Source organism: Eretmochelys imbricata, chromosome 3 (genome assembly GCF_965152235.1).
Source record: "Eretmochelys imbricata isolate rEreImb1 chromosome 3, rEreImb1.hap1, whole genome shotgun sequence".
Lineage (NCBI taxonomy): Eukaryota > Metazoa > Chordata > Testudines > Cheloniidae > Eretmochelys > Eretmochelys imbricata.
The window spans coordinates 90,043,261-90,304,507 of NC_135574.1; the positions used below are offsets into that span (position 1 = coordinate 90,043,261).

The 261,247-nt window shown below is 42.8% G+C and overlaps 3 protein-coding genes across 4 annotated transcripts; 2 read left to right on the forward strand and 1 right to left on the reverse strand.

Annotated features, from left to right (window-relative positions):
• The first annotated feature begins 3,255 nt into the window (after window positions 1–3,255).
• Window positions 3,256–11,086, forward strand: VGLL2 (vestigial like family member 2). Of its 2 annotated transcripts, XM_077811719.1 has the most exons (4): window positions 3,256–3,336; window positions 6,150–6,441; window positions 9,667–10,167; window positions 11,046–11,086. In XM_077811719.1, the coding sequence occupies exons 1-4, from the start codon at window positions 3,256–3,258 to the stop codon at window positions 11,084–11,086; spliced, it is 915 nt and encodes a 304-aa protein (XP_077667845.1). The 2 variants fall into 2 exon arrangements, with proteins under 2 accessions (XP_077667845.1, XP_077667846.1); XM_077811720.1 differs by lacking the exon at window positions 9,667–10,167.
• An 18,400-nt stretch (window positions 11,087–29,486) lies between these two features.
• Window positions 29,487–128,188, reverse strand: ROS1 (ROS proto-oncogene 1, receptor tyrosine kinase). Its single transcript, XM_077812140.1, is given in 45 exon segments — window positions 29,487–29,547; window positions 29,549–29,690; window positions 38,515–38,678; window positions 41,717–41,851; window positions 42,826–43,029; window positions 43,161–43,258; window positions 44,476–44,605; window positions 57,653–57,717; window positions 58,894–59,056; window positions 59,595–59,730; window positions 60,301–60,393; window positions 61,252–61,439; window positions 65,572–65,689; window positions 66,207–66,381; window positions 67,352–67,528; window positions 70,380–70,612; window positions 74,022–74,166; window positions 75,257–75,474; window positions 76,942–77,118; window positions 78,183–78,472; window positions 79,029–79,240; window positions 79,981–80,183; window positions 81,130–81,193; window positions 82,021–82,283; window positions 83,265–83,427; window positions 83,902–84,065; window positions 84,397–84,611; window positions 88,417–88,517; window positions 93,464–93,655; window positions 94,586–94,767; window positions 97,995–98,105; window positions 98,774–98,986; window positions 99,676–100,187; window positions 101,048–101,145; window positions 102,357–102,541; window positions 104,238–104,360; window positions 108,467–108,543; window positions 109,342–109,543; window positions 115,420–115,558; window positions 116,505–116,653; window positions 118,648–118,708; window positions 122,602–122,628; window positions 123,370–123,429; window positions 126,583–126,633; window positions 128,156–128,188. Coding segments are annotated over 45 exon segments (6,912 nt in total).
• Window positions 128,189–150,527: 22,339 nt separating this feature from the next.
• On the forward strand, window positions 150,528–238,657 carry DCBLD1 (discoidin, CUB and LCCL domain containing 1). The gene is made up of 15 exons (XM_077812141.1): window positions 150,528–150,624; window positions 184,665–184,877; window positions 207,172–207,309; window positions 209,153–209,204; window positions 210,058–210,130; window positions 212,352–212,485; window positions 217,433–217,473; window positions 217,962–218,177; window positions 223,976–224,100; window positions 229,703–229,850; window positions 229,942–230,058; window positions 231,143–231,233; window positions 234,306–234,355; window positions 235,485–235,604; window positions 238,143–238,657. Exons 1-15 carry the CDS (start codon window positions 150,528–150,530, stop codon window positions 238,655–238,657), a joined length of 2,130 nt encoding a protein of 709 aa, XP_077668267.1.
• The last annotated feature ends 22,590 nt before the right edge of the window (window positions 238,658–261,247 follow it).

The window sequence follows — 261,247 nt, forward strand, 5'->3', positions numbered from 1 at the left end:
AGGGTCTAATGCCATCAATCCTTCTTTCCTGCTCCCATGGCCACCTATCATACACATCTACAGCTATTTTATCGATGGGGAAACTAGGGAGCAGAGAGATAAAGTAACTTGCCCAAGGTCACACAAAAATTCAATGGTTTACCCTGGAATAAATCCTTCCCAGTCTTTTGACTCCCAGGCCTGTGCTCTGGCTACTGAGCCCTTTAGTGTTAATTTTATTCCCAAGTATGGAATATATTGGTCCTTAATGGAACAAAGGGAAGAAGTAAAATTAGCATAATTGAATATGCACTGTAAAGGGTCATAGTCAAAAAAGTTAGATATAACTGTCTTTAATGTGATTTTAGCTGGGGGTTGGCTGTCAGAACAGTTCCTGTCACTTGGAACTGGATAAAATCGTTTGTAGCAAAATTGACAAATATACATTTTTCAGCTATCAATGTTTGGTGATAAAATTCACTTTGAAAATGCCAAACATTTTTAAATACAAAGTTTCCATCCTTTTTAGTTAATATGTGCAAACTTGTCATAATTTTGTGAATGTTTGGTAAGATCTACATAATATTTTTTCTTATTTTCCCAGATATGGAATTCTACTTTTTGATTGATTTCATATGCTTGAGAAGCCGCTAAAAGTTCATCTCTTTTCACAAACCACAATATGAACTATTCTAGGGGACTGGATGTTTCAGGGGATTGAGAATGAGATATGGTATCGTTCACTTCTGCATCATAGATTCATTTCCCCATCAGATGAGTAGTAACCAACAGTTGTTATCTTCCATTCTTCAGGTTAACAGTTATGAAATGTAAACATACATAGTCTTCAACTTAAAGCCAATGCAGCTACACTTGTTTACACCAGTGGAGAATCTGGACTATTCTTTTTGTTCTCCCCTTTAAATAATATTAAATTTATAGGTATCATCTTTGCTGGAATTTAGAATTTTTTAGTATTATTGGAAGGTTTCACCCTTCCTGTATGAAGATTAACCCTTTCCCCTCTTCGCTGATCCAGTCCTTTGGTTGTTGTTTCAGTCATCTTTAAATTAACAAATGTCTGATTTTGTGGTTGAAACTATCCAAATTCCTAAGTATCCTAAGAGTGTGAGTCTGACTCTGTTCTTCTTTTGATTTGATATTATTTTTCTTTAGTTAACACATGTGGAATGAAACATTTCAGTTCCAAATTATTTACAAAGAAAATGGTTAGAAACAAACTTAAAACTAGAAAACTAGAAGGATCAAGATCAGAGGCTGACTTCCAGCAAATAAAAAACAGGAACCGTTCCACAAAGGGAGGGACAAATTATGTGACAGATGATTCAGTGATGGTTTAAACTACATGACCAAACCAAAATATGAGTAAAGGGAGAGCAATCAGGGATTTTTTTTAAAAAAAGAAGAGAAAAACTGGAAAAACAAACAGATATTCGGGAAGAGAGACACACAAACGATAAGAGTCAAGGTGGTGGGCAGGACAGTCATCACAGAATAGAGCACACAGCAAGACTAACTAAAAGTGTAGATGAGAGGAAAGGATTCAGTGTTCCTGCTGAATGATGATGGAATGGAAAAATCAAGGATGGAGTTAACAAAAGAGTTTATTTTCTGATTGCAGGTCTGCAGAGTGAGAATAGGGGTGGGGATGCAATTCAGGAAGAATGAAACTGACACAGGACATAGATCCATCTAGCTTGGTTATCTGCATTAGGACAAAAAGATATGAACCACAACTGAAACTAGGCCTTGTCTACACTGAGTTTTTTTCTGAAAATCTCCCACTATTGCTGTTGCACAAGTATAGCTCTACTGATGCGAGTACCATCATTCCCAAAAGATACAGGTGCACCAGTGCACTATAGTCTAGACAGAACTCGGGAATTTTTACCACTGGTCACAACATCTGAGGCCTGCCTACACCACAGCTTCCATCCTTGCTACCACCTCTGGAGAGACACTCATTAGGAATAAGAAAATGTCCTTTTTTCCAGTAAGAACATTCAGAGTTCCTCAGAAGCAGGTGAAAGTGGAGGGGTTGTCACAAGCAGGAATAGTTTGAGGACAGTGGGTGTGAGAGAGTGTGATGAGTGATCAGGACAATTTGAGAAAGATGCATCTGTTGCAATCAGGAGCAGTTGGAGGGGAGGGACACAGTCAGGGGCAATTTGGGGAGTATTTTGTTTGTGTGTCACAATCAGGAGCAGTCTGGGGAGGGGTGTCACAGACAGAGCTAGTTTGGGGAGGTTGTGTGTCACAATCGGGGCAGTTTGAGAAGAGTATTTCCCTCACCCATTATCTGGGCTACACACTGTTCTGTCATATTTTACACAATTTTCATTGCAGCGGGAAACGGCTAAAAATCAGTTCCCTGCCCCGTCGGCTTGGGCTGGAACCTGACTGGGCGGTGTCTTTCCTCCCCCGGCCTGCCTCCTCCTGCTCTCTGGAGCCGCGGGGAGTGCATCCCCCCCGCGCCCCCATCCAACAAACACAACCCGGCCAGCGCGCAGCATCCTGCCTTAAAGCTCCTCTGGCTCCGAAAGCCTGCGCCCCGCCTCGCTTTGCTGCTTGATTTCCTCTGCAGTGTCAGCGGCGCCCAGGAGAGCGGGACCTGCCCCCAAAGCCCCGGGCGGATCCCTGCTGCAGGGGTCGCTCCCGCCACCCCATCCCCGTGGGAGAAGGGGCTGCTTGCGAACAGCTGCGCTGGGGGAGCCGCAGGCCCGGGCTGAGCCCCCCGGGGCTGCGATCGTGCTGGCTGCTGCCCTCCTGGCTTCGGGGCTGCTCCAACGCCAGCTGTCCCGGCGCCGCCCCATGTTGCTCGGGCGGCTGGGAGCTGAGGGGCAGAGCTGCCCCTGTAAACCCAGCCCCAGGCTGGGGAGAGTCCGGGGCGGCCCAGCAGCGAGCGAGGACCAGAGGGAGACCAAGAGGACCAGCCAGAGTCCTGCAGTCACCACGCGGGAGCTCGCCCTCCCATTGGTCCCCGGCTCCCCGCCCCTCGCCTGACGTGGGGTGTGGGGTTTAAATGCCTCCCGGCTGGAGCCCGCCGAGCCTCTTTGCCCCGAGCTCATTTGCTGGAGTTTTATTACTGGACAAGAGCGACAGCTCTGGGAGGGGAAGGGGGGGTCACCTCATCCCCTCACTCGCCCTGCCAATGACCAGTGACTCTCACCCCCAGGAGACACCCATGAAGCATCACTTCACTTTGCAGAACAACAGTTGATGATCCAAAAAATCAATTCGCAGCTGCCTTTAGCCATGAGCTGTTTGGATGTTATGTACCAAGTCTATGGTCCTCCCCAGCCTTACTTTGCAGCAGCCTATAGTCCTTATCACCAGGTATGTGTGGGGCACCTGGGCGGAGAGAGCCAGAGAGGGAGGGGTGTCCTCTGGGAGAAGCCTCTCTGTGGCAAGGCCAAACCAGACCGAGCTTCCTGGGAACTTAAACTGTTCTGACCCCGAGCAGCATCCCACGCCGCGTAGCTGTATGCTGGTCTCAACACCGTTTCTATCCCGTGTCGTGTTTTAGATTCATGGGCCATCGTTGCAGGGTGAGTAAACGTAACTCACCAAACTTCGTGTAAAGAATGAATCGGCGTCCCTTCTTGTTCGTTGTCTTCGCATTGCTAGCTGTGTCGGTGTGGTGTGTTGACATGTAAATGCGCATTGGAAGTTGCGGGGGGGGGGGGGGTGACTGTATCCATTCCGGCTCAGCGCGGTCACTGCAATCGAAGCAACTGTAATTAGAAGAAGACTTTGCCACATGTCGCTTTCGACAGCTATGTTATCGTACAGGTTCTGCTTCTAATGGGGCGGGGGTGGTTTTGTTACAGAGATATGTCTGCCGTGAGGGTTCCGCACACGGAAGCGTGGAGGGAGGGGCTGTATGGATTATTAAACTGTCAGAGTCCTATAGCTGGTTGAGGAGGAAGCTGAGAACACTTGGAGTGGGGAAGGTTTCCGTTCAGTTTGTTGGAGGCAAAAGGTGTTAGGTCGCAGGTGACGCTGCAGGATTTCACGTCGGGTTGTACACTCTGTGTCTTTGCTCCTGTTTCAACTAAATCAAAAAAAAAAAAAGTGTGTCGGGGGAAGGCAAAGCAATTTTCTTTTCCACACCACCCGGCCTCAGCTTTTAGCGCAACGTTCAATCAGTTCCTTCCAGATTGTAAACTGCGGGGTTAGTTTATTTAGAAAAACAAACGTGGGCGTGGCAGTGCTTGTAAATAAACTGTTGCTGGCCAGTTCTGCACGGGCCAGATTATCATTCGTGTCAAGTAATCCCCGTATTTCAACTGCCAGTCACTGAGAGATTGCGTTCCAAATGAAGTCCGCCTTGCAAAGGGAACTTTTCACCCCGAGCCATAGACTATTTCATTGTGTCGGATAGGATCCGAGATTCCGACCTCACTTTACAAGGGGACTGCACCTGTTCAACAACTTTCTTTCTTTCTTTCTTTCTTTCTTTCTTCCTTTCTTTCTTTCTTTCTTTCTTTCTTCCTCCCTCTCTCCAAAAATGGAAATCCCCACCAACGGAAAAATGGCCAAAAAACACCAGGGCTCCTTTCTGCCCTCACAGACAGACACTATGGAGTCCTGGGGTGCTGTGCGTGCAGTCCTGAGGACAGGATCGGGCCCCTCGTTCGGGCGATGCATTCTATCTGCTTTGCTTGCACGTGCCTAGGGAAGGTTTAGTTGATCCGTCTTTGTTCACGCAGAACAGTACACACGTCTTCCTGATTTACCTGCAGCTTACTGCAGGAGATCTAGAATACCGGATACAAATAACAGCTGGTATTTTCCCCTTCTCTTTCTTAGCATTAACATGAGGGGGACTCAGATTCAATGGCTGCGTTGGAAGCCAAGTTGAAAGGTGGTGTCCATGAAGATGTGACATGCTGAAATGTGTCCCTTGTCTTGGCCAGGGACGCTGAAACAGGCCCCTGTCCTGCCCGGAGTAGGTGGCACGAAGCGAGAAGGAGCCTCCCTTGGCCTCCCTTCATTTCTCCCCGTAACCCTTATCTTCCATGAGTTCTCCATTGTACCCGAGTCCCAGCTGAGAAAGCCCCTCTGTCTGCAATATCCGAATCCAATCATTCATGTCTAAAGAAACTGCCCTTAGCAGCTGCAGACACGCTAGAAAAACTTGGAAAACATTTAGCACACTTTCGAGTGAATTCCAGTTTTTAAAAGAACCCAGTGAAAACAATCCAGTCTTGTAGGAAATACCGTGGGTTTCTTTCTGCTCCTGCTTGCCAAGTACGTGGTTTCCCCCTGAACCGTATTTGAGCTGCCAATCTTTTTCTCCAGTTATAATTTATAAGACCCTCGTTGGGAACATTTTTTTCATCAGTTACACTCCTGCGAGCCCACTGACTTCAGCGGGGATCTGACTGAGAGCAGGGCCGACCCTCTTATTTCTAATGTTTCCTCTCTAGACATAATAGATGAGAAACGATTTTCTATGGGTAACCGGGCTGGCTTGGGTTGGCACAATTACATTAATTGAAAGGATGCACGTTCCCACCTCGCTTCATTCTTCTGCCTTCCAACGCAAGATCCAAAAAAGTCTCCAAGTTGGATTTGCCCGCGGCTCCTGTGGTGTTGTGTTTTAAGGTTATTCCCTCTGGTCTCCGGGTGAGATACATACACCCCTGGGTTCTCTGCATTTGTTAATTTCCCCTAGCAGTTTCTTGGAGCGGTGTCTGTCTATACTGCAAAGCAGGCTTCATTCCCGCATCGCCTGTCTCTCCCCCTCCATAGGTCTGCATACATGCCATGCATTTCGGTGCGCTGTATATACGCCTCACGCAATCAGCTACTTCTCCAGACATTTCGCTAGCGCTAGGAGTGGGAACAAGGGGGCTAAATCCAGGGATAGGGGGTGACTAGCGGGCTTCAGGCAACCCTCCTGTTGCGTATCGCTGTTGGAAGCTCTTGGGGGCGAATAGGGGGTTTGCTCTGAACTCCTTCGGAAGGTATGTCGTGGCTGGTGGGGGTAATGCGCGGTATCCATGCCGCATGGCCCACGGCGGGCATGGATTTAGCAGGCAGTCCCGGACCCACGTTCGTCGCCAGCTGGATCTGTCGGCACTGCACCGCGTTACCCCGCTTTGCGTGACTGTGGGTTTATTTTCTTCCCCCCTTCCTGACAGAAACTAGCCTTTTACTCGAAAATGCAGGAAGCCCCGGAAAGCGCCAGCACCAGCAGCAGCTCCTTCTCCAGCCATGCCCCTGCCAGCATCAAGGAGGAAGACTGCAGCCCCGAGAAGGAGCGCCCCCCCGAGGCCGAGTACATCAACTCCCGGTGCGTCCTGTTCACCTACTTCCAAGGGGACATCAGCTCCGTGGTCGATGAGCACTTCAGCCGGGCCCTTAGCCAGCCCAGCAGCTACTCGCCCAGCGGTGCCAGCGGCAAGACGTCACGGAGCACCAGCTCTTGGAGGGGTGAGCACGGGGGGCTCTTCCTATTGGGGTTCCCATAAGGCCTGGCTAAAAAGGGACGTGAACAAAACCACCACCAACCCGACCGAGAAGATTTTCGCAAAAAGGCTCAGGGCGTCCTGCAGCATTTGGGTCTCCCGAAAGGAGCCCTGCACCCGCCGGCTTCCAGAGACCACCCTCCCCCCCGGCAGTAACAGCACTTTCCTAATGCAAAAATGATTCCATAAAAAAGCTAAGGGAAAACGACCCTCCAAGGACCAGCCCGCGCTAGCCCACCCATGGGAAGTTTTCTGTTCTTGCCGCTGAAACCATGTCAGGCAGAGTGGTAGCGGGGCGAGAGGGAGGCTGGTACACCAAGAAAAATTCCCTGACCAGCTGGGAATAAAACTGAAATAAATGGCGTTAGATATGCTGTTCCCTTACAGAAAAATACCCAAATAACCTGTATTAAATTGGAACAGGATCGGGCTCCATGGTTTTGTTTTGCAAACCATTTGTAATGTAAACTCTACAACGAATATTCCCAGCTTTGGGAATTGAAATTGGTTAATTTTAGGCTTAATAGGAGTAATTTTTTTTGAGAGGGCAGAGCCTATAAATGCTACTGAAGTCCATAAGAGTTGTAAGTGCTCATAAATCTCTCTCTCTCTCGCTGACTGAGAAATGACTGTCCAGATAAAATAGCGTTGACCTGTATGTGTGCTCTTAGGAGTTGAACAAATTCGGTCGCGAAAATTTTGTGCCCTGGTTAGCAATCCCAGCTCTTAAATGCGTTATGTTAGCTTCTCCGAAAAACTTAAGTCGAGGTAGAATTATAGAGACGTATTTTCTTGTTTTACCAAGAGACAGCTTCTTGTATGTTGCCTCTCGACGCTTCCCCCTCTCACCCTCCTCCCTTCCATGACACTGAAATGCAACTGACTGTAAAATGTTGCTGAAATTGGTGTAGGGAATTTAAACAATGGCCCCGAAATTACTATGTGATTCAACCTGCAGGAACTGGAAAACCACAGAGGTTCCCCACAAGGAACTAGTCTTATATGATTTTTACCATGCGTTCTTATTTTATTTTTTACCATAAGACTTTAAACAGAAGTCCCGGTGGATACCATTGCGTTTCAGAACGGGTAGCACCATCTGGCCCTTGGTTTTTAGTTTAGTACATTGATAAGAAGATTTTTGTTAATGTAGAAACATTTTCACTGCTCCAGTCCCAGCGCCCCAGATAGATTATATATTATCTTTAGATCTAGCTCAAGCTATATAATAGATTGCCATATCTTTTGGGGCTGGGGGGAAATAAATAAAAACAATACCTTATTTAAATCCAGAATAGCAAGACTTCAAGATATCCGTTCAAACCTTTCAAGTTTGTGCCTATTCCCCGTCCGTCCTATGTGGGGAAGAGGGAAACCCGCGGTGCAGCTTATGAAAAAGTTAACTAAAGGGCGCTTTATGAGTTTATAAGAAAACAAGAACCAGACACGCAGAGAGGAAATTCATGAGCAATCACATTATGAAGGATACTGTTTTCTACAGCATGCTCAGCAACACGTGCGAGAGAAGGCGATCATGGCTAAACCAATAGCTAACTTTAAACGTAAGGCTTCAGTGGCCACTTACTTCCCCCCACACCGCCCCGAAGAATAAAGCTTGTAGCATTTCCCAGTAATGCATTCCATCCCAGACCCTCTGAATGTTTTCTTGCGTTAACAATATATTTTACTTCAGAGCAGGTATTCTGTATTTTAGCGTCCAAAACGATAAACTGGATCGGGTTGGGTTTATAACAAGGTTGAAACCCCGATGACAATTACAAATTCTTAGGCACCCTGGCCCATGCCGTATACTGGTAAAATTGCCAGTGAGTTGTTCGCTTCAGTGGGAGATTTGCCTGGGGGGAAGGACTTGAGTCCTCTGTGTTATAAATCTAGCCAAGACTCTGCTTCAAGATTTCCCAATCTCGCCGTGTATTTCCGTCAGTGGTTTATAAAAATGAAATACTAGTTGAAATTTGGCAGGGATGAAAGATATTCCGTGCTGGGGTTGCCTGTAGTATGCTACATCCCACTCTCTGAATACAGCTGAAGGATCCTTGCCAGGGATTCAGAGATAACTTACCTCTGGCTCACACTTCTTTAATGCACATTTTATTCACAACATACATGCACAACATACCATATTAATAATACTTAACATTGCTATCTTCACTATTGGTAAATATTATTTCATCCTGCGTATTGCTTGATTGGCAAATAAAATACTGAGTCCCTGCCGTGAAGATCTTACAGTCCTAAGCGACCTGCAAAACGCATTACAAATGTTAGCAGCGCACCTGTGAGACAGGCAAGCATTATTAGCCCAACTTTACAGGTGGGGGAATTGCCCACGGTCATTCAGAGAACAAGTGACCTGGCTCCTAATGCCTCCTCATTCCAGACCTGCCTGCCTCTAAAGAGTATGGGGAGGAGAGATGTCTTTATATGCTGAGTATGTAAATGCTACGTAAAAATATATACAGGTTGCTAAAAATCATTAAGGTCTTTATACTCCTCCCCTGGGAATTATTCTGTGCAGAACAGAAGTGACTTGTTTCATCTACGGGAGGAGAGGGGAGGGGAGGGAGGAATCCCATAGATCTAGGACTTTTTCCAAGAACCACAAAATACTTGGATGCCACAATTGTTTTAACTCACAAGGAAACAAAGGCCTGGATCTGTCGGAGGCAGAGATCTGACGGGCAGTTGGTTAGTACTGTAGATGGTTAGCCGGAGAAGGATCTGTTTGAGGATCTACAGGGAGATTAATCTCTGATTGAGTGTGTGAGAGCTGTCTGGGGATCTGTTGGATGGTTAGCTGGAGGGGATCTGCTTGGGGATCTACTGGAATGGTTGGCTGGGGGGTCTGTTTCGGGATCTATTGGATAGTTAGCTGGAGAGGGTCTATTTGGGGATCTGATCTCTGATTTACTGAGTGTGTGAGCTGTTGGGGTCTGTTGGATGGATAGCTGGAGGGGCTCTATGGAAGTTGATCTCTGGTGGTTTATTGCGTGTGTGAGCTGTTGGGGTCTGTTGGATAGTTGGGGAGGTCTGCTGAGGATCTCCGTGGGGGTCGATTCAGGGGTGCCCAGTTTGCAGATCTATTGGGGTGCCGGGGGCACAGAGAAGGGGAGGTTTCTCTGTGTTCACGCTACTCCCCCTCCTCTCTTCCCTTCTCTTCTCTCCCCAGACGGCTCCTTCCCGATGAGCCAGCGCAGCTTCCCCGCTTCCTTCTGGAACAGCGCGTACCAGCCCTCCTCGGTCCCGGCCTCCCTGAGCAGCAGCCTGGGCAGTCCCCTGGCCGCCGCCGGCCACAGCGAGCTGCCCTTCGCCGGGGCCGACCCCTACTCGCCGGCCGCGCTGCACGGCCACCTGCACCAGGGCGGGCCGGAGCCCTGGCACCACCCGCACCCGCACCCCTACCTGGGCGCGCAGGCCTCCGCCTACCCCCGGCCCGCCGCCATGCACGAGGTCTACGGCGCCCACTTCGACCCCCGCTACAGCCCGCTGCTGGTGCCCGCCGCCTCGGTCCGCCCGCACCGCCTGCCGCCCGCCTCGGCGCCCGCGCCCGGCAGCCCCCAGTGCGAGCTGGGCAAGAGCGAGCCCGCCAGCGCGGCCTGGGCGGCGCCGGGCCCTTTCCCCAGCCCGGCGGGGGACATGGCCCAGGGCCTGGGCCTCAATGTGGACGCAGGTAAGGGGCGCGGCCAGATGGGCTCGTGCCGGGTCTGATCCCGCGCTCCCCGGGGCCGAGGAGAGGTTTGAGTTGGGAGCAGGCTCCGGGCTGCCCCGCCGGGGGGTAACGGGAAGGCTGCTGCCTACGGGCCCTGCCTGGCCCCAGCACAAGCTGCCCTCCTGCGAAGGCCGCCTGCAGGCCCCAGGGAGGTGTTTCCAGGCTTCGCCTTCCCCCCCCCGCAGCCGCTCTCCTCCACTGGGTGAGGGGAAGCACGATTGCTCTGCTCAGGGAAAAGTGCAGCGGTTTCCCCTCCCCCAGGAAAGCTGATATTTGGTCTTTTATGTGCGATCAGGTGCTCAGGAGGCGCTTTTTGCAGCTATGTTTTCACTGGAAAGGTGAGACAGATATAGCCCTGGTTTCTAGGAGGGTGAGCACACAGAAATAGGAAACGGTCTCTGGGAAGCATTTCTCAGTACTGGGCACATGGTTATTCTGACCACAATGAATGATCCCTCTAAGCTTTAGAGAAAACAGGGATCCGCACTTTTCCCTGGCCTAGTTTGGTTTTCTTTTCTCTTTGCTTCACCACTGCCTTTCATTCTGGGGAGCCTCACTTTAGATCCCTTCTCCACTCTCACAAGGAAATAGTGGCGTTTGGCTTTCTCTGTCCTTAAACATCTTGTACCTGTTTTTCTTCTTTCCCCCTTTTTTCCCCTTCTCTCCATTCTCAGGTTTGCAGCCTCAGGATAAAAGCAAGGATCTGTACTGGTTTTAGACCTGTCCTTCACCTCTTCTTCCCCTGGGCTCTCCCCCAGTAGATCTCTGCCTAGTAGAATTGGTGACATTCAGAGCTGAAATCGAGTGGGTTTGTAACAGCTTCTGATCTTGGTTTTCAGCTCGCCGTTATTCCTTCTGTGGTGGATCTCTCCTGAGCTGATCTGCTGACTCAAAGACCCCCAAGTCCCCTTCCTCTCCTCCTTCAGACAAGCCCACCACGGCTCAGCATCTATGTCAGGCATTTCAAGGACAAGAACACCAGGAAGGCAATGGGACTTCATACTACAGTACTTGGCATTTCAGATTCAATACTTAAGACATATTGTGGAGGATAAAATTCCTTCTATTGAAAGAGGAGAGCCAAAGACACTTTTATTTAAACTAAGTCCACACCCAGAACTGTGGTCAGACTGCTTAAAAAGAGTTAAATTATGTGGACAGTGATGTGAAATCACTGGCCTTCTTAAGGAAGGGGGAGGGAAAGGTGGGGTATTTTTGGTGGTGGTGTGAATATTTTTTATGCCAATGAGAATTATTTCTTGAAAGCAGGTTGGGGAGATACTCAGTGATTTTGAACTGGATTTATACTTTACATTATAAAAAAAGGAAAGGAAAGAAAATTTTAACTCGTGAACACTTTTGGACTGTTAACAAAACCGGACAGATCTTTCAGCCTGGGGTTATGAGTGGCAAGTGGCTAGCTTGGGCCACCTGCCCTGGGCTTACAGAAATGCAGCTGTTCCAGGGACAACTGTTCAAACTCCAGAAACTTGACAACCAAGGTGGCACTTCTCAGAGTTTGGCACAACAATTGCATTGGAGATATATATATATATATAATTTTTTTTACAAGGAATGTTTTATGATGAAAGAAGAAACCCTTAAAACATAAACCTGACAGCCTTCATGGGGAACAACTGGAGCACACCAGAAGGAAAGGCATATTGTGGACAATTGATACCCATTGCCTCTAATATTCTCTTTGTCTGTGTGTTGCTGTCATTCTGTCACTTTAATAGTAATTTTTTTGAGGGTGGGAATAAGGGATGTTCTTAAATGTAGAAAAGCTATATTAAAGATGTCTCCTTTCACCCAGCATGTGTGTTTGTGAAGGATTAAAACTAAACAAATAGGGTGATGTCACAAACTGGAAACTTTAGGGTGGAACAGGGGGAAAAAAAACACCAGTAACGTGGACAAAGCAACCATTTTAGTTACTTTGTATTAAAACTAAACAGAAATCTTGATGTTGCAAAATATTTGCTTATGTGAGTCTTAAAAGAAAGTGTGACAAATACAGAAGATAAGGGGATACAATAGTGCTTAGCCACTATATGTTATAGGTTACAGTATCCTTGTATGATGAACGAATATAAAATAATCAAGGTGTCGTTCTGCAACAAAATGTCCCACTTCCAAAAGCTGAGAAAAGAGGGGATTGTAAAACCCAGGAGTTCCTATTAGTCTCGTAATTCAAAACTCTTATACAGTCATATCAGTGTCAACTAAAACTTCCTCATGCTGGATCAGGGACACTGAGAATTGGATCTTGCTTCTTCTGGATTTCCCTTCAGCACTGGCTATAATGTAGCTAGATTTATGGAGGAGCATAGGAATCTTAGCAATGAGAATTAAGGAAAGCACTGGATATAACCACTGGCTGAAAATTGATTTGAGAAACACTTTATTTGAGAACTGTCTTCACTCAGTGCTTTGCAGAAGATGGTGCATGGTGATTATTTTAACCCAGGGCACCCACAAGAATTTTCCTCTTAGTCTACAGTAAACCAGGACCCAGACAGGCTGCAGAAAGGCAGACTGTGGAATTTATTTTACCACTTAAACCAAAATGTTTGCAGGATCCTACATAAGAAAGAGGCAGCAGCTCTTGGAAAAAACACATATTAAGAAGAGTTAGTCAAAAAGTGATACTTTGGGAGGTACAGGGGGTAGGATTTTGTCCAGAAATGCTGCTTTTTTGAAATTTTGAAAATTCAAAAAATTTCAACCAGCTCTAATATGAAGTGCACTTCATTGGGAATGTTTATTTTCTCCCCTGTTCCCTATCCTCGCCCCCATTTCCCACCCCGAGACTAATACTGAGCAGGGCTGGGTGAATTCAGCCAAACTGTATTTGTGAATGGTCTTGCAAGTAAAACCCAGCCATTCACTTCACTGTCATTCACAACAATGATTCATGAACTTTAATTCAGGGGACTGAAAGTTTATTTGCAATAAGGTTTGCACAAATACGGAATCTGTAAATAATGGTATGAGTATTTGTACTCAAAGTGCTCCTGTTCTTATTTATTATTGGTACAGTGGTGGCACCCATGGGCCCCACATCAGAACTGGGGCCTCATTGTGCTAGGTACTATACAAACATAAAGTAAAAAAACCCACCACAACTACTTCCCCAAAGAGATTACAATCTAAATTGATATAAACCCTGATCCTGCAAAAAGACATGCTTAACTTTATACACTGTGTGTCATTCGTTGACCTCAAGGGGACTACTTGCAGTGCATAAACTTAAACACATGCAGGATTGGAGTCTTAAACTGTAAGATCTGAGAAGAAACTCTCTTTTTATGATGTGTTTATACAGTGCCTAGCACAGTGGGAGCCTTGATGCTACAGAAATAATTTTTCTCATGGCCATTTTTAAGCTGTTTCACTACTGTTTGCACACCAAATTCATTGAACAAGCATGAATGTTTGCAGCTAATCTGTAACTATGGTCACCATCACTTCCTACTTAAGTCCAGTGCAGTGGCATGAAGAGAGAATAATCACAGCAATCATTCTGTGAACAACCCATAGGATGTTTGCAATGTCTGGTTGCAGAACAACTGAGCATAACCAAGAAACTAATTCAAACCACAACCTGTTCACAGAGATTTCCAGAAACAAAACATAAGTTAAATTCACTTAAACTGTTTCCTGCAAATAGTTTATACTGAGTATAATGCGAGTAAAAACAGGGTTCGATGTATGTAATTTTTAAGGGCTTGAGGGTTTATATGCTGAGTATCTTCAAAAAGGACTTTTCCTTTTCTTTTTTCTTATGAAAATTGTGGACAACTTGGTTCATGCCAAAAGCAAAAATAATTGCTCTTCAGGGATATTTTTACCAGCTCCAGCCTTAACACTAGTCCCCAGCAGGGATACTTGAGCAGCATCCAGAGAGAGGGAGAACTGCATTTAAGACCAGAAAATTGCACCAATCTCTGCTTTGGTTTTGGTGGTGGAATTTTAAAAGGGGCTCCTGGGAGCTGTCTCCAACAGAGGTGAGTCTGAGAACAAAGCAGACAACAATTGATGTTCGCACACAGCTACCCTTGAATTTAGAGTTGAAAGGATTTCCCCTAACATTGGGTTTGTATTAGCATAAAGATCCTTGTTTCCTAGTGGGTTATTCATATAAACCCCGGGGGAGGGGGCGAGTGAAGTAGTTTCTGAATAATCCCTCTGCCCCTCATGTGAAGCCTGTGTGGCCTGTCTCTGGGGAATCTTATCTTCCCCGTCTCCACCTTAGGTTGGGAGGAGCTGCTGTTCCCTCTCACTTTTCCTTTGAAGTTCTATTTAGAATCCATGATGAGTTCTAACATGGGCTTAGATTGATCCCTGTCTGGAAGGGAGTGAAATGCAGTGGATGTTTTTGGACACACCAGTGACCCCTTACTGGCTTCTCTCATGCATCTCTTTCTGGCAAGTTTCTAATTAACATGTTCTTTTGCTCTGCAGGGAAGCAAACCAGCTCCTCTGGAAGGCTGTGGTGTCCTGATCAGTGGCTGTGGCCTGCCACCCAGAGGAGCAGTTGCTGCTAGACAGGGAGAGGGACTGGCTGTTTGTGGGTGTAGTTGGTTGGTTGGAGAAGGGGTCTCTTAGATAGTTTATTGTTTTTCAGGGCAAGGTGAACAGGACTAAAAGAGTGGGCAGAAATATATATCCTAGCAGTGGTCACGAATTCGGTGTGATGAGTCTCAGGACCCAAGTTGTATCCTTGGTTCCTGCACAATAATAGGCTTTACTTAAACCTCCTAGGTCAGAACACATCCAAAACTGGGAGGATGTAACTGCTTACACCCATCTCTAATATTATATATGGGGTTAATTCAGCTATCTGGAAAAGTAGCCATCACTTGCTCTCGGTGTGACCCACAGCCTATCTGTGAATAAAACACACAAAGCATACAGCTCCTGCTTTATAACTCTAGAAGGTACAGTGCAAATCCACAAAGGCCTAGCATGCCATTGGGCGTACCCCCACCTTCTCCAGCGGCGGTATGCTGCATATGTCACATCCACACCAAGTCCCTACAGGAGAAAGTGAAGGGAATACTGGTGTGTCCACCACAAACACACACGTGGCCCAATCGAGTATGAGCACAGTGTTGATCGAAATGGCCTAAACCCTGTGTTGTCTAGTCCTCTATTGCCATACCCAGCAATGGGCTGACTCGACGGGAGCCATTGCTCTCTCTCATAGATGTCTGTGTCTTCCTTTGCTTTAGTGCATTTACAGCCTCAACACACTGAACAACTGAGAACCTGGGTGTTTCTTTTAGAATTTCTCAGTTGCTCAGATCCTATAGTGAGAAGAGCAGGATAAATATCCAGAGAGCTAGATGCCCTTGTGCGGGTCTTTGTACCACGTCCTGTGACGGGGCCCTGTTTTCTTTGAGGTATTTTTCATGTTTGCTGTACACTTCAGCAATTAGGGCAAAGGAATGAAAATCGTGGTGACATTATCGTTTTCATAGTTGCTGTTTGCATGTAACTGAAGCACTGGTATATATCTAAGTAGGAGAGTTAGACAAACACAAACCTTCTTCAGAAGAGCCAACAGGTTGAATCCCACCCCTACAGCCTGCCCCCCGCCCAGCATGAACTGACTTCTAATCCAGTGAAACATCTCTCTTTTTCCACCAGTGAAGCCCTAAAGAGCTGTGCCCATCCCAGTCACACACAGACACAAATGATTATTCTCACTTGACAGACCTGCACAGCTCTCTCCCTGTATTTAACTGCAACCCCAGTGAGCTGGATCAGGCAAGAGACACTCGATAGCTGCTGTTTCCGTGGTTGAAATATTTGTGAAGTTAACGCATAATCTGAAAGCAGAAGCTAATAAATTATAGGGTGCTAATTGGGGCCGGAGTGGAGCCGTCAATCATATTATCCTAAACACACAGAGACCCTCATAACCTAAAAAGGCAAGAGAGACGCCAAGAACAGCTTCCAGTTGTCACTGGCCATGACCTCCATTTCAGTGAGAGCATAGAGAGTCAAGGCAGAGGGTGTCTGAAAACTAATTCTGATAAGAAAATGCTAACAGTGCGTGTGTCTTCCTTTGCCTTCCTTCAGTATTTATTCCCTAGGCCATTTCATTATTTTTGCTTTTAAGTTGAGGTTTCCAGACCTTCAGTTTTAAAGTTTTTAAAACATACATAAGTACTAGTAACTCACATGTTTCCACAGCCCTCAGTGTGATGCTGACCAATTTCTGACTTCAGTCAGAGCCTGATGAAATAAAATACAGTTTCAGCAAAGCCATTTTATCGATTGCAATTTTTTGTTTCTTGTGCCTCAAAAACACAGCAGTGTATACACTTCCTTCTTCAACAATGTCACCAAAAGTATGCACTCTGTCCCAGTGCTGCTCCTTTTTATTTTTTTATTATTTATGTGTGTTCCTGTATCACCGAGGATACTCGGACTGTGATACTCAGACTGTGGCTCGCAAGCTGCAAGTGGCTCTTTAATGTATCTCCTGCGGCTCTTTGCAGCACATGATAGTAAAACACTGTGTGATTTAATTATTACTCAGTCAAAGTTATTAACCAATCAGGATGCTTTTACTATGTTATTAATCTATTAAGTTGTCAACTTGCACTAAGTTAACAACTTATTTGGTGTGAGAATAATATATATAAACTAAATATTTCCCCATCATACTGTTTAAATATGAACAGTGCTATAGTAAAAAAAACAATTAATTCACACTACTGTGCCTCTTTTGGATAATGTTTATCATTAATTTGGCTCCTGAACCACTGAGATCTGACTATCACTGGCCTAGGAGACCTAGTCATAGATTATGGCTCCCCTGTGCAAGGCCCACTACAAAAACAGAACAAAAACACCACCCGTCCCAATCACTTTGCTGTTGCCCTCTCAAGTTGTGTCCATATGGTTCCTCAAACGGATGTGTTTTAAGTGTGTAACATAACATTTACTACAAGAGGGCTGAATGAATTTTGGTTACACTCCCCTCCCCCAAAAATTCACCTCTGGAATGGCGCAAGCATGAGAAATTTCAGCCTGAAGGGAAAAACTTGAAAAAATTAGGCGCTACCCAAAAAGGGAAGTGGAAATCCTTTATTTGAACCATAGGATGGCTAGTAATACACAGACATTGACTCATTTAACTATTTTAGTTGCAAATTCTGCTATCGTTGACTCCAATGTCAATCTGAAATAACTGGACGTCAGTGAAGTAATTTCAAATTCATATCAGTGTCACTGAGAGCAGACTTTGGCTGATGATAACCTGAAAAAATGATGTATATTTATTTTGAAGTGTACCTTTTCCTCTCCATCTTTGATATTGGTACTAATTTTTCACAGTTATAGGGCAAATTCTGCACTGGCCAAGAGTGGGGGCAGCAGCACCTCTAGGAAAGACAAGCACCTCTTGCTGAGCAGGTGATAGTTTTACTCTTTTCTTTGTCTATTACCAGCAGCTGCCTCCAGGCATAGACAAGAGGAACTATTTGCACACCTACTGGCCATCAAGTTGCAGTTCTGCACAGGCTGATGCAGGATCAGCACCTATCGATCAGTTCATCCTTATATTTTTTTAAACTAACACCCCCTCGAGCATGGCGGTGTGAACAGGGTAGAACACAATCTTAGCTCACCTTTCTGTTAGCATTAAACCTGATGGAATACAAAGAAAGCCCCAGCATCTAAAGATAGGAACCCAGGAGTTAGGTGTCTGAATACCCTTGAGGGTTTGGGAACAAAAATTCCTCAGACATTTTTAGGCTCTAACAGCATGTAAAAGTGGAGGGTCAGACTATCAGAATTAGGCATATGTCATTCTGCACATGTGATTGTTGGCTCCTAACCTAGGCATGAAAATAGCCAATGAGCACATGCACAAATCAGGTATCTTGCTGAGGCTTGTGTCCAGTTAAGCATTGTGGGCTTGACTGTCTTTCCATTCAGCCAACGGCAAAACTCCCATTGACTTAAATGGGCACCTGATCAAACTCAGTGTGCGCACCTATTGAATATCTGCAGATGTGAGCGAGGTGTGCATGTGCACAATATGTACCACCTTGTTTTGAAAACTTGGCCCAAACCAATTGTTGATAAGAAGGGTAAGAGAAAACAAGTGTGTCAACAGTCCGCTTTCCCCTTTTCCCCCCATTCACCCCCAGTTTAATAGAGAACTATAGTTAACACATTGTAAAATGCCTTATTTTTCACTCTAAAATCGGTCATGTCACTGGGAATAATGTCACTATTGTGGCATCATCACTTGGCTTTGAAGCTCAGAGTTCTGGTAATTTATTAGCATTAAAATACAACGTCAGGTAGCCATGCCAGCTGTCATTGTAAATAGAACTGTGATCGTTTGAAAAATCTGCCCGGCATGCACGCTCCAAAGTGAGATACAGCAGCTAACAGGTTCCATTGTAAACACATCCACATGTTATCTTATATAATTACTGTCTTTTATAGTGTGATAGAACTGAGATGAGAGCAGTTTTGTATGGAATGGAGGGAAGTTTGCCTGTCCTGCACAGTGTAGTTTAAAAATGAATGGGCTAGATTTCAGTTAGTGTAGCTTGGCATTGCTCCATTGACTTCAGTAGAGCTATGCTGCCTGGGGATATGTGGCAAGATAAGAGAGGAATCAGTGTGGCAAATGGTTGAAGCATGGGAATGGGAGAGAAAGGGTGGAATCCTGCCCCCACTGAAGTCAATGGGAAAAGTCCTACCGAGTACAATGGGTCTAGAATTTCACCTGAGGGACCAAGGGGCTTTGCCCTGTAACCTTTAGTAAGTCTCTTAACCTTTGTGTCTCATTTTCCCAATCAGGAGAAATAGTGCTAATACCCATGTTTTGAAGCATCTTGTGATTCTCAGAAGCAAATATTTTATTTGTTAGTTAAGAGACCATGGGGCTGAGAGGATTTACCAAGGAGTGTCCGCTGTCCAATCTCTCACCCTGGTGCCTGGCAGGATGGTTGAGATATGTGAGGCAGGAGGAAGTACAACTGCTGCAGCCTTTATCCATAATGCTCACTAGTCACTGGAGTTAAATCATAGAATCATAGAATATCAGGGTTGGAAGAGACCTCAGGAGGTCATCTAGTCCAACCCCCTGCTCAAAGCAGGACCAATCCCCAATTAAATCATCCCAGCCAGGGCTTTGTCAAGCCTGACCTTAAAAACTTCTAAGGAAGGAGATTCTACCATCTCCCTAGGTAACGCATTCCAGTGTTTCACCACCCTCCTGGTGAAAAAGTTTTTCCTAATATCCAACCTAAACCTCCTCCACTGCAACTTGAGACCATTACTCCTTGTCTTGTCCTCTTCTACCACTGAGAATAGTCTAGAACCATCCTCTCTGGAACCACCTCTCAGGTAGTTGAAAGCAGCTATCAAATCGCCCCTCATTCTTCTCTTCTGCAGACTAAACAATCCCAGTTCCCTCAGCCTCTCCTCACAAGTCATGTGTTCCAGACCCCTAATCATTTTTGTTGCCCTTCGCTGGACTCTCTCCAATTTATCCACATCCTTCTTGTAGTGTGGGGCCCAAAACTGGACACAGTACTCCAGATGAGGCCAGATGAGGCCTCACCTGCAGGTGGGGTGGGGAGACAAAACCTTTTGAAGTGATAAACACCCATTTTTTTATGGTCTGTGTGTATAAAAACATCCTCACTGCATTTTCCACTTTTATGCATCCGATGAAGTGAGCTGTAGCTCACGAAAGCTTATGCTCAAATAAATTGGTTAGTCTCTAAGGTGCCACAAGTCCTCCTTTTCTTTTTATGTAAAGTTCTTCTTTATACATTGTAAAGAAGCAATAGAAGACAAAAGACTATAATTTCCACTTGCAGATCGCCTTTAAAAGTCCTTTTCTATATCTGTTTAAGTTCACTCTTCAGAGTTTGTGATAACTAGCTTGCCTTAGCTCTAATTTTAAATCGCTGAGGTCCCAAACCTGCAATCGTTATTCACATAGATAAACCTTAATTATATGAGTCAGCCTATTGAAATCCAGGGGATTACTGATGTAAGGATTACTCATAGGGTTATGAGTTGCAGAATAGGGTCTTACCTCTTTGTCACCCAATAAGATCCTTGTATTTCTGTCATTTAAAGCATTTATTTCATGTTCTATAGAATCTTGATAGTGGTTACAGATGGAAAGACCCAGAGAATCACTGGTTCCTGAACTGGTCTTTCAGCCTGTGGTAGTCCACAGAGCATTTGCTGGTGGTCTGCTGAGAGCTGGCTGTTCACGTGGTGGTGTCCCAGAACACACCCACACCTGCCCCCAAAATATCCACAGAAAATCATAGATCTATGTTGGTAGCTAGTGCAGAATAATCCATTGTTTTGGACTGATTGAAATTAGCATATCATAGAATATCAGGGTTGAAAGGGACCTCAGCAGGTCATCTAGTCCAAAGACCCTGCTCAAAGCAAGACCAATCCCCACTTTTTGCCCCATCCCTAAATGGCCCCCTCAAGGATTGAACTCACAACCCTTGGTTCAGCAGGCCAATGCTCAAACCACTGAGCTATCCCTCCCTCCTTCTTTAGGAGTTAGGAATTATGTCATTTAAATTTTTTTGTTTAATAATTTCATCACACTAGCTACAGATACTACAGCACTTTTAATTTAAAAAGCAATTTACAGACATTGGTTAACCATCACAACGTACTTTTAAGGTTTGCAATCATAAATGTTATTGGTCACACTTTCTAGATAGCAATACTGCAGCAGAGAAATTAGGTGGCTTGCCCAAACCCATACAGTGAATCCTTGTCAGAGTTGGGCTTAGAACTGATTTGTAGCCCAGTGCTTAATCTCCTGAACAATACTGCCTCTCAATGTTTACATGTTTTGTTAAATGTAAAGAAAGGAGGCAATGGAGAACCAGGCCCAGATCCTCAAATGTATTTATTTGCCTAACTCCTATTGAAATCAATGGGAGGAGGTGCCTAAATATCTCTGAGGATCTGGGCCCAGATCCCTAACTCAAAGGCGGACTTCTGACTGGCACAGCTACCTTGGACTGGAAGCTGCAGGTAATGAAAGCAGGTATGTGTGTAGGTGCATGGGCATCCAATAATTCCTGAGCTATAAAAACTTAATTCATTCTCCTCCTTTTTTGGGAGTTGTTTCCATAGATGTCCAGGTTCTTCATTACAAAAGAAAAAGCTCCTGGATGCCTGTAAATGCAGCTGGAAACAATGAAGAAGCAGTGTAGGTGCTTCCAGAGAAGGGGATGGGAAAAGGAGATGTGTTCAGGAATGACATCCACCAGTGAAAATGGAGCTATCTGCCACCAGCAGGAAACCAGAGGAGCCAGGGGAAGAGGGAATGAAACAGCCAGCCAGGGGAGAAGATGGACAGCATGTCTGGAGAAGCAGAAAAACCAAGTTGTAGAGAAGCTTGTTCAGGGGAAGAGGAGAAGAAGGGGACCAGGCCGAAGAGACGCATATGCAAAGGAGAGGTAGGCACAGAACACACAGACTGGGAAAATTAAATGAAGGGCAAAATGAGGCAGCATAATAACAGTTAAAAATGGGCAAAACACTTATCACAATAAAGACACCTTCACATACTTTTCTAATGTTACTTTTTCACATAAGCAACTTCTGCAGTTGCCATGGGGATCACTAATGCAAACAAGTAGGTGACAAGTGTTCCACAAGACAACATGGCTATTAAGACATGATACCTCTTATGACAATCTGAGAACCCCTTCATCCACACCAAGGGTCGGGGATTGCCCCAGACACAAGATGTATCAGATATTGATTGATAATGCTCCTGATCTTAGCTGAAAGGCTGGTGGTTCAGGAGAGAGTTTAAAATTGGACTTCAATGAAGTTGGGAGTCAGAATATAGTAACCCTGTATCAGTGTTATCCTTCAGAAGAAGAATCTTGGTCAGAGTGCACTGGTTAGACAGAGGAAGCCCCAGGGGGTTCCCACAGGTAATATGGGATAGCTCTGGCTCTGATCTGGGGCAGTTATCACACCAGAATGGCTATTCAGAGTGTTATGAAACATGGCATGATAGTTCAAGTGAAGTTTTTAACAGTGAAGGCAATTAACTGTTGGAACAAACTACCACAGGAAGTGGTGGATTTTCCATCTCTTGATGCCTTCAAAGCAAGACTGGGTGCCTTTCTGGAAGATAGCCTTAAGGAGCTCAATCTATTTAGCTTAACAAAGAGAAGGTTAAGGGGTGACTTGATCACAGTCTATATGTACCTAGATGGGGAACAAATATTTAATAATGGACTCTTCCATCTATCAGAAAAAGGTATAACATGATGCAGTGGCTGGAAGATGAAGTTAGACAAATTGAGACTGGAAATAAGAATTAAATCTTTAACAGTGAGAGTAATTAATCACTGGAACAACTTACCGAAGGCTATTTCATCACTGATTATTTTTAAATCAAGATCAGATGTTTTTCTAAAAGATATGACCTAGGAATTATTTGCGGCAACTTCTATGGCCTTTGTTATACAGGAAGTCAGATTAGATGATCACAATGGTCACGTCTGGTCTATGAATCTATGAACATAAGAACAGCTATACTGGGTCAGACCAAAGATCCATCTAGCCCAGTATCCTGTCTTCCGACAGTGGGCCAATGCCAGGGGCCCCAGACTGAATGCACAGAAGAAGTAATCATCAAGTGATCCATCCCCTGTTGCTCATTCCCAGCTTCTGGCAAACAGAGGCTAGGGACACCATCCCTGCCCATCCTGGCTAATAGCATTGATGGGACCTATCCAATATGAATTTATCTAGTTCTTTTTTGAACCCTGTTATAGTCTTGGCCTTCACAACATCCTCTGGCAAGGAGTCCCACAGTTTGACTGTGCATTGTGTGAAAATATACTTCCTTTTGTTTGTTTTAAACCTGCTGCCTATTAATTTCATTTGGTGGCCCCTATTTCTTGCGTTATGAAAAGGAGTAAATAACACTTCCTTATTTACTTTCTCCATACCAGTCATGATTTGTAGACCTCTATCATATCCCCACTTTCTCATCTCTTTTCCAAGGTGAAAAGTCCCAGTCTTATTAATCTCTCCTCATATGGCAGTCATTCCATACCCCTAATAATTTTTGTTGCCCTTTTCTGAACACTTTCCAAGTCCAATATATCTTGAGATGGGGTGATCACATCTGCATGCAGTATTCAAGATGTGGGCATACCATGGATTTATAGAGAGGCAATATGATATTTTCTGTTTTATTATCTATCCCTTTCTTAATAATTCTCAACATTCTTTTAGCTTTTTTGACTGCCGCTGCACATTGAGTGGGTGTTTTCAGAAAACTATGCACAATGACTCCAAGATCTCTTTCCTGAGTGGTAACAGCTAATTTAGACCCCATCATTTTATATGTATAGTTGGGATTATGTTTTCCAATGTGCATTACTTTGAATTTATCCGTATTGAATTTCATCTGCCATTTTGTTGCCCAGTCACCTAGTTTTGAGAGATCCTTTTGTAGCTCTTCGCAGTCTGCCTGGCACTTAATTATCTTGAGTAGTTTTGTATCATCTGCAAATTTTGCCACCTCACTATTTACCCCTTTTTCCAGATCATTTATGAAAGATATGTTTTAGTTAAAGACAAGTTATTGGGCTCAGTAAAGGGTAGCTGGATGAAATTCAGTGACCCATGTTATGCAGGAGATCAGACCAGATGATCTATTTGGTTTCTTCTGGCTTTAATATCTACAAATCTATGAAGCAGAATTATAGGCAAAACTTTTTTAAAAAATATCACTGGTGATTGTTTTTAAATCCTCTTTTTCCTCTTATGGAAATATGCCCATGTCTGCTACTGGTGTCAGAGGAAGGGGAGATCTTCATCCTGCAGCATACTGGACATGGCTGCAGTTGACCTCTGTCAGAGGCGAGGGTGTTGGTGTCAAGTGAGTCTTGCTACTAATGCAGACTGCTTTAGGGTGCAGATGTTTTGGGTGCTTAGCACCTCTTTGGACCAGGCCTCATGTTGCAAGACCCCAACTGCAGTCTAAAGTACTGAAATTGCTCGGCTGGGGTGTGAAGGGAGGGTAGCTGCTTTTGGAATTTCCTACTCAACAAATAATTTTTAGGGTATTTGCTCATTAGAAATGAGACAATGTTAATGGTGTCATGGGGTAATTTGTCTGCAAGAGCTCACACAAGTGCTGTCCACCCACAAGGGGACAACCTGTACTGTACTTGTCAGACCACTTAACCAGATCTCTGAAGTCTCCTATTGTGATCGGGAGGTTCACACTCCTGATCTGGAGAACTGAGGAGACACTTCAAGCTGTCTCTGGATGGCTACAGCTGCTTTAGGCCTGATCTCTATGGTGAAGACTCTAATCACAGACACCCACCCAGGAGGATTAACCTCCTATTTCCATACAACTCTGGCTAAAGCAACACTAGACAGTGCTCTCCTGACTGCAGGGACCTAGAAGTGCTAGACCCAGAGGTGCTCCCCCTCATCAGCTTGGGAGCAATGGCCTGACTACAAAGTCCTCCCACCAAGGGGCAAGGAGCAGCCAGAACTAGACACCCAGCTAGGGGCCAGAAGTCCAACCAGCCATAGCAAAAAGCAGTCAGGCCCAAATCCCTTTCCTAACCAGGACAGCAGCAGCCGCCAACACCAGGAAATAGCCACCCAACCATAGCCCTATTCTGGAATGGAGAATATGTTTATAAAATTTTCAGTTGACACCAAGCTGGGAATGGTAGCAAGCATGTTAGAGGACAAGATTAGAATTTAAAAAGACCTTGACAAATGGGAGAATTAGTCTGAATTCGAGATGAAATTCAGTAAAGATAAGTCCAAAACACTGCCCATAGACATACAAGGGAATACAAGACAGGGAAAAACTGGCTAGCTGGTAGTACTGCTGAAAAGGATCTGGGGGTTACAGTGAATTACAGTTTGAATGAGAGTCAATAATATGATGCAGCTACAAAAAAACCTGATATCATTCTGGGGTGCATTAACAGGCGTATTGTATGTAAGACACAGGAGGTAATTGTCCTGCTCTACTTGGCGTGGGTGAGGCCTCAGCAAGAATATTGTGTCCAATTCTAGGTGCCACATTTTAGGAAAGATGTAGACAAATTAGAGAGAGTCCAGAGGAGAGCAACAAAAATAATAAAAGGTTGAGAAAAATCTGCTCTGGGGGTTAAACAAAACTGAGCATGTTTAGTCTCAAGAAGAGAAGACTTAGGAAGGAAGTCATCCATTGAAATGAATGGGAATTAGGTGCCTCATTAGAAATCTGCCCCTTAGTCCATAAAGTGGTCTACTATCTAAAACAGCCCAGATATTGAAAGTCAAAGAAAGTGGGAACTACATATGTTCATCAAGTACTTCTCCATAATGTAATTTCTACTGTGGATATTGTGTTTTATGCCAAGCACACTGGAGTGTCTTAAACAGAGGAGGTCAAGAGAAACAGTAATTTGTGTTTGGAGACTGAACCTCTTCTACCACTACAGCATGCACATAATGGCTATTCCAGTTCCTTTCTAACTTAGATAACAAGCATCTCATATGTGCCATGGAGGATTCTTTTCCTCCTTCAGAAATATCATTTGCTTAAAAGCTCATTAACACACTTAAACTTACTTTGACGTTTTGATTTCTAGCCTCAAAACCCAATACGTTTAGGGTTAAGGTGTCTACTCCATTGTTACCTTCCTCTCTCACAGCTGGAGGTGATACAGTTCGGAGACAAGTACAGCACCGGCCGTGGCAGTTCCCTCCGCACTCAGATAACAAGCCAGGAGTATGGCTCTAAAGCTAAGAAGATAAATTATGCTCTTTGCCCCGCTGATGCTTGTCACCAACGCAGTCTATAGTGTCTTTGTAACGTAGATAGCTATGCTGTACGAACGGGATTGAACCACCAATTTAGTTTGCATAGGCCACTGACCAGTCACCCAGCAGCAGTGATTTTCAGTCCCAACAGACATTCGCTAGATCTGAAGCGGCACACTGTACCGTTGGGGAAAATGGCACTGAGAAGACATTTTCATCTGCTAGGACACGCAGAACCATGGATTATTGGTTATAGATCTTTCTTTCCAGCTTCATTCAAAGAAAATCCATTCTTCTGCACCTCTTCTCAGAATTTTTGCTTTACTCTACTGAAAATGTGCACTACACAAACTCCCTATGCCGCCTATCGATCTGCGTTTCTGTAACACGTCACATGTTCAAAGCCCTGTATAAATATCAAGGAATAAAACCTCATCACATCACTGTGAAATAGTTCAGTTTTATTATTCACATTTTACAGATGGGAGAAGTGAGGGAAAGAGAAGTGAAGTGACTTGCTCAAGGCTGTGCAGCACAACTTCTTGTCACCCAATCCTGCACTGGTTTGGGAATTAATCCTGCTGCTGCATAGGTCCTAGGGCATCACCAACCAAGTGGACACCCGTGGGAGTGGGATGAGCAGCCAGCAGAGCAGCATGCAGTCCAAAGACAGCCTGCACACAAGGATCTGCCCACACAGCAGCGGACAGGGCCCCATTGTGTACTGATGCCCATGCCACAGAGAGGCACATGGCTTCAAAACAGTGCAGCAAGGGGGATTGTGTCTGGGGTCACCGCTCCATCTGGCTGAGATAGACACACCATTGGTTGGCCAACCTTCAGATACACTTCTTCTCCAGCAGAGTTACCTGGGCTTGGGGCCATGGTGCTCGGGTGCAACAGCTGGGTTCCTGCAGTTCCCTGTCTGTATGGTTGGCCCCTACACTTGCAGCCAGTAAGCACAGGGGAATTTGATTTTGGATGGTGGGTGGGGAGTAGCTGCCACCTCCTGGATCACAGTGCCTGCAGGGGGTATGGTTCCATGTCCTGCCTCTACCCTCTTGCCCCGCCCCTTCTGTCCTCTGAGCACTCCTGCAGAGCAGATTGGGGAGTGGTCAAGTGTGCATAGCTCTCCACATCAGGGGCAACTAGGGATCCTCAGTGATAGGGTCACCACACCATGCTCAGTGCTTCTGAGGATCCCATCTGTGTAGTGGTACCCCTGGCAGTGTCCTGCACCACTGGCAGGGTCAAGCCCTGCTCCTCCAAACCAAGCCCCCCAATCCTGCAAATGCCATATTTGTGAATAACTTTGGGCCTGAAGCAAAACCCACTGACATCAATGGGAGATTTTTTCCATCAATTTCAATGATCTTTGGCTCAGGCAGGCCCTTGCTGCATTTGAGTGATGCTATTGAATGAAAGGGAGTTATTCCTGGGCATTAAGTTACCCACATGTGTTAGCAGGAATGGCGGCGGGGGACTCGCTGTCTACACTTTAGAATCCTAATGTAAAGATTCTATTACTTATTATTTCAAGGTTATCCAAATGGGAGCAATGTATATAAAATGCTCATCAGCCAACATATTAAGAGAAAGCAAAATATACACTTTTCTTATCCAGTGAACATAATCTGGAAAAAAGTGCTAGAAGTTTTACAGTTTTCTGTCAGCATCACCAGGTCAGGGTTTCAAGTTTAGTTGTAATCACCTACTCTTAACGATCATTTATAGGGGATTTGACAGGTACTTTAAAAATAGATTTTCTGTATTTATTTTGTAATAATCTCTTAGAAGGCCAGAATTTTAACACCTTATTCTACTCACTTAACAAACATTTTGGGCCAGACTTCAATGGAGTTACACACTAGCTGAGGATTTGGCTCTTTGTTTCAAAAGAACTCTGCCCATATACCATGTTTTCTTTATTTCTCTCCTGTGTCCTTTATTACTAAATATATTTGCATGAAAACAGGATATTGTAACCGCTAATAGATAAATAATGCAAGAGATGCCATTTAATAACTCTGTCTAACTCATTCAATTATAATTATGGTCCCAATTGACTATCCATACTTTTTAGTCAGTACATTCCATTTGGAAAACTTGTCAAACAGTTTGGTTTGATTTCCAAATACAGAAAAGGATATTGACATCTTCTGATCTAAGGTCTTGCATCAGGGTCTGTTAACCTGATCTGTTGTACCCCTGCATTGTCCCAGTCCCTGCATACCCCATTGGTGCTATCCATAGTACAAATACATTGTAAGAGACAGCCTCTGTCCTGCAGAGCTTACAACCAGACATGAAACAAGACACACTAATTGTGACAAACAAAAGGAGGAGGTAACAAAAATAGGATCATGTAGATTCACAGAAAAACTTTTGCACAACTTAATGGTTCCAAAGTCTTTTCTTTTAAATTAAGAAATAAACTAAGCTATACCCAATGATGCACAGCCAGTGGGCTGATCTCTGATTGCAGCTGTTTCAACTGGAATTTGAAAAAAATAAATAAAAACAATGACATTTTTCTTATATTTTGCAAAAGCTTGTTTTTACAAAAATCTAAATGTGGGCCAAATTTCAGGCAATATTGTTGCCATAAGCCAGCGAGAACCAGCTTTATAATATATCGGGGTGGCCAAACTTACTGACCCTCTGAGCTGCATACAATAAACCTCAGATAGCTGAGAGCCAGGTGCACCTGCCAGGGCTCAGGGCTTCCGCTCTGCAGCAGGGTGGTGAGGCTATGGGCTTCAATCCTGCTGCTGCTGGAAGGTGCCTCCTTCAGGGTTGAAGCCCCGACCCCCAGCAGGCACCTCCTGCCGTGCTGAAGCCCTTAGGACCCCCTCTCCACTGGGCAGAAGCCTTTAGTCCCCCCACCCCACCACAGGGGAGAAGCCCTGAGCTCCACTTTCCCAGTCTGGTAAGCAGAGAATGGGAGCTATGGGGGGGGGGGTTGCATAAGCCACACTTTAACTGTAAAAGAGCCAAATGTGGCTCGTAAGCTGCAGATGGCCACTCCTGTAATATATGAAATAGCACATCATTGCTCTCTTTCGAGCATGATTGCATGTGTGCCAAAATTTCATTTTAAAATCACTTCTCATCTGATTACATGTCCAATTAACCTAGTTCATATGAAATACCCAAGGGGCCATAAAATTCAGGAATTCTTGATCCAAGAACTCCTATGTCACTGGGTTACTAATCTGTTATATATCATTAATTCCTTTGCAATATTTTCCAGTATTTTTAGTTGTTACAGTTTTTTAAGTAAAACCCCAGATGATATCTCTAATTTTGACAAGAGTCACATGCTTGCAAGATACTTAACCTGAAAATAAACCTATCAGATCACTTGTCATTATCAGAGGCATAGTTCACACCTTCAGGACTGCTGAAAGTATGGCGGAGTGCAGGATATTTTCCTTTGCTTATTTCTTCATCTGCACTGGTGCCTTCTCTTCTTTCCTCAGACTGAAGGAATCAGATTTCACCCAGCTCATTTGAATCTCTGTTTTCTTGATCTTGTTTGTTTTCTGTGACTAGTACCAAATAGTTTAAGCCTTCGATGTTCCTGGTTTCCATTAATGCAGCTGAAAGAGTACTTTCCGAATCTGTACACGGAGCATCATCATCTGCATCTGAAAGAAAGACTGCTGTTTTACTACCAATTCAAATGAACCATTAGAAGGCAAAGAGAGTCAAGCAGCAGGTAGAGAAAGTGAATCTAGTGACCACAGAAGGAGTGACAGCTTGCATTTATTCTCTACTGCAGCATGCCTGGATTATATCCTGAAACAAAAAATTCATCACCACTCATGCTGAAAAGGACAGTAATACAGTTATAAATAAGTGATTTGCCTTTCCTGGTAGGAAAGACTGTGTGCATATGGCAAGAATGTTCGTAACCTCTTGGACCCTACTTCTAACCAAAACTGTCCCACCATTTAGGCAGGTTCTTCCCTACTGGCAAAAGGTCAAGTAAAGTATAGATTGATGCATTCTCTACTGTGCTTCTAGGGGAAGAAACATATAACTTAATAGGTTTTGTCCATTTCTGATTACTTTAATTTACAGTTTTTATTCCAACTTTGTATTGCTTACATTTGCACATGTGCCCAGAACCAGGAATGGGCATATCCTTTAAAACCTGAAAAATAACTGAATAACTAAAAGGCTTGAGTTATCATTGCTGTTATTCCGGGTATTTATTCTTAGTAACACATACCTTTTTTTATTAGATACCTACTTACTTTATTTCATTACTGGAAAATAAAGCATATGACACCCAGGTTCATCTATATGAAAATGAAGCATGTGACATCCAGGTTTATCTACACTTCAGAACCACAAGCATTGCGCTGTTCTACCCAGATAACATTTTATTATTCATGTTGATTCACCAGCTTTTTTTTAATCCTTCTCTGTACTATGAAGAACTCAGAAGTGAGTCGGGTCCACATGATACAGTCAATTCGGAAAGATTATCAGAAAAAAGAAGTTTAATTTAAGAACCCTATTGAGAGGAGGGAAGTTTGGAGACAGATCAAACTATGCTGATGTACTGTGATGACTGACAGCTAAGAACAATCATTTGATACACTCTTTGTCAGTTCAGGGTCATTATGGCAATATTTAGTAAGCCAATCCTTATTGAGATTTCACTCACTAACGTGGCTCTTCTTTGTATTTGGTTTTTTGCTTAATAGAGCACCTAATGGAAACCCTCAGGGGCAAGCTGCCCTGGAATAGACATGTTGGCTACACACTGAGGGCATATTCTCAACAAACTCTTAAGAGGGAAACCTTAAAATAAGGACTTCCAAGTACAACCAGGTATTTACGGACCAGACATATGCCGGCTGACCAGCCTAAGTATAGAACACTAGAGGAGCATTTGGATTTGTTTCCTGTATAAGTATCTGGAGCTGATGAGGTGATGGTTACAGAAATGTGAGCATGAAGTCACTGGGATATTTTTACCAGATATATAGATACATTACTAATTCTTTCCCCATCAGTCCTGAAGGATCACAGAACATACAAAATATAATTTTCTCCTTAGCTGACATGCCACTGTGACTCCCATTAAAGAAAAAAAAAAGACATCTTGCAACTAACTTCTTGCCTTGTTTTTAATCTTTTAGCTTTGGAGACAAAATAAGAAGAAACACTATTTTGCAGAAGCATTCAATATAGTGTACAAAGCCAGGGAAACAATACAACCCTGTTAAATATACCTTACTTTATATCATGACAGCAACTAGTTACAAAACCACTACAGAACTGATGCTTTGCCATGTTTACACATTGAAGTTTTACACATGGTTAAATGTGTATACTCTTTCCATTTGCCTCTATTTATTCTTCTGTTGGCATAACATTCCAGGTGAAGACACCAATGAAAACTTTGCACCTTATACACTAATGTACAAGCTGAGAAATATATGCTAAGATGTCAAGTTACTGAGTCCAGCGGTCACCTTTTGCATAGGTGAGCTTAGCAAGGCAAGAAAAGCTAACCTGGATCATTACAGCACCAACAGACCAGTAGAGGATACACAGATGAACAATTACAGAAAAGTCATGGCTGGTTAGGAAAGCCTCAGGAAATTAGAGAAAAGGCTGTGAGCACCCGAAGCAGCACTAAAGGCCAGAAAAGCCATAGACCAGCATCTGAGCTGAGTCTGGATAAGCCTTGGGAGGCAAAAGAAAACTGCTAGGTTCTCAAGCGAACAAAGAGGGAGGGACATATGGGTGGGGGCTGGTTTATACCTGGGTCTTGTCAGATTTTTTTGTTAGTTTCAACATTGTTAACATTAGATGTTTGATTTATACTCAGGCTAGGTTATATGTGAGTAGATGCAGCCATTAAATTTTGTTTTGTGATCGCTTCAGATTTCACATGCAAAGCCTGGTTGAGCCAGTTAAACACTCAAATCGGAGACCTCCAAGCAACGTCTGAATGCTATATGCAGTGGTGTGGGTGATTCACCAGTGGGCGCTTACTCCCTTAGCACTTTTCCCAAGAAAAGCATTGTTAAATGCAACGCCCTGGCCAAACTGCAGCTGAATTAATTACACTGGGCCTCTCCTAATTCACCCTGCACTTTCCACTGCCAAATTTCTGCAGTATTCTTCAGTTACCTCCTGTTCTAAATTGATATGCAGTGTTGTTCAGTGCTGTTAAATAGCTACTGCATTCCACCACAGTGGTGGGAGAAGCAATCGCTAGGCATATTCCCTAACTACCTTGTGGGTGTTATGCAATTAGTTCATGTAAGTAAATGTTCCGAGATCTGGCGTGGAAAGGTGCAAATAGTTATAAAGTTTATATAAATATCTTCTGTGTACTTTCAGTATAGTTTTATTTAAAGAAACTTTTGATATCCTTTATTTTCAGAGATGACAAGATTATAAGAGGAAATCAATCAGCAGAAGGGGTGATTGGTGACGAAGGAGCAAACAGAACATTTTTAAAGCTGGCCTAGAAATGTTACTTTTTCCATTGAAACTATTTTTAGGGGCCAGATCCTGAGCTGGTGCAAATCAGTGCAGCACCAGCAAAATCAGTGCAGCTATATCAATTTACACCAGCTAAGTATCTAGCCCTAGATGTTAATGATTTTGTAATAAAGACGCAACACAAGCTGTCTGATATCGTATAGTTTTTATATGTTGATTAGCACTGTTTCCCTAATTGAAAGTTACTTTCCTATTTTCTTTTTAATAATTATTTAAGATGACATCTCTCGCCCACCACCTCTATGCACACCAAACTATTCATATGTTGGGGAGCAAGAGATGCTTCTGGAGAGAGCATAAAGTTGAGTATATTCCAGACAAGTATTCAGTTACATATCTTTATTCAAGGAATATTAAGGGTAAGAATTTGGTTACGGGACCTTGGATTTCTCGGTCTCAGACATGTATGATAGTATGAGGGAGTATTTCCTACAGATAAAGTATTATGCTGATACTTATGGACTACCTGGAGGTGCAGGTACTGTATTTCAGTAACAAGTATTAACAGAACAAAAATATATCTGTTATAATACTTCACACTGTATTATGTATCAGTGGAGATCCATCTGTGTCTCCTGTCTAATCAAGCATATCATCTCACATGTTTTTAGGATGACTCACTAAGCTTTGCTATTCTGTCATCCTAAGGACGCTAAAAGTGAGAATTTTGCTTAGCCAAGGGACAACTGTGCTGTGCACCCATTTATATAGTGTTTAAAAAATAAAAGCAAACTTAAAAAGTTAAAGTCCATTTTTCAAAGAGATGTTTATCAAGAGAAACCTCTGTATGCAAGAAGCACTCTTGGTAAACACAATGTGGGCCACAGTCAAAGCAGGGATAGATGCAGACTGGTTTGTTAGACTAAAATGTATTGTCATCTAAGAATTCCTAGCAAGGATCAGGGCCCCATTGTGCTAGGCACTGTACATACCTGTAATGCAGAAGACAATTTCTTCTCCTGCTTTATAATGACTTATTGTAATTATTACTTTTTGTATTTTTTCAAAATCTAAAGGAAGATGTGACTGTTGTTTCCCTAACCAAGTAGTACCCATTATTTGTTCTCTCTGAAACGAAAGAGTAATTGGCAAGGAAACGGAGATGAAATGACCGTTCTGTGCTGTACTGTTTTTGCGTGCAGTGTTGTAGCCATCCACCTCTACAGCAAAAGGGCTTGAAATAAAAGCCTACTGAAATCAATGGGAATCCTTCCATTGACTTCGTTTGGCTTTAGGTCAGACACTAACTGAACTAAATAGAACAGAGGATAATGGAATTTCAGAAGCCTGCACAGAAGGCCAGATACAAGGTTTAGGTGATGTAGTTTATCAGCACACCTGTTTTAGAGAAACTTCTGCTTGTCCAAGTGATTTACTTAAACACAAGCAGGTGTGCAGAATAGCAGGTAAGAGTGATTGGTTTTAACAAGGTACATGAGTTGAAAACCATTACTCGTCATCCAGCAGATGCTACGCTCTCTAATCCCAGATTTTAACACTGCAGAGAAGTTTAAATAGATCTGATCACTCCTCTGAGCAACAGAGAATTCAGCAGAAAAAAGACTCATGACATACACCCTGCAGGTTAGTTTATTACTCTTTTTTTTTTTTCAAAACGTGAATTGAACATTTAAGAATGGTGGTGACTTGCCAGCTCTAAAGACAGAAAATAATATAGCCACAAAATAATTTACCATGGACAGTAGCACTGCTGCCTTCTTCAAACTTCCCCACCCTTGTGTCTGATCTGTCTGGAAGGACCGTTTCTAGACGGGACAGAGTAGCAGAGGCTCAGACTGGCACTTTGAGCAACTAGAGATTTGCCTGATACATCCAGCTGGAGCAAGAAGTGGGTGCTGAGTAGAGCACTGATCAAAACTAGTGCTGCCCAGCAGACAGACAGATACTTAGATATTCGATTACCTTCTATTCAATACTCCTCAGACAAAGTACATTCAGCTGCAAAAAGAGCCCAGCACATCTGTCCAATGTTTTTGAACATTAACATTTGGTAGACACGCCTGGTCTGTTCAGTGGGTACACAGAGCTTTCACTCCATTTAATAAAATCACTAGAAAAGACCTAGGGGGTGTAATGATGCTCAGTCTGTAATATGGTAACGCCCCGTAAAATAGATCTGCTGACCATATTCCAGTACAGGGTCTCTATAAAGAAAAGCCAACTCTTGTAATGATTGTTTTGTTTCTGGCAAGGATTTGTAAACTTGTTAAAATGTCCCAAATAAATAAATACCCAACTAGTCCTGCCAGGTCTAAAAGGCAGGGAGCTGATCAGCTCCCTCAGCTTTGCTAAATATCCAATCCAGCAGACTGAGACATTAGCAAACCTATAATTGCACTTGTAGGTATAAACTCCATGTTTGCATCCACAAATGAAGCAGTCTGGGAACGGCACAACCAAACACCCAGCTTGCATGTGCAAATGCAGAGAGTTGTTCTGTAGAAACCTGGATAAATCTGACAATTCTACAGGTACATTTCTGGAGGCTGACAGAAATTTGGGACCTCAATGTTAACATGGTAGTTAGTGATACTTTTCATTTAGGCTTTTTGAAATTGGAGGAAGGATGCTCTTATGTTTCAGGCACTGAACTGGGTCTCAGAAAATTTGGGGTTTGATCCTGGCTGTGCCTATGTGACCTGGGGCAATTCACATATTTTACTCTGTACCTCAGTTCCCCAGTCCAATGGGATAACCGTGCTTCCCTGTCTCACAAGGGTGTTCTGAGGATAAATTCATTGTTTGTGGGCACTCAGAAACTACAGTGATAAAAACCATGGAAATAACAACTGTGAGAGGGAAGCTATACACTCACATTGGTTAAATTATCGAAACGGCCACAGTGCAGTGCACTCGCAGTAGTTGTTGGGAAGAACACAAAGACTTTGGTTGTGGATGATCAGCGAAAGGCTACAGACTAAAGGCTGAATCTCAGAGTAATGGAGCAGAAAGAAGTTCTCTCTTCTACACCTTTATAATGTTCACACTGCTGTGCTTACTCTAGAGTTGGATATTCTACAGATTCATGTTCCCCTCTGAAGAACAACCCATGGTATTTGGTCATTGTTCTTGGTGCATCACTGCCATGCTCACATCAATATTTTGGTGTCACCAATAGGATGTTGTGTGACATGTAAAAAAGGACAGGTTGCGTGTACAATAGCTGCTTTATTAGCGGTCACCAGTGAGGCAGGCAGGTAAAGTGGCTAGCTTTCCAGGAGCTACAAGCCGCTTTTTCTGCAGGTGTGGAGACATTTATACAGTTGGACTGGGAGAGAGATCAGGCGTCCAACAGCTATCCTCTTCCTCACTGCTCCTCTTCTTTGAACTCTCCTTTCTCCCCCTCTCCTAATTAATTTTTTGCCCTGCAGATTGGGGAACTCTGGCATAGAACCTTGTCTCCTGAACGTGTCTGTTTTAGATATCATCCTTCTGTATAGTTGTATTTTAAGAGGCTGGATATTTGCTGGGGTCTTTATGTCATTCACACTTCTCTATTACATACATTCTTATTTCTCCTAAGAGTCCGGGGTTATAAAGTAGCACTCATCTATCTCCTTCCCCAACAGCAGGCTTCTCTTTAGATCCTACACTGTGCCCTTCACTGTGGTACCTGCATGCCTAATGTCCTCAATATCCTTAGGGTATATGATGCATTGCAGCCAGGGCTGGGAATGGCAGGTTGTTTAGATATACCTGCTCTAGCTGTACTTTAGTTAGCTCACTAAAAATAGAAGTGAGGATGTCACAATCCAGGCTTCAGCATGGGCTGCACTAATCCTCCTGACACCCTGGATACATATTTGTTTGTGCATCTAGTATGGGTACATTCACATGAGCTTCCCTCCACAGCCCCGGCTGTAGGGTTGATGTAGTGTCATTACAACTTCAAAGATAAGTTCTCTTGTCAATGCAATGTGCAAGTAGGTCTCCTGATTTTCCATGGATCTCTGTGCCCAAGGTCAGTTCAAACAGTTATCTGTCTGCAGTGTAAATCCCCTGAAATAGCATTCACCCAAATATTGCCTCCATATGTGGGGCTGATTTAAGCAAGAGGTGGCAATTCAATTCGGGATCCTGAACTAAAATGAGCACTCCTTAATTACTCTGTTGTAAATTGTTTTGGGCAGGGAAAGTGTCTCAGTCTATGAATGTCAAACGCTCCATAATATCGAAGTGATTTTTAATAAGAATAATCCTGAGTTTACACATGCTATCATTTTAGCTGTGACTAAATTAAGCACATTTATGTTAGCGCTGGTAAGACCAAGGCCAAATCAAATAAACCAAAGGTCTGTTCCATGACGAATTATCCGAGACCTGTTTTCCAAAAATGTTACATGACCGTTGGCCTTTGTGTGTAATGAAACTCCTGTTACAAATCTCCAGCCAAGAAATGCTCACTGTCACCAAGAGATTTGGTTCCAAGAGAAAGAGTCACATGCCGAGGGAAGTGAAGTGATAGGCCTAATAATAATAATACCTAGCCTTACTTGGCGTTTACATCTTCCAAATGCTCTAGAATTCTTACCTAACTGATTCTCCCAACACCCCAGGAGGTAGGTAAAAGTTAGTATCTCCATTTTATAGATGGTCCAACTAAAGCACACTAGATTTTCTAGGATCTCCGCCAGTATACTCACACGGGTGCAGCTCCACCAGCAGGTAGCAAGAGAGGATGCACTTATGTACACAGGACACTGGCATTTTTACCATCAGGGCGTCTAACCCAACTCAGAACAGGTAAAGATGACCCAATAAAGCTGCTTACTGTCACTAGTGCCCTGCCTACACTTGTACTTCCACCATTGCTACCCACCAATGGAGCTGCAATGCTGGTAGCACAGTAGTGGAAGATTTCCCCCCAAAAGATAGTGTAAACCGACTTAAAATGTTAGTGACCTCCTTCACAAAGGTGCTGAGCAGTCACAGTTCCCACTGATTTCAACATATATTTTAGCCAAGACTGGTAGCACCACCTATTATTAAGGTTGCCCGACACTTCTCCCAATAAGACCGTTTTTCAGCGGCATATAATTTTGCCAGACTTCAACTGTTTGGGCTGAAATTTTCTATGCTGGGTGTCTGCCTCAGGCTGAATTGTTTTGGAACATTTCAGCCAAAATGGATGAGCCATTTCGTCTGTGCAACCTTAATTCATCCCTCTTGTGAGTATGCATTATGACTATGGTAACGATCGCAATAACAAGAATACCTCACCCTTTCTTTTGGTGATCTCCTCTGCAGTTTACAAATATCATCCAATTGATGGCCACAAGCCCACTGTGAGGGAGATAAATAGTACTGTTCCCATTTTGTCACTGGTGAATTTGAGGTAAAGAAATCACTAAGGGTATCAGTGTCCATCCGTCTGAATTTGTATGACAATGAATTCCCGAATCCTATTCCTTTTCTCAGAGAATTAGAACACGCTGTTCTCCCACTGCTCATAACCTTGGACACTTGTTTCATGTGAGATAGTATTTTCTGGCTGACAGACTTGTTGGGCCACAACCCGATCTCATTTACACTAGATGAAATCTGGAGTAACTCCCTTGATGCCAACGGAGTTACCCCAAATTTGTACCAATGTGAGATTGCTATGTGGCCCATTTAAACAAAATATTTTTCATGTCTAAAACACCTGCAACATTATGTTTTGTAACTATATCACTATTTTACAGCTACAAGAGCATTTACCTATTCTGCTTTGTATAATCATACACAGAATGCCAGTTATAGAGAGAGTAATAAGCTACTAACTAAAAGCTAAGTTGTAAATAATATGGAACCAAGACATGATAATGAAAGAACAGAAGGAAAAGCTGAACTACAATGTTGCCTACTTTAAATTATCCTGTACCTTATCAACAGGGGAAACAAGTCGGACTGAAGGCATTGTCTCAAACTCACCTTCAAAGGCATGGTTGAGGACTCCAGTAGAAAGCATTCTGTCCTCAAGCTGGAGAGTGCAGCACATCGGAGAGTTTCTCAGTTCTTGCAGTTGGTCCTGCATATAACAGAACGTAGGCCTATTGTGAGGTTCTTGGGCCCAGCATTTTGTCATTAAATCCCGTCTAGAAAAAAATAAATGATAAAATAAAATAATTAATTCTAATGTAATTATAGCCACCATTATAATGAAGCTATGTTAGTGGATCTTTAAATCCTCACCACCAATAACTTTGAGGGCCAGATTTTCAGCTGAGGTAAACTGGCATATCTCCATTGACTTTAATGAGTCTATGGTGACTTACACTAGAATGTTTCATTAATGAACACATAGATGAACACGATAGGCTGGGGAAGAGTCAACACGGCTTTTATAAAGCAAAATCATGCCTCACTAATCTATTAGAATTCTCTAAGGGTGTCAACAAGCATGTGGACAAGGGTGGTCCAATGGATATAGTGTACTTGGACTTTTACAAAGTCTCTCACGAAAGGTTTATAAGTAAAAGTAAGGAGTCATGGGATAAGAGGGAAGGTCCTCTCATGGATCAGTAACTGGTTAAAAGATAGGAAACAAAGGGTAGGAATAAATGGCCAGTTTTCACAGTGGAGAGAGGTACATAGTGGGGTCCCCACCAAAGATCTGTACTGGGACCAGTGCCATTAAACATATTCAGAAATGATCTGGAAAAGGGGGTAAACAGTGAGGTGCCAAAATGTGCAGACGATACAAAATTACTCAAGACAGTTAATCTCTCTGTCTGTTTTTTATTTAATCAAGCCTTTTACTGGGGAGGAACTCTCAATATTGGCCAGTGTTACAAGTACAACTGCTTAGCTACACACATAATCAAAAATGTTTCTTCACCAAACTCAGCAGCAGAATTTTCATGGATAGCGAGGGGTTATGTGTGGAAACGATGGTCTCATCTACATTCAGGGACCACCATAATTCAGCTATTGGGGTAGCTGTGCTGGTACACACTCCTACATGTAGACAAGAGCCTTTTGGGGTTTGCATTGATTTAGCTCAATTGTTCAAACTTTGGTTTGCCTTTGTCTACACTTAGGGGTTCACGCCAGTGTAGTTATGCCAACTGATGGCCATCAATTACTATATCAGGGTTTGAGTGTCAATAAAGTCAATATTTACTTAAGTGTAAGTGCTTGTAGATCACATAGACCCTGTCCCAACTCAGTACTAGAATTTACCCCCTCCACTCCTACAGGGAAAGTGGATTATTATCTTCCTGGATTAACATTTTGATAAACAAATGGTGGGGGGGGGGGCGGGGGAGGCATTCACATCCTCCTCCCTACCCATACAGTCCCTGCCCCTTCAAGGCCTTTTATGTCCTAGGCTTCATGTGAGTTCTACTTGTCCCTGCAGTGAAAGCCTACCACAAATTCCTAAACACTTCTTAATTGAAGTTGTTTGGCCTTTGAACCCTCTTCCTATCAGTGACGGTTTGTTTTGTAAAATGACAGTGAGCGAGCTGAAGTGCAGAGGAGACGATTAATGACTGCTGATGTCCAGTGCAGGTTCAATTGGGAAGCAGGAATGCCAAGAATCTAGGCATTCCATTAATAACTGAGCAAAGCAGCAACAAGCGATTTACTTTACTGACAGAATCGGCGTGCAGGTGCTGAGTGGTTGGCCAATGAGATAAATGAAGGTACAAGACTTAAAGAGCTAATTCAGACTCCTAGCTTTTAAAGATCAGGTTATTGATCTTAGGCCCTCATCCTACAAGTTACAACGTGTGAACGACCCCCACCACCTCCGTGCAGTCCCCCTGAAGTATGGATCTCTGCAGGGGTCCACCTGCACATTGTAAATTGCAGGACTGAAGCCTTAGCGGGTTATTTCAGCTAAAACAGATTTTCCTTGTTCCTTTTGAAGGTCTACTTAATCTTTATCAAGGCAACATAGAGCCTTGAATAGCTTCCTACTAGAAATAAATTTCATGTGATGTATTTGTTAAATACTCTCCAGCAATGATCCATGAAACTCATGCTGCTACTCACTAACCCCCTGCCGTAGAGGGCAGGGCTCACCAATTCTTCCCAAGCCACTTCTATAAAGCAGACGTTTGTGGGACTTTTACACCAGCAGGGATCTTGCATGTCAACTGGTCTCTCTTTCCAGTTTTTGGACTGAATGCCAAATGCCCTGCTGTGACTACTTAGATGATAATAGCAACTTCTAATATAAGTCCTCCTGAGAGAGTTTAAAGGGTGAAATGGATTTGCTCCATCTCCCTCAAGCGACAGGCATATTGAGTCATTCTGCACATCAGTCTTTTTAAAAAATTTCATTTTAATGTAGTGCTTAAGATAGGCCGGAAAGGTGCTGTTTTCATCCACAGATATGTACAGAACAATCAGAAGAAGAATAAACTTCTCTCTTCTCACTTTGCCTCAACCTTTCTCTGTAGAGAGTACTTCTAGGGTGAGGGGGTGCCTGGTCTCCAAACACATTCCATCTATGGCTGGTTTTCTGAAATTGCCAACAAGGGTGCTAACCATGATGGTTACATAGGCACCTGTACACTAGGAATTAGACTGAAACTAAAATTCTTAAAGCCATCATGACTTCTATTGACTACTGAACTGGCTGCAGTCAAACCTGTGACCTATATAAGTGAAGGCTACATAGGCCATTACCAGTCCACACATCTTATGTTTAACTGCTTGGATGTGATACATTCTGTGAGTGGCAATATAATGCACAGACTGAGAAAACCCAACTTCTGCACTCAAGTGGTTAAATTTAAGGGACAGAAGATGAACTCTCTGAAATTACCACTGAATTTGATTAGATACATCTCTTGCTACGAGATTCATTCCCAATGCTGAATGTCCAAATTATATCTTGGTTCCTGCATGTACAACAACAAATACACACCATTTAATTTTAGGGCTGAATTTTCAGCCACAACCAAAGCTCTACACTCACAAACTGGGCCATTGGATGAATAGCTAGCCAGCTGGGGCATGCAAATGCAGATTATTTTGTCTGCCAAAAAGAGAACACACTGAATGCTGCAGGGGAAAGCTACTGCATGTGCAAAAGTTCCCATGCAAAATTATGTGCAGGTGGACATGTGGCCCTCAGTATCTCATTAATGTTCATGATTCTATTCAAACAAAATTAACTTACAGATCATCCGGACAATTGTTTGGCAACTCCAGCCTGCCTCCTGATTGTACATGATGTAAAACATCAAGATTGGAGTAACCTGGATATGGCTGATGACCCAGAGTTAAAGTTTCCCAAACCAAGACTCCAAAAGCCCTAAGGAAGGCAAAGGGAGAATTTTAATGAGCTTAATGGATGTCATAAATAGACAATTATGTCTACTGTTATTTAACCTAATTTTCGCTAACCTCTAAATAAGAAAAAACAGAGCTAAAGGGTTTTAATTTCATATGAACCAGTTCATACATTCTTAACCAGGTCTCTAGAGCTCCTAGAAAAAACTACAGGAAGTAACCTATTATGCCACCTATCCTTCACACACGTTGGGATCAATCCTGTAAGGAACTGAGCATCCTCACCCTCCACTGACACCTTGTAATATACAATTGTATCATATTTATTTAAGCAGCCTCTAGTGGCGTCACTGGGAGTTACACTTGCTTAATATCACTCGGGAGGCAGTCAGCACCTACAATCTGGGGCCTGGACTTGAAGCACTATACATTTCCCTTATGTAAATAAAAAGAGTGAAAATTAAATGGCTGCAGTGAAGTACTGTTGAAAATTCTAACTGTGCTGATGCTAGGATCCAGACTGGGACAAAGGTCTAAAGAAGTGTATTAAAAACTTAAGGTCATTGCGGAGCTTGGGGAAATAGTGCTAAGGAGAAAAGGTTTGCCTCTGTGGAGGATGCACCATTTGGTCTAATGGAAAGTGGAGTGGGAAGAATGTGATGTCAGCAGTCAGTTCACTGACAAAAAAAAAGCAAAATAGACACTTTGTGGACACACATATAAATTTGTTTTGGTCTTGTGACCCTAGTTACTTCCAGCTGGACTGAAGTGAGACTCCATGGCTTTAAATAATGAAATATATACATGCAGGTATTTGTCAGAAGGCGGGACCTTTTATCAACTCAGGAAAACATCAACAAGCAGACATTATTTCCCTCAGTATAAAAATGACCAGAGATGGCACTATAAATAACACACCATTGCTACTGCAAACTGATTTTTCCCTGCTTTACTATTTATTATTTTTCCCACCTCTTTGTACCCCCAGGAACTTACCATACATCAGATCGGTTAGTAAACACACCATCAATAAGACTTTCAGGTGCCATCCATCTCACAGGGAGAAGCCCTTCTCCTCTTTTCCTGTAATAATCATTTTTATAGACATCCCTGGCAAGTCCAAAATCCCCAATCTTCACTATTCGGGAGAGGCTGGTGTATTCCTTCACTGACACAAGGCAATTACGAGCTGCCAGGTCCCTAATATACAAGCATAAACAATGATGGAATTGTAATAATTTTTGCCAGGCAATCATTTTCAGTTTAGTTTATTTGCTCCTACAAAGTGTAGGTAACAACATGTAAGAGCTACAAGGAAATTAACCCTGTACCTATGAATGAAGTGCATTTTCTCTAAATAGACACAACCTTTGCAAATATCCAGACAGATAGCCAGAAGGTCAGCCACTTTTAGCAAAGGACCGCAGAACTAAAAGAAAGAGAGGCTGTGATTAGCAATGTCTTCCATCTTTACAAAGGCAAAACAAAAAAGACCACTTGTTATGACAAAATTTATTGCTTGTCTCCTTTTGAGATTACCAGAGATTTTCAAAAGTGCAAAAAGCAGGTAGGTGCAAAATCTCTGTATATTACCAGGACAGACAACTCTGGGTATTCATAATTCAAGAACAAGAGGATTCTCTATTATCTAAGTAATATCAGTGAGAGATAGCAAAACAAACCCTATTTGCCGACTTCAGAGTAAACATAATACTTACTAAAAAAGAAAAGGAGTACTTGTGGCACCTTAGAGACTAACCAATTTATTTGAGCATGAGCTTTCGTGAGCTACAGCTCACGGCTGTTACTCTGAAACCTGTCATAATACTTACTGATGTCAATGGGAGATATATGTACCATGTAGTGGGAGAATTGGGCCCCTGGAAATTATCCCCCACCTTTAAGGCATTATTGAGGACAGGCTAATTACTCAAGAGCTAATCACTAAACACTCTCATCAGGCCAGAGACAAGCAAACTTTCTGTAGTATGGATCAATAGCTAAGATCAGTACACTGGATCTGGACTAGGCATAGGAATGGCGGTGAATTAGGTTGTTGCTACAATGCCATAAAATCCTGGCTTTAAGTCATCCTTGCCAGTGACTTTATAATCCATGTTATTATTCCACATACTAAATATGAATCACCCAAGTAAGAGATTTATCCCTCCTCCCCAACCCTTCATTAGTTGGTAGATCTCCCCTAGCATATAAACTCTTTGAGACAGGGACAGTGTCTTCTTATATGTCTGAGAACTGCCTTTCCATTATAGATGTTTCTGCAATACAAATCATAAAAAGAGAAAATATTATATTATCAGCCTTATTTATGCCTATTTGGGGTACATGATTTTACTAGGTAAATTCAATGGGCATTTTAGGACTAAAAATGTTTTTTGAAAATATAGTCCTAGGCCTATTGGCAGATCAAGCTATTGCCACACAAGAGACCTGAAGTTGGTTATGAGCTCAATGTTGAGTTCCTGGGCTGCTATGAAGAAGCCAGTTCAGAGACCTTCAGATGGAAAAAAGGGTTGGACAGACACAGGGCCTTTCACCAAGGGTAAAAGAGGAAAACAGTGGGATCCTTCAGGAATGCCACCAGCAGCTAAAAATAAAACATACCTTTTGGAGACCACTGCCTACCTTTTGCCCTCTGGCTCCTCGTAAATAGCTGAGTAGATCTCCTCCTTCCATCAGTTCCAGGATAATGTACTGGGGTTCATTCAACAGACAAACTCCAAGTAACTTCAGGATGTGGGGATGATCAAATTTGCTGAAAAAAAAAAAACATATGTAGGAGGAAAAATCCAACAAAAATCATGGACTTTACTAGCTAACTGGACTTGCACCCATTTCCTGCTACCACTACTGTACTAAGTGTTTTATCTCTAAAATCCTGTCTGTACCAATTGCAGGCTTTTGACACTTGCAAAGTTCTGTATCTCCTCAACCTTAAAGAGAGCTCAAGTATATATACCAAAAATGTAGCTTTATGTTATTCTATGGGGTAGGGTGGTTAGGCATGGACTTCAGAGTGTTCCTTAGGGTGACCAGATGTCCTGATTTTCTAGGGACAGTCCCAATATTCGGGGCTTAGTCTTATAGAGGCGCCTATTACCCCCCCAATGTCCTGTCCTGATTTTTCACACTTGCTATCCAGTCACCCTAGTGTTCCTAGAAAAAAGGAATTGTGCAGAGGAAGAATACCCATGTGATTGTCTCCTCTTGGTTGAAGTTAATACGAACTGCAATCTGTCTTTGATATTCTGGAGATTTACTACATTTATAGTGTTTTCTGCAACATAACATTAAATGAGAAAAAAGAGGACATTTTACAATTACTATTATTAGAGTGGAATGACTCACCCAGAGAAATCCATTCCATCATATAGTCTGTGGGGCAACATATCATCTTAGTGCAGAGGAGCTTCAGCAGCTTTGCCATAGCTTTGTGCTCGTGTAACGCTGACAGACCCCGGTCGTCAGCAGGCAGGATCGAACCTGCAGCCTCTGGAGCTTAGTGCATGAGCCTCTACCACATGAGCTAAAAGCTAACTGGCTGTTAGCTAAGGCTGTAGAGCAGACTCGTTTTTCTCTCTCTCGCTTTAAATGGTCTCGGTGCCACTAGATGGGACATAACACCATAACCTGGAGGTGTGTGGGTTACATACTTCCCCTAGCCAAGGAAGTGCATCCTGAGCTTCAGAGACTTCCCAGTTGGAATCGTGGATGAGCCCCCACTTGTAACTCCAACATACCCCGGTCATGGGCGAGCGAGATCGAACTTGGGGCCTCTGGAGTCAACTGTTGACCTGGGTCAACTGGCTCTTAGCTAAGGCTGTAGAGCAAATGCATTTAACTCTCTCTCTTAAAGTGGTCTTGGTGCCACTAGATGAGACAGAACACCACACCCAGGAGGTGTGTGGGTTACGCTAGCTTGTCATGAATTTCGACTAACCAACAGTCTAAAGAAGACTCTGATTATGGCACAAGGTGTGTTGGCTGCACCAGAGGTTTCAATAGCTAAAACCATACTAGATACTGTGCACAAGTTCTGCTATCTAGGATCATCTGTACTGGAGAACTTATTGCGAGATGACAAGCTTAATTCTTGCATCAGCAGCCGCCATATTCAGCCAACTAACCAAGGGCATGTGAGATAACAGGAAACTAACACTGAACACCAAGGTACACATCTAGCAGACCTGCATTTTGAGCACATTGCTGTTGGGCGGTGAGGCCTGGACCACCTACCATGAAAGAAGGCTAAACATCTTTCACACACCTGCTGCCTTTGCCGTATTCTAAATATCAAGTGGGAAACCAAAGTTCCTGACACTTGAGAAAGCAACATTGCCAAGTCTAATCACTCTTCTCGAACACAGATGTCTCCGTTGGCCTGGTCATCTACACCCAATGGAAGATGAACACAGTCCAAAGGATTTCCTGCATGGAGAACTTGCAAATACCCTGAGGCCACTAGACTGACCTAGGGTCAGGTACAAGGACGTTTGCAAGAGGGACTTGAAAACTTTCAACATTGACACCATAAGCTGGGAAAGGTGCAGCTAGCAACAGGCTGCTCTAGAGGCCTGCACTTTACCACAGAGTCAAAGAGCTGAAGGGAGTGGTTGTGAGAGAGGAAAGTGAAGAGAGCGAATAGCAAAGTGCAGCAGTTCTCAAGCACTAGTAATGAGCTGACTTCTTCCTCTGGCCCTGTACCTTACGCCTGCGTTATCTGTGGCAAGGACTGTCACTCAAGAATTGGAATTTGTAGCCACTTGTGATGCTGCCGAATGACACACAGTAACTGAACTTTTTTGGCACTTGCACCATCATTTTTTGAAACAGATGGTTGCCATCGTATAGTCTTTAGGGGCAAATGACCATAGATTCATGAGAGTTAGAGATGTAAAAGACCTATTAGGTTACCCAGCCCAACCACTTGCTTATGCAGTATTGCTTTCTATAGTACATTTTCAAGAGAAATCTAAAACTGTGTGAAGAATACTTGCGATCACATCTGTTTGCATGCGTAAACCCATTAAACAGACTTTTATGTGTCCAAACAAATAGGGATATTATAGGGATGCTCTAAAATCTAGTACATTTCAAAGAAGGAATTAAAAGCAGTTCCAGATTCTGTCAGTTTCTGTGTTTCTACAATCACAATTTCTTATGATTTAAAATGTTTTTTTCTCCCCACTGCTGCATGAAAGATTCTAAACAATCTGGGAAACTATCCAGGGGATAGAGTGAAACTGACTTTAGTCAAAGTGCTGTCAAATGTAAACAAACAAATAAAACGGAGAAACTTTTTTCCTCTAACCTCTTTCAGTTCCAGGAATCTTAGGTGTTGCTTGTAACAATAGTAGGTAAAAACTTTTCCGTGAGAAGTGTGATTTTTAAGTTGACAGTTCCCTTCCCCCGTCTGGCACATACCTCTCAATCATACATAAACTCTGGCTCTCAAGAACAATAGTAAGAGTAGGAGCACCTGGTACTTCCCTTACAAGTCTCCAACAGTTTCTCCACAGACTTGTCATTCTTTATCTCCTGAGATTTTGCAATATATTTTTGAACACAAGAGACTCAGTTACCAATATCCAATATCAAATGATTGTTTGAAAACAGAATGTAACCCAAGTATTTTATCACTGGTGCATAATAATAGTAACAGAAGCAATGTATACTCCTTGTTTAAACACAACAGTGTGCATAGCATTACAGTCTGCATTGCAATATTCATTTAGACAGACAAGCAACAGAAAGGTTATATTTAGATAAAAAGCACATCAGGATTTTTTAAACAGCTGCAATTATGTTGCCCAGTCAGTCCTCAGCTTCAATAATTTATGAGACCTAACAGATAAATATCAAGCATCTACCATTAGACCTTCTCGACAGCTGATGAAAATATCTCCCATTTTGGTAAGTGCCTCACATGAAAATCCAGTAACAAATGAAACACATGAAAAAGTTCCTGGTTTAGTGAAGGTTAATGGGAACAATGAATTTTTACATTTTGTTTCATATTCTGCCTATCTCTAAGTCCCATTGTGTGTGTTCGTGTGTGTAAATTTAATTGTACTAATTTTCAGGGGTCTCTATTTCCAGGAATTTTGTGTTTAAATTATTTATCTGTAAGAAATAATGCAGTAAGTAGGGATGCATAAAATATTTTGTCTACAGATATATACCATATTCATTTTACCTAGAAAAATATATGTTTGTAGTATCTTAGTGACAAGCAGACTGATTTTAAGTTAAACTCTTATTAGGGACAGTAACGATGTATAAAACTAAGGTTACAAACTTTCCTAAAGTCCTCCAGGAAGTGAAGAGTTGTCACACTTTTTGGAGAACTTATTCTATAGCACAATGTAGCTGGAACTTAAGGTCGCAAAGGGAAGGCTACTTACCTTACAGTAAGTGGAGTTCTTAGAGATGTGTTCTCCCTGTGGGTATTTGCTGTAGGGTGTGCATCCGCTATGTGCGCCTAGGACCAGAAATTCTTCAATCACAGTGTCAGTTATGTAAGAACATAAGAACGGCCATATTGGGTCAGACCAAAGGTCCATCTAGCCCAGTATCCTATCTTCCAACAGTGGCCAATTCCAGGTGCCCCAGAGGGAATGAACAGAACAGGTAATCAAGTGATCCATCCCCTGTCGCCCATTCCCAGCTTCTGGCAAACAGAGGCTAGGGACACCATCTTTGACCATCCTGGCTAACAGCTATTGATGGACCTATCCTCCATGAATTTAGCTAGATCTTTTTTGAACCCCTTCAAAAACACAACATCCTCTGACAAAGAGTTCCACAGCTTGACTGTGCGTTGTGTGAAGAAACACTTCCTTTTGTTTGTTTTAAACCTGCTGCCTATTAATTTCATTTGGTGACCCCTAGTTCCTGTGTTATGAGAAGGAGTACATAACACTTCCTTATTTACTTTCTCCCCACCAGTCATGATTTTATAGACCTCTATCATATCCCCCTTAGTCGTCTCTTTTCCAAGCTGAAAAGTTCCAGTCTTATCTCTCCTCATATGGAAGTTGTTCCATACCCCTAATCATTTTTGTTGCCCTTTTCTGTACCTTTTCCAATTCCAATATATCTTTTTTGAGATGAGGTGATCACATCTGCACGCAGTATTCAAGATGTGGGCGTACCATGGATTTATAGAGAGGCAATATGATACATTCTGTCTAATCCCTTTCCTAACGATTCCCAACATTCTGTTAGCTTTTTTGACTGCTGCTGCACATTGAGTGGATGTTCTCGGAGAACTATCCACAATGACTCCAAGATCTCTTTCTTGAGTGGTAACAGCTAATTTAGGCCCATCTTTTATATGTACAGTTGGGATTATGTTTTCCAATGTGCAGTACTTTGCATTTATCAACACTGAATTTCATCCGCCGTTTTGTTGCCCAGTCAACCAGTTTTGTGAGATCCCCTGTAACTCTTCACAGTCTGCTTTGGACTTAACTATCTTGAGTAGTTTTGTATCACCTGCAAATGTTGCCACCTCACCTTTTACCCCTTTTTCCATTGGTCCATATCTGCAATGCTATGCCTCCTCATGCCACAAACCGAGGGCATAAATGGTGGTGCCAACAGTCTGCCCCTTCAGTTCCTATTCCACAGCGAATCACGTGAGGATCCAAATCAGAGGGGAAGGAGAGCAGGTCAGGAATACCCACAAGTACCACACATCTCAAAGAAATCCAGTTGTTATAAGGTAAGTAACCTTCCTTGCTTCTTCTAGTGCTGGTCCCTATCTGTGTTCCCACTAAGCTGCACGATTGGGTGGCTGACCAGGAGTGATTCAAGTGCCACACACTTGATTAGCAGAGCTGCACACATCTGGCAGCATGTATTCAGGTACCCCTCCCCCTGCTACTTTGCAGCCACGTTGCTCCTGCCCTCTACCTTGGAGCCCCTGGCCAGCTGCAGGCTGTGCAGAGTGGGGGGAAGGGGGAGGCACTGATGTCAGGGTGTCTGCCTCCCCCTTCCCTTGTACCCCATCTCTGCAGAGCATGGGAGTGGGGACAGGGATCGGGAGCAGGAGAGTGGCTGCAGTCTGAGGTCTGAACGAGCCTTCCAGGCGGTGAGTGAGTGCCTTAAAAAGACAGCCCATGGTTTCTCAGAGATGTCCCCAGCAGCCAGCACACACACACACACACAGTCATAAATATAAAGGGAAGGGTAAACACCTTTAAAATCCCTCCTGGACGGAGGAAAAACCCTTTCACCTGTAAAGGATTAAGAAACTAGGATAACCTCGCTGGCACCTGACCAAAATGACCAATGAGGAGACAAGATATTTTCAAAGCTGGAGGGGGGGAGAAACAAAGGTTCTCTCTGTCTGTGTGACGCGGGAACAGAAAAGGAATGGAGTCTTAGAACTTAGTAAGTAATCTAGCTAGATATGCATTAGATTTTTTTTTGTTTAAATGGCTGATAAAATAGCTGTGCTGAATGGAATGGATATTCCTGTTTTTGTCTCTTTTTGTAACTTAAGGTTTTGCCTAGAGGGATTCTCTATGTTTTGACTCTGATTACCCTGTAAGGTATTTACCATCCTGATTTTACAGAGGTGATTCTTTTACTTTTTCTTCTATTAAAATTCTTCTTTTAAGAACCTGATTGCTTTTTCATTGTTCTTAAGATCCAAGGGTTTGGGTCTGTGTTCACCTATGCGAATTGGTGAGGATTTTTATCAAGCCTTCCCCAGGAAAGGGGGTGTAGGGTTTGGGGAGGATTTTGGGGGGAAAGACGTTTGGGGAGAAAGCAGGCTCTTTCCTGGTTATATATCTGTTAGACGCTTGGTGGTGGCAGCAATAAAGTCCAAGGGCAAAAGGCAAAATAGTTTGTACCTTGGGGAAGTTTTAACCTAAGCTGGTAAAAATAGACTTAGGGGGTTTTCATGCAGGTCCCCACATCTGTACCCTAGAGTTCAGAGTGGGGAAGGAACCTTCACACACACACACACACACACACACACACACAGAGTCTCTCCCCTCCCCCCTGCCCATGTACCCCATCTCCACAGAGCAGGGGAGGGGGGCAGTGCTCCGAAGCAGGAGAGCTGCTGTGGTCTGAGGTCTGAATGAGCCTTCCCACAGTCAGTGAGGGTACCTTAAAGAGACAGTGCACGGTGTCTCTCAGAGACTTCCCTAGTAGCCAGCACACACACTGTCTCTGTGTGTGTGTGTGTCTGTCTGTCTGTCTCTCTCACACACACACAGTCTTTCACCCTCACCTCCCAACACATACTTGTATTATTGTTGTTGTTACTTCTTGGTACTTCCTGCAATGCACAGATATTCTCTGTAATTTTATTTTTTCAAAGTGTGTTATTTGAGTTTTTTGACTGGTCTATGCATTTCATCACTTTTATTTCTCTCTTACACTTAAATGTAATTCTTTGAGTAGTGAGTTCTAAAATGCCTAACCTGTGCTGGCTGGAGTAATTATCCCTATGGTAACTTTTTAAAACTATGTATTTTATCTAGGTTTTTGGTTTCTACTGGTGGTGCACATCCACACATACTTTGGTGCATATAACAAAATTTATTCCGCACATGGATGGAAAAAATTAGAGGGAACATTGGTACTGTATTAACTATGGGCGATTCCCAAACCATGTTTATTTTGGAGAAGGGTGCAAGAAGGTACCTGGCACCACAGACTCTGGGACTGCTGAACCAAAGGATGCATCATCTGCCAAGGCATAAGTCAGAGAGTAGTGCCAAGTCAATGTACTGACAGAGCTCCAAGTAGTTGCCCTGCAGATTTTGGAAAGAGGGACACCTTGCAGTGATACTACTGGGGCAGCCTGTGCCCTATGTGAGTGACCTTTGGTACAACATGGAGGAGGAGGAATTTCTTCAGGCTGATAACAAAGGAGGGTGCAGCCAGAGATTCACCTCAAGAATCTGTGGGAAGATATGGCCTTGCCCTTCATTCCAGCAAATGAAATGTATAGTCGAGAAGCTCCTCAAAATGGCTTTGTCCAATCCAAGTAGAAAGCCAGGGAGAGACTTTCATCTAAAGCATGTCATCTCCTTTCATCTCTCAGATGGGGCTTTGGGTGAAATACAGGTAGATGAATCATTTGACTCAGATGGAAATCCGACAGGATCATAAGAACAAACACAGGATCTAGGCCACCGTCAGCAATAAATACAGGAAGAAGCATGAAGCCAAGGGCTCAAAGGACAGCCTCATAAGTGCTTCTAGTACTAAATTCAGATCCCAGAGAGAGCAAGATACCAGAGGGGAAATGTTAACAAAGCCTTTAAGGACTGGACTGTCATGAGATAAGTGCAAACTGAGTAACTCTCTCTTGGAGGGTGAAATGCACTGATAGCCGCGAGATGCACTCTCAGTGAGCTGACTGGAAATCTTGATATCTTTAGGGAGAGGAAGTCATGAAGGATACTGGAAAGTTAGGACTTTTCCAGAGAGAGGTGATGTTGCTGGTACCACAAGGAAAAGCACTTCCATTTAGCAGCATAACACTTCAGTGTAAAAGGTTTTCTAATATTAAGCAAGATATATTGCACTTCTTTTGAGCAGGTTCATTCAAAGTCTGTCACCCAATCACTAAAAACCAGGCTGGGAGCTGGAGGGAAGCCTGGCTGGGATAGGTTTCAGAGTAGCAGCCATGTTAGTCTCTAAGGTGCCACAAGTACTCTTTTTCTTTTTGCGGATACAGACTAACAAATTTATTTGAGCATAAGCTTTCGTGAGCTACAGCTCACTTCATCGGATGCATGCATCCAATGAAGTGAGCTGTAGCTCACAAAAGCTCAAGCTCAAATAAATTTGTTAGTCTCTAAGGTGCCACAAGTACTCCTTTTTTTCTGGCTGGAATAGTTGGTTCTGCCCCCATACTGAGAGAGAAGTGTTGGGGATGATTGTAGGTGAATGCACATATGTGGGGTCATTTGTAGGGCCATCATAGGCTATTATAATTACTGTTGCTCTGTCATTCTGTATTTTCCAGAGAACATGAGGTATGAGGGGAATGGGAGGGAAGTTATACATTAATGGTTTTGACCATGGAAGCAGGAAGGTATCCCCTCTAGAGTCCAGACCCTGGCCATTGAAAGAGCAATAGTTTGCCATTTCTTGTTTTCTTGGGTGGCAAAGAGGTCCCAGAATGGGTACCCCCATTGGTGGAAGATTTGCTGAACCACTGAAGAGTTGAGCTCCCATTCATAGTCCTTGTTGAACTGCCTGCTGATCTGATCTGCCAGGGAATTCATGAATCCCAGAAGGTGCATTGCGGAGAGGGTGATGTGATGGATGCACCAGTTCCATAGCTGTACCATGTCCCTTCAGAGCGATCTAGCCCATGGAAATAATGTCCACAACCCATTTGCCAAAGGTTCAGATTGACCATCATGGAAGGAAATGGGTTAGGTGAGTGCCAAATGGGGGTGATGGTGGTGACAGAACAACTGGTTAATGGCTCTTGAGCAATCCATAAAAGCACCGTTTTAGAGGGCTGATGAGTTTGGAGGGAAGATATTAATGGAGCAGTGTATCTGCCTTGTTGCAGTCATGAGAATCTTTCAGTGTGTGGAGTTCTTCATACATCTTCTTGCTGAAGAGGGTGTTCCCTTCTAAAGGGAGGGCCTCCTCTGTTGTTTGTACCTTAGGGAACCCAGATGTCTGTAACCAGTAAGCTGATCTCATGACCAGCAAGGTTGCTATTGAGCAGGATGCCATGTCCACTAATGATGACCTGGCCTTCCCCTCACCAGGTCTGGCCTGAAATTGAGGCTTACTCAATATGGACATTATGGTCATTCACAATCCTGAAGAGCAAGCTGACTGAAGAGAAGTTCTTCGTACCAATGGTCCAGCCTCTCAGCCTCTTTCTCTGAGGGGTTGGATTTTTGGGTGATGGAGTCTACTGCATTCAGGGGCTATCCGGACTACCAGCAAGTTTGGGTGATAATATAAATATTTTGTCCCCAGAGGGGACAAAATATCTATTCTTGGCTCGCTCTTTCTCTCTCTCTCTCTCTCTCTCTCAGGTGGCCAAGGTCCTCCAAATGGCCTTAGCCGGGTCCAAGATGGCTTCATTCATGGATAAGGACATCTTGGCAGGAGCTGCAGAGTGGAGGATGGCTAAAAGCTTTGCATGTAGGTCCTGCACTTCCTCCAATGGGATCTGGAGGGTGTCAGCTATCCTCCTAAGCAGTTCTTGGTATAGCCTGTAATTGTCAGGCAGAGGGGGGAAGATTGGCAATACCGCCTCATCTGGGGACGAGGATGAAGCCGTAGAGGGTTCTGGCCATACCAGCTGCTCCAGCTGTGTCTCTTGATATTCTGCCAGAGCTTTCTCTCTAAACGCTGGAGGCTGAGTATCTGAAGTATTATGATTCTGGGCCCAGTGGCAAGGGTTCCATGAACCCTAATGTGACCACATAGGGTCATATGGGTAGGGAGGTGGACCATATGTTGGTACCAGTACTCCTTTGGGGGTGAATATGGGTCCTGGGCAGGGGAGGGTCCCCATGAAGCCCTGTCAGGTCTAAACTCTTATAGGGAAGTGTCATAAATATAAAGGGAAGGGTAAACCCCTTTGAAATCCCTCCTGGCCAGGGGAAAGCTCCTCTCACCTGTAAAGGGTTAAGAAGCTAAAGGTAACCTCGCTGGCACCTGACCAAAATGACCAATGAGGAGACAAGATACTTTCAAAAGCTGGGAGGAGGGAGAGAAACAAAGGGTCTGTGTCTGTCTGTATGCTGCTTTGGCCAGGGACAGAACAGGAATGGAGTCTTAGAACTTTTAGTAAGTAATCTAGCTAGGTATGTGTTAGATTATGATTTCTTTAAATGGCTGAGAAAAGAATTGTGCTGAATAGAATAACTATTTCTGTCTGTGTACCTTTTTTTGTAACTTAAGATTTTGCCTAGAGGGGTTCTCTATGTTTTCTAATCTAATTACCCTGTAAGATATCTACCATCCTGATTTTACAGGGGGGATTTCTTCATTTCTATTTACTTCTATTTTCTATTAAAAGTCTTCTTGTAAAAAACTGAATGTTTTTTTCATTGTTCTCAGATCCAAGGGTTTGGGTCTGTGGTCACCTATGCAAATTGGTGAGGCTTTTTATCCAACATTTCCCAGGAAAGGGGGGGTGCAAGTGTTGGGAGGATTGTTCATTGTTCTTAAGATCCAAGGGTCTGGGTCTGTAGTCACCTAGGCAAATTGGTGAGGCTTTTTACCAAACCTTGTCCAGGAAGTGGGGTGCAGGGTTTTGGGAAGTATTTTGGGGGGAAGGACGCGTCCAAACAGCTCTTCCCCAGTAACCAGTATTAGTTTGGTGGTGGTAGCGGCCATTCCAAGGACCACGGGTGGAATACTTTGTACCTTGGGGAAGTTTTGACCTAAGCTGGTAAAGATAAGCTTAGGAGGTTTTTCATGCAGGTCCCCACATCTGTACCCTAGAGTTCAGAGTGGGGGAGGAACCTTGACAGGAAGCCCTTGTCATAACTGGTTTACCATCTCTTGCTCTCGGAGTAGAATTTCTCTGATTCAGGAGGTAGTGCCATGGTGTCACCTGGGTGAGGGTGGTGTGGCTGGAGGTGGGACAGAGACAGCATCCTGATATCATAGCTCTGTTGGAGGTGGGGTTGGGGAATAGATGGTGTTTCAATGTGTAACACCGACAGACTCCGGTCGTCGGCAGAGAGGATCAAACCTGGGGCCTCTGGAGATTAGTGCATGAGCCTCTACCGTATAAGCTAAAAGCCAACTGGCCCTTAGCTAAGGCTGTAAAGCAGACTCATTAACCTTTAAGTGGTCTTGGTGCCACGAGAGGGGACAGAACACCACGCTCAGGAGGTGAGTGGGTTACAAATGTCCTATACTAAAACTGGTTACATGAGGACCAGGGACTCTGGATCCAGGTAGGTTGCCAGAACATCTTGAAGGGAGCATCTCAGTTGAGCTGTAAGAGAACTGGCTGGAGTCTTTGGTTTCGGGACCGATGGTGCAGGCTTAGGCACACAGTATGACACTGCCAGCATAGAGGGTGTGCACTGCTTACTATCTTTGCACCACTAGAGGACAGTTTTGGAACAGCAGAAGCTGCTGGTATCATCGATGCCTGCCCAATCTCACCATGAGTTCTAGGTGAACCCTGAATGGGGTGCAGAGTCTTGTCCAAACCTGAGAGAAGGAGTGAAACTGCTTTCCTGTCTGAGGACCTATGAACAGACTTCTCTGCTCTTTTGTGCTTCTTATCCTTGTCATGCTTCCACTTGGTCTTTCGGGTTGGTGGGACAATCTGCCAGTGCCAGTGGAGCCATGCTCAGTGATTCAGGTGAAGAGTTGGAGAACGGGATGGCCCTGGATCTGATCTAGGTCTCATGGTTAGCTCCAAAAGAGGTTGGCAGACCTGGAACTCCCAGAGCCTGCCTGGTACAGGGGGAGACAAGTGGATAGAATGCATGACTCCCCGAAGCAGTGGGGGCTGGTATTGTGAGGGTCACTCAGAAGGAGATTTAGGGACAGACAAGGCAGATTTGAAGCGAGGAACCCTGGGCATAGGGGAGACAGGTTGGAGGAAAGAACCTCCCCAACTCTAACTAACTAAACTAGATTTAAGCTAACCAACTATGTAAACGTAAGAATGAAATAACTATTTACAATTATTTACAGGTAAAACATCAAGTGAAAGAAAAGAATACAGGTGGATTCTGTCCCAGACCACGGGCAGTAGAAGACAAACCGAAGAGGCACACCCACACTCAGAGGGACCAACACTCAAAGAAGAAGGGAAAGGATGCATTCAAAAGTCAGGAAATGCACATAAAACCTTAACTCCTCTCCTTTATGAAACTGCATTTTGATAGTCTTTAATTACGTAATCACATATAAGTATTTTCATAGGAGCCCTGTCTCATTCCATGCTCGATTCAGCAAATGAGCAAAGGAAATGTGACACTGATTTTTAAAAATCTTCTGGAAACAGAAGCAAAGAGGGAGTATGCACACACTATAATTGCTATCTGTCTATTATAATTCAATAATATTATATTTTCAGTATGGGAAATTAAATTCCAAATTTTCAATACTGGCTTCTTATTGTGAGTGCCCAAATTTAAAGTCAGAGAATTGCAAGTGCACCTCTGAAAATTAAGCCTTATTCATATTCTTATGCTCCTAAGTGAAGTTTTTATCTCAAATCATGGCACATTCACTGGGGACTCCAGAGAACCTGGATTTCCAGTTCAAACACTGACGTCTTCATGTAAATTCATTCTCAAAGGACATGTACATATATCATATATTTGCGCCCTGAATAGGTAAAGATATGTGGCAACCTCTACTGGTGAATGTCCACATATTAAAACCAACTTTCAACAAGGAATTAAAACTTTGGGGCCTATTCTTATCTTGATAAACTGGGACTGTCATTATTAATTATTATTATTACTATTGTTTACTATTGTATTACTATTGTTTACTAATTATTACTATTGTTATTATTATATTAATTGGCTCAGAGGGAGGAGCAGCGAGGCTGAAACATCCCAGTCCAAAGGTCCAGTCAATCCATGAAATTAGTGCAATAAACTTTCAATCTCCATCTACTCTGCAAACAAATTTTGCAGCTTCATTTTGGTATGATTCATTGGGGATGCTTTAATTCTTTAGCAAAAATAAGGGACACAAAAGATACCCACAAACCCCATTCAGATGAAAGTGATTCTCTAATCCCTCCTGAAGGCCAGAGCCTTCGTTTAGATCATTCTTGAAAGAAATTTTGTGGCAGATCCAGCATTACCTCATCAAGTGTGCCTCCTTCAGGAACTCACTCTTCTCATAGTCTGTCGCACCCTTCTTCAAAGTCTATGCAACACAAGACCAAAACAAGTAGTTGGCACAATTCAATCACTGCCAGGGTAACCTATGTAGCATTTATATCAGAAAAAATTCAATGGGCTGCTTTCCTCTTCTAACACACACACACACTTTTCCTAATCTATATTTCCAGGAGTGGCTACAATGTAATAGGCACTTTCTAAACAGAAGTAGGCATCTATGCCCTCTTCCTACTCTGAGGAGCTCACAGTGTAAGGACAGACTAGTAAACCGAGAGCAGGGTATGGGGAAGGGGGGTAACAGCTGAGGCTAAAGACACTTAGGAAAACTGTGTTCCAGCTGAAAGGAATTGCCTATAGTTGCGCAAGACGGTTTTAACCGTGTTTTCAGATGCATCCCGTTTGTTTTCAGCTTTCCTCTTCTGCGGCTGTTCAACATGCTCTTGATAAAGGTAAAGCTACATATTCAGTGTTCCTGAACATGCTATTACACCTCCCTGCTCCCCAGTTCTTGCTTCGACTGACAGTTAAACAGGAGGGAGATTGGATCATTCTGTCAAGTCACATTACTGGGGTATATCTAAACTGCAGTCAGAAGCCCACCTCCTAGCCTGGGTAGACAGACTTACACTAGGTTTGCTTGAGCTAGTGCACTAAAAACAGCAGTGTGGATGCTGCAGCATGGGTGGAGGCTCAAGCTAGCCACCCAAGGACTGATCCAGGGGCCTCAGGTGATTAGCCCAAGCCGCCATCTGTGCCACGGCATACACACTGCCATTTTTGGTGTGCTTGCTTGAGTAGAGTTAGTGAGTCTGTCTACCCCGTCTGGGAGGCACACTCCCAGCTGCAGGGTAGACATGCCATGGGTTGCCTAGTGAGTTCGTCTCGCATTCCAAGATTTGCAACTGAATGTAGATTTTGTCTTAGTTGAGTCCCTAAAGGAGGGTGATCCAGAATTTAAATATGTTAAAATGTTTAACGTGATTGACTTTCTCAGTTAAGGAAAGGCCCGAGACTGGACACTAACAAGTGTTATGAGGGGAGCTCAGCCCTTAGTGATTTCCACAAGGTCATGAGTGAATTAGTGGCAGGGACAGAAATAGAACCCATGTTTCTTGACCTCCATTCCTATGGCCTAACCACAAAGCCATGTTTGCCCACCTTAGACCATGCTGTTGCTAGGGGGCTACACAGCTGAAATTACCTTCACTGCCACTTTGGATTCCCCACTTCCAGCTCCTGTGGTATCTACCGCAGTCCCCTCGTACACCTCTCCAAAGGCTCCACTTCCCAGCAGATTATGCAAATTCAGTTTGTCCCGAGGAAAGGCTGGCAAGCATTCAATCTCAGCCCTAGTGGGGAGAGTGCTACAAAACAGCATGGCTTGTTATAGCTTTCAAAATAAACAATCATTCAAATAAATATGTGGTTGAGGAATATTCTCAACATTTTGCCTTAAACAAATTTGGTACAGTTTGTCTCAAACACAGTTCACAAAAGACTAAAGTGATGCACAGGATTTTTGCATGCCCTCTGCAGAGGAGGGAATTACACCTCTTGTGTACCTAGAGCCAGATTTATACACGTCACAGCACAGAAAATGCTGAGAATTCATGGACTGATATTTCACGGTGTCCCAATGGGAGCAGCTGGGTCCTACGCTCTTTTGAAAAGCTGGACCTTATCTAGGTGCCTAGATGGAAGCTGAACTCTTTTAAAAATCTGGCCCCATTTGTTGGCATTGAGTCACTTTCTCTGGGCCTGATTCTCTGAGTGCTGAGCACCCACAGATCTCACTGCCTTCACTCATAGTTTTAGGCGCTCGGCATCTGTGAAAATCGGGCCCACGAAGGTCGGCTAAATTTTCTGCTCTGTAAATAGCTTTTACACGTCACAATTACATACCTCACAGCATAGCAAGCATTAGACAATCCCACAGCATCAGCCAGCCCCCTAAGTTGATCTAATTCTTTATCTTCCCTGACGAGCACTATCTGCCCATTCTGCGCAGACTTTCTGAACTTCCATATTCTGTGCCAGACTGGAAGGGAAAAGCAGAACACAGGAGACTGCACTTTGACATCCTTTTACACAAGTAAACTGAATAATTACATTTGTTTTTCCTCTATATCATAGACCCTTTTCTAGTCCCTTTCCTGCATTTGGGTTTATACATATGATCAGTGACATACCTGACAAAACGATTATTAACCATACCAGTGTGAGTTTACAATGCAAGAACGCAACTACACCCTCAGTGTCCCTCTACTCTCCCTGCAGAGAACTAAAATCATTACAACGAAACTTGCCACTGTGAGCATAACTGGTAATCTCTGGTGACCCAAAACATGAGCATTCCCAGGTCCCTTCTAGCCCTAGGTCTTCTGCATGGGGCTATACAGCACCACCTAGCAGAGATCCAAGTTCGTACTGCGCTGAGTATTGGAATCAGCCAGGGCTAAGACCATGAAACGTGCTCCAGTGATTGCTTGGCACCTCACAAGATCTAGCTCTAAAATACCAGCTGGTCCTTCTCTTACATTTCTGATTTGTTTCCTTTTGTTGTGGTCTGGCAGACCCACAAGATGTATTAAACTTCGTAATCACGTACCAAAAGCAAACAGTGCAATCACAATGAAGATGAACGCAATCACTCCAGTCACAACAGCTGTGGTAATAGTTGCCCCTGGGTGGGGCATAGCATCTGTTAAGGAAGAAACGAGTCGGTCACTGACAATGCAATGTGGGTGAGCAGTACTCAGCTAAGCAAAACTGTGACTTTTTCTACACTGCACTTTCGTGAAAAATGACAAAAGTTTTAATGACAAAAAGCGCTTGTTTAGACAGCGCTTTGTCAGTGGGAGCCACCCTCCTGTCAATGAAGCTACTGCCCCTTGTTCAGGGTCATTTGATTTTGTTGCCGGGAGAGCTCTCTCCTGGCGACAAAAGGCGGCTATACTGCGCACCTTACAACGGTGCGGCTGCAGCGGCACAGACATGCCGTTGTAAGGTGTGCAGTGTAGACAGAGCCTGTTAGAACTCCCGCTCTGTGCCATTCCTCTACCCCTCCGACTGCCGTAAATGAAAGACGAGTGCTGAGCCGTTGAACAGTTAGGATGGGATTTTCAAAAGCCACAGTGCATGCCTATGTCTGCTCCCACTGAAGTCAATGGTAAAACTCTCACTGATGTCAATGGGAGCAGAATTGAGCAAACGCTGAGCTCCTCTGAACACCACCCTTACTTCATTCTACATCCCGCAGCATCTCCAGACAGTGTAGAGAAACATATCCAACCCAGTGATAACAAGTGCAGATAGAATTCGGCCCCAGTGTTTCTTTGAGAAGAAAGTTAGCCCTAGCACTACCAACTGGGAATCTTCACAGAAACACTGCTATTAATTGCCACGTACACATTGTACACTATAGATGCGACAACGTCTTCATACAAATAGCTGTCTCTGTTCATAAATCATTGGGATTGCCCTGACTAAAAATGATTTGTGTTGGTGATCGACCATTTCAATGTTAGCTTATTAACCAACTAAAAAGTACAGCACATACCTTTAATCAACACGACCTCGTCACTGACGCCACTGTATGCACCCAGTCCCAGCATATTTGCAGCTGCTGCTCGAAACTGGTAAGTTCCTACTAGGTTCTTGGCCTTCCATGTGCATATATTGCTGCAAGAGCCATTGTAAACCACCTCCCAAGAAGGCTTCATTTCGCTTGTGTTCCGGGACCCCTTCCTACAAAGCGCACAGCAAAACAACAGAGATATATTAGCTAGTTTGTGTTATTTACAGCTTCTGCCATACATCATTTCAACAGCATGGCCTACGTGAAGACTCTCTTCGTGCACATGTTCCGCACTCAGTACCATTCCATTCATGTGGGTTTGGCTGCAGAAACACAGTGATATTAACATGCCGTTCCAGTAACGCAGGAGATGACACCTCTTTAGCCTGGCACAGAAAATGAAATGCCAGCATGTTTTGGACATACATGGCGAGGGCATCCTTTCTGCTGTTTTAATATGCAGCTCATAGCTAGGATCTCAAAACATTGTTATTTCATTTTAGGCAAAACTCTTCATTTATTCTTTGTACTATTAGAGGTTTTAGTTCTCTCGGGCCTAGAGCAGTTCAGTGCCCCTTGTGTATCAGGTTTCACAAGCTAATAAAGAAAGCATGTCATTGGCAGGGAAGACACAATCCTTTAGCTAGCCAGTTTCCCACAGTATCTGCTGGCTGCCGGGCATATTGCTTCCTTTTTAAGTTGGCTTTGATTGGATCACTTAACACAAATTCAGAGCAGATTATACATCATCTGAAGAAGGAGCATACATTAGATTTGTAGGGCATGTCTGAATCGTCATTTCATGTTACATGATACAGGTATACTTCATGTGAAATGGCCTTGTACTGTATGCCAACAAACCCCACAACTCACTCTAAAGCAGAACAACAGAACAAAAACTTCTAGCCCAGAAAGCCATGTGGAAGCTAAATGTATATGTTATTGGGTTATTCATGTTATTGACAGAGCTCTGTGAAAATCAATGGGTATCCTCAAGGATATTATGCAAATAGTTTCTTTGGTATTGATTAGCTGGGTTCACAGTTACCTAACTGGGTTCAAATGAACCTTGGACACATTGCAAAACTCAGTTGAAACCATTGACTTTCTCCTGGTTTTACATCAAAACCACATGAGAAAAGTAAATTTCACAGAACTGATGAAAAATCAAAAATGAATTGTGGATTGATTATGGGCTGCTTTGGAGCCAGAATACAAAGCTTGTGACTGTGCATAACCCTTACATGAGATAAGGCTCCTCATCATGCCTTTCTTCACCTTGGACTCCCACACATGGGTCAGGTGCAATCTGGCCTTTAGCAGATCAAAATCTTCAGGTCTCATCTATCTCAGTTATCATATGCAGTTCAGTCCTGCCGTGTACTCACAGAACTGTGGTAGAAGCTTACAACACCAGGAAGATATGCCTGGGTGAAAGCTTATGCTGCTGAAGTATGCCAGCCTCTGACAGTGCTGTCAGTCTTTCTCTATCATGAGCACAAAATTAACTTGGGAAAAACAATGCACTGAGTTTTATTTTTTGGTTCTTTCCCTAACCCCTAATCTACAAAATGTCATAGAACTATCCCAGCAGAAGAAAACCCTTTGATATTATGCAATCTATTAATATTCAGGAGATTTAATACTTACATTGACTCTGGAATGCCCTGGCAAGATTCCCCTCCAGATTCCTTATCAGGAATTGGAAGAACCAAAGACAACTCTTCCTACAAAAAATATTCTAGGCTATACAGTTAGCCCATCTGATCCCAGAACAAGACTTTTTAAAGTTTTAGCTACTGATGTGTAGATGCCTATGAGTATAGATAGACATGTTCACTAAAGCTAACCATTTGCAAGAGGATTAATTCAAGGAGTTCCCAGTAACCTGGAACATTTAATGCCCTTGTCTGACAACTAATTCACATTTCCCCCCAGATTCCTCTGGATAATGAGGTATCTATACTTCAATTAGTGATGAATATGCATTAATTGATTCAGAGCTTTGATTTGGAAAAGCGTCCAAAACTTCATCTGATTAACCAGTTTATCCAAACAGATCTATGTATCTGGGAAATGGCCTGAAAATCTTATTAGAACTAGTTTTCTTATGAGATTTCTAGAGCTTTCTGGTTTTGTCTGAGTTTATCAGAGTCAGAAATACTGAGAGGATAGCCATTCCTAAGACATTTCTTAAGCTTCAAGGAGCTGACTGAGGAGATATTAGAGCCATTAGAGATTATCTTCCAATACTAATAGAATATGGGACAGATTCCAGAGGACTGGAAAAGGACAAATTTAGTGCCCATCTATAAAAAGGGGAATAAGGACAACCTGGGGAATTACAGACCAGTCAGCTTAACTTCATTACCTGGAAATATAAAGGAGCAAATAATCAAACAATCAATTTGCAAACACCAAAAAGATATAAGGTGATAAGTAACAGTCAATATGGATTTTTCAAGAACAAATCATGTCAAAGCAACCTAATAGCCTTCTTTGACAGAGTAACAAACCTTGTGGATAGGGATGAAGCATTAGATGAGGTATATCTTGACTTTAGTAAGGCTTTTGACGCTGTCTTACATGACCTTCTCATAAACTATAGAAATACAACCTAGATGGAGCTACTATAAGGTGGGTGCATACTTGATTGGAAAACCATTCCCAGAGAGTAGTTGTTAGTGGTTCACAGTCAAACTGGAAGGGCATATCAAGTGGGTCCCACAGGGATTAGTCCTGGTTCTGTTCTGTTCTTCATCAATGATTTAGATAATGACATACAGAGTACACTTATAAAGTTTGCAGATGACATTAAGCTGGGAGGAGTTGCAAGTGCCTTGGAGGATAGGATTAAAATTCAAAATGATCTGGACAAACTGAAGAAACTGTCTGAAGTAAACAGGATGAAATTTAATAAGGACAAATGCAAAGTACTCCACTTAGGAAGGAAAAATCAATTGCACACATACAAAATGGGAAATGACTGCCTAGGAAGGAGTACTGTGGAAAGGGATGTGGGGCATAGTGGATCATAAGGTAAATATAAGTTAACAGTGTAAGACTGTTGCAAAAAAAGCAAACAACATTCTGGGATATTAGCAGAGGTGTTGCAAGAAAAACATGAGAAGTAATCCTTCCACCCTGAGCTGATAAGACCTCAGCTGAAGTATTGTGTACAGTTCTAGGTGCCACATTTCAGGAAAGATGTGGACAAACTGGAGAAAGTCCTGAGGAGAGCACCAAAAATGATTAAAGGTCTAGAAAACATGACCTGTGAGGGAAGATTGAAAAAACTGGATTTGTTTTGTCTGAAGAAGAGAAAACTGAGAGGGGACATTATAACGGTTTCAAGTACATAAAAGGTTGTTACAAGGAGGAGGGTGAAAAAATTATTCTCATTAACCTCGAAGACAGGACAAGAAGCAATGGGCTTAAATTGCAGCAAGGGAGGTTTAGGTTGGACATTAGTAAATACTTCCTAAATGTCAGGGTAGTTAAGCACTGAAACAAATTACCTATGGAATCTCTGTCATTGGAGGTTTTTAAGAGCAGGTTAGACAAACACCTGTCAGGAAATGTCTAGTTATCACTTAGTCCTGCCTTGAGTGCAGGGGACTGGACTAGATGACCTCTCGAGGTCCCTTCCAGTCCTACACTTCTATGATTCTATTATTTCAATATTATCTTCACATACATAAGGAAGACTTAGCCATAAGAAAGACTAAAAGCTCCTTGGGTCTCTGGCCTAAATTTTCAAAATTGATTTTGAGTGTTTTAGGACATTTTAATTTTTGGAAGCCTGAGATACCTCAGAGGGGGTGATTTCCATAATGAATTGAGCAGCAGCCCTCTGAAAATCAGATCCCTTAAAACTGTGTCAAGTTGAGTACCCAAAAAATTGAGGGACCTAACATTTCTAGTCACTTTGGAAAATTTGGAATCTCATCATGAGCTCCTCAGCCTACCTCTTCTATTAGTAAGCAAAAGCTAGGAATAAGCTGAAAGCCCGAATTCCCCCCTTCAGCCACAAATCATATGGGTGATCTTCCTTCCCATCTTACCTGAAAACAAGATGTGCAGGGGCATGTAAATACAATTTCAAAACCAAGGATATTAAACATTTAGAAATTTCTAAAATGGCTTGAGTTCAATTTGGGATTTGGGCCGGAATGTAGGTTCATTAGTATTTAATCTGAACCTATTTCCTACTTTGTTACTGTAAAACATTCTGCTGGATACCTATATACAAATGAACCATCGATCATTTGCTAGCAGGAGCGTGCTCTGCAATTCACTTACCTGCTTTCTAAAATGTGGTAGGTAAGATTGCTTCCATTGTCTTCAGCTTTTTCCCACTGTACAAAATTTTTATTCTCCTCTGCTATTTTGGGGATTCCTGGTTTACTTGGAACTCCAGCTATTGTGCAAAGTGAGAAAATGGAGAATTCTGAAAAGACAGTATTTTACTACACACATTTCATATTCTGAGAAAAAAGTGACACGAGCAAGGGCTAGAGCAAAACTTAAACATGCACCGGGGTGTTGAGACATGGGAAGGAACTGAAGATTTGCAGACTCTGGTCTAAAAGGCTACTCATGGAAAAGGAACCTTTGGACTTTTATTCATGATGGAAAACTTCATAAGGTTCTTTCACACACACTCAGACTTCTGCTTGGATTCATGAGTTTTTATAACATTAAAGTAGTTCATTTCAATTCCACTCTCTCCTTCCCCGTCTCCCACCTTTGAAAGAGTCCTCCAATTTTATTTTTGGCAGATATTTATTTTGTGCCTTTTTTTTTTTTTTGAGTTCACACAGAGAGAAATCAGTGATTCTTATAAGATGATTATTATGTGGCAAAGCACCCTGAAAATGTTTACTTTCACCCTCAGAATAGTGTTAATCTAGGATCAGATGATTTTAAGGGCTTACCCCTAGTTTTAAAGCTTCCTGGAGGTGAGGTGCTTTTTGCTCCGGTTATGTAAATGACTGCTGCTCGCACAAAGTAGTTGGTGTCAGGACGAACTCCCGTGAGATGACATTTATACACGGGACCTTCCGTACACGTAATGTTTGCAGGACAAAACCAGCCGTTTTTTGTTTGCCACTAGAAAAATAAAATATCATCTGAGTCAATAGTCTCACTCTGTGAGGGCCTGATCCAAAGTCCATTGCAACCAACAGAGTCTTTCTATTGACTTCAGTGGCCTTGGCATGGGGCCCTTAAAGAAGTGTGTATACAAACGTAAGGATTGAGAGGCTCTTGAGGCTGGAGAGCATGAACTACAAACCCTCTTCCGACAGACCAAGGCCACCCAGAAATTTGATGTTATTCTGCTGAGATCTACAAGGCCTAGAAATCACATGGGACAACAGAGTGGGTGGCATCTGCATAGGTATGCCAGTGCAGGAGAGACCATAAGCAGCCTGCCCCTTCCACACCTGTGTTTGGCCAGTACCTTTGGCTTGCTGTGAGCTTTGCTTGCCAGGCTGATCCTAAGTGAAGCCATCGCGATTATGATCAGCTCTGTTAAGACATTCATGCAGTCTAGTAGCGCCTATGTTATTTTCTGACTACCGTGGTTCAGACATTAAACCCGAAGTTGCCATGTAGATTGCTACCGTTGTAGCATTTACTTCATAGTGCACGCTGCAGGACTGATTTGTTTCCCCAGCAGTTTCTTTCTAGGCCTGCCCCAGGTAGCAGATGAAAATAAAATTCATAGACTGTTTTAAAAAAATTATTTCAACATTTAAAAAAATTGAAGCCCACCTATTTCTTTCTAACCATGGCACACACTGGAGAGTGCATAAGGGGGCTATTCCTTCCCAAGAGGTTCTGGATGACTCAGCCAAAAATCTTTTGGATCTCCTGGAGAATGCCTGCTGCAGTGGCAGTTCTCCCTTGTTCCTGGCCAGTGCTGCCTTCACCTTGCCCCTTGTTGGGGTACTACTACTGGCAGTGACATTATGGTGCCTGAATTACCCAGTGGGACTCCCTGCAGCCTTCCCTAGTTCCCCGCCCTCTACAAGGCTGGACAGAATCTGGCCTTTAATCCGAAAAGGGTATTTTTTACCTTCTGCACTTCAAACCAGAATTTGGTTATGTTGCCATGCAAAGGAGACCTCCATTCTAACTGACAACTGGTGTTTCGGGCAATTATATTCACTGGAACAGGTGGAGTCTCAAACGTTGCTGCAAACACAGGGGCACTCTCAGAAAACCAGTTCTTCTCTGGATGAAAAGCAAGAACCTAACAGGAGAAACAATGAAACATACAGTCTCAAGCCACTCTGAAAACTGCATTTGATTTGGTTTTGGTGGCTGTTATGGCTATGTGAATGCTCCCTTCCATCATTCAAGTACCTTGGAACATTACTTAACTGCTTTAAACAACGTTGATACTCGGGGGAAGATGAAGACTATGTCTGGCCTGAATCCAAACATTCTGGGCCTTCCCACTAACACTCTGGGGACCCTGAGACAGAACTCCTCTTGGCCATGAGTCCCATCCAACAGACTCTTCTTAGCTCCCCAGTTCATCTTTCCCACAGAACTGCTCCCCTCATATTCTTTCCTTGAGGGACACAAGCATTCACGCAAACCTTTGGATGGCGTTTTGACACCCACCAAGTCTTCTCCCTAGGTTTAAAATCACCAATTAAAACGTCACCTATTCTGTCCATATAGGTCTCCTTCCTTTGTCTGCAGCCTGCCTGGACAGTGTCATGAATCACACTTCAGCATCACACTTCAGTGGAATTCAATGAGCCACAAGGAATTGCGGCATTTTTACCAACTAGATGTTAAGGACCGTTCCCTGCGCTCCTCTCTCTGAGGCACATCCTAATTTGAGAGACGTTTTTCTCCTAAAATCCACCAAACAGCCAATGCGCTGCACGCATTTTTAAGACCCTTGTTAACCTGTCCTTGCTAATACTAAAGAAATACCAGAATTTGTGTATTGTTCCTCCAGTTGCAGTATGCTTTTTTTAAATTTTATAAACTGCTGAAAGGTGGAATCCACTTTTATGAGTCTGTCAACTTTCAGTGAAATAATCAAGTATAGTTCTATGGAAAAAAACAGAAAACCCTGGATGCCACAAAGGGACTGAGGCATTGCGATGCTCAGCTTCCCAATGCTTGACGTTTAGGTGACTAAAAAATCACAGCAACGACACCATGATGCACAAAGCCTGAATTAGGTGCGTAGGCTAATATGTGTGAAGAGACAAGCACCTTACAATGAGAGCCTCAAAAGCCAGCAAGCTAAGTGGGGAGCTGCCTTAGCAAGCCTGTAGGAGATGCTGTGGAGAGGGGTATGCCCTAGAGCCCTGCCCTTCTCTCCGAGATAGGCTCCTGAGTTCATGCTGCAGGGAGGCACCTATCTCTGCTTAAAGAAAAGGAGGACTTGTGGCACCTTAGAGACTAACAAATCTATTTGAGCATAAGCTTTCTGCTTAGTGATCCACAGCCAAGAACCCTCTCCTAGAGTCAGGCAGCGTAGCCACCTAAGTCATTTTTTGTGAGAGTGAGACAGACACCTGCTTCACTCCACACAAAATGCATGGGGAGCTCTGGTGACACCTTTTACCCCAGTCATTGGAGCACTCACCTGGGGTGGGGAGACCCAGGTTTAATTCATTCTTCTGTCTGATTGGGGAAAAGGAGCCTCCCACACCGTTCAGGACAGTGCACTAACCATTGAGCTATGGGATATTCTGATGTGGGGCTCTCTCAGTCTCTCTGTTGAAGCTGTACCAAAGTGGATTAAATAATGAAAGAGCTATTGGGCCAGAGAGAGAGCGCGAAAGAATGATTCTGTAGCCTGGTGGTGAGGGCATGCATATGGAAGACCTAGGATCCAGTCCCACTGCTGCAGTGACTTTACTTACACACAGTGGAAGAGCATCAACAGGAGGGAGTGCTATATCATGATATCCCATAGCTCAACTGTTAGAGCACTCACCTGAGATGTGTGGGAGACCCCTGTTCAAATCCTTTTTCCCCCCAAAGGCAGAGGTGGGAATGGAACTCAAGTCTCCCAGCTCCCAGGTGAGTGCTTTGGCCAGGGAGCTAAAAACTGCAAGGTGAGTACCACCACTGACCAGATTTTGAAAGGGTCCCAACCCTGCAGGCAGCCTCTGAGCATGACTACTAAATCAGGCACCACACACTTATCCTTCATTTATCTCCCTCCCAGTCATGGATCGTCCTGGGTTTAGGCGGGAAACAGGCTTCCAAATGCCTAGAGTGAGGCAGCAGAGTGCATGCTGGGGAGGAACTCAGGCACCAAGGGAACTTTTACCCTGACAATTTAGGCATCAAGTGAGTTTAGCACCTACAGCATTAGGCAGAAGTTTTCTGGATCTCAGTAGAGCCTAAATGTCAGACACAGGCACCTAAGCCTGGAGTTCTTGGTAAGTACCTCGGTAGATCTGGATCAAACAGCTTTTTGGAAGAACTAGAAATTTTCCATTTTTCATTGAATAAAAAATGTTTTAATAATAATAACAATAATACTAATAATAGGCCAAAGACCTGACCCTACTGCCAGTGGAGTTAATGGAAAGTCTCCCATTGACCTCAATGGATCAGGATGGAAGTTTTGCAGTGGGACTTCACGATTTGACCCAATAACATTTTACATTTATATAGCTCCGTTTATCCCATTTGAACTCAAACTGCTGCATATACAATAGGACTGAAAAACTCTACGTTGCAGGGGGAAGGTTGGCATCCATCTGATCAACTCACAGCATGCTGTATTACAGTGCCAAGAGGAGAAGTACTGGCTAAAGATATCACAGCCGAGCATTACACATATGCATGGGGTCTTAAGTATCCACACAAAACAGAAAGGCCCCAGAGCTCAGTTTTTAAGATCTCATCTGAAAGATCCACACAAGGAGAAATGGATGAAGTTTGATTTATCTTCCTCAGAAAGCTGAAGGACCGAGACAACTCTGCCAAGGGTCTGAACCCATGTTTACAAAGTGTAAGTATGCTTTTACTTTACAAAACAGTGGCTTGGTCACTTGTTGGGTAATAAGTATATCATATTTTCAGGCTTCTTGAGTAGACAAAGTCACTTATAACTATACCTTGAATATGTTCTTTGTTCCACCATTGAGGCCGTTAATAGACCAGGCAAGTGATCCATTTGGAAATTCATTTTTTCTCAAAGGAGCTGCAGGAACTGGGGGTAAAAAGTTGACAGTAATTTGATAGCGGACAGAGTCTATGGGTCCATTTGGCTGTGAAGGCTCACTCCAAGATATATTGATGGTGTTATCAGACATAACCAGTATCTCAATGAGGTTAACTGCCTCTGGTACTGAAACAAAGGGGAAAAACAAAAATCTTGTAGATTTGGGGGGCAAGGGTTATTTTCAGAGAAATCAAGAAGAAAGTATCAGTATAAAGGGCTTTAAATATACACAAAAACATGTGACGTGTGATCCATTTTTAATAGTTACACTCTATCCCTACAAACCATACACATAAAATCTACATTCTTGTACATCAAAAACTGTGCACTGACTCAAAAATATTTTGAAGTGCTTAATATGTCTTTGGCTATGCCACAGTCCCAGCAGGTACACTTACAACTGTTCTTCTTTGCCAGCCTGGCAGTGTTGCTGTAGAATTCATGCTCTTTGCTAGACTCCTACCTGGGATCTCAGATATGCAATTTACTCGAGGCATGCATTAGAAAAAAAAGTCCATATACTGAAATCAGAAATGTTGCACACTGATAATTCAACAATGTCTGAAGGTAGAAATGTGAAAGTTCGGCTTGTTAAGTTGATCTTCTTGAAATATAAGGAGTAAGTCAAGTTTGAAGAAAGAAAGTTCAATAGCTTAAATTTTATAAAGTGTGCATATTTACCCCGGGAGTCAAATGCTGTTTTAATTTTGCTTTGCTTGATCTAAAAGCTAGAAAGTTAGAATGAGGCTTCATGCAAGGATAGCAAGATCTAGAAAGCCTGGTTTTAGGGATGTCTGTGTTTGACAGGTTCCACATTAAAGAAGATACAGTTTCTGTACATCTCTTGTTTTGTTACTCTGTCTCTCTCTCTCTCTTTTTTAAAAAACAGAGCAAAATGTCAGATGCTTTGAAGCACTATAGATTTTTCTTAACAGTACAAGAATGTTGCCTCTTGTGATCTTAAGTTGGCCTTTGGCACATATCCTAAGAACATATGAAATGATACTCTGTTCATGATCTGCCAAGAGAAGCACAGCCATCCATATATAAGGAGAAATATTTAATAATGTATCAGTCATCCTACTCATTCGCTCATTTTGACATAGAAACAATGGGAAGACAGAGAGGATCCACAAAAGTTCTGATGCGTTGTTAAATAAGCTAGGAACACGAAGAAGCTTTGATAGCAGCTGATTTAATTCCAAGCTTTAATAAAACCGTTAATCACATGCAGAAAACTAAGAGAACAAAAGTCAGGAAACATACACATTCCAACAGCAGTGTAGAAGTTAGATGCCTGGGGGGAAAAAGACTTCATATTGCACACACATAGGGATCACTCCCTATAGACTCAGATCTTTCGTAGGTTTATATGCAATGAGATTTTAAACTGAGCAGATGCGCTGCACTGATATTTTCTTTCGTGAAAACCATCATATTCTTGCATCTCATTCAAATGAACAATTAGCTAATTTGTAAAAGAAACGTAAATAAAATATCAGCTCATAAGTCATGGAATCATAACACTTAGACATGGAAAGGATTGTTAGGCTAACCAAGTTCCTGTCCATCTAGTATTGTTTCCTACAATATATTTTCCAGTGCTTTGTTCTGCCCAGTTTTAAGTTTATCAAACAATGAGGCTTTCACCATTTCCCTTGAGAAATGGTTTCTTAATCCAATAGGTCAAACTGTTAGGAAGTTTTCCATACTGTGTTTTCTATATTGCTTATTTTGATTTCATTCCATTTCTCCCAGCTATACCTTCACACTATGGAATCCATTCCAAGCCATTTCAAATAATAGAATATGGGCATTTTAATATTAATACGGATGCACACAGAATTGTAACTAGAGCTGTGTGGTCGTTGTATGTATTTTTCTGTGAATATTCAATAACATCTTTAAATAAGTTTATTACAGCCAAGCTTACAGATTTCTCCTCCACTTCCTTTCCTATCCATGTCAGTTGGTTACTTGATGACCATTTTGAAAAACTAAATCCTCTTTTGACATTTACAGATAAGCTTTGAACTGATATATGATATGTCCATACAGATTCAACAGGAAAATCATTTTATAAATGGAGAACTAGACAGGCAAATGTCCGTATTAGGTTTATAACAAGGTAGAGTCCCAAACACATCAGAATGAGGAGGATGTGCTTTGTAAATCATCATCATTTACTTCTATGGTTTACTTAATTTTTATATGTATTTTTCCCTAAAGTACACTAATGTTTTGGCTGCAATATCATAGATTATTCAAGTGAAATTTGCATGAGTTGTGTTGATAAGGAAAACAGATTTCCTGCTAAGCAATATGTGGAGTAAGAGTGACACTCAGTGGCAAGACCAAAGCATTTATTTTTCTTAGCCCTATTTCCTTTGATTCTCCCTGCTCTTCTATATATGCAGAAATGTAAAGGTTGATTCAAGCTTCACTCATTTTGACATAGAAACAATGGGAAGACAGAGAGGATCCACAAAAGTTCTGATACGTTGTTAAATAAGCTAGGAACACGAAGAAGCTTTGACAGCAGCCGATTTAATTTCAAGCTTTAATAAAACCGTTAATCACATGCAGAAAACTAAGAGAACAAAAGTCAGGAAACATACACATTCCAACAGCAGTGTAGAAGTTAGATGCCGGGGGGGAGAGGGGACTTCATATTGCGCACACATAAAATTATTTTGAAATAGTCAAAAAGAATCACTGCAGTTTCTTAGCTATTGCTTTATGCCTTCTCAGGAAGTCAACAAGCCAGATCACTCCCTATGGACTCAGATCTTTCACAGGTTTATATTTAGGGCTTCAGTTTTTCAGGGTTTATTAATTTCATTTTTCAAGGGTTTTTTGTTTTAGCAATTTTTTAGTTTTATGTAGATGTCCACAAATCGGGGTTTTGAGGACTTTCTCTTGTATATACCACAATGAGTAATTAAATATATTACTCATTACAGTAGTACATACCAAAATAAGTAATCCATTTTTAATGTTCCATAGTGTGCTTTTACATAGTATACGGCTTAAAACAGTACTACATTAAAGCACTCAAAAGAATCTTTAGTGCTTACCAGCAGAGTCTACACAGACCAATTAATGTGCAACATGTTCATGCACTTTGGAAATTACATCCCCTTAGCTCACAGTACTGCTTTATGTAGACAAGCCCTTAGATCCAAGTAACCATTTCCGGTGTTTTTCTGGTGTCTATTGGATAAACACCGATTTTGTTTTTTTACTGTTGTTATAGCAGTGTGTTTTATCGCTGTTTATTGGTTAAAACGGAAAATCAGAAACCCTATTTATAATGTTAGGCCTCCAGGCTTTTGTGCAGGTCTGAGTAGATTAAATTGTGATGGACACTTCCAAACTCTAACAGATTATACATAATTAAAGATAAAAGGCCTGATTCTGCTCTAGCTTACACTGGTGTAATTCAGAAATAACTCTAACTGAAGTCAATAGAGTTACATTTGCCTAAGTGAGATTAGATTTAGGCCCAAAAGTCAGAGTAGAGCCTAAAACTCACCTCCATAAAGAGTTGTGCCAATGGTCTCTTTTCCCAAAGGTGGCTGCTCAGAAGAATCTGAATAATAGTTTTTCACAGCAGCTTGTATCACATAACTTGAAAATGGCTGTAGGCCTTCAATAAGTGCTGTATTTTCCTGAAGTTCCTGTAATTAAGAGGCAGAATCACAGACAATAAATACTTTTAGAAAATAAAGCACTGGATGTCCAAACAGGCATCTGGCAATGAAATGGGAACATATGATTTAATTACATAGGAAAAAAATCAAAATATCGCAGTACTTTTTCCTAAAAGTAAATTTAATGATCATGAAAGGTGCCAGACTGACCACATTAGAATGTTAACATCTCTAACAGATCAGGCACAAGACAGGTCATGGTCCTGCAACTGACCAATGTACTTTAATCCTGATTTTGGTGGGTCACTTCTAGGAATGAAGTAGGATATGTCTGTTTTTGTGCCATTTTAATCCCTGGCCTCTCTACTGAGATTGCCAACAAGGATTTCAGTTAATTAGCACCAAGTGTAATGATATTTTTGTAACTGAGATCTGCAACTCATTTCATGTAAAGTACCAAGGAATAATCAAACTGTATTGTTTTATGCACAGAAAATGAACTTCTTCCATCCCACAAAATGTTTTGTCATTTTCATGGTATTATAAAGATGTGAGCTAGGGATTATCCAGCCTCCACTGAAGTAAATGGAAATCTTTTCACTGATTTCAGCAGGCACTGGCCCAAGAGCTAGGTGCAGTAATTACAGTTACAAAACCATATTGTTCAGCCACTGTCAGAGGGATTAGAAATAGCAACTGCAAAAAAAAAGAAAAAAAGTAAGAGCGAAAGGACACTCATTTCCTATGGGACGCACACAAAGATACGAAATCAAACTGGTCTCAATGGTTATTTAAATAGATTAATAAGAGCCACAACCTACTTTTGAGGAGTAGAAACTGAAGGGTCCCTTCAAATTAGCTTTAGCAAGGAAATGTTAAGAAAGCAGAATATCAGAGAATCATCTTGTGTGCAAAATATGCTACAGAAAGCCAGGGAAGCTGCCATTTATGGCAAGAAGAGTCATACAGAAAGGGTAGCATGGTTTTATGGAGTGGAAAATTAACACTTGTCTGTGGAAACAAGGTTTCATAATGGAATATCAAATACTTAGAAGTGTCATGGAATCACCTTTTCATAAACGATGCCATGCAAGTTTTTGCTCCAAAATAGTCTTACCATTACTGTACAATGTAGGCCAGACAAACAGCGGGCTGAGCTCCTGCCATCATTAGTAACTTTTCCGTAGTACACCAGGTACGTTGAAGTAGGGAGGGTTATGCCAGTGCACAGAAGTTGTGTTTTGACAGGTGGTAAGCTTACTGTAAAACTGGTGTTCGTAATATTAAGGATAGTAGGTTTCTCAGCATTTGAAGCTAGAGTCAGGCATCCTTTATCTAGAAGGGATGGGAGGGAAAACATTCTGAAGTATAACAGCTGTAGGGACATTCCAGATTTTAGATGTGATCCTACTGCCTTTAGCAACAGAAAGTATAAGTAGCAAATACTATCTTTTCACTGGTTTCATAAACAGATAAAGAAAAAAAGTCTGAATTTAATAGTTTGGGTTCATTTTTTGCAGCCAGTAAAAGTAAATTTTTTCAAAGTGAAGGATTTGTTTATTTTCTTGTAAGTTACTCAAGGACAGATTTCTAAATGTATTTAGGTGCATCCTTAGGCACTGTAGGAATATAGACCCACATTAGATTTGGGTGAACAATAGTATTAAATTGAGTTGGGATATTAGCATGAGCAATAGGCCCAAAGCATTTGACCAAAGAGAATATGATCCTGAGAAAGAGTAATTGTTGTGTTGAAGTTGTAGAGAGCCTTCAGAATACCTGTGTTATTTTATGTCAGTTTTGAGCTGAAGTAATAGAAATAAAACACAATTAACTGGGTACCAGGTGCAGTAAATAATTGGCTACATAAGAAATTCCTTCGTCTGGCCTTAGCTAAGGTCTAATAACTGGCAATGACTTCACTTGTTTGTTAAAGGGTATAAAAAAAGTAAACCCTTTCAAGGTTCATTACTAACACCTGCCTGACCAAGCTGGAGCCAGCCAACATGGGGCTAAGCACCCTGGATCAGCCCTTTTGTAAGTATCTTGATCAAATGCTTATAAATGTTTTGTTACTGCTTGGATGCAGTAAATTGCTTATTATTTAGCTTTTTAGGCTTGTTTAGAGCAATTGTAGCCTTAGGATTTAATAAAAAAATTTATGGTTAAATTAGTGTCGTGGCAATACCCTGCATAAATAATAATTCCAACAGAAACCTAAATACCTTTGAACAACTGGCCCTTAGTTACGAGTGCACTATAGCTAGATTAGACTGAATTTGCCTGTCATAGCAGAAGAGCTGCCATGCAAAATCTCGTTTTCATTTTCAGTGATGTTTTTTCACACTACCTTTTTTCATCCCTCTGCTCACTAGCAATGTTCATGCTTGCAAATTAACTCTCACAATTCTACTTTGAGTCATCATACTGTCTTCAGGATGCCACACTTACAGGTTTCCTGTGGTTCCACTGTAAATCACCTCTTTTCGTATGACATTCAGGTTCCAAATTCTTTTAAAGAGGTATTGTCCACAACTCACATCCCATGCTCATGGAATGTATGCAGCATCTATTATCATGATGCACTCTAACACGATATAACATGAGGCCAGTTCTTAGCTTTCATTCTACCTTCTAAAATTGGCATTGTATTACAGTCTATTGCACTGCCCTATCTAAATCATTTTCCTCTGAAATCCATCTGCAGTCAGCTGGTAAATTTTAGATAAACACTTTTAGAATAATTTACAATCCAAATAAATTATTTTAAAAAGATGTGTTAAAATTTTAAAAACCTGCTACCTGGGTAGGGCTGCATGGCTGTGCTGTAGGCTAAGATTTGCACCTGTTTATGTGCTCTTTCCTGAAAGAAGAGGATTTTGCTTTCTTTATTTCCTTGATAAATTGTCATGTAGTCCTTTGTTACAACACTCCAGTATATAAACTGTCTGTCGACAGCCAAACTACCAATGGTCATATCTGTAGAAAAATATTACAGAGTTAAGTTTCAGAATAAAAATTAAGGGGGTGATTTTCAAAGGCAAAAGTGCAGTTAGATACCCAGTCCCACTGAACGTCAAAATGAGTTGAGCATTTAACTGGCATCTGAGTCTTTGGAAAGCTCCTCCTAAAAAAAAAAGACTTCTGACATTTTCTGACATGTCTCATAAAGGTGAAACGTTTCCCTCTTTAACAAACTGTAGATTTGATGCCTTCTCTTCTTATCCAATTATTATGGTTAAGATTAATTACAGGAAGTGTAATTCAATGATGATAAACCCCAGTAATTATAGAACACAAAATTGTAGATTATCATTCACCTTGAATGGAAACCCTTACTTAAGGAGGAGATGACCCCTCACTTCTGAGATGAGATGTTAAAAACCAGCACCTGCTCTGTGCAGCAAGAACACTACACATCCCATAGATCCTTTTGTAATAGGACAATTTTAGCCAAGTCTCTCTGGCTACAGTGTCTAGGACCAGGCTGAAAACAGAGCCTGGATTACCATTATAGAGTTATCAGGGTATGAGTCATCCTATAAGACTTTTTGTGCACGGAACACCTTCACCACATTCAAGCCATTCCCCTGATGGGGAGAAGGGAGACACTAAGGCCTGTGTTACCCTCTGGCATATCTTTTTGGTTGTGGGAAGGAGACACACAAATCCTATCAACAAATAGATATTTCCAATATTAAACCCTCTCTATGTAATGTGACAATGTGGTAGATACAGTGGCATCCATTGAAAAGCAGCAGGAGTTGATGCAACACTGTGTCTATCTGACTGATGATTTAACAGGAAACAATAATTCCTGCAAATATCCCACACTGTTCCTTCCCCTGCTCTGTTTCAATGGCAAGCATATATAATACTCAGACGTAGACTTCTTTTTTCTGTCTTCACTTCAAAGTGGTTAATGTTGTGGAGAAAATCCATGATAAGTATTGCATTATTTTTGCTGAAAAGTAAATTCTTTGGAACAGTGAAAAGTATGGAACAGACTGAGAATTAAAAAAAACGCATCAGAGCAATCTCACCTTGAAGACTAGGAACATTGATAACCCTCCAGCAGTGGCATCCGTCTAAATCTGAGGCCCAGATTTCATCCCTTCCTTTGATAAAGAAAATCTGAGACTTCTTGGAGTCAGACATATCTATAGTCATTGCTCTTCCGAGGTGTGTTTCTGTCACATTGCAACTGCAGTAGCTTCTTCTTGTCTGATGTTGTAAAGGTGTGTGTCCCAAAATGTGGTGCATGGTATTATTCACGATATCATAATAAAATATCCAGCAGCCTGAATCAAAGGCTTCCATCCAGTACAGACGACTATCAAATAAAATGTATCATTTACAATAGAAAACCTTGCTCCAGGCAACCTACCTTAAATACAGTCTTATGAATTAATACAGCCATAGAATCATTAAAGTTATTGTAGGGTAAATGCAATTCCCTCAGAGTGGTGTCAGGTTTTTTTGTTGGTTTTTGTCTATTTGTTTTTGGGTTTGTTTTATTTGTTTTTAAACAGAACATCTTTAAACAGAGGTCCTCTGTGATCAGAACTGCAATGTGCAGATTGCAGAAAATTTTAATTTAGCTACCGACTTCCATTTTGTTTCACTGTAAATGGATTTTCATGTCAGTATAGCCATCACTTGAAGTCTTTAAATCAAGAATGGATGTCTTTCTAAAAGGTATACTTTAGCTCAACCAGAAGTTGTGGAGACAGAGTTTCACCCAGTAATTCCTATGGCCTGTGTTATGCAGGAGGTCACACTAGATCATCACAATGTTCCCTTCTGGCTTTAAAAACCTATTAATTTATTTAAATTGCTGTATTTCAACTCAATTAAAAACAAAAGTTATCAGTCATTTCATACCATACCTTAAGAAAGGATATGTTGAGAGAAATGATATAGTCAAGTATTGGTTACTTGACTGTATGTTCAAAGTTTTAAGGGATTTTGCCTTGAGTTCTAGATCCATAATAAATATTTGAGTTCCTTTCTGTGATGTTTTCAAGGCAACAAAGAGATGTCTTGCAATCCAGTCAATTGCAAGACCTGTGACATTGCGGAGAAATCCATTTTTGAAAAGCTTAAGGGAAATAAGAAAACAGTTAGTACAGCAATTCAGAAAGTAGAATTTTTAATCCCCTGGGAAATGTAGACATTTAGAAATTAGTTTCTGTTTCATTTCATAACAAAAACTCAAAATACCAAAAAATCATCAAATGAGAAATTTTGACTTCTTTGACAGAAGCAAAAATAGTCATTTCAAATCAACATTTCAACATAACATGTTGTTTTGGTATTCTTAAATCAAAAAATAAAATAAAATAAAATAAAATAAATAAATGCCATTTTATTTCAAAATGTCGATACAAAATGAAAATTGTCATCAGGACATCTCTTGTTGGAAAATTAATCTTTTTTATCAGCGTTGATATTTTCCAGGAAAAACTTTGTTCCAACAAAGCCATATTTTCTATAGGAAAACTTTCCACATAAAACTTTTCAACCAGCTCTAACAGCTACAGATAAAACGGATTTTTCCAGACTGGATGAGGATTTTTATCATATTACTAGAAATCAAATAACCCAGTCATCTACAACTTGAACTAAGCATCTCATACAAGCTGGCAATAATTAAAGCAGAATGGGCCATGTTTCTAATGCTGTTTTCCCCATTAGAAGTGATTTGTTCGTCAGGCTTTTCTTTTCAGTTTTTAAACTATAATTGGGCTTTAATTCATGACATAGCTGGCCCCAAAATAACTGCAATAATATGCATATTTTACATGCGCCTTTCAAACAAGGAAATACACAATAGAATACCTGAAGCCTGGAATTATTCTGTATGTTCAGAAGAAAAAGGGAATCTTCCTGGCTATAATACATTGTCTCGTCATTAGCAGTGTAACAGACACCCTTTATATCTCCTTTTGCTGAAAGACTCTGGATGGTCTGATTTCTGTCTATGTCAGTAAAGACCATCTTGTTGGCAGAAATAGTTATAAGACCTGGAACTGGAAAAAGATCTGGAGGGGAAAATGATACAGAACAACTGATACCAAACTCTCAAACAATAACATTCATTCATCATTATAAAGCATATTTTTATCATAGTTTTGCATCATGGCCATCCCCCCACCCTAAGAACCATGTTCTACAATAATTTCCTAGACTACTTCAGGAGATAGCCTAGAATGTCATTCAGCTAGTACAGTTCTCAGAAAAGCATCCCAACTCACAGTGTCCAGGGAAACTGTGAGAACTGCCCTAACCACTCTGGAGTTTAACACAATTGTTGCTTGCATAATTTCAACCAGAAGGAGAACTGGGACTAAATGAATAACAATATCTACACAGGAACTTTTACAGCTGAGAGCTGCAAGTACACAAAGGTGCCATTCAAGGTAACATTTATATTAGTTTCAACACAGTATAATGTGCTGACTGGTGTGTGTATTATACTGCCTTTTACTGGATGGAGTGCTCCCAGCTGCTCATTGTTTGTGATTATGTCATTCTTTAGTGGACTGTGTACAAGTGGATGTAAGCCTTGATACTAGCTACAGCTCATGGATAATCTCTGTTCGCTCAAAGGGTAGAGATTTAGGATTTTTGATGCGGGTCATGGGTTCTAATGCCCCACACTGCATACATGCTATTAAACTGGCAAAGTGTCTGTTGTTTGCAGTTATGGATTTTTTTACAACAGCCCAGTGAAAAGTTCAAATAATTGTCCTAGTTTGTTACAATGGGAAGTGGCCAGGGCTCAGTATGTGACATTTGCCTTCATACACAGAATGTAAATTTGTGGTTGTTTGAACAAATCATCCATGGCCACGGCCAATCTGAGCTATATTTGAACCGTCATCCTAGTAGTAAAAGGCTCGATATCTCATTACCGAACACCTGTATTATTGAGTCCACCATGAAGTAGCATTTGCATTGCAAGGGGTGGTAGCTGAATATTGATACCTGAGGAGTTAGCTTCTGCTATATTAGATAGCGGTCCTGGACCTGCCGATGTGAAGGCTTGCACCTGGAGATAAATGGAACAGGAGAAATGTTCAGGAGAAATGTCCACTAAGGCCCCAGTTCAGAAATCACTTAAGCATGTGCTTAATGATAAGAACATGAGTAGTTTCTCTGATCGCTCACATGTTTAAATTTAAACATGCATCTAAGTGCTTTGCTGGATCAGAGCCTAAGTGGAGGGGGGCTTCCAAAGGTGGTCTGGGCAATGATAGTTCATTGTGTGTCTACCAACCACTTCTAGATCCCCAAGTAAAGGAGACAGGTTTTTCTCATTTCAGAGAGAGGTCAGGAAGTATTTCTCTCCTGCTGCTTCATGTTGTAATTCTCCAGCAGGCCCAGCTGCTTCATTCTTGGACTAGCATGCAGCACAGCTCGCCTGGCGCCTGGTGTTTTGAATTTAATGCATTACCAGCTCTGTGCATTATGGGCAGGGGGTCTCCGTTCTCACCTCATAATGAAAACCACAATGCCACGCTAGATTGAAACATGAGTCATCAGAGGCCAGCTGGTACCAGGCGTCACCTGAATCCTCACGCTTCTTCCGTGGTGGGGCTGTCCTTGATCTGTGGAACTAAGTTCTGTTGGGTCTTTGACTCTCAGCCAGCCCAGGATTCAGAGCTACAATAGGATCTGTACCTAACCTGCTGCTGCTACCAGGGGCTTTAGAAAATGGGAAATTTTCCTTAAGGCCACTCCATGCCTGTGGAATAGTTATGAGAGGTAAAACACTATTTGCTGTCCACATCACACTGACAGGCACAACAAAGCACTCCATCTTGTCATGGTTATAACACCAAAGAACCAGACCATCACCTTATTAATTTTCCATACCTGAAACCTCACTGTCAACCTGGGAAGCACATCCTTGAGCGAAAAGGACATCAGAGAGGGTGCAATGTTGCTTATAGTCCATTCTGTAAAAGTCTCATTGGTGCCACTTTGATTTACTATTTGATAGTAAATTCTGAACTTTGTTAACGCTCCGTTTTCTCTCCTAGGTTTATTCCACCTAAATTCCACTACGGCTCTCTCTTTGCCGCCATATGTACCATTATGTGACACATATATTCTGGGATTTGCAGGGGCTGAAGGAACTGTATTAAAAATACACACAAACATAGCAGAGAACTTGTGTTAAAATACGATGTTTGATAGCCCCTGCTTTTACCCCTGAGCCTGGGCTCTACAGTTAGTTTATGGCACCTAGGCTTTTAAAAAGAGAAAATAAAACATTCAGAGTTGTATTAATTCATTCTTCAGCCTAAAATTGTCCTTTAAAAACAATTTGATTTTAAGGTAGAAATGTGAATATTTCATTAAATAAATAGGTATGTGAAGGCATGTGAAGGTGTGTGTTCTAATGGTAAGACGGTTCCACTAGCTACTTCCAAAACTCCCTAGCTATGACTGTGACGGCTATGTGTTTTTCCTTGTCACTTGTGTATTTGTTTTTAGCTTGATCATCAAATACCCACACAACTGACACTACTCGATACAATGGAACTCAGCTAATGTCAGTGGAGCTGTCGTTATTTACGTCACTTACACAGAGCAGAGCATTTGGCCCACAGTCTTTCAAACTCTGTGAAACTGGCATATTGCACCAAACAGTTTTTCCCTGTGCTTTGTTCAGATGCGTTAATTCTACAGTAATTATATTGCGGTGTCCATTTAACTGATTCATCTTTGATCTGACCTGAGTAAAATAAGACACCTATGAAGTAAAAAATAAGTACCATTTCTAAAAACCCAAATAACCGTCTAAAGTATTATATGCAGGATTTTACTGCTCATTTCATAATAAATTTCAGTTAATCAATCTTAAAAATCACAGGAAGGGGAGTGGATATCACCATGTATTGTCTGTTCAAATGTCTGCATGTATGCACATGTGACAGTGGATTGTCAAAGACATTCAAGAATGTGTATCTGCATTCTCTGTGATTCGTCTCAACTCACAGTGAGCCAACCCTGGAAGCAGCTTAACACCTCTTAAGAAAGGCCCAACCTCCTGAAATAAAGTAGGCCTTACTGCACCCATTAAATATTAGGAATGAGATTTGAAAGTCCGGTACCTTCTTCAGGGGCTCGAAGGGATATGGATGTCGTAGGTCCCTCCCCCCAGTACGTATAAGGAGTCACAATAAAATCAAACTGCATATAGGGCTCCAGCCCTTCAACTTTGTACGATGCTACAGTCAGATTCCAAGGAGGCAGGCACCGTTCACTATCCACAAACTAAAATAAGCACAAAACATTTTTCTCCTCTCAGAAAAAAAACTTTGTAAACATTCCTGATCTTTAACTTTGATTTTCCAAAAAACCCATACCAAAATGAGAATAAATTTGTTTTGAATTGTCATAGCTCCACTGATTTTTATGGACTTGTGACCATTTACACCACCTGAGGATCTGCCCCTTTGAATCAAGTGTAACAATAGTTTATCAAATGTGCTAAAATCAAGTGCAGATGAAGTTTATAGCTATGGTACAGGTGGTCAAAGACATATTATGGTCGACATTGATTGATTGTTAAATCAAAATCATACAAGCAAACTTCAGAAGAGTTAGAAGATCTGTCCATATATCTATAAAAGAAACACATAAAGGCACAATATGGCATAAAAGAACACAGACTATATGTCTAATTTTTAAAACTGTCAGTGTCTAGGAGCAATAATTTTAGATAATGGGAAGGAATCTCATGAATACCCTGGTCTGTAGAACCTTGGACTCCACACAGTAGAAGACAGTGCCCCATTCCACAGTTGTGGAAGCCTTCCAAAGGATGTGAAAATGTGAAGAATTCCCTTCAATCCTAAAGGAAGACTCCAGAATTGAATCTGGAATCACTTTGGGTGGAAATGAAAAGTTTCCTGTGGTCCAGAAAATGAGGAAAAAAATAAGAATTATGAACAATGGGTGGAATTTACAAATCTGCCTATGTGATTTATGAGCACAAGTTCCATTAACTTCCATTAGTATATTATTAATAATAAAATGATTTTGTTTGTTTAGGCCACATCAGTATCATTTGGTTCTGCTTCTACTGGTTTATATAGTTACAAGTTACCCATCTCTATTCTGATAATTATATTAACAAGATATCTGTATTCACATCTTTTCCCACTCAGATGTTAACAACCAAGAATGACAAGCTGAGAGTGGATACATTTTTAAAGTTCTGTTGATCAGAAAATCAAATACCTGGCAGAGGTTTAAGTGACCTCTGAGCAAGTGTAAAAGCTGCAAACTCTGCTGGTTGCGAAAAGGGGATGCTAACACTCTGATTGACTTCTTGTGCCGTAATGAACCGGTAGCCATTAATCCAGAACAGCCGTCCACTGTAATATAGCAGTGCACTATGGGATACTTCTGAAGAACTCCATTCTGCAAATTCAGTGACTACAGCATCACCACAACTGTGAAAATAAATATGGCATTACCTAAGCCTCAGCTTGCTTTGTAAGGAAAAAAGGATCTATGCAATAAACTTTGATAGCTTAAACTTTATCCTTCGAGTTCTCCTTCCCCCTACAGAAATAATAAGAACCAATAAAAAGGTTCTTTCAGTTCCTGCCCCTCCCCTCCACTGAACATTCCTTAGTCTGATGCACCACTGGAGCACCAAACACAATACTTTGTTTCTTCAGCTCTTATAAGAAGACACCTTTAAAATGAAGTAAACATTTATGCTAAAATATTGTAATTTATTCAAAAGGAGACCGTATGTTATAATTTATTAAAGATATCCCTGTTTTTCTGTATAACTGAAAACGATTCTCCCACTTTGATTGACAGGGGCCTCTAGATTAGTGTGCCATTGTCCAGAGGTGACCTTTCTTGTCCGTCTCTCTCCCTTTAATTTTCTGCACTGCAGCCTTTGCACTCCACTGGAATTCCCCGATGGCCTTGTAAGATATACAGACAGTGACTTCAAGTTTAAAGAGTGTTAGATCTGGTCCTATAGCAGGGGTGGGCAAACTGTGGCCTGGGGGCCACATCCGGCCCTTCAAACATTTTATTCCAGCCCTCAGGATCCCAGTGGGGAGCGGGGTCCAGGGCTTGCCCTGCTCCGTGGCTCCGCGTGGCTCCCAGAAGCAGCGGCATGTCCCCCCTCTGGCTCCTATGCATAGGGGCAGCCAGGGGGCTCCACACACTGTCCCTGCCTCAAGTGCCACCCCCACAGCTCCCATTGGCCAGGAACCACAGCCAATGGGAGCTGCAGGGGTGGCACCTGCAGTTGGGGCAGCACGCAGAGGTGCCTGAGGCGGGACATGCCACTGCTTCCAGAAGCTGCTTGAGGTAAGTGCCACCCAGAGCCTGCACCCCTGACCCTCTCCTGCACCCCAACCCTCTGCCCTAGACCTGATCCCCCTCCTGTCCTCTGAGCCTCTCAGTCCCAGCCCAGAGCACCCTCCTGCACCTCCATCCCAGAGCCTGCACCCCAGCTGGAGCCCTCACCCCCCCCCACACACCCCAACCCCATGCCCCAGTCCAGAACCCCTTCCCACACCCTGAACTCCTAATTTCTGGCCCCACCCCAGAGCCCTCGCCCCGTTCCACACCCCAACCCCCCATTTCGTGAGCATTCATGTCCCGCCATACAATTTCCATACCCAGATGTGGCCCTCGGGCCAAAAAGGTTGCCCATCCCTGTTCTATAGGCTGGCCGAAGGGGTTCTCCCTTTCGCTCACTTGGTATAATTGCTGCCAACAGAGCACACAGAAGTACCAGTCCGGATGCCCACTCAGTGAGCCCAGCCAAGGGATGATGTCTCCACTAGCTAGAAGAAGTCCACTCTAACATCAGGCATGGTACAAAAGATGCTGCATTCTCCTCAAACCCAACTGCAGGCTCCCCTCCCAGTTGAAGGCCATGATGACTCCAGGATGATGATGTTATCCACAAACAAATATGAAAGAGGGTAAGAGCAGTGAAAACTTAACTAAAGTTGCTGAACTAGGCCTGGCTTTTGGTGCCACAACAGAGTGGTCAGTTTCCCAACCCTTCCTCTCTCATGCTCCTAGCAGAGAAAACAAATATTAAAGATACAATGATCCATGCAGGACAAACAAGACATGGCTTTCTGCAAAGATCTGTGTGTGCACCTGGCAGAGTAGCTCAGTACAAACCTCCTCTGTCACACAGACAGTTTCATATCCATTGCATGGGTTAGGGCCAATGGTAATGGAGACTTGATGTAAATGTCCCTCATCGACCTTGTTCAGCCCTCTGGGAAAGGCTCTTATTAGCATAGACACTAATTTCTTCTTCATTTTCTTGCTGATGTAATAAAGTTCACCTAGTCCTAAAAAGTATAAATAACTCACAGGCAATCCACAACCAGCCAATCAGCAGCCACACAAATAATCAATGCCCTGCCACATTATTTCCGTATGAGAAGTGCAACTCTATGCCCAGTCTCTAAACTTGGGAGCCCAATTCAGAAGCTCGGTCCCACCAGATGGTACACCAATCAGTACCTATCTATGCTCATTTTAGAACTTAAGTGCAGAACTGAACATTCTGAAAATTGATCTCCCTTCCCTCACAGTTCCAGTGACACAATGGACTTCCCGCTCACATTAGGAGCCCAATTCTGCTCCCACTGAAATGAATAGAAAACACGCCATTGGCTTCAATGGCAACAAGATCAGACCCCAAAGCTGAATTTGCCTGATTGTCTTCAGGGTAATCTACTCTTATTTATTAAAATCTATTAAACTTTCTTTCCAGCTGTATTAATGGTGATTTGATCTATCATGCGACTTCTAGGTTTTCTCTGATCCCAATTTATCTTCTGGGCAACAGATTAGATATATTACCAACACATCATTTTACCACCTTAGAAATATCTTTCAGCTTTGACACGTGCTATCCAGAAGAGATTTGAAAGGCTCAGACATGCTGGTTGGTCCATTAAGATTGATTACTCCTACTCTCTCTGCTCTGGAATGCCAGAGACGATGATGTATGCCTTGCAGTTGGTTCACAACGGAGTTGCAAGTACAGCCCCTCACACGCAATCTAATCAATGTATTTTGATTGTTCGGGGTTCACAGTGCACTGGCCACCAGTGAGTCTGGGATCAATCTTAAAATTCAGTTGCTTGCATACAGGGCTGGGTCTACAGCACAAGCTCGGGTTGTGATTCTCCTGCTCACGTGCCCGTACGTGCGCTAACGGCCACGGAGCTAGCGCCAATATAAATAGCAGCATGGCAGCAGTAGCCGTGGTAGGGGCAGCCGAAGCACAGCTGAGCTGTGCCAAGTACTTGCCCGCTGGTTTCCGGTGGGCTTGTACTGGGCACGGCTCAGCCATGCCTCCCACGGCCACTACCAGCGCTGCCCCAGCCATGCCGGTATTTATAGGTTCGCTAGCTCAATGAAAACTAGCAGGAATATGCGTAGACAATCCGGGGGGTTGCACCCCTAGCTCGGAGATTAGCTACAGCATAAAAGACTCCACGTGAAATTTGTAGAGGTTCACTCTGAATCCTGTACAGTTGGACTTGCAGTAACTCAGAGAAGCTTTACATATGGAATGAATATAATTTACAACCCTTGTAAGTACTTTTCCTGTGCATCCACGGCACATGCAGAATGCATGATAAAGTGATATAAAAGGCTGACCAACACTCGTCTGACGTAATCTATGGAACTCACTTGTGGCTTTGGCATTTGTGAATAAGGCAGCCATCTTATATTCATGGGGGTCAAAGGGACTACCATATGACTACTGCTTGCTCATGTGAGGAAGGGTTGCAGATTCCAGGGCAAGGGCAAGGAGTATTAGTTGCTGCCCTTGATATTTGAGAAATGTCAGGTTTTTAAAATGATCCAGATTCAAGATAATATGGAAAACTGTAACAACTTATTTTCTAATGTTACAAGTCCAACATGAAGATGAGTATGACCTCAACTGAATCAAGTGTCCATATCCATGCTGTTTCTATCACTATGAAAAATATGAATAACTTCCTGGTAACACAACACAGAGTTATCCGTTAGCTACAGGTGACATCAATTCTTCCTGTTTATTATTTGTTTAGCACAAACAATGTGTTCAGCATAGTACAATACACAAAAAATAAAGAGTTCCTGCCTCGAGGCAGTTACAGTCTAAAAAGCAGAAACACAGAAGAAAGGATGCAGTGAAATTCTGATTGCTCAATGTATTTGAGAGAGAGAGACACACACACACACACACACAGGTACCTTTACCTCTCTCCACAAAGTGATACTCTGTACAGATTTAGGCACAGGCTGTCTTGCACAAGCCAGTAGAGGAAGCCGTCACTGAGATCCAAGGTTAGAGCAACCACCTACAAGATAGAAAAATCCAAACAGCAAAGTGAACAAAATGAACACATCCTGGAAAAAACCCCTTCAATTCTGAAAGATATGTTGCATCATTGTTGTTTATATTATACAGCACCACGAAAAGAATGGCTCTTTACCAGAAAACAAAAATGACAAGTCTCTATCACAATGATTTTTCGGTCCAAATTAAACATAATATAAAAGGGGATAACAATAAACAATAAGTTAGTATAAATCAGTATCATTCTATTCAGGTCAGCAGAGTGACACCAATTCACAGCAGCTGAGGATTTTATATAAAGTGTTTAATTATATTTATACACATCTGCTATGTTGCGCATCCCTGTAGCACCTGAGGACCTCAGATATTACTGTAGCAGTTTATCAGTTAATTAGTGAACTGTCCATACCTAAGGTTGCATAAACACCTCTGGCATTTTAATGTACTCTGTCCAAAACAGTTTGTTGGTTTCCAATCTGAAAAGCAGTATCACTCTTTAGAGTAATATTTCACAGTCTCCGATTGTGTTTTTACAATTTGATTTTACATAGGCTATATCATTTCTGGGCAATCAAAAGAAGGGCATCTTGTACAGCGTCTGATCTCATTATTTATGGAAAATGATATGCTAATTAGTTGAAAAATGTTTAATTAAGGTTCACATTCAAAATAGCTAACTTTCAGTTAGAGCAGAGTGCCATCATTTTTATTTAGTAGTAACCTGAAAAAACATTAGAGGACTCTTCTTGGCCCTTATCCCTACTCTCACCTACACGGCAGAAAAATAAGTTGTTGTTTTTTTTAAAATTAGACCAAAAGTTCCAAACAAATCGTATAATTTCGTATCTGCAGTTAACAGCGTGTGCAATACTGTATGCACAAACAATAGAAATAAGAATCTACTGACCTGGTTTGTGAGTGAAAATAAGATTTGCATCCACAAATTAGGTAGATGAATTCTATCATATGAAACCTCAGCTAATTGTGCCTGCATGTTGTTGCAGGTACAAAATTGCAAGTGCAAAATTAGAGATAGGTTGACACCACTCTGAAATTTTGCCTCAACATTTCCCAACCTCTACTCTCTTGTCAAATAATAAATCTATCTCATTTTTTAAAGTTAAGATTTAACTATGGATGTGAATGGAGCATCCATTCTTTCACTCTTCACTAATCAGATACAAAAGATATTGGCATTAGGGAGAGAAAAACAAATGCCGTATCACGTACTTGGATCTCTGTTGGCCCGTATGCAATTCCCATCACATTCCTGTTGATATTGCATGTCAGAAAATCAAGGTTTGAATTATTGCTCTGGTAGGTTTCCTTTGTAAAAACTACTTTTGGTATGAGAGTGTGTGTAGTCAGATTAGGATTATATACATTATTCCTTTTACCTGCTCTCACGGACATGTTCTACATCAAATTTTGTCTTCCTGTCTCTCATGAGCACCGCAGTCCCACATCTATGTTCTTTAGCCATTTTGGGCTCCTCTTTTCCCCTCTCCTTCTCTTTACCACTACTACCTTCTTCCACCAATTCAGGCTTGTCCATCTCCCTCCATTAATACTTACATTAAAGCAAAGAAAAATGTGTACTATTCATATTCAAGGGTCATGCAGTAATTTAACACCTCCCCTTTCATGTGCTACAAAAATAGACAGATTTTTTCCATGGTGTGACAGACATTAATCTCTGAACATGATGTATAGTTGTTATCCTGCAATGTAACCCTATATCATAAGATGCAACATAAATTTAGCCTCTTGAAATAACCTTTGATTTACCATATGTCATGAGGCAGTACTCAACAGGGTTCTGGCACATACTGCATGCAGCATGCTTTGCTGCTCCTTTATAATTTACTGACCTCACAAGCATATTGTAAAGATTAGCTAATCAATGTTTATATGGCATTTTGAACATACTGGGCCAGATCCTCACAGCCAGTGTAAGTCAGAAGTCAACGGAGCTATGCCAAAATACACCACCTGAGGGTCTGGGTTATAAAGTGCTAAGTGCTAAGTTTTGGATAAAATAGTTAGCCATCTCAGCCCTGCACAGTGAAATACCAAATCAGAGATGTACTCCAAGATTCAGGTTTAAAGCCCAAAAGGTGAATAGTTATGGATTGTTGAAGATCTTGCAATGACCTATTTAATAGTCTATTAATTTTGTTTTTAAAAAAGCTTAGTAAATTTCAGCAAAGAATTAGTTATTCATAGAACTAAATTTACCATCTGCAGTTACAATAGCTAGAGGACAATAATAATTCTTATTGGCTGTTATATTGTTTGCATTGCGGTAACACCCAAAGGCCCCAATCACAGAAATGGCGACCGGAGTGACACGACAACAACTAAGCAGGCAGCTGCAGAGTTGTGGCAAGGGCCTTGAAGTTGAGGATGAGAAGCTTGAAGTGGATGTGGGAAGCTATTGCAACGATTCAAAGAAATGGATGATAAGGGCAGAACAAACGGAAAAGATTATTTTTAATGTAGAAATTATCAATCCTTATGCGTTAGAGCAGAAGCTGATCACCAGGGAAAAATCTGATACAGTTAGGCATGGGAAATTGACATCTTCCATTGAAGAAGTCAGCACTGGCCAGCATCCAAGGCGGGGTGTAAGGCAGTGACTGGATAGACCACTGATCCCTTGCACCATGGAAATATTTTTCTGTGTGGCAAAAACTTCTTAATTCTTCAGTATTTAGGATTATAATATGGTTGTTTTACTATTAGAATTTGCCATTTGATTTACTAGCTGAGACCTCTCACACAGAGTGGATGTAACAAAAAAGACCTATAAGATTAACTGACCTTTTGAATTGCTAGTCACTTTTGAAAGGACAAACCCATTCTGCTCAGTATTTACGTTTTACATTCTAGAAACCCTGATGGTTAGTGGTTACTCTCTATGGAGAAGAAAAATACTTTTAAAACTTTAAGGATTCCAGGAACTGTGGTGAAGGTAGCAGGAAGAAGTCAGTGGATTTGGAAACATCTGGAGTTCAAAAAGGATCTTTGATAATGAGCAGTATCTGTGTAAGACGGGGGCACATCTTGTATAATCCTAAGGAAAAACCTGTATCAGGAAGGGATGCATTTTAAAGAAAACATTTAAGATGTATGCTACAGCAGGTTGCCTTTTTTTGGTATTCTTGAACTCTTCAACGATAATTTGGCTATGACTAATCCAAGCTCTGAGAACAGGGACTTTTTCCCAAGAGAGTGATTCAGTACATGTCATGAAAGAAGACAGCTTTCAGCTGATGAATATTCATGGTGCTGGACCTAAATGAGACTGCTAGTTCGCAAAGCCTTTTCATAGAGAAAAACAGTGCATTTAAAGATTTGCCCCATATCCTGGGCTGCTCCTGAAAAGTGCCCAATGCAGCTGAGAACGGGGTTGGAAAGGTAGCTTTGAGCCAAATTTGCACTCCCCTAATCTTGGGAGTAACGAGCATGGGCCAGTCCTCTGGCTGCACTGACTGCCAGTGTCCCCCAGGATCCATTCCTACAGACAGGGTTTTCCCAGGGTATAGGGTCACAATGCCTTTCCCCCAGCTACCTCAGTGCTGAGAGAGCAGGTGACACAGAAATGGCTACTGTGGCTCCATATCAACTGACAATCCCTTCAAGAAAAAGGAATCCTCAAATGGCTGGATACATCTGCTGGGGAAATGGCAGAAAGCTGCCTTGATGCAATGGAGAATCGGGATCTTCATCTACTTTTTAGGTAACAACTTGCTATGATAAGACTAATTTGTTTGCAAGAGTCAAAACCGACCACTAGGGTAATTCTATTTTGGAACAGATGGGAAACTTTGGAGACCACGTTGTCCATCTTCTTGCTTACACACAGGTAAAATTCATGGGAGTGATAGCCTAGTTACTGGTTGTGACACAAAAGCCAAACAGTGGGTACAATGTGGGTAGAGATGGCAAAATGACTAGCAGGAAACAAGTAATACAATATTTTGCTCTAAATGTCATTTTAAACACTCAGGGCCAGGATTTCAGTGGAGCCAAGGTGATTTACACCAGCTGAGGATCTTCAGGATCTACAGTGGTCATTATTAAAATGTCAATAGTTGCCAACAGTTGCTGCTGTACAAGGCTATTTTGTACAAGGTTATTTTCATTTTTGTTGCCCTTCATTGGAGAGAGTCCAGCGAAGGGCAACAAAAATGATTAGGGGACTGGAACACATGACTTATGAGGAGAGGCTGAGGGAACTGGGATTGTTTAGTCTGCAGAAGAGAAGAGCGAGGGGGGATTTGATAGATGCTTTTAACTACCTGAAAGGTGGATCCAAGAGGATGGATCTAGACTATTCTCAGTGGTAGAAGAGGACAGGACAAGGAGTAATGATCTCAAGTGGCAGTGGGGGAGGTTTAGGTTGGATATTAGGAAAAACTTTTTCACTAGGAGGGTGGTGAAACACTGGAATGCGTTACCTAGGGAGGTGGTGGAATCCCCTTCCTTAGAAATTTTTAAGGTCAGGCTTGACAAAGCCCTGGCTGGGATGATTTAGTTGGGATTCGTCCTGCTCTGGGCAGCGGGTTGGACTAGATGGCCTCCAAAGGTCCCTTCCAACCCTGATATTCTATGATTCTATGAGATACCACAGCTCTGTCCAAATGCAAAATAGCACACATTCTATGTGATAGCAGTAGGTAAATGATCACTTTTTAATGGCAGCCACTGAAATTTAAAACTCAGTTAACACAAATATTGTTAAATACAGTTATTCAAACTTGTACCTCCATGATGATTACTCAATAAAGTAATAATTGTATGAATTAACCATTACGGTGCAAGTACAAGTTACACCAACTAACAAATTAAAGCCATATTGTTATATTTGATGTAACAAGCACTAATAGTGACTGTATCCTATGCAGCTAGACACTAAAACACTCCTTTTAAAAGATCAGTCACCTGTTTACCAGAAAACCGTGGCTGCTCTTGTAATATAAAGTAGTGCTCTCCATTCAGTCTGGTGCTTTCCACTGTGTAAGTTGTAGCCCAGTACAGATAGCCATTGATTGCATCGACCACAAGATCCTTCACCAGGAATACAACATGCACCACAACATCTGTGTGTCCTACCAGCAGTGATTTTCTGTAGATCTGGGGAGGGGAGGGTGGAGAAAATAGCGTAACACCTCACACATTATTTATCAGCCTAAGGCATCTCAATACATGTATATGACTATTTCACAGCTATTGATTTCAAGTGTTTAAAGTGTCATAAAGAATTATGCAAAATTAGTATTTAGGATCTGCTGTTAAGGGACAAAATCAAAAACTAAAACTTCTAATCCCTCTTATCGTTCCTTGTTTCACCAGCCTTCTGAGCGGATAAGAGTTCACATCCAGTTTGCACTCACTAAGCACAGCTGTAAATTAGGACGCAAGGTAGTGGAGAATCTAACCCTATGGTTCTCATTTTCAGAAGGGCCTCTAACTTTGCACTCCAGTAATTACAGGTACAATTTTATAGCACTGCATAAATTAGCACTCCATTTTTAATGCAGACCTATTTTATACAACTGAAATGGCTAAGCAACTGATTTGTGGGTGCATAGAGTGCATTTACAGTTTGGGGGCACAAAATATCAAAGTACTACATCAGAGATGACTTCTGAAAATCCACCCCTATATTTAACAAAACACCTAAAATTTGCTACACAAGGATCTAATGCAAGGATAAATATAAATGTACATCTCTTCATGAACTGAGATTCAGTTGGCAATCTTTAGCTGAGCACTAAGACTATGAAACTATTGTCAGTAGATTTTATTTGTATATTTTGCACCTGCAGTTCAGTAACCCGGCTTTAATTAATAATTATATTTTACCTCAAGCCCTTTCATAACTGGAAAGGGAAATATCTCAATGGAAAGAAAGGTGTAATTGCTACAAGTTGATCTACTATAAAAGTAAAGGGTCAACAGCAACTCAAGTTATAGGAGATAGTAAACACCTTCCCAAATATTACTGAATGATCTTTGTTATTTATTACTTTAGTTTATCCTTAGTGTAACACTCTTACATACCGTATTTGCTTTGCCAGCCCAGTACAAATACTGACCCAACCAATCAAAGGCCAATATCCTTGCTTTTCTGATGTCAGATATATGAAACTTCACAATGGCACCAGCTCGTCTGGTCAATGACCACATATGAACTTCCCCCGTTGAGTTGCTCCAGTAGAGAGTATCATTATACCAGTCCATGTCTTGAAGCAAGAAAAAGGACACTAGCAGCTATTTCTCAAATACGTCAATAAAAGTACAATTTTTCAAGAACAATTAAAAATATACAACCAACCAAGACCTTGTCTACATTAGCGGCTGCATGCAAGATGCCTGTTGCTATATGCCACTGTAAAAGGCAGGCTGCATCCACAGTGTGGTGTGTAGCTAGATGTGGCAGTGAAAGGCTCTGGCAGGGGGACGCAGTGGGGAAAAGTCTGGTGGCAGAGAGTTACCAGAGCCTTTCCCCACTGTCTCCCCCCGCCAGAGCCTTTCTCTGCTGCCGGAGCCTTCCACTGTGGTGTGGAAAGGCTTTGGCAGCAGGTAGGCAGCAGGACATTACACTGCTGAAAATAGCCGTGTAGATGGGGAAGGCACTGCTTGGGCATGTAGAGAGCTGTGTAAGGTATATACCCTGGGGTACAGGTGTGTCTTTACTCACTCAAGCTGTGCCTCACTGCCTAAACTGCTATTTATACCCATGCTAGGGGTCGTGCAGTGTCCGTCCTCTGTCTACACTTATGGCATTGTGTATACCTTAAGATTGAAACAGGTCAAACCTGCTACAAATGCAGGAACAATGTACAAAGATTGATACAGCTCAGCTCTAAAACTCAATTGATAGCGAGATCGTCATCATGATCTATCTTACGTACAGCAATCACCTTACTACACGGACCTCATTTTCATGAGTGCAGCCCCACTGATTACAATACCACTGCATTACTTTGTAACACTGGGGTTACCCAGCTGTAGAGCTTAATTCATCCCTACTGTAACTCACACTCATGGCGTTTCACCAGGGATGAATTTGGCCCAGGGAGTGCAAGGAGCTTCTGCCTCAAGACTCAGTTCAGTTCAAACTGTTTCACTGCACATTCAAGTCTAGTCAGATGTGATGTGCTGACACAGGGAAGAAAGGAGAGCAGCAGAATACAGACCCTGGACTTCAGAAAAGCAGACTTTGACTCCCTCAGGGAACTGATGGGCAGGATCCCCTGGGAGAATAACATGAGGGGGAAAGGAGTCCAGGAAAGTTGGCTGTATTTTAAAGAATCCTTATTGAGGTTACAGGGACAAACCATCCTGATGTGTAGAAAGAATAGTAAATGTGGTAGGCGACCAGCTTGGCTTATCAGTGAAATCCTTGCTTATCTTGCTGATCTTAAACACAAAAGAAGAAGCTTACGAGAAGTGGAAGATTGGACAAATGACCAGGGAAGAGTATAAAAATATTGCTCGGGGATGCAGGAGTGAAATCAGGAAGGCAAAATCACACCTGGAGTTGCAGCTAGCAAGAGATGTTAAGAGTAACAAGAAGGGTTTCTTCAGGTATGTTGGCAACAACAAGAAAGTCAAGGAAAGTGTGGGCCCCTTACTGAATGAGGGAGGCAACCTAGTGACAGAGGATGTGGAAAAAGCTAATGTACTCAATGCTTTTTTTTGCCTCTGTCTTCACAAACAAGGTCAGCTCCCAGACTACTGCACTGGGCAGCACAGCATGGGGAGGAGGTGACCAGCCCTCTGTGGAGAAAGAAGTGGTTTGGGACTATTTAGAAAAGCTGGACAAGCACAAGTCCATGGGGCCGGATGCGCTGCATCCGAGAGTGCTAAAGGAGTTGGCGGATGTGATTGCAGAGCCATTGGCCATTATCTTTGAAAACTCATGGCGATCGGGGGAAGTCCCGGACAACTGGAAAAAGGCTAATGTAGTGCCCATCTTTTAAAAAGAGAAGGAGGAGGATCCTGGGAACTACAGGCCAGTCAGCCTCACCTCAGTCCCTGGAAAAATCATGGAGCAGGTCCTCAAGGAATCAATTCTAAAGCACTTAGAGGAGAGGAAAGTGATAAGGAACAGTCAGCATGGATTCACCAAGGGCAAGTCATGCCTGACTAATCTAATTGCCTTCTATGATGAGATAACTGGCTCTGTGGATGAGGGGAAAGCGGTAGACATGTTGTTCCTTGTTGTTTAGCAAAGCTTTTGACATCATCTCCCACAGTATTCTTGCCAGCAAGTTAAAGAAGTATGGGCTGGATGAATGGACTATAAGGTGGATAGAAAGTTGGCTAGATTGTCGGGCTCAATGGGTAGTGATCAATGGCTCCATGTCTAGTTGGCAGCCGGTATCAAGTGGAGTGCCGCAAGGGTCGGTCCTCGGTCCGGTTTTTTTCAATATCTTCATAAATGATCTGGAGGATGGTGTGGATTGCACCCTCAGCAAGTTTGCAGATGACACTAAACTGGGAGGAGAGGTAGATACGCTGGAGGGTAGGGATAGGATACAGAGGGCCCTAGATAAATTAGAGGATTGGGCCAAAAGAAATCTGATGAGGTTCAACAAGGACAAGTGCAGAGTCCTGCACTTAGGACGGAAGAATCCCATGCACCGCTACAGACTAGGGACCGAATGGCTCGGCAGCAGTTCGGCAGAAAAGGACCTAGGGGTTACAGTGGACGAGAAGCTGGATATGAGTCAACAGTGTGCCCTTGTTGCCAAGAAGGCCAATGGCATTTTGGAATGTATATGTAGGGGCATTGACAGCAGATCGAGGGACGTGATCGTCCCCCTCTATTCGACATTGGTGAGGCCTCATCTGGAGTACTGTGTCCAGTTTTGGGCCCCACACTACAAGAAGGATGTGGAAAAATTGGAAAGAGTCCAGCGGAGGGCAACAAAAATGATTAGGGGACTGGAACACACGACTTATGAGGAGAGGCTGAGGGAACTGGGATTGTTTAGTCTGCAGAAGAGAAGAATGAGGGGGTATTTGATAGCTGCTTTCAACTACCTGAAAGGGGATTCCAAAGGGGATGGATCTAGACTGTTCTCAGTGGTAGCTGATGACAGAACAAGGAGTAATGGTCTCAAGTTGCAGTGGGGGAGGTTTAGGTTGGATATTAGGAAAAACTTTTTCACTAGGAGGGTGGTGAAACACTGGAATGCGTTAGCTAGGGAGGTGGTGGAATCTCCTTCCTTAGATATTTTTAAGGTCAGGCTTGACAAAACCCTGGCTGGGATGATTTAGTTGGGGATTGGTCCTGCTTTGAGTAGGGGGTTGGACTAGATGACCCTCCTGAGGTCCCTTCCCTCCCTGATATTCTATGATTCTATGATTCTCGTCTTTCACTGCCTTTCATACACTGTCAGGAGCTCTGATCAATGCAGACAGGTCCGCTACAGGAACACTCAGCCTGGACAGTATTTACCTGAGACATTTCTTATATTAGGAGAGAAAAATTCTCCTGGCCCCAAACTATCCAACGGCTGCTTCCAAAGTCCGTCGTCCCCCACAGCCAAGATATAAGGTTCTTCTTCAACTGAGAAACAATGAAAAAGTTGTAACTATGCATTATTCCTGTTCCAGCAACCAGTATCAGAGGCGCATTGTGCTAAGGGCTGTACAAAAACTTAGTAAGAACCAGCCTCTGCCCCTAGGAACTGTAAATCTCAATATGCAAGAGAGACAAAGGCTGACAAAAAAGAAGTATGTGACACCCATATTTAGATGGGGAATGGAGGCACAGAGAGATTAAGTGCCTTGCCCAATGCCCAAAATCTGTGGTGAAGCCAGGAACTGATCCCAGACCTCCTGAGCCTCACTCTTAACTACGAATCCCTCCTTTCCTTTCCACATATGTTATTCTACATAAACTACGTTTAAATAAATATTTCAACAGTGTACATGTTACAGCCATTGTACACATGCTTGTCGAGGGCCTTTTGCATTTCCCCAGCAAGCCACTCTCTCCCATTCATTACATGGTGATGGGGATACTCAACTGTTTCTGACGGTGCGCCCATGCTCAGCCACCTGCCACTGGTGGTCTTCAGATGCCACCTTTGCCACTTTAAAGGAGGTCCCAGCTGCTCGTGTCACTTCAAAGGAAGTACTATGTGGAAAGTAGGCACAGCAGAGGATTGAACCCCTGGTGGAGAGTATGCACAGGACAAGTTTCTCCTTACTGCTCAATAAAGTAGTTCTTACCTTCTTTTAAAGTGGTGCCCCTAAAAGACTCTGTCCAGGGTCCTTCTCCAGCAGGAGATAGAGCTCTCACTGACACCTCGTATGTTGTGGAGTAGGTCAGCCCTTTCATTGTAAGCCTAGTGTCACTGATACTGGAGACAACCCGATCCTCATCAGCACCATGTTGGCCTGATACCTTCACAATGTAAGTCCAGTTCTGCCAGGCGGAAGGACCTGAATGGCGCAGACAATCACATTATTGGACAAGAAACTACTTCAACAGAAGCCAGGAAAACTGCAGTTTTAGAGACCCATTTCAAAGCACTCAATATCAGAGATATCAGCCAGGGAGAAAATTAAAAACGAGTACAGCTTTCGTCCCTGGTGCCGTGGGGACAGCATGCCCTTCCCAACAACCTAACCGGGAGTGACCGGCAATCTCCACAGCACTAGCTGTGCTTCACGCACCACGGTACAAACACACTTGCATGTGTGGTAGAGCTGAGAGCAGACTTTGCCAGCCAGCAGCCACCATGTGTGACTCTCCGTAGATGTGTGACAGGACTGTGATAGCAGCAGTCAACACTGCAGTCATTACACACCGTGATTTAAGATGCAGCCTTTTTTAAACCCTGCAAGACAGAAAGACTGTGAGTGACTCACTCAAGTAAGCCTCCATTAATTTGGCCAGGTGTGTTCTTTATTTTATCAGCAAATCTTTGCTTAAAATTTTGGCAGCTTTATCATAAACTATTGGGCCTGGTTTTTCTCTCGCACCTGTTTCATATTGATGTAACTCCACAGATTTCAGTAGAGTCACTTCTGATTTACACCAGTGTTAGGGAAAGGAAAATCAGGAAGATCTTTCCATTAAGTACACTTGAACGTGGACTGGACCTGTAGGATGGAGTAATTGAACTTACTGGTTCCAATAGTAGGTTCAGGTGGTCTCCAGCAGACCACAGCTTGGTCTGATCCAAACAGCACTGTGACAAGCTGGGGATGAGTTGGCAAAGGATAAGGCTGCGTTGCCGCACCATAAGAAAGCAAGTTGTTGTATCCAAAATAATCGGCCTGGGTAAAATCGCAATCCACCACAAATTCATTAAAGGCTTTGATCCCAGTTGGAGACAACTCCTCACGGAAAACTGCCCTGCCGTCTGTGACAACGAAAGTATTATTCTCATAAACAAAGCTCTCTATGTCTCTAAATGAAACTTGAGGTCGCAGGATATTAAATTCTGAGCCATCCAGAAAACCAGACACAAAGGATTGATTGATTTTGTTGAAGTAAATTAGTCTTTTGGACTGGAAGTTTATCACAAAGTCTTTCAGAGTGTCGCTTCTCACAATTGGCAAAGCTTCAGGGACCTGACCAGGATAGACTGGGAGGTTTGCCCTGTAAATTCCATCCTCCAGCAGATAAAAGATATACCTAGCAATGGAACAAAACAGCCCACAGTAGTTACACCATAGAACACAGTGTAGATGAGTCACTGATATTTTAGTGGTCTATTGGCTCAGAGACACACCTGTCCTTCTAAAAAAATATGGGGAAATTATTTTGGTTCATATTTATTTATATCCTAAGAGAATTAAATACAAGAAGCCCAATTCTCAGCCAATATAAAATAAAACTACATTGATTTACATTGGCTGAGGGTCTGGCCCCTGATTTATATAAGAAAAACTTAGCAAAACTTGACAACAGTCAACCTGGTATGCTGAGCCTATCATGCTGATCAATATTGCCTTCTTGTTTCCTTGTGCTCCCACCCCCCTCTGTTGGTAACCATCTGTTGTCTTTTGTCTTATACTTAAATTATAAGCCCATTGGGGCAGGACTGTCTTTTGTTGTGGTTGTACAGTGCCTAGCACAATGGGGTCCTGATCCACAACTAGAGCTCCTAGGTGATAACAGTTATACAAATAATAATGAGAAGAATAATGAAAAGAGCACTCATATAATAGCTCCAATGTTAGACACAGATATTTAAAATTCAAACAATTGTTTTGATGAAAGAATTCAATGTCTTTAAAAAAAAATACAATGCCTCCAAAGCCTTCACACATTGGAAAGACTTCATACCCTGAAACAAATCGAACATGGTGAGGAGTGAGCAAGCTGAAGAACAACAGAGGAGCAAACTTGGCAGTCTGTACGACTGGGGCAGGGGACGGTGTGGGGACGGTTTCTGAAGAAGTTAGTAACTGGATAGCTAACCAAGTGAAGATGATTGCTGAAAAGATCAACAGCACATCTGACACCAAGTCATCAAAGGAGAAAAAACTTACCCATTATATGGATCAGCTACAATTTTCTTAGGGGAGGTAATGGAAGGAAAAGTGATATCTTCAGCTACAGTGCAGTTCTCTAAATTACAGACACATACCTAGGGAATCAGAATAAATAGAAAGGCTCTTGGGTATCAGTAGGATGTTTACTGATGAGCAGCAACATGACCTGAGCATCCTACAGGGAACCACAGAGACAGACACTAACCTAAGGTACTTCCAAGCACCTGCATTTCCAGTCATTCAATTACAAGGCTTGCTCACTGTGCCAAGCCTGAATGCATCCATTAATGCTTACCATGAAGGAACTGTCCATTCGCTTTGCACTTACCTTGCTGTCTCCAAGCTGGAGAAGGTCCAGATTTTGGGGTCCAGCCAAGCTATGCTTTTAGCAGGACCTGACAGGGGCGGGGAAGAGGTGGTTTACAACTACCTTTGTGCTGATCCTGTGAGCAGCCTGGGACATGAGTTTGTCCTCATAACTTTTTTAACTTACCTTAGCTGCAATGGACTCCTACAGCCATTGTTTTAACCTAGGGCTACCAGAGTGCAGACATCTCTGGCCACATCTCATCCTGTACCTATAAGCACCCTGGGCAATAAGTGGAGAGTGGAGTGGCATGGCACTGGCACAAGGAATCCCTGTTTATGGCAGCTTTCTCACCCTTTGTCTCATATGCATGAGAGGAGCAAAGGAGCCAACCAAGACCTCACCACTAAAGTTATTAAAGTTTCAAGACTGAATAATTAAATGCAGGGCTGCCATCTATTTTTTCTCTCAGGACAAAACAGCTGTGATCCTGCATCACTTTCATCATCACAAGAAAATGCTGAGCACTTCAATCTCTCGTATCACTTTCATTCTATTTGTTAACTAACTACTTCTCGCAAGAGCCCTGCAAGGTACAGTAAGAAAGCACTGTACGCATGAGGAACTGAGATCTAAAGGTTAAACGACTTGCCACCGAAGGCATGAGCCACGAGTGGAGTCAGTCTCGGAAATGACATGACTTTTTCTTTCATGAGGATAAGAATTAGCTAAGAAGCTGGAATTCTAAGACGTCAGTTTACTTTTAACGTGACCGGAGTTGCCTATAGACCCCAGTAGAGGCAGATGTTACTATTTTGTTCTATTCCTTTGACCAAAAAAAAAAAAAGATCACATTAAAAATAAAAACATTATAATAATCAACCGTATGCCATACACCCCTACCATAACCCCTGAGCTCTTTATTGCTATATATATAAAATAGGGCACACATGCGTAGCTCATGAGTATTAAGAAAATAATTAAGCTCCGGGGCCCAACCTTTCCATTCATGACAAAGTACATCCGCTGGTAAAGCCAGTCGACTGAGATTGATGTAATTTTCCCTGGGCCTGCATAAAAGAGCTTTAAATCGGACACCTCAGACATGCTGGCAGCTCCTTTCACCCAGATCAAATTTCCCTCTGAGAAATAGACAACCTGCTGGTAAATATTCACAGAAATCCCTAGAAATAGCAAAACAACACACATACACAAGGTTAATATGAGAAACACATTTAGATTTTTCATTACTTTTTAAAAATAAGGTCATAGAATGCGGTGAGCAGCTCTCAGTCTGAACCCTTACATGACCTGAAAAAATATTAAACATTTCTCTCCCCCATTTCTAGTATTTATTCCCATACTATACAATATTTCCCACAATCCTTGAAAGGGGCACGATTGTACACAACGGCCCTTAGAATTGACACTACAGTGGGCTCTGCAGAAAACCAATGAACAGATTAGCTAGAAAGACAAAATTAGTGGGTAGACAGACCAATCGACAGCAATTCACCCTACCTGGGGCCCAAAGACACAATTTGCATCTCACCACACAAAGCACAATTCACTCTGCTCCAAGGTGGGGGCTCATCCCCTGAGAGAGAACTACCGGTCTCTGCACCACCACCATGTGATGGGCGATTACTGCAGCCTGAGGCAGCTTTCATTTCTGCTGGGTACAGCATCCCAAGGAGCCCTGTTGGCACCGGTGTTAGGATAGGAGCCCAGATACCTGTCTTATGTCGCATGCCCAGACAAAGCATCAGTGGACACACGGGTGTTACAGCAACGTGCAGCTATAAACAATATGGCTCCGCTCTAAACAGTTATGCTACCGTGCACAGACTAACCCATGATTGCTTAGCTCCTGGTTAACCAGCAGTGACGACAACGTAGCCATATACTGCTGAGGCAGAAGGGCTGAACCAGCACATTCTCCAGCTCTCCTGGCCACATCCTTTCCCCAGTAGTGCTGACCGTTTCTAGGTGGTGCAGGCCCCTTCATGCATTCCACCAGGTCAAGGGAGGCTGTGGCCATTTTTCTCTCCCTCTATCTACACACACCCCTAAAGGACATTCTTCTGCCAGAAATCAGAATAAACCAGGAGTGAAACTGGCCCAATATGTCGATAGCCCTGAGAGCACACTCCCCTCTACTGTCTTCCTTTCTGGTTATGGCTCAGTGAACATCAGAAAGTTCAGAGATTTCATTTGCAAAGGCACAACATCTTCAGCTGTTGAGCTGTACCTACACCTGACCATTGTGAGATTTCTCTCTCTCCTGGTTCCTCCTTCTTCACTGAGTCCCTCACTGCCTAACAAGCCTGCCACCCATAGCAAACCTCTCTCCACATTGCAGTATATCTCACCCACCAGATTTCTTTTTTGCCTCTCTTTCCACACTTTCATTCAACAGATTCCTAGTGCCCCTTGAACTCCTTCAATACATACAGTTGGTATCTAAAATCATTTCAAATGTCTGGGTAAAACCGGTAAGAGTTTGAGATCACCCACATTGCTACAAAGAGGAGACTGCAGCTGCATGGAGGAGTGGTGGTCTTGTAGTTATAAGGCATGAGACTGGGATTCAAGAGATCTTACCAAAGATCTCTTGGGTGACCTTGGGAAAACCACTTAATCTCCCAAAGATAACATTTTCAAAAGCACTCAAGTGAGTTTGGATTTTGTTCTACTGACTTGCAATGAGACTTATGCTCCTAAGTGCCCAAGTCACTTTTGATAGGCTGTTTTGTTAACTCTGCACTTTGACGCAGACAAGCTTCCTACCTCACACTGGTGTTTGGGAGGCACTTGCATAATGCAGTAGTGGGAGCTGTATCAATACCTATGGTGGAGAGAGAAAGAGAGAGAACTGACCTGTAATATTGTGGTGTGTGATGTCATTCTGAAGGCATTGTGCGACTTCCAAGAAAGATTCCGTGGATCTCTTTCTTAGAGATTGGTTTCTGGCTAGAAAGAGCCATTTCACTTTTTCCTTAACTGACAATTAAAAAGACAATTTTAAAATCAAGCTAGAAGACAGAAATGAAAATCAGAGGGCAATTTTCCTAACTTGTACATCATTAATCCACAATTCACCATTTGCATTCCCACACACATCCACAGACACAAGGCAGTCCACCACCACATCCAGCAAAAACATAATTCCTGAGTGCTGCAATGATATGCAAAATTACTAAGGCTAGACAACTTTTGCGAAATATATACTTTCCTGCTACGCAGCTTATCATCACTATTTAAGTGATTCACAGGGGACAAAAGGCGTTTGGCCACATAAATCGTATGTGGGGCCCAATCCAGAAGGTGCCCTATGAGCACACCTACTGGATTGGTCCCTTCAGGAGAGTTCACACAAAACAGCCGGGACGGGGAGAACCCGCCTCATAACTTTTAGCCCAGTGGTTAGGCTACAGACTTGGAATGTGGAAGACCCCTGTTCAAGTCCCCCCTCTGCCTGAGGAGGAACAGGGCTTTGAACAGGGATCTGCAACCATCCCTAACCATTGGGCTATGAGATATTTTGATGTGGGACTCCATCAGTCTCTCCTGTTGAAGCTGTTAACTGTGGATAAATAATTAAAGAGTCATTGGAGCAGGAGGGACTGGACCCTGCAGTGGAAGTTTATGTTCAACTGGTTATCTACCATGACCCCCCAAGTCCTTTTCAGAGTAACAGATTTCCAGGATACAGTCCCCTAGCTTATAGAAACAACATACATTCTTTATTACTAGATGTACAACTTTGGATTTATCTGTGATATAACACATGTTGTTCAAATGAGCTCACCTTACCTAGCAACCCAGGAGAGTGAGACAGGAACTTGGGAGAGAAAGGGAAATGAGGTTCTTGCTGGGGAAAATATTGTGATGAAAACTATGATCTTCAGCTAGATCAGAAGCAGTGGGTGAAATAAGGAACAAAGATCTTGGGTTTGATTTGCCACTGTGTTAACCTAGTTTTACACTGGTATAATTTAATTCATTTCAAAACTAGGGTAACACAGGGGAAATCAGGCCCCATGCCTTCATGTACAGGTAAATTCTGTCTTCCAGTACAGGAAATGTTGCCTAGTGATTAGAGAAGGGGAAGAGCAGGGACAGCAATTGCACCTGGCTTCTGTGTTGGGAGCAGGGAGGAAGCAATTTCCTTCTCTGTGAGATTTATATAGCAACTATCACTGTTATATGTAAGCACTACACAAAATTGCCCAAAAGTCCAAAATGGAGGTTTTTTTCCTCTCTCCAGTCTTCCAGAGCAGAGGAGAATGGCTTTGTGATTGCAGGGTTTGTAGTTTGGTTTGTTTGCATCTTTCAGAATTGTTATTATAATATTTTTAAAGAGTATCAGTTCTGTGGGCTGTATCAAATGGCGTGTTTTGAAGTTTGATCTGAATGCAGTCAGACTTGGACTCAGTCTGATTCCTTCTGGCAAAGAGTTCCATAACCAGCATCCCAACTCTAAGAATGCTCTCTTCCCACTGCTTGGTATTTGGAACCTGGACCTATTCAGCTACATCATCCCCCAGGAACACAGTCCTCTCAGGTAGTTTTGAAGGGAAAGGCAGCCTTTGTGGTGGTTAAACCCCTATACTTCTGCCCCATACCTATATACCTGCACAATGGCCAGACACAATCTTTTTAAAGTATGGGATTCAAATCCTAAGTACTCAGAGATCTTCCTTTATGTAACAAAAACCACTGAGGTCACATACAGGGTGCTTGTCACTCGCTGTTCAATGCCTCTAGGAAGGTCAGGAATTGCCATTGCAGGGCATCACCTGCTGCAGGTGAATGAGTTACCGGCTATGTTGGGCCCTGGGTGTGGGGCGAATTGGGCAGGAGAAGCTAGAGGAAGCCCCCTAGTGGATGCCCAGGCCCCTCACAAGGGTTTGGGACAGACTCATGGCTGGCAGCACCAAAAACCATTCTGTATTTGACATAGGCTTGAAGAGGTCCAAGTTATATCATCATGCAAATCATATACATATTGTTAGAATTCAGATACGCAAATGGACAAACTACAGTCTGATGTGGCAGCTACTGAGGGTTTGTTTAACACTAGAAATTTTTTTAATTAAAATTAATTGGTTGTCACTTAACTCAAGTTAACCAAACCATTGGTGCATCCTAACCTGGAGACTCCACAAATGCTGGTTCCAGGACACACATTTTTGTGATCAGGTCTCAGTTAACCCTAGAACAAACGTTAGTGAAGTGTCCAGTCCAGCATGTACCAGTGTGTTAGCCAACTTGAGTCAACTGGCAATCAACTAACATGAGTTTAAAAAGCACTAATGTAGACACAGCTTCAGTGTCTGCAACCCACAGAAAGTGGATGGTGGGTGAGGATACAGGAACAGAGTTAAGGCTACTGTTGTAACCTTCATGGAAAATTTCCTGAGTTTCTAGCATTTAGTTTTTTTAAGTTTGGTAACAATGCTTTTATGCCCATCCATAACTCTATCTTAATATATTTCTCCCTGGGAATAAATTAATATTTGTAAAATACCTTACGAGACTCAGATAGATAGGTGGCTATAATGTATTGTTTTTTGTATAGTGAAATGCCATTAGTGGGGGGGAAAGAACAAAGGAAGAGAAATAGCAAAAAAAAAAAGGGTATGATCTGATGTTGTTTTGCATGAGATCATTCAGGAATTTTTTACTTGAAAGTCTAATGTGAAATTTGTTTGTGACGCTTGGTCAGAAAGGGTTAAGCATCCTGCAGGATAAATGACTCACATTCAACCCTTAAAGACATATTGGTAGATAATGTTTGTGGTTTTGTGTGTTTACATATATAATGGTAGAGGTTAACAATGTAATCAAACAGTCCCTGTCTATACTGTATTCTATTAATTCAGAGATCAAAAGGATATCTTAACATTTAAATGAACTGTGAACATAAGATATCGCTGTATTCATCTCTCTTTGAAATGTATAGCAAATCACCTGAGAATGATGGAAAATGAACAATTGCCTTATGTTAATCTGTGTAGATAATTACTGGTGATGCTTAGGAAATGGGTCCACTTCAAAGTCCCCATAAGTGCCTATTGTTCACCTAAGAACTGTCACAAGAGGGCCTAAAACTGTATATAAGACCCTTGGGGCCTGATCCTGTCATCTCAATCTGCTTGAGGCTTCATGCAAGGGAAGCTCAAGCCATAGGGCTGAGATCCCAGTTCTGACTGGACCACCCTGAATATAAATATTGGACTATAACCTATGAACTAATTTTGTGACTACAAAGCTCACCATCTCTGCTATGAATCTGAACCTCAAGAATTGTACTCATGTCTGAATTGGTGATCTTTTAACCAATACTCACTCTTTTCTTTTTTAATAAATTTTTGTTTAGTTAATAAGAATTAGCTGTAAGCGTGTATTTGGGTAAGATCTGGAATATTCATTAACCTGGGAGGTAATGTCCGATCCTTTGGGATTGGTAGAACTTTTTTATATGATGAATAAGGTTTTCAGTAATCCTCATCGTGTCTGACTTGGGTATCAGGGTGGAGGCCTGAGGCTGGGTTACTTTAAGGGAACTGTGTTGTTGGCTTCTAGGTAACCGGTGAGGTATTGTAGAAGCTGTTTTTTGCTGGCTTGGTAAATCTAAGTATTGGAATATCCACCAGTTTTGGGGATTGGCCACCCCATTCTTTGCAGTTCACCCTAATTGAGTGACCTCAGTTGGCTCCCCTGTGGCCCTGGTCACAGTGTTAATATTAACATGAATTCCCCACATGCTGCCACTGATACCATGTGTTCCAGAAAATGAAAGCATCTTCTGTTAAACCCATTTGATACTGGTTCACCTTTTTGTCACTTGTACCAGCCTGTGTTTTTGTGCCCAACAACCAAGCTGTTGTTGTTACTACATTTATTACCGTAGTGCCTAGAGACCAACCAAGAACAGAGCTCCATTGTATAGGTGCTGTATAAACCCAGAGTAGAAGACTGTTGCTTCCCCAAAGAGCGTACAGTCTAACTATCATTCTATTCTGCAGTACACCCCATAATCCAGGTGAACCAGAATTAGTTACCAGTTACCAGGAAATATAAGGAATATGTTGCATGTGTACCTGTGTGTTCTGGAGTAGTGATATTAGCTTCTGCAGGTGGCCCGTCACCAACCTCATTTACTGCTACGATGGTAAACCTAAAGTAAATCAAAGAGAGATCTTACGGAACGTTATAAATGCTCGAAAAAATGCCTTCTCAACTAGAACAATGGAGTCTCACGTACTTTATCATGTTTCTCCTTCAGTGAAAAAAGCTGTTGAAATAAAGTCATTCAGGGACAAATTCTAATACAAATATAATCACATGAGGATTTGAACTCACTAGCTTTGCAAGATAAGGTAACACAATCTAATAAATTACATAGCTACCCTATAGCTATAGCTCTGCTGCCCTCAGAGTTATGTGGGCAACTCAGTTTCATCTCAAGGGAAGATCTATAGTCACCTTTGAGAGCAGAACGTGGCCTTTGGAGTTAAACTAAACTGAAGGGAAATTTACAAATGCAAAATTAATTAGAAGAGGGCTCCCCTATAATTCTCTGAATATAACAGAAATGTGCACCAAGAGGGGGAAAATAAGAATATAAAGGTTACTGAATTCAAAATTCCACATTCTGGCACTGCATCAGATTGTCACCCCACTCCCCAAATTGATTTGCTTTTGCCTAAGTTCTGATCTCAATTATACATGAGGAAATCTAAAACAACTCCATCAATTTAAATTTGAGATATGTCAATTTTCACAACAGCACAACAGAGAAGAGAATTTTGCCCACTGATTCTGCAAAAGCAGTGTTAACATGCACGCTGTTCTGTCAGTCAGAACCACCATCACCCCACATACACACACAGATTTCTGAATTGTAGGAACTCTACTGCCCACTTTATGACACCAAGGGCACACTCTGTCCAGCTGATCACCTTTTCTTTTGTACCTGTAAGTGGTGTTTGGAAAGGTGGAGTAGAACTGGAAACTTTGACCTCTGGATGCTGTGCGCAGTTCCTGCTTTTCACTGGTTAACAGTAAATTATATCCAACAATCAATCCACTGGGGAAAAGTGGTGGAGACCAACTGACTTCCACGGTTTCAGGCCCCGAACTTTGAATATCTTTAATGATAGGAGCTGAAACAGGAACTGTAAAAGACAGAAATCATTTACTGTAGACATGGTTTTTCAGAAGTGATTTTTTGGGGATGGCTGGGAGAAGATGTGGGGGATGAGTTAATATAATAGTCCATTCTTGCTGGTGTTATACGCTGCTGAGAAGTTAAATAGTAGGGCCAGGATCATGTCCTGGAGTTTCATGCATGGAAGATGCCCTCCATGCAGCATCATGGAAGGTGGAGAGTGCCAATTTTGTGTGACATTCTTCCCCTTTCCTGGCCCTTTATGCCTGCCCTTCACTGACTGTTCCAAGCAAAAGGGGCTCTGCAGAATTCTAGGAACTGGGGCAGGAAAGGGTCAACTCTATGTGGCACCAGCCTCTGCTCAGTGCCTGTTTTTCCATGCTGGACCCTTAGATTCCTTCTCAGATGTTTATGGAGTGATCCAGCTACACAAAGGAAAGGGAGGCAAGAACCACATTGCTACAGGGTGGCTTCTGATTCCACACAGATTTAGGTTCCCAGACCCACAGATCCTGAAATCCAGGGGTCTGGTGGGCGCTTGGCCTCCAACATCCACAGCTCCCCAAAGTCCCTCCCACCAAAGGGACAATGTAGAGAAGTCTCCATGAAGTACATCTCACATAGTTTTATTCCTTCCTTTAAATAAATCCTGTGGGTTTTTCCATGGGAGGATGCAAACTGGCCCAGGAAAATTAAAACATCAACATTTCATTTAGGGACAAAAAGCACATTCAAACCTTTTATGACATTATATAGACATACATAGTTTTCCCCCACATGTCTCAGTATTTCTTAGTTTTGCTCCAAGGGGAAAGCAAAAAAGTATTGCAAGGAAAGCACTAAATGGGGGAGAATAAATCTCATATAATCCATAGACAAGTTTCTGATACATCATAAGACCCAAACGTAACCACGGAGATGCCCCAGTAGTGTAAACATCAAGTCTGGAATGCTTACACTCGGTGATGTTCTGGAGAGCACTGACAGGAACCCCTATTTTTAATCTTGCCAACAAACTGAAAGACTGAGGTGATCTCTCTGCCTGTAATGAATCACTTTCCATCTTTTTTTTTTTTTAAGATCTCATGGATACTGTTGAGTTATCACTCTCACAGATGATTCATCCCTAGGATTTATAAAATACATATGAAGAACCAGGTTCCAGTGAGTTTTACTTAGTATAGATTTGTTTCTTTGTCACCTTCCCTTCCTGTGGCTGTGAGAAATCATCTCTGTTTAATTGGAAAAACATATGAATAGGTTTATCAATCCCACACTCCTCTTGGCAGTATGATGCACTCCTGGGTCACAGGGTTTATCATAAGCCAAAGAAGGAAAATTTTGCGGGAACCTTTGTTGTTTTGTCAGCACATCACCTGAAGCCACGGGTCAAAATCCCAATAGTCAGCCCATCCTTCCATCGTTCTGAGGTAGACAAATTAGAACCACATAACTTTCTGTGAGGGGGCTTCGGAGGGGACTTTAAAAACTATGGGGCTATCTGCTGTGACTAGTTACTATAGATCCTGAGATACTTTTTGTAAGAACATGTCCTTAGCCAAAATTGCCCTCCACTCCATTGTACAAAGTGCTGTGCACCCATTTGGTTGTCATCCTACCTCCAGAATGTAGCCTACACCTTTGGCTAATTTTCAATAGCGCTGCCTTTAGTTCTGAAAGCTTTTCCCCATTTCCTTCAGCACGAGAGGCGCTATATAAATCTAAATTCATTATTACTATTAATGTCTAAACTTTTAGAAACTTAGCCACTTAAACATCTAAATCTTTTGAGGTTCAGCCACGTCTAATTTAAATATAACCTAATGATTTACATAACAGGCTCACAACCAGCGCAATACAAGTGAATGCAACAAAAAGGAACTTGAACAAAGATTCTTTTTATGCCTCAAACGAAGGGTTTGCACTAACACTTTAGTTATAGTTGCTTAAGGGTCTACCCTTATCCAAAGCCCAGAGAATAGAATGGAAAGACTCACATTGATTTCAATGAGCTTTGAAGCCTAAAGCCTAAAACAAGTACTATTTCTCCTTTCCCCTACTGAACACCAGTATCAGTTTCTGCAAAGGGGAGCACAGATCAGTGTTCGTGTCACACTCCCCGTTAGTACCCAGCCCAAGCCAAGGAAGCTAATGATCCAACCAGCGGACCAAATTTTTGTGATACATCCTGGTCATGTGCCACCTGGAGCATGTTGTGCATACCCTAGGAAGAAGACTTCTGCAAATACAGGGAACTTTAAATCTCCGGTGACTTCCAGTGTTAACACAGGATGAGATTTAACATGCAATTAGATGCGAGTTGAAAAAGTAACAAGGTGTACCTTCACTATGTCTTATTGATATATATAAGCATATTTCCTATCAATGTGAAGCAGGCTCTACATCACTAATAGAAAGAGAGCTCATATCCTGAAGCTGGTTCTATCTGAACGCTCCAGTTAGTGCATCGTTTCTTATGTCCATTTTATGACAAACTGGTAAAGTAGCCATTAAGTTAAATGGTTACTTAAAGCCAAATTGCAGACAAATATTGTGAAATTTGCTTAAACTAATATTGCTTCTTTCCATAGCAAGAATGTTACTAAATTGATAGTTTCTTCCTGTCCTGGTGCTCTGAACCTCACCTAAAAGTCACTGGTTTCAGAGTAGCAACCGTGTTAGTCTGTATTCGCAAAAAGAAAAGGAGTACTTGTGGCACCTTAGAGACTAACCAATTTATTTGCGCATAAGCTTTTGTGAGCTACAGCTCACTTCATCGGATACATTCAGTGGAAAATACAGTGAAGAGATTTATATACACACAGAACATGAAAAAATGGGTGTTATACACACTGTAAGGAGAGTGATCACTTAAGATGTAGGTTTTCTTTCCCCACTCACCCCTCCCACCCCCCACTCTCCTGATGATAATAGCTCATCTTAAGTGATCACTCTCCTTACAGTGTGTATGATAACACCCATTTTTTCATGTTCTGTGTGTATATAAATCTCCCCACTGTATTTTCCACTGAATGCATCCGATGAAGTGAGCTGTAGCTCACAAAAGCTTATACGCAAATAAATTGTTCAGTCTCTAAGGTGCCACAAGTCCTCATAGGAATCATAACTGAAAATTCAGCCAAAACTCTTTCAGATTAAGCTAAAGATTCTTTAGTAATATTACCCAACAGTCTGCAATTTTACAACATATAATGAACATATGCTTCTGAAAGGGATAGATAAGACAGAAAACATCATAATGCCACTAGATCAATCCATGGTACGCCGACTCCTTGAACACTGCATGCAGGTTTGGTTACTCTGTCTCAGAAAAGGTATATTAATATTGGTGCAGAGGTTCAGAGAAGGGCAAAGAAACTGATTAGGGATACGGAACAGCCTCCCTATGAGGAAAGATTAAAAAGACTGAGACTCTATCTCAAACCAGAGATGATTAAGGGATCTACAAATATATTCCGTAGACCCAAACCTTTACAGAGATATGTTACATGGCATATGAAGCATAAAACATATGAAAGTATATATGACATAACTGGAATAAGTATATTCCCATAAAGCATTATGGGGTGCAACATCACACTGGGGGTCACCCATGAATCATAGAAATATAGGACTGGAAGGGACCTTGACAGGTCATGTAGTCCAGTTCCCTGCACTGAGGCAGAACTAAATATAATCTAGACAATCCCAGACAAGTATTTGCCTAGCCTCTTCTTAAAAACATTCCACAACCTCCCTAAGTAATTTGTTCCAGTGCTTAAACACCCTATAGTTAGGAAGTTTTTCCTAATGTCTACCCTAAATCTCCCGTGCTGCAATTTAAAACCCATTACTTCTTGTCCTGTCTTCAGTGGATAAGGAGAACAATTTATTGCTCTCTTCTTTATAACAATATTTATGTACTTGAAGACGGTTACCATGTCCCCCCTCAGTCTTCTCTTCTCCAAACTAAAGAAACCCAATTCTTTCAATTTTTCCTCATAGATCATGTTTTCTAGACCATTCATCATTTTTGTTGCTCTCCTTTGAGCTTTCTCCAATTTGTCCACATCTTTCCTGAATATAGTGCCCAGAACTGGACATAGTACTCCAGTTGAGGCTTAACAGTTCTGAGTCGACTGCAAGAATTACTTTACATGTCTTGCTTACAACACTCTTGTATTTAATATATCCCAGAATGATGTTTGCTTTTTTTTTTTTTTTTTTTTTTTGCAAGAGTAGTATATTGGTGACTCATATTTTGTTTGTGATCCACTATAACAAACAGATCCTTTTCTGCAGTACTCCTTCCTAGGAAGTCTTTTCCCATTTTATATTTGTGCAATTGATTATCCCTTCCTAAGTGGAGTACTTTGCATTTGTCCTTGTTGAATTGCATCCTCTTTATTTCAGACCATTTCTCCAGTTTGTCCAGATCATTTTGAATTCTAATCCTGTCCTCCAAAGCGCCTGCAACCCCTCCCAGCATGGTATCATCAACAAATTTTATCAGTGTACTCTCTGTGACATTATCCAAATCATTTATGAAGATATTGAATAGAACTGGACCCAGGACAGATCAGGGGTACTGAAACAATTTGTATAGTGGGGTTACTGAGAGCCATTGAACCAAACTGTAAACGCTTCATATGATGGAAACCACCTCAAACCAGGGGGTGTGGCAGCACCCTCGGCATGCTTATTTCAAGAACCTATGGGACAGGTCTCTGTGGGACCCCACTTGATATGCCCTTCCAGCTTGACTGCAAACCTTTGATAACTATTCTCTGAATATGGTTTTCCAACCAGTTGTGTACCACCTCACAGTAGGTTAGTCTAGGCTGTATTTCCCTAGTTTGTTTATGAGCAGGTCATGTGAGACAGTATCAAAAGCCTTTCTGAAAAATCAAGATTTATCACATCTATTGCTTCCCCCCATCCATAAGACTTGTTACCCTATCAAAGAAGGATATCAGCTTGGTTTGGTATGATTTGTTCTTGACAAATACATGTTGACTGTTATTTATCACCTTATTATTTTCTAGGTTCTTACAACTTGATTGGTTATTTGCTCCATTTTCTTTCTGGGTACCCAAGTTAAGATGACTGGTCTATAAATCCCTGGGTTGTCCTTATTCCCCTTTTTATAGATAGGTACTATATTTGGCCTTTTCCAGGCCCCTGGGATCTCTCCCATCCTCCATGGATTCTCACCCAGTTCCTTAAGTGTTTTATGATGTATTTTGTCAGGCCCTGACAACTTAAAGACATCTAACTTGTCTAAGTAAGTCTTAACTTGTTTTTCCCCTATTTTAGCCTCAGATCGTACACAATTTACACTGATGTTTATCGTCCAATCACTGCTAACCTTTCTAGTAAAAACTGAAACAAAAAAGGCATTTAACATGTCAGCCATTGCTACGTTTTCTTCTGCTATTGAAATTAATAGACAGCAGATTTAAAACAAACAAAACAAAGTACTTCTTCACACAACACACAATCAACCTGTGGAACTCATCCACATGAAATGTTGTGAAGGCCAAAAGTATGATTCAGATAAGAGTTAGATAAGTTCATGAAGGATAGGTCCATCAAAGGCCAATAGCCAAGATGGTCAGGGACACAGCCCCATACTCTGAGTGTCCCTAAACCTTCCATTTCCAGAAGCTGGTACTGGATGACAGGAGATGGATCACTCAAAATTACCTTGTTCTGTTCATTCCCTCTGAAGCATTTGGCACTGGCCATTGTCAGAGACAGGATACAGTATGGCTGTTCTTATGAAAGTCAATGGTAAGTAGTTTTCTACTTTAGAATCATGACATCAAAAGAAACTAAAACTTTTTAGCACTGCCCTTGAACTGTGACCAACAGTGTAATTACCTCCAAATGCATGAGTCCGGTAACTGGGACTAGATGGAGAATAGAGCTGCATCTGAGATGTGATGATCCAAACTACTCGAAACTCATATTCTGTGAAGGCTTGAAGGTTACTCACTGTGTACGAATGCTCAGATACTACCTAGATCAATACACATACATATAATCATTATCACTGTTCCTCTAGCTGAAATGACCATGTAGGATGTCAGTCTAGCCTGATATGACAACATAAAACATGTACATATTAGAATGTCACAGACCTAACTCTCTTATAAGCAGAACAAGTTCTAGGTGATTCATTTTCCTTAAACAGTATGTACTGATTCCTCCTTTAACACTTCCTTCAAAACCCGTTGCCAAATTTCATCAAATATTGGATGGATGGAACACAATATTAGGTACATAGGACATAGGCCTGGAAGAGGTACCCTGGGTCAGATCAAATCCCCTGCTATCGCAGGCGACCCAACATATACTCCTGCTCCTGAAGTTATCAAACTCCATCTTAAAACTAGTTAGGTTGTTTGCCCCCACTACTCCTATTACTCCAGAACTCACTTCTCTGATCATTAGAAACCTTCTAATTTCCAGCCTGAATTAATTTTAAAGAATATTCTAATTTTAAGCAAATAATAGCTTAAAACAGTAAAATATTAAATATATTAACATCAGTAAATTTTAAATTGTTGTCACTCACCCACAGGCTTCTGGGTACTTAACAAATACACCTAAACTTAACATAATAGTCATTTTACCCAAATAAATCCAAGAACAAAAATAAACAAAAAACATCCCCAACAATCCACCACCAACATAAAAAAAATACACAAAGAATCCCCCAATGCTTTACAATCTTAACAAAATTATACGCAAGAATCATATCATTCACCACTCAAATGGAGCCACTTCTAGTGTGAAATGTGGCAACTATTTTATAGAGTACAAGAATAATAGAGAATAGGTGAGGAGAGGAAGTGAAGAACACCTTTCCAATTGAATCAAGACTGGATTGTAAATTAGACTAGGTTGTTTTATTAAAAGATTAATTTAAAAAATAAGTTGGAACTTATTTTGTCCTCCCTTACCTCAGCATACCTCCAGTCTCCAGGGAGCTGACTATACTTCCACTGAATAATATATGTCACCCCAGAGATATTAGCCGACTTCCACCTCAGTGCCACATTGTGGCTTCCAATGGTAGATGCAAATGGTGCTGTGGGTGAGTTCAAATAATCTGCGGGGAAAAACCAATAAAACATGAACAGGGCTTAAGTCATTAATCCTCTCCCAGTGGTATTCTGTGGCAGCTTCTGGGCAGTAGAAGAATGCAGCAGCATTCTCTGAAGGATTGATGTTCAGCTGGAATACACTTTGGTGGTGACACACCTAGTACATTGTGTAAAAGTAAAGTGCATCTTGCCCCAGGGACCTGGCACATTCAGCAGTTGTGAAGCTGATAAAAACATGGAAAACATGCATATCAGGAAAAGAGTTACAGGATGAACCACAGTAATGTTATAAGACAATTGATATTAATATTAACTGGGCCAAACGCATCACTGGTGTAAGTGGGTGCAGCTATACTGAAGTTAATGGAGATATACCTATCTATGTTAGTGGTGAATCTGGCCTATTATGTTAAGCTATATCCCTTAATTGGAAGCTTTGGGAGATCTGTCCATTTCTTTACTGTCCTCACTTCCTTCTCCACTCAGTGATGGGTAAAACTTTGAAGGGAAACCCCTTCCATCAAAACATTAAAGCATGTGCTTAAGGTTAAGCACATGTGCAGTCACGTACATGCTTCAATGGGATTACTCGGATGCTCAAAGTTAAACACATGTTTTAAAATACTGGTCCCCAAACCAGCAAAGCACTAATGCATGTGTTTAATTTTAAGCACATGCATAGTCCCAGTGAAGTGTTTTACTATCGCATATGCTTAGTGTTTTGCTGGATTGGGGACCAATATTTAAATGATCCTGTGGAAGGTCATGATTGGATGACCTGTCAAATGATGAACTTGCAGATGACAGACACTACAGAAACTAGACACGGAATAAAGAATAGGACATCTTCCATTTAAAATGTTGATACCATTCTACTTAGAATTTTGCAACCAGGATGAAAGTACTATGTGTGACAAAATCAGAAATACTTTCTTAATTGGTTTGGTTTGGTTTAAGTGAAGTCCCTAGTCCATAAACAAAATCAGGGCTGCTTTTCTCAATGCATATTTGTGGAATGCCAGAATTATACTGTAACTTAAAACCATCGCAATATGGCTCCCTCCCTATGTCCTGTCATAGCTGGGAAGATCTGATGTGGGGCATTCATGCTTTTAGTCCCCCCGATTTACCTTTCTGGGGCTGACAGCAAAACTTTTCAGAAGAATGCAACCAGTTGTATCACTTGCTCTCCGACATCTTGTCAGAGACAGGGTTTGATCATATTAGGACACAAAGTAAAGTGTACCTGTTCCGTCATGCCTTTGAATATACTTCCATTCAGGCAAAGCATGGGTTCACTGTGCAACTTTATATAAATCTTCTTCCCCTGGTATCACCCATATTTAGTATATACATGCTTGTTTTGAAACTGAATGTGAGGCACCAAGTTCCCAAAGCAATGGGCAGCATGCGAACGCTTCAATATATTTTTATTATAAAGCTTTGCTGAATGGAAATCCTTAAATTTTTCCAGTCAGATCGGGTAGATCCATAGGTGCTGGAACTAGGGGTGCTGAAGCTGCTGCTGCACCCCCAGCTTGAACTGGTTTCCAACAAATACAGGGTTTTCAGTTTGGTTCAGTGGCTCTCAGCACCTCCACGAGACAAATTGTTCCAGCACTCCTACATAGATCAGTCAGGGTGGGATTCAAATGCACTAAGCATTGGCCTAATTACTCCCATGGAAATCAAAAGGAGTTTTTACCATTAATTTCAACAGAAGCAGAGTTGAGCCATAGCTGAGTGCATTTGAAAATCCCACCATAAACTTCTGCATTTATATCCAAAAATTCCCAAGTTTCTGGAAGAAAAAGCCTACTTTTGTAATACAGCAGCCATCTCTTTACTTTTAAGCTACACTAGCTGTGAAAGAATCAGAAAAGGAACAAGACTTTCCTGGCCCTGTTCAAAGAAAATCATATAACAAAAGCAAAAGGACACTCCTAGAAATGAGTTCAGCAGACCCTGGGTTACTACACAGCACTATGTCCATGCTTACCTTGTACTTCAGCACCATAAGCTTCCTCTGCACAGCTGCAGCCAAACTTGCAGGAAACTCTCTGTATAAGACAGAGAGCTTGCCAGTTAGTATTGCTTCAATGGGATGTCTTGTTAGAAGCATCCAGACACATTTCTAATACACAGGAATACCACAAAAGTAGTTATATTCATTCTAAAAACATTGGCACCTTAGGCTCATTCCCAAAATCTATTGGCATCAATGGCAGTCTTTCCATTAAGAAAAGGAGGACTTGTGGCACCTTAGAGACTAACCAATTTATTTGAGCATAAGCTTTCGTGAGCTACAGCTCACTTCATCGGCCGATGAAGTGAGCTGTAGCTCACGAAAGCTTATGCTCAAATAAATTGGTTAGTCTCTAAGGTGCCATAAGTCCTCCTTTTCTTTTTGCGAATACAGACTAACATGGCTGCTACTCTGAAACCTGTCAGTCTTTCCATTGACTTCAATGGGCATTAGATCAGGCTCTGTATTCCCTATATTGCCCATTTGCTGCAATGCAGAAATCTGGGGACAATTCCTGCTCACTTTACACATTTAAGACTTCAGTGAGAATATCTGAGGAAGGGAAGCAGAATATAGCCCATTTAACTTACTATTGATGAGAAGGCCTGAACACTGAGCCCAGCCCTTCTTGCTCCACCTATTTCTCACAAATGCTCCTTGCTCTTGGTCAATACGCTGTATTAGAAGTTTCTTTAAAAACACGTCTACCATCTAACTTCTTGTTATTATTTTTTGTCTGTGTTATAGTTGTGTCTATAGGTCTTAACCACCCCCGGAGCCCCAATGCAGCCCACACTGAAAATGTATATCGTAAGTAGAGAGCCTCTGCCCCAAAGAGCTTACCATCTAAATAGAGAAGACAGACAAAGAAAGCCTCATTAGCTCTATTTTACAGCTCCACTGGACTGAGACGCGGAGGGTAAAACTTTCTAAGCACCCAAATGACCGACAATCCTAAGCCTACTTTTAATCGTGACTTAAGCACATAGGAGCCTGAGTCTCACTGAAAGTCAATAACTAAATAAGCAATGACTCCAGCTTGCCTCTCTGACTGCTAGTCAGGAATGAGAGGGGGCTCAGGCTGGAGGGGCAGGATTTATATACACTCCCCAGGTGTGCAGGGACCAATCGCTTACTTGAGTCCCACCGGCCTGCCCATCAATTCAGGTGATGCCTTCTCCTCTCCCCTCCCCCTCCTGATTCCCAAAGGAGGGGAACCCTTAAAGGAGCTACTATCCTGTTTTTTATGCCAGTCCAGACAAAGCTCCCCCACCGTGAGAATGCATTTGCTTTGCTGTATTTTATTTAGGGTCATTTACACTGCAAGATTGTCTGGCTTACAAAAGCTGAAGAAGATAAAATGTCCCAGCTTTATAATCTCTGTTCATACAGCAAACAACTCTCAAGTAATAATTAACTTTGGGGTCATTAAGGTGATGTGCTATATTAGGTGGCATTGTTTGTCTTGGTAACTTTCAAAGATTCAACTGTACACACTTCCTGCAGCTCACTGAAACTGATAAGAGAAAATTGTCCTAGCACAAAGTAGAGGTTTATTTCCCAAGTTCATGCATTAAAGAAGTGGCTCTTTGTGTTTTAATATTATTAGCAAGGCACAATGTTTCCAAGAGAAATATCTTGGTAAAGGAAAAGCAAACAGTACAAATACCAGCAGTTATGCTTCTGTGTGCTGCTAGGACAGCGTTGAATTGGGTGACCAGTTGTCCCATTTTTAAAGGGACAATCCCATATTTAAGCCCTCTTGTAGGTGTCCAGACTTTTTCTTAAAAATGGGAAAATTGTCTGGTATTTTCTTCCCCCCTCCCCCCTCTGCATCAGTACTGGGGAGTCCTGCTGCTGCCCAGATCCCGGGGAAGCCCAAGATCCTCTGGCCCAGGGTGCTGGCTAGGAGGAGCCAAGCCCTGCATGTGGCAAAGCCCCGCACAGCGCAGTACAGGGAAGCCTCTCTGCCACTCAGGTAAGCTCTGGAGCGTGGGGGTGGGGGGAGAGGAAGCAATTTCTATCCTGTGCCCACCCCAAACCTGCAGGCTCCACACCAGCCCCTGGGAGAGGGGCATAGTATCCTCTTCACCACCACCACCCCCGCCCTGTGTCCTGTCCCCAGAACCCCAGGCACCCTCCCCTGCTGAGTCACCTCTCTGGCCGGTTTCCATGAAGCCCCTGCAGTGAGGTTCCCTGGGCCCTGGTGCACAATGCATCGTTAGGGCTCAACCCCTTCCAGCCCGCACTGTAGCCAGGGCAGCTGGGATATGTCGGTGGCCAGTAGCAGCCTGGAGGTGTTAGCTGCCTTTCAACACTGTGCAGGCAGGAAGGGACAAGCTGCTTCCAGCCACATATGGGGCGGGGGGGCGGGACGGACAAAGTCGGGAAAGCAGAGATGAGCTCTGCAAAGACATGGGCCAGGTCATACCTTCCAGCTCCCGTCCCCTCCCTCCCACACAGTGCCAAAAGGCTGCTGCTGGCCACATTCTGGTGTGAACCTGGCAGAAATCTGGGGAGGGGGGCATGTGATCCTGTGTCCCACCCCTCCTAGCACCACATGTTGCCTCAGGAAGATACAGCACCAGGTACCAGGAGAGGTGGGTCCATCCCGGGGGCCCAGCCAGGCATGGAGGGCAGAGAGAGTCGGATTGGTTTGTCGCCCCCCCCCACACCCCGTGAGAGAGGTGTATGGGAGTGGGGGGGTCACCCCTCCCCGTGTGAACCCTAAAGCCTTAAAGATAAGAAGGTAAATAAAAAGAATACAACTATGCAGTATTTCTTTTTAAACAGGGGCTCAGTCAACTTGATGTGAATTTGAATGTTTGTACTGCATAGTTCTGATTGATTGCCATTGAACTCACTTGAATGTGAGTAATTTTACCAGGTGTCCTGTATTCAGCATAGGAAATATGGTCACCCTAGTGTTGATCCTTTACAAACTGTCAGCTGCTGGTCTACATAATGTCTTAATCATTGACAGTCAAGAATGTTTAGGCTATGGGCACACCTTCTCTTTAAACATATGCACATCAACTGGTTTGTACTGCTTCGAAGAAACTGTAAAGTGCTCCATTCAACAGACATATTTCCTGTCTTTTTTCTTTATTTCATGTTTTCCTTCTTCCTTTTCCTACTGAACATTAATTGCTACAGCCCTAAACCTGATTTTGGCTCTTGCTGAGAAGAATAATAAAAAAAATTTTTCCCTGGAGGTTTTTAAAAGCAAATTTGCCATCTATTCCCCATGAAACCAAGAAATCCTTATTGGTGGAAGTTCCCCCTTTAAGTGCCAGATCCTGGCACCCTTATTCATGATGAGTAGCACCTTATTCCATTAGTGCTCCCACTAACTTTAATGGGGCTACTCTTGGGAAAAGATACTATTCAACAGCTGTGAGAATATTGCATTGTTTGTTTATAGGCATTTTCTATGGCAGTCAGCACGGCAGTATCTGAGCAACTCACATACATCAATGAAGTAGCCTCATAATGTCCCTGTGAGGAAAAGAGCTATTACCCCATTTTACAGAAGGGACACTGAGGCCCACGGAGATTAACATGTTACCCAAAATCACACAGGAAATCTGTGGCATAGCCAAGAACAGAACTCGGTCCCAGTCCAGTCTTTAGCCACCAGACCATCTTTTCTCCTTCACAGGCTTAAAATTAAAAAGAAAATCTATGCCCCTGTTTGAAAATCTCATCCATACACATCTACATTCAAGCTTCACTTCTGGGCCAATGTACACTGTGTATCTTATGTTTTTAACAAGAAAATAGTGATGTAATGCCACAGGGTTTGCATAACACAATCAGACACCTGGATTTAAAATTTTGGGAATCTTAGCTGTGTTTCATTCTGCTGTGTGAACTGAAGTTATCATTTTAGGGTGTTTATACTGGTCTCATCGGTATTTAACTTACCTCACATGCTCTGACATAGGTCTGATTCTGTAGAGAAGCAAACAAAAAGAGATATGCTTAGCAGGAATATAGTCCTTCAATAGTCCAAATAAGGTAGTATCATCAGACATTTCTTACACACAGAGAGTACACAGCAAAAGCTTTTCAGTGACAAATGGCTAAAAAGAAGAAAATCCAAATTCAAAACTGGAAGGCCAGCATTTGAATTACGCCAAGTCTGACTGAACTCCAGATTTTTCAAGAAAAGGAACCCAGCTCCTCTCAGAGAGAAAGCGACTTCAAACTTTTCCCTGGTAACTGTCCCAGAACCTGTGCTAGTTCTTGTCCAGATACTGTTGGTTAACAGCAGGAAACATGGTGATAACATGGATTGTACAGATAGGAGTCAAAAAGGGCCTGGTGCAGAAAGGTGTTGAACACTGACAATTTAACGGACTGAAAACCCAGCAGGGGAGTTTAATTTTCATTGAATGTTAGTGTTCTCTGTTCCCACCACACTGTGGCAGACATAATGCAGGTTTGTATTGTGAAGGTACCCCCTTGCCAAGAACTAGTGGTTCCCAGGTTAATGTACTCTATTTCAAAGACTTCTGAACTAATAATATGATGTTACATATTCCAATAAGAAACATATCAACTTACTGGGGAAAAAATTATGGCTATTACATTTTTTATTATAAAAAGACTGGTTTGGTAGAATACCTTTGGATAATTTATCAGACAAAATCAAAGCATAGGAAGTGGAACCATGACTAATACAGTACTTACACATTGCAGTGAGCAGCTTTTTTGTACTGTTGCATTCCAAAATCGACATCCCTGCGTGCACTGCAAGAAAGACAGTGAATAGTTAGTATTTTAAAAGAGCTGCAGTCAGACGAACAAGGAAGAAGGATGGTCCAGTGGTTAGGATGCTAACCTGGGAAACCTAGGGTCAATTCCTTGCTCTGCCACAGACTTCTGATATTACCTTGGGCAAATGTAGACTTTCTATGTGTCAGTTCCCCATGTGTAAAATGGGGTAACAGCACTTCTCTACCTCGTGAAGATAAATACGTCAAAGACTTTGAGATGCTTAGACACTGTGGTAATGGGGCCTAGATAGACAGATAAAACTCCTGAAAGTTTCCCCTAAAAATTAATATAATGAATAAACATAGAAGTTTGTGTGAGCGATCCACAGAGCCACTTCTAGACAGGACCTTGGCACAGCCATCCTGACTGAGGTTACTGTAATGGCTGGTGTGCAAGTCCATCATTTTGGTCTAGACTGTAGCTTTACACTTTGCCCTGAGAGTGGGATGGTACCTGCTGCAAAGCTCCAGGAACAAAGCAAAGAATGAATTTTGGCCAAGGGAGCCCCAGTTTCTCTTTTGCTCCAGGAAGGAAGTAAATTAATTAATTCACCCTCATCATAAAGCTCTTTCCTTGATCTGGCCAGGGTGGAGCAAGTGGTCCTTTCAAGTCTACTCCTGACTCACTGATAGAGAGAGAAGGAACAAATTTGCCATAAACAGCCCAAAACATTCACAAACGGACCCTCCAAAAATCATAACATTGGCTTAACATCATGAGACTTAAAAAAAATAATAATAAATGTTGGATTTTTTTATTTATCTTCTGGTTTTGAAATTGTGTTAATTACATTTAAATCTTTTCTCTCCATCCAGGAACTCTACAAACTTCCTTTTTTTAAAAAAAAGAAAGTTGACATTCTTTCACAATCACCTGACTCCAAGAGCTGGGGCTTTACAAAAAACACCAAAATCACAAAGGGTAAGAAAATCATGACAACTGACAACTCTCGATCTGAGCAAAGACACCTAGGTGAGTAAGGGGGCACTGCTGCATGGCCAAGTAAACATTGTGACTATCTAGCTTTTCATGCTCACATGATCACTTAGGACGGAAGAATCCCATGCACTGCTACAGACTAGGGACTGAATGGCTAGGCAGCAGTTCTGCAGAAAAGGACCTAGGGGTTACAGTGGATGAGAAGTTGGATATGAGTCAACAGTATGCTGTTGTTGCCAAGAAGGCCAATGACATTTTGGGCTGTATAAGTAGGGGCATTGACAGCAGATCAAGGGACGTGATCGTTCCCCTCTATTCGACATTGGTGAGGCCTCATCTGAAGTACTGTGTCCAGTTTTGGGCCCCACACTACAAGAAGGATGTAGAAAAATTGGAAAGCGTCCAGCGAAGGGCAACAAAAATGATTAGGGGACTGGAACACATGACTTATGAGGAGAGGCTGAGAGAACTGGGATTGTTTAGTCTGTGGAAGAGAAGAATGAGGGGGAATTTGATAGCTGCTTTCAACTACCTGAAAGGGGGTTCCAAAGAGGATGGATCTAGACTGTTCTCAGTGGTAGCAGATGACAGAACGAGGAGTAATGGTCTCAAGTTGCAGTGCAGGAGGTTTAGGTTGGCTATTAGGAAAAACTTTTTCACTAGGAGTATGGTGAAACACTGGAATGCATTACCTAGGGAGGTGGTGGAATCGCCTTCCTTTGAAGTTTTTAAGGTCAGGCTTGACAAAGCCCTGGCTGGGATGATTTAATTGGGGATTGGTCCTGCTTTGAGCAGGGGGTTGGACTAGATGACCTCCTGAGGTCCCTTCCAACCCTGATATTCTATGATTCTATGATCCCTGCCACCTCCCCCTTCCCCCCACCCCCAACCCCAGCCGTACCCGAGGCCATTTGCAGAGAGACTGTAATTCACTAGAGATTGTGGATAACACTGATGATTGAATCCTCCATGCATCCAGCAAATAAGTGGGAATGAGCCTTTAAGGGGCCTGTGGCTATCAAGATGAACTGTGCTAGAGATCCAAGATCTCTAAGGGAACCTCTCCTGAAGGCTGCTACTCCTTCCAAAAATCACCCCATCAAAAGTTTGTGTTAACTGGTAGAGATCTCCAGTATAAACCCAAACATTTATAGCTCTATAGAAGTCTAACACAACATCTTAAAAATAGTATTTTCAGTTTCCGCCCTGTCAAATTTATGAGAAAATAAAATGGGTGTGTTATTTTAAATTCACTAGACTACCCAGAATGCAATAGTAACAATTATGTGCCTCTCATGGGTGGGGTGACCATACTTCCCATTTTGGCCGGGACAGTCCCCTTTTTAAGTTCTGTGCTGGCTGTCCTGATTTCTTTGACATCTTTGATTTCTTGGGCATTTGTCCAGTTTGCTCTTGCAAACTGATCAATTGGCAAGAGCAAACGAACAAATGCTCAGTTTACAAAAAAAGTCGAGCGCAACCGGAAGTGGGGCACAGAGGAACATTGGGGGTGGGGGTGGCAACGCGAGGCACCAGGCAGCGGGACCCAGGCCCAGGCCCAGAGTCCGGAAGCATGGAGCTTGGCCACTCAACCCCAGTCCCAGCCACAGAAGGCATGGAGCTTGTGGGGGTCAGCCCCAGACATCATCAGCACAGGGCTCGGGTGCTCAGCCCCAGCCTGGGTGGCATGGGGGGGTGAAAAGGGGAGTCAGCTCCAGCCCCAAGTGGCAGCAGCTCTGTAAAACCCTGCTGGCCGGGAGGGTGGGGGTGGAGGGCAAGCTCGGGCAAGCCCCGGGCCATCCCATTTGTACTTTAGGAAATATGGTCACCCTATACATGGAAGCACTGATTCTGATGGGGACTCAAATTATCTCAAATATTTCTTCATTCTGAATTTTTGAATTGAAATAGGAGCCTGAATTGAAATAGGAGCCTGAATAGAGCACCTATGCTCCACTATGGCAAATTTACTTTTAAAAAAATGACCTCTGTCTTTTTAAGAATATGCCAAATTCAGGCCTGCACTAATTAGATGTAACTCATCTGTAATCAATGGAATTGCCACCACTTACGTCAAGTCTTAATATGATCCACCATGTTGACAAAGCTATAACCAGATAATGTGACCATTGCACCCTAGTTATCTACACAGAAATAATATAAGTAACAATGCAAACCATTACTCACAGCTACACTGATGTCACTAACATTGCAAGTATTAATGACAAGCTCTCCTTCCTGTAAATGAAAAAATATATGTATTTATAAGTTAGTTTAGATATTCAGTACTTCCTCCACTAAAAAAAAATAGCAGCATTTTCCTTCCTTCCTTCCATTTTTTTCCCCCTCACACGAAACTTTTAAAACCATTATTGAAATGTCAATTGCTTCTTGCTTGCTTGAATCATAGACTCATTAGGATATGGAAGTTGGTGGAGTCAGCTGGAGCCAATTAAGTTATCTCAAGGAGGAATGTGGACCTTTGTCTCCTGATTCATAGATTCTAAGGCCAGAAGGGAATACTGTGATCATCCAGTCTGACTTCCTGAAGGCCACTGAGCTTCCCCAAAATAATTCCTTTTGAACTACTGCATATCTTTTAAAAGAACATCAAATCTTGATTTAAAAATTGCTAGCGACAGAGAATCCACCAGGACACTCTGTAAATTGTTCTACTGGTTAATTATCTTCAGTGTTAAAATGTTATGCCTTATTTCCAGTCTGAATTTGTCTAGCTTCAACTTCCAGCTATTGGGTCTTGCTATACTATTGTCTCTAAATTGAAGATCCCATTATCAAATTCCCATTCCCTATGTATTTATATACTGTGATTAACCTTGTCTTTGCTAAGCTACATAGATTGAGCCCCTATAAGGCATGTTTTCCAATCCTTTAATCATTCTTGTGACTCTTCTCTGAGCAGTCTCCGATTTATTCTGATTTACTGAGACAATAATAAATGCTTCATAAACAAACCTGGAACACAAATGGCACAAGTCCAACTGGGTCTGACCTCCAAAATGCATGTTATAGATTTTATTTCTTTAAAACAAATGCTTTTCTTCTGGCCTCCTTCTGAAATGGCTGTACCTAATCACATGGCAACTGATTCTCTTCTGGTACCAAAAGTGCCTCAGAACTATGGTTCCTATTCCCAGAGCACATAGTTTGAAGTGTGCAAGACTAGCACCTCTTCAGAAGTGCAAATGATTCTGGGATGCATCTAACCAGCTTTGAGTAGGTGAATGTGGGGTCATAGGACTTGATCCTACAAACGCTTACAGCATGTGCTGAACTCTAAGCATAGGACTAGTCTCATGAGAGAAGTTGAACATGCACAAGCAATTGCAGGATAAGAGGCGTATAGAGTGGCAATGGTTAAGAACCCCCGTCTGATGCAAAACAGTCCCACAGCAGGTGTGATCACACATGTACCCTTTGGATGGGGAAATGGAAACTCTGAACTGTACTGACCTTGAGACCAGCTTTTTCTCATTTCAGTACCTGTCACAATATTTTTAAGTGGCGTATGGAACATGGATGCCACATGTTTGGCTTTTAAAGAAGAGTGCTATGAAGAGTGACAGAGCATTTCTCATCAAGAATTTATTTAAAAATTAATCAGAGAATCCTTGTTCGGGATATTATTACATCCTAAGCTCATAGCAGGAAAGATGAGTAACCCTTTCACTGCTGCCAGGGCTCTTTTATGCATCAGAAACAGGTTTTAAAGACTGGCCATTTTAATAAGATTGTGTACCTGGTACACCCATCCTGTACATTTCATGTCCATAATCAGTATATTTTTCAGTACTGACAGAGCTAATTAGTCAGAAGACACACAAAATCATTTCTACAGAGCAAAAGTACATGGTCTTCTAGACAAGATCAGTCAACATAGTAAGCCAAATAAAAATGAAATTTGAAGCATAGTTATTGATCAGGTTTCAGTAAGAGTTTGGGCTTATCATCTTTATGCATCAGCAGAAGGAAAACAAATAAATTCCACTTCACTACCCAAAGGAACACTGCAAAAACATAAGATTAAAGATATAACAACCCACTCTTCTACTTAAAGGGACACCAACAACTTGAAAGCTAGACAGTTTTAGATACCACATCTGCACTTAACAATCTGCCAATTGTTGTGATTTTACAATTACACTTTCCTATTTTTAAAATGTTTTATTCTTCCATGTTGCTGTCTGAAAGACCCATACAAATAGAAGGCTATTTTGACTAGCTAATTTTACAGCAAAAGCTGTAGATTAGATAGTCTATTAAAAAAGAAACTGAAAAAAATAATTTTTGTTTGTTTTTTTTCCTGTAGTCTCTTCTAGTTATAATAATCTGATGTGTCATTGTAACAGAGGGGAAATAAAATTCAGATGGAATATGATTAATTGGGTTTCCCCTTTAATAGATACGATATCCATTTTTCCACTGCAAACTCAATTTTAAAAACATCATTTCAGCCCCCAGTTTTGCTCACATAGATTCTTTACGTACAATTTCAAATAAAGTGGTTTGCATTAGAAAATGCTAATTGTGGTAACAACCATCATATATCTAAGAGTTAAGTATAATTTTTTCCAAAACTTACCAGGCCACCTGTACATAAATTCTGACAATTAATCAGGAAAGAACAATATACTGTAGAAATCCATATGCAGTAAACAGAAAGAAGACTGACTATCTTAGGCTTCCACAGGTTAAAGTTCCTCATAGCTTCAACAACAGTTTCATCTGGCAGTCTGCTACTTTTCTTGTCTCAGCCTCATAGATTCCTTGGATTTTAGATGCCAGATTGAAATGCGGAAGTTTTCTATGTTCTAAGTGTTAATAAAATCCTTGTTTATAATCCATCCATTCTATGGCTTTGGGGCTTCCTGGATCACTTGTCTTGAAATTGCACAACATCTATTTAACAGTTTCTTATTAAACCACTCAGACAAAGGTGCCGACCAATGAAAGGGCACATGACTCCTTATCATTGAAAAGAAAACTAAGTGGAGTGATCTTATCCTGCTATTATAGTGAATGAGGAAGAGCGAAAGAGAGAGAGAGAGGAGCCCTGTTTGTATTTTCTCTTATGATGAAACCATTTTTAATCACTGTTTTTAAAAATGGCTTCAGGTAACACAGCTGTGCTGATTGGTGTGGTGGAGAATAACTTTCTTAAAACATCTTTAACAAATAGTCCACACTGGCCAGCACAACCATGTTAGCCGAGACCGTTTTTAATAACTGTTTCCAAATATGGTACATGGGGCCATATAAGTAGGGCCCTACCAAATTCACGGCCATGAAAAACGCATCACAAACCATGAAATCTGGTCTCCCCACTGTGAAATCTGGTCTTTTGTGTGCTTTTACCCTACACTATACAGATTTCACAGGGGGAAGACCAGTGTTTCTCAAACTGGGGGTCCTGATGCAAAAGAGGGCAGTGGGAGGGTCGGAAGGTTATTTTATGGAGGGGCCGCGGTATTGACACCCTTATTTCTGAGCTGCCTTCAGAGCTGCATGGCCGGAGAGCGGGGCTTTTGGCCAGGCGCCCAGCTTGAAGGCAGCACCCCACGAGCAGAAGCACAGAAATAAAGGTGGCAATACCATACTATGCCATCCTTACTTCTGCACTGCTGCCTTCAGAGCTGGGCAGCCGGAGAGTGGCGGCTGCTGGCTGAGGGTCCAGCTCTGAAGGCAGCAGCATGGAATTAAGGGTGATAATATCATACCATGCCATCCTTACTTCTGTGCTGCTGTTGGCGGCAGCTCTGCTTTCAGAGCTGGGGTCCCTGCCAGCAGCCACTGCTCTCCATCTGCCCAGCTCTGAAGGCAGCACCACTGAAGGAAGCAGTACTGCAACCCCACACAATAACCTTGTGACCCCCACCCCACAACTCCTTTTTGGGACCTCCTACAATTACAACACAGTGAAATTTCAGATTTAAATTTCTGAAACCATGAAATGTACAATTTTTAAAATCCTACAACCGTGAAATTGATCAAAATGGACCATGAATTTGGTAAGGGTTGCCTGGTGTCTAGGTTTCGACTGGAATGCCCGGTCAAAAAGGAACCCTGGTGGCTGCCGACTGGGCCGTTGAATGTCCGGTCGGCGGTACAGCGGGGGCCCAGGGCTAAGGCAGGCTCCCTTCCTGCCCTGGCTTCATGCGGCTCCTGGTAGGGCCACCAGGTCCCTGCAGCCCCTAGATGCATGGGCAGCCAGGGAGGCTCCGTGTGCTGCTCCTGCCCCAAGGGAGGCTCCACAGCTCCCATTGGCTGGGAACTATGAATAGGAGCTGCAGGGACAGTGCGCAGAGCCTCCCTGGCTGTCCATGCATCTAGGGGCTGCAGGGACCTGGTGGCTTCCTGGGAGCTGCCGTAAACACCACTGGGACCCAGCATCCCAAGCCCCTCATCCTGGGCCCCACCCCAGAGCCTACACCCCCAGCCAGAGCCCTCAACCCCCCTGCACCCCAACCCCCCGCCCCAGCACTCTCCTGCACCCCAAACGCCTCATCCTGGGTAGAGTGAGCGACGGAGTGAAGAGGGATGGAGCAAGTGGGGCCGGGGCCTCGGAGAAGGGGTGGAGCCTTGGGGAAGGGGCAGGGAAGGGGTGTTCAGTTTTGTGCAATTAGAAAGTTGGCAACCCTAAGCCACATACAAACCCAAAATATCATCTGAGTTGAAATGCTTGGTTGGGCTATACATGAAATGACAATAGGTTGTCTACTGATCCCATTAACTTTTAAAATTATTGATGTTATAATTATCACTATTTTAAAAATATCTATATTTGGTAGCACCAGGAAGCCCTAACATACATTTTGCTAGGTACTTTACAAACACATACAAAGGGCTTGCCTACTGGGAAGTTGCACCAGTTTAACTTACGCTGTGACTTTGTTCTGCTGCAAAAGGTTGAATGGACACATTTTCAGTTTAAGAGTGCCTTATTTTGATTTCTCTTATATTTATTAGGAAAATATTTAAACTAAACTGAAATAAGCCAATCAGACTAATATAGGAGTATCCACACAGGGGTTTACAATGATTTAACTAAACCAGTTTCATTAAACTGATGCAAGCCTGCATGTGGACAAGCCCAAAGACACAGTACCTTTCCTAAATAGATTACTTAAACAAATTCTAAGGAAGATCAATAGATGTTAAATTTTAGGAAGCTCAATTTTCTAAAATGGCCTCCAGTAACCCGGGGGTCTAAAATTGCAGATTCAATTAATTATCCCTGCAATGTCATCTGTTTAGACATCTAATTAACTTGTAGATAATCCGGCACAATCTGTTAGTCGAGCACCTAAATTGGTACAATTGAACTTGTAACTTTGTGTCCACAATATCGGAAAAGGCTGATGAAGCCCCAGACAGAAATCAGGGCCGTGGTATTTAATTTAAAAAGAGACAGAGTACTCTGAATATACCAACTGAAGCCGTTTGTGGAACAAAGCTCACTCCTTCCCTTCAACAGCTCCTCACGGCCTGACCCTGGAGCTGTTCTGGAATATGCCAGCATCAAAGTCATCAGCATTGGTCAAGCTTGTGCTTGTTACCTTCACAGTATACTCACCAAGAAATTAGATACAAAGCATAAAATACTCTTACTGGAAGCTTGCAACACAACCCTGCTTTACTGCTTAGACTTTAGAAGCCAGATACACAAGAACCCAAAAATAGAGACACATGAAGCTGGATGCTTCCTAAAAGAAAGACAGCTCCCCCACCCACCTTACTCTAAGCTGCTCTTTGCAGACTGACTGCTACTGTTAGGCCCACCTCACACACTTCCCTGCAGAGTTCCCTAGCCTGCAAGCAAGGCCAGGGGAAAGAACGGAACATCTAAAGTAATAGCTTATCATTTTAATGCAAAAAGAAAAGGAGTACTTGTGTACTTTATAAATAAATTGGTTAGTCTCTAAGGTGCCACAAGTACTCCTTTTCTTTTTGCGAAGACAGACTAACACGGCTGTTACTCTGAAACCTGTCATTTTAATACAGTTTCCAATATGTCACAGTGCTTTCATGAGCGTAAGGAGCTTGTATGCCCCTCAGGCAGGGCTGTGTACAAAGGCGGGAAAGCAGGGGCACTCCCTTCTCTCCTCCCCTCTAGTACTCAGCAGGAGCACAGAACTTCTCCGGCCCCAGGGCTGCAGCCGGGAGAGCGAGCTCCTGCAGGGCTGCAGCAGGGTCACAGAATGTGCCCATCCAAAAGCAGCCAAATTTAAATTCCTGCACACGCCCCTGCCCTTGGGAGTTGGTGCATAGGTACGCACCAGTGTCTAAGTTCAGGAGAAAAAATTTAAGGCCATAATATAGTTATTTTTTGTTTATATGGGGTGATTCTTATATACTAATGAATTATTATTTATTATTTGTATTGTGTTGGCACCTAGGAGTCCCAGTCATGGACATGTGCCCCATTATGTTAGGTGCTGTACAAACACAAAACAATGCATGATGTATACGCTGAGTTGTATACACGGAGTAAATTTCACCTCTGGTGTAACTCAAGGGATCAATTTGACCCATTGTATTTTGAAGGAATAAAACTCTGTACATGATTTCAAGCAGTGATGTGCACTTGAAGGTTTCTTTTTAAATGTAATTATCTATGTAAATATCAATAAAGAAACATTGTATGGGTGTAGGCTCACACACGCATGCACAGTGCCTAGCACAATAGGCCCTGATCCCTGACTGGGTCTTCTATACACGACTGCAATACAAATGTAATAATAAATAAATAATAATAATAAAGGCTTTTGTTTCCAGAAACAACTGGGCAGTGTAAGAGAAATCCTTACTAAAGGACGTATTTTCTTTTCCACCAGGTGGCACTGTGACATACCACAAATCAAGCTGGAGAGAAAACGAAGGTAAATACTTTTCTTTCTTGTTGTTTGAGCTAATATAGTATAATGCATGTGCCAAACAAGTAATGATATTCACCTTAGCACAGAAGCCTTTGGATTTATCATCTAAACACCAAGAAGTGCCTGCAGATAGGAAATTATTTATGGGTTTTAGAGACTGGAGTTCAAGAGAGGAAACTGTCTCTTGACTAGAGTTCACAAATGGTGAAATTCTATAGACAGGTAATTCAGTTTTTGCTCCGTTTGATATGGCTACCTATTGGCCCAGAACTGTGAATCCCAACCCTTTTGAAGTCCATTAATAAAATTTTACCTTTATAACGCAATGCGGAGGGGACAAAACACTTTAATTGGCTGAGAACAGCAGATTCTATTAAAATTCTCAGTTTGCACACGACCTTCACTCTTTACCTGTTTCATGTATTTACTCACAAATGTCACTTAATTTATCTTCATGACACCCCTATTTGCTAGGGAAGCACGGTCCCCATCTTACAGATAAGGGGTTTGAGACACAGAGAGATTGAGACCTGATCCATAGAATCATAGAATATCAGGGTTGGAAGGGACCTCAGGAGGTCATCTAGTCCAACCCCCTGCTCAAAGCAGGACCAACACCAACTAAATCATCCACTTGAGCAACTATATCAAGGAAGGATGGTCCTGGGACTTGGCAGACTGCATTCAATTCCCTATTCTGCCACAGACTACCTGTGTGATGTGAGCAAATTACTTGGTCTCTGTGTCGTAGAGCTGTGCAGAGAAAGGCAATTCTATTTTGAGGAGGATTTCGAAATTTCAAATATCTCTGAGAGGGAATGGAGCCTTTGGGCAGCCTGCCTGGCAGATCACGGACCATGAAAGCTGAGGAGTCACATGGGTGAGCTGGCAGGAAACCAGGCAGGTTTTGCAACCTGCATGGCGGGCTAAGTTCTGTTGGTACTTTGGCGAAATCAGACGGTCTCTGAAGTATTCTGATTTCACCAAATCTACAAATTCTGACTAAACAATATTTCATCAGATATCAGAGGGGTAGCTGTGTTAGTTTGTATCCACAAAAACAAATAGGAGTCCGGTGGCACCTCAAGAACCAACAGACTCACCTGGACCCAAACTTTCGTGAGTAAAAAATCCACTCCATGCATCTGAAGAAGTGGGTTTTTTTACCCACGAAAGCCTATGTTCAAACAAATCTGCTAGCCCCCAAGGTGCCACCGGACTCCCTGTCGCCTTTATTTCATCAGAATTTTTCCAACCAGCTCCACTCTGTACCTCAGTTCCTAATCTGTAAAAATGGGGATAATAGCACCTCCCTATCTCAGAGGTGTTGTGAGGATAAATACACTAAAGACTGTGAGGTGCATAGATACCACAGCAATGGGTATCACCTTAGATGTACGGAAGAGCAGAACAGGTCCTTAAGTTGGCTAAAACTAGGCAAACTTTAAGATTTACAGGAAGCTTTTTTCCTTTTATTTAGAAAGAGAAATTCCCGCCTGAGATAGGCAATATAAATCAATGTGTAGGGAATGGACAGCAAATAGTATATTCAATGAGCAATAAAAAAAACTCAGCCATTTACATTGTTGTTTGTGAAATTCCTACTTTAACATATTTTCTCACAGCAGTCAAATCATACTTTACTCTTCAAACTGTTTAATGATAAGGGAATTAATTGGTAAGCAATTTCACTACCCCCTAGTGTAACGGATGTCTTGAGTGATTCATATTAAAGTGACTTTTGACCATGAACTAGACATAGGTCCTATCTGAAAAACTGGAAATGGGAGTGATTACTATTACACCTGCTTTTATTCCTGAGAGGATTTTGTATATGCCTCCTGTTTGCATTTCATTACCTGCCTCTGGAATGAAGTGATATTTTTGTTTTCTGTTGGTGGTGTAAACGACACAAGCACTCTGTTGACTTGGGTGATACTAGTTCTGTATCATTTTACAAAAAGAATTGAAAGAATATTTTTTAGAACTCGATTCAGCACATCAAAATTCAGAGCTCATTTTATGTTTGAGTTAGATATCATTAAACTTTGCATTGAGTATGAATTATATATGAGTCAGCAGGATATCAAAATAACAGCATCTAGAAATATGTGCTGAATAGTCATGAAATTAGTAACTTACGTTACCTGTGAAGCATCTCTGTGTCCAGCAAGGAAAATACCTAACATATTTATCATGTATTAAAGTGTAAATAGAACTGTTTACAAAGCAAAATAAATAGCTACTATTTGGAAATGTGATTCAATATTCATGACATTTAGCATTCTTCAAATTGAAAGTTTTCAACATTAGAAAAAAAAGTAAAAAGAAGAAATAAAAGCAAAAGGACTCAAGAAGTGCCTGCTCAAAATAGTAAGAACCCCAATGAAATGCACTTGTAATGCAATGAAGAAAGTTCAGCTCAAGTTGCTGAAAGTTCTCCAAGGAGAGAAAGTTCGGACATCGGTAAGTTTAACATTCACTGTTAAGGTGTTTTTAAGAAGCCCCGGTAAGAAATCACCAGAGCAAAGGTGAGCAATATTTGAAAAAATTATTGGTATTAATAAATAATGAGTAGGTTCCTAATGAATTTACCCTATTATTTCAGATAATTATTATTACTGTGACAAAGTCAGAGCTGACAGCTATAAGAAGAGAGTGTTGGAAGGAAGGTATATCAATTCTGGAAAGATAAAGGCCCTTTTACCTATGACCTGAAAAGAGGTTACCTCAGGTTAATCAGAGACACCTGAGTCCAATTAAGGGCCATTGGTAACCTTTAAAAACCACTTCTGGGGGTGAGAGAGTGGGAAGAAGTAGGGGGAAAAAAAAGTTGCAGCAGGGCTATGGGCAGCAAGGAGTAAAGACTTTTGCTAGGTGGAGGGCTGCTCCCCTCTCTGCGAAGCATTTAAGCATATACTTAACTTTGAGCACACGAATAACCTCACTTAAATCAGTGAGACTTCTCACGCGCTTAGAGTTAAGCCTATGCTTAGCTGGAACAGGGCCTGAGTGATTTGATCCAAGTCTTACATGAACTCTGTGACAGAGTCAGTAGCAGACCTCACATCTATTCTGTTCCGGTCAAGTGCTTTCACTACAAGCCATCCATCCTGTCTTTGAAGCACTCTCCCGTCTCTGGTGCCAAACAACCTCACTTCATTCAAATCCCAATTTAAGGCGGGGGGTTGAGGGGATCTCCTTAAAAAGCTGCACCTAGGTAAAACTGAACCTGAGCCCTCTGCCTGAACTGCATTGTCTGTTTCTGATTTAGATTGTAAACTCCTTGAAGGACAAAAATCTTCCGAGCCTGTCTTTCAGGAGGCTACCAATCCCGCAGCCGCAGTCCAGCCAGCCCAATTTGTAGGGCCTAGAAATGAAAAGGAGAATCTCCACTTTTACCGAGAAGTTCCTAAGCCTTTTTCTTGTGCAGATAGCCTTGAAAATGTAAAGTGATGCAAAGAATCACTGGGCTTGAAAGCTTGTCACTGTTTCCTAAAGATCAGAGGTTATTCACATGTACCCTCCAGCAATGATCTCTCATTAGCTTTGTGAATTTCTCAAATGAAGAAAGTGAACAAGAACCAGGGGGAGTCTTGAAACTTCCTCCCCTGGGCCTGCTTTCTATTTTTCAGTGTTACCTCTAAGCTGTTTGCTTGGCAATGACAACCAACTGGTTCAAGAACACTTTGCACAAATAGGGAAAAGAACATGCAAGAGAAGCCCTATGGAGTTTGGCTCAAGATTTATATCCATCTCCCCAGATTAGGGATGTAGTAAGAGAAAACCAGACTGTTAAACTGGATCAGACTGGAAAGACAGTCGTGTGTGAGATACTTAGTTAAAGCAGTCAGGAGACAGGGATTTGCTTCCACTGATCTGGAATAATGATGACTGGAGAAATGTCTCATTAAATGATGTACAGCAATGTACTGACTGGGGAAATTCAGGCTGGGGAGATTAACAATGGTATGAAAACTGAAGGAATGGTTAAGAGCTAAGGCTAAGCCTCCCCTAACCCAGGCCAGGGGTCAGGGCGGCTGGGCCAGAGCTCGGGTTGGCCGGTGGCCTGGGGCGGTTCGGCTGGAGCTCCTCCGGCCACGGGGGTGGGACAGGATGGCTCGGGGCAGAGCGTGAGGGCTCAGGACTCCGGCAGGTGACAGGGGGTGGAAGGGGCAGGATAGGGGCAGGACCTCAGGAAGGGGCACATAAACCCCTATTCTCACAGCCGTTCTGCGTGCAGAGCTAGACTCAGCCTGTAGGCAGCATACCATGCTCCCAGGAGCAAACAGTCCACTCAGATGGTGATTGTGGTGGCATAAGACACCTACAACATCCACTTTGATTGAGAGGGCCTGGATTTGGTCACTGAAGTCCCCAGAATGGCTGGTACATGTCAGAGAAGGATGTGGTTAGGGTGCTGGTGAGATGAATCAATTTGCTACCCTTAGGGTAGCCTCCATGGGGTTTCAACCACAATTTAAAACTGACCTCCCCCAGCAAAACCACCATCTGCCCTCCTCTGGGCATGAAGTGCCAGCTTGAGGTGATGCAGGAGGGCAATATTCTTCTGCTCCACCAGAAGGGAATCAAGCCCTAGTATAAAACAAACCAAATGCCTTCATGCCTGAGGTGCAGGAAATGCAGAGGTGCATGAAAACAAACAAAACAGTTAATAAAATTGAGGTTCATTTCAAATGCTGAGAGAAGTGTTACATCATTTCTCATTTGAAAGGTAGTGTGGCCTAGGGAACAGGATACTGGATTGGGACTCCTTAGACTCAAAGTTGCACAGATAGCAGTTTACATTAATACCTTACCTTATTCCAGAATAATTTCCCCATGTAGACAAACCCAGAGACTCTAGTTTTTCCATAGCAAAGGATAAGCCACATACCACCCAATTCTAGTAGCTGCCAAATCTAAATCAATCCACCAGAAGTCTCTCATGTATAATCTTCTGACAGAGGAGGGATTTGGGTTTTTTTGAGAAATGTTGCAGGCAACCAACAAGAGATCTGTTAAATGCAACCATTTTAAATTGTGGGTTTTTTCACTTTTGACAACATTTTTTAAGAATGGCTGATCTCAAAAATGACACAGCCTGGAAATCTCAGATTTGGTCTGTTTTGTTGTCATTGATGAGAACTGATTTGATCATTTGTAGAATGTTTGGTGGATTAGTTATCTGCTATGTTTTAATGTTAGCCTGCGATAACTCTGCAGGGTGTCCCACAGATTTTTTTAAATACAGGGTAGCTGGCAGGGACTTATGCAGGGTTTATAAATGCTACAGAAAGACCGACCACCTGTGGGTCTTTTAAATTCCAGACCGTGAGCAGCCAGGAGCAAAAGTGTATCTGTTACACCACAATTTATAAAATCTATAGGCTGCCTTGTCTTGTTGGGTCTCCTTAGTCTGTGTCCTGGCAGCTTTTGGGTGTCCCTTTTGCTCCACATGGACAGAAGTGCTAGGGAGCCTTCAAAGATTATACACTGTGCAAGATCAAAGAGAGATGCTGGGGCTGGGACTCCTGCAGAGTTTCTTAGGTCTTTAAGAGCCTGATCCAAAGCCCACTGAAGTCAATGAAAAGACTCCCAATGGCTTTATGGCTTTGGATGAGGCCTCAAGAGTGGAGCTGAAGGCAGAGTTTCTGCCTAGCATAACTTCTAAGATGCAAACTGTTCTCATTATTATTTATTATTTGTATTATTGTAGCACATCAGAGCCAAGTCATGGACCAGGATCACACTGCACTAGATACTGTACAAACACAGAACAAAAAGACCGTCCTTGCCCCAAAGAACCTACAATCTAAATAAGAACGTATAATTTAAGTGGTGAAATTTAATTGTTTTATATGTAGGTGAGTGATAGTTTACTGAGTATTACACACAGATTTTGGACAGAAAGTGGTATACATGTGAAATGGCCTATCATTAAGATAAAATTAAGGTTGTAATTACATATATTACAATATTGTAACTATTTAAAAAATGAAAATAAAAAGAATCAAAATTCACATTAAAATACAAACATTTTAAATTAGAATGTTGTACTAACATTTAGATAAAACCCCTGATTATTAGAAAATTTGGAAATACTCAGCTAAAGTGCTAAAGTTTTCTTAAATTAGATGTTATACTCCAGGAAAGGCAAGCAGACTGTCTGCAAATTTTATCAGTATTTTGTGTCTATAGTATCTTTGCAATGTTGTTTTTGTTTCTTCTGCTTTAGCCTTGCTGTTGCATTAGATCAACACAGCTACATATATCTAAACACAGAAAATGGCCATGACGCTGAAATAAAGGAGGACACAAAAAGATTAAGGTTGTCTATACTTAGAAGGCCTGGCTGGCATGGCTATGTCAATCAGGGATATGAGGGGATATGGTATTTTACTGACATAGCTGTGCTGGCAAAAGCGATACCAGAAAAACCATGCTTCTGCCAATATGGCTTATGTTGCTCTTTCTAGCTGGAGTAAACTATACTGACAGAAATGCAGTTTTGCTAGTTCAGCTGTGTCACCATTAGGAGTACAGCTGCAGCACTCTAGCTCTCTTGCTATAGTATAGACATGGCCTGAGTTGTTCTGATTCTCAACTTCCTGATTTCAAGGTCAGAGGCAGTTGAGAGTGTCCAACAGGTCTCAGGACTTGCAGCTAGCACTTGAGCTGTAACAGGGCCAAAGCTGGGGGCTACTGAAATAGAGAGGCCTAATTTTTAGGGGAAGCTTCTATCCAGATGCCTGTTCCCCTATACCAGCTGGGACAGCTTCAGGAAGGAGGTCTGTTGAGACAGCAAAAGTCACAGCCAGGAGTCACCACTAACACAGCTCTGGACCATCCACCCCCACCAGCTGGGACATTGCTTGGGGCTGGGCCTTTGGCCTAATCTGGACTAGGATTTAAGGCATGATATTAGCATATGGAAGCTAACACATTTTAAAGTCTAATGTAGACAAGGCACACTGCCTTTAACACATACTAAATTGGTCAAATTAAAGCTGAAGAGGGAAACCTAGCGAACTAACATCACATCTTTAAGTCTTATTCTAGACGAGGCCTTTGAGGGAGTCCCCTGCACCATTGGGGAAGTGACAGTGCCTAGCACCAACCTCACACAAATACAAATATTAAGGGAAAAACAGAGACCTGCAGTAGGTGGAAGCTTTCATCTGAGAGAGAACTTTTACAAAAGGGACACTGTAAACATAAAACTTATGTCCAAATATTTGGACTTGTCATCTTTCATGTTGTTTGTTTACTTTCTGCATTCCACTCTCCTTTGACAAAGAATCTAGTATAGACTCCTTCATTTTTAGTTCATGCACAGACATAATGCTCTTCTCATAGAATCTCAGGGTTGGAAGGGACCTTAGGAGATCATCTAGTCCAACCCCCTTGCTCAAAGCAGGGCCAATCCCCAATTTTTGCCCCAGATCCTTAAATGACCCCCTCAAGGATTGAACTCACAACCCTGGGTTTAAGCAGGCCAATGCTCAAACCACTGAGCTATCCCTCCCTCCCAACTGGTTGCCATTACTGGACTGTATGGAAATATTCAATACCACCTCCACATCCTTGTTTTTCCTGAAAAATGTTTTTTTTAATGCCATCTTTGTGATAGTTCCACTCAAATAACAAAAGTTTTTCCTCAAAAAAAGAAATCTAATAAACATTTGCCCCAAAACTAATTGACAGTGACCCTTTAAACTATATTTAAATTTGTAATTGGCAGCTGTGACACTCATGAAGTACAAGAATTTGACCTTGTACTTCATGGGTGTAATGTCCCTATGCTATGTGGAAAAGCTGCAAAACATGCTTTTTCCACATATGCAATTATTATTAGGGTTTATGACCCATGCTTCCACTATGCATAACTGGCTTACTTTCTGCAACACTTATGAGGAATGCGGATTTTAAAAAGCAGCCAAAGGGAGTAGAAAAGAAATTTGTCTCACACAAACACAAATTCCTGAATTAACAAGCATGATTCCCATGCTTCTTAATTCAAAGAAACAGAAAGAATAGAAAGAGCATCTCTGGACCTGTTTCTCACCCTCAGAGAATGTCAGACTGAGTTCATGGCAGATGTTGCTAGATTTTTTTTTATTGCAATATGAAAGTCGGAACTGGTGAAGGGCCAAATTCAGTCTTGGTATAGACTCATTGACTTCAGTGGAATTGTGCACACTTAGATCGGGGTTGACTCTGGCTTGAAATGTCTAACCCTCTGTTCATATTTAACAAAATATAAATGAATTGTTATATTTATCAAAACAAAAACAAAAAAAAAACAAAAAACAAAATTGAATTTTACTTGGTTTGGTTATTCCTTCAAACACTGCTTAAATCACCACCATATGACTGTGTATTTTGCAATGGGTAGCTTCTAAATTCTCACTTGACATCCCTATAAAACATGAACAAACATCTGTAAAGGCAATAAACAAAAATCATGATGATGGCTGCTTACTTGTCATGGCAAAGAAAACAAAAACACCACAAAATTTAGTTGTTTTAAACCCTAAAGTCATAGCATGCTTTTAAAAATATATTAGATGGGGAGGTAGTACATTTTAAAAATGTAGTAAAACATAATTCAAATATGAAAAATCCATAAAGCACATGATGTGCAATGGTGGCCCCACTGAAGACACTGGGAGCCTTGCCCTGACTTCAGTGGGGCCAGCATTTCACCCATGGAATATTGATAACCTATAAAATAATACTAAGGGTTTTTTTTAAAAAACAAAGACTGTGATACAGTTTTAAATTATGTGGTTTTACAGGTGACCTTAAAGCACTTCTTTAAACCAAGAAAAGGAACGTCCCACACAAGCGTTAATTGCTGACAGGATTGAAGATGACAGCACTGCACTGGTTACTTTTGTTCATGTTTAGCAGATTATCGTCAAAACCAAGACTAGAAAAAAAATTTAAAACTGAAAGCTAAACGAGCACCATGGCCAACTATTGAGCAGCTGTGAAAAACTGCAGAATCTGTGAAAAGTGACAAATGAGCAGTTATAATCATGATTCATAATTAGATCATAGAAACTGACATTACCCGATATGCAACAGTAATTCAAGTGATAAAGGGCATACATCCATCTGCAGAATGGCTCATACTGATGTTAAGAGTTACACCCAGATCCGGTTACCATATAGAATTAGTCATGTGCCATAAATTCTGTTTACATGGAATATTTAGAGCTCCTACTCTCTTTCAGTTTAGACCATGTCTACACTGGGGATTTTAGCCATCAATGTAGCTGTACCAATTCAAATCCATACCATAGACACAATGCACTGGTATAAACAGTGACTTGTACCAGTACAGTTCAAACTGGTTTCAAACAGAATGCCGCTCAGCTACAGCTGAATTAGCCCAGTCCCAGCTAGATCCCTAAAGCTGATTTTGACCTGGTGTTCCCCAGGGAGGCAATGACCAGAGCACTAGGATGACATACTCTCAGCTCTTTGTGCTGTTGAGCAGATGGACTGTTGCATGCTGAACAAGTTGGAGCTTTTTAGAATCAGTCAAAAATGGGAAAATTTGTCTACAGCAGGGTTTTTTTCTCAAAACGAATCCCTTTGTCAAAAATGTTTAAAACTCAACATTTCTCAACTATGGTTATCTGTATATCCAGAGGCAGTGATGAGTCCATGTGGCCACCCTGGCTTCAGTTGTCTGGAGGCCTTAATAGAGATGTTAAAGAGATGGAAGAGTTCTTCAAAATTTTCACTCTCCACCAGCACAATCTTAGTCTTCCCATGATTCAACTTCAGTCATTTTTCATTCAGTACTTGTGGCACCTTAGAGACTAACGAATTTATTTGAGCATGAGCTTTCGTGAGCTACAGCTGTAGCTCACGAAAGCTCATGCTCAAATAAATTCGTTAGTCTCTAAGGTGCCACAAGTACTCCTTTTCTTTCTGCGAATACAGACTAACACGGCTGTTACTCTGAAACCTGTCAATTTTTCATTCAGTTACTGATTCCAGGAGACTCTTGTTTTATAGAATCACAGTCATGTGAAGGACCTCTCATGGCCTTCTAGCCCACCCTCCGCTGCATCATAGCAGGATTGACTTCACCATTCGTAAATACCTGGCCATAACTAAGGTTTTTATTTTACAGGACTTCTTTTCTATTTTTTTTATACTGCCATCAGCCCACGCCTCTGTTTCAATGCTGTATTAAAATGCACAGAGAGCCCACCATCATTCTCAGCTATACCCTGTAAATCCAAGATTACCCTATTGGTGGCAGTTTGAAAAGTGTAAACTGAGGGCAAAGTTTGCCCATAGATTGTAAAAGGAGTCTCAATTTACAAACTGTCCTTGTGCTAAGTGAAGGGATTAACATACCTCTCAATGGCTAGATTTGTTCTTTAAACTCTCTATTTGTGACTAGGGTCTTTTCCACTTCATTGTATATTATGATTTCCCCCAAGTCACAAAAAAGCACAAAAAACCTCTAAAGAACAAGAACTCTCCTGTTAGCAATGGAAAAGCAAGTACACTCCCAAACAGGGTGAAATTCAAACCTATCTGTGTAAATGAGGCAGGGCGGTCTCTTTCTAAGAGCCAAGGCATGAAATGAGACACTTTCAGAAGGAAGAGCATATACACTGACAGGGTGGTGAGACAAGCTTAGGTAAACTCTATTTGATTTGTTTATTTTCTTCTCCCTTCCCTTCCACCTCCCATTAGAACACCAAAATACATATATATTTTAAAACTGATCACTACACCTGGGCATACTAGAGATTAATTAGTTGTATGATACCATACAACTAAGACCTTTAGAAGGTCTTTCAATTTGAAGTGTCAGAAGGGCAACTGCATATATAACTATTCATATGGAAAGTAATGTCATGTAAAAATCTAACATAACACTACCCTTTACCTAAATTAATGCTCTGTCACCATTGTGCCAAGAGAACAAATTAATTTGCCTAAATGCTTTGAGTTGACGTTATCCTGAAGCCAAGTGTTAATGGAGCTACATCTTTATTGTTAATAGGAAGCTGGCTTTACTTCATACTTAATATACATGATTCTTAATTATGTAAATCATTTTATGCTAAATCAGCCACTTAAGTGAATCTAATTATAGAGGATTCTGACACAATAATAGCATTTACATATAAGTTTACAGGTCTGAATAATTTGGAGTTGCATTGTAAGACCTGGAAAATGATTAATACCTGTTAACAGGGCCACAAAAATAATCCTGAGTGCTATGTTGGTAGAAGTAACTGTAATGGAAGGCCTCATGTATATACCAAAAGTAAGCTACAAGTGGAGCTGGGTGAGTCGTCAGTAGGAGACAAGTCTGAATTATATCCACACACCTGGAAAAAAATCTTGAATCTTTAATGAAGTCCAAATGCCACAGGATCAAATTCAGCAGACAAACACATGGTGGCATACCACCATAGAAAATCCCTGTGCTCTCACAACCCCTGTGGTGACCTAGCTCTCTCACGCATAAGTTACAAGTATGCTCCCCAGTAGTCCACAATTCTGAAGCTGCAGAATTCAACTCTTGCTCCAGAACTGTGTCCCAAAATCTCATCTTTTGTTGTTAAAAAGTTATGTTTTAGCCCCTTGCTTAAGAAGAAACACTTGAAAATGTGAACCATGTGTGAACCGATGCAGAGATGCATCCATGAGATTGTACACACCCTGAAACAATAGCTCTGCATGGCATAGACTGCTCAGTTTCAGAGTGGTAACCATGTTAGTCTGTATCAGCAAAAAGACCAAGGAGTACTTGTGGCACCTTAGAGACTAACAAATTTATTTGAGCATAAGCTTTCATGGGCTAAAACCCACTTCATCGGATGCACGCCATGGAAAATACAGTAGGAAGAATATATATATATATACACACACACACACACCCCTAGAACATGAAACAATGGGTGTTGCCATACCCACTATAATGAGAGTGATCATTTAAGGTGAGCTATTATCAGCAGGAGAAAAAAAACCTTTTGTAGTGATAATCAGGATAGCCCATTTCCAACAGTTGACAAGAAGTTGTGAGTAACAGTAGGGGGAAAAAATAAGCATGGGGAAATAGTTTTACTTTGTGTAATGACCCATCCACTCCCAATCTCTATTCAAGCCTAATTTAATGGTGTCCAATTTGAAAATTAATTCCAATTCAGCAGTTTCTCATTGGAGTCTGTTTTTGAAGTTTTTTTGTTGTATTGCGACTTTTAGGTCTGTAATAGAGTGACCAGGGAGACTGAAGTGTTCTCCGACTGGTTTTTGAATGTTATAATTCTCCACGTCTGATTTGTGTCCATTTATTCTTTTACGTAGAGACTGTCCGGTTTGGCCAATGTACATGGCAGAAGGGCATTGCTGGCACATGATGGCATATATCACATTGGTAGATGTGCAGGTGAACGAGCCTCTGATAGTGTGGCTGACGGGATTAGGTCCTATGATGGTGTCCCCTGAATAGATATGTGGACACAGTTGGCAACGGGCTTTGTTGCAAGGATAGGTTCCTTAGTGTTTTTGTTGTGTGGTTGCTGGTGAGTATTCAGGTTGGGGGGCTGTCTATAAGCAAGGACTGGCCTGTCTCCCAAGATCTGTGAGAGTGAGGGATCGTCCTTCAGGATAGGTTGTAGATCCTTGATGATGCGCTGGAGAGGTTTTAGTTGGTTTTACACTGCTCTGTTCATCTTAATGAGTTAACATTGGAAGCTAATAATGACACCCTATGTATATTGAAAACTGACAACATGGAGGCAAGCTGAAGTAAACTGCATTTAATATAAAAATAAACAATACAGGATCTACTGCAATGATTGTATTATTCGTTTTACTATTTAAGTAACTAAAAAAACCCTATATTTAACATTCATCTGAACTACCTGCAGAATTTCCAAAATTTCCTCTGAAGCATTATAGAATCTGGGGAACCTGCTGCAGAGTTTAGGTCCAGTTTGACACAGAGAATACAGGGCCCTGGATAGAAGCAGCTCCAATTGAGGCCCCTGGAGCGTGAGAAGGAAAAGGCTGTTCACCTGCCCTTGCAGAGGGTCCTTTCTTTCCAGCCATACACTGCTGTAAGCTGGCTGGCTGTTTCACCAGCCCAGGAAGGGAAGCAGATACCACACCCAAGTCCTTTTAAGGCCTTTTCTTCAGCAAAGCACGACTTACTGTTGGAATACAAGAGTCATAAAGAACACAAAGTGAACTCTACTATTGGCTACAACCCCCAGACACTATCACCTTGCCGCCTCCACCATCCAACAAAAAAAAAGAACACACCCTTTCCCGCTATCCTCTTCCCTAGCTTCCTTTTCCTTATATATTCTGCACAGCCATGTGATACACAGGAATCCCTTAAAGCTTTCTAGCCTGCTGTTTCACTTTGTCACAACTAATCAAACAGCACAGGCTCTGCTGAGAATGTTAGTGACAAAGTCTGTGTTGCAATATAAATACCATAACATGTTTTTGGTTTACCGGTGCCTACTAGAAAGCACAGGGATCTCAGCACCCAATTTATTTTGGCACTGCCTAGATATGGCATGGAAACAAAAGACTTCCGTTGGACATCAGGGTGTTCTAACAAAGGACAAGGAGTGACATTTTAATACCTCCTTTGGTGGACTGCATCTTGGCCTGAACTCAATGATTTAGCCAGTCTTTTCCATCTCTAACCACTAGGATTATAAAAGATAATTAAATGTTAAGACCAATCTCACCTTATTTTTAAAAGCAGCTTTCTAGAACTGAACTGATATAATATTAATCAGTATATTTTTAATACATATTTGCATATTGCATTGGTTTTCATGGTCCACTCAGCTGTTCCAGGACACTAATAATAATAACCTTACTAGCTACTGTATTCTTCTTCTTTGATTCCTGGCTGTCATCTCAACAGCTATGATGAAACCAAAGAAAATCTGTCCACACTTTCTATCTTGTATCTGCTTCACAGCTTGTTCATCTTTAAACCTTTTTGTTTTTTGTCATTCTGCACCATGTCTATCCCTAGTCTTCCTCTGTACCTAGTTCCTTGCACTCTGGTATGTATTGACATGTATGGTATCTTTTCTGGGTCCATTCTTGACAAGTGTCTCAGTCATTTTCCTGAATCATTTATAACAGTGTTATTTCTTCTATAACTCTGTCTCCTATCTCTGCAACTCTTTCAAAGGAGAAATATTCTCCTCTAAACTTTGTGTGTTTCTGCTTATTCCATCTCCCCCCACTTTTTTCCATTATGTACAATCTAATTTGCAAGTGTTGATGCAATATTGAAGTTTATCTGGTCACATATTCCTACCAATATTGTATCAATTTTTTTTTAAAATCCAGTCTTGACTTGATTTCCTCTCCCTTACATCAAGGTTACTTCAACAGAACGCCACTGAATTCTGTGGAGTTTACTTCTGACGTATGGTGGGAAAACTGATGAGAACAGAAACAGGTCTGTTTACACAGAAATACCCCCCCCCCTTTTTTTTTTTTTTGCAAGTTGTCTATGAAAGACTAGACTTGACAGTCTCAATGCCAACAGGCTCCACAGGTTAGTCCCTAACAAGTTAGTTGGTTTAGTGAGAAATCATCTGGCATTGCACTGATGAAATCTAATGAGAATTAGTTTGACTATTAAATTGGTGTAGTAATAAACGTTCTACCTTATACTGCTTCACCACAATGATATTTCAAGCTAGATCTCAAGTGCTCATTCCCAGGATAACGATTAAAAACCCCAAACCAAAAACCTGTGTTCAATGTATCCAACAAGGATAATTTATCTTATCAATTACACTGTGCAAACACACTTAGTAAACATGTCTTGGATGCAATTATTTTGCATAGTTAAAACCAAAAGACAACAACATTTATAGAATATCCCTATTGAAACAAATGCTTATCAAAGTTGGTTAGCACACAAGTTAGTTAAGTACAATTATTTCCAAAATACTACCTTTAAATTTACCAAAATAATAGCAGCCCTGTCATGAAAAGCCTTTATTATAAGATATGGTTTATTATTATAACATATTATAACCTTGTGCCCTCCCAGTTCTTGGCTGCTCTGCGATCCCTGCATAATTTAGAGAAGACCGCCGTGGGGGCCTTTGTAAATTACTGTGGTATCCTGGAGCTGGAGCAGCACTCCCCAAAATCTTCACGAGCCATAACTTTGCACATTAAAGCCCTGATCCCAATACATATTTGGCAAGAGGTCTGTTAAGCAACAGGTTCCCAGTGTCTGCGCTGAGGGAATCCTCCCACAACTGGAGCCTCTTTAGGGTATGTCTGTTAAAGCTTGCAGTGAGCTTCCCGGTTTAGGTAGACAAATTCGCCCTAGCTCAGCTTGAGCAATCACACTAAAAATACTATGGATGATGCAGCTCAGGCTCTCAAGCCCACCCAGCCCCTGGGTCTGAGCTTGGCTGGCTAGCCCCTGTCTCTGCTGGAGCTGCTTTGTCCATACTTTTATTTTTAGCATACTGTACTAGCTCAAGCCAACCCTTATGCTGCTCTGGCTTTTTTATATTACAAAGGAGCTGGAGATGAAAACCTCAGTCTAGGATTTCAACATGTTAGCTAATAGGAGTTAAAAAGACACCTTTTTAACCTAGTGAAGACAAGGGCTTGGTTTCAGGTTTTAGAAACTAGAAACTCAAGGCCAGGTTTGTGAACCTGCTGGTGAACGTGGTCAATTTATGTTTTCTAGTAGAAAAACCAGGCTCATTGAAGACTATGTTGTGTAAACCTTACTCACTTATTCACACAGTCAGCCCCATTGAAGTAAACAGAATTACTGTTCACAAGAGTAAGGGTTACACAATCTCAGTTTTGTCCACTCATGATTTTATTGCAACTCTCGCAATATTTGGTGTTGTACTTAAAGCCCCAGCTCCACGAGACAAGTGGTGATGTGACAATGTCAGCTTTCATTTCTGAGCAGCTTTAATTTTAGCCCCCATAGTTGCAGAGGAAAGCTTGAAAATGTGACTCGTGTGCACCATAAAGGCTCAACAAGCAGAAAATAAGAAAAACCGAAGTGTGTGTGTATGTATGTTTATACTATTTAGACTGATCTCATGATTTTAGGAGAGCATGACTCTGATGTTTTGTACATTTGGAGGTGGTGATATTGCAAACCAATCTTCAGTGGCTTTGCACGGTTACTACACTAAACCAGGCAAAACATGGTTTCATCTGAATGTTCAGGTTGATTCAGACTCTCAGACCCAGAGAAACTCTGAAAGGGCGAACCCAGGCTGAGCCAAATTGAGGAAAAAAAGTTTGTACGAACCCCTCCGAACTAAACCCTTTGAGTTCTGCAGGGCGGTAGCAGAAAGGTCACTCTAACTCCGGCTGCAAGTAACGGTGCTATTTGGGGCTTTTTCTTATATAGGCTCCTATTACACCCATCCCCTGTCCCGATTTTTCACACTTGCTGTCTGATCACCCTCATAGCACCTGCAATGCCTGGGAAGTTTCAGGACTTTCATTCTGATTTGCGGGGCCCAAACAACAGCCCTAATTTACCCCTCCCAACCCGGAGCTACGCGCTGAAGCCATGACCCCCATCCAGGTCCGCCGGGATCCCCACCCAGGTCCAGCCGGGCTGGCCCGGCTGTACCACCAGCAGCGCCTGCCGGCCTCGGAGCTCACTAGGCGCAGCATGGCCACGGAGCTGCACGGTCCCGTGCAACGAGCTGGGCTGCAAGCGGGGCACCGCGACAGGAAGGACCCGCAGCTGCAACTCCGGCAGCCGAGGGAGAGGCACTTGTACCCGCTGGACCCTGGCCTGCGCCTCTGCGGGGGGGAGAGGGGAGGCGAGGCTGGGGGCCGCCCCGCAGCCCTGTCCAATGGGAACCGTGGTGCTTCCCGGCCTCTGGTTTCCTTTCCCCACCCCCAGCTCCTGGGCAGGGGGAGGAGAGATGCGGAGCTGCCGCCGCTCTCGAAAGAGAGAGAGAGAGAGAGAGACGCGGGCGGCGGGGCAGGAGGGAGCAGCCGCCGGCCGCACCGCAGCCCCTCGCTTGCCCAGCGCCCCTCGGGGGCAGGGGCCAGGCGGGTGACCCCGCCACACGCAGACACCGGCTGCCGGGGTTGGCAGGAGCCTCTCGGCGGCAGCGCAGCTCCCGGCGGCGAAGGAGCAGCAGCAGCAGCAGCGAGCGGAGAAAGTTGCTCCCCGCCCTCCCCTCGGGAGGCAGAGCCATGGGCTGCAGCGGGGGGCTGCGGGCTGCCCGCTCCGCGCTCCTGGCGCTGCTGCTCGGATTCGCTGCCCCGCCGTGGCTGCAGGCGGAGAAGCTGGGTGAGTCGTCCCCCCTTCCCCCCCGGGGAGCTAGCAGGGGGCACTGCCGGGGGAGGGGTGGGGCAGCAGAGCCAGCTCTGTGGGGGCCTGTCCCAGCCACACAAGTTTCAGGCTCTTGTCCCAGTCTGGTCCCCGACGCTGACTTCTGTGCCCAGGTGTTTTGTTGTGTGTGTTGGGGGGGGGGGGGGGGGGAGTGTTAGTATGAGGTTTTTCTTCTGCTCCCTCTTGTTCCCTAGTGGCTTCCCCTTTGCTCCTTGGCTTGCTAACCCACGTGGGCGGGCGGGCGGGCGGGGTGGGTGGGTGTGTGTGTGCAAGGCAGGAGACTCTGCAAGCTCCTCTCAGCAGGAGCAGGACCTGGTGCCGTTGATCTAAGGCTAGAGAATGGGGCCCCGTTAGCGCCCCAGCTGCGAAAACTCCCAAACCCGTACGTACCGGTGGTGGGTCGGAATCGGGATCCCTTCTCTGGTTTGCTAGAGCAAAAGGTAACATTGAACTCCACGAGGACAAGGCTAAGAAAATGGGGCTACCAGCCAATGCTGCCCCTTGGCCCTTTTGCGGGAGGGGATTTCCTCCTTTGAGTCAGATCCTCCTTACTTCATCAATTTGCTTTATCTGTGGCAGCTGGGAGACTTAACCCTGCCAATCTAACCATGAATTATGGTTTCTTAGCTGGTCTCAGGGCTGTATATAGTTTGACCTGGTTAATCCATGCCTGATTTATCTGTGTGTCTGAGTATCCACAGGATTAAAGTGGTAATCAATCTTACAGTAACTACGATGATTTGTTAATCTTTGGTTAATTAGCTCTATTCTAAAGCTAAATAAACAAGGAAGAAAGACCTCAACAAGTTGTAGGTAATATGCAGAGTTAATTTCTGCAAAGGTTATCTGTTTTGCCTGGCTCTGATCTTACACAATGATAGAGGATATACATTATAAAGCGCAGAGAGGAACATTTGAAAGGTACAGTACTTGTGCAGTGACCAATTTTGTAAAGAACACAGTCTCCGTGCTATTAATTTTCATGCACTATGCTGATAGCCTTGATGCAGTTTATACAGCTTTGTATACAGATGGATCCAATTGTGTATTTGCATATTAAACAGAACTGCCTTCATTATTACTGGAACAAGTTTATAGAAACCCCACGAGACTGTGCAAGCACGCTTCAAATAAAACTTTATTACAGATGGTATACTCACCTGCTTGTCCTAATTTTTAAGTGGCTAACATTTTAATTTCCTGTACAATCAAAAGAGTATATAGTTACATTCAAAACTTGCAACCTTATTGCCATGGAACATCATCAGCACATGACAGGAGTAACCATACATCCGTCTTAGGAAAACTCACTAACATCCAGCAGTTAAATAATTAATGTTGGAGTTTGTGATAATTATTAAAATGCAACCATAACACCACCTTAAGATAGGGGAAGTATATGCTTCTCTCTGTACTATTATTTCAGTCTAGCTACAGATTCAAAAAGACATGGTGTGTGGGTTTACATTGTAAAGATTAGAAAGAAAAGGAGTACTTGTGGTACCTTAGAGACTAACAAAGGTGCCACAAGTACTCCTTTTTGCGGATACAGACTAACATGGCTGCTACTCTGAAAATTGTCCAGAGTAGTATCCCAACAGTAATAGTAAGAACTTTGCCTTTAGCCTATTTGTGGAAAGACCATGTATAGAAAATGCATATGTTCTCTGAAACTGGATTTCTGATATGCATTCGCTAGCCTTTTGAAGCTGAAGTTTTGCATCAGTCTAGTGGCCTTTGATTCTCAAGCTTTGTATACCTTTCCTTTTCTGACAGGTTTCAGAGTAGCAGCCGTGTTAGTCTGTATCTGTAAAAAGAACAGGAGTACTTGTGGTACCTTAGAGACTAACAATATCTATAGATATCTTCTTACTATATGTTCCATTCTGTGCATCCGATGAAGCGGGCTGTAGCCCACGAAAGCTTATGCTCTGATAAATTTGTTAGTCTCTAAGGTGCCACAAGTACTCCTGTTCTCTTTTCTTTTCTGTTTAGTATGCTTAATCCCATTGTATATATTATATATATTTCCATTTTGGATGCCATCCCTTTGGCACATTACTCAGTTTTGAGACTCAAAATGTGTTATGGTGTAGGAAACACTTAAAAAAGGTTTTTGTAAAACACAATCCAAGGGAGAGTCATTTAGCAATAACAATTTGCATTAAAATCTGGGTCCAGGTCTCCATGTGCAGAGAGTAAGTGGGGACTGTTTTTCTGATGTGGAATGTATTACAGAAGCACATACTGTCTGAGGAAGTCTCTGAAACTTGGATCTTTGTTACTCATTGAATAACTGTGGGAGAGGTGAGGTGGTTTGGAAACTGGTTTTAATTAAGGAAAACATCTTTTTAAGCTTAACTGGGCTTGGCCCCACTAAAAACAGTGCAGCTCTGACTCTTTATGAGTAATAAAGGATTTAGAGATTTAACATATTCTGACCCTCAGTGATATCATGATTGTGGTTGCCTGTTCCCTGCTGTCAACTCCAAAATCCACTTCTCTCCCTAGCTGTTCAGCCTCTCATCTTCAACTCTGGTATCTCTTCCTGGATTTCCTTTCACCAGCTCAAATTCATGATCAAGAGGAGGCAAACCTGAACTTCTCACCTTTCTCCTTAATTCTTCTCCAGTCCCTCCTTTCACAGTTAAGGATTTAACTATCTTACCTGTTGCCCAGAATTACTAATTTAGGGCTAGGTTTCAGAGTAACAGCCGTGATAGTCTGTATTCGCAAAAAGAAAAGGAGTACTTGTGGCACCTTAGAGACTAACCAATTTATTTGAGCATAAGCTTTCGTGAGCTGCAGCTCACGAAAGTTTATGCTCAAATAAATTGGTTAGTCTCTCCTTTTAATTTAGGGCTAGTCTATACTGGCAACATTACAGCACTGCCGCAGCATCGCTTTAACATGGCTTGCGTGGTCACGGTGCACCTCCATGAGGGGAGTAGCTACCAGTGCTGGGAGCCGCTCCCAGCACTGGGGCACTGTCTGTACTGGTGCTTTACAGCACTGAAACTTGCTGCACTTGGGGCGGGGGTGGGGGTTCTTTAACAGCCCTGAGCGAGAAAGTTGCAGCGCTGTAAAGTGCCAGTGTAGACAAGCCTTTAGTGTTATATTTGACTCTCTTTCTTTCCACCATGCACATCTGGGCTCTTGCCAAGTTCTTCCTGTTAGAACTTACAAAAGAAGTGGGGGGTGGGGGGAGGGGCTGTAGGGGGGTAAGAAAGGACCTTAACGGTTGGAAAAGGTTGTGGGGGGGAAGCAAGGGGGAAAAGAGGAAACAGGACTTTACCTCATTACTGGTGGGATTTATTCTTGTAGAATTCAATCTGACATTTAAAATAAAATTCCTAGCTCTGATGAAAGCAAAGATCAACTTCTGAACAGTCTGTGTTGTTCTGTCTTCATGAGTTTGTAGACAGCTCTGGTCTGACCTCCACTTAAAATTGAGGTTGGCATAGCTGTGGCCCTGTGGGGTATGAAAAATCCCTGAGCTCCATAGCTATGTTAATGTAATAGCCCATGTAGACGTAGCTAGGCCAATGGAAGAATGTTTCAATCAACCTAGCTACTGTTGCTCAGGGAGGTGGGGTTCCTACAGAGATGAAAAAACACATTCCACCACTGAAGGCTGCATCTACACTATGGTATTCTGCTGGCATAGCTACAGCACCATAGCTTTGCTGCTGTAGTCCCTGTAGTGTAGACATGCTCTATGTAGAACCTATGGGCATCAGTGAATAAACTTTTTGAGGCAGGGACCATTATTATTATGTCCTACAATACCTTGCATGATGGGGGCCTAGACCTGGTAAATGCGGAGGAAAGAGAGAGGGTTGGAGACCTATAAATCAGAGGGTTATATAAACAATGGAGTCCAGGAGCAAGGTCCAGAAATGGCACTCTGGCACTAATCCAGGCACTGTCCTCCTTTCCAGCAGCTGAGAGCAGAAATAGAGCTGGGTTTTATTGGTAGCGCCGTACTTGTTTTTTGTATCAGTCTCTGGATGATAAATATCTGGGGGGAAAAATTGCCAGACCTCATCAGTTCCTTCCTGTTCAGTAGCTCCAAAATCCATCCATCCTTCCTCTCCATCTTTGCTGAAAAACCCATGGCCCATATCCGTGTCATCTCCCACCTTGACTACCACTTCCACCTGCTTTATCCCACCCTGCTTCTCAACTGACTTCCCTTAATTCTATACAAAATGCCTCACCAAACTAACACTAACTCCACTTTTTCTCCTGTGACTACAAGGGTTTAACGGGCTACTTCACTTTGAATGGTCCCTTAGAATTTGTGCTAACTACTAATGCTAAACTATCTGTTCAATCTTGTATTTAGCTGAGACACTCTCAGGACACTGCAAACGCTGCATCTGATGCAGCTGTGCCACTGTTGCGCTTTGATGAAGACGCTTTAAGCTAATAGGAGAGAGCTCTCCTGTCGGCTTAGCTCTCCCATGGACATAGCACTGTCTACATGGGGCATTAAGGTCAGTACAGAACATAAGAATGGCCATGCTGGGTCAGACCAAAGGTCCATCAAGCCCAGTATCCCACCTTATGAAAGTGGCCAATGCCAGGTGCCCCAGAGGGAATGAACAGAACAGGTAGTCATCAAGTGATCCATCCCCTGTCGCCCATTCCCAGCTTCTGGCAAACAGGCTAGGGAAACCATCCTTGCCCATCCTGGCTAATAGCCATTGATGGACCTTGTGATGAGTTCAGTCACTAAGATCTCCTTGGGACTGTCACTGATGTGCTGAAATTACCTCTGAGCCTGTTTTCCCTGCCACCTTGGGATTCCAGAACCTGCCTTGTTGAGCCAGACACACTAACCTGCTGCAACACAAACCCAGGTCTGGGCCATGCCCCCAGAGCTGCAGACTTTAACTAAAATCTGCTCAGCAAGTTACCTATCTCCAGAACCCTGAAACCCAGCCCCCAATGGGATCCAAACCCTAAATAAATCCGTTTTACTCCATATAAAGCTTATACAGGGTAAATTCATAAATTGTCTGACCTCTAGAACACTGATTGAGAGAGATGCACAGCTGTTTGCTCCCCCCAATATTAATCACTTAACTCTGGGTTTATTAATAAACAAAAGTGATTTTATTAAGTGTAAAAAGTAGGATTTAAGTGGTTTCAAGTAATAACAGACAGAACAAAGTAAATCACCAAGCAAAATAAAGCAAAAACACGCAAGTCTAAGCCTAATACATTAAGAAATTAATTACAGGTAATATCTTACCCTCAGAGATGTTCCAATAAGCTTCTTTCACAGACTAGACCAGTGATCCTCAAACTTTTGTCCTGGTGACCCCTTTCACATAGAAAGCCTCTGAGTGCGATTTCCCCCCTGCCCCCCATACATTAAAAACACTTTTTTATATATTTAACACCATTATAAATGCTGGAGGCAAAGTGAGGTTTAGGATGGAGGCTGACAGCTCGTGACCCCTTATGTAATAACCTCGTGACCCCCTGTGGGGTCTCGACCCCCAGTAAGAGAACCAGACTCCTTCCTAGTCCGGGCCCAATCCTTTCCCTGGTACAGACGCCCCCCCAATTTACGCAATCGTTGCATTCCAGAAAGCCTTGTGTAACTCGAATTTTGCGTAAGTTGGAAACATATACCTGTATATTACACACAAATTTCCACAACTTGAAAATCCTATTTCTGGCTTATGGAACTTTTTCCGTAAGTGCAAATTTGCATAAGTCGGGTCTTGTGTAACCCGGGGAGCATCTGTACAGTCGTTGTTAGATCCAGCAGACATCTCGGGTGGTAAGAAGGGTTTTTCTCATGACCGGCAGCCCCTTTTGTCCTGCTCTACCCCCTTTCATAGCTTTGGTACAAGGCGAGAATCTTTTGTCTCTGGGTCCCCACCCCTCCTTCTAAATGGAAAAGTACCAGTTTTAAGATGGATTTCATTATCAGGTGACATGGTCACATGTCACTGTCAGACCCCTAGTTTCCATTCCCAATGGGCTGGCCCACACATACACAGGAAGGCTTTCAAGTAACTAAAGCCATTTACAACTGATTGTTTCTGAAGCACCCTTAATGGCCTCCACTTAATATGTTTACATCAGTGATTCAAATTTATCTTATTCTCCTAACTCCAGATATAGAAATAATACATGCAAACAAATAGGGTGAACACACTTAGTGGATTACAAGCTTTCTAATGGCACCATACATTGAATTTCTAATGACACCATATATTGAATTTCATCTGCCATTTTATTGCCCAATCACCCAGTTTTGTAAGATCCCTTTGTAGCGCTTCGTAATCTACTTAACTATCTTGAGTAGTTTTGTATCCTCTGCAAATTTTGCCACCTCACTGTTTACCCCCTTTTTTAGATCATTTATGAATATGTTGAATAGGACTGGTCCCAGTACAGGCCCCTGGGGAACACCACTATCTACTTCTCTCCATTCTTACAACTGACCATTTATTCCCTATCTTTTAACCAGTTACCAATCCATGAGAGGACCTTTCCTCTTATCCCATGACAGCTTACTTTGCTTAAGAGCCTTTGGTGAGGGAGCTTGTCAAAGGCTTTCTGAAAATCTAAGTACACTATATCCACTGGATCCCCCCATGCTTGTTAACCCCCCTCAAAGAATTCTAGTAGATTGGTGAGGCATGATTTCCCTTTACAAAAACATGTTGACTCTTCCCCAACAAATTATGTTCATCTATGTGTCTGAAATCTGAAAATATTGTTCTTTACTATAGTTTCAACCAGTTTGCCTGGTACTGAAGTCAGGCTTATCAGCCTGTAATTGTCGGAATCACCTCTGGAGCCCATTTAAAAAATTGGCATGTCATTAGTTATCTTCCAGTCAATTGGTTCAGAAGCTGATTTAAATGATAGGTTACAAACCACAGTTAGTAGTGCTGCAATTTCACATTGGCGTTCCTTCAGAACTCTTGGGTGAATACCATCTGGTCCTGGTGACTTATTACTGTTTATTTTATCGGTTGTTCCAAAACGTCCTCTGATGACACCTCAATCTGGGACAATTCCTCAGATTTGTCACCCAGAAAGAATGGCTGAGGTTTGGGAATCTCCCTCACATCCTCAGCCATGAAGGCTGATGTAAAGAATTCATTTAGTTTCTCTGCAATAGTCTTATTCATGAGTGCTCCTTTAGAATCTCAATCGTCCAGTGGGCCCACTGGTTGTTTAGCAGGCTTCTTGCTTCTGATGTACTTAAAAAAAATTTTGCTATTACTTTTTGAGTCTTTGGCTAGCTGTTCTTCAAATTCTTTTTTGACCTTCCTAATTATATTTTTATACTTTATTTGCTAGGGTTTATGCTCCTTTCTATTTTCCTTCCTAGGATTTAACTTCTACTTTTTAAAGGATGCCTTTTTGTCTCTCACTGCTTCTTTTACTTTGTTGCTTAGCCATGGTGTCACTTTTTTGGTTCTCTTACTATGTTTTTTTTAATTTGGGGTATACATTTAAGTTGAGCCTCTTTTTTATGGTGTCTTTGAAAAGTTTTCATGCAGCTTGCAGGGGTTTCACTTTTGGCACTGTACCTTTTTAATTTCTGTTTAACTAACTTCCTCATTTTTGTGTCGTTCCCCTTTCTGAAATTAAATGCCACAGTGTTTGGCTGCTGTGGTGTTTTCCCCATCACAGGGATGTTTAATTTAATTATGTTATGGTTACTACTACCAAGCAGTTCAGATGGTGGACCAGATGCTGTGCTCCACTTAGGACTAAATCAAGAATTGTCTCTCCTCTTGTGGGTTCCAGGAGTAGCAAGAAGCAGTCATTCAAGGTGTCAAGAAACTTTGTCTGCATCCCATCCTGAGGTGACATGTACCCAGTCAATATGGGGATAGTTGAAATCCCCCATTATTATTGAGGGTTTTTGTATTTTTTCATAGCCTTTCTAATCTCCCTGAGCATTTCACAGTCACTATCACCATCCTGGTCAGATGGTGGGTAATATATCCCACTGCTATATTTTTATTATTCGAGCATGGAATTACGAGATTCTGTCATTTGATTCTACACTTTCTTTCACATATAGTGCCACTCCCCCACCATCACAACCAGTTCTGTCCTTCTGATATACAGCAAGTGGCTTTTTCACACCCCTGAGTGATGTAGTTATACTGAAATAAATGAGTAGCATAGACCTGGCCTCAGGACTTTTCTCAGACCTGAAGAAGGGTCTATATAGCTCGAAAGCTTGTCTCTCACCAACAGAAGTTGGTCCAATAAAAAAATATTACCGCACCCACCTGGTCTCAGTAAAAATAATCTTCCTCACCAGCTGATATGACTCTGTGACTCCGTTCTTCAGTACGCTCTAGAGGCTTTCTGTCTTCTTCCATGTCTCATTCAGGTTCTTCATTTTCAGCTTCTTCTTGCTTCAATACTGCCTACAAATTTGCTTTGGTTTCCTACTATTCAGCCCTAGACCCTTCACTTCAACTCTACTCACCTTCATGCATCTTTTGGCTGCTTTTTCCTCCTGCAGTTCCACATTCTTTTTCATGCCATTTTGTATCCCTCAAACAGCCTCCCTGAACTTGTGCACCTAGTGACTTCACTTACTCCTTCAGATTTTTCTTCAAAATTCACTTTTTTCAGCTAGTAATATGCAATTAATCTCCACTTCAGCATTCCCCATTGTCATCCCTATGCCTAACAAGATTGTTTTGCTTTACAAAACTGAGGAGGACCAAAGAAGCTTCTCAGCATGGTTATTCAGATTATTGTAATTGAGATTGTTGTCCCATCTCCCCGGATGCTTTCTCAAAACCTGAGAAAGTGTGGGGATAAAGTGAGAAATACCAGTAGCCAAACAGAGTTGCACCTTGCAAAGGGAATTAAAGCCAATATTAAAGGGTTCTATAGCCGTATAAATAAGAAGAAAACAAGGAAAGAAGAAGTGGCGCTGCTAACCACTAAGGATGGGGTGGAGATAAAAGATAATCTAGGCATGGCCCACCACCTAAACAAATTCCTTGCCTCAGTTTTTAATGAGGCTAATGAAGTGCTATGAAATAGTGGCAGGGTGGCTAATGGGAACAAGGATATGGAGGTAGAAATCTCCACATCCGAGGTGGAAGTCAAACTCAAACAGCTTAATGGGAATGAATCGGGGGCGTCCTGGATAATCTCCATCCAAGAATATTAAAGGAACTGGCACATGATATTGCAAGCCCAATAGCAAGGATTTTTAATGAATCTGTAAACGTGGTCATACTATATGACTAGAGAAAATGCTAATATCATTCCTATATTTAAAGGAGAAGAAAAGTGATCTGGGAAACTACAGGACTGTTAATTTGACAATTGTATGCAAGGTCTTGGAACAAATTTTGAAAGAGAAAGTAGTTAAGGACATAGATTTGAATGGTAAATGGGATAAAATACAACATGGTTTTACAAAAGCTAGATTATGCCAGACCAACCTGATCTTCTCTGATAAGATAACTGATTTTTTAGACAAAGGAAGTGTTGTAGATCTAAGATACACCTGTACCCCGATATAACGCGGTCCTCGGGAACCAAAAAATCTTACTGTCTTTTAGGTGAGACCGTGTTATATCGGGGTAGGGAGAGGAACTGCTCCCCACCCCAGCTCACCTCTGCTCTGCCTCCGCCTCTGAGAACGCCACAGCTGCTCCGCTTCTCCCTCCCTCCCTCCCTTCTAGCCTTGCTGTGCCAATCACCTGTTTGGTGCGGGAAACCTGGAAGGAAGGAAGGAAGAAGTGGAGCCGTGGCGGCGCGCTCAGGGAAGGAGGCGGAGCGGAGGTGAGCTGGGATGGGGGGGCAGAGGAACCGCTTGCGGTAACATGAATTCGGATATAATGAGGTAAAGCAGCCCTGCTCCCCGGAGCGCTGCTTTACCGTGTTATATCTGAATTCACATTATATCGGGGTAGAGGTGTACCTGCATTTTAGTAAGGCATTTGATGGAGTTCCACATGAGAAATAATTAGTTAAATTGGACAAGGTAGGGATTAATATGAGAATTGAAAGGTGGATAAGGAACTGGTTAAAGGGGAAACTACAATGGTCCATAATGAAAAGTGAACTGTCAGGCTGGAAGGAGGTTACTAGTGGAGTTCCGGAGGGATTGGTCTTGGGACCAATCTTATTTAACATTTTTATTACTGACCTTGTCACAGAAAGTGGGAATGTGCTAATAAAATTTCTGGATGACACAACATTGGGCAGTATTGCCAATACGGAGGAGGGCCAGAATATCATACAAAATAATCTGGATGACTTTGTAAACTGGAGTGGTAAAAATGGGATGAAATGTAATAGTGCAGTGTGCAAGGTCATGCACTTAAGGACTAACAACGAGAATTTTTGCTATAAAATGGGGATGTTTCAATTGGAAGTGACAAAGGAGGAGCAAGACCTGGGTGTATTGGTTGATCACAGGAAGATGTGATGAAGCTGTGTAAAAGGCTAATGCAGTCCTAACATGTGTCAGGCAAGGTATTTCCAGTAGAGACAGGGAAGTGTTAGTACCATTATACAAGGCATTGGTGAGACCTTATCTGGAATACTGTGTGCAATTGTGGTCTTCCAGGTTTAAGAAAGATGAATGCAAACTGGAACAGGTGCAGAGAAGGGCTACTAAGATGATCTGAGGCACGGAAAACCTACCTTATGAGAGGAGACTCAAAGAGCTTGGCTTGTTTAGCCTAACCAAAAGAAGGCTGAAGGGAGATATGATTGCTCTCTATAAATAAATCAGCGGGATAAATACCAGGGAGGGAGAGGAATTATTTAAGGTAGGTACCAATGTGGACATAAGAACAAATGGATATAAACTGGCCATCAACAAGTGGATTGAACTTAGACGAAGGTTTCTAACCATCAGAGGAGTGAAATTCTGAGCAGCCTTCCAAGACTAGTAGTGGGGGCAAAACCGTAACTGGCGTCAAGACTGAGCTTTATAAGTTTATGGAGGGGATGGTATGATGAGACTGCCTACAATGGCATGTAGCTGATCTGCAACTGCTAGCAGCAAATATCCCCAACAGCCAGTGATGGGACACTAGATGGGGAGGGCTCTGAGTTACTACAGAAAATTCTTTCCTGGATGTCTGGCTGATGGATCTTGCCCACATGCTCAGGGTCTAACTGGTCACCATATTTGGGGTCGGAAAGGAATTTCCCTCCAGGTCAGATTAGTAGAGACCGTAGGGATTTTTTGCATTCCTCTGCAGCATGGGGCATGGATCATCTGTAGGTTTAAACTAGTGTAAATGGTGGATTCTCTGTAACTTGAAGTCTTTAAATCATGAGTTCAGTAACTTGGCCAGAGGTTAGGGGGTCTATAATAGGAGTGGGTGGGTGAGGTTCTTTGTCCTGCAATATGCAGGAGGTCAGACTAGATGATCATGATGGTCCCTTCTGACCTTAAAGTCTATGACTCTGTGATTGTTCCTTCCCCTTTTAGGTCACAACACTAATTTCTTCCCCTCCCAGTTTAACTCGTAATGTTCTTAGGATAGGGATTTTATTTTACAGATGGCCACCTTTAGGGCAATATACACAATTTAATGAAATCATATTTTTTCACATATTGTGTAATTGGAGGAGAATAAGACTGTACATGTTTATCTTCCGTACAGAATCAATTTGTTTTGATCAGTGATAAACTATTGAAAAGACAGTAGAAGGAAATAACACCATCATTTGTAGATATTTGAGAGTTAGTTGGTGTTGTAAGCACTAGCTTGAATCTGTAAAGGCTTAGGTTCAAGACTAGCTTTGTTACAGTTATGTTCTTATTGAATGCTCTGCCATGACACAACTTGTCAAATCAGAAAACTTTGCACAAACTTCAAACAAGCAAACAAAAACACTTTCCACTGAATTCAGTAGGAACAGGATTGGGCCCCAAACTATCTATTACAACAACAACAAAAATTACTGCATAATTTCTTCAAATATAGCCAGCACACAACTTTTCTGGAAGACTTTACTGGAGAGACAAACATCACACAAGACAGTTCCATATCAGGGTAATTGTTAATGTCCTTTAAATGAATGTATTTCAGACTATGCAGAAGTGTTCTTTTTGCCTTCACAGTGAATCTGGGAATTTTCAGACCAAATCAATTTTCCAAGCTAAAGTTACAGGGTATTAAAATAGGCCTTTGTGTTGGAAGTTGGTTGGAAGCTCAACTATGAAATGGCTTCCACCTCTCAGTAGTGTTCTGTAATATTGCCTTTAATTGGTACTAGAACGTTGACTGAGCTTTGATTCAGCTGTATCAGTTGCTGCAGAAACCTTGTTTTAAACCATTTTTTTAATCAGCAGTATTCGAGTTTCTCATTACTACCACAAGCTACTTAAATAGGTTTCAGAGTAACAGCCGTGTTAGTCTGTATTCGCAAAAAGAAAAGAAGTACTTGTGGCACCTTAGAGACTAACCAATTTATTTGAGCATAAGCTTTCGTGAGCTACAGCTCACTTCATCGGATGCATACTGTGGAAAATACAGAAGATGTTCTTATACATACAAACCATGAAAAAATGGGTGTTTACCACTACAAAAGGTTTTCTCTCTCCCCCCACCCCCCTTCTCCTAGTGGGGTGGGGGGGAGAGAAAACCTTTTGTAGTGGTAAACACCCATTTTTTCATGGTTTGTATGTATAAGAACATCTTCTGTATTTTCCACAGTATGCATCCGATGAAGTGAGCTGTAGCTCACGAAAGCTTATGCTCAAATAAATTGGTTAGTCTCTAAGGTGCCACAAGTACTCCCAGTCTGCATAATGTTTTCACCTCTAAGATTGAAGTCATACTGATGCAGTCTTCGAGATGTTTGTCTGCTTGATGAGTAAAAATAGTACTTTATTTGTTTCAGATTATGAAAATGTTGGGGCAGTTCTGCATGTGTTCCCTCATATTAGACCAATCACCATGTGTGGGGGGAAAAAATGTTTAGGTTTTTTTCACTGGTGTAATGAGAACAGACCTAAAACCTTGAAGCATAGGTGGGTTCTTTTACTCTTATAACAGAATGTTAGTGTGGAGCGTTGTGAATCTTGCTGTTGCAGCTATGGTAGCACAGGAGTGTGAAAAATATGAATTTCCTATACCTTTTGGCCTGAACATGGTCAGCTATACACAAAATTGAGAGATGTACAAATTCTGTTCGAAACTACTTGAAAATACTCTCTTCAGGATATTGGGCCTGATTCTGGTCTCACACCAGTTCTACGTTGTGTAACTCCATTTACTTCAGCATAGTCTGTTATCCTTGGTTTACGTCTGTGCAAGCAAGATCACAATAGTTGATTCTGTAATGTGTAAATACGGAGAAAATTACACTCGTATTGATTTAAATAATTTGGGAGACTCTGAGGATACTGCATTTATGGTACTGCCTCTGAAGTAAGATGAATAGAAATGAAGTCTCAGTGTCTGTCATAGTGGGTAAGGGCAGAGGAATATCTACGCCCGAGCAAGGAGATGTTGAAGATGATGGAGCAGCTCAGTGAATGCGCGCGCTCACACAGAGAGAGCAATTAAGTCCTAACACAGTAAAGCACTGATCCTGTGGCCTATCTAATTGGTATAATGACTGGATGCCAGGCTGAGCTGCCTTCATGTTATGGGAGTATATAGCCGCCTAAAGCTTCCAAAGGTGTTGACATCCTAAAGAAGATACATTTTTATTAAAACTTGAAAAAAATCCCTCTTTTTCAGTTCTTGCTATTTCACACCCCCATACCCTACCACCTGCTGGGGTTTATTCCTTAAAACAGTACTTTCATTAGAATGAAGTTTGGTACATGTACTATACCAGCAAGGCAATTTAAAATAAATCTGAAGATTCTCGGTTGATCATATGCTAAAATTAAACTACTTTTTAAAACTTTACTGTCTTTTATATATCCTGTAATGAAAATGGATTTGCAAATAATGGATTTAGTGAAAAGCCATTCCAGTCTCGAGAATCTTTAAAATAAGACAAACGCAAGGTGGATTATTACAGGATCATAAAAATGAAGGCCTAGAAGGAACTTGAAGAGGTCATCTAGTCCAGTCCCATCTGTCCTAAAGCAGGACCAAGTATACCTGGACCCTACCTGGCCGGTGTTTGTCTAACTTGTTCTCAAAAACCTGCAGTGATGGAGATCCCACAACCTTCCTTGAAAGCCTATCCAGTGCTTAACTATCCTAATATCTGATTATAAGGAAAAACTAAATCTCCTTCTTTGCTGAAAATTCAGCCCATTACTACTTGTCCTACTTTTGGTATACATGGGGAACAACTGATCACCGTCTTCTTTATAACAGCCCTTAGTGCATTTGAAGTCTATCAGGTCTGCCCTTGGTCATCTTTTCTCAAGACTAAACATACCTAGTTTTTTTTACCTTTCCTCGTAGGACATGTTTTTTAAATCTTTTATCATTTTTGTTGTTCTTCTCTGGACTCTCTCCAATTTGTCCATATCTTTCTTCAAGTGTGGCACCCGAAACTGGATACCATACTCCAGTTCAGTAGAGCGGGACAATTACCTCCTGAGTCTTAGGCCAGGTCTACCCTCCCACTTACTTCAGTGTAACTTACATCACTCAAATGTGTGAATAAGCCTCCCACTCAAACCCCCATCCCCTGTTACCAGCTTTGCCCGTTACTTTGGGGTATGCTCATTTATTAGGGTTACTCTTCTGGGGTGGAGGTGGTGGTTTCTGTACTTCTGTCCTTGTACTGCTTGTGTCACTTGTGTTCTCATATGGAGCTCTACTTCTCCTTGCTGCAAGTTCCCTCCCAGTGGAGCTATCTTGCAGGACCTAGGTTCCCCAGGACCAGGTTCTTCCACCCCCAGAATCTGACGAAAACACATTAACAAAGTGCGTCTGAGAGGACCAGGTTAATCAGCACTCCCAAGCTGACCCCTTATATGTCCCTGGACTCAGTAGGCTGTGTCAAGCAGCATTTCCAAGCATTTTCCAAGCATTTCCACCCTCATGTGCCACAGGTTCAGCACATCCCTATCCCCACTTTTACATTACAATTGTTTTGGTAGTAACCCACTTGATGAGCAAACCCACAGGATTTTTGGGCACTGCAGGGATCTTTTGGCTTGGGTATGAGGAGCGTTGCTGCAGAGCGAATGAGGAAACCAAAAAACGAGAGAGAGAGCACGACTGATTGATTCTCACCACTCCATGAAGCTTGAATCGATCAGGGGTCCCAGGTGGTGATGGTAGCTGAGGGTCTGGAGTGCTGGAGACAGGCAGAGCCCCCAGCATGATCAGTCAGGAGAAGATGAAGTCCCTATGGAACTGATACAGATTTAGGATCCAGGCATCAAAACGCTTACTTGGGCGTGGGTAGGGGTTTTTGTAGAGAAACAACAATGGTTCAAGGGAGAACACTAGATTTGTTTATGTGTAAACAAGGGAGTATACCAAAGTTGTTTTGTTCAGGCTAGACCGTGGGAGCTGATCATTCCTGGCTTTGGCTGGTGTTCCTTGGCGGGAGCTCACAATGCAATTAGGGAGCTTTGCTATTTTGGATACCAATAAAGAATTTATTACTAGAATTGTTCTGATAACTACTGAGCTGGGTGCGTTCAGGTGTGGGTTCATTAATATCTGGAGCAGAGATTCCCCCATCATGCAGTGCTTTCCTGCTTTTCTGGTCCCAGAGTTCCATGCGGTTCTTGACTTGGAATCTCTGTTCTCCATTCTGTATGCTAATGGAGATGCCTTCTTGTCCCATCTTCGATGTAAATGAGGCTAGGGGAGTTTCCTTAATTCTGTCATCCTTATCCCAAGGGTTTAGGTGTGTCTCCCATTGCCTTTTTCATTGCTTTTTGTAAATCTTTCTTCTGATCAGCTTTGGTTCAAGCAGAGGCTGGGGAGGGGGCGGGGAAGGTCTTTCATGAGTCAGGCTGGGTACTGCGTCCTGGTTCCCTAAGAACACAGAGCTGCTAGGTAACACCCCCCACCAGCGTAAGTTACACTGAGCTAATCGCCAGTGTGGACAGCGCTATGTTGGCGGGAGAGCTTCTCCTGCCGACATAGTGTACTGCCTATCATGGAGGTGGATTTATTAATGCCAATGGGAGAGCTGTCTCCTGTTGGCATAGAGCAGGGGTCTCAAACATGCGGCCTGCGGAGTTATTTCCTGTGGCCCGCCATAGGTGCTGACTCCACTGGCAGCCAAGGTCCCCCACCACGCACATCCTCCCCCTCCCCAAGCACACCGTGTCCCCACTCCTCTGCCTACCTCCCAGCCCTTACCGCCACCAAACAGCTGTTTGGTGGCACTTAGGACTTTCCAGGAGGAAGGGGGAAGAAGCGGAGATGCGGTGCGCTCAGAGGGCGGGGGCGAAATTTGGGGAAGGGGTTGGAGTAGGGGCAGGGAGGGAGCAGAGTTGGAGTGGGGACTTTGGGGAAGGGGTTGGAATGGGATGGTGCAGGGGTGGGGCCTCATGGAAGGGGTGGAGTGGGGCCGGGGGAAGAGAGGGGGGCTTTAAAGGAAGTAATTCTAAAAGTAAATGTGTGTGTTGTCGTTTGAGTGAGGTGCATTACTGAGTGTTTATATTTTATTAAAACCCCTCTTCACATTACAGTTTTTAAAAAGTTAATACATTGACTTTTAATAGCATATTATATTACTCTTCATTTTTTTCATTTTTGACTATACTTTTGTGTCGTCGTATGAAAAGGTTTTACTGATGCAGCCATCGGGCCAGTGTACTCGTCCTCGTGTGGCCCTTGTGGTGATGTGAGTTTGAGATCCCTGGCACACGGCGTCTTCACCAGACGTGTTACAGCGCTGCAGGTGCAACAGTGCAGCTGAGCCACTGTAGCATGTCTTGTGTAAACTAGCCCTTACTTACAGCACTCTTATTAATATACCCCAGAATATTAGCCTTTTTTGCAACGCATCCCATTGTTGGCTCATATTCAATTTGTGATCCACTATGATCCCCAGCTCTTTTTAGCGATACGACCACCTAGTTGGTTATGCTCCGTTTTGTAGTTGTGTGTTTGATTTTTTTTTTTTCCTTTCTAAGTGCAAAGTACTTCACTTATCTTTACTGAATTTTGTCTTGTTGAATTCAGACCGGTTCTCCAATTTGTCAAGGTCCTTCTGAATTATAATCCTGTCCTCAAAAGGGCTTGCAACTCTTTCCCAGCATTGTGTAATTTTCAGATTTTTATAAGCATACTGTCCGCTCCATTATCCAGGTTATGAATGAAAATGTGTTGAATAGTACCAGAATCAGGACAGGTCCCTGCAGGACCCCATTGCATGCGTCATCCCAGTTTGACAGCAAACCATTGAAAATTGAGTATGGTCTTTCAACCAGTTCTGCACCCATCTTAATAGTGATCTGATCTAGACTGCTGCAGTTTCCACGGTATGCATCTGATGAAGTGAGCTGTAGCTCACGAAAGCTCATGCTCAAATAAATTGGTTAGTCTCTAAGGTGCCACAAGGACTCCTTTTCTTTCTGATCTAGACTGTGTTTCCCTAGTTTGCTTATGAGAATGTCATATGGGTCAGTGTCAAAAGCATTACTAAATTCAAGATACATTACATCTACTGCCTCCTCCCATCCACTATGCCAGTAACCCTGTCAAAGAAGAAAACTAGGCAAGATTTGTTGATTTGGTATGATTTGTTTTTGACAAATCCATGTTGTCAATTAATTATTCTGTTTATCTTCTAGTGCTTATTGATTGTTTTAAAAATTTGTTCCAGTATCTTTCAAGGTATCAAAGTTAGGCTGACTTGTCTATAATTCCCCAGAAACTATTTATTCTTTTTAATGATAGGTACTATGTTTGCCCTTCTCCAGTCCTCTGGGACTTCACCTGTCCTTCATGAATTCTTGAAGATAATTGCTAACTGTTTTAAGATTTACTTCACTTATTTCCTTAGAATCATAGAATATCAGGGTTGGAAGGGACCTCAGGAGGTCATCTAGTCCAACCCCCTGCTCAAAGCAGGACCAATCCCCAACTAAATCATCCCAACCAGGGCTTTGTCAAGCCTGACCTTAAAAATATCTAAGGAAGGAGATTCCACCACCTCCCTAGCTAACGCATTCCAGTGTTTCACCACCCTCCTAGTGAAAAAGTTTTTCCTAATATCCAACCTAAACCTCCCCCACTGCAACTTGAGACCATTACTCCTTGTTCTGTCATCAGCTACCACTGAGAACAGTCTAGATCCATCCTCTTTGGAACCCCCTTTCAGGTAGTTGAAAGCAGCTATCAAATCCCCCCTCATTCTTCTCTTCCGCAGACTAAACAATCCCAGTTCCCTCAGCCTCTCCTCATAAGTCATGTGTTCCAGTCCCCTAATCATTTTTGTTGCCCTCCGCTGGACTCTTTCCAATTTTTCCACATCCTTCTTGTAGTGTGGGGCCCAAAACTGGACACAGTACTCCAGATGAGGCCTCACCAATGTCGAACAGAGGGGAATGATCACGTCCCTCGATCTGCTGGCAATGCCCCTGCTTATACATCCCAAAATGCCATTGGCCTTCTTGGCAACAACAGCACACTGTTGACTCCTATCCAACTTCTCGTCCACTGTAACCCCTAGGTCCTTTTCTGCCGAACTGCTGCCGAGCCATTCGGTCCCTAGTCTGTAGCGGTGCATGGGATTCTTCCGTCCTAAGTGCAGGACTCTGCACTTGTCCTTGTTGAACCTCATCCGATTTCTTTTGGCCCAATCCTCTCATTTGTCTAGGTCCCTCTGTATCCTATCCCTACCCTCCAGCGTATCTACCTCTCCTCCCAGTTTAGTGTCATCTGCAAACTTGCTGAGGGTGCAATCCACACCATCCTCCAGATCATTTATGAAGATATTGAACAAAACCGGCCTGAGGACCGACCCTTGGGGCAATCCACTTGATACCGGCTGCCAACTAGACATGGAGCCATTGATCACTACCCATTGAGCCCGACTATCTAGCCAGCTTTCTATCCACCTTATAGTCCATTCATCCAGCCCATACTTCTTTAACTTGCTGGCAAGAATACTGTGGGAGACCGTGTCAAAAGCTTTGCTAAAGTCAAGGAACATCATGTCCACCGCTTTCCCCTCATCCACAGAGCCAGTTATCTCGTCATAGAAGGCAATTAGATTAGTCAGGCATGACTTGCCCTTGGTGAATCCATGCTGACTGTTCCTTATCACTTTCCTCTCCTCTAAGTGCTTCAGAATTGATTCCTTGAGGATGTGCTCCATGATTTTTCCAGGGACTGAGGTGAGGCTGACTGGCCTGTAGTTCCCAGGATCATCCTCCTTCCCTTTTTTAAAGATGGGCACTACATCCTTGAGTACCCTCTGATGAATTTCATCAGGCCCTGCTGACTTAAATACATCTAACTTATCTGAAAATTCTTTAACCTGTTTTTTTATTCTGGATTGTGTTCCTTCCCCTTTGTTAATTGTGTTTAAGCATCTGTTCGCAATTATCCTTTTTAGTGAAGACTGAAGCAAAATAGGCATTAAACACCTGTCATCAATTATTATCTCTCCTTCCCTGCTGCACTTTTCTTCACCTTTCTCTTGCTCCTAATGTATTTATAGAACCTCTTCCTATTGCAGTTTATGTCCCTTGTCAAATGTAATTCATTTTGTGCCTTAACCTTTCTGATTTTGTCTCTGCATGCTTGCACTGTTCTGTTGTATTCATCCTTAGCAATTTGTCCAGATTTCAACTTTTTGTTGGATTCCTTTTTGATTTTTAGGTCATTAAAGAGCTGCTGGTGGAGCCATGTTGGCCTTTTGCTATCTTTCCTTTGCATCAAGATGCTTTGCTTTTGTGCTTTTAGTATTGTCCCTTTGAGAAACTGTCATCTCTCCTGAACTCCTTTATCCCTTTAGGTTTTCTTTCCACAGGACCTTACATATCAGTTCTGTGTTTATTAAAGTTTGTTATGCTTCCGGGTTCTGATTTGCCCTCTTTACTTCCACTGGCCATTTTCCTTTTTTCCCCTCTCCCATTATGGGTGTCTATCTTACAAAGACCTTCTTGCTGCTCAGACTTCTGATCAACTTTCATATCTCATCTTAAAAAAGGCCAGGGTGAGTGTATGGGTGAGTGTGCTGATTTTGGAATTTTTTTCCACCAGGATATTTGACTTTAATTTCCAGGCAGGATTGTGGGAAACAAATTCAGACTAGAAATAAAGTACAACTGTTTTAGCGGTCTGCGTAATTAACCACTGGAAAAATTTACCTAGGCACAAGGTGGCTTTTCTGTCAGTTGAAGTCTTTAAAACCAGGCTGGATATTTTTCTAAAAGATACCCTATAGCTCAGTGGTCACCAACTGGTAGATCGCAATCAACTCGCCGATCGCGGAACCTCAGCCAATCAAACGCAGTCTCCGGCCACTAAAAGTCCAGTGGCACAGCAGGGCTAAGGCAGGCTCCCTGCATGCCTTGGGCCCACGCAGCTCCCGGAAGTGGCCGGAGTCCTGCATGGGGGAGAGGTGGGGATCTCCACGTGCTGCACCTGCCTGTAGGCACTGCCCCCGCAGCTCCCATTGGCCAGGAACAGGGAACTGCGGCCAATGAGAGCTGCAGGGGCAGTGCCTACAGGGAGGGGCAGTGCGCAGAGCCACGTGCCCTCCCCCAGGGGTTGCAGCGACATGCCGGAAGCGTCACGGGGCAGGTAGGGAGCCTGCCTTAGCCCCGCTGCGCTGCTCACTGGGAGCCGCACATGGTAAGCGCCGCCCAGTGGGAGCCCGCACCTCTCCTGGACCCCAACCTTCTGCCCCAGCCCTGAGACCCGTCCCAGAGCCAGCACCCCAAATCCCTTGCACCCCAAACCTCCTCCTGCACCCCAACCCTCTGTCCCATCCCTGAGCCCTCTCCTGGAGCCAGCACCAACCCCTTTGCTCCCTGAACCCCCTCCTGCACCCCAGCCCTGAGTCCAGTCCTGCACCTAAACTCCTTCCCAGAGCGCCCTCCCACACTCTGAACCCCTCAGCCCCAGTCCAGAGCCTGCACCCCCCTCCCACATCCCAACCCCGTGCCCCAGTATGGTGAAAGTGAGTGAGGCGGGGGGAGAGCAAGCGATGGAGTGTGGGGGGGATGGAGTGAGTGGAGCGGGGTTTTGGGAAAGGGATGAGGTAGATCCTGCATTGCACTTAAATTAAAAAAGTGATCTTGTGCTTAAAAAGGTTGAAGACCGCTGATATAGCTCCAACCAGAGGTTAGGAGCTTAATGCAGAAATCACTGAGTGAGGTTTGATGGCCTGTTATGCAGGAGGTGAGGCTAGATTATGATAATGGCCTCTTCTGGCTTTAAAAATCTATTACTTAATTTTTCAAAGGTGACCAGTAATTTTAGGTGGGACAGGTTTTTGGTTACAAAATTTAAGACACTTTAAAGGACCCTGATTTTCAGAAAGTGCTGAGTACCCACAGTGTGAAAATCAGACCTCTGGTGACTTCTGAAAATTAAGGCCCTATGTTTTCCTGTAAAAATAAAATAAAGGATTCTGACTTAACTGAGGTATATCCAAACTCAAGAAGAGTAAAGCGAGAACTGCTCAGATCTTTCTATGTACAGTGTCCCGTAACACGGAAACAAGAGGTCAGTTGGTAACATTGATGGCCAATAAATTCTGAAATAAATAAAAGGAAATCCATGGAATCACAGTAGCAATACCACAGAGAAGGCTGCATGAAACATTCCATTCTATTTGTTGTCAGCTTGAAGTATCCAAATACGTGCCAGACATTGGAAAACTCAGCAAGGAAAAGCGAGGGCAAGGATCACACTAAACTGATAAGATCTGCATTTTAATTTAATTTTAAATTAAACTTCTTAAACATTTTAAAAATCTTATTTACTTTACATACAGCAATAGTTTAGTTCTATATTATAGACTTATAGAAAGAGACCTTATAAAAACATTAAAATGTATTACTGGCACGTGGAACCTTAAGTTAGAGGGAATAAATGAGGACTCGGCACACCACTTCTAAAAGGTTGCCGACCCCTGCTGTAGAAGGAGTAGTCACTGATGCTGTACTTTAAATTTTTTAAAATTAAAAATGTCTGCAACATCCAATAGCTCCCAGACATAGCCATGATAGCCATAAGAAGCAGAGGAGCATAACGGGATTTTTAATGTCTCCTTTTAAGATCCCACAACAATGGGTGCCACGTAAGCTATTGTACAAATACTGAAGAAGGGTGTTTCCAGTTTGTCCACAATGCTTCAATTCAGAAACCTGCCTCTTACAGCTTTGACCGTCTTTGCATTTGAACCATTCAGCTTTCCATTTAAACTGCAGTATACAGAGAAGCATTTATTACTGTCGAAGGATGACTAATTAGCCTGAAAAGGACTGACTGCTATAAAATATGCTGACCCAGAGAAAGGAGAAACAGGAATTTGTGTCTGGGGTGGCTCATGGCAGCTATTGCTCTTGTCATGATTCCATTAGTTTTATCCTGAGTCAGTTGGTGAGGCATGTCTTTGGGATCTTGCATAGGGGATTGTATAACTTGCTTTGACAAAGGGAATGTGTTCTCTGTTGTCACAACTAACTTAAAATGACACGTATTCACTGTTTTGTTATAATGTTGTTGCCTATATGACTGAAGTACCAGATAAGACCTTGTCTTAATCATTGTAACTGTCTGATTTATGTCATAACAACAAGGTCTATGTTGTATTTGTAAAATCAAAGTGCTAATAAAAGCTGCTTTCCCAGCAGGAAAATAACAATTTTATAATAAAATGAAAATGCTTCTGTTGTAGTGATTTAAAAAGAGAGTTCACTTGATGTCAGACTAGGGTGACCAGATTTCCTGATTTTAGAGGGACAGTTCCAATTTTTGGGTCTTTCTCTTATATAGGCTCCTATTACCCCCCACCCCCGTCCCGATTTTTCACATTTGCTGTCTGGTCACCCTATCTCAGACAGAAGTTTTTTCTCACAACTCATGACCGCAGTATATATAGAAAAAATACCCAGTGTCGAAAGTACATCCTTCTAATAATAAATTTGGCTGTAACTGTTAGTCCTGGGGATAATGAATTAAAAAAAAACAACAACACTTTTCCCTTAGTGTTTTTATTTTATAGATGACATTGTTCTAGATGGTGACTTTGAAGAGCAAAGGCAGACCTGTAAGCACCCCTGGAAGAAAAGTAGGGAAACTTGGAGGTGCCCCTCAAAGTGTCTTTTATAAGTTGTCCCTTAAAGCATGCTGAGGCTTGGGGTGAGGACTCTTACTTGCTGGGGAATGATCCACAGGGGCAGAAGCTGTCTGTATGGACAGCTCCTGGCTCTGCTAGCTGACTTTTCCCTGGCTGCCAGGCTTCTGCTGTGAGCTGAATTGTTTCACTTCTTGATTTCCATACATAAATGAAGCTGGTCAGCTGGAGACAGTGCCACTGATGGCATTCTCCCCTTTCTAAGTGGGCAGGAGGATGCCTGCAAATAAAGAATGTCCTTAGCATGTGTATGTGGAAGTGACACTTCCTGTCCACATAGTTTTTGACTAAGGGTCATTTACTCCAAATCTGTTATGGGTACAAAATCCCATGGGTTATAATGTTAGGACTTAGGATTTGAATATGAGCTAGTGTAAATAAGGTGATTCATGAGGCTTTTTAAAACTGCAAATCTGAACACTAGGTGTAAAATTAATACCCTGTTCTCCACTCCCTTTCCACTTTAAAGAAATGTAATTTCTTATAAGTGGGACAATTTAATCCTTAAAAAAATTACTGCTTTCTTTTAAGTTTTAGAAGGGGAAAATCTAAGTAAAAGCTTTATTACTGTAGTTTTTACCTCTATCCCAGGGCTTTTTCACAGGAGAGACGATTTTTGGCATGGTGGAGGCTCTGCAGATGTCCATGGCAAGCTGACAAAAACAATGTTGTTCAGGTCACTGTGGAGGAATTGAGACTTGTGTGTGTATGGGTATAGAGATAATTTGTTTTTAATTGTTTAATTTTAAAATAATCCATGGAGAGCATCAAGGGAATCTTGGGAATACAGAACACGACTTTATTTTAGTAAATGGGGAGCTTAAAAGTGGTAGACAGTGTCTTTCTTAGCTACTTGGTAGCGATGGCCAAGTTTACCTTGGTGACTTCATATATGGCCCATCAGGAGTTGTTCTAATTGGGGCGTCTACTGAGCTATGTTTGTGGGATGGAATAAAAGAGAAAGCTAGGCCTGTAACAGCTACCTAAAATGTGAATGACATGGTGTTACACTGGGTCTATTTAAATAAGCTTCAGACTGGTTTGAAAGACTATTTTAGCTAGACTCGTGGTAAAAATTGGTGATTTATTGTGCTGCTGCTGTGGAACTAATTTAGGATCATTTGCTGCTTTCTCCTTACTATTCAAAGAGGGAGGTTACAGTAAATAATGCCTGAGAAAAGGGGGAAAGTATCTTCTAGTTTGTTTGACTTCCTGTTCCTATTTCTTCTTTTTGATGTCAGTAAGTAAACAGTTTGGTCTGACAAAATAATACACTACAATGATCCTTTGTTTCTCCTCCACCAAGCTGCTGCCTGTTCTTTGCTTTGGCAGCTAAGTGATTGCTGTGAGGAGCTGTTGGAGCATGTGGGTTAAAATGGTTCCTGAGAACCTAATACAGCCAAATATGTGTGGATACAATTCAAAGACAATACATTACAAGCAATTTTACTTTTCCTTTCACAGTTGAGCATGTTGCAAAGTAGCTGGGTTCCCCTTTTAAAAAGAGAATCTATGAAATTATACTAATTTAGAGGTCACCCTGATGCTCTCTCTAATGATATTATACTTGCCTGAATTTTCAGTTTTTAGTTAGGAACATTTTTAATTAAAAATCAGCTGTGAAACTCTCGACTTTTGTCTGTGATCGCCACAAGATGTTGTATAGCGTGTTGGAGCCACGCTACCATGGAGGCTATAGAGCTGGATTCCTAAAAGTTGCCTGTCATTGGGCAGATCATGCATTACAAATTTATACACTTTTTTTCACATATTGGACTTCCTGGGCCAGATCCTCACCTGGTGTAAATCGCATTCCATTGAAGTCAGTGGAAGTAGGTGAGTTTGCACCAGCTGAAGGTCCAGCACCAGCTGTTTTTAGTTTTCCAAACGCTGCCTTTTTTTTGTTAATGAGTGATCTCATACCAACTCCCTGGACAGCAAGCCCTCAACAGGACTCCGGTTTTGTAGTGCCGAATGATGTAGTGGAGTCTGGTTGTGAGCAAATGTAGTGTTCAGTGATATCTTGAGTTCTGTTGTTACCCTTCCTTTTCAATATGTATATGAGGCCACGAGACGTTTAGGTTGTGGTGCATTCTATAACATTTTAAACAGTTTAGATCCTGGATCCCTCAGCGATTGCTCCTCTACTTGTGTGACACCAGAAAAGTCATATTTCAGCAACAGTATAGTTACGCAATCACTAAGCCACTAGTGAAGACAAAACTTGAGCATTTTGTCATGAAAACCTGCTTTGACATGGTGGTTGCAGACAGCTGAACCCAGGATATGCTAGTGCTTATGACGATGCTTTCACGGGTGCAGTTGCACTGTTGCTCGCCGTTGCTGAAGTAGATATATTTATTTTGCATGTGCTACTCCTGGGGGAATTCTGCACCAAAAAATTAAAAATTCTGTGCACGATATTTTAAAATTCTGTATATTTTATTTGTCAAAATAGCCCAATATAATCACACCAGCTTCAATTATTTTGGTAATTTATTTCAAAATACCTGTCAACAAGTATGTCTGTAACAATGCAGGCAAAAAAAAGATTCAGGAAATGTTTTTGACATAGTTTGCTTACTAGGCATATTAATACAGAACTTTGACTAATAATTCATTTAAACTACAATACAGAAATGTATTTCCAGCACTCCTCAGAAGCAGTGTAAAGGTTTGGGGCAGTTGGGGTAATGGAGGAGCTGAGGGAGAGGGAAGTAATTGCTGGGAAGGAGCCTTGGAGTGAATCTGGATGGTGGTTGCCTGTGGGTAAGAGAAGTATGGAACAGGTTTTGGGGTGGGGAGAGGGATTGTTAGGGAGTTGGGAGCCTCCCCCATGCAAATCCTAGCTGACCCTTAGCCTCTCCCATTCAGTCAGGCACATCTTCCTCTCTCCCCATGTGTCCCTGCACTCCCATTCAGCCACCTCCCCCCATCCCCATGCAGCTGTGCATCCCCCGTCCTCATGTGGCCTTGCCATTCAGTGCCCACCCCAGTCTGTCTTCTCCCCCCCCACTAGCCCTTCTTCCTCCCCCTCAGTCTATGACACACAGCAACCTCATATGCCCAGCTCTGTGTCTCTCTCCCCTCCCTCCCCCCCCCCTCACCTGACCCTGCGGGCAGGACGCTGTGAGGAATGCAGCCTCTCCTCCTCTGTTGGCTGGTGAGCTGTCTGCCCTCTGTTCTGCCACTACAGCAGCCCCTGGTGGGCAAAAGGCATAATTGCCTTGCCTCTCCCGCAGAATTTTGTCCCCTAGCATTAATGTGCAGACAAGTTCTTCAAGAGAAGCAAATTCTGGCTATATTATTTTTTCCACTATTGTATGAAGTTGGTGTGACAGAGTGGAATATGTCTTTGATTTATGAACTCCATTTTGTATTGTGTGGCCAGAACATTGCATTGCATTCCAGACAGTGCCCTGCCCAGGAGACGTGCTTGCCACTCCATTGAAGGACCATCCCTGAGAAGCCATCAACACAGCAGTCTAGCGCCATCAACTTTGAATGGCTCTCAGCTACGAGCCCAACCCCATGGAACAATGTTTTTTTGACCTGGGCATGCAGGGGGTTTGGGCATGCATGACAAAGGGTGGGCACTGGAAAGTCTCAGTAGAGCACATGACAAAGAGACGGAGACTCTCCTTAAGAGTGTGGCGCTGCTCTGAGCAGGACAATCCATCATCACCAGTCTGCTCAAAACGCGATTTTTGGCTTGTTTTGAGGCAGTTGGGCCGATGTTTTTAGGCAGTTGTGGCCCACAGGTTTTTCTACTTCTCTCGTGGGCCATTTTTATTGTTTTGTTTTTTTGAGACCTGCCCAGTGTCATGGTGTTTTTTTGACACCAACCCTGCCTTCTGCTTATTTTTTCTGGGTTTTGTAGGTCTTCTGTCCCTGCCCCCACTGCTAATTAGGCTTCATTTGGGGTAGTTTTCTGGCAAGTCTTATCACCACATGTCAGAAGGGATTACAGGGGGCGGGGGCAAAGGCTGGAAGGACTCTTCCCAGCTTGAAACACTGGCAAACCTTGAACTCACAGAAAGGAGTGAGCTCAGACTAGTGGAGGGTGTGACTCGGGACTCTTGTTGTTTTCAAAGACTTGTAACAAATGGTTTTACTAGTGCAGTTTCTGTGATAAAGAAATTGCTTTGCTAAGCCTGTGCACCTTGCTTTCCTGCCTTGTTTTCAGTAACGGGGTTAAACTAGAAGCCCAGAGTGTCCTCAGCCTAGGTGGAGCTCCAGGGGAGCAAGTAAGTGACTGGGAGGCTCAGGTGGTCTAGGACATTGATTTCAGAGTCAAAGGCAGTTGGTGGTGGCACCCCATATCTCAAAGAAGGGCTCAGATGAAGAGCTAGAAGCAGTATCTGGACTTTCCTCAGACCCAGATAGCTTGGAAGTATATGGGAGCCAATGACTGAGTCATCTCCCAACAGGCTGGTGACCACAGAATAGTACTGGGCCAGGATGTAATAATTGGCAGCATGGGAATGCAGGGTTCTGTCAAAGTGATGATTAATTTTGCATGATGGTTACAGCAATGCCAATCATGAGATTTTAAATAAAATGGTTTGTGTGGGGCTACTCAAAAATTTTTCATCAAAACTTCTTGAAGAAAAAATTTTCCATTGAAAAACATTTTTTTCAAACTATCTACTTTCCACAGAAAATTTCAAATTTTCATTTAAAAAAACCCCAATGCCCGAAAGCTTAAATATTTTGCTTCTGTGGTACTTCATGGAAGTTGTAGTTTGATTGCATCATATCCCCATCCTCCTCCAATAGGATGGGCTTCTCAGATGGATATCCTCTCCCATAATGCCGTAGGGCCAGGGTCTCCCATGATGAGTTGCCTTTTCTCTCCAAGAGGAGAGACCATGAACGCTATAGGAGATGCAGTCCAAGCAGGGATCCTTGTTTACAGAGGAGATTGTGAGTCAGAGACACCAAACTACAACTCCCATGAGGCAAAGCAGCAGCATTTCAAAAGCAGATTTTGGGGTTTTGCTGAAATACTTCCACTGAAGATCAAAATTTTATGTGGAAAACTTATACAAGTACAAAATTTGTTGTTTGTGTATAAATTTTGTGCAGGAAACCCCAATTCTTGACCAGCTCTAGTTTTAGGTTTTCTATCTTCTGGTTTCTGAGTATTCCAGGTGCACTTTGTCACATTTTCAAGGTCTTTCACCACCACAAGCTTTTCTCCACAACCAAGTAAAAGCTGAGATTCTGACATTTGCTCTTGGGGTTTTGTTTTTGTTTGTTTGGTTTTTTTTCTGTCTAGTATTGCCTCTCCAGAATGCATTTTTCCAGCAGAGTTCAGTGTGGCATTTTCTCTAATCCAGCAGTATGAATCGTTGCTGAAAAAATAAAACAGGAAACATGCACACAAGCCACTATATAACCGCATTCAGACTTGGGGTGACTGTACCTTTTGAATTATTACTTTAACTCTTTGTGGCATAGATGCTTTTGTCATAAATGCCTCTGAGGTGAACAGTGAGAGCGTGGGAATAGGGGAGAAGTGCAGAAAAGCCAGTCTCATGTGCACTTATCTTTCATCAGCTTAATTATTTGCATGACTGCCCCAGCTAGATTCCAATAGCAGCAAGTCACAAAATAACATTTAATTCCTCACCTCAAAGGAGACTTTTTATTGCTAATTGGGTTTTGAGCAGGTATCTGAGCATACAGAAAATGGAGTTCTACCTGGGGAAGAGATTGTTATGATCTGGTTGACAGGGCAGCCTAGGGCCAGGTCTACACAACAGATTTTTTTTCCGGCATACCTATGTCAGTCCTGGGTGTGATCTCTGACAGCTGGCCGGCAAAAGCTCCTAGTGTACACAAGAGATGTACCAGAAAAATGTAGCTTTTGCAGGTGTCAATTATTTTGCTCAGGAGGGGCTGGAATAAGCTATACAAGTAAAAGCACAGCTTTGCCAGTTTAGCTGCATCCACACTAGGAGCATTTAGCTAGTATAGTATATGCTGGCAAAGCCTTCCAAGTGTAATCCTGGCCTAATTCTCTTTGGATGCTGTGCAATTTTAAAAGTGGTAGGGGCAGAGTCTTGAAAATGATTGATCAGTTTCCAGTTGTAGCTTGCTATGATTGCTTTTGAAATGACCTATGTAAAATTTATAAATTATGATAATGCAGCTATGCATGTTTTCCCCCAAAATAGGAATAGAAAATATGACAGAAAAAGCTTTTTTAACTGGCATGTTGGGAGAATGGGGGGGGTGCCAGTAAGTCAAAAATTCCAGTTAACTAAGTGGGAGGGAGTTTGGGTGCTGGAGGGTTTTGGGGGCATGGGGTTGGGGCTCAGGAGGAGTTTCAGGATGCCGGATCCAGGCGATGATCCCCTCGGGTGGCTCCCCCCAAGCAGCAACATGTCCCTGCTGCTCCTAGGTGGAGACGCGTCTGCACAGCTCTGCATGCTGCCTCTGTCTGCAGGCGCTGGCCCCGCAGCTCCCACTGGTTGCAGCTCCTGGCCAATGGGAACTGTGGAGCCAGTGCTCGGGATGGGGGCAGCGCGCAGAGCCACCTGGCTGCACCTCCACCTAGGAGCAGCAGGGACATGTCGCTGCTTGCAAGGAGCTGCCCGAGGTGAGTGCCACCCGGATCCAGCACCCCGAAATCCTTCCTATGCCCCAACCTCCCTCCTACACCCTAATTCCCTCCCAGAACCTGTTCATCCACCTAGGAGCAGCAGGGGCATGTTGCTGCTTCCAGGCAGCCACATGGAGCCAGGAAGGGAGCCTGCCAGCCCCACGCCAACCAGACTATAAACCAGACTTTCTATGAAGATCAGAAATGCCAGTTTATAGAGCTCTCCAGTTGGTAAAGTGCCAGATAACACAGACTTTACTGTACCTAGAATCGCCCCCACTGGGATAGAGGGATGGAAATTGGAACTTCCTGCACCGATGGGGATATGTCCCCTTGAAAAGTGGACAACTTTAAAGTAGGGCTACTAGAGCCTTGTGATGGATTTGGAGTAGCTTTGTATCTTATGAATACTGTATGGTGACCTGGTTATTGGGATGTTTACTATAGGAATATATTGATTTAGTTTAATAGGAGGATGCTGGAGGTGGGGGAGGGGAAGCAAGCAGGAAAGTAAAGTACGCTCAGGATAAAGCCACTTCTCCACAAACATCTGAGAATTGTTAAGAGTAAAGGTTCAGGAACACGAGAGATCAAAAGAATTATAGCTGGGGTTAAAAAGGGATTCTGTCGCAAGAGAGATGGGGTAGTTTGTTCAAAAGAATGAGACAGAGACCAAGGCGCCCCCTGAGGTGTCGTAGAATCAGAGTTTAAGGCAAGAAGGGGACCACCAGATCATCTAGTCTATCCTCCTGTACATCACAGGCCACCAACACCACTGAGCACCCGCACATAAAACCCAACAACCACAACTGAATCTAAGTATTGCAGCCCACGGGAGACTAGACTAATGTGCTATAGGCAGAGAATAGGAGGGACCAAGGTGCACCAGTGGCCGAGGCTCCTGCAGTGCACAGAAATGATAAGTGAGAGACACCCAGTTAATCTTGGCAAGTGACCTGCATTCACACGCCACAGAGGAAGGTGGAAAAATATCCAAGGTTGCTGCCAGCCTGATCGGGGGAAAATTGCTTCCCAACTCCACATATGGTGATCAGTGAGACCCTGAAAACATGAGCAAAAGCCCGCTAGCCAAGCACCTGACAGAGAGTCTGCTTGGTGCCACCCCAGAGCACTGGCCTGGCCATCCCATCCAGTGTCCTTCAACGACCATTTTAGAAGACATTAGGCCCGCCCAGGTTACCGTCAGTGTATGATTACCATATAGGTAAGTTAGACCTGGGTAGACTGTTGTTCTTAAAATCCTTTTTCTCTAAATGTTGTTCCTGCTGTGAAAATAAACAATAGTTTAAGAAATCTGTCTGAGCACTATCTAAACCACTTGTCCCAGACTCCCAAAGGGAAGGACCACGGGGGCTGAACTCAGTTAGATTTGCAGGTAAGCACAGTTGATACACTGGAAATTATAGCCCGGGGGGGCGGGGAATTGTGGAATTAGGTCAAGACAGGAGGCCAGAGACCTGAAAGGGTAGATTCAGATACACAAGAAAGAGGTCGAAGGTACAGATAGTCCAGTAACCCTGACAAGTCCTGCCAAGAAAAACTGTCTAGGAGATTTAATGAATTGGTGAAGCCCCATGGTGCCCTGGCCCTTGCTTTCTGAGTTCTGTTGATTCTAGATCCAAAGGTAGAGTGGAGTTGCCAATACCTTGCATCACTGTGGTAGGTTTTCCTTCCCCTCAGGTCCCCTGGTGCATTTTTCACCACAGAGACCCTCTGGTTTACTCCAGTATAACACAGGGCAGAATGTAACCCAGTGCAGCCAACAGAAATTTGATATTATTGGGACCTGTTATGTTTCCTGAGTTTTAGTGAGTTTTGCTCCACCACATTAAGTTGCATTTCAACTTTTTGCATTTAATTTCCTCAATTTTTGTTTTGTTTTATTTTTTATTTTTAAAGAAACAAAGAAAAGGAAAACAGAATCCCAGAGCTTTTCAACAATCGGAACTTAAAAGCTCCACTAGCTAAACCAATGTCATTTTGACAATTCCTGGCTCTGGAGTATATTGACATTCTTTAGGTGCACTGGCATGTGTATTGCACACTAAGATAACTCTAAGCACATGATCTGTAGAAGTACATGGCTTTAACATTAAGTGATTAGTTTTTGCACACATATGAAATGAATTTAAATGGTCAAATCTAATTAAAACCAAATTCTTTCAAATCTGGTAAAGACAGTACATCTCAGTGAGGACTAGTTGCGTACCAATCTTCTGATTCTGCCAATGGATTTATGTGTGTGAAGCCACATTCAAGTCAATATTTACCTACCCACAGTGCATCACACCTTTATCCGTAACACTGTGCTGCTGTGTGGACACAAGCATTGTAGTATGACTGTTCTACATGACATATAGTGTGAATGTACTCTTCCAAAATAGCTTTTTTGATTGTACTAATAAATTCTACGTCAGTGCAACTTCTGCGTGTAGACAAAGCTGTGCTTACCAATAGATGTTGCTACCAAGTGATAGCTATATTTATTATCGCTAGGCTGTTCTCACTAACAGCAACAACCTGCTCAAAAACCTAAATTGTTGTTTATCCTTACCATTTGCCTGTAACATCAAAAGTAAATAGAGCCACTATAACAAAGGGACTTTTTAGTGTGTGGTTTTTCCAGTAGTGTGAACAGTAGGGATCAGAATCACATTTTAATGGAATTTGGTTTTATAGTGGTAGGAGTCTGAATTTTCATCTTTCTTTTTCCAGACAACGTAAGCTAGTAATGATGATAAAGCTTTAAAATAAGTGCTGCTTTCTGTGAAAAGTGTGTGTGTGTTGCATTGAATGATGGCACTGTGTAAAAGTTTGACAGGTTGGAGCTTGTCTTTGCAAATTATGTCACCTTTTTTGTTGCCAGCATATCACATCTTCACCAGCACTTCATTTGTAGTTGCCATTTCACCCAAATGAGTTAAGTATTTTTCTTTTAGTAGTTTAAAACAGAAGGGGCATGACTGTTTGACCAAAGTAACCCAATGTAAACTTCTGGATAATTACAGTGTGAGACTCCCCAGCCATTCTGAGTAATTACTGTTATTCGTTAATATTGATAGTAAGTCATTATTTTAGCACTGATAATGTGAAAAATACTGTACAAGATACAAAGGTAAAGACTATCTATGACCCCAAGAGCTTAAAATCTGAGGACCTGACCCTGCAAGCATTTACGCATGTGAGTAACTTTACTTACTCAAGAAGTTCCACTGATTTCACTGGGAAACCCAGAGGCACGTATTTGCTTAAGGCTTTTTAAAATATAAACATCAAGCTACTAGTACACTTACTCTTACTCACACTATGTATTGCTTCCTTAGTAATCTGAGTCTCTTTTCTATACCTATGCTTTTTCTTTCAGCTAATGCTTTCTCTATTCAATCTGTGTCCCGCCCATTCCAACAGAGGTGGCTTGAATTTTCATTTGAACTTTCCAGTTGTCATACCTAATGCTGCAACTGACAGTTGTGCACCATCAGTGGCTCTAAACCATCCTGTAATGCCTTTGCACCATTGCCCACTAAGAGTGTGTGTTTTCTGTGTGCACACTGGATAAGTGGAGAGAAGAGAATAAACTTGACTATAATAGTGGTGGGGTAATGTGGGTTAAATTCTCTCTGTGCTTTCACATACGGTCTAACTTCCTTCTCCCCCAACAATACTGTGTATTGTATTTCACTGAAACATGCAGTGGTAACTCGGAAAAAAATATTGATGGCGAAATCATGATAGCCAGATGCTACATTATGTGCTCGCATTCTCAGCAGGATTTGGCCCTAAAATAGAAAATTAGAGTAAATTAATCTGTGTGTGATTCCTTCAAACTTGAAACAGTAGTTTCTAGAGCTTTTGGTATCTTGATACACAGCAACCACATTCTCCTCAAACCCCTCCCCCCCCCCCCCACACACACTCCCTTCTTGTTTTAAAAGAAGGATGCTGTGACTCCATCAATTTTAAATTTACAAGGACTTCTGTATAATAGCGACTAAGCTGAGGAGAAGTAATACAAAATAAAATGCTTTATTTTTGAAACTGGTGAGTGACTATTGATAACAATGCCTTATATATGTTGTTTTTTACTTCCTTTCTCCCTCACCCCTTCCACTCCAAACAGGGGATGGATGTGGGCACATGGTGGTGTATCAAGACAGTGGCACTCTGGCATCCAAGAACTATCCTGGGACTTACCCCAACTATACTGTTTGCGAAAAGAAAATTCAGATACCTCAGGGAAAACGACTGATCTTAAAAATTGGAGACTTGGATATTGAATCCGAGAAATGTGAATCTAACTACCTTACTATCCTTAGCTCTTCAACAATACATGGTATGTAAGAAAAATGGGTAAGATCATAAATTGTTAAAAGATTTTGGGTTTTAATTGATTGTGATCAGAGGAAAAGTATGGGAATTGTTACCTTGTTTCCTTATCAGAAAAATCTTCCTATATATTAGAGTATTCTGTTCTCAAGCATGTAAAGTGGTTGGTGTCTCACATAGTGTAAGAAACCTAGAAATATGGCCATTTTGTGTATACTGTACAACTGCCTGGCCAAAGTGAATGTGCAACAAGTACTAGCATGTTCAGACAGTTTTAGCTCCAAATATGTGAAATTTAACAATTATGAACTTTATATTGAAAGCACAAAGGGTTAGCCATCGTAAATGCTAATTGATCAGTCTTGGCTATTTCTCTGCTATACCCTTGTTGTGTATAGCAGCAATAAAATTAAAATAAAATGCTTCTCTACTTCACTAGACAGAGCTGAAATGCCAGTTGTAACTGGTCCCTCTGCAATAAGTCTCAAAGGCTCTCATACCTGTAGCTAGATAAGGTAAATTTTCACTGCATTGTGCTAAAGGAAAGCCTGAAGGGAGGAGAAGGTGCCAAGGGGAGCCTGCAGTTGGAAGGAAAGACTGGACTAGAGAAGGAGTTAGGACTGGAACAAACCTTAATTAACAACAGATTTTGCTAACTCATAAGCTTTAGTACCCAGACTTTCATGAAAGCAGAAATGGCAAATGCTCGGCCAGCTTTCACTTGGGTAAAATAACTGGACTAGAAGTTAAGCTGAAAAGATAGAACAACTAGATATTGTGAGAATGTATCCTGAATACATACCAAAAAACTGCTTATTCAGAAGAGCTAGTATCCTCTCAGGGGATACCTCATGCCTCCCCCATATCAACTTTTCAAAACCGTAGTTGATGTTGAACCTTTCCACCTGTTCATCCTGTTGGAGGTAAATTACCTTTCATGTCAGTGTGACCACTTACAAAAGTCACTGCTTTATATTCCGATGAAGGTGTGTGTAACTAGAATGAACAGATACCACATGTATAAGCTCTTATTATTAGATAAAATTTTATATAAAACAAGGATTGTTGGTTGTAGAATTATCTGTACTGTTTCCTCACCTGTATGTGCAACATTGGAAATTACTGATGGGTTGCAGTAGAGCAGGGGTTTTCAGCCTGTCGTCCACGGACCCTTGGAGGGTCTGCAGACTATGTTTAAGATTTCCAAAGGGGTCTCTGCCTCCATTTGAAATTTTTTTAGGGGTCTGCAAATGAAAAAAGGTTGAAAACCATTGGAGTAGAAGGAAGGGGAAGAGTAAGATAAATTCTACTTTGAGTGTTTGCTGGTTTTCAAGGTCACCCTAGCATGGTGCTTGTCTCAGTGTAGTGTGTGAATCTCTGAAGTTAAAGATTCACAAGATATCTTGATGGTAAAGAATGATTGCCTTTCATTCATGTGTGTGATAGAGCTGTAATTCATATGGTGCAATAAGACCAAGTGAGTTATTAGGTTTTTTTTTCACAAATGGAGATAAAGATAATGATCACCCTTCATGGGTGAGTTGTTTTTAAAATAGAAAGTCTTCCCAAAGTGTCAAGAGTGATATGTTCATATCCAGCACTTGCATACATGCTTATCAAGTGACTGTGTGAAAATATTTATTATGTAATGGTGGGAAGGGTTGATCAGGTTATTTCTGCAATTTTATTCACTTAAAGTATCTGGGAGTACCCAGCAACAAATTGTACAGGGCAGGTCATCATTGTTCCTTAATCATTTCCAGATAATCCCTAACCATGTCTCAGCTGTCTCATTACTGGGACCCCATCACCCTCCTCTCACATGAGGTGAAAGTGGGCTGTAATGGGGTGGGGTCTGGCTACTAGCTGTTCCTGACATAGGAGACCCAAACTCCCTTACTCAAATATTGTCCCTTATTTAAAATATTAATAAAATAACCTAAAATAAAAATATTAATCTAATTAATTTCCCCCTTTTTATCTATAATACATTCTTTTAAAAAAATCACCTGTAACTTGATTACCAGTAACATACATCTAGCCATTTGATTATTGCAGTTCTGCATAATTTTTCTTTGGTATAGTCTTGACATATAATCAAAAGATTTTAATAAGAAAAAGGGAAAATACGTACATATTTTAGAGGTGGAGAATAAGATTTAAATACTGGATGAAGTTCTAACCTCCTGTACCTCCGCCTGCCCCACCTCCCCCTTAAAAAAAAAAAAAAAAAGGGGGGGGGGCATCAAAGGCATCAACCAAAAACATGTCTTCAGGAGGCTCAGTTTTGCAGTTTTTCAGTCCATGGACACAGAAGTGTTGAGCATTATGCAATAAATTACCATGTAGTAACTTTAACTATTCCCACATCCTTTTTCTAATTACATAATTACTCATATGATTTACATTCTTAGTAACCAGCTGCACAGTCAGCAGATTTCACTCATACCTGAGCAGGGTGGATTTGATTTAAATCAAATTGATTTAAATCATGATTTAAATCACTAGTCAGGAAGACTCAATTTAATCATGGATTTCTACGTAAAAGTGCATTATTGTTGGCTGTTATAACCTTAATAAATATTCTTCACAACTCAGAGATAGATGTAGTTTATGCATTTTTAAAGTGATTTGTTTTGAAAACTTTTCAGATTAGTTTTACAGCTATATCAGAAAATGAATAATCGTTTGGTTATTTCATTTACCAAAGGTAATTGAAGTAGATAGTTCACTTCCCAGTGACTTCATAAATATCTCCAATTCAACAGCTTAATCATTATATTCGGAGGATTTGCTTGTCATGCTGTATTAGGAGGAGAACATCATCAGACAGACATTTAAATTGTTTTGTTTGATTAAAACAACGTTATGTATTCTGGATTTTTTCTTCAACAGCAAACATATAATATTTTAACAAAACAGGTATATGAATTTTTGAATGTAGTTAAATATTCAAGTTTTTTAAAATCAGGTTTGTTTTCGTTAAAACTGTTTTTAACTAAATTAGTTAAATGAAATATTTTATAAAAAAACCACAAAAATTAAATAGACTAGGTCAGCCAGGTCAACATGAGAAGCTTAAAATATTGGCTTCTGCAGCTAACTCAGTCATCTTCACCTTCATTTTCCTGTTTGTTCATAATCTGGAAAAGAAAAACAAGCTTTCCTGCTTTTTTCAGGTCCCAAATGATTTCTCAATTTGGAATGAATTAGTCCAAAGGAAGAAAATATTCTTTCTACACTGGCAGAAGAAGCTACTGCTGTTAAAAGTTAGGTTATCGCTTCAACAGTCTTTGAATCCAAGTGCTTAAGTGACTTCCACCAGTTCACTGGTGTGACTTTCTTTAAAACATCATCAGCAAACATATATTTCTTGAATGGTTCACCCTTAGCTCTGAAATTTATTATAGTTGGCATTATGGAGGGATGATTGCTGGATGTCCATGTCATAGCCATCTCCTCTTCTTCAGGAGTTACGGTTTGACCCTGGTACCGAGTATCGAGAATAATTTCAAGAAAATGAGCTGAAGATAGTACTTGTCCCATTTGTGGTTTTTTTGTTTGTTTTTTAATGCTTGTAATTTAACCCTGTCATTGCATATTTCCCTTTTTAACATCTCACTGAGTTCCTTCCAAATTTCAACAGCGTCAGCAATAAAACAGCCATTTCCCTGCATTTTGTTCAAGGCTACAGAAATAGGCTGCAGGGTACTCAGCAGGTGTTCAACATTTCTCTTCAGCCCAATGTTGAGATCTTTGGCTGTGACGGTGCCATCTATTTTTTCACGATTTTGTTCACAAACTGCCATCAGATTAGGCCAGTTCTTGATACAGTGCTCAAAACACTCCACTACTGAGTTCCATTGCACGTCTTGTGGGAGAGTTAGCTTGGTTCCTCCCACTTTTTTCAGAGCAGCTGCTGCAAAGTGGTTGTTATGGAAGTATTTTGCAATTTCAACAACATTAGCCTTTATTTCCAGAACACTGAAGTCTTTGGCTGGGAGGTGCATCAAATGAGCACTGCAACCATATGTTGTTAGCTTGGGACTCTTTCGACCCGCTTCTAAATAATTTCTTCTCATCTTGGATACATTTGCAGCATTGTCTGTGACCAAGCTGTGTACTAGACATTTGAATTTTTTTTCACAGTTTGTTATAGCTTTTACTGCTACTTCTTGTAAGTATTCTGTGTGTGCATTTCCTGATGTATCAATTGTTTCTGTAAGGAAGACATTCCCTTCTTCAGTTGTCCCACAAGCACATACAACAGGATCATTGTGGACATTGCTCCACCCATCAAGACTCAGGTTAACAATTTCACCCTCTAGATGTTTTGCACACTGCTCAATTTCTCTTTCATACACTTTATCCAGCAATTTGCCTGCAACATCTGCATCTGGTGGACTGTATCCTGGTCTTAATGACTGAACCACGTTAATGAAGTGTGGGTTATCAATCATATGAAAAGGAGAGTTTGTTGCATAAACAAACCAAGCAATTTTTTCATCAATTACCTCTTTTTGTAATCTGCTGGTTCTTATCACAAACTTATCTGTGGTTGTTTCTGGATGATGGAGTTCTTTTTGCTACAGGTGATGTACTGTGGCTATGTGACATACATGACGTGACTGAAACACTGTCATAGGCAGATAACTGAAACTATAGAAAATGATGGTGATCTTGAAGGTAGATTGTCTTCAGAATGCTGTATGTTGAGGATGGATTCTCCTAAACAAAATAAGTCAATGCAGTTATTTAATTATTATTACCATACTGTTCATTTAGTATTACTCATTGCATTCACTGACGCCCAGTACTACTTTAAAGGTGAAATTGTAAAAGGAAGATCTGCCTATTTCAGCTATTTATTTTTTATCACAACTGCATCTAAAATGATAGTACCATAGAGTAACAGCTATATTTTTTGCTCAAAAATGAGAATTCAAGAATAGTCCAGAAGGAAGACAGGCAGTCCTTAAGGAAGAAGTATGAAATAAAAAAGTTTACCAACCTGAAGATCCTACATGTTCCTTTCATCATCTTCAACGCAGCTTCCTCCTGAGAAGGAACACTTACCATGATGTTGTTTCATTCAGGCACCACTTTTGTTTGAGTAGCAGCCGTGTTAGTCTTCTACTGCCTGTCCCTCCCTTCTCACATTTATCTCCAGACTTCTTCTCCTTGTCCAGATCTATTCCTCCCCCAACAATCTTCTATTCATTGAACTTTTTGAAACTTTGCACTTTTAGAGAGAGGTAAGGGATTGACTCTGTGTACACAAATTTGCAGAGGACAATAGGCTTGAGGTCTGTTATTTCTCACCTCTATATAATTATTTTAAAACATTTTTGCTGTTAACATGCTTGTTATCTCTGGAGACACAAATCCACAGTTTGAGAACGGCAAAACTAAGCATCTCTGATTGTATCTTCCAGACTGAGCACTGAGTCCCATTGGATAGATGGAAAGATTAGCCTAAATAATCTATACAAAAGCCCTTGGAACCCCATAAGATTCAATCCCTAATCCATGAACTATTGGAACTCATTTACAAAACTTTTAATAAACACTACATGAATATATTGTCTCATACTATAGAATTAGAATTTATAATCCCTATTACATGATGAGATATCTTTGAGCTATAAAGTATCTTAATAAAAACTATCTTTAGATGGGTTTTTTCCTCAAAAAGCATTTTATCAAAAAAATCCAATTTAAACTGATTTTTTTTTTAAATCACTGATTTTTATCCACCCTGTACCTGAGTAAGCACGCTGTGAGTTTTGTTGGCACCATTTTTGGTGCTTACTATGTGCACAGCTCATTGAATCCTTAAGTGTTAGGTTTGTGTGGTTTTTGTTTGTGTGTTTGGTTGTGTTTTTTGAATGCTTTTCTTACCACTTGTGCTTTTAAAAGATATTCAGAAAGGAATAAAGAGAGTTAACCCTGTGCTAAACAGAGTTGCACCAGTTTAACTAAAAGTATGATTTTATATCTATTTGGTTAAAACAGTGAAACCCTCTGTGTGGACGCTCTTAAATCAATTTAAATCTGGCTTTATATCTATGAGGCTTGCATCAGTAAATTTATGGGTGCAAACTCAAGTATACAGGTGTCTACACAAATGTTTGCACCTGGTTAACTATATTGGTATAAAATCACACCTTTACTTAAACTGGGCCAACTTCGATATGTAGACAAACACTTAGGGTAAGAGCAAAGCCCTTTTTTTCCTATGTTTGAATCAGAACATGTCCATTAATGTGTGTAATATGGCTCAAAATATCCTTATTTTCAAATGGTACAGAGTATTGCAGGTACAGCACCAACTTTCTATATAATGTCCAGATAAAAGGTGATGGTTTTTGCCAATAAAGGGTCTTGCTTTAGACCATTAAAATAGATTCCAAAATAAGTCAGTTCTTTGACTTTTTCTCTCTCTCCATTTTAATGGATAAAAACAAGGCATTCAGTTGACATACTATTTTTATAGCAGAAATAGCAGGACTTCTGTAGTCTGTAGCTTAAGCTTTTCTTTGGGTTTTCGTTTAAACTCATATTTAACATTTTGAAACTTTCACGTTTCAGGCTGAAATTTTCCATGCTTGGTTTCTGCCCTAAAATGAAGTTTTTATTTTTTAATGGCAATTTGAGCAAAAAGTATCTAAGGGGAAATGTATGGAATTATATTGTATTCGAGAAATAGTAATTGGAGACTCTATCATACATAGGTGGTCATGTTAATATTATTTATTTTGTGGTAAAACCAAAGGGCCTAATCTGTGTTCAAACAACAAAAAGGAAGTTGCCATCTCCAAAGAATTTATTGGTTTTGTAATTATTTCTAAGATTTTTCTTAATTGAGTAGGGTGTGATAGAGTTCCCAACTCTTAATTTTTATCATGAGGTTCATGATAATTGGTGTTTTTCTTAACACCTGGGCTCCTGGAGTCATGTGAATATGAGAATTTCAGTTTACTTTTTTTTTTTATGGCAGTATCTAGCTCTAATGGCTGTGAAGAAAGCTTGAAAATATGCTTTAAAGGCTTGGAGGGGTGGAAAGGGCAAAGAAAACGAACCCAGGATGTAATAATGTGTGGGGGGGGGTTGTTTTTAGTCTCATGATTTTTCAGGGCCTGCCTTCTTGTTTTTGAGTCATTGGGGTTAGCAGTACTGGATTTTCTAAACCTCCTAAGTAATTCAGGAGCATAAATGTTGTGAGGTTCTAAAACCATCCTCTGAAAGATCTGGGGCTGGCCACTGTTGGAAAAAAGAAAGATGCTGGACTAGATGGATTTAGGGTCTGATTCAGTATGGTAATTCATGTATTCGTACGAAAGTCCATGAGATTTACGCTCCAAAGTCACTTAAGAAACTTTGAAAAATCCAGTATTGCCAATCCCATACATTAGAATAATTAAGTAGGCCCCAAAAGATCGTAAGTCTCTCTGACTTTCTGACTTTGTTCTCCAGTTCTGAGTCACTTACATGTTTTTGAAAGTGCTGCACCTCCCACTCCAAGAGACCAAGATGCGCAATGGTTTGTTACATTTATACTTAGATTTAAATCAAGTATCAGCTGCTTCTGACCCCGAGTCCAGGTCTCTTCTCTGCATCCCTCCCCATCATGTACTTCTACCCCTAGATGATGTTTCCTTCCTTCCAAGTATATAAGATGTCAGCTTCAGGGATTTCTCTTTTTGCCTGTATAATAATCAGTGATTCTGTAAGTAGTGAAAACACGTTTAATAGGAGTAATTTAAGACCAATATTTTAAAATGTCATTATTTTTGTAATTGTCAAATGTTTAAAACAAAGAATCCAAGAAGCTTTGATATGCACTAAAAATCCCAATGTATGAAGTCCGAAAGTCAACAGTTCTGGTGAGCAAAGCTACTGTGTTTTCATGATGTATGCAATAATATGACAAGCCCCAAAGGGAACTTTATTAAATTATTTCTTTTAATCAACATAGTAGAACACCTGGATACTACAAAAATTGGAAGAGCTGGTATATAGTATAGAGAATCAGTCAGAAACACAAAGTATTTTACAAAATACATCTGAGGCTTCCAAGTAAATTTCCCCTTAGTACAACTACAATTCCCCAATGGCAAAAATGATAACTTCCCCCATATATGTATGTCCCTCATACGTTAACCTTATAAGTAAATCATGATTCAGACTCTATAATTATCTTTGGTTGGGACTAAATTACTAAAGCAGGGCATACACGAGTTCATTTTTGAACTATTGATGTTCCATAGCCTAAAGGAAACTATTGCTCTATATAAATGAGTGGGTTTGAGGATTTGTATTATCTGATTGCTCTTTTTTCCCCCCTGTTTCCCCTTTAAGTCTGTGACTCTAGGAGTTAAACAACAAAAAAAACTAAATATAAGTAATATTTAAATTTGTAGCACACAGATTTTATAGACTAACATAGATAATTTTGGTTTTAAAAATTCTGTTCTTGAAAAATATATATAAATTGAAAATTGCTTATGGTGAACTACTAAACCTTGCCTTTCAACTCCATTACAAAACTGACATTTTAGTGCTCTTCATCCTTTCATGCTTTTGTGTTTTAATAAAGCTGTGTATGAAACCATTGTACTTCGATATTTACAATCTCATTTTTTAAATGGCTGAACATTAAAAGAAGCTTAATGTAGTTGTAAAATAAATCCTGCACTTCTATAACCTGGTGGCTCTTGATTCTCCTGTGCTAAAGAGGTCAATAAATCATACTCTTAAATCACTATTGACCAACATTCCAATAGTAAACAAAATATAAATTGCTTATCCTCAATTAATATGCCACTTCTCTCAAGTCCCTCTGACTCAAGTTGGTACTGGTAGCTCTCTACAATCCCAGTAAGCTGTGCAGGTATAGGGAACCTGAAGCATTTCAAAAGTATCATTACTTAGGCTCATTGCTCTACAAAGATACTAATAATCAGCGTTCACCGGATGAAGCCTCCAAACCAAGTATTGCACTTGTAACTAATAGTTTGGGCTCGGAGTACGTGTAAAGGTACTTCTTCCAGTGCTTGCTCATGTCGATTCCATTCTAGGTGCGTGTGCACTCATATGCACAGTCGTCAGATACTTTTGCCTTAGCAGTATCTGTAAGGTAGGCCGTGGTGTCCCCTTGAGTGCCACGCTCATGCAGTGGTATGTTAGGCGCCGCCGACCCTATGCCCTCTCAATTCCTTCTTACCTCCCTTGATGGTCAGTTGGTCAGAGCACCTTGTCTTGCATTGCAAGAGCGTTAGCTGTTCTTACAGTGCATTGTTCTGTCTCCTTTGTTTTTCTGTTGTTAGGTACTTAGTTAGACCATTAGGTTAAGTGTCAGAGTAGTTTAGTAGTTAGAGTCCTGGATGGGACTTCGCCTCAGAGCGGGGCATGTCCTGTTCACCAGGCTTTAAGCCATGCTCACTGTGCAGCTGGCTGATGCCCTTTAGCAACCCTCACAACAGCTGTTCAAAGTGTTTTGGGGAGTCCCACAGAAAGGACAAGTGCAGGATCTGCAAAAACTCGCCCTTGAACTTAAAAGGGGTGGAATATTCACTTGAGGGCCCTCCGCACAGAGGCTGCAGTTCATCCTGCCTCAGAGCCCTCTTGATCAGACGCCATGCCTGGCACCTTGTCATCATTACACAGTGCACCACCAGCACTGGAATCTGCCCAGCACTGCTCCCCCTCGCTGGTGCCTATGATGCGGTGAAAGTCAACAGGGCTGCCGTTACCACAGAAAAAGGGGGCTTCGGGCAAAGGACTTATGTTAGGCCACATGCCCGCCCCGGAGCTACTTGGGGGTACTGCTGCGGTTGGACCCCTTAGCCCAGCCAGGGACCCACTTCAGACTCCTGGGAGTGGCAGGGGTCCCTGCCCCTTGTAGGGCCATCTGTGCCCAAAGCAGGCCCAGTGGCCAAAGAGCAAGTAGGCCTGCCAGCACCACAGACACCAAGCCAGCTAAGGCCCCAGGATCTATGGGCAAGCCGGTTATGGGACTGTCCTCTAAAGCAGCGGTGCATCCCCAGACAGCAGGTGTCAATCCCCATCACCATGGCCTAAGACACTGTCACTGGATCCTCGATTCCTGGTCAGAAGATCCCAGTCCCTGATGCCAAGGTCTCCACCTATGAGGGACAGGACACCTGAGTCACAACAGCGATCCCTGTACCATCAGGCCTCCTACTCGAGATCACCATGGCGTGGATCACCATCGCCTAGATGGTCTTCCAGGCATTGATCACCCCCCAGTGCAGGATCGTTCCCCGTCGTGGCACTGGTCTCTGGCTCCCCGGTACCGCTCTTTGGGCAGGCACTGATCCTTGCCCTCTCCTTACCGGTTGCTGATGAGGGTCATTCAGCAGACTCAGCCATCTACAGCTCCGCCCTGGGCACTGAAAGGGCAACGGTCTGAGTTGGAAGAACAGTTCAGCTCCTCACCTATAAAAGGCGAATTGCCACCGGGCCGTGAGACTGGCACGGCTCCTACAGCAGCAGTCTGGAGGCAGGGGCAGTGGCCTGCTCAGTGGCAGAGCTGGAACCCGTGAGGTGTATCTCTTATTCCGGTCCTGCACTCACACTGTTCCTCCCAGGCTGCATCAGACAAACTGCCCCCAGCACAGCCGACGCCAGAGTCCGAGCACGGTGCTGAATCCGATGCAGGGGCGACACAGCAGGCCCCAATGCCCAAGTAGCTGTCCCCAGATGAGCCAGGGGAAGCAGCCCCTCCCCCTGCGGTGCAGTCATCTTCATAGTCTCCGGACGAAGTGGTGACAGGCCCCTCGCAAATGAGCAGGCCCCCCGACGACTTCAAGAAACACCCAGCCCTGCTCAAAAGGATGGCTGCCAAACTGAACTTGGAGGTCAAGGAACTAGCAGAGGATTCTGATGACCTCTTTAATATCATACCCTCTTCCACCCTGGCCCAAGTTGCGTTACTCATGCACCCAGAGGTCCTAAATATTGCTAAGTCTGTGTGGCAGACCCCCTCTTCTATTCCGTCTGCCTTCAAGAAGGCAGAAAAGAAGTACTATGTTCCGGCAAAGGGATTTGAATACCTGTACATCCACGCTCCAGCATGATCCCTGGTCATGTCCAGGGACAGGCAAGCGGCACACCGAAAAATAAAGACGCCAAGAAGCTGGACTTGTTTGGCAGGAAAATTTATTTGACAGCCAGCCTGCAATTTTGGGTGTTTATCCCATCAGGCCCTGCTAGACATGTAGAACTTCAACCTGTGGGACTCCATAAGCAAGTTCAAGGATGGCCTTCCACAGGACCGAGCCCAGCAGTTCACCATCTTGGTGGAAGAGAGCAAAGCGGTGGCGAGAGGCTCCCTCCAGATGGCCTTGAATGCTACGGACTTAGCGGCCAGGGTAGCCATCTCTGCGGTGGTCATGAGGCTGTCCCAGGAGCTGCAGAGTACCCTCCAGGACCCCCATTTGAGGAATCAAGGCTCTTTTTTTGGAGCTGACTGATGCACGGCTCCGCAGCCTTAAAGATTGCCATGCCACCCTCCCTTCTTTGGGCCTACACACCTCTGAGCAGGCTAGAAAGCCATCTGTCCCCTGCCACTTCCGTCAAGGTTGTGGGGTGTCCCTCAGTCCCGCTCCTACAGGAAGAAGGGCAGAGACAAAGGATTTAAAACAGTGTCACCCTTCATCTTCCCATTCCTCTGCCCAGCCTGGTTCTTCCAGAGGCCAAGGAAGCCAGAAGTGGGCATTTTGAGGATGCGCCCGAGGACAGAACCCCAGTCACTTCCCAGGATCCATACCCCTGATCTTTCCTCAACCGCCTGCACTCCCAGTTGGCCTGGTCATGGCTGATCTTGGACCTTTGGGTGCTCGACATATCATCTTCAGGCTACACCCTGCAGGTCCCTTTCTTCTATCTCAGCCTTTCATCCACCGCTTGAGGGTATGTCAGTTTTCACCTAGGACATGACTGCCAGGTTCTTCAAGGGCCTCTACCCGCACATCAGGAACCCTGTTCCTCTATGGGACCTGAATCTTGTGCAGACACAGCTCACGGGACCCCACTTCGAACCTCTGGCTCCCTGTTCTCTTCTCCTTTCCTGGAAGGTTGCATTCCTAGTTGCAATAACATCCGCCTGTCGCATCTCTGAGATTAGGGCGCTTACCTTGGAACCGCCCTATACGGTCTTTTAGAAAGACAAGGTCCAGTTGTGGCCACACCCACAACTTTCCTGCCCAAGGTAGTCTCATAGTTTCATACAGGCCAGGACATTTATTTACCTGTCTTTTTCCCCAAAGCTGCATAAGTCGGAGGAGGAGTGTAGGTTGCATTCCCTAGATGTCAGCCGGGTGCTAGCCTTCTACGTTGAAAGGACCAAGCCATTCCTCTGGTCGATGCAATTGTTCGTTGTGGTGGCCGACAGGATGAAAGGTCGTCCAGTGTCCGCTCAGAGGATTTCTTCTTTGATCACTGCCTGCATTCACTGCTGCTACAATTGTCACCACCCACTCAACCAGGGTGAAAGCCTCTGAAGCAGCTTTCCTAGCCCAGGTACCTATCCAGGACACCTGTAGGGTAACCACCTGGCTGTCCATCCACACATTTATGTCCCATTATGCAGTTACCCAGCGGGCCCGGAATGATGCTGGCTTGAGCAGAGCTGTACGTCACTAGACTGTGAACTCCGAGCCAACCTCCGAGGATACTGCTTGTGAGTCACCTAGAATGGAATTGACATGAGCAAGCACTCGAAGAAAAAACGGTTACTTACTTTTTCATAACTGTTGTTCTTCGAGATGTGTTGCTCATGGCCATTCCATTACCTGTCCTTTGTCAGAGTTGAAGGAACCAAGAGGACATAGGGTCGGCTGCTCCTAATATACCAGCGCATGAATGCGGCACTCAGGGGGGCACCACAGCTGACCCTATGGATACCGCTAAAACAAAAATCTCTGACAACTGTGTACGTCGGCACTAGAATGGTTTAAAATTAATTTTATTAATCAGATGACAAAACTAGTCTGACTTCAGTTTCACTAAAACTGCTCACCTTTGTCAGCCGTTCATTTAAATATTAACATAGCCATGCACATGCTACCTTCCAGAGAAGCAAGACAATCTTCTTCTCAAAGGCACAGCTTTAAAGCCGAAGACACATTTAATCACAGAGCGAGATGGACTGAAACATCAAGGAATTAAGAATAAGGCCCTGCTCTTGCAATGAGCACTCTGTGAGCAGACCCTTAACTCAGTGGGGCTCTCTACAGGCACTGCTTACTGAAGCTTACTGCAGGCTCAGAGCCTAGTAAAAGAAAAAATGAGCTTTTAAATAATAGCTACTGATGTAAAAACAAGATTAACTGTGTGGACTACTGGTCCAGGGAAGGCTAGAATAATTGTCATGCAGACTTGTTTGCCCAGTTTGTAACACATTGTAACAATCCATTTCTTTTTTTTAAGATTGATAGAAAATAACTTTTTAGTGGCCATATTTCAATTCTTTTGCCTGTCAGCTTCCAGCTCTTGCCTCCCAACTCAATCTTCCAGCCCTCTCTGCTTCTCCTCTCTTCCCGCCCAGATTGCTTGGGGGTATTTTTATTTATTTTGTGAAATAACCTTCAACCCTTCTTGAGAAAGGAGGGTGATTGAAGGATAGATACTTTACCCACTGAAGTCAATGGGAGTCAGATTTGGTCCTTCATGGGTGGCTGTTAAACCTGCTGAGTGGCTAGCAGTGATTTGGGTAGTTAATCCAGGTAACTTGTTCTTGCATATTTTATTAGCCAGTCACCAATGCAAAACTGACTTCAGAAAACCTATTGGAAAATGCTTTCTCCTCCCCAGACTCAGCAACTAAGTAGTATTAAACAAATTTTATAAGTGAGTATTTTTCTATATATGGGTACCTGTGATGACTAGTCCCTGTATTTGTTAGAACTGGGTTTCCTTAAACCTATTTCAAAAGATTCTTATACCTGTCATTATGTCTCAAGAGGACTCATCCCACTAGTTTTATTATCATCATTATTATATCTTGTATTAAATGACTTGTGTAACTATAGGTGTGACAGGTACTTTTTCCCTTCACAGGAAACTCATGAGTGTAGTATTGTTTCTGGTATTTCAGGTAATCTAGTAAATTGTCTGGACAAGCTTTCATTGTACACCAAATTGAGCAGTTTCTAAATAGGCTTGTGTCATAAATATAAAGGGAAGGGTAAACCCCTTTGAAATCCCTCCTGGCCAGGGGAAAGCTCCTCTCACCTATAAAGGGTTAAGAAGCTAAAGGTAACCTCGCTGGCACCTGACCAAAATGACCAATGAGGAGACAAGATACTTTCAAAAGCTGGGAGGAGGGAGAGAAACAAAGGGTCTGGGTCTGTCTGTATGCTGGTCTTTGCCAGGGATAGACCAGGAATGGAGTCTTAGAACTTTTAGTAAGTAATCTAGCTAGGTATGTGTTAGATTATGATTTCTTTAAATGGCTGAGAAAAGAATTGTGCTGAATAGAATAACTATTTCTGTCTGTGTATCTTTTTTGTAACTTAAGGTTTTGCCTAGAGGGGTTCTCTATGTTTTTGAATCTAATTACCCTGTAAGATATCTACCATCCTGATTTTACAGGGGGGATTTCTTTATTTCTATTTACTTCTATTTTTTATTAAAAATCTTCTTGTAAAAAACTGAATGCTTTTTCATTGTTCTCAGATCCAAGGGTTTGGGTCTGTGGTCACCTATGCAAATTGGTGAGGCTTTTTATCCAACATTTCCCAGGAAAGGGGGGGTGCAAGTGTTGGGAGGATTGTTCATTGTTCTTAAGATCCAAGGGTCTGGGTCTGTAGTCACCTAGGCAAATTGGTGAGGCTTTTTACCAAACCTTGTCCAGGAAGTGGGGTGCAGGGTTTTGGGAAGTATTTTGGGGGGAAAGACGCGTCCAAACAGCTCTTCCCCAGTAACCAGTATTAGTTTGGTGGTGGTAGCGGCCAGTCCAAGGACAACGGGGGGAATATTGTGTACCTTGGGGAAGTTTTGACCTAAGCTGGTAAAGATAAGCTTAGGAGGTTTTTCATGCAGGTCCCCACATCTGTACCCTAGAGTTCAGAGTGGGGGAGAAACCTTGACAGCTTGATCCAAAGAAAAGCATTAACAGCTTGGCTGCAGTATCTTTCCAACGTTTCAACCTTAGCAAGATTGTTATGAACAGAAAGATCTCTGCCTTTTTTTTAATAAATACCCTCTAACTATTTCAGATCAGAACAGATTTACATTTTTCACTATGCTTTATTGCTCTGTGCTTTAATAATGCAGTGTGAAGAACTGTAATCTGTCACACCTCCATTTCTTTAACTAGCTCTGACCAAAGGAGAAGTACAAGGGATATTAATTGTAGGGCATGCAGGCAATGCTCTTATTCCATCAGATTTTTTAAAATATAATTACTTTTTATTATGACACTGTTTCCCTGGGGCTTACAACTTTTTTTTTTTAAACCTTCCCTTCAGCTTTTACATAAAGAATTGTTCTCCTTTTATTGTATTAATAATCTTTTGGAAGCACTCCCTGGAATTAAACGTCTCTCTTTTGTAAAGTGATAGCACTTCTTCTGAAGCTTATAGGCATTCCATACTACTTAATGCTCTTTAAAAATGAGAGTTGACAAAATAGTAACTTTCAATAAGCCTTCTGGGAAAGTCCTGACTCTAAGTGCCAGCTTCCATTGGGCACAGCAGGGTCTTGAACTGGATCCCCCAACATTCCAGGTGAATGCCCTGACAACTAGGCTGTTGGGTGTTCTGCAGTTGTGTCTCTTTTTCATGAAAAATTTCAAAAGGTCTCATTTTCGTTCTGATACAAAATGAAAACAACTGTCAAAAATCAAAATCTTTTGTGAAATGGAATTTGTGTTTTTCAGCCAGCCCTACATAGTGTCATCTTGGGCCTTGAGATCTGAGATGAAGCCAACATAATCCAAGCCCATTGCCACCTCCATCCCACCCTGGCCCCTGGGGCATCCCAAGTACCTGCTTAATAAATGGCAACCACATGCAGAAGTGACCATTTAAAAAGTTGTTTTCCCACAACAAACTCATCGGGACACAAGAGGTCCGAGCAGGCAGATGCAAGATGCAGCCTGCTGCACAGGGGTCGGTTTGTGGGGAGAAGGCTAAAGACAAAGAGGAGAGACGAGTCCCTTAATGAGGTCATGTTGATATTTGAAGAAATTGGGAGCAGAATGACTGACCTGGAAGGAGACAGAGGGGAGAGTGTGAATTTAGGAACACGAATTTATTAGCAAGTAGCCTATTACAGAAAAAAAAATAAATAACTTAAAAAGAAAGAGAGACCTGGTAAAGAAGATAGAGAGGACCATAAAAAGTACCACTGGATAAGTAAAGAATCCTTTTTAAAAAGGAGGCACCAAACTTCTTAAGAGAAGTAGAAAGACTTTAAAACACAAATCAAATCCTAGAAAGTATACAAGAGAAGCTAGAGGTAAACTACTACAGACAGAAAAGGCAACTAGATTTACACAACTCTATTACGAAAAAGGTAACAAAAGTGGCAGGCTATCTGCTAATATAAAAAATACGCAAGATGCTGATAAAATTATTCCTCCAATGTGGGTGACTCCATATTACCTAGCCACCGGTCCAAAGACATATGTGAGGCATTTGCCAATTTTTACTGGAGGCTATAGGCTTTGTAGCCAGCTCATCCTAAACAGAGAAGAGTATGTAATTAATGTGATACTACCTAAAATAGATCAAATAGACAAGGAGCTCCCAGAGGAGGACACTGAACCTGAAGAAATTATAGAGGTTATTAAATTATGTAAAAATGGTAAATCCGCAGGCCATGATGGGTTTCCCCCAGAATTCTGCAAATTTTTCAGAGCACAACTGGCATAACCAGTCCAATGTCTTTAATGAACTATTGAAAGAAAAAAGATCACTGCGACCTGGAGAGGAGCACATATTGTAGTAATACCAAAACCGGTAAAGATCTATCTAGTTGCATGGCATATACAGCCATCTCTTTGTTAAATTAAGTTGCCAAGCAAATAGACTGAAAAAAAAAAAATACTGCCTATGTACAGTAACTGAGATCAGACAGCATTTGTGTTAAATAGGCAGTTAACAAACAACATTCACAAGAGTTTTTGACCTTTTTTTTTTTAGCTGAATCAACCACCGAACCTCACACGTTTTTATCATTAGATGCTGATAAAGCTTTTGAGAGAATTGTCAGTCCTTAAAAGGCACCCTAAAAATACTCCGCTTTATGCCCCAAATTTGAAAATTGGATATCTGTTGTAATCTCAGATCAGGCTGCAGTAAGAGTTGATGGACACCTGTCTGAAAGATTGCCTCTTTTTAAGAGGACATACCGATGATGCTCTCTTCTCTTTGCCATGGTAATGAAATCTTCACAGATGGCCGGAAATAATAATATAATGAAATAAAAGTAGGAAACAAACTTGTATTTTATATGCAATGGCATGTGTAAAAACCTTCCTGGCACGCTACCTGAACTGCAAAAAGAAATACTGAAATTTGGTAGTTTCAGGTTTTAAAATAAAGTACAGTAACTCTGAACTTCTGGATGTTGATGTGGGCCCTGACCAAAAATATAAATGGGTGACCTGACCACCTTATTAAAATACCTCAGAGTACTTTTTTTTTTTAAAGGCATGATTTTATAGTATGTATTTTAGAAAATTTAGAACAGATTAGGAAAACTTGTCAAAATACAAAATTTTCTAGCTAGGCAAAATTACATCAGTCAAAATTAATATCTTACCTTGAATCAGTTTTCTCTTCCCAACACTACTGATTATCATCGTGGGGAAACGTCTGAAGACTGTGGATTGGCAATCATCAATTCATTTGGACACACAAGAAACCAAGTCAAACAGGCCACCCTACGAAGACCTTGGCAAAAGGGTCTGGTGATATCAAGCACTAAACAACATAATCAGGGAAGCCAAATCAGTAATATGCTGTACTGGATAATTCCCAACCATAATAAATATTGGATAGAAATAGAACAGTTATATTGTCATACAGTCAAACTCTTCATAATTGCCTATATAAAAAAAGAACCTACAGGCCAAAAAATGTGTATATACCCACTTTATTGAGAGCAACAATAGAGGCATGGGATAACATGAAAAATTAAGCCCTTTCCCATCACCTCTAATGCCCATAGTTGTTAACACCAAAATTCAACCCTAATGAATCTCTGGGAAGCTTGTGGACATGGGAGCATGTTGTTACTATGAGATTGGGCCTGTACGTTCAGATCATTCTGAAGAGCTGCAACAGCATGCAAAAGGTTTTAAAGTTCTGCATTACCAATAACTGCACCAGAGACATTTTTTCAAGTTTCTCCCTTAGAAAGACAAACCTAAGTGTAAAATTGACATATTTTGAAAAACTACTCATCACACTTATGAAACACACAGGTCCATTTTCTACCTTATATAAAATTATTTTAAACTGTTACTAACAGGAAAAAATCACATTAATGAAAAGATGGGATGCGGATTTGAACATGAACATTAAGGACAAGGATTCGGAAAGTATCTGAAGCAGCAGCCCACATACTGCAATATGCATGCTCCATTTAAAAAAGAAAAGTTAAAATCCTCTACCAGAGGTACTTAATTCCCTTTAATGCTAAATGCATCAATAGGACAAGAATGGGCAATGCTGGAGAAACTGTAATGAAATGGGCAGAATTCATTATATATATATGGTCCCCAGAATTAGGATATTCGGAAAGAGTTTGAGGATTCTGTTAAAGAGTTGACTGGTTGCCAGCTGTCAGATAACTCGTTGGGGTTGGGTTTGTTTGTGTTTTTTATTTTCCCAAAAATTCTGCACTATATAAGAGCCACAAAGAACTGATTACCCATCTGTTAGTTGCAGCAACAACTGCAATCATAAAGTTGTAGAAGAGACAGGAATCCCCTAAATCAGTAGTCTCCAACCTTTTTAAGCACAGGACCACTTTTTGAATTTAAATTAAACCCAGGATCTACCTAAAAGAAAATGTAGAAATGACAGTAATCTCACAAACCCAAACACCCTTGCCCCGCTCCTTCTCTGAGGCCCTGCCCTGCTCACTCCAGCCCCCCTCCCTCCGTCGCTTGCTCTTCTCCACCCTCACTCACTTTCAGCAGGCTGGGAAAGGGGTTGGGGTGCGGGCTCTCATAGAATCATAGAATATCAGGGTTGGAAGGGACCCCTGAAGGTCATCTAGTCCAACCCCCTGCTCGAAGCAGGACCAATTCCCAGTTAAATCATCCCAGCTCTGGGCTGGGGCTGAGGGGTTTGGAGTGTGGGAGGGGCTCCAGGTTGAGCTTGGCACAGGAGGTTGGCATGCAGGAAGGGATCAGCGTGTGAGCTCTGGGAGGGAGTTTGAATGCAAGAGGGAGCTCAGGGCTGGGCCAGTAGGTTGGGGTGCAGGGTGTGGACTCTGGGAGGGGGCTGAGGCAGGGGATTGGGGTGCAAGAGGGGGTGTGAGCTCTGGGAGGGTTTTGTGATGTAGGAGGGGGATCAGGGCTCAGGCAGTGTGTTGGGGTGCAGGCTCTGGGAGGGGGCTAGGGCAGGGGATTGGGGTGTGGGCTCTGGGAGGGGGTGCGGGAGAGGGACCAGGGCTGGGGCCAGGGGATCAGGGCTGGGGTGCAGGAGTGGTTGCGGGTGTGTGCTCTGGGAGGGAGTTTGCTTGTGGGGGGGGGGCTCAGGACAGGGGTTTGGGGTGCAGGAGGGGGTTCAGGATTGGGGTGCGGGAGGGGTTTGGTGTGCGGGCTTCAGCCAGGTGCTGCTTACCTCTGGTTCACTAAGTCATAGGCCATTTTTAGCACATGTATTCACAAAGGAAGTGTTCTAACTAGAGCTGGCTAAAACTTGGAATTTCTGGTTTGACGAGAATTCTGACACTTGAACATGTGGTTTAGGTCCAATTCGAGGCTGCCTTGAAGCCACTGGCCCTGGAAGCCCATGCTCCCCAGCAACCCACCAGGCAGGTTTCGGACGCAAAAGTTTGTTAAACCCACCATGTTTCCATGAAACACATTGGGTTTTACAAATTGGCATTTTCCACCAAACTCTGGAAATTTTCTGCCCAGTTCTAATCCTAGCTGCTGCTTCCTTTTCTTTTACTGCTGTGCATACCTGATTTTGCCTTATATGTTATAAGCCGAGGGCCAGCCTTAGTCTTTCTTAGGGGGCTTACACAATTTTTTTCCTCCCTGTTCTGTATATAACTGACTTCTGATCATGCCACCGTGCACAAGGCTGGCTTGAGAATGTTGTGGAGTGTCATTGAGAGTCATATTTGAGATGCTGTAAATAATCAATTCCTTTTATATCTATATATAAATAGACGCGATCTTTGGGGGACTGCAGGCAAAGTGTAGCCCACTGAATTTGTTCTGTGACTGTGATTTCATGGATCCCAAAGGTCATGGCCTCCACCATTGCAGGCACATAGGGTTGAATAACCCTGATCTTTAGGAAAAATCTGTAACAAACTTTCATCCCTAATGATTGTTTTATGTTCTCAAGGCCTTTGTCACAAAGGAACAGCACTAGACATTGAGTTTATTAACAAAACAAAAGGCTGAGATTAGCATTGCGCCTTCCACATATCCCAAATCAGCTGTGTAGGCTCCAAAGTCCTGGTTTATATACTAGACTCTTTTCTTCTACCAGCTTCTCTTTCCCTGAACTTTGATGCAGTTCTCTCTCGGTTACATAACCAAAAGTGACCAATCTTAATTTCCTTGCTTCATTCAGCAACGACTCCCTTCTGGATGGTTAATGGGTAGGGTTTGGTGTTCTTTAAAGGAAACTCCTCTACCACATGCTAATGACCACTATGCTGTTTTCACGGGCATGGTCTTGGTAGGCAGAGGAAGATGGGTTATAGTCATGGTTGAGAGATTCCTTAAGGCTTCAACAGGGACACACACAACCTAATTTCCCCCTGCAGAGAGATGCTGACTTTAAATGTATGTAGTCTCTATGGGGCAAATGTTTTTTTCTTAATAGAAGTCTCTTTGCAAACTTACATACATCATCCTACTGGAGAGTAAGTATTACACATCCTCATAAATGAAGACCAATGGGTATAAACTATCTCCTAGTTTATGGGGCCATCTGTGGTTGAGGGGAGGCTGGAGACTGAGTTACTTCTTGGTACTCTTCCTATTTACTTTCAGTAGGAAAGAGCAGGGGGCAATTTCCCAGTCAAAGATATTTTCTCTATGGGAAAGGAGGAGGGTCCTGAAGAAAATAGAAGAGCTGCCAATAATTCCAGGTTGACCTGTCTGTCACAGGGAAATACTGTGCCAGCCAGTATCCTGGGACATTGTAGCTGGCAGCAGTAAAACTCCTATCTATTTCAATGGGAACGTGAAAGCTACCCCTTTTTATTTACAAAAAGAACAGGAGGACTTGTGGCACCTTAGAGACGAACCAATTTATTTGAGCATAAGCTTTCGTGAGCTACAGCTCACTTCATCGGCATCTGTAGCTCACGAAAGCTTATGCTCAAATAAATTGGTTCGTCTCTAAGGTGCCACAAGTCCTCCTTTTCTTTTTGTGAATACAGACTAGCATGGCTGCTACTCTGAAACCTTTTTATTTAAAGATTGTAAAATAAACTGGCGTTGTCTACTTAAAAATCCCTTCAAAGCTTTCTTGTTTCAGCATGTTTTTAAGACAGAGAGAAAAAGATTCAGTGATTGGTATAAAAATAAATTGTTTCTGAATATGTGATACCATAAGTGGTGCTGGCGTGTTTCACTGTACTACTCATGCTACATGTTTTCTTTTAAGAACATGCATGCTTTTTGTTTTTAAGTTGCAGTCATAGCTAAAGTTTCCTGACCTGTGTGTATCTAGATAGGTTATCTTGCAGACTCTGCATAGATGCCTTGGATTGCCTTTAAATATTCCACTCTTTCCTTAATGGGGTTACTGCTGTTTAAAAATATTATACTTCAAAGGCCAAAGAGCATCAATTATCCACTTGAGGCTAAAATAATAAGAAATGTAAATGCCAGAGTTTTCACTGTACTTACAGGATTGGATTCTTGCTATTTTGTGTTACAGTAACTTCAGGTTTCAGACCCACAACGGTCTCAACCCAAACATCTGAAGTAAACATTTGTAATCATACTTCAAGAGAAGGAGTTTATGGTGAAATTCCTTAGTTATGATAAGACTGCCTATTCCCTATTTTATTTATGTCGTCTAAAGCTTTTGAAATCTTTTTTTTTTTTTTTCTGTGTTTAGGACCATACTGTGGCAATATGATGCCTGTTCCTAAAGAAATCATCTTGGATACTAATAAAGCAACTATTCGCTTTGAGAGTGGGTCCCATGTATCGGGACGGGGCTTTCTATTATCCTATGCCAGTAGTGATCATCCAGGTATAGTAATGAGTCCAAAAAGCAAATGTCCTTATGAATTAAAGAGAGAAAACTTGAGGGTACAGATGAACATGCTGCTAATATTCATACAGCCCAATCTCTGGGTGCCCAGTATTACCAGGGAACTTACCTACTTTAACCATAATTTATTTATTTTTTAATACAGTGTACACAAGTACTCCTGGGGGAATTCTGTGCCACTGCACTTGGGCAGAATTTATGTCCCCTGCAAATTTCTTTGCTTTTCTGCTTTGACTTTCTGATGGGGAAGCAAAGGGAAGCCACAAAAGTGGTTGTGCGATCCTCCCCAGTAGTTTTGGGTACCCAGCAGCTGACAGAGAGGTAAATCGCTGTAGGGCAGGGTGCAGGACGGGGGAAGAACCAGCTGGTGGCTCCTATTCTGTGCTGGGCTCAGCTGCTAGTCCTGGCTGGGCTGGACAGGACAGGACAGGACTTCCTCTTCCCCTGCATGGCATCTGGGCCCAGATCGGACCCACCCCCAGATTTCTCCCCCAGCTATAGGAAGCTCTGCAAACTCCCCCCACCCCACTTCTTGCACCTATCACTCCTCAGCTGCAGGGGGACGGATCGCTGTACAGAGAGCTGCTCTCCCCCATCCACCCAACCCCCATGCATGCAGACCCCCTCACACCCAGACCCTCCCTGATGAGCCCCACTCCCCCTACACCTGGACCACCCCAATGAGCCACCCGCACCCGAATCCCCACCCTACTGAGCCCCAACCAGCTGCACCTGGATCCCCACCCCACTGAGCCCCACTCCCCAAGCATCTGGACACTACCACCCCCTGAGCTCCCCACACCCAGACCCCTTCCTGCTGAGCCCCAGCCACCTTCACCTGGACCCCCTGCAGAGTCCCATTACTGTTGCACTCAAACCCCACCCTCCTTCCCCAACAAGCCCCTGTGCATCCAGATCCCCCCGCACCCAGATCACCACTGAGCTGCCCGCACCTAGATTGCCTGGCACAGAACCCTCTCAACCCACATCTGGATCCCCCCACACTAAGCCGCTCCACACTTGGATCCTGCTTTGCTGAGCCTGCGCACCCATGCCTGGTACAGAGGGGCAGGGCCCTGGGGTGTTTCTGGGCAGGCCCAGGCCTTGCGCTGTGTCAGGGTTGAGTGCAGCCTCACCGATGAGTCCGTGACCTGGGGTGTGGGGGGAGCTGCACAGTGATCTCCCACCTCCATGTAGCCAGTGGCCTGTGCTCTCCAATGCCATGCTGGAGTTTCCACATTTATTTGACAAATAAAATTTGCAGAATTTTAAAATATTGTGTGCAGAATTTTTATTTTTTTGGCATGGAATTTTTAATTTTTTGGCGCAGAATGTCCTCAGGAGTAACACAAGGGACAGTTATAGAGTAGTAATGCATGCACCCAGAGCAGCCGTCGAAGTCCTACATAGACTGTTTGCGGGATAGGGCTCATCTGAGCAGAAAATGAGCATGTTCTCATTAAAGTCCTATTAAAAGAGGGCTCAGGCTCAGATATTTACCACATGGTGATGATGTATCAGGTTGTTGAAGACTAACATTTAACACGAACACCTGATGATGTGATAGTCTCACTGTGCAGTTTACTTTTAATGGTAGCAGACAATCTGATTTATGTATGGAATCAGGGGTAAGAGGGGAAGGGAAGGTGTGAGGATATCATAGCTCTTTCATTCCAGCTAATAAAAATGTCAACTATCAAGATGTAAATGCATAAATAATATCTGGAGACTTTTTAAAATATAATTTCATGTTTAGCCAAGTTTTCTCTACACTTTTTTGTACTCTGCAGTCAGGAATAACTAGTTGTAATATTTTTAACAGATCTAATCACATGTTTGGAGAGAGCAAACCATCACGTGAAGAACGAATACAGGTAAATATGAGTGCAACGCTATGCTCTGCAGTTGTCTTGCTGTGTCTTGTTTGACCTGTTCATTGTTGTATCTGGATAAAGTATCTTGTTTGCTGCTTGTAACATGCTGAGAAGCCTTGAAAAGCCTAGCATTTACCACAGGAATGTGTTTTCTTGAGACGTTCGTTCCTTTTCAGTATAATGCTGTAATTATGTGTGGCTTATTTGTGAGTAACAGAAGAGTCATCTCCCCAAGACTTCACTTTCCAGAACAAACAAGGGGATGCTGCTACAATGCTCAAACTATCTTGATTTGTGGCATAAGTGGGCAGTGCCAGGGTAAACTAAAAATACAGAGCTTAACCTTTGGAGGTGCTGAGAGCCCTGAACTTCCACTGATGCCACTGGGAGTTGAGGGCACTCAGAATCTTCCAGGATCATACCCAAGATATGTTAAAATTGTTTCTAGGTTAGTTTCTTGAGTCGGTGAACCTGGCAATAGATTTTGAAATTGTAATGGAACACAAGCCAATTTTTACTGTGCTCATGAACAATATTGAGCTTTTTTTTTTTTTTTTTTTTTGGAGTTGCTTGGAAAGTTTGTTACCTTGTGTCGTAATATTTCCAGAACAAGCAGAACTAAAGAGAAAAAAATGCACTTGAATGATTACTATTTTGGCTTTTTGTGTGTCCTACTATATGCAGTAAGCTAATGAACTTGAATCTGAGAACAAATTTGCCTTTTAAAAACATGCTAATTTATGCTCAGCTAGAACACATTTCTAAAAATATTTCTTGGTTTGTTGGCATTTTGTGTGTGTGTGGCAGGCATTACAATCCATGTTTTAAACACGCTTCTATTCTTTTACTGCAGCAGATACTGTCCTGCTGGTTGCAGAGACATAGCAGGTGATATTTCTGGGAATATAGTGGAAGGATACAGAGATGTAAGTATGAAGGGTAAAGAATGGGCTTTAGAAAGATGGAATACAAAGGCAATTGCTAGGGTTGCCAGATCTCTGGTTTTCGACCGGAAAGTCTGGTTAAAAAGAGGACTTGACGGTGTCCGATCAGATCTACTGACCAGATACCCAAAGTCCGGTTACTGCAAGTGGGGGAGGCAGGAAGGCGTCAGGTAATTACCCATGCCAGACCCTACTCGTCTGGAGCCGCCTCCTAACCTGCATTCGGCAACTGCAGCTCCTGACGCGGGGAAGGAGAGGGGGAAAAGCAGTGAGTGATGGGGGAAGGTGGGAAGAGGAGCAAACGATGGGCTGGGCCTCGGGGGAAGAGGTGGGACAAGGGCGGGGCTTAGGGGGAAGAGGCACTCCTGCTTGAGTGTCCAGTTTTTAAACATTACAAAGTTGTCAACCCTAGAAAATTCATGGTTATTTAGGACAATAAGCAAAAATGTCATTCATTTTTAGCTCTATTAGTAATCCCATTTACTGGCACCTTTACTACTTACATATTACCAAACAAGCCAACCGCCCATTTATGAGCAAGAAACATGTAATGTCACTCAGAAAACCATGCACTGAAAAGATACTTCTGGCTTCTAGCTACTGTGGTTTTTGTTCTCCCTCTCCCCTTCTTTGTCCGCTAAGTGGTACTGGATGACATGTTAAACTATTCCTACGGTCTCAGGATTCCCTCTCTCTCTTTTGAGAATCCAGTGCACCCCAAATTCCAGATCTCAGTTACTCCCTGAACAGTGCTATACCTGCTTATCACAGATCTTTCCATTTTTTTAAGTCTGTCCTCCTAGGGAAAAAATCAGTTCAGTTAGAACTGGATTTTGACACCAATGTCTACTTCATTTCAGAGTGATTTCCTGGGATTTTTCTCATGATTTAGTTGGGGATTGGTCCTGCTTAGAGCAGGGGGTTGGACTAGATGACCTCCTGAGGTCCCTTCCAACCCTGATATTCTAGATTCTATGATTCCTAAACCTGTCCCATTTATAATTACCAGTTTCTTAAATTATTGACTTTGTGGCACCTTAGCGACTTCAATGGATTGTGATCAGGCCTTATATTAATAGTGCTTTGTTTAAAGAAGAAAGTGGTCTGAATGGTTCACTTATGCCTGTGTTATACCACACCCTGCTTTGACCACCGACTGCCCCATGGTTCTAGAATATAATCCTTAGATTTTTATGACACCTTTCTAGTATCTCTAAGTTTATCCCGCTATAAAGTGATCATACTGCAGTACATATTTACATAAAGTTCCACTTTTCTTCATCACAAGTGGAGCAATAGTTGAGTTTTAAATGCCAGTGCATGTCCTCAAACTACTCACTGATTGTTCAGCCCCTCTGTCTTGGAGAATTACAGGGAAATTGGCTGAAATAACAAGGAAATTCTACCCACAACTTGTATCAAAGGGCACTCTGTGTACCACACCTGATGATTAGAAATGAAAAGCAACAAACGGCATGGCCTCACTCAGGCCTTGCTTACACTCAGAAAAGTTTGCAGAATTTTCCCATCACTGCTAACAGTTGCTCAGTTTTAATGGTGGTAGCAACATTGGAAGCTGTAGTGTAGGCCAGCTGCTGGCATTTTAAGTACTGTGCCATCTAACTCTGCTTAAAGTGCACATAGTTGACATGGTCCTTAAAATGCTAGTGGCAGCCAGTCTACGTTAGAGCTTCTAGTGTTGCTAAAAATGGTGAAACTGAACTATGTTATCAGCGATGGGAAATTTTTGCCAAAAATGTAGACAAGACCTTAGTTCTTCACCCTGCACAAAGTAATAGGTGTATCTGGCTTCCGCAGAATAAGTGAATCCATGAAGTAATTTTACATTAATTTTACCCAGCAAATAGCAGTGACCATATCTTTTTAAATGACTTTTGCTGGGGAGGGGCATGTGGGAGGGTTGTGTTAGATGGTGATTCTGGAGCACTTTCCCTACAAGCAAATCAGTATTTTTTTTTATTTACTTTTTTTTGAATAAGCATTTGATTTTTGGGAAGATTTTTTTAAACAGAAAAAAAATACTGTACTTTCCTTCTTTATATTCACCTTAAATCTTCAGAGGATTTTATGATTTTGAAGATCTGTGACTTCTTATGAGAGAAGTAATGGTTGGTTGAGCTTGAAAATTTTAGTAACTTGCCAAACTTAACCTTTTGTTTGAGTTCTGGTTTCTGCATTCCAGACCTCCTTATTGTGCAAATCAGCCATACACTCAGGTGTTGTTGCAGATGAGCTGGGTGGCCAGATCAATGTGATTCAGCAGAAAGGAGTAAGTCGATACAAAGGCATCCTGGCCAATGGCATCCTTTCACAGGAGTAAGTGTCACAGTAGTTTGTCTTTTTATTCTGTATTTGAAAGTAACCCTGGAGGCATAATTAACCCACCACATCAGAGAGGGAGCATGTGGGACACTGTCAGCTCTTCTTCTTTCAGAAGGGAAAAAACTGGAAGTGTTTAAGTGTTTATCACTTAATAACAGGTTTCAGAGTAGCAGTTGTGTTAGTCTGTATTCGCAAAAAGAAAAGGAGTACTAGTGGCACCTTTGAGACTAACCAATTTATTTGAGCATGAGCTTTTCTTATCACTGAATAGTTGACCTTTGGAAGATAAATGTAATACACAATGTCATTTGATTTGCTGATACTTTAAGTAAAATGGCGTTAGTTTTGGGATACAGAGACATAGTATCTCAGGTCTTCGGTGCATTAATGACTAGAAATTTTAAATTATGCCACTCTTTCTCTCTCTTCACATATTTATCAAATCACCTGGTTCGCAAATACACAAAGTTTTTGGTGTTCTGCAGACAAAATCATACATTTAAGTAGTCAATATGTTAAAAAAGCAATGATGAACTAATGAAAAACCTCAAAAAAATTAAAATAATATGACTGAAGGAATGAATAGCAGTGCTGAGAAGTAGGGGAGTTAAATGAAAACTTTAAATACATTCACAAGCTTTTTGTAGCACTATTTTAGATTACTAGAGCTACCATTTATCTGCTGCCCCTAAATGTATTACAGTTGAGGCAAAAATAAAATCTCTTAAAATATCTAACTGTGCAGTGAGCACTTCCAGCAATTGTCTGTGTCACTCAGGAAGATTATTAATATTTTAAAATTTTAAATATCAGGAACATGGGTGAGGTATTTATTGGTGGGGAGGGAAGCCCTCTCTCCCAAGTATTCTAGCAAGCTGAGTGCCTGGGAGACTATTTCTTCTTTCACCTATAGTTTCCCACTCCCCCTAGTTTTTTTCCAAGCCCTCCTGACATCATGTGATCGATCATCCAGTGAAACAAAGGTGAAATCTGTAGTCTGTTGAAGTTAATGGGAAAACTCCCGTGGACTAGGATTTCATCCAAAATGTATCAGGGTTATAAACTCCTATGCTTCCGGGCATAAATCAACCACTAACTGGCTGGGGACTGAAGATTAGAAGAAACTTCCCTCATGAGCATGTTATTTCGTAACTGTCCATTGTGAGGTATGCAACCCATCCCTTCAGTGTCTGGTACTTGCTGCTGTTGGGATCAAGGTACAGGATTAGATTGACCACTGGTCTGACCAGTGTGGCACGTCCGTGTACAACTAAATGGGGAGGTGAGAGGGGAATAATTTGATCTTATTTCAAAACATGAGTGAAGTGAGTGTTTGCCAGAAAGATAAAAGACAAAATTAGTAGGAAAAAACACTGTTTCTGTATTTTAAGTTTTTTAAAAGGGTTTCGTAATACGTATTTCAAACACTGAATAGCTATTCTGTTCTCGCAACACACACGCTATAACTAAAACTCCTCAGAACTGTCAGCGCTGGAAAGGATAACTCTTTGGCACCTAAACAATAGTATTTTATGAGCTTCAAATACCCCTTTATTTAAAGGCTTTCTATACTTTTTTAAAATCTCATTTACAGTGGATTTCAGTATTAAAGATCTATTTCATTTAGTGACTCTAGCTGAAGTTGACCTCATCAAAAGCTACTTCTGCTTGTGTGCATTGAGCCCATAAATGTGGCTGTGTTATAATTTGATGGTTAAGTTATGAATTGCTCACTTACCAGCTCCCCAGAACTGACCTTGGCTCCTCTGGCTTCATTTTTTATGCTATGTTATCTGTGATTTGCAGTTTCCATGATCTAGACACATGTATTGTATAATGAAGATACAGTGGCCACAGCTCAGATTTATCAGGCATTTGACATCTTAAGTGCAAATGTATCAGCTTTTACTTTGTCACCTGAGCTGGCCTATGAGTAAGGCCCTTTGTCTTCAGTTTTTACAGGATTTCCCTCCCAAAATTCCCAGACTTTGAAAAGAGCAAGTGTGGTTGGGTTTTACTGATTTTTAACCCGAATTTTGCAAGTGCTGGAATTCGCCAGCCCTGGCTCCATTCTCGAAGTCCCTGCTGGATGGCACAGCGTGCCTATGCAGAGAAGGGTAATTACCAGTTGGCAGTTACTGCTGCTGCATTGTGGAGGAGCAAGATGGGTCAGGAGCCAGGTTCCAGCAACCAAGACTGCTACAGCAACAGGCCCCACAGGAAACAGGGTTCCTATCACCCCCTGCCAACCCACTGCCTCTGGTGACTACCAGGTACCCTCCAATTCCACACCCAGAGGCTTTTCATGTTTGGTTTTCACAGATTTTTCACCCATTGCTAATTTTTTTTTTTAAATAAATGCTGCTAAATTCCCAGGAAATGTTTAAACAAAATAAAAACCAAAAACAAAGGGCTCTTACCCGTGAGGGACTCTGGGCTTACATCTGCACATGAAAGTATTTTTCTGTCTTTGAAAATAGAGATAATTGTTTAGGAATTGTACAGATTAAGATTTGGATTACAACAGCATTGTTTACAAAATCTCTTCAAGGTGGACTCTATATTCAAAAGAGGACTTTAATAGTAAACGTAGTGCAACAGAGAATCTTTCTTTGCACAAGTATTGTCACAAGTGGATTCTTTTGTAGAGCCTTATAGCTCTCACTGTCTGCTCAAGAGAACTCTTAAGATTAATAAGGAAATGGGGAGCTTTATAGTCGTGCCTTACCGACTGTTATGTTATGTGAGAAAGTGAATGTTATGTGTGAAATGTCACCTATCACAATATGAAAAATGATGAATTACAGTAATTAGCCCATTTTTAATGACCTGCAAAATGTAAAAGCTTCTTAAACTTGAAAATATTTTAGAAATTCTAATCTTCCCTCTTTTAGCTAAAGTTAGAGGCATCTATTTTAGACAGAGCTTCAGTGCCTTTCTTTGATGCAAAAAGAAAAAGACTTTGTAAGAGATACCTTTGTAAACATTGCTCTAGGAGTATTTATAATCCATTGATTTGACAGGCTTTGTGAGCCATGCTTTTGACAGTGGACCACTTTGTATTTAATAAATAAGCAAACATGCTTTTGCCTTAATATGCATTTGGAAGTAATGTAAAATTCTGACATAGAGCATACAGAGCCCATACGATAGCCTGTGAGAAATGCCCTAGAGGAGTACCAGTTTCTCTTGCTGCTTTGACTCACCTGAACCCCCAAATAAATCAACTCCCTCTGTACAGTCTCTGTTTCTGAAAGTCATGGTTTTTCTGCAATCACCAATATTCCCTATCTAGAAAGTGGTGAAGGGAAGTGGTACTTCGACTGGTCTTCTCACGTGGCTACCCTTCCCTTCCTATTCCCAGTTTGCTACAGCTTGGTTCTCAAAATACTTAATTCTGTGGGCCACTATTAGCCCGCAAACTAGAGTTGAGGACAAACTATCCTGGATGACTGTGAAAAAGCAACCTGGAAGGGAGTTCTGTTGTCATTTCAGTACAGAAGTTACTTTAAAGCATAACATACTGGCCAAGATTTTCCAAAGGGACTAGTGCAGACCTCAAACTGTGGGGTTCACCCCCCCTAAAAGAGTGCAGAGGAACATTTTGGGGGAGGGCTGGGCATGGTCAGGGCGGGAGAGCCCCTGCTCCAGCCCAACTCTGTCCTCATTCCCTCTCTGCTCCCAGGCCAGCCTTTAGCTTCAGCTCCTCCCTCATCCCCAGTTCACCCCCAAGCTCTGCCTTCAGCCCAAGCTCCTCTGCTGAGTCAACTGTGCAGTAATGGAGGGGGAGCGCAGACAGATTCCATTACTGGGGGCGGGGGAAGGGGTAGGACAGGAAAAGTTTGGGCAACACTGAACTACTGATTTTTGGTTGCCTAACTGGCAAAATCTTTCAGAGAACAGATTTTTAGGAAGTCCAAGCACCCATCCTTCTGAACATCAGGCCCCTTTAAGGTGCATTTTGATGGGCACCCATAATTCGTTGTCACTTTTTAAAGCTTTGCTATTTTACTGTTCTGCACTATTATGTAAGGTTTTGTGGAGTGAGGCAGGATTATCTTTTGTTTAATGTCCTATATTAAAATAACTCCATGGGTGGGGGAAGTGGGGAGAGAAGACAACAAATTTGGCTCTGTCTTCACAGACAAAAGAGACATTTTAAAAACTTTAGTTGAACTTGATTATGGCAGAGCCATGTTATAACCAGATTAAAACCTCATTTTTTAGCCCTGATAGAGCGTGAGTGTTTATTTTTAACCCGTTTGTGGTATCATTTGGCCACATTTAAAGACCAGACTAAAGTGTGATTCAGTTAAAACTAAGTTTAACTCACTGGGTCTGATTATCCTTGCACTTAAATTGGATTTACATCCGTGTAACTCCATTGATTTCAGTTGAGTTACTCTTGGTTTACATTCGTGTGAGAGGAAAATTGGGCTTATTGTTTGAGCAGTGCGTGGTGGCTAGATACAGAGCTCCTGTTAACTCGGCATTTTGGCACTTTATGATGGTTTTGGTGACTTTTCTGTTGCTTTGGTGGATTTTCAGTAGCAGATGGGGAAATTGGGTTAGCATAAAAGTGCCCCAAAGTACCATAGGTTCTGCGTAGTGGAGATGCTTAAGGGGAAATGTGTTTTGAGGATGATAGTCTGGGTTGGGGGAGGGGTGAATCATTTTAAAGAATTTCTATATGCCAGAACCTGTAAAGGATGGTCTAAGTTTTGTCATTATGAGACCATGGCAAAAACAGGAGTGCCCTGACAAGAGGTGGATGAATAGCAAGATGTTGAAGATTGTCTGTCTGGTCTGAGAGATTGTTAGATACAGAATACTCTCACCCCAAAGTGAATATACTGATCTTGGTCTAGTTTGTATGAGCAGCTCCTGACGTGTTCAATAACTCTTTCTGGTCATTCCCCCCACCCCTTTGTTTTCTTACAGTGGCTCACTCTCAGACAAGCGGTTTGTGTTTACCTCAAATGGTAAGAAAAATACCTTTATTTTAGATAGTCAAGTCTTGACTTGCAATTTTTTTCCCTGTAAAAGCTAAAATAACCTGAAAAATGTGAAACTACATAGAACGTGGTGGCTTTGAGGAGAGTAACTTCCTGCCACTGTGTTACAACTATAGCTTGTGATTGGGGAAGAGACAAAGCCAGGAAGAACACAAATGCATGTGGTTGAGAAGCCATGATGTGATAATATTATATCTATGGTGCTGGTACATGAATGGAGTTCCACTTCCATTCTGAGGGAGGTGGGACTGAGACTGGGTGAAGGAGTGGGAACATAATAATCTGATACTGGATTGCCTGCTGCAAACATTATGCCTAACGGATGGCAGCACAGGAGGGAGAAACAGCAGGAAGGAGAATTATATGAGCTGGTTGTTGTGGGTGGCCTTGGTGGGATATGCTGGGAAAATGCAAGTTGACTCTTCCATCTCTCTCTGTATCGGAATTCCTTCTAGGTTGCAATAAATCCTTGAGTCTGGAAGATGGATTCATCCCCAACAGCCATATTACAGCATCGTCCTCTTGGGAAGAGACCAGTGAAATTGGGGAAAGTGTTCAGTGGTCTCCTGACAAGGCCTGGCTTCAAGTCCAAGGGATTTCATGGGCTTCCAACCATAGCAGCCACCGGGAGTGGCTGGAAATAGACTTGGGAGAGAAAAAGAGAATAACGGGTAAGTTACCTACTGAATAACATGGCTGGTTCCCAAGCCAGAGGCATAAGTTCTGCTTTGAGTGATGTCCCTGTGGACGCTCCATTTTAGGTGTTCGTGTATCCCTGCGCTTTTAATCAGAGATTTATGGTAGCAGTGCTCGGTTGGGTCTCACATGCGCAGTCCCCATCTCGCACTGCTTCAGGCGGTTCACTAGCACTGTGCAACCAACCCTTCCTCAGTTCTTTCTCTACCACCTTTGGCTATGAGTCAGATGGACCATAATCTGTGAGATCCATTGCCATTTTGGGGTCGGTAATCTTTTAAAATTCCATGGCATGTATTTATATAAAGAGCATCTTGAAAGTTTCCTAACCATATAATTTAAATCTGTCTTGTGAAATCTCTTCCTGCACTGGTGCTGGAGTTCTTTATAAATACACCTTGCATGTAACAACACTGATTGGTTGACTGTGTAGCCTGGTATTAATCTAAGGTTTAAAGTACACCTTTCACAAAAAACAAGTTCTTTATTTAGGTGGTTACTTAGAGTTAATTAAGAAGGTGAAGCACACACAGAAACTTTAAGCTTTAGTTAATACAGATATTATTGAAACCGTAGAAAAATCAATACACGTTAAGTAGAAGAATAAGATTAAGTACAGTAAAGTGCATTACTTACAATCTTACATTGTGCATACTTGCAATCTTATGGAGACCATTAGAACCAAAGATAGAAGAAACAGTGGAGCACACTACAAGAGGAAATTGCTGGGCCAGGCTTCCTGCCTGACTGCCCATGCCATTATCCCAGTGTCCCAACTAGAGATGGGTTTGACAACCCTTTCTGCGCCTTTTTTCATTCCATCCACATACATCTGGGACCATATCTGATCAAGTCTCAGATCCCTATTTATATTTGGTATTCCAGGAGACCAATTTTAGGGTTCTGGTTGTTCATGTGTGGTATTCTGGTTGACCATAATTAATTTCTGACAGTTAACCCAATCATTCATGTCAGTCACAGAATCATAGAATATCAGGGTGGAAGGGACCTCAGGAGGTCATCTAGTCCAACTCACTGCTCAAAGCAGGACCAATCCCCAACTAAAGTATCCCAGCCAGGGCTTTGTCAAGCCTGACCTTAAAGAACTTCAAAGGAAGGAGATTCCATCACCTCCCTAGGTAAGGCATTCCAGTGCTTCACCACCCTCCTAGTGAAAAAGTTTTTCCTAATATCCAACCTAAACCTCCCCCACTGCAACTTGAGAGACCATTACTCCTCGTTCTGTCATGTGATACCACTGAGAACAATCTAGATCCATCTACTTTGGAACCCCCTTTCAGGTAGTTGAAAGCAGCTATCAAATCCCTCCTCATTCTTCTCTTCCGCAGACTAAACAATCCCAGTGCCCTCAGCCTCTCCTCATAAGTCGTGTTCCAGTCCCCTAATCATTTTTGTTGCCCTCCACTGGACATTTTCCAATTTTTTCACATCCTTCTTGTAGTGTGGGGCCCAAAACTGGATACAGTACTCCAGATGAGGCCTCACCAATGTCGAACAGAGGGGAATGATCACGTCCCTCGATCTGCTGGCAATGCCCCTGCTTATACAGCACAAAATGCCATTGGCCTTCTTGGCAACAAGGGCATACTGTTGACTCCATATCCAGCTTCTCGTCCACTGTAACCCCTAGGTCCCTTTCTGCCGAACTGCTGCCGAGCCATTCGGTCCCTAGTCTGTAGCGGTGCATGGGATTCTTCCGTCCTAAGTGCAGGACTCTGCACTTGTCCTTGTTGAACCTCATCAGATTTCTTTTGGCCCAATCCTCTCATTTGTCTAGGTCCCTCTGTATCCTATCCCTACCTGCCAGCGTATCTACCTCTCTTCCCAGTTTAGTGTCATCTGCAAACTTGCTGAGGGTGCAGTCCACGCCATCCTCCAGATCATTAATGAAGATATTGAACAAAACCAGCCCGAAGACCGACCCTTGGGGCACTCCACTTGATACCGGCTGCCAACTAGACGTGGAGCCATTGATCACTACCCGTTGAGCCCGACAATCTAGCCAGCTTTCTATCCACCTTATAGTCCATTCATCCAGCTCATACTTCAACTTGCTAGCAAGAATGCTGTGGGAGACTGTGTCAAAAGCTTTGCTAGAGTCAAGGAACAACACCTCCACTGTTTTCCCCTCATCCACAGAGCCAGTTATCTCATCATAGAAGGCAATTAGATTCAGAATTGATTTCTTGAGGACCTGCTTCGTGATTTTTCCAGGGACTGAGGTGAGGCTGACTGGCCTGTAGTTCCCCAGATCCTCCTCCTTCCCTTTTCTAAAGATTGGCACTACATTAGCCTGTTTCCAGTCTTCCGGGACTTCCCCCGATCGCCACGAGTTTTCAAAGATAATGGTCAATGGCTCTGCAATCACATCCGCCAACTCCTTTAGCACTCTCGGATGCAGCGCATCCGGCCCCATGGGCTTGTGCTCGTCCAGTTTTTCTAAATAGTCCCGAACCACCTCTTTCTCCACAGAGGGCTGGTCACCTCCTCCCCATGCTGTGCTGCTCAGTGCAGCAGTCTGGGAGCTGACCTTGTTCGTGAAGACCGAGGCAAAAAAAGCATTGAGTACGTTAGCATTTTCCACATCCTCTGTCACTGAGTTGCCTCCCTCATTTAGTAAGGGACCCGCACTTTCCTTGACTTTCTTCTTGTTACTAACATACCTGAAGAAACCGTTCTTGTTACTCTTAACATCTCTTGCTAGCTGCAACTGTAGGTGTGATTTGGCCTTCCTGATTTCACTCCTGCATCCCCGAGCAATATTTTTATACTCTTCCCTGGTCATTTGTCCAGTCTTCCGCTTCTTGTAAGCTTCTTTTTTGTGTTTAAGATCAGCAAGGATTTCACTGTTAAGCCAAGCTTGTCACCTGCCATATTTACTATTCTTTCTACACATTGGGATGGTTTGTCCCTGTAACCTCAATGGGGATTCTTTAAAATACAGCCAGCTCTCCTGGACTCCTTTCCCTCTCATATTATTCTCCCAGGGGATCCTGCCCATCAGTTCCCTGAGGTTGTCAAAGTCTGCTTTTCTGAAGTCCAGGGTCCGTATTCTGCTGCTCTCCTTTCTACCCTGTGTCAGGATCCTGAACTCGACCATCTCATGGTCACTGCCTCCCAGGTTCCCATCCACTTTTGCTTCCCCTACTAATTCTTCCCGGTTTGTGAGCAGCAGGTCAAGAAGGGCTCTGCCCCTAGTTGGTTCCTCCAGCACTTGCACCAGGAAATTGTCCCCTACACTTTCCAAAAACTTCCTGGATTGTCTGTGCACCGCTGTATTGCTCTCCCAGCAGATATCAGGGTGATTGAAGTCTCCCATGAGAACCAGGGCCTGCGATCTAGTAACTTCCGTTAGTTGCCGGAAGAAAGCCTCATCCACCTCTCCCCCTGGGCTGGTGGTCTATAGCAGACTCCCACCACAACATCACCCTTGTTGCTCACACTTCTAAACTTAATTCAGAAACTCTCAAGTTTTTCTGCAGTTTCATACCAGAGCTCTGAGCAGTCATACTGCTCTCTTACATACAATGCAACTCCCCCACCTTTTCTGCCCTGCCTGTCCTTCCTGAACAGTTTATATCCATCCATGACAGTACTCCAGTCATGTGAGTTATCCCACCAAGTCTCGGTTATTCCAGTCACATCGTAATTCCTTGACTGTGCCAGGACTTCCAGTTCAACCTGCTTGTTTCCCAGGCTTCTTGCATTTGTGTATAGGTACTTGAGATAACTCGCTGATCGTCCCTTTTTCTCAGTAAGAGGCAGGAGCCCTCCCCTCTCGCGCTCTCCTGCTCATGCTTCCTCCCAGTATCCCACGTCCCAACTTACCTCAGGGCTTTGATCTCCTTCCCCCGATGAACCTAGTTTAAAGCCCTCCTCACTAGGTTAGCCAGGCTGCTTGCGAAGATGCTCTTCCCTCTCTTCGTTAGGTGGGGCCCTTCTCTGCCTAGCACTTCTCCTTCTTGGAACGCCATCCCATGGTCAAAGAATCCAAAGCCTTCTCTCCAGTACCACCTGCGTAGCCATTTGTTGACTTCCACGATTCGACGGTCTATACCCAGGCCTTTTCCTTCCACGGGGAGGATGGACGAGAACACCACTTGTGCCTCAAACTCCTTTATCCTTCTTCCCAGAGCCATATAGTCTGCAGTGATCCTCTCAAGGTCATTCTTGGCAGTATCATTGGTGCCCACATGGAGAAGCAGGAAGGGGTAGCGATCTGAGGGCTTGATGAGTCTCGGCAGTCTCTCCGTCACATTGTGAATCCTAGCTCTTGGCAAGCAGCAGACTTCTTGGTTTTCCCGGTCGGGGTGGCAGATAGATGACTCAGTCCCCTGAGGAGAGAGTCCCTGAGCACCATCACCCGCCTCCTTCTCTTGGGAGCGGTGGTCGTGGAACCGCCATCCGTAGGACAGTGCATCTCATGCCTTCCAATCGGCGGAGTCTCCTTCTGTTCCCTTCCCTCAGATGTATCATGTGGTCCACTCTCCGCATTAGTATCTGTGGAGAGAACATGAAAACGGTTACTTACCTGTATCTGCGTTGCTGGTACATGGACACTCCCCTTTCTTCTTCTGGAGATCACATGCTGCCAAATTTCTTCACCGTCCTCCTGTCCCCGCTGCGCAGCCTGCTCTGAATCTTCAGAATGTTGTGTCCGTAGAAGCATATCCTGACGTCTGTCCAGGAAATCTTCAGTTTCTCTTGTGCAACACAGGGTCTATAGTTGTTTCTCCAGACCTTGAACCTTCTCTTCCAATAAGGAGACCAGCTTGCACTTTGTACAGACAAAGTCGCTTCTGTCCTGTGGAAGAAAGACAAAAATGGCACATCCAGTGCAGGTCACAACAGCTGAATGCTCCCCATCCATATTATCTTCCTTCTACGAGCTTCCTCAGGAGTTGTAGTAACTACTCAGAGAAGCCAGCAAGATGTACACCTCAGTGGGCTCTCCCCAGGCAAACTCCCTCTGTTAGCCTCTCTGCTGTTCGCCGCTCTGCTGGTTCACAGCTGACTAGCTTTTTATAACAGTCAGGCCCCCTCAAGGCTCACCTGGAACAAAGCACTCCCAATTCACACTTTCTTACTAGTTTTCCAAGTCCCTGTCCTAGTAGTTTTGTTGTGTTAATGTGGTTAGCTTTTATTGCAAAAAGCCCCTAAGATTTTAGCAATAAAATTGTTCAGTTGTGGTTTATCTCTTTATTACATGATGCACTGCTAAACTATTAAAAGATACATATTGCTAGATTTTATAACCTTAGGTCAAGCATGTATTATTTCATAACCCTGGTCAAGCACATAATACTCATGCTAACTTATGCCAACTGCAATTTCTATTAGGTGTCATTCTAAGTCCTTAATGCTTAAAACTATTGCCAAGCCTATTTTTACTACATATGTTTTGGTTCTCCTCCTCCTTACTGATACAGCTTCAATAACTTCCATTATTACTTCTATAAATATGCTTAGCAGATGGAGTATATTTTACCCAAAACTATAGACTCTCCAAGATCAGGTCAGGGGTCCACAACAGAAGCCATGGAATTCACAATATAAAACTCATTTTCTTCCCCCAGCCTGTTGGCTTTTTTTGAACTCCAAAGTTAGTTTGAGAGGTGAATTAACAGTTCTTTTAGACAGACCTGTACCTTTATTTTTAACCCACTTCCTTTTTGAGTTGCGTATGAAAATGTTCCTTTTAAAAAAAAAAAAAAAAAAACCTAACAAAATATGTTTTTTCTTTTGTTACAAGGGATTAGGACTACAGGATCCACTATGCTGAAGTTTAACTTTTATGTAAAGACTTTTATTATGAACTATAAAAATAACAACTCAAAATGGAGAACTTACAAAGGAATCCTAAGCAATGAAGAAAAGGTAAAAGGAAGTGAAGGGGGGATGGGAACACAAGACTGAATTCTCTAAGATGCTTTGATATTGAAAGAAAGATTTTCACTGTCATGAAAGATTAATCAGTCTTCATCAGTGTAACTGCAACAATGTAATTTACTGGTGCAGTATGTCTGTGGGCTTATCTACACACAAAAGTGACCCCAGGTTAAGCAAAGGTGTTATTTAAAACTAATATAGATAAACTGGTGCAAAAAGTCTGTGTGGCCACTTTTTGGGGTTAGCTCAAGGAATCGGTGTATACAAAACCAAAATACGTGCTCTTAAGCCAAAATAAATGTCCACGCAGGAGTTTGCACAAGTTTAACTTAAATCGATTAAAAACTAAAATGAAAGCAGTGCAGATATCTACATTAGAGGGTCGCACTGATGTAACTACCTTGAATTTCCTTGTTGGTCCACTCGGAACAAATCCCAAGAGCCTGCTCCTGAGTGTCCTCTCATTATTTTCAGTGGAACATGTGGGAGCTCAGCATGTTGCAGTACCAGGCCCTAACTGAGCATCAGTTCTCATTATAATCAAAATCTTGCTATAGAGGGGTCTTTATAGATCCTAAAATTCTGAATCGAGAAAGTGGGTTCTTATTACTTCCACGTATCCTGCTTTAAATCATTTGGAGAGAAATTTCAGTTGCACAATGTGGATTTCCTCAGGATTTTTAATATCCTACAACCTCAGTTTTTTGCCTGCAGTGAAAAATGGGTACAGTAACGGCTCTGAGCTGTGCAAACTAGATATTTAAAGTTTGCGGGTTTGCACTATTCCACAATGATAATTCTTAAGTTTTTAAAAATTGACTTGATTGTTTTTAAATTCCACATGAATCAAAGTTTCCTTAGGGTAAACTTCTGACTGGTTCTACATTACTCCATCATTTAAAAAAAAATCTCATAAGAAGCTGTTATACATGATCTTAAATAGAATTAATTCAGCCAGGGTTTCCGGTTTATACACTTTTCATTTAAACAAACTAATAAAAAGGTCCACTTGTAGAATAGGCTGCTGATGAGGCATATTTTGTAAATACAATGAAGAGAACCTAATCCAACAGTTCTTCTTCGAGTAGTGTCCCTATGGGTCCTCCACTCTGTGTGCTCATCCCTGCGCTGCTGATTGGCGAACTTCGGTGGCAGCGTCTGTTGGGCCCACGGACACGCTCTCTCTCTCCCCCCTGCTGCGCCATAAGGCTAGCCGGTGAGTGCAGGCTAACCATCCTCAGTTCCTTCTCAACTGCCCCTGGCTAGGGATGGAACCTTTAGCTGTCCATTAGCAGATTGTTAACTCACCTTTTCATTTGAAAATCTTTAGCTTTTAGAAATCTTTTAGCTTTCTTCTGACTCTTTATTTGGCTGTGCCTAAAAGAAGAAAGAAAAGACTTTATTCTCGTGTTACCCTTCTCCAAGGCTGGAGGGGTCATGCCCAGCTCTCTGGGCTTCAAGTGTCACACTTGCAGTGAGGTGATCCCAGTCATGGACAAGCTCTCCCAGTGCACTCGCTGCCTTCGTGAGGGCCAACCGAGATCCTGCAAGGACAGAGAGCGCCACCAGAAAATCATCTTCATGGAGGTGGCTCTCCGACCCCAGCCCTCCGGCAGGTGTGACCCTTCCCCTCAGCCTTCAACTTCGAAGGATAGTGGGTCGAAGAAACAGTCCAGGGACCCCTCTCACAAGTTAAAAAAGAGAGCAGGAAGTCCCCTGAACGAGCCCAGGAATAGCTGAAAGTGATCACCATCCTGCTTGTTGTCCTCTGCGCCACCAGCACAGAGATCATCTAGCACCCAAGCCTCATGGCAACCATCGTTGTCTGGTACCGTTGATAGGCCCACGGACTATTTGGGCACAGGCATTGACTCTTGGGCACAGAGAGAGAATGGAAAACATCCCGGTACGCAAGCTGACAGTACCACCAGCAGCACTGGGCCATCTGGCACTGGAGAGATCAGTATGGGTGAGGTCCCCATTACGTGTCCTCCACCCCCCCCCAGTATTGGGAGGCATGAGTCGTGTATGCCTGTGGAGATATCCCTGCACATAAATCTCCTCGAGTTGAGAATGGTCAGGAATGCCTGAACCCATTTTTTCCCGCTGATAACAGGATCACATACAAAAATCCTGACAGACAACAGAGCCCACATGTATTATATCAACCATCAAGGAGGAGCCAGATCACCCTCCCTACGTACAGAGGCCATGAAACTATGGAACTGGGGCACCTCTCACAACATCACCTTGTCCGCGGTGTACCTCCCGGGCACGCAAAACTCGATAGCGGACAAGCCCAGTCACAAATTCCTATATGACCACAAGTGGGAGATGCACCCGGCAGTACTTCACAACTTGTTCACACAGTGAACACCGTCCACAGATCTGTTTTCCAATTACCAGAACAAGAAATGTATGCAATACTGTCCCAGAGCAGGGATTGGACAGCACGCTCAGGGCAATGCTCTCCTTCCCCTGTGGGATAAGGGCCTTCTTTTCCCCTTCCCTCCATTTCCTCTTCTGCTGAAGGGTCTGTTAAAGATAAAGAGGGGACGGAGCTTACATAATTTTGATTGCTCCCACATGGCCGCGACAGACCTGGTACCCTTACCTGTTGCAGCTCGTGATGTGCCCACTGATCTCCGTTCTGTCCGCTTTGCAGTGTCTCTCTCAGGGTGTTCCACACATTCCAACCTGGGGATCCTCTGCCTCAAAGCATGGCTCCTACATGGTCACAGCTCAAAAGAAGCACAGGAGGTTCTACTGCACATCAGAAAGTCCTCCACACAATGCACTTACCTGCAGAAATGGTTCGGGTTCCAGTTTTGGTGCATGTCTCAACAAATCTCCCTGGTGTCAGCAACTCTTCCACATATTCTGGAATATGCCCTGACCCTGAAAAAATAGGGGTTATCCCTGAGCTCTCTCAGGGTCCACCTAGCAACTATTACAGTATTTCACCAGCCCATAGAGAGGTGCTCAGTACTATCGCACCCAACCATTAAAAGGCTCCTTAAGGGAATGTCATAAATATAAAGGGAAGGGTAATCACCTTTCTGTATACAGAACTATAAAATCCCTCCTGACCAGAGGCAAAACTCTTTCACCTGTAAAGGGTTAAGAAGCTAAGATAACCTTGCTGGCACCTGACCAAAATGACCAATGAGGAGACAAGTTACTTTCAAAGCTGGAGGGGATGGAACAAAGGGTCTATCTGTCTGTGTGAGGCTTTTGCTGGGAACAGAACAGGAATGGAGTATTAGAACTTGTTAGTAAGTAATCTAGCTAGAAATGCGTTAGATTTCCTTTTGTTTAAATGTCTGGTAAATAAGCTGTGCTGAATGGAATGTATATTACTGGTTTTGTGTCTTTTTGTAACTTAAGGTTTTGCCTAGAGGGATTCTCTGTGTTTTGAATCTGATTACCCTGTAAGGTATTTACCATCCTGATTTTACAGAGGTGATTCTTTTACTTTTTTCTTTAATTAAAATTCTTCTTTTAAGATCCTGATTGCTTTTTCATTGTTCTTAAGATCCAAGGGTTTGGATCTGTGTTCACCTATGCAAATTGGTGAGGATTTTTATCAAGCCTTCCCCAGGACAGGGGGTGTAGGGCTTGGGGGGATATTTTGGGGGGAAGACGTCTCCAAGTGGGCTCTTTCCCTGTTCTTTGTTTAACACGCTTGGTGGTGGCAGCATAGGGTTCAAGAACAAGGCAAAGTTTGTACCTTGAGGAAGTTTTTAACCTAACCTGGTAAGAATAAGCTTAGGGGGTCTTTCATGCAGGTCCCCACATGTGTACCCTAGAGTTCAGAGTGGGGAAGGAACCTTGACAGAGAATAACAAACCTCTTCCCTCAACCTCGACTTCCTATCCCCTCAGGACCTAAACCTGGTGCTGAAAGGACTGACCAGGCTCCCCCTTTGAACCTATGGCTACCTGTTCACTAGCATACCAATCGATGAAAACAGCTTTTATGATTGCAGTTACCTTGGCTAGAAGAATAGGGGAAATAGCAGCTCTGATGGCATATCCCCCGTACAGTGTTTTTCCTTGACAAGGTTACACTTAGGCCGCATCCAAGGTTCATCTCTAAAGTTACCTCCTTGTTTCACATGAATCAGTCTATTTCCCTTCTCGCCTTCTACCCCAAGCCTCACCAAGACAATAGGGAGGCCATACTCCATACCTTAGATGTTATGAGAGCCCTTGCATTCTACCTCAATAGGACAAAGGCCTTCAGGAAGTCCCCTAGACTGTTCCTCTCTATGGCGGAAAGGTGTAAGGGCTCAGCGATATCAGCCCAAAGACTCTCTATGTGGGTCTTGAATTGAATCAGACAGTGCTACCAAATTCATAACATGACCCCTCTGGACTCGATCTGTACACATTCCATGAGATCAATCTCCTCATCTGTCACCTTCCTCAGGAATGTCCCCATCTCAGAGATCTACAGAGCAGTGACATGGGCCTCAGCCAACACCTTTGCAGAACATTACACAATCACCAGGAACTCTTCCTCTGATGCCATCTTTGGCTCCACAGTACTGTCATCTGTGACAAACCTGACTCCGAAGTCCCAGGCCTCCAAGTGGGGCACTGCTCAGGAGTCACTTAGAATGGAGCACCCATGGGGACACTACTCGAAGAAGAAGTTACTCACCTTGTGCAGTAACGATGGTTCATCGATCTGTGTCCCACTATGGGCGTTCCACTACCCGCCCTTCTCTCCTCTATTTCTGAGTTCTCATTGACTCTGCGGCCGCGAAGGAACTGAGGATGGTTAGCCAGCATGTGCTGGCTAGCCTCGTGGCGCAGCACGAGGAGAGACAGCACACGTGTGGGCCGAACAGACACTGCTACCAAAGTTCTCCAGTCAGCAGTGCAGGGGTGCAGATACACCTACAGTGGATCAGCCATAGGGGGGGACACATCTTGAAGAACCATCGTTACTGCACAAGGTGAGTAACTTCTTTTTGCAAAAAGAAAAGGAGTACTTGTGGCACCTTAGAGACTAACCAATTTATTTGAGCATGAGCTTTCGTGAGCTACAGCTCACTTCATCAGATGAAGCATGACGAAAGCTCATGCTCAAATAAATTGGTTAGTCTCTAAGGTGCCACAAGTACTCCTTTTCTTTTTGCGAATACAGACTAACATGGCTGTTACTCTGAAACTTCTTTTTGGTCACTCATTTAGATTTTGCTGAAGAAAAGAAGTAGTCTACAAAACGTTTTTCATGATTTGATTTCAATAAAAAGTTTTGTTTTGCTTTTGATGCAGGAGGGATTGTTAATTCAAACACAGTAGCATGCATTAGCACAATGCTGATCAGAAAATGAAAATGGCAAGTCTTATTTCTTTGTCCAAGCTGAATTAAGCGCAAAATGTGAACTTTAGCAAAAACTGTAAAGTAAATTTCTTTTAAAATTTACTTCTAATAGTCTTAAAGTTGCAACACAGTTTAAGATATTTTTGAATGAGTTTTAGGTTGACAAGCGTCCCTCTTTAAATGTAGGATGTTCTGTATTTTTAACAAACTCACTCTGAAAACAGAGCAATTAAAGAGTTTGTGCTTTACGTTGCAGGTATTCCAAGGCAACTCTAATTATGGGGACCTAGTACGCAATAATTTTATCCCTCCTATAGTGGCCCGATATGTGCGGATCATTCCACAGACCTGGCACCAAAGAATAGCATTGAAGGTGGAGATGATTGGTTGTCGAATAACGCAAGGTAAGTGGTAAGCAATACTTTCTGGACCCAGTGGAGCAATGGAATCCCAAAACCCACGACAGCTCAGTTGTTTTCCCTTTTCCTTTTGCAGCTAACAACTCATTTACTCACCCAATGTGGCAAAGACCAAGTCAAAGCACAGGTGTAGCAGTTGGAAAAGAAGACAGAACCATCACAGAACCCATCCCGTCAGAAGACACTAGCTTAGGTAACACTAGAACAGTACAGTCTTTCTAAAGTGTGCCATCTTTTTGAGATGTGTACTTCCTGTTCTACCAGGCATCCACACTTTGCCAGATCCAACTGTTCCCATCTCATCAGTGTTCTTTAATGGTTATCTTCAAATGTGAGGGTGAGGGGAGTCCTCTTTGCTTCTTTATGAAGGATAAAGAGAATTTGAAATCCTTAAATTTTTTTTTAAACCTTCTATATATCAGGTATTACCGTCCCTATTTTGTCTCCTTTGATGGACTTAGAAAAGTAGATTGATATCTTGCTCAGACCTTTGAAGGGTCAGTGATGTTGATTTTTTCTTTTTTTTTAAACAAAACTTTTTTTCCAGATGTTTTTCAGGTGTTGGACTCTAACGGAAGTAACTGATACCAGTGGGCTCAGACAGGCATTTGCCAGTGGATTTCAAAGATATTTAATGATAGCAGGGGATGGAGAGACTCAGGACTCTTCTTCAACCTTTCCCTGACCTGTCTTTTCCCCACCTCTGGCTCCTTGTCACTGTCCTGTTCTCTTTGTCTACCCAGCTCCAGTCTCACTTTACAGGTTTCTCATCCCTGTCTCCTTGCCTAGTCAGTTCTAGTCTCCCCCTCCAGGCTCTTCCTCCAGTCTGTTTCTCTCCCTTCCCCCTAAGACTGGTTCCCAGTCCTGCTCTCCCTCCCTGAGTTCATCCTGTATGAGTCCCCTCTCCCCCACAAAGTTACTAGCAATTGAAAATAGGGTCTTTATAATGGGAAGTGTCAGGCAACCTTAATAGGTGGTACTACCAGCCCAGACTATAATAAGAAAGAATTTTACCTTTGGAAGGATGTATACAGGTATTGAGCAACACAGAGACCTAGAGAAAATGTATTTGGGATCAATACAGCTGCACCTGTTTACATCAAATCTAAATTTGGCTCACGGCCTCCTGCGGTATTGTGCCTTCACGTTCTCATGCACTCTCGAATCAAGATGTTTATCATCTATTCATTTTCAGGGTATTCTCCTAAAACAAAACGTACCTAGCTCTGGAAACCTGTACCCGTGTTACCTTTATTTTTTTTTTTTTTCCCCTGCAGGGTTAAAACTTACAGCTATAGTTGTCCCGGTCCTAGTTGGGCTGTGTCTGTTCCTGCTCTCTGGGATATGTATCTGTGCAGTCATACGAAAGTAAGAGCTTTAATTTTTCATCATCTGAATTAAAAGAGCTGCAGTGGCATAGCTCGGGGGTTCTCAACCTTTTGCTTTCTGAGCCCCCCTCAACATGCTATAAAAATTCCATGGCTCAGCTGTGCCACAACTGTTTTTCTGCATACAAAAGCCAGGGCCAGCGTTAATGGGAAACAGGCAGGGCAATTGCCTGGGGCCCCATGCCATAGGCGGCCCTGTGAAGCTAAGGACTTGTCTACGTGGGCACTTTACAGCGCTGCAAAACCGCTGTGAAAAACCGCGCCCTTGAGCGCAGCAAGTTTCAGCGCTGTAAAGTGCCGGTGTAGACAGTGCTGGACGTAGACGCGCCCCTCATGGAGGTGGGTTTTTTAGTGTGCTGGGAGAGCTCTCTCCCAGCGCTCTGCCGCGACCACACAAGCCATGTAGTAGCACTTTAACGTTGCCAGTGTAGACTAGCCAAATACAGAGGTGATGTAAAATAGCACCCTTTACACTAGCTCAGATTCCTATGTAATTGGTTAATCTGCTCAAACCTACTTACCCCCATTTACTGACTAATAACGGCGTCTAGGCTGGTGTAACTTGCACACCTAGGAACCAAAAGAAAGTAGAGTGGAAGCTATTTTAATTGTTGTCTCGTTCCCATCTTATTGGTGGTGTTGCTACATTCATCTCTGCTGGTTCCTTGATATGTGAATTAGACCAGCTTTGACTCAGTGGGCCAAATTCAGAGCTGCCATGTAAGGGGGTGCATAAAACACATGTTGGGAAGTAAAGCTCAGCAGCTGTCACACACGTTGAGAGGGCTGGAAAAAGGTAAATTTCACTCGCTTAGACTCCCCCATGTCTTCCATTAATTTGAGTTCTGCCCGGTGGATACAAATGTCAGCAGGTGAAGTTTGGGGGTAGGGACAAAGTTCCCTTTGACATCACCTCCCTATGAAAAGGGTTTGCATCTCCTCAGAGTCCAGTACCAAATCTAGGGTTTCTAACAACTGTGCAAAGAATTCAGGATAGCAATCCTAACACAACCAGGAAGATAACATCCGAGCTGGCATACAGGGACATGAACAAACCAAATGAACTGCTAAGAGATCACCATTTTCCAGTGCCTTTTCCCAGCTCAAACAGCTGGGGGGAAACAAATGTAACAAGTGTCAGAATAGCAGCCGTGTTAGTCTGTATCCGCAAAAAGAACAGGAGGACTTGTGGCACCTTAGAGACTAACACATTTATTAGAGCATAAGCTTTTGTGGGCTACAGCCCACTTCATCGGATGCATAGAACGGAACATATAGTTAGATATATATATATATATATATATAGGTATAGATATATATACATATATACAGATAAGTTGGAAGTTACCATACAAACTGTGAGAGACTAATTAGTTAAGATGAGCTATTATCAGCAGGAGAAAAAACCTTTTGTAGTGATAATCAAGATGGCCCATTTAGACAGCTGACAAGAAGGTGTGAGGATACTTAAGGAAATAGGTTCAATATGTGTAACGACCCAGCCATTCCCAGTCTCTGTTCAAGCCTAAGGTAATGGTATCTAGTTTGCATATTAATTCAAGCTCAGCAGTTTCTCGTTGGTGCCTGTTTTTGAAGCTTTTCTGTTGCAAAATTAAAAGGAGTACTTGTGGCACCTTAGAGACTAACCAATTTATTTGAGCATGAGCTTTCGTGAGCTACAGCTCACTTCATCGGATGCATACCGTGGAAACTGCAGCAGACTTTATATATACACAGAGAATATGAAACAATACCTCCTCCCATCCCACTGTCCTGCTGGATAAGCTATTACCAGCAGGACAGTGGGGTGGGAGGAGGTATTGTTTCATATTCTCTGTGTGTATATAAAGTCTGCTGCAGTTTCCACGGTATGCATCCGATGAAGTGAGCTGTAGCTCACGAAAGCTCATGCTCAAATAAATTGGTTAGTCTCTAAGGTGCCACAAGTACTCCTTTTCTTTTTGCGAATACAGACTAACACGGCTGTTACTCTGAAACCTGTTGCAAAATTGCCACCCTTAAATCTTTTACTGAGTGGCCAGAGAGGTTGAAGTGTTCTCCTACCAGTTTTTGAATGTTATGATTCCTGATGTCAGATTTGTGTCCATTTATTCTTTTGCGTAGAGACTGTCCAGTTTGGCCAATGTACATGGCAGAGGGGCATTGCTGGCACATGATGGCACATATCACATTGGTAGATGTGCAGGTGAACGAGCCTCTGATAGCGTGGCTGATGTGATTAGGCCCTGTGATGGTGTCCCCTGAATAGATATGTGGACACAGCTGGCAACGGGCTTTGTTGCAAGGATAGGTTCCTGGGTTAGTGGTTCTGTTGTGTAGTGGCTGGTGAGTATTTGCTTCAGGTTGGGGGGCTGTCTGTAAGCGAGGACTGGTCTGCTCCCAAGATCTGTGAGAGTGAGGGATTGTCTTTCAGGATAGGTTGTAGATCTTTGATGATGCACTGGAGAGGTTTTAGTTGGGGGCTGAAGGTGACGGCTAGTGGCGTTCTGTTATTTTCTTTGTTGGGCCTGTCCTGTACTAGGTGACTTCTGGGTACTCTTCTGGCTTTGTCAGTCTGTTTCTTCACTTCAGCAGGTGGGTATTCTAGTTTTAAGAATGCTTGATAGAGGTCTTGTAGGTGTTTGTCTCTGTCTGAGGGATTGGAGCAAATGCGGTTGTATTAGAGCTTGGCTGTAGACAATGGATCATGTGGTGTGTCCTGGATGGAAGCTGGAGGCATGTAGGTAAGGATAGCGGTCAGTAGGTTTCTGGTATAGGATGGTGTTTATGTGACCATTGCTTATTAGCACAGTAGTGTCCAGGAAATGGACCGCTTGCGTGGATTGGTCTAGGCTGAGGTTGATGGTGGGATGGAAATTGTAACAAGATTCAGCATTCATGTCCCCTACTGTAATAAGTGCTGTTACCCAGAAACTAATGGGGGATGATTTTCCTCACCTGGTAAACACGATGGTTCACTCCACTGACACTAAGGCATGAAGGTGAAGTGCTGTGAGGGACAAAACCTTACAAACATATTCCTGCCTTACAGGAGAGAGGCAAAAGAAGGTGCTTATGGCTCATCTGATGCACAAACCACAGGTTAGTGGAGAATCATGCTCTCTCCTTTCTATGGGTTGATGGGGAGGATCAAACAATTGACCATCAATTGCATCATTTTCCTTTCGTTTTAATTCACAGTATCACAAAGGGATTAGGGAAAATGACACCACTACTAGTGCCACCCGAAAACAGCAGGCCTAGCAATACAGTTATGTGGCGCCCACAACAGAAATGCAATTAGCAAGTGAAAGAGAGACTTTGGGTCACAAACTTTGAGAGTGTTCCCACTGGAAAAAACACCTACCCTCCAGCAAATGGTTCCTTTCCTTTCCCTCTTCTGCAGCACAGGGGTTAGCCTCTCCCTGAGGAGGCCAAGACATGGTTTTAATGTGGCTTCCTCTGCTGATCCTCTCCCTAATTCCTAAAAAAAAAAAAAAAAAAAAAAAGGCCAATAATACTGAATTGTGCTTCATTCATCATATCTGAAGAGAATATTGGCTGGGGGGTTTTGCTTTTGGAAGATGTCTGCGAACATCCTTTTGAAGTAACATCTTTTGTGTCTCAGTTGATTAGGCTGTCTAGGGCGGGTTTCATTTAGAGTAGGGAATCTGAGTTCAGCTGCTATTTAGTTCCTCTCTAGTGGAGCACCCTGCTCCTCTGCCAATTAGATGGTGAAACATCCATCTGAAACAGAAGAAAGCAAAAGAAATTAACTTCCCCTCCACTTGTCTCGGAAGTAATCTTGAAACAGACCAACACAGAATACTCTTCTCTCAACAGGTGCCAAAGGATAATACTTATCCTGTAAAGGGGGAGGGTCCGAGAGCCCAGTCTCCAGCCTAAGCCTGAAGATCTACACTGCAAGTTCATAACCCTGATGCCCGGGCCTCAGTCAGCTGCAGGTGTTTTACTGAAGTGTAGACTTACCTTAAATGTTCAGGTGGATCCTGCTGCCATGCACTAAAATTTCCCTAGTGCACTTTAATTTACTCCTGTTTCAAAGCAGTGTAATTCAAAGTGTACTGGTTAGTGCACAGCAGCAGGGTCCACGCGGACACCTAGTGCACGGCAGGCTAGTGCAGGGTAGATTTACACCCCAGCTTCCGGTGAGCTAAGTGTTCATTTGGACAAGCCTTTAATGTTTTCTGCGTTCATTTATTTCTTCTAGGTTGTTGGAAACAGATCAAGCAGCCCTTTGTCAGACATCAGTCAACAGAATTTACCATCAGCTATAATAATGAAAAGGAGACTCCACAAAAGCTGGATCTAGTCACAAGTGACATGGCAGGTAACAGTTACATTCTTTGAGATAGATTCACCTTCTTCTGGATGTATAGTATACAATGGGGAGAGGGGCAGGCAAGTACTATCTGAGCAAAACTCTGGCTGCATCAAGAGTAAGCGTGTGAGGCAGGACCCAAGAATTAATGTGCCTTCCCTTGTGCATTGAACTAGTGAAATGGGAGACTATATTGGAAAAATGTCCAGGAGATTTCTTAACTCTCTCTCTTCTTTTAGTTTTGAAATTAAAACTTCCCTCCATGATGTAGAGAGAGATTTGTTTTCTCCTGGTGAAACAGTTATAATTTAAAAAAAAGAAAAGGAGGACTTGTGGCACCTTAGAGACTAACAAATTTATTTGAGCATAAGCTTCTGTATTGATAGACACAATACAAAAACCTGACTAGAATAGACTAGATTGCCATTGCTGATTGGGATTTTCTGTTTCTTTAGTCATGTTTGTATTTAATGTCTCATTTCTTCACAAAAGTTTAGTGACCTGAACAAAGAGTCAGTTTCTCCAACAGTTTGAGCTAATGCCCAACTAGAGATCCTGTTGAGACCTCTGTTCATGTCACTTGGTGTCTGAACCATTGTGGAAGCCAGGCCCCCTGAAGTCAATGTAGTTAAGTAAAACAATGATGTATTAATCTGCTGTGTTACCTTAGCTGCAACTCATTGTTTGGACAGAGCAAATTCCAGCCCTTAGTCCCTGTTTGCATCCTAAAGGGATTCTTCATTCCTTCTCTAAGCACCTCTTGTCCCTGCCTATGTTTTCTCTGTCTGGAAAGGTTCGTGAGCCCAACCATTTTATGGGATCAGTCGGCACTGCATGGATCTTTCCTGCAAGACTAATTTGCTATCCCCAGCACCCCAAAATTCCAGCTTGCCTTTGAGATCAGTTGTCAGAGAAATGCAGTGAAGATCAAATAAAGTAAACTGTGACTAGGGTTTAATTTGAATTCCATATGACACTACCATGGATGTATTGGTGCTAGCTGTAACAGGATCCTTCTGAATAAATAATGTTACGATGGTCTATAAAAAGTGTATTATATGAGAGGGGTGAATAAATATTACTTGTACATGTGGTTATGTGAGGAGATACCCTGCATGGATCCACGCTTTTTGCCTAATGGCCAATGCTTTATAGAGGGTTCCAAGCACTCATGCCATGGGGTGAAAATTTCTAAATTCTGGGGATTTATATAAGGCAATGTTTGAGATTTGGTATTTTTGTATACTGGCCTTAAAAGCAAACGGTAAAGCTGAAAAAAGTGAGTTAATCCCAGGAATGTGTGCTGAAGGCACCTCTGTAACCAGGCTGTGGAGGGCATTCACCTTAGAAATATGGGTTTTTTTAAATCCCTGATATAATTCTTCACTGTCAAATTCTCTAGTAGTTACTAGTTCCTAAAGAAATCCCAGAATGGATCAGGATACTTCATCAAATCCTATTAGGAGTTCCATGGAACTAAAGGTGGGAGTGGCATCAGAGAATTATTTGTTGTTTATTTAGTACACCAATAGTCTCAGCGCTGTACAGATAAAGACAAGACCTTCTCTGTCCCAAAGAGCTTACCGTGTAGTTTGAGATGCAAAACAAGAAGTGCCAGAGAATTTCAATGGGAGATGTAGGTCTGAATTCAGCTCATGTCAGAGAAACTGAATTGAACTTCTTAAGGACTACACCAAAACGTGGAAGTCTCTATCAGTGCTGTGTAACAGAGCTGTGCAGGTCAGTTCATCTGCAAAGAGAAGAGGACAGATTTTAGTCTCTTAGATTCAGGCTAGTGAAAATGTTGCAATTTTCTCTTACTGTTTTTTGTTGGTTTTGTTTTTAAGTAATTTTCACCAAGGTAATCCTTTAGCAGGGGCTTTCTTGATTGGAGTTGCAAACACCCCTGTTGACACTGCAGATCCTCTGATCTTACCTCTGGCTCCTCCATGGGTCATTTGCTGGTTCTGATCCTCTTCCTGCTATCCTCCCAGATCTAGGTGACCTGTCCAGTAATCTCCTTCCTTACTGTTCCCATTGTTCCCTCGCCTCCAGCTCCAAGCCGACATTACACACTTCTCTTGACCCGTTGGACTCCAACACCTTCCTTCTAGGTTGTTGTCCCGTTCAGCTTTCTCCTTTGACTGGCCTAAGATTCCTTTTTAGTAATGCAGGAACTGGGGGTGGGGGAGGAGGTTAACCATCCTGTAGGCATCTCAGAGAACTTCTCATGTGTGCAAAAAATTCCTATCAACTTGATGCAAGTTCCCTTGCCAAACTTATCAAGAAGCCCATATCTTGCTGACAATGAACTTTTATCCTCTCTCTAGAACCATAACTACCTCTGACAAATAATGATTCCTTTATTGAATGAAAGAGGTTGGCAAGAACGGAGTTTTCTTACAATCCGAATGAGAATTCCTATTGATATAGTAGCTGGGTCTCTTAACGTTTTTAAACTCTGCTTCCTGTTACATTATATATGGTGAAATCAAACAAACCAATAGACTGAAAATATATTTTTGAGCTTTTAATGCTTCTTTCTAGATTATCAGCAGCCTCTCATGATCGGAACTGGGATGGTAGCAAGAAAAGGATCCACATTCAGACCAATGGACACAGAGGATGAGGAGAAGAAAGGTAGTTCAGAGATCGAGAACCACTATCACTGCCCGCACAGAGCTAGCCGTCATGAATATGCACTGCCCTTGACCAACCAGGAGCCTGAATATGCCACCCCTATTATAGAGAGGCATCTAGGAAGAGACAACACTTTTCCCTCTGAGAATGACTACAATGTACCTGTAATTTCTTCTGCTCATAAACATTCCCTTTCTGCTGGCAGTTTCAGTAACTCGGGGAGGACCGATGTCAGGAATGGGGACTATCAAACACCGCAGAGTCTAATAAACTATGATAAACCTAAAGTTAACAGTGTTTTGACCTCAGTGAGTACTGACTATCAGAAACCGCAAACTAATTCACTGGTGAATGAGGGTTATTCAACGCCCAGAGACTGCCTAAAACCAGTAAACCAAACAGCAATGACAGCACTCTTGTGACTTGCTGAGTTGAGAGACTTGCTGCTCAAGTGAACAGTGTTACTCTATAGCTTCTGGAATGCATGTATTATAGTTTAAAAGGATTCCACTCCAGCAGCTAGAAGACCAACTCAGCCTGTGTACGTAATATTGCAGTTCTGTTGTGTTGTGACACTTGAAGACCAGAGTACACTGATAATCACGGACTATAGCAAGTGAAAATTATCAGTGAAGACTCTGCTTTCTGTAACTGATTTGTAATATGTGCAATTTGTACATAGTTTTTATTTAAGAAACATAACTGAGTTTCTTTCCATCAGTTTTGTTCTATGTATTTACATGGTAGGGAAAACAGCTCTTGCAGAAGTTCCTGTACAAAAAATCTTATGCTCATCTGAACTTTATTTTATCTTCTGTTATGTTAGCAGTCTTAAACTGTAATCTCCTATGGCTGTGGTGGTTCATTTCCTTTCCCACGGTAGCTGGAAATAAGGCATTTTTATAATTTTATTCGTGAAGAGTGAAAGAAATAAAACTACTTGAAGCATAAATGTGCACAAGAGGGTGTATGAGCAATTCATGGTGATGCTCAAACCAAACTTAGCAGCTACTTTTTTAGTAGCAATCTTTACATGCTTGGATTTAATTTGATGTTAGGATGCAAGATGAGTCTGTCCATGTTATTGTGGAAAAGATTTAAACCAGTCTTAGTTCATGCAGAGTGTTTTCTGTTATGGTGATCACTGCAATGTCATCTTTTTTGGATGCATCTGTGAATCTGGCTTTTCAAGAAGTGTCTGTAGAGCTAAAATGTGAATTAGGACAATTTACAGGCAGCGTAAGTTTTAAACTTTTCATTGAATTCTTGGGTTATTTTTCTTTTAAGTTTAGAGTTTTGTCCCTTTTGTCTGAAGTATTTGCAGACCAGACAATGCAATGCGTATGTGGTTTGCTATGGCATTTAAAATTGTTGAAGATCACATCAGCAAAGTTGTTTTCAGATCATTTTTTTTTTTGCTGGGAAGGTCATCCTGGATTCTTGTTTGGGCACTATACTAGCAGTGCATTGGGACCCTTCACCCACCTGGAGCCTCCCTGAAATTAACAGGGCTCCAGGTGGATGCAGGGGCTTTCCATTGCTGTTCTCCCTGCAACACTGGGGCCTTGTTTCATTCTCAGAAGCGTATTATAAAATGTCAAGAAGCCCTACTCTTGTTGGGAGGAAGAACAATCTTGTATTGAAGGCACAGAGCTGAGAACCAATAAGTAGCTCGCAGTTCTGTTAACAGATGTGTGGCCTTGGGCAAATCACTTAGCTTCTCAGGATCTTTAGTTTCCCCATCCATAAAATGGAAATGATATTGACCAGCCTCAGAGAGCTGTAGTGAAGCTAAATTAATTGTTTGTAAAGCGCTTTGAGATCCTTGGATGGAAGGTGCTGTAAAAGTAGAAAGTATTATTACTATTATTTTATTATTATAATTTACTTAAGAACATGCCATACCTGGTCCTAAAACGAGCTCTTAACTAGTTTTCCTGTGCTCGCTTACTGTGCATGTGCTGTGGACTGGTGCAATGGCCTTCTGCTGGTGCTGAACTAAACTGTGGAGTGAGTGTGTGTGTGTGTGTTGGTGTGTCTCCTGTGCGGAAAAGTCAGTGTAACTATGTAGCCTTCCCATGTTGCTGTCCCTTCAATTTCTGTGAAATGGATGAAACACTTCAAGTCCTGAAGTAAAACTGCAGCAGCCTATTTGCTACACCACATTGGGTGGTATTGTTTACTTTCTGTTGTTTACATACATGTGTAAATAAAGGACACCGACCTTTGTAACTGTATCAGGCAGGACTGGAGTCCAGCTCTGTTTTATCATCACTTCACACCCCCACTGTTGCATATCCTGCCGGAGGAGAAATTTGACAAACACCCTGAAATAGGTGTTCCTTACTATGTGCAAAAGTAACAGTTCGGCTGCTAATGTGATTACAGGCCTTGCTAAAAAAAAAAAATTAGCATCACTCCACCTCATTTAGTCTCTTTGACCCGTAACTTTTGGGGCAGGGGAAGAGAGCCAAGGAAGAAACTAAGATTAAACTCTGTGTTGGATTTATATAATGAGTAAGGGCTGAGGGTGCTCTTCTCATGAGCATGATACCAATACTCCACCCACACAATTAGTCCTACTTGTTAGCAAACAAGCAAAGGCTTGTACGCACTCCCACTTACCTCACTCAAGGGGGTGAATAAGCCACCCCCTTGAGCAATGTAAATTACACCGACCTAAGCCCCAGTGTGGGCAGCGCTCTGTCGGCGGGAGAGGCTCTCAGGTAGGTGGTTTTATTATCCTGACGGGAGATCTCTCTCCCATTGGTAGGGCCCAATTTCACAGCCAAGAAAAACATGTCACGGACCGTGAAATAAGATCTCCCCAAAATCAGCCGGGCTGGGGAGGGATGGGACTTGTCCTCCCCCGACATGGCTGTTATCAGAGGGAGATCCACAGGCAGCGCGGAAGTGAAGGTGTACTATCCGCGCTTCTGTGCTGCAGCAGCCCCAGGGCTAGGCTCTGGGCTTCCGCCCCCATGGGTCTTCCCAGAGCTCAGGGCGCTAACTCCTGCCACAGCTCCGGGCTGCTGCTCCTCCCCCAGCACACACAACGTCTCCTGCTGGGGCTGGGGGCCACCAGGGCTCGGGGCTTCCAGCCCCCGCAACTCCTGCCCAGCTCGGGGCTGCCTGTCCACTTCCCGCCCCCACCCCCTCATGGCTCCTGCCTGGGCTCGGGGACCTGGGTTGGGGGCTGCAACCTCCTGCGGCTCCAGCCAGGACTCGGGGCTTCCACCCACTGTGGCTCCTGCCCGGGTTCTGGGCCACCCGGGTTCTGGGCCACCCAGGCTCGGGGCTTCTGCCCCCAATTCTGGCTCCTGCCTGGGCTTGGGGCTTCATTTTTCAAATTGTCCAGGGCCCCATGGGCCCATGCGTTAAGCCACCGTTGACCTTGACTAGCAGCTCGGAACCCCCGGCTGGGCTGCTCCCAGCAGCACGGGAGAGATCGGACCTACCTCCATCTCCAGGAGCCTCCTCCAGCTGCAGGAAACTCCGCAGCTGCTGCCATCATGCCAATCCTGCAACAACTTTGGGACCCCCCATCCCCTTTTGGATCCAGACCCCCACAGTTACACTGTGAAATTTCAGATGTAAACATCTGCAATCATGAAATTGACCAATTTTAAGACCCTGTGGCCATAAAATTGACCACAGTGAACCCTGAATTTGGTAGGGCCCTACCCACTGGCATAGACGCGCTGCAGTTTCTAGTGTGGACTAGCCCTAAGTCATCAAAGCTATGCCCAGGCTGTCGGGAAGAGGCACTGAGATGGCGTATCAATGTCAAGCTATTCAGCGACCGATGTCATGGCTTGTACTATAATAATAATCATCTGGCACGCCTCAGCCAGTTGATTCCTCCATCTGCGAAGTCCTTCTGTATGACTATCACTGTGCAGTTCATGTTAGCGCCTGCTTATTTATCATCTTGCTAGCAGCCAAACGTGCCTCAACACCCAGCCTGGTTAATCCCAATACAATGTTTTGTGTTTTTAATAGTCACAGGAAAGTGCTTTAAAAAACTCCCCAAATATTTTCAGTCTCCTTCCCCCCATTTTAGTGAACTGACCCTGAAGGAGTGAGTGCCATGTGGTGGGATAAGGCCAGGCTCCCAGGCTTTTTGCCACCAACCGCACCCCCTCCTTTTTTTTTTTAAATGGGCCATATGCTGCTCAATCTCCACTGCAGCTTCTCAGTCAGTCACTACTTCCTTGATACAGTTCTGGGCACTGAGCACAGACAGACTATAAAGCCACACATATGCTATGCATTTGCTACACAAAGCCCATTGCTCTTTCTACATCATGGAATTCTGTGTTAAGGGCCCTGCCAAGGAGCCCCGAGCCTAATGAGGGGGTGTGGTATTTGGTGGCTCGCTATGGGAGAAGGCAAAAAAGACCACACAGGCCAGGTCCTACAGGATTTCTAGCCCCCACTGGACTTCTGGGGTAGGCTTGAGATCTCACAGGACTTGGAGCCATAAGATCTCATGGAACTTGGCACGAGATTTGGAGCCATGATAAGATGCGTCCTCAGGATCGCTTCCTGTTTGCTGGCTTCCAGCTGGCCACCCACCATCCCTCTCCTGCCTGCCCAGATGGGACTGCAGCTGGGCAGCCTCCTGGGCTCTGCCTACTGCTGCTGCAGGTGGGCCAGCAGCTCTGCAAGCCGGCAGGACCATGTCCACATTGCTTTCTCTTGGAGTGATTCGCTTTCATGGTGCCCCATGCGAAGCTGCTCAGGCCAGGTCCTGAGACAAGGTAAGGGCTGCCTCAGCCTACACTGTGGGGCTCGGGGTGCTAGGGCGGTGGGGATTAGGAATTCCTAGGGAGGACGGAGCTGAGCTCCATGGCCCAGGCAGAGCCTGACTGCCTCGGGCTGTGGACCATGCCCATACGGGACTGTTTGCTGCCCTGTGGGACTTGAATTGGTTGCAGCACCAGCTGTTGGATGTGAGCTTGGCTGGCCTCACCTCAACCAAATGCACCCCAGGGGCAAACTCAGGTGTGCCCCCCCAAACATGTGGGGTGGAATTTATTTAGTGCCTCTGCCTTGCTACGCTAGTCTAGTTGGTTCCTACCCTGGGCCCATCACCGCTCCTGCAGGGCAGCGGAGGAGCTGAGTTGATTGGACTGATCTGGGCTTGGGGCAGACGCTCCCTGGTGTGGTTCTTGCTCCTAGTTCACAGCCCCTTTCTATCTGATCATTCCCTATGTGTGTGGTCTCCCCATACCTCCTGTGGGGCACTGGCCATGCTTGCAGCCTAAACCAGGCACAATATAGAAACTGGCACTTTTGGAAGTGAAAACGGAACGCTCCGCTTCCTGGCAGTAGCTAGTGTGTCTGGGGTTCATGCTGCTGCTGGTGACTTTGTCCCTCTGAGATGTGGTCTGTCAAGGTTCCTCCCCAACTCTGAACTCTAGGGTACAGATGTGGGGACCTGCATGAAAAACCTCCTAAGCTTATCTTTACCAGCTTAGATCAAAACTTCCCCAAGGTACAAAATATTCCACCCGTCGTCCTTGGACTGGCCGCTACCACCACCAAACTAATACTGGTTACTGGGGAAGAGCTGTTTGGACGCGTCCTTCCCCCCAAAATACTTCCCAAAACCTTGCACCCCACTTCCTGGACAAGGTTTGGTAAAAAGCCTCACCAATTTGCCTAGGTGACTACAGACCCAGACCCTTGGATCTTAAGAACAATGAACAATCCTCCCAACACTTGCACCCCCCCTTTCCTGGGAAATGTTGGATAAAAAGCCTCACCAATTTGCATAGGTGACCACAGACCCAAACCCTTGGATCTGAGAACAATGAAAAAGCATTCAGTTTTCTTACAAGAAGACTTTTAATAAAAAATAGAAGTAAATAGAGATGAAGAAATCCCCCCTGTAAAATCAGGATGGTAGATATCTTACAGGGTAATTAGATTCAAAAACATAGAGAACCCCTCTGGGCAAAACCTTAAGTTACAAAAAAGATACACAGACAGAAATAGTTATTCTATTCAGCACAATTCTTTTCTCAGCCATTTAAAGAAATCATAATCTAACACATACCTAGCTAGATTACTTACTAAAAGTTCTAAGACTCCATTCCTGGTCTATCCCCGACAAAGACCAGCATATAGACAGACACAGACCCTTTGGTTTTCTCCCTCCTCCCAGCTTTTGAAAGTATCTTGTCTCCTCATTGGTCATTTTGGTCAGGTGCCAGCGAGGTTACCTTTAGCTTCTTAACCCTTTACAGGTGAGAGGAGCTTTCCCCTGGCCAGGAGAGATTTCAAAGGGGTTTACCCTTCCCTTTATATTTATGACATGGTCAGAAGACAGACTCAAACACGTATTGAGGAGTGTCCATTTCCACTCCAGGGCCCTTTCCACTGCAATTTAAGAGGTTACAGCCCTGCTTCAGGCTGACGCACTCAGGGTTTTGCACACTTAGGGCAAACTTCCTTACTTTAGTTAGGCCCTTAGCCTGCAGAGCCTGCATCATGTCTGTCCTACCCCAACAATGGGGAACTTCTACTCCTAAGCATACTGCGTTCATAACTTTCCACCAAGTTCTGGTGGCTGTCAGTGCCGATAAACAGTTCCTACAACAGGCGAAGGTTATAAACAGTGCTGATACAGTTCCTACAACAGGCGAAGGTTATAAAAGCTGCTTCCCTCCCACCCCCAAATAGTGGCTGGGTCTGTCTCCACTTTATCTCTGCTCTGCCTTTTAAATTCTAACAAGCTGGCTGAGGACAATCATCTGTGCTTGGAAGGCAAATACTGTTCCCACACCTTGCTGCGCCCCACCCCTTCCAGGGGAAACCCAAGCACTGAGGGTAGGAATAGAGCAACTGGTGAAAGGTGGTTGAAAAGCCCTGCTATGAACCATGCAGTGAGCAAACACTAGTATGAGCTGCAGGAAGAGACTTGCAAGGCAGGTTGTGCAGAACTGAGGTGGTGATTAGCCTAATTGGGCTGGTGTAATGTCTCAGCAGAAACATTCCCACGCTTTCCCCTCCACCGAACCCTTCTTTATCATGACTACTTGTTGAGTAAGGCGCCACCTGTCTGCTAGTATCTCTGTCACACTGGGGCTACGGCTAAACATGGTAGCCCCATGAGATTGAGCCACCTCCCCAAAGCATGATGCAGCCTTTGCCTTTTCAGGGTTGCAATCTGGCTGTTAACTGGGAGACTCCAAAGGCAGCTCCTGTGAGCTCTAAATCCGAACTGGGTCCTCAAGACAAGGCATTAATGTAGGTGGGAGCTTAACCCCCTTTCCTGGCCAAGGTCTGGATTATTAGACTATGCCTTACATGGCTTTCAGAGTGTCCATCTCTGCCTTTGCAGATCAGTCCGGGCCAAGCACAGCACTCACTGTAGAAGTCTTCCAGTCAGGGCGGGGTTTTGTGGCCCCACAGCCTGGCCACAGAGTGAGTGCACCAGGAACTGCACATGCCTCATCAGATTCCTGAATAGAGGACATGGCTCAACTGTGGAATTTCTTCCGTGTCGCACTTCTTGGGTGCCCTCAGGTAGGCCTGGGGCATGCAGCTCAGGCGGTGAGGTGAGCAGAGCCACCTCTGGAATGGAGTCCTCCTCACCCCAAATGGTCCATGCTTGTGAAATATGCACATTGTGCTCTGAACCTCTGGCCTCCCTGGCAGGAACTGGACTGCACACTCCTGCTGGTGTGATTTCAGGGCAGGACACCAGGGCTTATTCTAGCTCATGTCTCGCCCACTGCCCTGTGGAAGAGAGATTTCCCTTCCTAGCATGGGGCACAGCAGCCCTTCACAGGGAGGGGAAGGAGTGACTCCACCTGCTGGAATCCTGAATAGGACTAAAGCTTTCTAAGCACTCGCTTCTGGCTAGAGATGTTTAACAATTAACATTACCAAACAGAAATGTGCATGCAACATTCATTTCACTGCCACGCATGTGTAGGGTGGCCAACTGCCTAATCGCACAGACCCAAACATCCTTGCCCTGCCCCTGCCCTGAGGCCACATCCCTGCCCTGCTCCTTCTCAGAGGCCCCCACCCCCTGCTACATTCCTCCCTTCCTCCATTGCTCGCTCTCCCCTACCCTCACTCATTTTCACTAGGCTGGGGCAGGGGTTTGTGGGGCAGGAGGGGTTGTGGGCTCTGGGCTGGGAGGTGGGGCTGAGGAGTTCGGAGTGTGGAAGTGGGCTCAGGGCTGGGGCAGGCGGTTGGGGTGCAGGGTGCAGGCTTTGGGAGGGAGTTTGGGTGTGGGGGGAGCTCAGGGCTGGGGCAGGGTGTAGGAGGGAGTTTGGGGTGCAGGCTTTGGCCAGGAGGGGCTGACCTCAGGCTCCCGGAAGCAGCCAGCATGTCTGGCTCCTAGGTGGAGGGGCCAGGTGGCTCTTCGCACTGCCAGCGCTCGCAGGTGCCGCACCCGTAGCTCCCATTGGCCACAGTTCCCGGCCAATGGGAACTGCAGAGTTGGTTCTTGGGGCAGGGGCAGCACGCAAAGACCCCCTGGCTGCCCCTGTGCCTAGGAGCTAGAGGGACTTGCCGACCACTTCTGGGAATGGTGCAGTGCCAGGGCAGATAGGTAGCCTTCCTTAGCCCCACTGCGCTGCCAACTGGACTTTAAGGGGCCTAAAATCTTCCAGATTGGCTTCAATAGTCCAGAAGATCAAGGCCCATTCTGGGAGACTCCCAGCCAATGCAGGAGGGTTGGCAAACCTACGCATGTTCCCGGGCCTAACAGTGGCATAGCCGATGCTCGCTCGCTTGCCGGTCAACTGATTCAGAGCACTAGACCCCCTAGGCCAGGGAAGTGCCAGAACAGGATGCTGGTGGCGGCCCTATGGACTCCTGGTTGCTAGAAACAGGATCCTCAGCCAAGGGAGTACGTGCACACGCACCTTTTTAGCTGACACATGATGGCGTTTGAGAAGTTTCAGGGAGGCTGACAGTCCACCCAGGGCCTGACTCACCCCAGAACACCAAATCTGGTTGTTCATGGTCTTGCTATAGCTAAGCGGTTCTCCAGGGTGGCCTTTTACTGCAGGTCTGTGGGTCAGGGATTCGTGTTCCACAGGATGCAGTAGGAAGGAGCCTGGGCTGCCAGGATGTACAGCAATGTCAGGAAGCCAGTGACCTCACAGTCCTTAGGCTATTAGTTGAGGGTCTTCCTCGGGGCTACTGATCAGGGAGTGAAGCTATACTCTTCGGGCAGCCTTTCTGTGGGTTTTCTTCAGGGCCTTCTGGGGCCTTGAGTTGCTCACTTCAGCCAAGGGAGACTCTTCAAGGTGGGCTCTCAAACTACAGGGTGTGCAGTGGGAAGGTGACTCTGTATTGCTCAAGGTCCACATATCAAAACTGATCAAATGGTAGGAACTTGCTGATTTAGGCTCCAGATCAGAAAGGTAACATAGTGGATATCCTGGGGGCAACCCCTTCTGAGATGGGGGTATCGTGTCTAGCCCCCTGGCAGCAAATGGGAACCAGGGGCCTGGGCACTACCTGGGAGGACTGCCCCACCAATGTGCTTGATGGCAGTGCTGGCTAGGATCAAGGTCCCCTCTTGCCTCAACACCCTTAATGGGGAGGGATGCTAGCAGGCAAGTGGAGACACCCAGAGACCCTGCTAATGTGACAATAGGCTCCCCCTGTGGTGGGAGCCTGGGAGCCCCTTAATTGGCAAAGGATCTATGGGGTGAGAGTGACTGTGCTGGGCTGTCGTTTCCTCACCGGGAACTTTGAATGTAATTTGATTAATAAAGTTGCAGTCTGGCTAAAACCCATACCGCTTGTCCTGGCCTTCTTCCGTGTGGTGAAATCAATGCAGACCATATCCTGGGTGGTCTCCATATCCTGACTGTGGTTGTGCTAACCAGTTCTGACATGTCACTCTTCATAAGAGCGTAATCTGCATCTAGTTAATTTGATTTACAGCAGACATATCCATGCGCCCTAGAGTTGCACTTGACAGACAGGGCTATTTGTGGCTAGAGTGTGGTTAACATCACTTTGAACTGGATACATTTAAGAATTTCTCCTGAGATGCAGTGTCACTGGCTATTAATCTCACTTTGACCAGTTTATTATACCCTGGTCTGAGCCACTTACATGCTTAGGGCGAAATTTATCCCTGGTCTTACTTCAGTGACTTCCAGAGAGTTTCACTAGGGTTGAATGTAACCTGCTCGGTCTTAGGGTGTCTCATTTTAGTGTAGCAGTAACAAAGGGCATGGAGAAAATAGATTGGCAGAGACAACGGCAAGTGAAAAAATAGCCTTAATACATGAAATGTCTGTATCCTTAGGCACTTGGGCTTGCAGGGTTTTTTTTCATGCTAACCACAAGGCTTCCCAGCCCCCAAGATAATGTTACTCCTATCCTGGAATTCGAGCTGCTGCAACAGAATTTCAACAGTGAGCCTCTTGCATGCAGCAGTCGCTTCCATGAGGCGGGAACAGTAAATTCAACATAACTGACCCTAGGGTGACCAGTCAGCAAGTGTGAAAGATTGGGACAGGGAGTGGGAGGTAATAGAAGCCTATATAAGAAAAAGCCTTGACTATCAGGAGTGTCCCTATAAAATCAGGACATCTGGTCACCCTAACTGAGCCAGAGCCCCCAGGGCCCAATTGTGCTCCAGATGAAGCCGGTGGCAAAACTTTGCCTCCACTAAGGTGCAGGGTCTGGGCTTGAAACTGCTCATATGAGTTTGCAACTAAACGCATTAAAGAATCTCTCTTGAGATCTGTCATAAATATAAAGGGAAGGGTAAACCCCTTTGAAATCCCTCCTGGCCAGGGGAAAGCTCCTCTCACCTGCAAAGGGTTAAGAAGCTAAAGGTAACTGGCACCTGACCAAAATGACCAATGAGGAGACAAGATACTTTCAAAAGCTGGGAGGAGGGAGAGAAACAAAGGGTCTGTGTCTGTCTGTATGCTGGGTCTTTGCCAGGGATAGACCAGGAATGGAGTCTTAGAACTTTTAGTAAGTAATCTAGCTAGGTATGTGTTAGATTATGATTTCTTTAAATGACTGAGAAAAGAATTGTGCTGAATAGAATAACTATTTCTGACTGTGTATCTTTTTTGTAACTTAAGGTTTTGCCTAGAGGGGTTCTCTATGTTTTTTTAATCTATTTACCCTGTAAGATATCTACCATCCTGATTTTACAGGGGGGATTTCTTTATTTCTATTTACTTCTATTTTTTATTAAAAGTCTTCTTGTAAAAAACTGAATGCTTTTTCATTGTTCTCAGATCCAAGGGTTTGGGTCTGTGGTCACCTATGCAAATTGGTGAGGCTTTTTATCCAACATTTCCCAGGAAAGGGGGGGTGCAAGTGTTGGGAGGATTGTTCATTGTTCTTAAGATCCAAGGGTCTGGGTCTGTAGTCACCTAGGCAAATTGGTGAGGCTTTTTTACCAAACCTTGTCCAGGAAGTGGGGTGCAAGGTTTTGGGAAGTATTTTGGGGGGAAAGACGCGTCCAAACAGCTCTTCCCCAGTAACCAGTATTAGTTTGGTGGTGGTAGCGGCCATTCCAAGGACAACGGGTGGAATACTTTGTACCTTGGGGAAGTTTTGACCTAAGCTGGTAAAGATAAGCTTAGGAGGTTTTTCATGCAGGTCCCCACATCTGTACCCTAGAGTTCAGAGTGGGGGAGGAACCTTGACAAGATCAAAGCGCCAGAAAGAAAAGCTGCTTCCACCTTACCTACAACTGTAAAAAATGACAGCCACAAAATGGCTCTCTGGCTAGACCCTCCTGAGTTTAAAGGCACCCTTCCCCTTCCCAGTGTGAGATGTTTAAACAAAGAACAAAACAAAACCCAAGACATTTGTCTCCACCCCAGTTGTTTGAGACATGGAAGTGAAATGAGCCTTCTCAAACTGCAAGCTCCTCTTTCCACACACCCAACTTGCTTGTCACAAAAAGAATGAATTGCTGTGGTCAAGTGCGATTTCAAAAGGCTGACTTAAAGGGTTATTCTGAAGGGGTTTTGTTTTGTACAACTGCTGTAGTTTTGATCAGTGAACTTTGCCACTCCTGTTTCCATCCCTCCAATAAGGAAATCTCTACAGTGGGCAGCTGTATGGGGAGGGGACCAGATTTCAGGTAGAGATGGCACACTGGCCTAACTGAGCCAGCAGGAAATAAGATGCTGGGCAAGCCACAAGGACACTTCATGGCCTGATTAATATAGGCACTGAGTACTTTCATCCTGCATGGGCTACAGTGGATTAGCCTAGCCTGGGTGTGAACAGTGATGCTACAACACCACACCACCTGTAACTGTGTCCTCACTGGTGCTGTGAGCCTCAGTCTAGGGACAAATCCCACAGGTCTTTGGGCTGTAGGATGTTGATACTCTGTACGATTCTTTACCAGCGAATTAGAGAAGAATGTGTGGGAATTTGGGGAATTATGGGAAACCATTGGAGGAGCAGTCTAGCAGCACTCATGTGATTTCACTGTAGACTGGGTGGGTTATCAGCTCAAGTGAAAGTGAAACTCAAGCTCTAACTCACTCCCCCTTGCCATGCCAGGTAACCCAAGTTGAAAGCACCACCAAATTGAGGAAAGAGGGTTTTAGGTATGGACAGGATGGAGGTTATGGGACAACACCTGACTAGGGGCCTGAGCTACATCTGCAGTGAAGAGTTCCCAGTGAGCATTGAGGGTGCTCAGCATCTCTGAAAAGCAGGCCATTAACCTATTGTGCCTCAGTTTCTAACCAGTAAAATAGAGGTAATAGTTTCCTGCCAGTGGCTGGTGTGAGGCTGCAGGCATTGCTTTCAGCAGAGTCTGGAGAGCCACATGGTGGAGTGCGACAGCAAAGGTGCCACAAGTACTCCTTTTCTTTTTGCGAATACAGACTAACACGGCTGTTACTCTGAAAGAATGACTCAGTTAACACATTTGCATCACCCCAGAGAAACTCATACCACTGCCTTTCGACCGGGCTAAATCAACAGAGTTGTGCTCTGGTGACATGCCTTCAGAAGTGCACAGACAAAGTTACCAGAGAGATCACTGATGTTTGGGTCATAGAATCATAGAATATCAGGGTTGGAAGGGACCCCTGAAGGTCATCTAGTCCAACCCCCTGCTCGAAGCAGGACCAATTCCCAGTTAAATCATCCCAGCCAGGGCTTTGTCAAGCCTGACCTTAAAAACTTCCAAGGAAGGAGATTCCACCACCTCCCTAGGCAACGCATTCCAGTGTTTCACCACCCTCTTAGTGAAAAAGTTTTTCCTAATATCCAATCTAAACCTCCCCCACTGCAACTTGAGACCATTACTCCTCGTTCTGTCATCTGCTACCATTGAGAACAGTCTAGAGCCATCCTCTTTGGAACCCCCTTTCAGGTAGTTGAAAGCAGCTATCAAATCCCCCCTCATTCTTCTCTTCTGCAGGCTAAACAATCCCAGCTCCCTCAGCCTCTCCTCATAAGTCATGTGTTCTAGACCCCCAATCATTTTTGTTGCCCTTCGCTGGACTCTCTCCAATTTATCCACATCCTTCTTGTAGTGTGGGGCCCAAAACTGGACACAGTACTCCAGATGAGGCCTCACCAATGTCGAATAGAGGGGGACGATCACGTCCCTCGATCTGCTCGCTATGCCCCTACTTATACATCCCAAAATGCCATTGGTCTTCTTGGCAACAAGGGCACACTGCTGACTCATATCCAGCTTCTCGTCCACTGTCACCCCTAGGTCCTTTTCCGCAGAACTGCTGCCTAGCCATTCGGTCCCTAGTCTGTAGCGGTGCATTGGATTCTTCCGTCCTAAGTGCAGGACCCTGCACTTATCCTTATTGAACCTCATCAGATTTCTTTTGGCCCAATCCTCCAATTTGTCTAGGTCCTTCTGTATCCTATCCCTCCCCTCCAGCGTATCTACCACTCCTCCCAGTTTAGTATCGTCCGCAAATTTGCTGAGAGTGCAATCCACACCATCCTCCAGATCATTTATGAAGATATTGAACAAAACCGGCCCCAGGACTGACCCCTGGGGCACTCCACTTGACACCAGCTGCCAACTAGACATGGAGCCATTGATCACTACCCGTTGAGCCCGACAATCTAGGCAGCTTTCTACCCACCCTATAGTGCATTCATCCAGCCCATACTTCCTTAACTTGCTGACAAGAATACTGTGGGAGACCGTGTCAAAAGCTTTGCTAAAGTCAAGAAACAATACATCCACTGCTTTCCCTTCATCCACAGAACCAGTAATCTCATGATAAAAGGCGATTAGATTAGTCAGGCATGACCTTCCCTTGGTGAATCCATGCTGGCTGTTCCTGATCACTTTCCTCTCATGCAAGTACTTCAAGATTGATTCTTTGAGGACCTGCTCCATGATTTTTCCAGGGACTGAGGTCCAACCTTTTGTCTTTAAATAACTGGGTTTTGTGGAGGCAAGTGGAAGGCACAAGGGATTGGCAATGTAATTGAAAACCTAGCCTTTCACCACCAGGAAATTGGTTCAAATGTGGTCTAGGGCAGCAGTGACCAAAGTAATTAGCTCTGGTAGCAGTTTGGTGACCTGTGTGGGCTCAAGGGATAGATGTTCACATAATCAAAGTGCAGTTCTAGTCTGAAAAACGGCATCATGGGGCTCCTTATTTATAGTGTCTCACTGAGTCCAGGTAAAATTTGCTCAACGATAGTTCTTCTAACTGCCCACCCTGCAAACTCGGCCTAGAATCTAGGAGCCACGCTGGATTTTTTCTTCTTGTGCATCAGCACTCATGATAAAGATTCTAACGGCTGAATTTTTCACACAATGATTATGCAACTCTATTGTCTTCAAATTCTGCCTTCTTACACCATCTTTAATGGGGTCATACAGGTCATACATGAGGGCAGAATTTTGTCCTTGCACTTGAAACAATAACCATTGCTATCGATGCAAGTGCAACAACAGAATGCAGCTCACTTTCTTATAGTTGCGCTGGACTATGCAGGACTAGTAAGGTTAAAAGACAGCAATTTATTTTCGTTCCTAACGACAACGATTGACTCTGAATAATCCCATGACACATATATTTTTCGGGAGAAGGTGCCATTTCCACAAGTCACTTTTCTGCTCTTAAAACAAACAAACAAAATCTACTGGTGTTTTGTTTTTACTAAAATTCCCTAATACAGCACCACAAGCCATGCAGAAAGTGGGTGGATAAGCTGCTTTTAAAACCAGACAAGGATGGGGGTAAAAGACATCTTTCATTTTGAGAAAGTTACACCATTTGTGATAAGGAAGGAAGCCAAATGTCTGGCTTCTTCAGTGTTATCTTATTGTATTGTCTGGACAAAATAATTTGTGTTTCTTCACCTACATTTTATTGTAGTTGTGGAGACTTCCACCCAAGTTTGTCTTTCCAAACGTACAAACAAATGTACTGTATGATATGTGCAGAGGCTGTTCAGCGTCATGTTTTCAGTAGCGTCTCTTGAGCAATGTGAAACATACATATATCTATCTACCACCACCACAGATAATTCACTGGTGTGGTATTTCCCAGAGTTTCTCATCCTGTTTATTTATAAACAATCATTGCAAGAAGAAGTCCATGAAAGATACAACTATTTTGTCCTAGTAGGGGTTATCACTGCTTTTTTGAGACTTTTTGCAGTTAAGCTATGATTTCATTCATCAGCACAGTGACATCAGAACTGACCACAATATCACTGACAATGCTTTCGCTTCCTGAAAACATTCTGAACAGAATTTGGAAACCCTGAAACATCATAGCTAGTCACCCCAAACTTCAGCAGGCCTTACTGGAAAAGCTCTTTTTATGATCTGTAGTGATCCTTCAGTTTAAAAGGAACCATGGGTTTGAACATCTGACGTTCATCATCACAACTTTGTGCTAGTAAATAGAATGAGAAAGGATATAGTCTGTCACAAATTATTCAGATATCATGGGATTTCTTTAGTCAATCATACCACATCACAACAGGCAGTAATTAATCTTAAAAGTGTATATACTACTGTAGGGCAGGTGATCTATGCCAAAAGCCTAAAGTTTAAAGGACCCATTAAAAATAATTAAGTACAAAAGAAGACAAATATACAGAGAGTGGGAGATCTAGGCTGATTGCTTCACGGGATAGGTAGATTACTAGAAGTTGCTTGAAGCAGGAGCTGGCAGACCTTGATGAACACTAAGGCCCAGCTCTTCAATGGTATTTGTGTGCTCAGCTCCCATTGATTTCCCGTTGAAGATCTGGACCTTAGTGGACAGCAACTCCCACTGAAATCAATAGAAATTGGGCACCTAAATACCTTTGAGGATCTGGAGCCAAGAGACTAATCCAGGAGGGAAAGATGGCAGAAAGGATGGTGGTATGGTAACCATTCATCATCAGAGAAGGGGAGGAAAGATCATGAGTTCATTTATAGCCACATTAAGCTAACACATTGATCAGGTTCATTAATACTTCATACAGATACTATAAACCAGACCCTTTTCTTCCAAGAGCCCAAAGCACTGTCCAAATATTAACTAAACTTCTGCCAGGCAGCTGTCTCATTTTACAGATGGATAAACTGAGGCAAAGAGGCACACAACCACTTGTCCACGGGCACCCAGAGGGTGGGGTGTCAGTCAAGAAAAAATATCCAGTTCCTCACACAAGATGTAAAGGATTTTAAAAAAAAATCCATGCAAAATCCTGTGTCCTGCAGGCAATGGAAATCTAGGTGATAAGACCAAGATGCCTAAAACAAGGAGCTGATCTTACTTAAAGAGGCAGCTTGTCTTCCCATGTATGCCTAAGCTTTTTATCCTTAAGTAACACCATCTGCTCTGATAGACAGTTTTATAAAATTTGAATAGGGTGACCTGGAAATGTGTGGATCCTGCATTGTGGAAATGTGAAAGTCATACGAAGCTGGGAAAAGAATATGAACTACTCATATTATTTGTCTTCTAGAGAGACTCAGGCAGACATAGCACTGTGACATGACCAGGACCTTTTGGGGGCTTTCCATCCAACTTAGACAATAAGTGGGAATTTTGGTAGAGCTGCTGAACTAACTATCCTACTGCCTTAGGTGTTTACACACACTAGCATATGGCATTTATTAAGACGCCCATTTATAAGCTCTAATTCATTTTGATTGGTATAATTCTGACGGGTAATTTTTATCACACTCCATCCCGCATGGTTCTCAGCCTGCTTTCCTTATTGGCATAAAACCATAAGCAACAATGGACATCCAAGGACCTGAGTTTTACTTATAACCAAGCGTATGTAAACTGATTAATAACCATTCCAATTCTTTGGCAACTGGTACATTATTCACTCTTTCCCAGAGGTAGAAATGGAGAATCAAAGAGATGAAATAATGTCTTTTTGGGGATTTGGCACACAATGATCTCAAAGGTGACTGAATTAACTTCTCTCCTCCCCAGAGCTAACTTCAAATCCCGAATTAGGGTGCAGTGAAACTAACGCAATGGTGGTCCGGTCCCTGCCTTGTTTTCATTTGTCCTCCTCACAAAACCACCATACAGCCTGGCACAATTGGCTGTCTCTGCTTCCAGAGAGCCCCCAGGACTGGTGCTGGAACTAGGGGTGCTGTCACACCCCCTGTCTTGAAATGGTTTCCATCATATACAGGTTTGATAGGTTGGTTCAATGGCTCTCAGCACCCCCACTATACAAATTGTTCCAGTACCCCTGACTGCGGTTTACTAGTGCCATTGGTCCCTCGTTTTGAGGAACACTAAGTTCACTCACAAAGATGTAATAGCAAAAGTCACTGTTTCCACTACAAGTGTAAAATTGCATTAACAATTATTAGAATGGTTTCAGAGTAACAGCCGTGTTAGTCTGTATTAGCAAAAAGAAAAGGAGTACTTGTGGCACCTTAGAGATTAACCAATTTATTTGAGCATAAGCATCCAATGAAGTGAGCTGTAGCTCATGAAAGCTTATGCTCAAATGAATTATTAGAATATTTACCTTGATGTTTAAACATGATCCTCCACCGACACCATTATCCAGTGATGCCTGAAACCAGGGCTTAAATTCTCAGAGTATTTCCTGGAGCTCACCACACTCCCCAACCCCCATTCTCTGTGGGAGGCTGCCAGGACTTGGGGCTCTAGCCCCACAGGAAAGAGTGGCACCAGGGCTCAGGGCTTCAGCCTCCCAGGGCTAAAGTATTTAGCAGTGCTCCACTCCAGACAACGCTGGCTGAATTTGAGCCCTGCCTGAAACCATATTAATTCGTGTGTGTGTCACTGGAGGATCATGTTCAAATATCAGTGTAAGTATTCTAAGAATTAATATGATCTTACAGCTAGAGTAAAACCAGTGACTTACACACATAGCCCTTATCATAAGGTTATTACATCTTGTACCCCAAATGCTTGCCACGGGCTATCAGCCAAAAAGCCTGTGTTCTTTCCAAACACTCTGCATTACTGGAACAATTTCTGAAGGACGAGCTTTGTTTAAATTTTTTAAATTAAAAAAAAAAAAAAGTTGGTGGTATATTTATTTGCATTTAAAAAAATCCTTTAAACCAAGTTAGCTTAAAGGATATTAAAGGAACTTGCTGCCCCCTGGTGATACTACATTAAAACACCAAGTTCTTCGCATATTAGCATTGAGATTATGTTGCCCAGCATTAAAATATATTTATGATTCTGATGACAAATTCCAATTATTTGCTTACAGAAATCAATGAATTTTGCTTTTGCTCCAACCCATGGAGGTAGCATAAAATAGAGTTGCCCTTTTCCTATTTAATCAACTCTCTCAAGCGGTTAAAACCACCACATTATATTACCTTAATGCATATGGATCTTCTTAACAGAACACAGCTTGCCTCTCTCTCAAAAAAAGCTAAAATCAATTCAGACATATTTTGCCTGGATTTAAGATTATCTGGAAGAAAAAACAATTTTAGGACCAAACAAAACTGTCAAATTTTCCCCTACCCTCATTCATTTTATGAGGAAGGAAGAGCTGAGCATTCAGGTAAAACTTACATGCTTCATGTGAATGAACAATGCTGTTTTCACAAGCCTGCCTACATAGAAATCTTTAGTTCAGGTGATAGTTTCCAGAAAGTCCACCTCATCTGTACTCTCAAGTCCAAAACTGCGAGTGCTAAGTACTGAGGCCCTGATCCAATAATTGGTTCCATTTAGGCAGTCCCTTGCACCTATGTGGAGCCGATTGCAAGATCAGGGCCCACACTCTGAATGCATTGGTACTTCGATCCTGTGGCTAGATGCTTTGTAGCTTCACCTCCTGGTTTGGAAGGAATAGCCTCCATGTTCATAATCTGAGATGCACCCACACCTATTATTTATTTGTAGTTATTTCGATGGCACTCATCGTAGCATCTAGCAACTCAAAAATATGAATGTGGTAATTAGACTGTATCCCTCAAGAGATCGCCTAAGCACCCTGTGTAACTAAGGGATAACAAGGGATATCTTTTTCAGCCCACTGATAGCCTGAACAATTAAATACACCATGTATGTTGTCTCGGCCTTCACAAAGCTAGCAAATCCCTGGGTGGATGTCACCTGGTGTCCAATAGGAGATGTTTGTGCCAGGGAGGAGACGGTTTCTGTGTGTCTTTGAGTCCAGAACATCCACATCTCTACACTCCTAGGGATGCATCTTTCTGCTCTGGCCTGTTCCCTCTCATGCTGCTCCACCTCATGCCACAAGTATCAGGAAGGAGGCAGCTGTGTCACCAAAGACTAAGGCGGGAAGTAGCTAGCAGGAAGCAAAGTAGGACATGTAAAAAACAAACCCAAAACTCTCCACCCACTATGAGGGAGAAAGGACAGGCCACTGCAAACACTCACCAAAGTGGGGGAGTCAAGAGGAAGTGAACCAAAGCAAGCCTTGTGTTAGGAGAGGAGTTACCAAGGCAAATATGCTCGTATATACAGAGGGTTGAGGACAAATCTACTTATATTCAGTGTCCTCAAGGTTAAAGTTTCCCTTCCCTTAGGCAAACTGATCCTAAAACACATTAAAGCTTAGCCAGTGAGAAGGGAAGTACCCTTAGATGTCAACCTTCACAGGACACCCCCACCATGATATGCTAGTTTACGTGCACTCACTAATATGCCATTACCAGGAAGATTAAGATTTAATCCAGCAAGGACCTGCCAAGATTTACAGATATATTTAGTAACAAGTTTGTTAATCTTCCTTAAACAGGCAAGTCACCAGATGTCTCCCTGCCAAGAGATCCTCCCTGATCCCTGGCACTTATTTTGATTGATCAAAAGGTGTCTATTGAAATACCTGAAGTGCCTTGTAATCACTTATAAACGCACTTAAAAAAAAGCTCTGCTTCTTCATTGCTGGTTGTTAACCTATTGGCAGAGAACCAGCAGTTGGCAAGCAGTCAGCTGAACACTCATGGCCATGTGATTGATGAAGTGAACCAGCAGGGATCTGGAAGTGATTGCAGTGAGGAGGTAGGCAAGTGAAAGTGGCTATTAGGCTAGGAGGAGGGTAAGCAACTGTGGAGGGCTGGGTTAGGGTGCTTGATGGGGAGGGGGAAGGAAGGTTGAAGATGGGTCATGAAGCTGGGAAGACAATCAGTGTGGTGGGAGAGGGGAGGACCTGAGTATGGTTTCTGATACAAATCATCCCTGTTTGAGAGGATGGTTTAAAAAATGTTACCATTTTTGCATTATTTCATTAAAAATCCAGCTATTCTCACATATTTCAATAGGGACTGCAGACATGCCTTTGGAATGTCCTATAAATAGTCTTCCAAACATTGGCATCCGTGCTGCTTTTCCTTAGTACAATACACTGAGAACAGATATCCTTGTCCTCAGTGCTCTGTGAATAAGGCTGGCATAACCATAGGGAATGCAGTGTTGGTGTAGCCATGTTGGTCCCAAGATATTAGAAATACAAGGTGGCGAGGTAATATCTTTTATTAGACCAATTTCTGTTGGTGAGAGAAAGAAGCTTTTGAGCTTACACAGAGCTCCTCCTCTTCTTCAGAGATGACAAGGCTGCCAGCATGGATCCTACCAGGTCCTGAAGAAGAACTGTGTGTAAGTTCAAAAGCTTGTCTCTCTCACCAACAGAAGTTGGTCCAATAAAAGATATTACCTCACCCACCTTGTCCCTCTAATAACTATATGATGTCTGAGAAAGCTAAAGCCCATGAGTAACATTTTTGAAAGCTCCTAAATGACTTAGGAACTTAAGTTCCATTTTCAAAAATGGGCTTCTAAGTGACTGTCACTTTTGAAAATGGGACTTAAGTGTTTTTGAAAATTTTACCCCAGAGACTATTAGCACTATTAGAGATCTGGGCTAGGAGCTCTGCCTGCTTCCAGCGCAGGTCTCCACACGTGCAGATGCAGGGAAGGCCAGGAACAGACGCAATGCTGCTTTTATGGCTGGGGCAAACCGAGCACAGAGATGACAGGGCTGCTAGCATGGATCCTTCTAGGAAAATAATGACTTCACATGACATGGCCACAACTTGCCAAAGGGGGAAGGGAGGGAAAAGAAATTGAACTAAGGCTTTTCTGTTAAAGGCAGCAATAAGTTTACCAGTAACTTGCATTCCTGTAATATTAAAGATTCACCACAGCGCACATACTGTAGCATCCTTACTCAGATTTTCAGTCTGCAAAATATACCATCCCCATCCTACAAACAGGCCTGCTACATTACCAGCTCTCAATTTCTGTGTGTGCGCAAAGACAGGTCCAGAACATAAAGGGCCTAAGGAAAAAAGTTAGAACTATTTGAAAATCACATCATCTTTTCAAGCTTACAGTCCAGCTTTCTCTGCAAGACTTGATCCTCCATGCATCCCTCCTCCCAGAGGAAATTAGGACCTAGATTGTGCCTCACCGCCACTGCCATGCTGCCTTGAGGAAAAAATTGCAGAGGAACAAGCCAAATACTCCAGCCAGTAGAAGCAGCTGCAGAAGTCAAAGCAGGGACTCCTGCACTGTGGGGGGCCGGGGTAAAATGGGGTCCAGCTAGAGCCACCCTTTCTCCCAGCACCTCCGAGACCCAGAAGTATGTAGGGGAGATCCCCTGCACCAATCTAGAGAAACTAGGACCCAAGTGATACTTCCTATCTGCCCCTGCCATGTGGGCTTGGGACACAACTATAAGGAGGAACCAGCCAAAGACTCCAACTGAGAGGGCAGCTGCAGAAGCAGCCAAAGCAGGGACCTTCAGACAACTTTCTGCAGTTTGTACTTTCTTTGCTATATGCTGACTGGCTATTTGCCAATCCAACCCTCTTCTTCCCTCGGTCTCTTCTCCTCTGCTTCTCCCATGGAACTAATATGTTTTGTGCCATCACATTGTTCACTCTGCTGATGTGTTCTACCCCTTTGCCCATCCTGTGTCTATCTGCTCTATTTAGATTGTAAGCTCTCTGGAACAGAGACTATTTACTTCTGTTTGTGCAGTGCTTGGTACAATGGGGCCCCATTTTTGATTGGTTCTTAGACATTACAGTAATAAAACTTAAAGTGGTGTAGAGGACACAGAAAGATGCTGTTTCAGGTTCTTGTGGATATCAGCTCTTACAGGGGAAACAGAAGAGCTTGAACTCAAGGGTAAGTAAAAGGAAATTTAAAATACTGTTTTTATAATAGAACTGTTTTGTAATAAAGCAAATATTAGTTAGGGGCTCTTCAAATGTGAACTGAAAAGCTTTAATACAAATTAATTTTAAGTGATTGCTAGAAATTACCAATGTTCCAAAGGATGGCACCTACTGTATTCCCATAGTATAAAAACCAAAAACACACACATATCACACCTATTATTCTTTTACCATATCAAATAGAAGAGGAGGATATACTTATGTTTTCAATGGTGCCCTAAGATTTAATCCTTTGACTGGTTTTCAATGGTTTGGATCTTTGCAGCTCTTTTTGGCTGATGGCTACGAGATGTTTAAAGCATTATTACCCAAACACCTTGTGTTTGTTAGACTGTTCCCCCATCCCCATATAGAAAAACTGCAACAA

What these genes read in the sequence shown, in the direction of transcription:
- DCBLD1 (XM_077812141.1), top strand. Translation starts at nt 150,528, where the DNA reads ATGGGCTGCAGCGGGGGGCTGCGGGCTGCCCGCTCCGCGCTCCTGGCG. An exon ending in TGCCAGTAGTGATCATCCAG is followed by an intron (nt 207,310 to 209,152) that starts GTATAGTAATGA and finishes TATTTTTAACAG; the next exon opens with ATCTAATCACATGTTTGGAG. An exon ending in ATCTGATGCACAAACCACAG is followed by an intron (nt 234,356 to 235,484) that starts GTTAGTGGAGAA and finishes TATTTCTTCTAG; the next exon opens with GTTGTTGGAAACAGATCAAG.
- VGLL2 (XM_077811719.1), top strand. Translation starts at nt 3,256, where the DNA reads ATGAGCTGTTTGGATGTTATGTACCAAGTCTATGGTCCTCCCCAGCCT. An exon ending in GAGCACCAGCTCTTGGAGGG is followed by an intron (nt 6,442 to 9,666) that starts GTGAGCACGGGG and finishes TTCTCTCCCCAG; the next exon opens with ACGGCTCCTTCCCGATGAGC. An exon ending in GGGCCTCAATGTGGACGCAG is followed by an intron (nt 10,168 to 11,045) that starts GTAAGGGGCGCG and finishes CTTGGTTTTCAG; the next exon opens with CTCGCCGTTATTCCTTCTGT.